Genomic DNA, 288358 nt, shown 5'->3' on the forward strand with positions numbered 1-288358 from the left:
CACCAGTGTGCAGCATCCACTAGGATGATGCGACGGCAGCCACAGGACATCGGCTCACCACACACCAGCTACAGGTGGAGAGGAGAGAGAGTCATAGAGCCAATCAAGTGGATGGGGATTATTAGGAGGCCATGATTGATAAGGGCCAGTGGGGGAATTTGGCCAGAACACCGGGGTTACACCCCTACTCTTTACAAGAAGTGCCATGGGATTTTTAATGACCACAGAGAGTCAGGACCTCTGTTTAACGTCTCATCCGAAAGACGGTGCTTTTTGCCAGTATAGTGTCCCCGTCACTATATTGGGGCATTAGGACCCACACAGACCACAGGTGAGCACCCCCTGCTGGCCTCACTAACACCTCTTCCAACAGCAACCTAGTTTCCCAAGAGGTCTCCCATCCAGGTACTGACCAGGCTCAACCCTGCTTAACTTCAGTGGGCAACCAGTCTTGGGCTGCAGGGTGATGTGGCTGTGGCAGTAATGAACTGCATAAATTATAGCGATCACGAAGGTCCTCTTTCCCAAACGCGTACAGTAAGATATACATATATGATGTTTCAATTGCATTTTCATTAAATATTCCGCGATGAATATAAATTATATGTAAGTGTCAATGCATTTAAGAAAAATAAAAAGACATTTAAATCACCATTTTGCTACCCTTTTGCTGCACCTTTGGCTCAGAATGCATTTTGCTACAACTATCACGCGGTATTATGATGAAAATGCAATCCCAAGTGTCCTACCCCTAAATCTAAATGCATTTAGGAAAAACAGCATTTAAATGATAATTTTGCTACAGTTTTTGCTTGGACATGTTAAACATATCTAATCAATTTGGGTAATACATTTTCATTTTGCAACTTATAAAGCTTTAAAATATGTTTTTAATATGCATATTAAAACTAGTGTAGAAAATGGCAAATTTAAATTATATAATTGAATTTTCATTTTCATTTTGCACTAAATGTTGCACATATGTATGGGAAATTGTAAATTTAAATACAGAAATACATTGCCATTTTACATATTGCACTGCCATTTTGCATAATACTATTGCAAATTGAATTTTGCCACACATATGCTTCTATAGTTTTTGGGGCGCAAGTTTTTGACGCCCAAAAACTCAACTCTCAAACTCTCAACTCTCAAAAATAAAGGATGTTTATTGGCATCTGCGGTTCCATGAAGAACGTTTAACATCCATGGAAACTTTACATTGCACAAAAGGTTCTTTATATTGGAGAGAAAAAACAACACAAAAAAACATTCTTTAGACTATTCAAATGTTCTTCACACTCAGAAAATAATGTTTTTTTAATAACTGTAAACCGAAAGTGTTCTTTGGTGAGCCCCAAATGGTTCTTTTATAGATTTGCCGTTGCTCTCTTTATTTGTTAAGAACTACATTAAAAAATACGTGATGAAAAATGACATAATTTTTTATTCTTTTTAGAAGTCTTATGTTCAGTTCACACCAACACACTGTAAAAGCTGTTAATTTATGTAAGCAATATCACATGAGCAGGAGTGTGATGGTACTGAATATCTGCAGGGCTCCAGCCTGTGCCACAGAAAATCACATCTGATATTAAGCACAATTGTGACTGTGATATTGCTCTTATACAACAGTTCTATAGACAAGTAATTGATAGAAAGCAATCAGCACTGTTCACATACTGTGTTCTGGAATGGCATGAGCACAGATGAACTGAGTGATACAAACACTGAAACATCCTAGTGTTGTTATACTACATATAACCATTCTTTGACTGCCACTTGGCCAATCAAATTTGAGAAGTGGAACTGTTGTATAACAGTAAATATGATACTCAGTGCCTTAAGCAGAACTTTTTTTTTAGGTATGTGTAATTTTGCTGTAGTCTTGCACCAAAAAATGTAACCTTCATTCCTTGAATCAGCTTGAGTTCCTTTATGATGATCAGACTATATGACATCTTAATAACTCTTCAGCTCTCTGGCTCCATGAAACAAGGTCACCAGCAGGATTAAGACTAACCCTGCTAAAGAAGAGCGCAGAGAAGAAAGAGAATGAGCGTCACTTGGTTACGCAATACTCTGTTACTTTGCATCGCCTCGTCACACAGGCTTTGCTGGGTTACAGTTTTAGCGGTCAAACTGAGAAGCTCCAGGAAAGATCACAGTCCCACGTAAATGAGATTCCTTAATGTGCCACAAGGACTGAATAGTCAAAATGTAAAGGCTCAAACAGACTGTTTGATTTTTTTTTTTTTTACATTTTAACAGATTTCACAACACTAGGCCATCATACATTTGTCGACATTGTAGTTACAGAACAAAACTGTGCATTGTACACTGTGAAGGACTGAAGATCACACACACTCTACCAAACTTTAGAGTTGTTTAGAACACAACAAATTAAAGGAATATTTAACCCAGAAATATAAATTTGCTGAAAATGTACTAATCCTCAGGCCATGCAAGATGAGTTTGTTCATCAGAATACATTAGATTTGGAGAAGTTTTACCTTGTCCAAGTTAAGTTATTAAACGAAACACATAGGAGGAAAACCACCGTATCTGTTTATGGACGTTTATTTATCCTGTACCTTATAGTTTAGAAAATACAGATCTGTAATTGTACACCAAAACTGTACTTGAAAATTCTTAATGAAAGAAATTGTCTTCAAAAGACAATGAGACAGTTTTATCCACAGTGAAACAGAACTAGGGGTCTGTTGTACCCAGTACAGACAAATAAGGTTGACAGTGAAGGTGGAAAGAGCTTCTTGCCATGCTTGTTTACTTCCGAGCAGAGATCAGACAGCCTCGCTATAATCCTTTGGTAAACAGTTAAAGGTCGAGCAAGCATGACTGATCCTGGATCAGGCATTTCAGCCTTGATTTTCCCCTATATCAAGAGCCGGTTTGCAATTTCACACAAACCACTATACAAAAAGAACAGATTAAAAGTGATAAAAGTCTGTTGTACAGCTTATACAATGCAATTCAATTCAACTTTTGCAAAAATATATTCATAATATACATAGATTTCACTTTGCAATTCCCTTACCCTCTTTTTGACAAATCTACCCCGCCCCATATCCATAAAAATCACATTACAAAAGCAATTGAAATAACTATTTCTGAACAGTTATAAAGCATTTTACTTGGCCAGCTGGAGAAAAAAAAATGTGCATTTTTCCAGATTATAATCAAAGCTATATACACTCTGATAATGACAACACAGCCTGAGGTGCATCATTATGCATTGTCAGAAGTTGTTACAAATCTCACTAAAGCAGAGCATTGAAAAAGACACCAGGCCCGATACACAAAGAAAAGCAGTGCACAAAAGCCATATTTTAAAATATACACTTATTATATATATATATATATATATATATATATATATATATATATATATATATATATATATATATATAAAAACAAAGGTTATACTGGAAAATACTGTTGTGTCCCTTTAAGTTTTTTTGTTTGTAATTTAAAAAAAAAATTCCATCATGGAACCTGTGTAGTAACAAACAAACAAACAATAAAAGTATGGCAAGAAAGTCTAGAGACTTGTCAGCAGGCGCTACAGATTCCTCATTGGAGCGATTACAATTTGACATGAGCTGCATTTGGAGTGCGAGGATGCATTTTAGAGTTCTTCTGGTCTGCCCCTCAGTGGTGAAACAGTTCAGAAAGCGTAATTTTCAGGAAAGGACGTCCCCACTAAGCACTGGTCCCTGGAATCGCCTGGATACGGGACGCTGTTAGTCTCATCAAAATGTGAGAGCGGAACAGTGTCGTCCTCAGGAACCTGCAGCCCATCGGGGTCTGCTTTCAGACTGGGCCTCTGGTTATCAGGGAATGCCATGGAGAAGAGTGCATCGGGATCACACACAAACTTATACACGTACCGCTCCCCAGCAACCTGCATATGAACAAGAGACATATCTTAGAAAAAACTTGTTTGAGAAAAGCTGATATGTTTTGATGGGGGTAGATCTGACTAACTACAGATAATGAGGGAACTATGATAAAGGGATTGAAAGAAGAAAAATGACATTGGAACGGGAACGTGCCTTTACCTTCTGCATGATGCCCTTCTCATAGTAGTAGCGCAGGGAGCGGCTCAGTTTGTCATAATTCATCGCAGGCCTGTTCTTCTGGATGCCCCAACGGCGAGCAACCTTTTGAAAACAGGTGCGTTAATTCTGCTTGTTGGCTAAATAAATGGGCTATAAAGCCATTTGCTTTCTTAACACACTGACCTCCTCTGGTTCAATGAGTTTAAACTCCAGCCCACGGCCAGTCCAAGCGATGAAGTGGCTGTTGGATGGGTCGTCCAGCAGAGTGACCAGGAACTGCCAGAGTTGCAGAGACCCCCTTCGTTGATACGGAGGACCCTCCCGGAAAACTCCACCCTCCTGCTTCAGCTTTCCCTCCAGGCGGTCTGGCACTACACATGCATCGTCATAATACAGGTGGGATTCTCCGTCATACCCAAAACCTGCAATTGGCAGCCAGAGGAAAACAAAAAAAACATGAATTTAATATGGACAAGGCTAATTAAAAGTTGTTTATTAATAAATCATCTGCACCTCAAGGAAGTAGAGGTAGATGAAACTAAACGGACAAAAGTCTTACCCTCACTGTTGGCGCCATAAAAGTTTGCTGATTTGCCAAAAGATGACTGGCAGTTCTGTACTTCTGCTAGAAAATGATACATTCAGATTAAAATCTTTAAAAGTAATACAAACTTTACAATATAAAGTTTGACAGTAAAAAAATATATTTTTTAAAAATACAAAGTTTAAAAATTTTGGTTTATCAGATCTGTACCATTAGTTGGTACAATCACATATACTGTTGTCAAGTGATTTTTCACTGTCAATAAGACTCATTTCAAAAGGAACAGTGTAAGCTGTGCTTTATTTGTCGCTACATTATTAAAAACGGACCTTTGAAATTTCACCATTATGACAATATTACAGCCAGCAACTCGCTAACGGTACATTCACACAGGACGTCAGTGTCAACACCTCTCGTTTACTTTGAACGGAGTGACGTCAAGCGTTGCCAAACTGAATTGTGGGCCCGTTGCTCATGGCAGAAGTTGAAAACTTTTCAACTTTTTAAGCGCCAACACCCCCATCCAATCAGATTGCCTTATGCAAATACCCTGGTGCAGACGCTAGCCAATCGGGTTCATGCAACACCAGAAAACTAATGTGATCAGTACCAAGCTTCAGAAACGCACCTCCATCAAGCATCAAATGCTGACGTCCTGTGTGAATGTACCGTAAGAGATTTACACCTACCTGAGTCATAGCCGAAGTCTCTGGGCTCCTGTTTGATTGACACCTGGTGGAACATCGGTGCACGAGGAGGTCCCATGTTTTGCAAACCCTGCTCATTGTAACAGGGATCCACCATTTCCTTTTTGAATCCCTGGGGAGGCATTGGCACCAACGGCTCTGACATCTGGCGCTGATAAGGGGGGCGGCCGTGTCGGGGAAAATGGCCACGGGCCTGCGGGTGGTAAGGTGTCTGACAGCGGCCATCGGACTGTGGGAATGGCAGACAGGGCTCGGAAAGCTGCCGATGGAACCTGACGAAAGAGAAAGGCAAAAGATTAGAAATTACGTGAGATGGCATCATTTACAACACCAAGGGCAACTGAGATCATTAGTGTCACGTCAAAGGGATAAGTCTGGTGTTAAGGCTCTTTTTTCCATTAGTTAAACCTGGAGTCTTGAATGGAATAAATATAGAACTGCTTTCCAGGTCAGTGTGGCATCTTTAACAAGATAATACCAATGAAAGGCTCAACCTGAGCTGATTACAGCACTTTCAACAGGCACGAGTGGCTCAAGTAGGAGGTAAAGATAGAAATGAGGTTAGAAAATGATCACCGTGACCCAAAAAGTGACTACGAAGTACCAGGATAAAAAACATCCTGTCATATATCCATACCTGTGGTCTGTGCTGTAGGAGGCATCTGGGTGATTGACAGGTGGGCAGGGCATAGCAAAAGGAGGGCTCTGACTGTGGAGTGGAGTCTGTGCTCTCTGATGTGGAGACGTGGAGCTGTGGTTGGGACCAGGTAATAGTGGCGGTCCTTGTGTCTGAGTCTGGGCTGGTGGCATCACTCTTTTTTGCACAGGGTGTGTTGCTGTGCTGGTGGAGGAGCCGAAGGGTGATGCCGGTGTAGGAGGAGGAGTGAGTGGCTTGTTAAAAGTAAATGGCTTCCTGTCGAAGGCACTATAATTTAATGACAAAATAGAAATAAATATGATTCAGTGAGAGGAGTGAGTGAAATAAGGAGAAGGGAAGGATAGGAAATATATACCTGTAGTTATATAGGCACTTTTCTCCATATGGAGACAGTCTCTGCTCTTGTCCACACGGGGAAAACTCTCTACTTGGGCTCAGTTCCCGCTTTACTTTAGTTTGAGGGGGTCCATGGAACATCACTAGAGAGAAATTTATTTTTTGTTAAATTTCAAAGTCTAGTACAAATATTAACAAAAACACAGTTCTTTAACTTGGAACCTACGCTACTGGTCAAAAGTTTGAAATAATCAAGATTTGTATTGAGAAGTCTCTTATGCTCACTAATGATGCATTTATTTGATAGAAAATACAGTAGAAACAATAATATTTTGAAATACTACAATTTAAAAGAACGGTTTTCTACTTTAATATATTTTAAAATGCGATTTATTCCTGTCATTGAATTTTGAGTCCGTTTCCTGTCAATGAATTTTCAGCAGCTAGTCACATGTGTCAGTGTAACATTCAGAGATTCATTCTAATATGGTCACTTTGGTGCTCTATTATTATTTTTTTAATAATAATTAATTATGTTTCTTATGTTGAAAATTTTTGCTAATAAAAAAAAGTGAGATTTACCGCATTTATTTGAAATAGAAATATTTTGCAATATTTTAAATTCTTCACAGTCACATTTGACCAATTTAATATGCTTCCTTGCTAAATAAGTATTAAATTATCTTTCTTTTTTCTTACCACTTTTGAATGGCAGTGTAGCACAGTTTTCACTGCTTCATATTTTTGTGGAAACCATTTTTAACATTTATAATAAATCTTTCTTGAGCACCAAATCAAAACATAAGAATGATTTCTAAAGAATCGTGTGACACTGCAGTAATGGCTGCTAAAAATTTAGCTGTCAACACATTTTAATTACAAAAATGTGTAAATAAAAGTGTAATAAATTACATTTTTAAATATATTAAACCGAAAACAGTTCTTTGTAACATTTCATATTACTGTTTTTACTAAATGTTTAATAAAATAAAATAATTAATTAAAAATGCAGCTTTGGGAAGCACTAAACACTTTTTTTCAAACCATTTTAAACTTTTGACCGGTAGTATAACCTTGCATCATCTGGTGTCAGATGTTTGATGGATATTTAAGTACTAGACTACTAGAACTACTCTGTTTTAAAGGAGGAGGGGAAAAAAAGACCTTTCCCTCTAGAAAAGGAGGCTGCAAGTTAGAACTCGCAGACTATCACGTGATTCCTATGGAAAAAGGGCCCCACTGCCCAGCTGTGGTGAAAGAGGGGCCTGTGAGAGCTACAGGCACGATGCCAGATAAGGGGAATTGTGCCAGACAAACACACATACCCTCTCACACACGATTTCTATGCAAACACATCCATGTGCATTCACCTTCTACAATAAACACCATTGACACCATAGAAAATGCACACAATCAGACTTATTCAGAGCCAAATGGGAAGAAAAACTAACAAGGGAAACAGCCAGAGCACTGTTCAACAGCACATAATAACCAGAGTGTGTGCGCGCCGAGGATCCAGCCCCATTAAAATGTCACCAAGCTGGAGGCTGCCATGAGTTACAGCACCGCAGCGGCAGCCTGGGCCTCACATGTGCGCACGCACACACACTCCATAGAAACATCTCAAACTCACACTAAGGAATCGGGTTTGGCACAGAAACTTTTGGAATGCAGTGTTTTGAGATTCATTCAATTGGTTTTCTTGGTGTCAAGGAGGAAGGTGCCAGGATTGCTGCTCTGATTCAAAGAAAATTTCCATAATTCATAAAGGCAAGTTCTATAGGTTATTCTGCATGAATATTCAAAGAGCACTCACAGTTATCCGACTGGAAATCTGGAACAAACTGTTCGTCATCAGGTACCTGGGCTGCACATGGAGAGGGAAAACAAAACAATTTAATTATTTATAAAAAATAAATGAAATATTTAAAGTGAATATAAATCATTTGTATATTTATATGCGCCGTAATGTCTCATCCCATTTGAATGGGGATGATGCATTAACAACCAAGCTACATTTTAACATTAGTTATGAAATATATTCCATAACCATGACTATTCTAGAGCTTAGGACTGTTGCCGTACCTTCTGCTATCCAAATCTCTTGTAGCTGGCTCAGATCTTGAAAGAGCTCTGTGGGACACAAAGATTGATTTGTGAATAAACAGGCTGATTTGTTTGGGCCTGGGTTAAATGATGTGCTTTAGAGGGATCTGGATGGATTGATTGCATGTTCATTTGTTTACCCTCTGTATCCTGTGCCAACTCAGTGTCAACAAACTTCCTTTTTCGGTCACTGAATGGTCTGAAAGACTGTTCCTGCATGTGAGACTTCTGTTAAAAAAAAAAAAAAAAAAAAAGACCAAGATGAAATAATGAAAGTTTGAACAAGTGATCATTGTTCACAGCCATCCAGTTTGGATGGATATTCTGTAGTAAAACATTTGAAAGTGAATTACAGTCACAAAAGTGAACAAAATGAGGCATGACGAGTTGAAGTGGAGACTTACACTGGAGGGAACCACGAAAGGGACCTGCTGGTCGTAAAACCCATCCATGTCGCTTGCTTCTCACTGCGGCCTAAGGGGGCTGCAGCAGGAGGGAAAACGGGAATAAACTGGGAGAAAAGGGGGTGATATCGTCGCCTGTCGGAAGAAGAGCCGAGAAAAGTGGCACTTAGAGAAAGACACAACACACTCTATCAGGATCTGATGCAGCTGTCAGTGAACGTCCCGGGTCCTGACAGTCCTGGACCAACTGTCCCTTTGATCTGTGAAAACTTCAGCTAGCCTGTTTGTTTGTGTAACACTCACTCTCATCTCAGATGAAGTGTGCTGCATTAGTGCAGGACACTTACACTCGCTCACCCTCTCCTTCTCTCTCTCACACAAACCATTTAAGGCTCACGGTACAGATGGGGGTCCTTGCATAACCATACAGTGCCATCTGTTGCACATGAGACTACCCAAGACTCCATACTCAAGAGTCTAAATGAAATTAATAAATTAGAAATAAATAAAAAATTAAGCTGCTTCATCTCTTAAAACTAATAAGGTTCAGATTTAAACATTCGAAAGGCAGGAATAAAATAACGAAGCCTAAGCTATTCAACACACACGTGTGTTTATTTTCCCTGACGCAAGTGTTCAGGCCATAAAATCGTATTACAGCCGCGAGGCCAAGAAAACACCACTCAGCCAACACTGCCTAACCTCTCTGGACCAAGAACTAATTAAACATCCATCGCTTAACATTATTGCTTCCTGAAGCTTATCAGACCTTTATAAAACAGGAGGAACGTGCGTCTGCACATTTCATGCTGAAAATGAAGAGTTTGTACTTTTAAAGATTTTATTGGCGATAATAAAGGCTGCCAGCGGAAACTATAGCTGTTAAATAAGTAAATCGAGATTATAGCATTACAACAGCGAGTTAACAGGTATAGGAACGAGTTCAAGAAGTTCAATCCCTTCCCCCCCAGCGCCCATTATCGCCGCGCGCTCCCCCTCCCTTCTCTCGGCCGCTTGTTTTTCTCAATGAAGTGAAATTTGATCCTCCGTGCGCGCGACCCCGAAAAAACCTCAGTCGTTCCATTCATAAAAATACCAAACGCGAGAGAAGCACTTCATCAAACCGCATATGAATTTTGCAGAAGTCAAACTGCGATTATGGCTGAGTTTAAAAAAGTACTGAGAAAACAAACAGCGGGGAAATGGTTACCAAATATGCGCACAAAGAAAATGGCGTGCGAGCCAGCAAAATTAAACGCGGCGTTTGGAGTAAATACAACTTTATAAAAATTCAAGCAAAATATGAAACTTGCATCGGGGTGTAATTAAACAATACAAAACTAGAGCAGCGTGCAGAAAATACTCACCCAGCGGTGATTAAAGCCTCTGCTTGTATAAAAGAGTGATTTGGTGGTAAATCCCAGAGAAAAACAGTCTGCGTTTGCGATCTGTAACGGGTATCGCGCTCTCCCTCAGCTTGACGCGACTGAAATTTTCTCAATGGGATCGCCTGCTTTTCCGAGAGCATCGGCTTAACATTGCAGCTCACGCTCATTGGTTAGCTCCTCACGTCATTCAAGCGATTGACCAATGGCTGTCTCTGTATTACCTACGCCATCATGAGGCTGCAGTCAGCCAATCAGAGCAGTCCTCTCTCCTGTTTTTATGAATGGCTGGGTTTCATTCAACAACCAGATGTTTCTCCACCGCAAAGAGACTTTTAAAGGGCCAGAAGCGAGACGAGAGTGAATGGCCAACTGGGGCTGTAAACTTGCGATCCGCTCTGAGTTTCATTTTTTAATATATATATTTGCGTTTTAAATAAAGGCTCCGAATTTAGGCTTAAGCGAGTTTTCCAAGTTATTCAAAAAAATCACTAATAAATAAATAAATAAATAACAATATTAAAAAGTAGAGAGAAAATGTTTATAGTAGAGTCTAGCTATTGCCTTTTTGGTGTGAATATTGACTGGGCTTTGGAAACCACTGACTTCTCTCTTGGGTGACAGAAGAGTGGACGTGTCACTGTGGACAATGACTGGAATCCTCTGTGATAATCTCATTCTGGCCAATGAAAAAAGTTCCTCACGACATCTCTGTTTTTGCTCACTCTTTAAAGCCAATTCACAGATCACATATATATTCAGGTTTAAAAACAGACAAATTAATATACCACCTTAAATGATCATGGCACCATAACCATATCCCCAGTCAGGAGGTAGATTATAAAAATCAGTGTTGCTGCCTGCTGGGAAACTCCACTGTGGGAGAACACTTTGTTGTCTGATCTATTATTCATGCCAGCCCCTCAAAGAAACATCTGCACATCAGACAGTGATGTCTGATCTCTGGTTTCCCTGCTTATAGGTTACAACCTTAAAAACTTCAAAGCTAATATGTCTATTCTACTCTATTATTCTACTATACTTATGTTTCAGTTCATTTAATTTGGTACACAGCACAAATAATCATGTTTGATCACAAATGCTTAGCTAGCCTATGTATTGCTTACTTTGTGGAAGGCCATAGAAGAATAACCACTTTCAGGGTTGTGCGATGCAGCATGGAGAGGTTTATAAGAGGTTTCTGTTTGAAGAAAAGAAAATATTCATAACCATTTTTATTTGTTACTAAAATGTTCATAAATTGTTTATGCTATCTTCAGTGCATGGACTGGAAAAAGCACTTACAGGTGCAGTCTGTAAAACCAGATTTCTGGATAATTCCCAAAAACACACAACAAAAGTCTTCTCAAACAAATAATCATAGGTTTTCTTGTCTTTGTTTGAACAATAAAACATTTACAGTGCAGGATGGAAAGAGTATAGTTAGACTGGTTTCTTTCACATTCTTTAGTGTGAGCTAAGGTAAATCCAAAGGGATCAGTTACTTTTTCTTGTAGTTGTATTTTAGGGTATAATTAGTTTAACATGAACACTAATACGGTTTATTAGACAAAATATTTATGCGAGGCTGAAATATGTTATGCATTCCTGCTGCGCTGATGGCAACATGAATGTTACACCCCACTGTATAGGTGAGTCATCTTTCAGCCCTCTCTCTCTCTCTCACACACACACACACACACACACACGCACACGCACACAGACACGCACGCACACGCACACAGACACGCACACACACACACGCACACACACACACGCACACACACACGCACACACACACACACGCACACACACACACACACACACACACAGGCCTCCTCAAAGAGAAAAGGAGCCTTGACTTTTAAACAGTAACAGGGAATGAAAGCAAGCACATACTCATTTAGTGATGTATCTATGCAACTTCATTAGGCTGTAATAATAACACATAAACAGAATGACAAGAGCAAGTCAAACATTTTGACAAGTCAAAAATCCCAATAACATCATCTCCAAGAAACAAATCAGGACAAAATGTCATCTGGCTCCTTTCATGAAAGACTTGGCTGAAAATTCACCCTTCAAATTTTTTTCTAAATGCATGCTGTTAATATTGCAAACAATTTGCACATGCATGTGTTCAATTAAAGTAATGTAGTCTAATCTCACAGGAAAATGTAACTATTGTACGAGGTGGCGATTTTGTATGAATTTGAAAACATTCAAGCATGAATGTCCACTCCTAAACATGACTGTCACTGGTATGTAAACAAATCACATGAAAAATGAAATTGTACAAATTCATATAGATTAGCCAGAAACTCACCAAAACATAAAAAAGTAACAAATGGCCATGAAATTGTGTTAAAATATCATTTGGTGATATTACCTTTTGGTGAAATGACAGACTACATGCTGGTGATGTACGCTGGACTTCTCCAATCATTTAGTTTGATTATCATTTAGATAATCTAGTCAACAACTGATGGATAGAACCAAGTCTCAACCCTACATTTTTTTTGTTTTTGTTGTTTCAAAAAAACTGTTGCTACTTCCATTACATCACAACTTCAACAATATCCCAGACACCAGCAAAATCAACTAATATTTTGTTTTTTAAACATGGAAAAACCAATCCATGAACTGCTTGAGGGCTGATATCCCTGTCAATGAATGCTAAACAACTTCATTAAACTGAGTGATAGTGCTCCTCATAACCTGAAATTAAACAGGTTGCCACAGCTTTCATCAGCGTTCCACGCGACTCGCTGTGAGGCCACTCTAAATATAGCTCTCAAACGCCTCTATTATATAACAATATGCTCTAAATTCAATTCAAATGGCACCATGCTGCAGTACCTACGTATCTGCTTCTTCTGCACGCTGTAGCCAAAGCAACTTCACATTTCTGTTGAGTCATAAGCATTCTATTCATGAACGTTCATCTCTGACTCATGCCGAGGTTGAACTTTTTGTCTGAGATCGGAAAAGCAGTATGTTATTAATTGACTGTTAATATGTTACAGAGCCTTGATCTGCTGTTGTGCTGGGTGTGAGTCACAGTGTTTATTTTCTTCTTCGGGGAGAGCTAAATTCATTTCACGGTTCCTGGTGTGTCATGCTATACAGGATACATCAAACCTGTGATTGCCTAGTGCTCCCTGTAATTGAAGGGAATGATTCTCTTTCATTCAAGGCTGTAATTTCGAAAATCTCCCTTTGATTGATGACAGACGAGCGTGGTTATGTGAATGTGTGTAAAGTGATATGAAAGCATTTAATCAAATAAATGCACCATAAATGCTTGACAGTAAAAATAATGACATTTACGAGACAGATAACAAGTACACAAGAAATTTTTTTTAATGATTCAAGTAAATCTGTGAAATTCTGGGTTAGGTTTTACACGACGAACACTGAGAATGACTGAGAGACTATAGATTTATCAAAATCTATAAAACTAATGAGTATCTATAAACCATTAAAATCTTAAACCAGTGCATATGTCTTCTTATTTTTTATTCTCTGCTCTAGCTTGTTTCTGAATCTAGCTTTCTAATAAACCTTGCATCGTATACTACTATGCGTATTCTTAGCTCTTTGACACTTGTGTTCCACTATTGTAAGTCGCTTCTGATAAAAGCATCTGCTAAATGCAAAAATGTAATCAGTTAAAAAATTTGGCAAAGTGACCTTTAGAAAAAGTTTCTATTGCAATTAGTCCAGACATCCATTCACTTTTTGTCTCTTTTCCTTTCATTCAGGACTTTACATTTCTGTCACGTTCATTAAAACAGTAACAGGGTTAAGAGGAGCTGTTAAAAGAATCTAAAGCAAGCCAATTCATGATCACTTCTCTGTGTTCTTCTGCATTTTCAATGTGTCTTCTCAGGCTCATTTACCACGGCTACAGCTAACACCTACCCACACACCCACTTCTGCAACCTGAACCTCTGAGGATCCTGTAGCCATGGAGATACCTTGGTCATGAGAGAGAGAAAGAGAACAGAGCTGACTCATGGAATTACTAGATTTTCAAGAGGTAGAGTGGCCCACAAAGCAAAAATAGCTTCGTAAGACAAAAGAAATGCAAATCGTTCATAGCAAGCGTTCAAGAAAGACACCTTTGACATATAATATAAAAAAGTCTTTGTAGTTTTTGGTTGTTTTAATAGCTGATGCATGTCACTTTATTTCATGAATACGACTGGATGCTACTAAAATAAACTGTATGAGACATGTCCTAGTTGTGTCACCACCTAAAATAACTGTGTGGCTTAAAATATCGCTGTATATGAAAGCATAAATCTGTTGACTGGTATTTCCGGGAGGTGGTTATTGTTAAAAACAAAGAATAGCTAGACAAACAGATTTTTCAATAGCCAGTACAAGCTCTCACTTGTCTGTCACTCCATTTCTGTCTGAGGATCGGGTGTTTCAGAGGCGGTCTCTTCACACCATCTCCATTGTCATTCCTCTATTTGAATCCATTTACACCCTCACCAACGGTCTAGTGTTGAGAGCTGCTGGTTTTCACGCATGCTGATGAAGCCGGGGAGGGCACCGTGTTGGCTGGGGCGGGAGACTGTTGGCTGCCTGGGGGAGGAGTATGAGGTAGGTGTAGGAAATGCAAGTAAACACATTAAGCCCACAGGGCTCCAGCAGTGTTTAGAGTGAGATCAGGAGCTCAGGAGGGCCATCAGCTACCCCAAAAGAGTTAGAGCCTCTGTTAGAAACATCAACCCCTTCCCCCAAAACCTTTGTCCCAAATGCAGCTCAAAGCTGATTGAGTGTGTAGGGACTCAGCTTTGGCTAATAGACTAAACCAAAGTAGGCCAGCTGCCGTGCCGATGTGTCTGAACGGCTGCTATGCCTGCTTGCTTTAAGCAAGCTTCAGGGTAACTGGAGCGTAAGAGAGACGGGAGTTCTACACATGCAGACAGATAAAAACACATAGAAGCACAAATTTTTGTTCAAAAAGAGCTTATTTTTTATTTTATGAACAGCAATTTTTGCAACCTTGCTAATAAGGGGGCATCAGGAGTTAAAACCTTGATTTGTGTAATTTGTCATTATTCTCTAGAAATAAAATTCAGCGAACACATTACATCCTAAGTAAAAGGTTGTAGTAAACTCTAAAACTGGTCAACAACAATCTCTCAGTATAAGGTCTAGATAGTTTGGGACCACATGTTGGTTTGAAGTTATTAATAAACTTTTTCTTTATTTAGTTTTTTATTTAGAATTATATTTGATTTATTAAGTCATTATGCTTTGCACATTGACTATACCGATCATTTTTACACTGATTCATCTGAAACTGAAAATAGAAACTTTTGCTGATACATATTTGTACAATTTGTAACAAGAACAAGTTAAAACATGTTACATGCTTTATTTTTGACAAATAAACAGTAACAATAAAGGGAAATATTTTATGGTAACAGGGTTGAATAGTCGAATAGCTTGAATGTAGTCAGTTGACGAGAATGTTTATGTTGTAACAGGGTTGGGCACAACTGAATATTTTAGTGATTAAAAAATGTATTTTTTATCTTAAACAGAATATCAACAATTTTTCTATTTATTTTTTTTTATAATAATTTTAATATGTAGAATAAAACAGGGAAGGCCAATGAAAATGTGAGGAAGGTAACAATTACAATTTTTAATGCTTACAAACATTTTCTGTAGATCGATACTATTAGAGATAAAATTGTAACCATGCAGCCGTCAGCTACAGAATGGCATCAGATAGTGCACTATACTGTAGATCCCCTGAGGAACAATTCCACTCATTCTCTTCTATAGGAGAGGAAGAATTGTATAAACTTGTTAAATCATCTAAACCAACAACATGTATGTTAGACCCTATTCCATCTAAACTACTAAAAGAGGTGCTTCCAGAAGTCATAGATCCTCTTTTGGATATTATTAATTCATCATTGCCATTAGGATATGTCCCCAAAACCTTCAAATTGGCTGTTATTAAGCCTCTCATTAAAAAAAACACAACTTGATCCCAAAGATCTAGTTAATTAGAGACCGATCTCGACTTTCCCTTTTCTGTCAAAGATACTAGAAAAGGTAGTATCCTCACAATTATATTCCTTCTTAGAGAAAAATGGTATCTGTGAGGATTTCCAGTCAGGATTTAGACCGTTTCATAGTACTGAGACTGCTCTCATTAGAGTTACAAATGACCTGCTCTTATCATCTGATCATGGTTGTATCTCTCTATTAGTACTACTGGATCTTAGAGCTGCGTTCGACACTATCGACCACAACATTCTTTTGAATAGACTAGAAAACTTTGTTGACATTAGTGGAAGTGCATTAGCATGGTTCAAATCGTACTTATCTGACTGCCATCAATTTGTAGCAGTGAATGAAGAGGTATCATATCGATCACAAGTGCAGTATGGAGTACCTCAAGGCTCAGTACTAGGGCCGTTACTTTTCATGCTTTACATGTTTTACCTTAGGAAATATCATCAGGAATCACGGTGTTAGCTTTCACTGTTATGTTGATGATACTCAGCTCTATATTTTTTCCCCCACAGGTAATAACTTAGAACACTGTCTAACACTTGATGGCTGCTCTGTAAATTCGTCGTCATCAGTTAGGAACCTAGGTGTGCTATTTGATAGCAATCTTTCCTTTGACAGCCACGTTTCTAGCATTTGTAAAACTGGAGAATAGTGACCACATTAGCCCAGTTCTGTCAACACTGCACTGGCACCCTATTAAACAGCATAGATTTTAAAATCTTGTTAATTACTTATTAAGCCCTGAATGGTTTAGCTCAGTACTTGAGCGAGCTCTTATCGCATTATAGTCCTCCACGTCCACTGCGTTCTCAAAACTCTGGCCATTTGATAATACCTAGAATATCAAAATCGACTGCGGGCGGCAGATCCTTTTCCTATTTAGCGCCCAAACTCTGGAACAACCTACCTAACACTGTTCGGGAGGCAGACACACTCTGTCAGTTTAAATCTAGATTAAAAACCCATCTCTTTAACCTGGCGTACACATAACACACTAATACGCTTCTAATATCCGTTAAAGGATTGTTAGGCTGCATTAATTAGGTCAACCAGAACCAGGAACACTTCCCATAACACCCGATGTACTTGTTACATCATAAGAAGAATGGCATCTACGCTAATATTAGTCTGTTTCTTTCTTATTCCGAGATCACCATAGCCATCCGATCCAGTCCGTATCCAGATCAGATGGTGGATCAGCAGAGACGACCTCTACAGCCCTGAACGTCAGCGGAGATCAGGACACCTAGATGAGCCCCAGAGACAGATCCCCAGTGAAGACCTTGTCACCTAGACGGCCATCGGGATAAGACCTCGGGAATCAGATGAGTCCTTTAAACAATCTGACTTTGCTGCAGTTGGAATTGAACTGCAGGTTCGTCTGGTCAGAGGAGAACTGGCCCCCCGACTGAGCCTGGTTTCTCCCAAGGTTTTTTTCTCCATTCTGTCACTGATGGAGTTTTGGTTCCTTGCCGCTGTCGCCTCTGGCTTGCTTAGTTGGGGACACTTAATTTCCAGCGATATCGTCGACTTGATTGCACAGATACTATTTAAACTGAACTGAGCTGGAAGATAACATCATTGAATTCAATAATGAAATGCCTTTAACTGAAAATTGAGTGTTTAATCTTTTCATTTTACATACACACTATTGTCCTATTTTGATATTGGAAAGTTGCTTTGACACAATCTGTATTGTTAAAAGCGCTATATAAATAAAGGTGACTTGACTTGACACAGAGTAAAAAAACCTGCCCCTTTTTCCTAATTGAGAGCTACTGGTAGAACAATTATTAAGCCAAAGAGAGTATAATGTGTGATGTTGTAGTGCACGTATATCAGCACTTATTGTATGTAAGCAAGTCTGCGATAGATAAAAGATAGTGTTACCTTATAGATTGTGTTTACTGTGGCCACTAAAACTGCATGGCAATCAGATGTCTTTCTTTTTTAAATTAACATACAGTGCACACTGAATGCCCTGCCCAGGCTAGTACAGTCTCCTTTCCTCAGTGAAACCTGTGTTGCACAACCATGTGGTTTCTGAAGCTCTGGCATCCATCCCTAACTTACATTTTTATACTAACAAGACACCACTGAGTCCTTGAGAATACTTATCACATAAAGGTGCTTGTTAAGAAATAAATACAATGATCGCAACTGTCCATTTTGATGAAAGCCATATAACGCCTCTTTTAGGACTCTTCACTTGGCACAGGGCACTTTTTACAAGTTCCTCGCCACACTCCACCAGTGTGCCCCTGACGACGGATGGCATTTCACAATAACCTGCCAGTGCTCCAGTGACGCAAAGTTGTTTTGATGTTGCTATTTGATCTTTTTTACAATGTGGTGGAAGAAACAGAGCAAGCCACTGAAAATGTCAGCTTCGCATTATTCTCCGCACTACGAGAGAAATGAAAAAATAGGCATGTGGACCAGGAAGGAGAAGAGGAGGAGGAGGAACAAAAATGGATGAAGAAAAGAGTTAAAAACGAATACTGTCTACAGTTAAGTGACCTTTTCAAAAGAGGCGAGAAGTTGTGGCGAGGTGATGTTTCGGTCACCTCTGATAAAAGACGGCAGTGATTGGTTTGTAAAGGTCTCAAACATTTACTCACAAAGAACAAATGATCTGTTATAGAGTATGTCGCGTGTTTTGTGCCATAACAAACTAAAACTGCAAAGTCAATTATTTTGTCACTTGTAAGAGATGCTAGTGCAGTTCAGTGCTGAAAGTCCAATAAAATAGTAGACATCCTGTCTTAAAAAACAGACTGCCATCAGCATGCTGTCAAATTTCCACTGACCTTTAGACCATCAGCAACACACACACACGCACGCACGTACGCACGCACGCACACACACGCACATATCGTGGTTATCCTGGATCAAGGAGTCAACCTTTTAAACTTCATCATTGAATATTCAATCACTGTGATGATTTTCATGGAAGGTCAGTAGTCCTATCACCTACTGCCATTAGAGATAAAGAAAATTATTAGCTGACACTCAAATACAAGAATAATTACAGCCACTGAACTGCAACTGAGGTGCGTGGTCATTCCAAACTGTGTCCATTTTTATATGCTCTGTTATTTGGACTGTAACATGACTGAAATCTTATCACACATTGGGTCTAGTGGAAGAATGCCAGTTCTTTGTCTACCTGCTTCACTGCACATATTGACACAAGCGTGAAACATGTTAACACAGCAAATTCTATAATGCTGGCTGAACTTTAAACATCATAATATTCACTTATTGTGGATTGCACAGTCTCAGTTTCAGGTTTCAACCTGTTTTTTTGCCTTAAAGGAATATTGTGGGTTTAATAACTGACAACATGTGTGGCATAAATAGTTTTTGGGATTCATCCCTCGCATCCTTTGAAAAAAGGCCAAGTCAAGGTTACTGTAAGGCAAATGCAACAGAAGTACATTTTTAAAAGATTTAAAAGCAGAAATGTGAAGCTTATTTTAGCAACACTTTACAATAAGGTTCCATTTGTTATATACTATATTTACTGCATTAACTAACATTAACCATCAATGAGCAATACATTTGAGAGTATTTATTAATCTTTGTTAACATTAGTTAATAAAACTACAACTGTTCATTGTTAGTCCGTGTTAGCTCAAGTCCATTAACTAACATTAATATACAACTTTTCTTTTTAATATTGTATTAGTAAATGTTGGAATCAACATTAGCTAAGATTAATAAATGCTTTAGAAGTATTTTTCATTGTTATTTTATGTTAACTTATCTAATGTTAACAAATGGAAACTCGTAAAGTGTAAGCCTTATTTTCAAAATCACATGAAAGTTGCACTATAGAGGATTTTTTTTGGCTAAAAATAAATAAAATTCCAGTACTGAGTGAGTACTTAAAAGTCAAGTTCATTTTAGTGCCTTATCCCGATTTACTACAGTAATAATATTAACAAGATGTTTGCGTGTTTCTGTCATGTTCATAAACACAATTCTTTTCACACAGTCCGGTTGTTGCTACAATAAATGTTGTGTAAACCAGTCAGCTAGCAAGCTTTTAACATAGACATTTCTGAATGAAGACCTGGGTTGATCATTTGGGAATCACCTTTTCAAAACCTCAAACTGCAAAGAGTCAAAAAGGAAAGTGATAGAACTCTTGCCAACTAAAACAAGATCCGACACACATACCGCCATGTACGATAGTTAATTGCTCAAATTACATTTTTCTGATATATACTTTGTTTAAAATGTTTCTTTGTGTCTATGTCTGCTTTGATGCAGTGATAATGGTAGATTCACAGTGCCCAAGCTTAACTGATGTGGCATGCAATTTTATGTTTCAACCACAAATGGCAATAACTGAGGCCAAAGTTCCATAGCAGCAAAGCAGCTGTTAAAACCTATTATTTGAATCCATAAAGTCAACATTATGCCGTAAGTGCAATCGACTGAGCCCACTTGTGTTGAGCCCTGTTTGAATGCAAATATTGCATTGAACGTTACAGTAATTGCTTTAGAATTCATATATTTTTAAACCTCCCCATGGACTTTCTAAAAAATCAGACAAAGGCTAAATAACCTGTATTCTTCGTAAGTCTACTCTCAGTAAACCAGGCAGAAAAAGAAAGAGTCAGAGAGAGAGGCTGGACATGTGGTAACAGACTTGGGTTTTTTCACGCTCATGTTGAGGTGACTGGACTCATCATGAAACCCAAATGTGTGACCATCTGTGCTTATGTTGCTGTACTGCCATCTCTCTATTAGTGCCTGTAGGCTCACATAACACTTTCCATTCGTAATAGCACACGCATTGTGTAATGCCATTGAAATATAACTCTGTTTCACATCGAACCTGATCCCCCACGTTAGACTATATTGCTTAAAAAGATGCATGAAAATTGATCTCACTTTTGACTTAATTTTAGAGAACTCTCTGCTAAAAATAAAAGATTTGGATGGAACCACACAGACTAGAGCATGCTGCAGCCCAGTAAGGCTAGATGTGTTTTTTTTTGATGATGGATGAGCATTCCCTCGAGCCAATGTCAGTGAGAGGAGGCAACACAGCTTATGTAATGTTTATGCTGCTTTTGCCAACAAAGAAGAGTTAGAGGGTCTATAAGCACTCCTCCATGTTCTGAATGTCATTTGCTAGTTCTTAAATGCTCAAAAACACTGATTATAAAACTGATTCATCAATACAGCATAACAATCTTGTTATAAGCAATTATATATAACTGCTTTGATCTGTTCACCATAGCAGATAACTAGTTTTATTTAGCATCAGAATCTACACTATACTGTTCAAACGTCTGAAGTTGGTAAGATATAGTTTGGCAAGGATGGGTTCAATTGATCAAAAGTGATATTTATATAATGTTACAAAAGATTTCTATTTCAAATAAATTTCCATAAAACATTTTCAACATTGATACTACTAATAATAAATGTTTCTTGAACACCAAATCATTATGTTCTGAAGGATTTCAAAATATATTCAAATAGAAAAGTTATTTTAAATTGTACAATATTACTCTTTTTACTGTCTTTTATGATCAAATAAATGTACCCTTATGAAGTGAAGTAGCTATACATGCTCTTTATTGCTTTTTTAATCCAGTAAAACTTTTATTCATGTTTACCAATTTACTTTCACCAGTCTTGTACTATAATAAAACGCTGATTGTGCAGTCATTTTTCGTGATGCAGCTTTATCCATGTGGACATTTCTATTATGGTTACACTAACCATCTCATTCAATGAAGAGGGAAAATTGAATGTTGCCTGGCAACCACAAAGAGCACTTTCCTTAAAAAGTAGGTGTTGATGTAATCAGCAAAGCCAAAAGCACTTATTTTAAAAGTGTTGTGCATTAAACAGCGGATTAGCTTCACAGTGCTATTGTTTTTTCCTCGCATGACAAAACCTATTAAAGAATATCTAGAGCCAGAGAAATGTAATCCGTTCTTTAGCCAGAACTTCAACCTCTTTAACGGCTCCCAGAAATGGGGGATGTTTCTGTCAGACTGATAAACAAGCTGGATGAACCAAGGCCGTAACATTTAAGTAATGTTATATTTTTAAACACATGATGTCTAGGTTCTCAACGCTACAAAGGGAACACTGTCCAACTGCGTCTTTAAAGCATTCTACACTACAAAGTGCCTTCAATCTAGACTGAAGAGGAATGGGAGAGGCAGGAGAAAAGGTTGCTAATGGGGAGGGTCATCGGCGAGATTCAGGACAATACCGCTCCCTACTGTTTATAACAAGAAATGTTTTTAGTGAGAACTTTTTTTTTTTTGAGGTTGCGTGATCTGCTTTGTTAGAAAGCCACTGCAATGTAGGCTATATCTTCACCTACAGTCCAAGGTTGTACACATCTGATTATTATTATTATTAGCCTATTATTTATTTATTTATTAGAATACTTATGAAGTCATAAAAGTAGTAATGAGAGTTTTGTAAGTAGCCTATATTTAGCTGTGCCTCAGAGTCGCCATCTGTTGTGTAGATTCAGTTCTGCACACTTTGGACGTCCTCTCAAAGAGGTGCATCCTGAAATAGTTTTGAAACCGTAGTGAACCTTAAAGGGATAGTTCACCCAAAAATGAAAATGTTGACTTCACTTGCTCATTCAGAGTCCACACGTTTTAGTTTAAAAGATTTGCTATTTCTGTGCCAACAGTCACATTAAATATTTTTTAAAGGTTTCATTGCCTTTCTGTTTAATTTTTAAGATGATCAACTGTGATTCATCTGCCATGTAAGAACGCCGAAATTCAGGGCCTTTTTTTTTTGTTTTTAAATTACGTATAATGTTCCACTTCCACAGGAATACATCGTTTAGCTAATGAAAAAAAAAAAAAAAAGAAAGAAATAAAAAAGTGGCCTTACAGTACCTTGGTCACTTTAGGGCGTATCTCTTGTGTCCTTCAGCAGTGTAATTGCATTAGCTTTTTAATAGATGGCAGCTTTGTTTTATTACAGGCTGTTCTGCTCTATTTTTTTATACCGTTACATTGTAGTCACACTAACAAAATCGTAGTAACGTTCTTTGCCTTTTTATTCATTTTCATGAGGTCTGTGAGGCTAAGGGAATATCTATTTCTGTTAACCCTGTTACCATGATTTTGTACAGTAAACATTTGTTGATGGAAACATGGCTCTTTGTACAAGTATCAGCATTAAATTGCTTTTCTAACAAACTGGTTTGAGTGTGAGCCCTGTAAAATTTTACATTGCATAGCTTGAGATGGTATAATGCAATCTTTTTTGACATTTAAAATCACACAGAAATTTACTTTTAAATCAGCTTTTCAAAATGCACCTGTTTTAATCACATCCATCTTACTGTGGCGTGATCATGGTCTTAATGTAATGCCAATGAACCAATGGCTCCAACAAGTCTGTAATGAATAAATAAATATGACACAGTTTCAAAATGACCATTTATTTTTTCTTCTTTTCTTTTTTGTAAAAGAACTTAAATACTGCTAGATTTGCCTTTTACACAATTATATTCCATAAAACATGTTTTCTTTCAAATTTGTTATAAATTAAAATGATATGCATGCATTTTTGCAATTTTGCATTTCCTTCTTTAAATTTTCAACTTTCACAAAAAAAGGAAAAATGGACACATTTTTATTCTTTTATCTGGAGCTCAGATGAAGCTGCTGTGAAACGGGAGAGGGCAGGATGATGGGAAGGGATGAACAACGTTCCGGTTTTACAGAGAAGTTCCATCTGATTGTCTCAGGCAGCAAATTCAGAGATGAATTTTTTTGTTTAGTCAAATGGACATCGACTGCCAAATTCCTCATGTTCATTCATCCTCATTATATAATTAACAGAGAAGCATGCTCATAGACAAATGCATACAGAAAGTACTCGTTGCGGTCCGAGTTGATTTTTTTCTTTAAAATGTATTCTTTTGAAAATGCACAAACTAGCATAAATCAATAAGGCGAGAATATGCAGGCGAGGAAATCCATGGTTTGCCAAGGCTTTGGGTCTGTAAGTTTCAGGTTCAGGTCTGAACTGCTTCCATATGTTGAGGATCTACTTGTCCTCTGCCAGTCCCTTTTGCACTGAAAACGTATAAGTAAAAGAACGACACTTTAGGGGTCGGGTTTAGTCTGTAGCTTTTGAGATGTGGCAGCTCCAGTTGGCAGGGTGGAGCGCAGGGTGCCAATCACTCCTAAAGTATCAGAACTAAATTGACCTGTTCATCCTAGAGTTACATGTAGTGCTGAGAATTTTTTTTTTTTTAATAGACACCAAGCACCCTTGAGAGCTATTTAAATTACAATGTACCAAAAGTGCCTTAATTTCAGCTTTTAAATGATGAAAACTAATCATAAGATGTCAATGCTTGCTAAACTCTACTGAGGACTAGATCACAGCAACACTTTTGTTCAGCATTCCTATGTTATGCATCACTTTAAGCTGTCTTCCTAACTAGAAAATAATGCCTGGCAAGAAATGAGTCCATGGGCTAGAATGCAGTGCACCAAGCTAACCTGCACAAATGATTGGCTGGCTGTGGCTGAATCTAAGATTCCTGCTGTTTACGGCAGAAGTTATGTGGAAATTCCACCACCTAGGATTTCGAGGCTTTGGAAAACTCCAAGATCATGGTATTTAAGATTCCATTTCTGTAAGAAAAGACAGCTGGCAGTAGGTTTGAGTTGCGTTATTGAAATGTTCCAGTTTGTCAGCCACTTTCTCGGGGGCCTGCTTATGGGCAATGATCACAGCATCATCCTATGTCCGCTCAAGTTATGCACTAATGACAAGGGGAAGCATGCGGTCAGGTAACATGCTGGCAATAATGACATAAAGACTAACTGAGATCCTTGTTCAGTTTTCAGGGATCCTGTATACACGCTTTACAACTCTCTGATTCTCGGCCATTGCTAGCTTCACAGAATATTTGCTTTTAAGGACCAACCAATCATTCGGTTTTGAAGTTAAATGGTTGCTTTGTAGAAGTAAAACCTGCCCTTTTGCAACACAATCGACAAAAAACTAAAAAAAAATCAACAAGCATATTAACATGTGAAAGCATAACCACTGTAACGTTTCATGTCGAAAGGTTCCCTTTTCCCAGGCGGACACGATGAGCCTTGTATAAGCAGACGGAAATGCAGGCTTTGGTCAGATGGCGAAGGTTCAGGAGGGGTTAAACAGTTTCTGCTTTGTAGCTCAAGAGACCCTAACAAAACGAAAATGTAATGGAAGATGTATACAATTCTGGACAGAAGCCATCTTGGCTCGGTGGCTCTGTGGCTCAGGCTTGGAGGACGAAACGGGGCAGGGTGGCTCAGAGCCGGTGTCGTGAGTCCTGGCTGTAGCTGCCTGGGGAACTGCGGTTGCGGTGGGGCTTGTAGGTGTCCTGGTAGGGGTCCTGGTAGCCCTGCTGCTCCTCCATGTAGTGGTGGTCTCGACCGCTGCCACCGTGCTGCGAGCCTGAGGAGCCACGGTTCCGTCCCTTGTGTGCTCGTTCGTTGTGGTAGTTCTCGTCTGAGGTCATCAGGTTGCGCCGTTCGTTGGGGGTGGAGTGGTCCCCGGTGTGGTTGGCATGCCGTGTTTTTTGCCCCTGTTGGTTCTGATGTATAAGTACCACATAAAGTAAGAGCCTGCACTAGTTTTAATAAAAGCACTACTGTTTTTTTTGGTAACATTTTAGTATAGGGACCAATTCTCACTATTAACTACTTGCTTATAAGCTTGCCTATTTTTAACATATTTGTTGTTTATTAGTACTTATAAAGCACATGTTCTGCATGACCATATTCTACATCCCTAATCCTAACCAATACTTAAACTTAACAACTAAGCAGCAAATTAGGAGTTTATTGAGGCAAAAGTCGTACTTAATGGTTTGTTAATAGCGAGAATTGGACCTTAAAATAAAGTGTGTATAAAAAAATAATACATTTATTTAGCAAGAATGCATTAAATTGATCAAAAGAAACAGTAACGACATTTGTAATGTTACAAAAAATTTCTATTTCAAATAAATGCTATTCTTTTGAACTTTCTTTTCATTAAATATTGCTGAAAATTCAGCTTTGCCATCACAGGAATATATTTAAATTTAAATTAAATAAAAACAGAAAACAGTCAGAGGTCGACCGATAGTGGATTTTACCGATACCGATAGCTAGGTTGGACCACACTGGCCGATACCGATTAATCAACCGATAGTTTTCAAAATAGATACTGAAAGAGAGCTAGTGCTTTACTATTTAAAAAAAAAAGCAGCAACAGTACTGAACCATACTTTGTAAATGAATAAAAAATATTATTATTTACTATATTGATCATTAAAGTTATTTCATAGTTTGCTAATGTTAAAAGAAGAAACTTTAAAATTAAAAAATGTAGCCTATTAGTAGCTAATAGTGAATGTTGAAATGAACAAACTCTAACAAGGAACAATACTTCTACAGTTTTCATTAATGCTACGAATGGACTCTTATTGTTAAGTGTTACCGTTTAATTTCAGCAGTCATGTTTGAAGATGGCCATCTTTAAATATCTACACAAGGCCATAGCATTAAAATTACATACATATGGATATTATGTGTGTACTCACACACTTTATTTGCTTTTATTTTTTAACACTTGATAATTATCTAATCCAAAAAAAAAAAAAAAGTTAGTCACACCGGGCAAAAGCGCAGCGCTGCGTCTAGGAGAACTCAGAGGTATCACACACACACACACACACACACACACACACACACACACACCAGACGCTTTGCGTTCAAATCAAGTAGCAGTCTAAAACAATTTATTTAATCACCAAACGGACATAAGTTTGCTTCAAGAATGAACAAGGTGGCATAAATGAGTTTGAAGTTCGGTGTTTAAAAAAACAGAGCAAGCGGAAAGAGAACGCGCGATCTATTACAGCTCTATATGAAGCATACAGACTTTATTAGAGCCACAGAAAGACAAACGTTTTGCTGAAAAATGCACAATACATAATTTATAGCCTAGGGTGAAGTCATTATACATTCACAACGATTTGGGACAAATATAATGTAATTTAATAGAAAACTATGTGAATGGCGCTCTGTTCCGGCAGGCTTTTCTGTCGGCTGTATTTAAATGCGTCTGGAGTTTCCCGCTCTGTGCAGCGCGGTGTCACGTGTCAAAATAAACAACACGTGCTGTCAGTGATTTCCGCCTCTAGAGGCCGCTCTCGTACTGTATAATGCCAGCGGACCCTTCTCAGCCACTCCAGCAACGGTTGCAAACCGGAAAACTATCGGCCTGGATTTTTGCCGATAACCGATAGTTGTGGCAATCAACTATCGGTGCCGATTAATCGGCAAAACCGATGAATCGGTCGACCTCTAAAAACAGTTATTAAAAAATAATTATATTTGACAATATTACAGTTTGAACCATTCAAACAAATGAAGCCTTGATGAGCATAAGAGACTTCTTTAAAAAAAAAGTGTTCAATTCAAACCATTCAAATGTTTGGGATCAGCAAGATTTTTGATGTTTTTAGTGTCTTATGCTCAACAAGGCTGCATGTATTTGATAAAAATACAGTAAAAAAGTAATATTGTGATATATTATTACATTTTTTTCTATTTTAATATACTTTAAAATAGAATTTATTCCAGTGATGGAAAAGCTGAATATTCATCAGCCATTACTCCAGTCTTCAGTGTCACACGATCCTTCAGAAATCATTCTAATAAGCTGATTTAATATCAGTGTTGGAAAGTTAAAAAAGCATTTATTCAAAACAGAATTTTTTAATAACAATATACACTACCGTTCAGTTTGGGGTCAGTATGTTTTTATGATAATAAAGATAGTAAAACTTGCATTGTTACAAAAGATTTCTATTTTGAATAAATACAACTTAAAGGTTATAAATAAAGGTGACTTGACTTGATTGAAAAGTCTATAAACACCTTATAAATACCTATATATGTGGAGTGTGAGTGAGTGTGTGTGTGTGTGTGTGAGATTGCACACCTGCAAGCCAGATATGGCAGACGTAGTGTAAGGGGCCAGGGCAGCGGGGCCGAGGTTTCTGCCCAGCAGAGGGTTGAGTGGGGTACTGCTGGAGGTGTGGGTTGCCTTCCAGTACGCCTCAAGATACTCAGCCAGGTGCTCACACGCGTCTTCCAATTGATTCTCATCCAAGATGATGTCAAACATCTCCTATTAAAGAGGAACACATATGCACAGCCATACCACACACAAACACATAAGACTATGTTAAATGTGCACAAAACTGGAAGAAATTCTGTAGTTTTCTTTCACAGGTGTGTTGATGTTTGCATGTACGAGAAGACGCACCGGAGGACACTGTGCTAGTTTATCTGCGGCTACGAGCTGTACATTGAGGTGTTTACTCTGTGACTTTCCTCTAGATTTGATCAGCCGCTGGAGGACCTACAGGACAGAAGAGTTGGTTACAAGGCAAGATCAATCAGATTTTGATTGGTCTTTCTCTAATGAAACACAAAAACCATGACACGAGTGTTTCTGAATGTCACACCTTTGGCGAGGACACTTTGACATGGACGATAATGGGTGCTAGTGAAGTCTTCATCAGCTGAGCAGGATGGTTGATGGTGTCTGCGTCCAACACAACCAGCTGGAGCGAGCGAGCTAGTTCAAATATGCGCTCAATCTCGCTCTGTACCTCAGCTGTACATGTATATCACACAAAGAGTTATCAGTCTACAGTTCACACACTAATAAAACAAAAACAATCAGGACTTGGAAGTGACTGATTTTGATATTCTATTGGTATTATGTCAGATCAAAGGAATATTCTAGGTTAAATACAACCAGTTTCCAAAAAAAGGTTACTAATTTCTAAAAAAAATTCTAAAAAAACTTAATGTGGCTATTTACACCAATTTTTCTCAACATAGGAATTTATGTAGGTACATTAAAAATACAGTGCCACATTTGTTTTCTTTTAAACCTTCCAGTACACTTACACTTAGAACCACTGACTTCGTAATACATTACTGTATTTTTCCTTGAATTTATAAACTGACGAACAAGTCAAAATTATTTTCTATGGCAGCTGATTACATGTCTCAGATACTGGCGACAGAACTTGAATTTAACCTGGAATATTTATTTTTAATAACTCTCTGTGAGGCATGTTTTGGCTCTCTCTGTGTCTTACCAAGGCTGGATCTGGTATTTGAGCGTTCAATAATGGCTCTCTTGCTGGGATTGTTAAGCACGGATCTCTTTGCCAGTGAGATATCTGCTGTCACACGCGTGATAGTTATCCTAGGACAATAAATATATTACCTGTAGTTAGCTGCAGTGAAAATCTTTCATTATAACATATAAGCCACCCTGTCTTCTTTATAACAAATTAGTCTATATTATAAATTTCTGTGTTGTGCAGGAACATGATGAAACGACAGTGTAATCATCTACAAACCACTTTTGTTACTTACCTGCCATCAAACCGGTGTTTCAAGAAGTCAAAAAGAGCTTTCTGCATCATATCAGTGACCTGTACAAAAGAGATAAAGTGTATTTGAATGTGATTTAGAATGACTAAAATGTGGTTAATAGTGTGTATTTATATCAATTTACATGATGAATTCATATTTAAACAATAATATTTGATCTATTCTAAAACAATATTTATGTTTATGCTTATTGGGGTATTGTGCTGTACCTTAGCAACAGTGTTGGGCACGTTACTTTAAAAAAGTAATTAGTTATAGTTACTAGTTACTTCTCACAAATAGTAACTGAGTTAGTAACTGAGTTACATCATTATAAAAGTAACTAATTACCAGGGAAAGTAACTATTGCATTACTTTAAAAAAAAAATATTCAAATGTCAAATACCTTTGGATGCCCCCAATATTAAAAATGTTAAATTAATGAAATGGACACTAAAAATAATAAATTATTATTATAAAACATTGCACATTAATCTACAGTATACTGAAACTTAGTATCAGTCAGTCAAGCATTATAATATAATAATTTAATATTATACGATGATAGAACTTTAGTAATTAGAATAACCAAGTATGAATGCATATTTGTCATCAATATAAAACGCACTAAGGATTAATGAGCAGCTGGGTTCATGAATATTAAATCACGTTATCTGCTCGAATTGATTTGCTGAAATCATAACACGGACGATAATAGGTGAGCGCCAGCCAATGAGATTGTCGTTTGCGCATTAGTTCCGCCCACTACCAGAGAAACCGGCAGTTCCCAAAAGCTGAAGAATTCCGAAGGAGCTCCGTTATTTTGACAGGAAAATACAACAAAGAATATCGTTTACATGTAGCGCGTCAATTCTGCATGTTATGAAAGACTCTCTCGCTCTGTATCTTTCTTTGCGTGCGTGTATGTGAGAGAAAGCGACGGCGAGTCGTGCGCTTCACACTAGAGTTTATGGTACGTCAAATACACAGCGCATCCATTCAGATGAACTGAAAAAATTAATTCTAATAATATAATATAGTAACGCCACATTTTATTGTAAGTAACGGTAACGGCGTTGTAACGGGGAAAACAGTAATTCGTTTGATTACTCGTTACTGAAAAAAATAACGCCGTTAGTAACGCCGTTTATTTATAACGCCGCTATTCCCATCACTGCTTAGCAACATGTCAAAGCCAAACTTTCCGGATGTACTTTTCCCGTTCATTTTTCTTAGGCAGTTTAAAAATGTCTTTCTTTAAGAGTTATAAGCAATGAACCAAACCAAGCTGCTACAAGGAGAATCACAACATTACAAACTTAACCTTTAAGTTACAAACTTAGCTTAGCCTTTAATCAGGGAATGCCACGAGGCATTGCAAAGGACATAACGGAGTTAAAAACAAACATATACAACTAATTATTTATATTTCTAAAAAGAATTCACCAGGAATTCTTCTGTCAGTTGAAATAATGTGGGCTGAGGTCTTGAAGAAAAGCATATATCATCGATTAACAACCTCGCTGCTCACAGTAAGTCTGTCTTTAAAGGTTTATGAGTTATTGTTCCCCATTGAGAAAATGAATGGGATTTACTTCTGGAACTTGATTGTTGTACTCTATTAATTACATTCCAAATTGGTCACATATATCGTTCCATACTGGTCACTTATTGCACCTGTAGGGAGCAAGGCAGAGCTAAAGATTAAATTTAATTTTAAGGACAATACTCCTGCCTCATCAAGTCATAAACTTACTTATTATCAATAAAACAAGCCTTACTGTAATTTATATACCAAGCAGCTGCATAAATAAATGAAATCCTTACAAAACAATAAAATAAAAATCAAATCTGTATCTAGTTACGCCCTATAAACTGCAAAGGAGCTTGTTTTCTTTATTTACTTTCTCTGCTTCACTGTCTTGCCTTGTCTTTGTCTCTCGCGTGCCTTCATTTTTTCTCTCACCGATTCCTTCCCTCCATCAATGCTCCTGTTCTTCTCTCCCTTTTCTGTGTCTTTCTAATTTCAAACCGTGCTCTACTTTCTAGCACTGACGTCTCTTGGACCCCGGAAGGTTGTTGCCGTGGTAACGGAACGGCGGAGAGGGGGAGTATGTTTTTGTTTTCTCTGTGTGAAGAGACTGGAATAGATATTATATTTTGCTGGTATCAATAACCCAAAATGCGCACACACAGACACGCAGCCAGTCATAAACAAAGAACGCCAGCTCTATGGCCTTGAAGAAGGAATTTTCAGTTCGATGTTATTTTATGATGAACTCGCTGATTCACCTGTAAAACCTCTCCAGATCGTTCTCTGACAAAAGCGTTTTTCTGTCAGAAAACCCAGAACCCAGTTTTGACGATGATACGCCTCTGCATTATTTGAGACAACCCACCTCATATCCTTTAAGTGATGGACCAACCAGCACCACAGGCCTCATGGAAGGCACAACATCATAGGGAGCCACATGTTCAGTCTGCAGATGAGATCGCAGGTAAATAACAAAGCACAGCATAGTCAAAGTACGTCACAATGAGTGTCGTTTTGAAGAATGAGTGTAGATACAAATTTGTTTTTAGGACAGCGGTGGCAGAAATATATCTCTTCAATGACTGGACAGGACGGTTAGGTGACGATTCTTCCATCCTGTAGACACACTTACCACTTTCTGTTTCTGCTTGCCTGTAAAAAGAGGAAAAAGAAGGGAAGTCAGAATAAAGTATCATCAAGTTCTTCAAATGTGAGAAAGCCATTCAAGTCATTCATGGTCCACTGCCCCATGCTCACAACAAGCTGCTCGTTTGATCTTTAGCCTTACGCAGGACAGTGTTGAAGTAAAATCATCCACTGATGAATTGCCTACGATTCCGTTTTTTCGGGGAGACACCTGTAACCCCACCCCCATCTCATAAAGCCCCACCCCCAACAGCTCATTGGCTCACCTGATGACATCACATCCCCCAAACTGGAGGAGGAGCTTCCACTGGACTTACTAAAGAAATGAGCAGACAAACAGAGACAGAGATAGAACATTTTTAGTCATTGTGTCTATACACACGAGCGGACTACTCTCTAAATCTCTATATTTAATACTATAATCTCTAATAGCTAATGCACAAAACCTGGTCCGACCCACACTGATTCTATGTCAATGTCCATGAATTGATGCTGCATGTAGAATTGTTATCGATAGTCACCTGGGTTTGAGAGTCAGTCATCCGATTTCAAACTGCGAACTGGTGTCACCTAACTTACCCAGTTTTCAACAAATCAAATATCAAACAATCTCAAAATTCTGTATTTTTGGATCATTTCAAGTTTCAAGTAAATTGTCTCATAATTTGATACTGGGTCTCTCATCTGGTAGTCTCAGCCTCAGACCCATAGACCATTTGATGAATATTACTAATATGACAAGAACTCTCCAAAATTGCAAGCTCAAATCTTATTGGTTTCCTAGTAGTTGCAAACATTTTTATAATCTACCTTGTAAAAAAAGAAGCTTGTTTATATAGTGTAGTACCAGGCAGCTACAATGAACAAAGTTTGCGAAGTTAATAGCACTGAATCTTTGAAAGATATTCAGCTGAGACACTATAAAAATATATCCTTGTGCACAACTGTATATTCTGTTTATTTTATGTCCACGAAAAACAATCTATATTTATTAATAATTCTTACCATAAAATGTATTTCTTCAGTGCCAGTTCTACAATTGCTTGCAGAGACTGTGGCACCAATATCTAATTACTGTTTTGTTACCCTCTCTTTTATTCTTGTATCAGTTAATATTTTTTTTTCTGTCTTTAAATGTCACACAAAACAAAACAAAACAAAACACAAAAAACACATGGATGCTTTACTTTTTCAGACAGTCAGTTTAAGCGGATGGTTCTTGGCCAGAATAAACTGCACTGTAGACTGGACTTTACGTCGATACTCAAAAGTCTGGCTCTGGTTCTGCATTTCTGTAGCTAAGACATGATGATTATGAGCAGCAGTGAAAGTACAGTGAACTGTGATACACGTACAATCCGGGGTCAAATTCAAGTCATAATGTTTCTGGCCAAGATAACAGTCCTGATTACATAAAGTAACAGGCAACTAGAGAAAAAAAACAAAAACAACAAAGGGTGAAAATTCAGATCTGGAATGAAACTAAAAAATGCAAACCCACCATACATTCTGGGTTTAACCTGGGACTTCCTCTAACTTCAAGCAATGCCATGCTCACAGATTTACTGATCCAAAAGTCAATTTTCTTTATAATGCCATCTCTATTCTTGAAACCCACCACCCTTATTTCATTTCAGAATGGATCTTTCCAAAGCTTTTTCAAAATTTCTACTGCATCCTATAAGACGACTTAAAGGGATAGTTCACCCAAAAATGAAAATTCTGTCATCATTTACTCACCCTCAAGTAGTTCCAAACCTGTATGAATGTGTTTGTTCTGCTGAACACAAAGGAAGATATTTTGAAGAATGTGGGAAACAGAGCAGTTCTGGGGCACCATTGACTTCTTTAGTATTTTTCTTTCCTACTATGGAAGTCAATGGTGCCCCAAAACAGCCTGGTTACAAACTTTCTTCAAAATATCTTCCTTTGTGTTCGGCAGAACAAAGAAATTCATACAGGTTTGGAACTACTTGAGGGTGAGTAAATGGTGACAGAATTTTCATTTTTGGGTGAACTATCCCTTTAATATTATCAACAAGCTATAGTATCTGTTGTATCTATGGAATAGCAACTATAGAGCATTTGGTTTTCTACACATGGAAATGTCATCAAAAACAACTTTTTATTAATGGATCAAAGATTGTATAACACATGAAAATGAGCCTAGAAATATGTAGTAGTGCACATTTTTGGAAAACTATCCAAGATTTCATTGTCGGGTTGATAAACAGACAGAATATTAAGGACTAAGAGGCTGTGGAAAATCAAATGCTCCATTCACCTAGGTAAATATGTTCTCTGTCTGCTTACCCTTGTACACGGCTTTTCTTCAGTTCCAGCTGTGCTCTGATATTCTCCAGCTTCAGGGGACTGGGGATAAAACCAATCTCACAGCCTTCTTTCACCAGCCTCCCAATCCACCAGTCATTATTAAACTTCTGCATATGGAGCACAGAAAAGCACAAAAGAAATAAAAGCTGGGAAAAACTTTATCCCCTCTTAGCATTTTTCTGTATTCAAAGTCATCAGTGATTCTGAATCAGCAGTGACCTGTTCACTAATGGGCCAGCAGGCCACAGTACCTCTTTGATGTGCAGGAAGTCTTTCGCATCAAATGAGATGGCAGTTCCTGGCACAGGCACATCTTCATCCAGCGCACCACAGTAACTGACATTTGTTTTTACGGCAAAGGCCACCGCTTTGGCCTGGAAGTTGATGTATTTTGAATGTAAAAAAAAAAAATGCATAGTGTAACAATGAACTGATAAGTGTTATAATGATTACAGTTATTCATGAGATTTTAAAATGCATTATAAGGTGCATTACAAGGCATAATTAATGCATTAAAACTACTTTTATAATGCATTATACATAAAGGCTTTAAAGTAAAGTGTTACCGGAATTTTTCATTTATGCTTTAATAATAATAAAAACAATTAGGAAAAATAACTGTTGTAAAATTTCTATACTCAGCTCATGTGCATCTTAAAAGTAAACAGTAAAATGAGATTTCAAAAAACAGACATATGTACATTTTTAATAAATAAACACTAATATAATATCAAATAAGATTAACAGAAACATTATCTCTTTATTACTGCAAAAATAATCATTTATATCAGAATGTATAAGGCTATTATGCTCATGATCTTAAAATCAAATGTAACCTGCTACATACCAGTAAATAAGCACTGTATACTGAAGTATGTGTTGAATATGATAAGCTACATATACTTTATTAATATGTAGTAAGTGTGGTTTGTGTCTGCTCTGACCTTTGCCCTCTCCAGCTGCAGTGTAGCCTGTTGTTCTCGCTCCTGCCGGCCCTGACTACCCCCCTCCGGCCTCTCCTCCTCCAACGACACATCTGAATCAGATGGCCTGCTAGTGTAGGAATCAGCTGAACCCTGCGAATAGATAGCACATACTACATTACTTACATGCATGCAGTCTTGTCACGGCTTTTAAAGGAGGCGAGTCAAAAAAAATGGCATTTTTCTTGCTCGGTCCAGTTAGAAGAGTTACTAAAACTGCGAAATTTCAGCACATAAACATATGACCTCTGGCATGTCAATATTTATTCGGTATTCAAATTCTTGGCACTCCCCGATGAATGGCAGACTGAAATATCCCACTATGTGGAACAAAGCATAACTGAGGAAATTTACATATAGAAGTCTTAAAGGTGGAGAATCAAGAACTGTTTAATCTCACAGGTCAGAATTAGGGCAAAAAAATCATCATGCAAAATTGAATAATGACTGTTTCGGGTTCAAGAAACCTTGCACAACCTTGAAGTAGACTAAGTAAAACATAATCATAATTTTAATGGTAAAAGAATGTAAATATGCTATGGTAAAAACCTGTTCGTTGATTAAAGGTAAGTTTCCTTACTCTATATAGTGAAAAAATACGAATTTTTTATTTTTCTTGTCAGTTATGCACATTAGGGTTTAATGTTACATCGTATGCTGTTAAATGAACATTTATTGCATTATTTTAGTGTCATGTGTATTACCATGATGGTGTTTTGTTTTTTTACAACACCGTGCACCTTCTGTATACTACTATTCAGCTCATTATTTATCTTTTTATAAAGGTTAAATCAGATTTTAGTACTTTTTTTTTTTTTTTTACAATGCACTTGGACCATCTTCCTTGGTCATTATTCACATTGGTCTGGTCTGCTGGATTTTCATTACGTCTGTGATACTCATGTTTTGCTATTCAGACCGCTGCAAACACAGGTCAGCAAAAAAAACACCTGTACCTCTATTACTAGAGCCATAGAGATACATGCTTCTTAAGCAAACAGAAACATACACCTGTGAGCTGAAGGTGACTTCAGGTAAGCTCCTTTTGTTCACAGTCGACATTACACAGTCTTTAAAAACAACAGATACTATGATAATAAACTATGTATTAATTTACATTTGTTTCATATGTAATTTTTAATTAAACTTTGTTATTATGTATAACATGAATATGATCATGTAAAATGTTACCCAGCATTTTATGGATAAACATCAGTCATCACATATTTTCATATACAGAATCAAAAGGCATCTGATTCGGATTCTCACCTTGAGGTATCCGTCACTGTCCGAGACAAATATAAAAATACCGAATCCTAAAATAGAGTAACAGGCTATGAAACTTGCATATCTTAAAAATCATCTGCAACTGTATCGAAACCAATTATCTTAAAACAAAAACTATAAATGTGTGTAATTATGAGCTTCCAGCACCCTTTTCTGCCATCCATTCATTTCAGTGCGTCTCCTTCTTAGTCTCTATCATCTATTAGTTGTGAGAAAAGTTCATTAACTACTCCAAATAGTAAAAAGACTTAATTTACAGTACAAATACTTCTTAAAAAAAGCCCTGAAAAACTCATCAAGCATCAACATATCTAGTTTCCTTTAAGCATACATACCTTCACTGCTTGTTTCTCAGGACCATGAAAAACTTCACAATACACAATCTGAACATTTTCACCTGAAATCTCCATAAAGTCCTCAGACGGCTCCATCACGGTCAAGAGAGCAGCACCTGATCTCTATCAGCTCAAAAACATATACCGTAAGGTATTCACACTTTCCCCTTTTAAGATAATAAAGAAGATCCAACCAGCAAATACATCGTCCTCTAATTAATGAGAGATCTGCTCAAAGTGAAGTGAAGCTAGGAAGCTGTATTCTGTTAATCCAATTTGGAAACAACATTAGCTCAAGTCAGTGAAAAGAATGATCGGGTCAATATCGCATTAGAGAGAGAGGCAGAGAGAGAGTGAAAAAGCCTTGCAGTCGGCTAAAAAATTTCAGCACACTGCCTATGGCGAAACACTTTTTCCCTGAAGGCAGCCGCTCCGCACAAGCTTACTTCAGCAGGGACCCAATTGAGGCCGGTGAGTCTAATCACAAAACGCCTGATTCGGGAAACAAAAAATGCACAAGTTTGCTTATCTTTCACCGCAGAAGTGATGATCGTGAGCAAAAAAACGAAAATTCAAATGAATGGCTTTCATCCTTGATTTTGACGAGATAACGGTCTTTTTGCTGAAGAATGACTTTGTAGGGCCTTTAAAGATTCATATATAATGTCATAAAGACAGACAATGGCCCAAAATGAAGTCAAACAGATATTTTCTCATTAACTAAATGAAGTTTTTATTTAGCTTAGAAGCTTTACATCCACAATTTCACTGGACTTGCAAGGCAGAGTGCAATGAATGTGGTTCAAATGCATCTGTATTTTATTAGTAAGTAAATATAAATTTATAAATGTTTTGCAAGAAAATACTATTTCAGTCTTTCTACTTCAAAATTTCACATTTAACTCTGTGTGTTACTTGCCATTTCTTTGTAAATAATTGAAAAATTTATTAGCAATTTCTGCGTGAAATTTTTTGAAGCCGGTGTTTGAACACAGACTACATAGTTAAACAACTTTTAGATGGAATGTACATTTGTTAATATCATTAAACAAAGTGTCTTAAATATAATGCTTGCTGATTCATATTTGAAATGATTTTATGTGCCATACTTAATCTTAAATGTTAATACTGATTAAATATAAAAACAACATGACATACCATATGTTCATCCTCAAAAGCACAGGAACCTGATTATGGATTATGATCTTGAATAAATGGTCTCTGTACATACAGAACATCGAAATGAACACATCTGAAGAGAATTACAGTGGGTTCTAAGGGCCTCTAACTTATACACACACAATCCCTGATAGCTTTTCCAGACTTCTGGCTCAATTTAATTTTGAGGCATTCAAGTGGGGCACCTAAGCCATGTGACTCATTACATTCTACACATCAGCAAGAAACGGCTCTGCCCCTTTAACAGCCAGACAGTAAATGAAGCTTTACAATTTCACCTATATGATAACACCCTAAACAAATTCAACCTTAAAGAGATCAGGTAGGTCCTACAAAGAACAGAAAGCCACATATTATAATCCTGAAAAAAAACTCCAACTGAAAAATGAATGAGAGACGTGCTTTTTTTTTCTGCTGTAGCGTTCTTTAAACGCACCGTATGGAATAGGAGTCACTTTTCAATGGGAATCTGTGCTATTAACAACACATACTGAAAGACATACACACACAAGCCTCTGATGAGCATCTCCCAATAGTACACCCACGGAGATCGGTGGGCTGCATCTTAGAAAATCATGGTACACTGAGTCTCACAGGCCCTGTATGTGCAGCACAGCTGAGCCAGTGTTCAGCACGCACACGCGCACACGCGCACACACACACACGCACACAAGAGCGCGCTCACGCGCACACGCACACACACACATATAGCCAGTGGGAAAACACTATATATAGCCGTAGCCAATTCCGATCGCGAGAAAAATAACTCACCGCCTCCGAGTCTTCAAATCCATGCAGGTACAAATTGTCATACATGGAGGTTTGCTATTCTAAAGAAGTCCTCTTGAAGAATAGAGAAAAAAAAAGAGAGGAGGAGGTGGTGGTGGTGATGGAGAGAGAGGGGGAGGAAGAGGAGGAGGAGGAAGAGAAGGAGGGAGCCACCACCACAAAAAAGAATCGATGGGGGGGATGACGATCCCCTTGCTCCACAGAGGAAGAACAAGAAGAGAAAAAAGGGTGAGAGAAGCCTCACGAGAAAGAGTGGATGGAGAGAGAGAAAGAGGGAAAGCAGGCCTGTGCAGACGGCTCGGCCTGCAGGATGGAGTGGATCCCTCGTTCAGCCTCCAATTCTCTCACATCCTCAGGCAGGGAGAAGCTTCCCAAAGGCTCACTGACGCGGACGTTTCATCATCTCTCAGCAACACACTCACACACACACACGGCACGGCGCTGCTCCCCGCATCAGAGAGAGAGAGAGGGGTTAGAGAGAAAGAGAGAGAGAGAACCCTTCCTCAATCTCAGGCTGATGACACAGTTGACCAGCTGCGTGCTGATTGGCCGAGCAGCCTTCCAGTCAGAGCAGCTGCTGACGTGTGTTCTCCTTGACTGTGAGCGCTGATGAGAGAGAGAGAGAGAGAGAGAGCCTCCCTCTGCCTCTTTCATTCTCTCTTTCCGTCTGTCATTTCATTCGCATGTACAGTCAGTTTTTTCTCCAGGATGTTCCCCTTTATTTGCCGTGATGCTCTTTTCTTCATTTTATTTGCTGATTAAATGCTTTTTAAATGCTGTTTGTTTTATTTTTCCCGTCAAAAACATTTTCTTTACAATCATACATATTTAAATTTTTACAAATTTTAACACAACATGAATAAATTAAAACAAATATTCTGCAAATACATAAATGTGTGTGTGTGTGTGTATATATATATATATATATATATATAGAGAGAGAGAGAGAGAGAGAGAGAGAAAGAGAGAGAGAGTCAAACCAAAAATTATTTAGACATCAGATATTTTGGTAACACTTTACAATAAGGTGTCATTTGTTAACATTAGTTAATGTATTAACTAACATGAACAAACAATGAACAATGCATGTATTACACTATTTATTAATCTTTGTTAATGTTAGTTAATGAAAATATAGTTGTTCATTGATTATTCATGTTAGTTCACAGTGCATTAACTAATGTTAACAAGCACAACTCGTGATTTTAATAATGCATTAGTAAATGCTGAAAGTAACATTAACTAAGATTAATAAATGCTGCAGAAGTATTGTTCATTCTTAGTTCATGTTTACTAATGTTGTTAACTAATGTTAACTAATGAACCTTATTGTAAAGTGTTACCGATATTTTACTAGTGGGTGCAGGACACTATAGTGAGGATAGCAAAATGAAGTAAACTGTGACATATTATAACCTAAAATTCTTCATACAGTGGACTACCGGAAAAAATTTACAAAAATTTGGGACCAAATATTATTCTGACACTTTGTCACTTTGAATATACATTCTCACTATTTTAAATCATACCAAATTTTAACATGACATGAATAAAATTTTAATATGTTTTTGTAAATAGTATAAATATATAAACAAATAAATTATATATATATATATATATATATATATATATATATATATATTGATATAATAAATTATAATAAATATAATTTAAGTTTCATTTCCACTTTTATTAACATACTTTCTAACTTTTTTAATCCAACCTCTCTCTCTCTCTCTCTCTCTCTATGTATATGTAATACATACATATACACATACATATATATATATATATATATATATATATATATATATATATATATATATATATATATATATATATATATATATATATGCTGTCAAACGATTAATCGCATCCAAAATAAAGTTTTTGTTTACATATGTAAGTGTACTGTGTATATTTACTATGTATACATAAATACACACACAGTAAATATTTTGAAAATATTTACATGTATATATTTATATTCTTACATTTTATATTATATATAAATATACTGAACATATAAACATAAAATTTTTCTTAAATACACTGAACAAAATTATAAACGCAACACTTTTGTTTTTGCCCCCATTTTTCATGAGCTGAACTCTTTTTCTATGTACACAAATGGCCTATTTCTTTCAAATATTGTTCACAAATCTGTGTTAGTGAGCACTTCTCCTTTGCCGAGATACTCCATCCACCTCACAAGTGTGGCATATCAAGATGCTGATTAGACAGCATGATTATTGCACAGGTGTGCCTTAGGCAGCCCACAATAAAAGGCCACTCTAAAATGTGCAGTTTTATCACACAGCACAATGCCACAGATGTCGCAAGTTTTGAGGGAGCGTGCAATTGGCATGCTGACTGCAGGAATGTCCACCAGAGCTGTTGCCCGTGAATTGAATGTTCATTTCTCTACCATAAGCCGTCTCCAAAGGCGTTTCAGAGAATTTGGCAGTACATCCAACCGGCCTCACAACCGCAGACCACGTGTAACCACACCAGCCCAGGACCTCCACATCCAGCATCTTCACCTCCAAGATCGTCTGAGACCAGCCACCCGGACAGCTGCTGCAACAATCGGTTTGCATAACCAAATTTCTGCACAAACTGTCAGAAACCGTCTCAGGGAAGCTCATCTGCATGCTCGTCATCCTCATCGGGGTCTCGGCCTGACTGCAGTTCGTTGTCGTAATTGACTTGAGTGGGCAAATGCTCACATTTGATGGCGTCTGGCACTTTGGAGAGGTGTTCTCTTCACTGTACAGGGCAGATGGCAGACAGTGTGTATGGTGTTGTGTGGGTGAGCGATTTTCTGATGTCAGCATTGTGGATCAAGTGGCCCATGGTGGCGGTGGGGTTATGGTATGGGCAGGCGTATGTTATGGACAACGAACACAGGTGCATTTTATTGATGGCATTTTGAATGCACAGAGATACCGTGATGAGATCCTGAGGCCCATTGTTGTGTCATCCACGACCATCACCTCATGTTGCAGCATGATAATGCACGGCCCCATGTTGCAAGGATCTGTACACAATTCCTGGAAGCTGAAAACATCCCAGTTCTTGCATGGCCAGCATACTCACCAGACACGTCACCCATTGAGCATGTTTGGGATGCTCTGGATCGGCGTATACGACAGTGTGTTCCAGTTCCTCCACAAGAGGAGTGGACCAACATTCCACAGGCCACAATCAACAACCTGATCAACTCTATGCGAAGGAGATGTGTTGCACTGCGTGAGGCAAATGGTGGTCACACCAGATACTGACTGGTTTTCGGACCCCCCCAACACAGTAAAACTGCACATTTTAGAGTGGCCTTTTATTGTGGCCAGCCTAAGGCACACCTGTGCAATAATCATGCTGTCTAATCAGCATCTTGATATGCCACACCTGTGAGGTGGATGGAGTATCTCGGCAAAGGAGAAGTGCTCACTAACACAGATTTAAACAGATTTGTGAACAATATTTGAGAGAAATAGGCCTTTTGTGTACATAGAAAAAGTCTTAGATCTTCGAGTTCAGCTCATGAAAAATGGGGGGAAAAAACAAAAGTGTTGCGTTTATAATTTTGTTCAGTGTATATACATACATGTGTTTGTATTTGTATATACATAATACACATTATGTAAACAAAAACCTTTCATTTGGATGCAATTAATCGTGATTAATTGTTTGACAGCACTAATATATATATATATATATATATATATATATATACTGCCGTGCAAAGGCAAAAGACCTTAACTTCGATTTTTGTTGAAAATGAGTTATAGATATTTTTGGGACATTGAATACATCCTTTATCTGACACATTTAAATTACGGTGTAGACAAACGAATTAGATCGCGATCTACCAAACAAAGCATACTCCATATAACAAAGCACTGTAAAGACTAGACACCTTAGCAATACATAATCATGAATAAAGATTTCTTTTTTTTCTTTTCGTTTTTGTAATGCAGATTATTCACCAGGCTGTCACTTCTAATTGGATGCGTGTGTACTCGAATGCTATAGCATGTAGCGTGATCAATTATAAAATCAGTAGCCTAACAGTTCGCAATTAAATCCATATCCTACCTTTTCTTGTAACCCGATAAAATCAATCCATGGCGCTGAACGTCGTCAGAAATGTTTAATCCACACGCATTTCTGAGCATGCCTGCTTGCTGGCGTTCACATAAATCCACAAGTCGTTCTTTTAGATTAGGCTATTTCATTCAAGTCAAAGCAATTATGCTATGTCTAGCATTCTTTTTTTCTGTTACTGAGCATAGCAAATAAATTGGTTGCATTAATTTGGCTGGACAAGTAAAAAACTTTAAAGTCATTTTTCTCAGTTTCACACTCTAGCAAGTTAAGGTCTTTTGCCTTTGTAGGGCAGTATATATATATATGTATATATGTGTGTGTGTGTGTGTGTGTGTGTGTGTGTGTGTGTGTGTGTGTGTGTAAAATAATTAAAAGGTTAACAACAGATTATAGTTAGAAATTATTCTAACATTTTACAATAAGTATCCATTAGTTAGCGTTAGTTAATGAATTATCTACCATTAACTAACAATAAGCAACAGATATGTTACAGTATATAGAAATCTTTGTTAGTTAATAAAAATACATCTGTTCATTGTTAGTTTATGTTATCACAGGTCCATTAATAAATTATATCAAGTTACACCTTTCGTGGTGATTAGAGCGGAAGAAAAAGGTTTTAGCAGACACAATTCAAGCATCACACCACATCTGGTAAGCCTATCTGAACAAAGCTACAAATAAGGACATAGAATGTGACGTTTTAGATGTGTCTGACTGGTCTAGAGGTAATAATGTCATTAAGCCTAAAAAGGGGCGAGTCAATTTTTAATTGATCCAGATTGACTCTGACAACTGTGCTTGATCACTTTCAGAAATGGGCCATTTCTTTACCTGTCTCAGGATAAAACTGGTGGAGGTGGTGCTGCCATCAGACCTCTTCAGTCGACTACGCCTTGAATACGTTCCCCTGTTCACCTGTAGAGGGAGCAATGATGAAATCATGAATGAATTGCTTCAGACATGGTTGACCATTTCTCAAACCTTTACTTTTGAGAATATAAAATTAGCATAAGTGTTAATGGAATCATATTTTTGATATTTGAAATGAATTAATCAGAATAAGCAGCAGGATCCGTATTGAAATTAATAGCCAAATATTACTTATTTTGCCTGCTGAGATCCTATCAAGGTTATAAAACACTTACAATACATAAATAATAATTTTAGACGGAAATATAGACTGAGTTTTGCACAGAAATCAATTAGAAATAGGTAAAATATGACTAGACTGTACATTGGGAGGGAGGGTGATGTGTGCAGTGCATTAGTGACCATTAATGAGTGAAGTTCATTCGGTAATGAGAGCCACTTGCATCAATGCAAATTATCTGTGCATTTTATTAATGGACTGATATAACAGTAGAAATGGAAAAAAGTATAAAGCGGTCATTCGGCTTGAGGTTACATGAATATATCAACCCTTCTTTACCCCTGGGAAGAAAACGAATACAGCTGTACAAACAACAGGAAGTTTGAAAGAGCAAGAAAGAGAAGGAGAATAAGACAGCATGAGAGAAATAGAGAGATGGGGGTGGATTGACAAAAAATAGTCACTACAGGGACACATTAATTAGCCAGGTCTGATTTGTTTCTATTTCTAGGCGTCTCTAGAGCTCTATAGTAGTGTTGAGGATAGTCAGAGAGCTTGTTCTTTTTAAAGTTTGTTTAATAGGGCCACCAAAAAGTGGGTCAGTGTGCTCATTTCACTGCATTAGGGTTGTTCTTTATGTAGTCAGGTGAGCTAGGTGAGTTTCCTTCATTGTTGGTATCAAGACAAAAGAATTCTCTATATACGCAAATAACAATGCTAGCAAACTAGTTATTTCTGCTTCAAATATTTCATGTGATTTGATAAAGTTCACAGTAATAAAAGTCTCTGCGTTTGAATTCATTCAAGTGCCCTTGACACCCCCATACAAACAACAAAATTGCAGAACTCACTGAAACAAAGTGTACTTCAGAGTATAGGCTACTGAACGTAGGCTACTTTATCATTCAAAACAGTTTTACTGAGAATAACTAGCAAACACCAACTGTAACGATTATATTCATACAGGCTAGTAAACATCATAATAGCTAGCTATCTGGGTTTATAAAGTTATCCAACAAAATTAATCAAGTAAAAATTATGTCTTATCTCCAATCTTAACATGGTCACCTGAAATATAGGCGCTTGGATTCCCTCGCCGATCTTATTCCTAATATAAATGTGTCGAGACATCTCGGCCAGCACATCGGTCCAGATCGGGGGTTGCTGGCCTGCTGGCCCGGCCCAGTGGAAGTTTGGAGGGTTTCTGACGGCTTGATCCAGCTTCGGTGGTGTGTGTGTGTGTTTCCCCGCGCTCGTGAAGATCTGCTCTGCTCTCGTGCATCAGAGGAGCCACAAACTCGTCACAGTGTGACAGGTGTCAGGTGCGCGCGCACCACAGCACTGCGCGCTCGTGTGGTGACAATGAGCGGCGGTTCATTTTTTTGGTTTAGATAAAATGAAGACTAAAAAAAAAAATCGCATAACAAAACCCACATTAATCACTATCAAATTAATATTAATAATAATAAAAACCCGAGAGAGCAGAAGGTAAATAGCTGTTTTTAAGTGAGGCAGGTGTTTTGTTACTTTGGTAATAAAACCAATACAAATTCGTTATGAGCTTATGGAACAGTAGCAGAACATAGCGCCACCACCCGTTCTCCACACAGTGGCGCTATTGCTTGAACAAGCTAATAAATCCTATTATGTCAAACAATGCGATTCATTGGAACAGACGATCACAAATCAAATGCACATATTGTCTGATGGCTTGTGGAAGCCGTTTAGAGCCGTTTTTAATGGGTGCAATAAGAAAAGCCTGCTCTGTGTATATACTTTATATCTGTAAGGTTTTGTTTGTGGATGTATATGTATACATTTGATAAATGGTTGAAATGTCTAAACTCTAATGCTCCAACATATATTCTACACTCGAGACACTATGCTCGACATTATATTACAATATGTTTTGTTCTATTTTATTTTTATTTTATTTATTTTTAATCATTATTATAGTGTATTTATTTCACTTTGTTTTTTTTCCTTTGGGGGGTGGGGTGAAAATTTTTTTTTTCACGATTTTCCTGTATCTGTATCCTGTTATTATTGTGAAAGTTCAATAAACAGATTAAAAAAAAAAAAATAGAAAAGCCTGCTCAACATGAGTGAACTTGAAATGGTAGAAAATTAAAATGTATCTTTATCATGCGTGATTCTTCAACATGTTTACTAGAAACACAGGGAGAGAAGTGGACAGGCCAAACACACAAAGATGAGGAGTGAAGTTTGAAACTTCATTAATAGTACAAACTAAACACTATTATCTGCACCAGCGAAGAAATAAGAAGAAAGAAGAAAAATGGACAAAAGAACATTTAATGGTAAATGATTACATATAGTAGCCCATGGAGTATCAAGGTCCATGAGAAACACACTGCAAGACAATTAGATATTATAGTAATAAAACATTATAAATAGCCTACAGTTTTTTTCTTTGGTTATGTATATGTATTTACCCAAAGATGACAATATACTATACCTTGAAGGCTCTGTTAGTAGCTTATCTTAAAACTTGTAAAACCATCCATTGTAGCTTTTTTTGTCATATTATGGACCCATCTATATTGGAGAAAACAAAACTGGCTTTTGGTGTCCCTTTTGGTATACTGGACATTTGTATCTACCTGCAGGCAAGTTTTTCATGAGGAAAAATCGTTGTCTCTCTTTATATAGCCCAACAACTTTTTCTCTGCTCTTTTCAATATCCAGTAAGCAAGGTCTGACTTCTTTTCTGCAGAACATTATTGATAAGCAAAGTATGCTGTTTTGTATCACAGAGGGAATTTATTTTTCCTTTTCATTATAAGTCTAACATATTACTAAAGAAACTTATCTTTTAATTGTGACTTTTATTACATTAACATTTGAACGTTGAATGTTTTTTCTTTTTATTTGTTGTCCTCGCGATAGTCATCAGCATATTGGTAATGCCAGTTTTTCTGCTATTCTAATTGTTTCCTACAATTGTGTACAGTAGCCTAGGTGTGCAACACTCCTCTTGAGATTACTTTGTACAGGTAACAGCAACATTTGTAAGTTTATTACTTCCATAATCATCCATTTTCTTCTCTAATGTGACGTATTTGTTATTGAATGAAGCTACAAATACAGTACTCAAATACTTTGGAAATAGATGTCAATGGTTTCATAAAATGGTTGTATCTGTCCGAGTTGGTGTCTACAGAACACAAGAGGGCAGCAGAAGCTCATCAGGGGAGCAATGATGAGATACCGGTTTTTGTTGTGGGCAATCATCATGGGATCAGGGATTGTCTGGTAAGTGTGTCCACCTTTTTGCTGGCAGAAGCCGAAATTACACCAATGGTGCCAAAATTCAGGTTTCCCTAAAGATGGCGTTTCAAAAAAGTACTAAGTACTCTAAATTAGTAGTAGTTGTACCATTATGAGCATAAAGCATCCTTCTCTATTGAAGGCCATTCTAAAATAACCACGAATTTTGACAAACGTTTTCAAACCAACATGTAAATTGTGGTTAAAAAAAGTAATGCATTGCATTGTAGTAGATATTTAACCATGTTTTAGATCCCAACAAGCACAGAGACAGAAAAAGACATGCTTTATCATGATAAGAAGTACACAACAGATGTCACTGGTCTTATATTCTCTCTTTAATGGCATCAGATATTGATGACAGCATTTTAATACAGCAGAACTCTGTTCTAGACAGACATAATATATCTAAGAGGGCATCATAAAAGATCATTACCATAAAAAGAAATAAATACAAATCAAGATCGATCCAAAAATCTGTGAGCGTATCTCTCTTAAATAACGGTGTATAAACATACAATAATTGAAACAACATCAGTGTCAAAAACGAGAAATGACAATAGTGATATGCACGACAAAATAACTTGTAACAAATAATTTGCACAACTGTAACAGATTCACATTTCACAGTCAATTTCACAAGTGCTTAGCACTGTACTGTACTGTCTCCATGTATCGATATTCCATTTCTGAATGTACCTCTTATTAAAACGAGTACAGCACAAAATGACAGCATCATCTACGAGTTGTTGCTGCCAGCTGAACACAGTGATACACTGATCTAACATCAACGTTTTCTTCGCTGGTCCATAGAAGAAACATGCCAGAAGTGCATTATTTTTACTTGTAAAGGGCATTGTTTTCATAAAGGACGACCTCAGAGTTAAAGCAACTGAGAGGATGGACCATGCATGATCAGTCTGAATGTATGAGGTTTAAAAAAAATGAATAAAACACACAATGCTAACCTAAAAAAAGGCCTGGTTTGTTTCCCAACAGTTCTTCTGCTGGTCTATGGGAGACACTTGAAAATGGTGGAGCCTTAATATACACACACAAAAGGAATAAACAAGGCAAGACGAGTCATGTGACAACTCTTAAGCCATCACACTGATTACTGTAATGCTGCAGTAGGTGTAGCTTAAACTAAACACACTACAGTTTGCTATTGATAGTCAAGAGTACACCATGAAATACAGCATAAATGTCTAAACTCTCCACTATGCATTATAAAGGGCCAGGATTCCTATATATATATATATATAGCGAAAATGACTAAAACCCTTCATTGTGCACTACAGAGAGCCATAATACAGCATTACGTGTATGTATATGTGCGGTGATATTGAGCTTATGAAAGAGAACTGATCAGGTATGCTGTCTTTTGCTACTAATACAAATAAATGCAGTCAACATTTTCACTTCGAACTCACACTTGAAATGTAAATGTTCAATAACTATCGGTGCAAATTGAAACAGCCTATGCGTTGAGCGGATTTACTGTAGCTTAGCTTGAAGGCGGCTCAAATTTCTAATGTGCAGGACTTGTGTCACCTTCATAATTAATGATCCTACTGTTTTATAGCTAAACAAGAGTCATCTCGTCAAGTATCCACTTTTCCGAAAGTGCCATCGGGAGGTCTGTAATGTTTAGGAAAGGCCTTCAGCTGCAGACAGTTAAAGGCATACTTGCGACATCCAACGTTCTTCGTGGTATTCTCACGGCGGCAGCCCTCACTGGTAGGGGAAAGGGGCGGGATTGAGTGTGTGAAAACAAGTAGAAAACAAACAGAACATGAAGCCATGTTTAGAAAAATCACAAGCAAAAATTAGCACAGCCACAAAAGATGGCAGCAGACATCTCAGCAATGTTATGAGCATGAGTATTATGGGTGAACACAGAATGAGGGTGGCGAAAGCGAATAAACAAACAAACCACGTCACAATACAGTTAACATAAGTTGAAAATGCTAATGTTTTTTAGGTAGCACACAGGCATTTAATGCTCTGAAGCAAATTTGACAGAAATGAAAATAAATCTTTAAGATCGGCAGGCTACATTGGTTGTGTATTAGGGTATGGCAAATAATTACATTTGATCAGGCCAACTATTGCACATGTCCCTCTTATTGGGATTCCAAAAATTCTGTTTTACAACAGCACTTAATGTTTTATACAAATAAATATTTTCTTTCAAAAATGTGCTTACACATAAATATCTTAGTAATACTCATATAATAACAATAAAGCAATTCATATAAACTTCTTTAGCGAATGTAAATGATATCAGTTAGCATGGTTTGGTACGATTTATTCAGGTGTAGGCCTTTGTCTGCCAAACTGACCAATTAGAACTGAAACATCAGTGCAATGTGTCCTTCTCATGTTGTTCCATGTTCCATATGTGTCCATATGACTGACTTTCTTCCAAGGAGCACAAAAGGAGAAATTCTAAAGAATGTTCATGCTGCTTAATACAGTGAAAGTGGATTGAGGCTATCAAGCTCAGAAAAAAGCACACTATAAAAGTAGTCTATATGACTTGAGTGATGAACAGAATGATATTTAAGATATTATTCACTGAAAAATCATGTGAAAATGTCACTGAAAAGAGCAGCTTGAACACTCTACTAAATATCTCCTTTTAAATTCCACTACAGAAAGAAACATACAAAGGTATGTAAATGATCACAGAATTCCCATTTTTGCATTAATTGACCACTTAAATGTTAAAAAAAAAATTCATGGATTTTTTTTTATTCTAGTGAATTCCAAAATCAAAATGGTTACTTGCCAGAGACCTTTTTAGTATGCGACTAAAAGGGCATGATGCTCAATTCACATGCTTTAGTAAAACGAGGTAGAGCCAAGGAATTTACTTGTGATATTTGAGTAAAAAGTTATATTTTTCAAATACTGTTTAAAAAATACTGAAATTTCCAAATGTTGTAAGAAGCATAAAAATAACACTGCATATATTAGAATTCTCAGAGAACGAAAGCTCAATAAAAACAAAAGAGCTGGCTCTGAGCACATTAATTATTCAAGCAAACCTAACGAGGCCACAAAACTATTTCCTAACCCAAGATACTTATTTTGTTTCCCAAAACATTCAACAACATAGTCCAATCTACAACCTATCTCCTAAACTATGGCTGCAAAATTTATCCAAAAATGTTTGATTATTATGGCTGCCAAGATTAATCAAGAAAAACATCTAGAACAGCATTCTATTTAGAATATATATATATATATATATATATTCGGTTGAGCATTCTAACCATTCACAAACATGTATGTTGTGCGAATTAGTCATTTTTTGTAATAACTTGCAGATGCGTTTTAATATAAATTTTATCAATTAAATTCATAATTGAGATTACAATATCATGGGAAATAATCAACAATTTTATAATCATGCAGCCCTACCTAAAACCAATGAACAAATTTTAAAACCATCAAAATGAACTGAGACCTATCCTTAAATTCTATTCATTAAAACCTACCAATGATATTCAGCCAAACCTTCGGCAGTATCTTAGACTGTCCCGGTCTAACCTATGAAACCAAAACCTTTCTCCAACTTAACTGTATAAGACATAATCGTACTCTGAAAACAGCTCAAAACATCATTCAATATGATTTAAAACAAACAGGGAAAAATCTGGAAGTTATCTCTGACATTTTTAAGCAAACGAAGCAAAAATAGACTCACAGAGCCACAACATCATTATAAATGAACCCCTTCAGCATCTCAAATGGAGATATTTTGGGACAGTTAATTTCTTTAGTAGGTCAGATGAAATGCACACTTTTCTGTAGCCTGGTGAAGGTTATTTTTAATATATAAAGTTCTTGCAATGGGCAGCTCTTTAGAGCATGTAAGCTCAAGCAGTGCTAACTTGTAAACAGCAGATGTACTGGCCGTGGCATGTGGCCAGATAAATTTTACAAAGCACAGAGAGGCCATTACTAATTTGGCACAATGGGAAGCACAATTAAACTGTGAGTTCTGTAAAATTCTCTCATGGTAAACTTTTACATAGAAAATATATATTTACACATAAAGAAGGGAAGAAATCTGATGATTTGCAGCCTGCATGTCATGATTAGGAAACAAAGTGATTAGTTTTGGTAAAACAACATACATTCTGTTCATCATTACTGCATAAGTGTCTTTACTTAAAGCAACACATGGATGCCATTGTCATCTAAACAGATACATCTTAAGAGACTGTTCCAGATTTGACACAAAACATTTAGCTTACACCATCTAGCATGTCATTTATGCCTCAATTTGAGAAAAGAAACAAATTTACAGTAATACACTTACAATGGAAGCTGTACATGGTTGTTTTTTTCAAAATTGTGTATTTCAATGTTAGATTTTAGTGCATTAATGTAAATAAGTTTGTTTGTTTTTACAAATTGATTGGTGAGCCAATCTTATCTTATAAACGATTGCATGCCTCAGATGTGGTCAACGGATCTTGTGCTGAACCCGGAACATTCCTTTACACAAAATACCTATTATACCTATTGCCATGTACCTCCTGTCAGCTGATAGTGAAAACATCAGCTGACAGCTTAAACAAAATCTTGATGAAAAATCAATTCTCAAGTGCATATTTAGATTTCCCTGACTGAAAATACAATCTTATTTGGCCAAATTTAATGGGCTCATTGGAAAGGCTGCAAACAGATTAGTGCAGACCAATCCTGGTAAAAGAGCAACATGTGTTCTTCCACCCAAACATGGGAAGACATGGACACACTTAATACCCTAAAGTGCAATACATTTTTAAAGCAAGTGCGATGATAGTTGAGATTAGCTTTGGCCAGGCCTTATCTTTGCATTTAGATAGAAACACATGGAAGACGCAACAAAATCGACCACAAAAATCACTGGAAAATTCCATGATACTGTTACAGAATAACAATATCTCATTATAGAGTGCAACAGTCGGGTTCCGGAAGTAAAATTCGGTTCATTTTCTCCATAGGGAAATTCATTTTTAAAGATGACTTATAAACCTTTAAAGACAGAAGTACAGTGAGTTGAGATCGAATGGTATATACTTTTGTTAAAGTCATCAAGATTCTGTACAGAAAATTCGATCAAGTTTGTGGGGAATGCCCAATCCCATAAAGCACTGCAAATGATGTAACTGATTTGCTATGCTGTCAAAATACTTATTAGATATTTTGCAATAAACTTAAAGGGTTACTCCACCCCAAAATGAAAATTTTGTAATTAATCACTTACCCTCATGTCGTTCCAAACCCGTAAAATCTTTGTTCGTCTTCGGAATACAATTTAAGATATTTTGGATGAAAACCGGGAGGCTTGTGACTGTCCCCATTGACTGCCAAGTAAATAACACTGTCAAGGCCCAGAAAAGTATGAAAGACATCGCCGAAATAGTCCATCTGCCATCAGTGGTTCAACCGAAACGTTATGAAGCTACGAGAATACTTTTCGTATCCAAAGAAAACAAAAATAATGACTTTATTCAACAATTCGTCTCCTCTGTGTCAGCGTAACGGCATTTTGGAGCGTATCCAGTGGACGCGTGGTGCGGCTGATACAGAACAGCGTACGCAGTTTGCGTCCAGCGGATACGCTCCAAAATGGCGACATGGGGGAAAGTGATTAATGACAAAATTTTCATTTTGGGGTGGAGTAACCCCTTAAATAGTTTCTATAGATATAACAATCAACTTTAAATGAGTAGTTTCTATTCTTCATCCATTGTTTTTAATTTGATTGTCATTTGCAATGCTTCATGGGATTGTAGTTCTTTTCCTCACTAAAACTGTTAAGTACACAGTTTTGTACCTTTGTCTTTTGTCCAATTTCGATTACTTTTTCATGATGTTGCGATTCACCTTGTAGTTGCTTGGCTTGTTACATGGCTTACAATATTTTAACAAACACTTTTTTGAAAATCCCTATAGAAAAAAAATAAATAAAGTGAAAAAAAAAAAAGTGAAAAAAAAAAAACTTCCGGAACAAACGCCGCTGAAAAAGTGTGCGGCAACTAATGCACGCTATTATATACATATTGAATTGACCACTAGCACAAATATTCATGTGCCTAAAAATAGTTTGTTATAATAACACAAATAAAACAGTTCAATATTATAAGAATAATTAGTATTGAATAAATAAATTCAATGTTAAATCTTAAATATATATATGAATATCTATTTTCAATGAACCCTCTAAAATAATCAGAATATTTGTTATATGTCACAAATTATTGTACAAACTTTTCTCATCCATGATTACTTGAGAAAGAGAAAGAGAGAGAGAGAGAGAGAGGTAAGGCAGAAATGAACACCAAGACCTTTAGATTGGCTGTTACAGAGAAGAGCTGAATCAACCAGAAAGAATTCAGCATTGTCTGCACACAGCTCCTCACTCAGAGGAGAAAGAAACAGAAAAACAGAGAAAGGAAGTGCTGAGATAGCCGGAGCGGGGGAAAGAGAGAAAGAAAAATGGAAAAGGGGGTCTCAGGCTCAGCTGCAGCGGAGTTTGGCCAGCAGGTAGGCTATGCTGAGGAACACCCAGACGATGAGCAGGTTTGGGCTCAGGGCCAGAAGGGGCAGAGAGTAGAGCAGACTGGGGTCCAGCCTGAAGTCACGTACAGGCAATAAGCCGCTCAGGTTCTTCTGAGTTACCCCCTCCCTGGTCCCAATGCTGCAGAGAGGGGCAGGGACGGAGGGACGGGGAAGCGGCAGCAAGGGCCAGAGAGGACAAACAGAATGGGGCGACATGCACAGGATGTGGTGAAGTGACCATTGGGATGGTTCCAACATGAATGTAAAGTAAAAATTAAACAAAAAATTAATTGCAGACACGATGAAAAGGTGCCGAGTCGAATCCATCCGTCAGATGTGGATGCAAACAAAAGTAAATCCAAAAGACATAAAACAGACAATGTGAATTAGGAAAAGAAATACAGACACAGAGAAGGGAAGGAGAGAGAATAAAGAAAGAGAAAATTAAGAGTGATGTTCTGCATCTCTACCGTTTAAAGTAAAGAAAGTTAAAGAGATGGGTTCTCCATGTTGGACAGAAGGGGGCGTATGTAGGGCTGCTGCTGCTGCCATGCAAATCAAGCGTGCTGCGTCCTCCCAGCATGCAACAGACCAACAGAGCCATCATAACAAACCAACTGCGAACATAAAAATCTTGTGTACAGTGTCTCTGCATCCAGCTGTTTTGTATCCAGGCTTGTGAAGGAGAGTACATTTTTAGGTACAGATAGACTGCTGGCTTTCTTTGTGATTATTCATTTCAAGTCACTCAGCCTCATACGCACACAGAGGACAGCAGCACAGCACAGTGGCAGATCATGCACAGTGCATTGTGGGTAAAACTTTACCTTAACATCCAATTTATTAACCTTGGTTAATGAATTAGATATTGAACTAACAACAAAGACAATTTTTTACAGCATTTATTCTTACCTACTTTAGTAAAGGTAAGAATAGATTTTTTGTTTTAGGTTTTTCCATGTATAAATTCAATATTCTTTACTTTGCTTGAATAATTTCATCAAATTTATACAAATCAAAATGTATTGTATAGACTATCATTCAAAGGTTTGGGGTCAGTAGCACTTTTTAATTGTATTTTATAGTCTCTTATTCTCACCAAGGCTGCATTTATGTGAACAAACATACAGTAAAACAGCAATATTGTGAAATTTCATTACAACTTTTTTAATAAATCTATTTTAAAATGAAATGTATTGCTGTAATGGCAAAGAGGAATTTTCAGCATCCATTACTCCAGTCTTTAGAGTCAAATTATCTTTTAGAAATGATTCAAATATTCTGATTTGGTGATTTCTTATTATTTTCAGTGTTGAAAAGAGTTGTGCTGACTGATATTTTTTGTGGAGACCATGTAACCTCTTACATCATAAATGTATTTACTGTCACTTTTAATCAACTGAATGTGTCCTTGCATAATAAAAGCCATAATTTCTTTAAAAAAAAGAAATCTTACAAACCACAGTGGTGTATGTAGAATTTAACATTATCTAGAAGAATATATATGCTGTAAACTGTGCATTGCTAGTTCATGACACCCAATGCATTAACAAATGTAAATGAATTAAACCTTATTGTAAAGTGTTACCATTGAGTATTTACTGAGACTCTATAAAATAGCAATAAAACCTTCCTGTACTCATCTTGTCTCTTTCATCAGCTTCAACAGAACAGATAAACAGTTTTCTGTACAAATGTAACTACATGTTTATTTAGATCTGTCCTTAGATTGCACAGGAGACAAGAGGAGACAATCATGTGACAAAACTGACAATTTCATACCCTTATTTATAAGCACAGAACATCTGGCAAGCACACAGCCAAACAAATCAGCAGATTCAAAGTTTCAGCAGTTTCCTCACACTCTACAGGAGCAATTTATTTGCGTTTACGCCTCTCATAGAGCGTGGAGAGAAGGGATGAAAGATGGAAAGGTGGAGTGGCAAGGAACAAACACCCTAAACAAGTGAGTAAATATAAAAGTAATGAACATATTAGGCCACATAAGCCACAGAGCAATAAAGACAAAAGTGTTACTGAAAACACCAAGAAGCCACAAGCAATGAGGGATGATGCACTGGAGGGGATCCTTCAGAGAGACAGAGAAAGGAAGAAAAAGGAAAAAGAGAGGCACATCCCCAAAGCGTGCGATGCTTATGAAATCAAGTGCAGGCAGTTTTTCAGGAGACTTACCTTCGCATACAGTCAAGGGCCTGTGTGAAGACCTGCGGGGCCATGCCATGCTCGTGCTGCAGGATCAGACACTGCTCCAAAGTCACTGACATAGCAGTGCGGTCCTTGGCACTTTTACAGCTGGTAAAACGTACTCCATTTAGTCGCCGACAAATCTAAATGAAGGGGCACAAATATTGTGTTACAACCTACCAGATATTCACACTCATTCCAGTTCAGCATTTCAGTATATTTTGAAAAGGCACTAGAACCACGTAAAGGCCTTCAGATGCAAACTCTGTTTGCACTGTGCTGAACTAGGGATGCAACGATTATAGATTTTGTTGGTACGATTATAGTCTGAGGAATAATCACGGTTTCACGATTATTACGATTATTATGCATTTATTCATTTCACAACATAAAATCACATAAACACTCTTTAGATATTAAAGTGTTATTTATTGCTGCCTTTTGAAACAGAAATAACACAGTAACCAATAATACAGCACAAAATAATAATACTAAAGAAAAAAAAAGTCCATCTCTCCTATTGGAATTAAAAAAGGTGACCTCTGCTCTGTAAATATCCATGTAAGTATTTCCATTTTGAAAATAACAAATGTATTTGATGTTTTCATTTCATTCTTTCTACATTTCTTTTGGACCTGAGGTACAGAACTTGGAAAGATGGTGAAAAATAAATTGACTTATGAATAATACTATAACAGGGATGATAAATCACAATATTAATGAAGTATTATTAATATATGACTAATATTAACTTTATTTATCCCACAGAGGACACTGTTACTAATGAGGGAATAAAATAAACTATTATTGTAATCAACTGTCATCAATACTTATTCATTTTAATAATCTTTATTCATCTGATTTTACATAAGGCCTGAGAAAATCATGTCTATTATTTTGGTTTGTGAGATCGAGATCGAGCTGCCCACAAACATTTAGGAGGACAGAAACATGTTGTCAACGCTGCCCAGCGACTTTCATTAATAAAATAGCTTAGATACTGGATCGCTACATTATATTAATCAGCAAAGAGGGGGTAAAATGACTGTTTAAATAACTAAACTCAAATCTTCATTGTTTGTAGTGAGGCAGATGCAGGTAGGCTAAAGCCTCGTTTATACTCGCGCCTGGCTCCGCTTCGCGAGCCTCCGCTGACTGCGCGCGCTTCACACACGCGCTCGCGCTCTCTCTCACTGCACTATTTCATCTCTGAAGCGGCAGAATGTTCGAGCTAACGAACGTCGCGTCAGGTGGTCCTTGCCTTCACGTCGTGCATTAAAATCGTTTATTGCACAGCCAGAACAGGTTGGCTAGCTGTGCATTATCCCTTATGTATTCACTCTTTAACAGCGATTTTTACGGCAATATTGATGTACCCAAATTTAAAATGGTCCCACACTATCGAATTCAGTCATTTCTCTGGTGGAAATAAAGGATCGCTGTTTGGTTCCTCTGTCATAGTTAATCTAGTAGCCTCTGTGTCTCTGATAAGCACGGCATTTTAAGATGGTGCACCGCTAGTGTAACTTTGTTTTCGTTTTGCTCATGTTTCAACAGTTCCATTCCATACAACAGAAACACTCGGTGTAGCAGAGCCTTTACGATTAATTAACCGTGACGTTTTAAAGCGCGGTTAATCGTAAAACCGGTAAATCGCTGCATCCCTATGCTGAACTATTAAAAAAATAATAATAATAATAAAAAAAAGAATTCATATGTTCATGTTATTAAGGGTGCACCAGTTAACCCAGTGGTTCTCAGACCTTTTGACTTGAAGGCCCCTCACGATCCAACACAATATTGGCTAAGACAGGTATTTCTGTTGTAATTATGTTAATAAATATTGTTTTCAAATTTTTTTATTAGCAGAAACTGGGAGTGTTGATATATTAAATTAAAGATAAATCTTTTTGTGATCCTAGAACATGCAACATTCTTATTCTGTATATTATTTAATAATAAAAAATGTTATTGGGGGAGGAATAAAGAAACATTATGAAACAATATTTTATGATTTTAGCATTTTTAATTAAACAATTTAAGTCTCCTTTTGTGGGCCCCTTGGAAGTTTTGTGAGGCCCTCTCTGGTTGAAAACCACTGAATTATTTTACACTTAGTATATTTCTGATGAGGAGTCTGATGAAGAGCATGAGTGCTCAAAGTCACCTATGTGATAGCCTGTTATTACATTTTTTTTTATCTTTGGAGCCCAGGTGTGCTGACCTTTTTCGGAAATCATAATTATCAGACTACAACTGGCCTCAATGTTGTGCGCTTATGTCGAAAGACAAATGTGATGTGCAATGTGTATTCTTAGACACTGTAGCTCGACTCCACAAAAACCCAATGTAGATTAATTATAAATACACATGCAAAATTACTGAAAGTGATCAGCCAATATACCTGAACAAGCATTATGCCCTACTGTATGTGCATAAGACTGCAACAAAATGCATCAATGCAAATTACATTTAGTAAAATAATGACTATTAGATTATCAGTAACGAAGATTTATTTTTTCAAGGTTTTACATAGGCTTGCAGTTTCTTTCTATTTTCAGAGGTGTCAGTACAAATGAGATGTTTTTGCACACAAACATGAATTTTACTCCATTTCGGCCATGAAAACTATGGGTGATGAAGTTTTTCTTTGTTTTTGTTTTTTTTATGAGAAGAGTTTTAAATGAAAACAATGCCAAAATGGGTTTGAGCAATTATTTGAATATAATTTACTAGTAGAAGAACTGTTACCTCTGCAGCCTGCCACAAAATGTCTACATTTTTATTTTTCCTAGCATGAACATTTTGACCAAGGAACCGCAACAGCTCTGGGAGACACGTCTGACTACGAGAGTGAGGAAGACCTGAGAGAGACAGAAAATTAAAACCAGAGTGACTTGTAGAACTCAAATTTTTTTTTCGTTATGCAGAGAGGAAAAAAACAAAGAGAAGAGTGATGACTTACAGTCGTCAGGTAAAACCTCTTTGAACTGCTGGTAGTAAGAGCTAAGACGTGCCAGGCTCTCCACATTGATGAGCTCCTGAAGCGACGTGTCTCCAAACCTACGACACAAACATTTTGATTTTTCCCTTTAGATTTCTTCAATATGAACACAAGTGTATGACAAACTGAAAATAAAAATCTAACAATTATGATATAATGTTATTTGTTGATGTTATGCAAGCACTCTTGAGGGGTGTTTTACATAATCAGGACTCACTTCTCGGCGAGCGTTTGCTGCTCGTTGATGCCCACGTTGAACAGCACCGGCTGTACCCGCAGCAGCATGCCGTTCTGGATCTCCCTTGGCAATGCATCAAACATGCTTCCTGGGAGCGGGATGCGAACGTTGAATCCATCACGATTTCCGGTGATAACTGGCAGCATGTCGGGGGAAGAGGTAGAGATGGCCTGTGTCACCTTGAACGTCACGTTCCGAAGATCCATTATTCCTATGTTCATGTCCTCTAACATGGCTAACTCCTCTCCTGTAAAACATACACAACCCAGTGTAACGTGTTACCAAAACAGAGAGCTTCACTCACATAGAAATAACGAATAAGAATTGTGCTCTAAATGAGTTTAGATAACACAAGTGATTCAGTGGTCACTGTGTATCCAGGTTCAAAGTATGAGCATACTGCATGTGTGTAAGTGTGTGTTTACCATAAGTACTTAATAGGCACTCGAACTGAGCGAGCAGACCGATGGTGTAAAGCTGTCTCAGGAAACCGTCGTCACGGAGACAGTTTCTCAGTTTGATGATGAAGCCACAAATTAGTGCTGTGAGCTTAAGAGAGGCAGAAAAATACAGAGAAAGAAGACATTTGTCAGAGCATGACAGAAAAACAGGTGTAGAGGAACAGTTCACCTAAAAACATCATGTTATTCCAAACCCAGTTACTCCTCATGTTGTTCCAAACCCGTAAGGCTTTTGTGAATCTTCGAAACACAAATGAAGATATTTTTAAATTAAACATTATTTCTGTCCCTCCAATGCAAGTCCATTCATATCAATCAAGCAGTTTAATCAAAGTCTTCTCAAAAGACATGATCACTTTATATGAAGAAAAGATTTAATTTATGCTTTTTTCTGCGTAAGCATTGATTAGTGCACATACATGGAGCACGAGAAATATGGTAAAAAGAAGCTCAAACTAGCTTGCTAATGAGGTTTGTTCTTGTGTGTCAAGCAAGTGTGGTTGAGCTGCCGTTTACCGTATTTGATGTGCTCTGATATGTGCTTAACAATGTTTTAAATGTAAATAAAAGCCTAAATTAAATCTGTTCATCGCATAAAACAATTGTTTCTTTTCAGAAGACTTGAATTAAACCGTTCGATTCATATCAATTTATTTTTAGTCTTTTTGAATTGGCTTTCGTTTCAGTGAAAGACATCTCTCAAGTTTTATAAAAAATCTCTTAATTTGTGTTTTGAAGATGAACCAAAGTCTTCCAGGCTTGGAAAGACATGAGGTCGAGTAAATGATTTTTAAGGTTGAACTAATCCTTTAAGGTTATGGAGGTGTTCACTAATGTGTGTGTTTGAGAACTAACTGTCTGGCAGAAGACCACGTCTCGGCGGTACTGCAGGTTGAGGTCCATTGCAATGGTGGGTGCGCTGTCTTGCATGAGCAAGAAAACCATTGACTTCTTGGCTTTGTCGCTCATCATGGCCACACACTCCGTTAGGGTCGTCAAGAGGGGATACAGAGCCTCGCTCCACTCACCTGACACACACAAAAAAATCTGCTGCTAATATCTTTATTAAACATCACATATTTACATGTTTCTTTAAATTCTCATGTTTCACTTTAAAGACCCCATGAAATCAAAATGTAAGGTTTGTTGCTTTTAGTCTGTTTATTAGCCCAAAGACTTAAATTATGTCATCATTTATTGACCCTCATGTTGTTTTAAACGCATTATACTATTTATCTTTAAAGCACAAATGCAGATATTTTTAAATGAAACCTGAAAGATTTCTGCCCTTCCAAGTTTGAAGAACCAATGAGGTTTGAGCTTCCGCTGACCATATTTGATGTGCTGTATGTATCTGCAATAATCAATGTTTACATGTCCATAAAAGAAGAAAATTGAATTGGTTGTGTCTCTTCAGAAGACTTAGATAGCTTGATTCATATGGATTATATTTACAATGTTTTTTTATGAACTTTCTGAAGTGTTAAATTTTTGGGGGGACAAAATCTCTCAGATTTAATTTAAATGATCTTCATTTATGTTTTAAAGATGAACAAAAGTCTTATGGGATTGGAACGACATGAGGGTGAGTAACTGATGACTATTTAAATTTTTGTGTTAGGTCATCTCTATACTAGTTTAATAGTAAAAATTAACAAAAATTGATTTTAGGAGATATGTGCACAAAGTTTACAATCCATCTTTTTCAGGAATACAGACTTAAAAAGGGTGATGAGATTTTTTTTCCAATTAAATTTCTAGAACTGGAAAGTCCGTTTGCTAATATGCTTCCCGTAAGAGTTAATTATTTTTTAATATACTATATAATGTATACTTTTTAATATACATTTTAAGCGTTTTTTTTTAAATGGTACTGGCCATTTAAAAAAGGGATAAACATTTTGATATGTCATGCCCCGACTTCCTGTTTAAATAAAACATTTTAACACATCAGGGCTAACAAGCTAATTCACAGGGACTTTAAAAGTAAACGTGGGCAGACAGAGCTCAGAAAACAGTAGCAATGACAAGTTTACAAGTAACACAATTAACAAAGATGAACAACAATAACAGATGTGACATAAAAGTAAACACTAATTCAGCAAAAGCGCATAAGCTTAAGGGAGGGGAAGGGGCTCCTACCTGGGTAACTCTCCTCTCCACTGCTGCTGCTGCCATCTAGAGGATGGAGGTGCAACATGCAACAGTTAACCTGGCGAGTGCAACTAGCATAGCGCACGCAGCTCACATAGACATTGAACGCAATGTAAGACAACAGCAACTTTAAAACAGAACAACTACTGTTTTTCCACTCAAATGCAAAGTTGAATGCTGCATAGGTTTGCCTAGATATAATATGTAATTAAATAATATTCACAGCTGCCTGGCAAGCTTATAATTTCATAGTCATTATATAATGGAAAAGGCTACTGTAAATCACAGCATGCTGGCACTGCCAAGTGACTAACTGGCACAGACAGCCAGCACCAGACAGACAGCCTGTGAGCCTGTTAGCCAGCCAGCCAATCAAACAAGAGCACCCGGTCACATGTTCACAGTAGGCAAATATGCTGGGTCAAACAACAGAATGTTCCAGAAACATGTTCAAGAGACATGGCACATCAACAGAGAGTCACACAGAGTCAACACACATTCATTAACATAAACTGTGGAATTCACTTGGATTCAGTCAGTTTTTCCATACATTCATATTGCTTTGTTTTGGTACTACACATACTACTAGACTACATCTAAATCAGACAACATACACAATGATGCACAACAGATACCAAGGTAAAAAATTCAGATGATGAGGTGGATTAGAAACAATGGGAGAAGAATTTAAAGCCACAACCAGTCAAGCAAAAGTAATATAAATGCTAGTTGCTATGGCAGCATGCAAACCTGTTTGAAGATGAACAGGTGACAGGGTTTGTGAAAAACAGAGACTGAAAGTGTAATAACTAGAAAAGAAAGAAGAGATGAGTATGTACATTTGTTAGTGTCTGTACCACTATAGAAACAGAAAGAGTGCAGAAAGGCAGAAAAATAGAACATTTGAAATTGATGAGACTCTGCCAACTAAACCCGATGCTGTTCTTAAAAATATAACAGAGAGAGAGAGGGGTGGTGTGAACAAGAGTGAAAGGCACCTACAGGCATTCGTTTCTGTATTAACAGGGCATGCAGGGTTCAGATCAGGTGGTGAAGATGAAGGTGATGATGGTGAAGGTGACTGTTGTTGTGGTTCAGGGACCGAGGAAGGCTCCTCCATGCAGACAGGGTTGATCCAGAAGGCTTTTGTTTTCCCATTACCTTTCTTACTGGTGCCGCTTTGCTGGTCAGTCTGGAACATGTCCTCACTGCTGTTGCTGTGCAAACGGTCCCTCTGCAGCAGTTTGTCCACTCGCTGGATGATACACTCCAGACTTTTGTCAACATTCCCCCACACCTTTTCCTGTGACAAAGAAACTGTTTGTACAAAGTGCGATTCTTGGGCACAAAAACATTTTTAAACAAAATGATGCACTCATTCAGAGACTTCTGTCCCCAAAAATTCATAACAACACAGTAAAAGTAATCCATCTGAATTGAGCGGTTTATTCCAAGTCTTCTGAAGAGACACAATCACTTTATGTGATTTAATTTCGACATTTATTTACAGCGGGTAAAATAAGTATCGAACACGTCACCATTTTTCTCATTAAATATATTTCTAAAAGTGCTGTTGACATGAAGTTTTCACCAGATGTCGGTAACAACCCAAGTAATCCATACATACAGAGAAAACAATACATATAAGTTCAGAAATTAAGTTCTGTGTAATAAAATGGAATGACCCAGGGAAAAAGTATTGAACACACTTATTGAAATTGATTTAATACTTCTTACAAAAGCCTTTGTTGGCAATGACAGCTTCAAGACGCCTCCTGTATGGAGAAACTAGTCGTATGCATTGCTCAGGTGTGATTTTAGCCCATTCTTCCACACAAACAGTCTTGAAGGTTCCATGGGCCTCTTCTATGAACTCTGATCTTTAGTTCTTTCCATAAATTTTCAATTGGATTCAAGACAGGTGATTGGCTGGCCATTCTAGCAGCTTTACTTTCTTTCTCTGAAACCAATTGAGAGTTTCCTTGGCTGTGTGTTTGGGATCATTGTCTCGCTGAAATGTCCACCCTCATTTCATCTTCATCATCCTGGCAGATGGCAGCAGATTTTCATCAAGAGCGTCTCGGTACATTTTTGCATTCATCCTTCCTTCAACTATATGAATTTTGCCAGTGCTACACCATGATGTTTTGGGGTGATGCGCAGTGCCATTTGACCTCCAAGCATGGTGTGTATTATGGCATCCAAAGAGTACAATCTGACCAGACTATATTTGCTTGTCTAAATGTTGTGCAGCAAACTTTAAACGAGCTTCAACATGCTTTTTATTTAACAATAGAGCCTTGCGTGGGGAGCGTGCATACAGGCCACGGCGGTTGAGTGCATTACTTATTGTTTTCTTTGAAACAATTATACATGCTAATTCCAGGTCTTTCTGAAGCTCTCCACAAGTGATCCTTGGCTCTTGGACAACTCTTCTGATAATTATTTTTACTCCTCTATCAGAAATCTTGCAAGGAGCACCTGGTCGTGGCCGGTTTATGGTGAAATAATGTTCTTTCCACTTCCGGATTATGGCCCCAGCAGTACTCACTGGAACATTCAGAAGTATAGAAATCCTTCTGTAACTAATGCCATCAGTATGTTTTGCAACAATAAGGTTGCAAAGGTCTTGAGAAAGCTCTTTGCTTTTACCCATCATGGAATGTTTCTTGTGTGACTCGTTGGTCATGAGACACCTTTTTATATGCCATCAGTTGGGACTGAACCAACTAATATTACCGTAATTTCCACTCACAAGGGGCAAGATTGCTTTCTAATTACTGATAGATTTCAGCTGGTGTCTTGGCTTTCCATGCCTTTTTGCACCTCATTCCACTTTATTACACAGAACTTAATTTCTGAAATTATTTGTTTTGCTTTCTTTATATGTATGGATTACTTGGATTGTTACCGACATCTGGTGAAAATTTAATGTCAACAACACCTTTAGAAATATATTTACTGAGAAAAATGGTGACGTGTTCAATACTTATTTTACCCGCTGTACATTGTTAAATGGTAAAAGTTGTGTATTTGCTGTGTTTTATGTGTAAGATGGTGAAAGCATGCATTTTTTAAATACTAATAATAATGTTTATTGTTTTAGGAAAAATTGTTAATTTAGGGATTTTTGGGGAGTATTTTCTTTATCTGCCTCTCAATTTTCTTCATCGGGGTTTCAATAAAAGCAATATTGAGCAAACCTGATCAAATGAAACCTGAATCCAAACCAAAACCTGATCAAACTGATAAACTGATCAAATGTGACAGTAAATTGTCACACAAAAAAAATCTTTTTAAATAATATTAATTTTGAGTGATTTATTCATTAAAGAATTCATTAAAAATTAATTTTAAAAAAATGTAACATGATATCCACAAAATATTTAGCAGTACAATGGTTTTCAACATTGATAATAATGAGAAATGTTTCTTGCACACCAAATCAGTATATTAGAATGATTTCTGAAGGATCATGTGAAAGGATCAGGATCATCGCATCCAAAAAATACGTTTTTTTGTTTATATAATATAAGTGTGTGTACTGTGTTTATTTATTATGTATATATAAAAGACACACACAAAGTATAAATTTTGAAAATATTTAAATGTATATATTTATATTCAATTTATATTACATTTAAATATTAATATATAAACATAACATTTTCTTAAATATCTACATGCATGTGTGTATTTATATACACATAATAAATATACACAGTACACAGACATATATTATGTACACAAAAACGTTTAATTTGGATGCGTTTAATCATGATTGATCATTGCCCAGCACTAGTTACAATACATCTGTTGTTAACAGGCCTCTAAAGCTTTCTTACCCACTCTTCCTCATGCCAATCAACTTGGAGGGATGCACGACTGTTCCTGCCGCTCCATTTGGCCAGTAGTGTGTCCTGATCATTCCTCAGCACCACCTGCTCTGAGTCAGCAGAGGGTGAGTTTTTAGAGGCAATGTATTCGGGTCTAGCTGCGTTCAGGGCCTGCACTGCAGACGCCAGCAGTTTACAGTCACACACCATCACCAGCTGCCGTGTCTGAAAGTGAGAGAGAAGAAAGGGTTGTAATGTCAGCTTCAGACCACACTGGGTCCAGCTTAGAAAAATTAAATGTGTTAATTTGTATCATCAAATGGATATAAAGTACTCTGACACCCACCTTATCCGCTAGGATGGCGAGGGTTCTCTCCATGCCGTTAGCGGAGCGTTCTTTAGCGGCACGAGACAGGCGCTCAGCGTAGTAGCTGACCTGAGTCTTGAGCGTGTTGATATGGGAGATTATTTCTTTGGCACGGACAATATCCTGAGGGATGTAGACGATGGACTGGGAGCTGGACAGAGCACTGCTGCTAGACCAGAGAGAGCTTGGTTACTTAAACACACCATACAAGCAATAAACGCACATGCACTTCACTACATTAGTGCACAACAACAGACAGATAATGATTGTGCATTTCATTCAGACAGTGATGCTCCAGAGACTTTGACAAGCACCAAAAACTTGAGGTCCTCAATCTTGATTTTTCAGAGCAAAGAGAACAAGGTGCTCATGGATGAAAAAACGGGGTCATTTGTGCTGCAGGAGAATTGTGAATCAGTCCTTTAAATGGCAGATCTGTTTCACTAAGTGCTTCTATACAATACAAAGGTGCAGTGGAGTGTGTTTGTACATCTTCGATGAAAAGACAGTATAATTTCAGGAAACACATATGGCTGAGTGAACCTGTAAAGAACCAGGTCATATTTCACCACTGTTTTAAATGTGATATGCAAGACACTGCATTTTGCATGAAGAAAATTATGTCTATTTTTAGGGTCCATTCACTGAGATGGTCACTGCAAAAAACACTGCAAATGATGACTCATTTTAATTATTGATTATTATTAACTGACTGCTAGAGATGATTTAAAATCGTAAAAACATATATATATATATATATATATTTAAATTGTAAAATAAAGTGTTGCTAATTATAACGGTACTGAATTTAATTTATGCTGAGAATGAGATTTTTCAAAATTAAATTAATGAGAAACTTGTTTAATTTTTATGAATATTGTGTAACAATGCAGCAGCAACAACAACAACAACAACGACATTTAAATGACCCTAAAATATGTGCATAATTGTCTTTATGCATAATTATATATACTCTTTTGTTTTAGGGACTAAATACTGTACAACCCAGACATTTATACATGAGATTCCCCCAGTTATTGCAGTACAACACGCTAGAAATGGAATAATCAACCTGAGATTATAAATGACTAAAAAAAGATTAAACAGGAAGCACAGATATATGTGTGTGCGCTCAGCAAAAGACAATTATATGACTTTTTATTCAAACACACAGACTCCTATTACTCTTTTGTAGCGACTACAGAAAAAGGATGATGGAATCACAGAATAATGAATATCGTTCTGTTTCAAAGCGTAGTGAGGCAGTGTAGGCATCATATGCTCTCATCCGGCTCGAAGCCTGTTTCAGAACATTGGCAATCTAATTATGTTGCCTCCAAATTTTAAGACAACATTGAAGGCAACTCCAAAATGCATTAGATGAGCTCTGGCTATAATGCTGCAGCTCACTAGGTTTTAAATCAGAGATGTCATGCAGTAAATGGCACAAAAACAAACAAACAAACAAACAAACAAAAAGTTCAAACTAACTCACCATTCCTCCTCATAAATGCTGATTAGAAAGCAAAAATGCAATTAAAACGTATGAAAAATAAACTAAGAGTGTATCTTAAAAGGGAAACTGCTGCTGATGTAACACTAGCAAACCAACACATAACCAAAAGCAGCCCAGAAGGTGACAAACACTAATGCGAGCAATGATTTTGAAAGTAGAATATACATTCTACATTATTAAAAGGCAAAACGTACAGTACAGTTATAAATACAATAGTTAGCTAGAAAAATGCTAGTGATATTTTAAATGTTCCTCAAGGTTTTTTGAATAGTTTTATCCTTAATGAATGAACTTATTACAGCAAAAAGGAAACAGATCAAATTTACTTAAGTGAAACTACCAGATAGCCGTTTAACAAAACAAATCTAAACTGCCATCTGTGACTTAGGTCATTATCACAAACTTAATCCACATGATAGCTCTTCCTTCACATGCAACACATGCATGTACATGTGAACACATACATACAGTACACTCAGTCTAATTTTGAAAATATGCAAGATATGAACTGTCAAACGTGACTTACACTTTTTTTGCCTCCTCAAATTTCTGTAATAGTTTCCGCAAACCACCGTTTTTGAAGCCCTGACAGTGAGCTGCAGGGGCCCCAATCGTAACCACATCGTAGGTGTGATCTAGATGCACAAACACACACACACACACACACGTGACAAAATGAACAACTTAGTTCTTAATATGTAATTATTGTCAGTAATTGAAAATAATTGAATAATAGTGACCCTGCACATTGACATAAAGATCAGCAGTGTAACACACATGTATATCACTACTCTGGACATCCATTTCTGCCTCAGAGTTAAAAATTATAAATGAGTTTAAAATAAGAAAAAAAAGTCATATAAAGTTGTGAGAAATAAAGCCTCATTACGAGATATAAAGTCACAACTGGGAGATATAAAGTTGCACTGCAAGATATACATTTGGAATAACAAGAAATAAAGTTGCATTCTGATATAAGTTGCAATTAAAGGGGTAAAAAAAGTGATGAGAAGTCACATTGTGAGTAATGAGGTTACACTGCAATATATAGTCATAATTGGGAGGCATAGTCAAGTCGCGGTACGAGATATACATTTGCAAATACGCAAAATAGTTGCATTGTGAAATACAAAGTAAAGTTAACTTACACGAGACAAAAAGTCAAAAATACATTAAAAAAAAAAACTGAAAGAACACCAGTCTGAGTGTGTGTTTGTGCTGAGTGCATGAAAACTTCTGTATGAGCGACTATTTACATGTGCTAAGTGCTCTGAATAACGCCTCCTACTGCCTGCTGGGATTGACTCAGTAAAGAGCACATACACCAAAGTACCCAACAAGAATATAGAGCAGTGACAAAACCCTTTCAAACGGAGGAAAATAACAAAAAGGGTAACAGGATGACTAATGAAATGAGAACACAGAATGAATGAAAGATATCTAACCGCAGCCAGACTCATCCTGAACCCTCATTCTCTGCACATGAAGGTTGGTAGGCATAAATTCCAATTTCCTCTCTGCTTTCAGATTACTGGCTTTAAATGATGGACCTGTAAGACATAGAGAGATAGAGAGAGAAAGAAATCTCTTGATACCCCTTTATCATTCAAACAGAGCAGACATGTCTACTATTCTTAGTCTTTCAGGTCACTGGAGAATCTTTCATAGAATTCTGGGTCATCTGAAAGAGTTTTTCTAACAGTTTAACCCTATAAAGTCAACTCAACTAATCATATTTGACATACACAAAAAAAAAAAAAACCTTTAAATTAAATCAACATTTAAAACTTTGCTGAAAAAAAGTGTTGTTTCTAATACATGCCTTCTGTTGTCTAATTGATCATTTATACATTTTATACACAAGTCTTTTTGCTGTTAAATCTTTACTGATTTTTATCAAGCAAATGTAATAACTAGTTTGTAATATTTCAAAATGAACACTTACTGGACTGAAGCAACTTGTTTATCCAAAAAACGTATGTATAAAAAAATCAGGCTGTATGTATTGCATTGCATTATATGTTTTGGCCCCCACAATGAATACTACAGAGCTCATAATAAGACATTTAATTGAGACAAGTATGAAGTGTGAATTATATGTAGAGTTCATTTGCAAAAACAGATAACTCCATTTTTAAATATGTTCAAAAATCATGTTTTTTGTCCTGCATTCCAATTAATATCAAACTGCAGTTGGGTTGTTTTGATTATATAATAATAACTAAAACAATACAGCTAACTAACACAGTAAAACACAATAAAAACGTGATTTAAGAAACGGAGTTATCTGTTTTTGCAAATAAACTCTTCATATTTATATGCATTTAATATAAGTAATCTGCTATACTGATAGTATAGTATATTGATTTACAAGCTATCAGAATTGCATCTTACTTTTTGGCCATATTAATATCAGCAACTGCACAAAATTGCAACTTTTTGCTCAGTTTTTTTGCCTCATGTAAGTGATTTCAGTAACTGTATAAATGCATGCATGTAAATATAATGACTTCATGCATTTTATCTGGCCTTAATTAATTTCACAAGCGTGAGTCCTGATGATCATGTCATCCGATTTCATGTTATGATTTAAGAATTATTTTATTAGTGACCTAGAAATAGCGAATAATCTTTTTTTTCTTAATTTCCTGCAATTTAAAAAAAAATTTAAAATGTTCAAATGCTGGTTTATTTCCAAATTTTAAATTATATTTTGAATCCAACACTATCAGTGTGGCCTCACATCTTTGGACATCTCTCCTTTTGCACATCTTACATGTGCTGAAGTACAAAACATCTGAGAGTTCTGAAATGAAGTGTGTAACACAACAGGAACACCTCTTGCAACCTCCAAATGCAGACTGACCTTTGTAGTCCTGCAGGTCTGTGAGTGTATCCTGATAGGTCTGAAGGATGCTCTGATACTGTGTCACGATTTGCCGTCTGAGGTTCTCCCAACACGGTGATAACTCCCCCAACTCCTCCAGCTCAGATACTCTATGAACATCAAAAAACACAATCATGTAAAGGAACGCTCTTTGTATATATTCATGCCATCAAAATGGTCATAGTGTGCACGCAACTGTGTATATATCTGAGATTATGATAAACACCTGGAGGAATCCTCTTCCAGTAAGAGTTTGACGAACTGTCGTGGGATGTTAAGTGACAGGACGCTTTCAGCCATCTGTTCCAGGATCCGTAAATGATTCCCATCAGTGGTTGGAAAACGGTACATACGCGACATGGTGCCACCAAACACTGAGACACAGAAATATAATTAAACCATAATGATAAATCAATTGTGCCAGGCTGTAGCATTAAAATTGTATTTGGGTGCATTTATGATATTATGTCCAGGTCCTGGATTTCACTTCTGTCAATAAAAATGGAATTGAGCTTGGGAAAAGCCCTATTACAATAATGAAACATAATTATCATTAGTTATTCTTAGTACCAGCCATGTTTCTGTCAATATTTTCCAAGAAGACATTAAGCAACATGTATCAAGCGGTGGCCGGTGCTTTTCAAGACTGATGAAGCACATATAACACTCACCACTTGTTAAGGCAAGATCTGAAAATCTTCTGCAATGTTGCTACAAAAAGCTGTTTCCCAAACTACTACAAAAAAGGTGTAAATTAAACTTGCTTTCTTTCCCTTTTTTAATAACAGAAATATAAGATTATGAATAATCAAATAAAATGGTTTATGAGTCAAAACAGACTTCTTTTAACTGTATTTGTATCTCTGAGCACTTTCTGGACAGCTGTTACTAACGTTTTTTTTTTAATTATTTTTATTCAACAAGTATACATTCAACTGGTCAAAAGTGACAGTAAAGATTTTAACAATGGTACAAAATTACAAAAATGTAATAAATAAATAAGTATGCATGTATGTATGTATGCATCTACAATTTTTTTTGTAGTTTTGAACATTTTATTTATATTTAAACATAACAATAAATGTTCCCTGAGAACTAAATCAGCATATTAAAATGATTTCTGAAGAATCATGTAATATTCAAGACTGGAGTAATAGCTGCTGAAAATGCAGATTTGCCATCAAAGGAATAAATAAAAAATGTAATAAATTTATTCAAATAGAAAATAGTTTTTTATTTTAATATTTTACAATATATCTGTTTTTTCCAAATGTTTTGATTAAAGAAGTGTACTATACATTTTGAAAATGTCACTTGTTTTAATATTTTGTTATGTAACGCAAATACATTTATATGTTTTTAACTGTGGTGTCAAATTGTGCCTAAATTTAAATTTTTAGCCATTTGTTGCCGAGTCCCAGCCATTTGAGAACTCATCCAATCATCATATAGAGAAGGTGTATTACAGGCAGTACAAAAATATAGCGATTGAAAACCCAATGTCCATTGAACAAACAGATGCTTTTTCCAATGCAAAGAGCCCTTATAATGCTCCTCAATACTCCCTGTGAAGCATGGGGTCCTAACTGAAGCCAAAATGATGTGTTTAGAGCATGAAATCAATGAAACCGTTCCATGTCACACACATTTGGCCATACACTGTATTTCCATCACAATGAATAAGTCTTAGGGTGTGAAAAATAAGCCATTCTTCTAGAGGCTGACATTCTTACCAGATCGTAGAAAAGAGTCTTTCCACAGAGAGGCGTATTTCACTCGGACTCCCACAGATTCTGTCAGACTCTCATCCACGGCGAGGACAGTCTGCAGCAATGGCACACGATAGAACAAAAACATGTCAGAATGAGTAAAAAGTAGTGAACAAACATGCTGTTAGTTGGGTCACTGGGGCATAGGTAGGCTCACCCTGCCATTGATGGTGTCTTGAAGTTGTTTGATTGGTGTATGCTGATCTCTCTTCTCCTCTAGCTGCCAGGCAATGACTGTAATACTACCCACATGCTTGTTTTCTGCTGACCTGAGGAAAAGGAATAACAGACGTCAATATGCTCAAACTGCATATGCCTGCATCCTTTTCAGCAATAAACCACTTCTAGACACCCATCTAGGAACTGTCATGACTGGTGGATCACCTGAGAGGTAAGTTTAGTCTGTGGTTCTTTTCCAGCAGAATATCCTTCACTGGAAACATCGCTGAGCCAAGAAGGTACATCTAAAAAGTGAGAAAAAGAAAAGAAAAGAACCAAAAGATAAAGACAAAATAGCAGAATCAGAACTGTTCTTCTCATTTGTTGTGCGTGGTGTGTATCTCACCGTTCCTTGCGAGCGATCTTTTACATCGTACACAGAGAGCTTGACCTGTGTGTGCTGGTTAATGTGGGAGTCTTGGAAGAAAGCCACACTGCTGAGGAACATGGGATTACTTGTACCCTGCAAAACAAAGGTCAAACCATTTGTTTCGATTAGTCATCCACATCAGTCCACATTATTTCATAAATGACAGAAAAAACGTGGTCAAAGTGAATGACAAAGTGAATGACAGAAAAAAGTGGTCAACACTAAACACTAGGGCTGGACAAAAAAAATTATTTTGTGATTAATTGTGTCCTTCATTTGAACAATCTTGATAATGTTTCTTCTACAGCCCATGGCAAAAAACAAAACAAAACAAAACATGTTTTACCGGAGTTTGTAACCCAAAATGAACATTAGACAGAGTACCATAAAATAAGAACAAAAAATATGTATTTCTTTTGAGTTGTCCTCATAACAACATATTGTACAAAAAAAACAAAAAAAAAATGTACTGCGATTCACGAACATATGACTCTTATCAGCTGATCATTTTAATCTGCCAATATTTGGACATTTTAATTAATCTGAATCAGCTGAGAAGCTTTTCTGTTTGGCTGATGTGTCAGAAATGGGACTTTTATTTTGACAGCACTGGGAACGCTACTTTTATTTTTTCCCAAATCCTATTTTATTTTTTTCCAAATTCCAAAATTCCATTTATATTTCTCTGGATTCAATTTTTTTCAGTTTAAATTTTTCTAGACCCTGCTTTAATGGTTAAATTTAAAAAAAAAAAAAAAAAAAAAAAACGCATCAAAACATGAATAATTAATTGAAATCATGAAACTTGCACAATTTAACAGCAATTTATTAAAAGTATTAATAAAATTACAAATTTTATTATTATTAGTAGTTAGGGATGGTTATCATTTACATTTTATCGATACCGATATCGATACTGCTTATCGATACCGGTACTTAGCGATACGGTTATCGATACTATTTGGTGCAAAAAGATAAGATGTGAAAAGTTGTTGAAAATTTCAAGTTATTTTATTACTGCTGAACTTAAGCAACTGTATTAACTGTATTAGTTTTATTTTATTAAAATTTAAAGGAATGGTTCACCCATAAATGAAAATTGTCATCATTTACTCACTCTCAAGTTGTTTTAAACCTGAATGAGTTTCTTTCTTCTGTTAAACATAAAAGTTATTTTGAAGAATGTATTAATTTTTATTCTTGCGCTGAACACAAAAGATGATATTTTGAAGAATGTTGGTAACCAAACAGTTGCTGGTCCCCAGTGAATTCCTTTTTTTTTTTTTTTTCTATCAAAGTCATTAGGGACCAGCAACTGTTTGGCATGTCACTTTAGACATAAATAACTGTGTTTATATGTAAACCTTGTGTGCTTTTGACAGTATTAGCGCAATCAGACGATAACTAATATAACCAAGTAATCATGTGCTGTTTGACCGGCCTTTAGTGTAACTTACTGAATAAGCGCACGTCAGAACAGCACGTGAATGAAATATTTAACCGGCAAGGCTTTAAACTAAAGCACATGCAAATAATGTACTTTTGTGATTGCGAATAAGTGCAGTGTCTCGGGAGTGTAAATCTACCGCTGAACATTTGATGTGAATGTGTCTCGCGAGTTGCAGTTGGAGCTGGAGACGTCGCATTGCTTGAGGTAGATGTTGTGTTTTGTTAGTAAATGTTTCATTATATTACTGGTGTTGCCTCCTTTGTTCACTATTACACTACTGCATATATTGCATCTGACGCTGCGATCGCTTAGTTTTGTCACGTGAGCCCACACTTTCGAACATTTCACTCTTGCCGCAACTGATTGCGCGCAAACACACACTGCACACGCGCACGGATATCACACACATGTCGTTCGACGGCCACATAATTCAGTGAAGTGAAATGACAAGCAGCAGCTTCTAACATTAACATTGAAGTATACGGAGATAAAACAACGCAAGTATCGATAACAGTATCGCTTGTCCTGAAGCTTACCGGTAGTCCGGTACTGACCCAATTACGTACCGGTCCAAAAAAATATCGGTTCTCGGTACCCATCCCTATTAGCAGTAGTAGTATCATTACATTAATAATATATTTCTGTCACAGTTTCTTCACGTTAAACCAAACTTTTATTTTGACAGGTTGCTGTGAAGACCTTAAAGTGCGTATTGTTAACATGGACCGCTCTCCCTCTCGTTACGTCACTTCCGGTTTTGGCGGTTTTCAGATGCGGAAGTAATATTCTCTCACAAAAACGACTCTAGAAGCCTTAATAGTGTATTTTAAAGTATATTTTAAAGATAATCTAGTTCCTACATTATTTTTCTATACATCGACTCACAGGAGTCTCTAACCTGGAATATGCCCTTTAAAGGTGCTGTATGTAGGATTGACACCTAGTGGTTGAACTAGGTATTGCAGTCCAAATTCAAAATATTGGAGAGGGGTTTTTTTTTACCCGGCCCATCCTCCTCAGACTTGACACACACGCAGGTTGCCAGATTAACGACACCAACGAGAAACGAGCGCACATGACGATGAATGAAATGAAATGCGCTGTGTTTTCCGCCAAATGGCAACCTGAGATGCCGAAATACAATTGGGCAAACTGACAGTGGGCAGGTTACATAGACCAAAACAAAGACAGACATTCCGTCCCGGAACGCACATTTTCAAAGGAGAATAACTGACTGTAGCATTATTTTCAGATAAACAAGTATGTTAACTTAGCATGTTTCTTAAATATCTGCAAACATATTATGGTATTTTTTTGCTTTAGTTGAGTCGAAAACTTACATACAATAAGAAATTTAAAGGTGCTGTATTTGATTTGATGATAGTTTTCTCAAAAGAAATGGAAACTTCCAGAGCAGTTCTAGAGATTATGTTTATGTGTTCATGTTTGCATATATTGAGGTGCTTCAGTATGTGTGTAGTAAACGAAACCGCGTGTCTGCACCCATTCATTCACATTCATATTAATATTTAAATAGTATTTTTGCGGCTTAATTATCACAGACAAGTCCATATGGCATTTTGATTTAGAATACTTTTCATTTATACATCCAAAATTTGGCAAATTCCATAACATTCCACGTTATACAGTAAATTCCTTTTTTTTTTGAGTAGATTTCACGATTCTGTCCAAGTTTTCCGCGTCGCTGAAATCATAGAGCCCTAGAAAGCCAGTGCACAGAGCTCCCATTCTCCCAGTCGTCATAGGTTTACAGTCTCTGTTTAACAGTTCTGTCTAATACATTTTTAGACAGTACTGTTAAACAAAGAAAGTAAACGCATACGAAAAATTGCCACAGGGTTACTCCTTTAACTATGTTTTTGAACAAATAATACATTCATATAAGTGAAGTGTTCATGAACTTATTAAAAGGTTACCTGCATAATTTAAACATTAGCAAAGAGTGCCATAACAGAAATACGCCAAAATGAATCAAATTACATCGCTCACCTCAATGATCTCTGTCTGTGCATGTTTGGTCCAGAAAGCCTGAGGAGGTGTGGTACAGCTCACAGCAACAAAACTGTTGGGTTTTCGGTCCAAAGACGGTGTGGTCAGCTCACTACAGACTGTACAGATTGTATACAATCACATTCACATTCACATTCAGGGTCAAGACAGAGTGAAGATTTTCCACAAGAAGCATTGTATATATGAATGAGCAACAGTGGACCTCAAGTGTTATTTGCAAAAACCTGCCGGCGCTCAGAGATATAATCAGACCTCCACAGTTAAACCACTTTATTTACAGCTTATGAGAGATAGAGGCAGTCACTTAATCCAAACGTAGCTGCTTTAGAGGTTAACTTCACGTAAGCATACAGTAGGACACAGAGAACTCACAGAAATATTTATACTACTGTTCAGTGTCATTTACGGTCTAGAGATCAGATCTGATAGCCAGCTGAACCATTATATCCCCAGCAGTCTTGGCTGCTAGTGGAGAATAGATTATTTTTGTGAATATGTGACGGTTGGAAAAACCAAGACTGACCAAGACTGAACTCTAGTACGGGCTCATCTGGATCTTGACTGTTTCCTACAAAGAGGAGAAAGAGAAAGACCTTATATAATTCTGACCTGATATAATGCAAAGTAAAATGTAATACAAGAGAATATCAAAACACAAGTTCACTAGCACTACTGTATACCTTCCAATGCTAGTCCAAGCATCTCTGAGGAAAGCTCAAAAGTGTTCGACCTGTACACAGACCATGGTCGTTCCCTCCGTGACATTTTGGCAGGATGTTTGTGTGTTGAAGTTCAAATAACAGGAGTAGTGGAAACCCACACACAGCCAGACACACTCCTGTGTGGCCGTTTCCTCCTCTGTTATCTGAGAGAGAGAGAGAGAGTAGAGAGAGAGATACTTATTGTTTTGGCAACACTGTGGTATGTTACACAGTAATGCCAATAAAGCTCATTTGAACTGAATTAAATTGAACTGAGAGTGAGATAATTTTTTTTTTTTCAGAATTGGTGGAAACACAGGAACACTGAAGTAGTGTTTGACAAGCAGCTGAACTTCACAAGACCACGTTTTCCTACAGGCACCACTGGAGGGTTCTAGAGTACAATCACAGCTTCAAGAATTGAAATAGAAACAATTTTTGTGGGGGTTTGCTTCCTTTCAGCTATTTAACTTAACTCTTTGAAAAATTCTATATTAGCAATATCCTTTGCTCTGCTTCTGGGGTTGTTAAGTACAAGAAATAAAATTCAACTGTGCGAATCATTGGCAAGGCAGAGTATTGCAGATCCATTCAGAATGGATGAAACCAGTGGACCAGATGGCATTGCTCTGAAGAAGCCTGTCCAATATACCTCCTCCACTCCTCTTTTATGAATATTTTATATTCCTTTTATCTTTTTTCTGAATATGCAAAATTTAAATACCTTTAATAAAGGCCTATTATGCCCCTTTTTACAAAATGTAATACATGTCTCGGGTGTTCCCAGAATGTATCTGTGAAGTTTCAGCTCAAAATTCCCCACATATCATTTATTATCTCATTTTGAAAATGCCTATTTTGAATGGAAGCAGAAACACGCTGTTTTTGTACATGTATATTTAAATGCAAATGAGCTGCTGTTTCCCACCCCCTTTTCCAGAATAGGGCTGTGCCTTAACAGCTCATTCCTCAGATATTCTGCCAAAAAAAAACATCTGTTTGCTTTTGATTATCATGTCTATCATGCTGATATCAAGTGATTTAAACCAGCTGAAACGGTTTTCTGAGCGCACGCATCCGAAGCACGCGCACAGAAAGAAGCTGTTATATCGCATGCAAGCACTAAACTAAGTTCTCTTTCATGTCTTATTGCGCTTAAACTGACAAATACACACTTGTCTCCTCTGAGGCTGGGACTCTAAATAGTGTTCCGTGCTCATCATTGCAGACAAAGACAGAACAGTGTCTGAGTGGCTCGTTTTTTCACAAGCTTGTAGAGAAAGGCTTACCCAGCTTATTACTGGGTTGTTCTTTTTCACGTTTTCTGGGTTGGTAGACGCACCTGGGACCCGATTATAGCACGGAACATGGAAAAAGTCAGATTTTCATGATATGCCAGCTTAAAAACTACAACATCAGAAAGAAAGGACCGGAAACTTAAGATAAATATTTAGTAGAAGACTAAATCTCCGAGAACAGCTCTAGAAGTGACCATTAGCTATGAGATGGTATAGGACTGTATGCCCATATGTGATAAAGAGAGTCACTCTACTGTACATCTGTTTATCCATCTAGATTTTTCAATCATTTGAAAGACCTTCTATGAATCATCTGTGCCTCTAGTAGGCATATATACATAACTTCATAATGCTAATAGACATGGTTGATGAACAGAACCTCGCCTGCCCACATCACACTATGAGTCAAACATGAACAAGAGGAGCTGATGTTAAATCCAACACACACAGATGCATCAAATCTCAACAAATGCCCTGTTTAGAAATTCACATAATGTGGTCCAAAGGTCTAAGACTACACTGGGATTTATTTAAGGTTGACATGGAAATTAATAAAGTTTTAGTATAAAGCAAAAGGGGAACATACAAAACATTAAATTTAAGAAATTTTGATACTCAAGTACTCAAACATTTCCCTGTCAAAATGCTTTAACCCCAATTTATATCGAAAAATGCACACATATTAGAAACATTTACTTCTAGATCCCACAGTATGTATTCTCACACAAACCAAAACCACAGACTGCAAAAGCAGCAGTGATAATGGGACAGTATGTGAATGGTGAGTGTGTGTGTGTGTGTGTGTGTGTGTGTGTGTGTGTGTGTGTGTTTGGATGCGGTATGTTGTGGCAGCTTGTTTACTGCATGTTGAGCTGCAAGCCTTTCACACATGAGAACAGTGAGGAGGAGAGAGTCCCCTCATCAAATTCATCTTCTCACTATACTTCGTGTGAGAAAAAAAGCAGGTAATAAATATTTATCTTTATAAATCATCTTTTGTTAAACATCAATAATTTTATTTAGACAACTGACAGAAATGACAGAAAATGTCCTAAATTCTGCTCAGCTGGTTGTCTCCATGGAAATGACAATTTATGGTATTGTCACTCTCTGTGGGATTGTTCTTTCATTGCTGCTAAAATGCAAAAAAAACAAAAAAAAAAAACAAGACCTGTTGTGGGAGATTATTAAAGCAAGTGGGCTGCAAACTTTCACTTGCTATTGACACAACCTCAATGACCCAGCTCTGCAGCTTCTGCAAGCCATGAGAAAAACAACTTATGAAAGTAGTGATGCATCAAAATTGAAAACTCTTGACTAAAAATCCTGCATTTAGCTTAAAATGAATATTTCTATTTTGTTTGGAACAAATTCTCAAACAAATTACAACAAATTATTAATTATTATTGTTATCTTCAATAATAATAAAATGCTATCATACTTGTTCTTTCGTTTCTTTGTTCCCTGGCAATACAATAATAGCTCTGATATTTCCAAACAATATTTTTAAACTTTACTGATGCAAAAACTGACTTTTAACTAAAATAAGCTCCTTTTGTAGTTTCTTAAGAATAGCCAACAATGGACAATAGACCTTTCTACAGGAACAGTGGCAGGTTGTTTAGGAACAGAAGTGTTTCACATTAGAGACAATTCCTTTTTCATGCATTTAATGAGATTTTGTGTTTAATAGCCTCTATGCAAACAAGGGAAAACATTTTTTATTAAGGCTCTAAAACCAAGATAGCGATCACTTTTGGGCATGAGGACACAGCTGTAAAACACAAATATAAACTGTAATTGGGCTTGACACTTGGAACATGCTTCCTTAGACTTTGGATTTTTTTTTTAACCACACAAACAAGGTGGCACATAGTAGATTTTCCATGTACTGGATGATACAATAATAGTTTCTGGTCAAATTTTGGCCACAATTTTAGGCCTTTTTTCCTCTTTTGGACGAAAACTAAAAATGGCATTTTTAGTGACATTTTACTACAAAACATTTCACTGAATCCCTAGTAAAAAGACTAATTATGTATTAAAGTGTCCGAGAAGTGGGAGAACGTCTTGTTCACAATCACAGTGGATCAGAAAGAGACATTAACACCAATATTGAGTGCCATATATAGGTCCTGGAGACCCCACCAGATTTATGAGTCACATGAACTGGAACAGGAAGACAGGGAGAGCTTTTTCAGATAATCCCTACGGACTACCTGACACACTTTTTCTTCATGTGTCCTGCTGAAAACGGCACACAAATTCTAACAGACTCCTCCAAGCGAGTATGAAATACTGTAGGAGTCCAATGCTGTTTCAAAGCAAGAAATGCTTGAACAAGCACTAGCAGTTGTCTCCTTTTAGTATGTTGGTTTCCTGAAGAGGGCAAGGAGAGTTGAAATGAAAACACTTTTCACTTCTCTCTTGTTGGTTACAGCATTTTTCATGTGTAACAGAGAGGAACTTGGTATAAGAAGCAGCTGGTTGCCTTAAACCTCCTTAAATGGCCAGAGATATTTCCTTCTTCGGTCCACCTGAGGTGACAGCAGCAGGCTTTAATTAAAGGGATAATTCACACAAACTGTCATCATTTACTTACCCTCATGCTGCTTCAAATTCAAGTTATTTTTAAAGAGATATGAGAGATTAAAAGCCACTTCCACTTAACTTTGACACTTTAAAAGGTTCACAAAGAGATAGTAAAACAGACATGGTCACTTGATGAACACACTTAGGCTAATTTACACTTTTTCTTTTTTTTTTTTACATGTAAACATTGATTAACACACATACAAGAAGCATAACAAATACAGTAATAGAGTGCTCAAAAGGTCCAGCAAAGGTCTATTCATCATTAAATTTCTCCATGTCTCTGAGGCTCCAAATCAGTACAATAATAATAACTTACAGACTACACCATTTATAAATAAGTTAATACATACGTTTTGATTATTTTAATTTCCTTGCAAACATCATTAGAAAATGTGTGAATACACATCAATATCTAATAATATGCAAATCGTTATAGACCAAGTTTAAAATGCAACACTCAAATTTTATACAGCATGCAACAGTGGGTCCCTGCTCTGCCTTACTATCCACTGAGGGGTCCTTGTCTGAAGACTCTGGCTTTAAATAGCCCACTTCTAAAGAATGACACCAAAGTCACCTTACATTATAAGCCTGCTGCTTAAAATTCAGAGTTATTTTTCTTCAGAGATAAGCATGGTCAAAACAAGCTCCACTCTTTTCAAATATCCATGAGAGAGACAGAGAAAAAAACAGAAAGAGTGAAGAAAAATGAGTGTGTTTGTTTTAGATCACTCTTTTTCCAAAGGCACTAAGTCAGGAGGAGAGCAGAGACTGGAGACCGTAAAAGGGCAAACCTAGTTTCCCAGTTTTCGCTTTCTGTCTGACTGCCAAATCTTGAACCCATAGTGCTTCTCCTCTTACACTCACACACACACTCTCTCTCTGTCTCTCACACACACACATACAGTATAATGTCATAAAGCAGTTAAGCAGGTGAGTGGCCTGAAACCCCCTCAGATGTTCTTCTGTATCTCTAGTTAAACTTCCCACACAGAGAGAGAGTTAACAAACCAAGCTCAACACGATCCAGAACTGACGATCATCTCTATAACACATCAGTGTCTCCTTTCCTCTTCCCACACACCTCTCATTTACAGCTGCCTCACTTCCTCCCACACACACACACATGCACACACTCAGGTAAAACTTTCTGCAGTGTTAAACTGTCATTTTTACCCTCTCTCAAGCGCTGTCAACTCCAAACCATCCTTTCTATTTAAAATGTTCAACAATGGACCAGTTCACCAAATATAAAGCTTTTCATAAACAAAGAAAAATTCCTAATAATTGAGTATACAGTCTTTTACATATGGATACACATATTGGCACCATATCGTTGACTGGCTGATATTCACAATTCTTATTTTGCCAATATAGGGTACTACAGGTAGGGTTATTAGATAATTAATTGTGGCCTTCTACAATTTTAAGATTTATATTATATTGCCATCATTGCCATCACGCTGCCTAATTTAACTTTAGAAATTTACTGTGATTTTATTAAATTTTTGGACAAAGTAATACAGATTTATAATATTGGTATTTATTATTATCAGCCGTTAGGGTTAGATTATGCAATAAGATACAATGCTAAGCAAGCACACTCACAATCTTGCATTGTTTATTATCAGCTCAGCAGACTTCCTCTTTTCCATCAAATCACTTGCTTGATCTTTTAGACTCCTTCATTTTGTTTTCGACTGCTGTGGATGAGATGTGATGTAGATAAGATATGAATATGGGTATAAGATGTGAAGATAGCATGTGGAATTTTCTATAGTGTCCAGACGAATAGCTCCCTTAAAGCTGTTATTCAAGACATTATTTGCCTTAAGCTTTAGAGCGTAGTTTCAAAATAAATCAGTGTGTTAAAGTATCTGGGGTAGTGGAGGATGTCTGAGAGCCAGGGGAAGGAAAAAAACAAAACATTGAGAGCAGTAAGTTTATGGGGTAATAATAGTCCTCTCCTAATGTTTTCTGTCAGAGTGACGTCTTGAGAAACTTCCAGTATGCAAAATCTCCAGATGGCCTCGCTAGCATTAGGAGGACACTGATCTACGAGTTGGGGTAGCAAACACTGCACTGAGAACTGTGTGTGATGGACAGATAAATAGGAAGAAAAAGAGAGGAATAGAGAGAGAGACCCCTTGTGCGAGTGTGTATGTGTTTTTGTGCTCAGGAACAAAAAAAAAGACTACCCCTCCTTTTAGATGGGCTGTTCATCCAATTGGAGCTTGCATAATTTCTTTAGAGGACAACCACAGATGTTACCCTTTGAGATGAAAATGAGCAACAGCCATCTTTCCCCCAGCATGAGCTCATAAACACACAAACACAAAGCCTTATTTTTATCTTCATTTGTTTGATTTTTTACGTATTTTATTTATTATTTTGCGTGTTTAACTTGTACAATTAACAGTTAAATGGAACCTATTAAGGTTTTGGTGTCCTTACAGTCCCAGCCATAGGAAACAAATAAAAAATCTCAGGCAACATAGGAATTGAAACTAGGCTTGTCAGCATATTCAATAATTTCATGTAAAACATGCCATAAAGTGCATAGTTTTTTCCATAGCAGTTTTGTTATTGTTAACTAATACTAAAACTATTAAAATAGAAATATATAAAATAGAATTAGCTAGATGAATTAGAAAATTAGATGAAAAACTGACAATATCAATTTCAATCAATCTTCATTATAATGAACGTTCTTTAATATTTTAGTCAAAACTGTCAATAAAAAGTCAATGTAACATACATTACATTCACCTCATTCAATGTCCACTGTTCCATAGTTAATGTGTTAATGCATTGAGGTTTCTTTTTTTTTGCCTTTACTATGATAGGACAGTGTAGTGTAGACAGGAAGCGAAGTGTGAGAGAGAGAGGGGTGGCATCCGAAAAGGTCCTCGGGCCTAGATTCATACTCGGGACGCCCACTAGGCTATCGGCGCCTAAGAGGTTTCCTTTTAAGAAAACGAAACAAAACAATGTGCATGTTTTGGGTTCCACAATTCATTTGGATGACATCCTTAGTGGAATGTAAAGGGAATGCAGAAGGAATTTCCCTACTCTTTACTTACATGAAACAAAAAGAAGTCAATTGCAAAAGTTCAATAATAAACGGAGCAATTCCAAGAGGGTCCTCGCACCTCGGTGCTCGGGCCCTAATTATGTTATCTGAAAGAAAACATTAAAGTATTAGCAAGTACAAAAGATTGCAACTAAAGAATCCTTTAGAACAGATGAAGTGTTTACAAAGGAATGGGTTAACAAGAAGTGGACAGTGGAAATGCATATGTGAAAGTAAGTGCAGCTGAACCAGGATGTTTTGCAGCTTGTAAGAGGTCTTAAGGGAAGTGGTTTGTCACTTGCAACAGAAGCAACACTATGAGGAAGTAGACAAAAATGAATCAAGGTACTCAACTTGGATGATCACATTCTCTATTCTGGACTATGATGCAATGACTTTTATTCTATACTGAATGCCAAAATGAGCTTGTGTGACTACAAATCTTTTACTAGACCCTGACCTATGGCATACTCCCTAATGATACAAAAATATGCATGAGTTGTGGTACCAATCCCTGAATCTAGAACACTTGTTCAGCATGCTTCACTATGACTAACAAGGAAGACGACTCTGAAGGTCAACAGGAAATGACTTAGCTCTCCACTGATGCACAGGTGCTAGTCAGATATTGAGCTCCTATTTCACAGAAGCGCATGAGGGAAGAGATAAATGCAGAGATTGCTAAGTGCCATGACTCTATTCTGGTATCAAACTAGCAAACATTACTGTATTTAGCCCATTTATGTTTTGTGGGGTCTTCAGAGTAAATGAACATATTTTGTGCCATTTGTAATGTATTAAAACAACATCAACAACAACAAAACTCTAGAGAAGAAAAAGAAAAGAAACTGTCCTAAAACTGTCTAAACCTCTTAGGAAAGAGCTAGGAAATTACTTAAGGCCAAAACGGAATATGTAATCAGTAACTACTTGCATAATTTCACACATAAGCAATGCATGCACATACATTATATTTCAGTGTTTTCTCTGCAATTCTGTCCCTACTGATTACAATTACACAAAAAATGTATTAGAAAAAAATCCATGTCTATACTAATTTCCAGTAGGCATGGCTCATATATATATATATATATATATATATATATATATATATTAAAATGTCTCTACTGTCCTTGTTTAATTTTGATCATTTTTGTGCCAATTTTACTTCACTACTTGTGAAGTTAAAAGTTGTTCCACTTTAACGACATTCTTTTCTTTTCCATTGTACTCCATCCAGCTGTTTTTAAACACAAGAACAAGTCTTAAGTAAACACACCCTAAGAAACCAAAGTCGGACCACCCTAATTATAGAGGGTTTCCTTAAGACAAAAAAAACAACAACAACAACAACTAGTCATCAAGGCAACACACCAACTAGTTGTTCTTATAATTATGTCATCCCTAATTTATGGTAGTAAGGCATGCTTGGTGGGTTGTTAAGCCAGAATGTCACATTTTTACAGAGCTATAAAAGGTACATGAGCTACTGGAGCATTTGGCTTCTTTTATATACATATACAGAGTTCAACATTTAGCCTAATACAAATACAAAATCATTTTATGTCTTTGCACTAATTAGCTAGTATCTTAAAATAGTATACTGGTCATTACAAAACAGAGCAGCTGTTTCCGGTAAGAGTTTCACATTTATTATTCATTCCTGATTGCTTTCAAGACTCCATCATCCACATGACTGGAGAAGGAACATTTTGTGGAAATGGTCCACATCAGGACCAACATTACATAACATCCTTCCCTCAACATAGCATATGGCAGAGGACCTTTCCACACCGTCACGTTTACAATCATACAAGTGCTTTTCCACGGCGTAAATAGAAGCAGACAGACCTTTTAGTTCCACAATATCTTATATCCAAAGAAATATCAATAATGCAGGCCTGTGTTGCATAACTAGTGGGCAAGTCTTGGGAAGCTCCACGGCATAAGTTCAACAACAAATGCTTCACAGATCGGTTCTGATCTGCTCCCAGCCTGCAGGCAGAGTCGAAGAAGCTGAGTCATTATAGATATAACACGAAGACAGATCCTAATTCGATTCCATGTGAACCACAGCATGTATCCCATCATGCATCTCAGCTCAGCATGAATCCCTTCGTGTTCAGCATGCAACAGAAGCTTAGAATAAAATGTTACCAATTAAAAGATAAACAAAAAGAGAACTCTCCTCAAAATAAAGATGATCAGTCTAGTGCAAATATTTATCAGAACATAACTGACATTTATTTCAATTTGATTTATGAATTTTTTCCACAGTTTACATAACCTCAGTGGCAAAGTGCTTCCTAGGCTGGGCCTAATGGTCTCTAGGAGCCTTAAGGAAAAAATAAACACTCTGAAAACCTGGCACAGGGCTGCAGCATCTCTTGAGGATGCTGCCAATCTTTAAGAGAATACATGTCTCTATGATTGAAATTCTCAGGCTGTAAATCTTTTGAAGGTGCCTTTTCAGGTAGTGAAGGGAAATAAACAAACAGTTCACACCGACAGAGGAAAGTGTTGCTTCTGACTCACAGACATGACTGACTGTAACAGGCGGTGACATGACACTGATCACAGCAGAGCTACATGTGACCTGATAAAGAGGGTAAGATCATTTTTATCAGCCATCTAAGCATGTTTATAATAGTAGGGCAGCAACAAATGACTATTTTGATAATTTATCTAATGAATATTACAACGATTAATCGGTTAATCGTCGATTATTTCACTGATTAATCAGTAGAGTTTAATTATTCAGCTTTTGCAGTTAGTTAAAATATTGAGTTATACATATTCTAACAATTAATTTATACAAATAAATATATTTTGCACACAAAATGAATGACAGAAAAACTCTCTCATTCACCATTTAATTATCTATATGAAAAAGTAACATCATTCTGCCTAACATCTCCTTTTGTAAGTCATATGGATAAGAAACAGTTTTATTTTTATTTTTGAGATTATTCATAACAATCTCTCTTAAAATACCTTATAGGGTTATGATAATCAAAACAGTCCTGAGCTAGATCAGATTTGATCTCTGCAAACCAAACTATCACTTTAATGAAATTATTTTTCCCACTAATAAAAGATTATATCATTAGCTAGCTCCACACAGGAGAGCTGCTTTATAACAGAAAATCAAGTTGTAATTCTAACTAAAAGTGACACTAACTCTAGATTTTCATGTTTAATAGTGGAAAGCTGCTTGATTTAAGGCTATCTATTGCATAAAGTGCTATATAAATAAACGTGACGTGACTGGACTTTACTGGAGTACCGAACTGCTGAGCTCTTACAAACATCCACATCGCTCTAATCAGATGTGTTCTTAACTGATGCTTTCTCACCGCTGTCAGTTTTGTTGTGTTTATTTTGTAATTGAGAGGAAAGCGTGCAGCATATAGTTAGGCTACATATTCATCCAAACGCCACTCAGCAGCTTCAGGTTCGCGCTGTGTCGTCTTCTCCTGAATTGCATCCAGGAGGCTGAATTACAGTCTTGCTGTACAGCACCACACTGGTCAAACTGCATTATTGCAGGCTCTTACATTAGGTCATATGAGATCAACGGCTACTCAACAACAAATGACTATTTTGATAATTTATCTAATGAATATTACAACGATTAATCGGTTAATCGTCGATTATTTCACTGATTAATCAGTAGAGTTTAATTATTCAGCTTTTGCAGTTAGTTAAAATATTGAGTTATACATATTCTAACAATTAATTTATACAAATAAATATATTTTGCACACAAAATGAATGACAGAAAAACTCTCTCATTCACCATTTAATTATCTATATGAAAAAGTAACATCATTCTGCCTAACATCTCCTTTTGTAAGTCATATGGATAAGAAACAGTTTTATTTTTATTTTTGAGATTATTCATAACAATCTCTCTTAAAATACCTTATAAGGTAATGATAATCAAAACAGTCCTGAGCTAGATCAGATTTGATCTCTGCAAACCAAACTATCACTTTAAGGAAATTATTTTTTCCCACTAATAAAAAGATTATATCATTAGCTAGCTCCACACAGGAGAGCTGCTTTATAACAGAAAATCAAGTTGTAATTCTAACTAAAAGTGACACTAACTCTAGATTTTCATGTTTAATAGTGGAAAGCTGCTTGATTTAAGGCCATCTATTGCATAAAGTGCTATATAAATAAACGTGACGTGACTGGACTTTACTGGAGTACCGAACTGCTGAGCTCTTACAAACATCCACATCGCTCTAATCAGATGTGTTCTTAACTGATGCTTTCTCACCGCTGTCAGTTTTTGTTGTGTTTATTTTGTAATTGAGAGGAAAGCGTGCAGCATATAGTTAGGCTACATATTCATCCAAACGCCACTCAGCAGCTTCAGGTTCGGCGCTGTGTCGTCTTCTCCTGAATTGCATCCAGGAGGGCTGAATTACAGTCTTGCTGTACAGCACCACACTGGTCAAACTGCATTATTGCAGGCTCTTACATTAGGTCATATGAGATCAAACGGCTACTCAACAACAAAAATATTTGTCGACAATTTTTATTGTTGACGCTGTCGATAATGTCGACTTATCATTTCAGCCCTAATGTTTATTCCTGGTTTGCTGAGCATTCACACGTTCACCGAATCTAAAGTATAAGGATACGGTCACAATCTGGGGTGTGTTTCCCAAAAGCAACTATGGTCGCAAGTTTTGTCGTTACCAATAGAGTTCAATGGAACTAACAACCATAGTTAACTAACAATGGCTTTGGGAAACGCACCCCTTATCGGATGAGCACATTTAGCCTAGCACACAACATTGTTTTGAATAATCGGCAAGATCACAGAATACGCTTGAACATTTTGGCCTTTTTACGGTCATATCTTGTGACATCACATCCTGTTTTTGGTTCATTTAGATGTCTTAGGACCACGCTGCTTTCATATTTCAGTCAAACTGCAAATCTGCCAAGTGTAAGCATGCCCTAAAACACAACCAAACTGACTTAGACAAACACATCTTTCTTTGTGTCACTTATTACAGTGGAATTTTTGCTGAAGTAAAGTAACTGAAAAACAAGAAATGTATTATAGGACCATAAAACCAAGAAATGCATCTTCTACTTGCTTTTACAGGGCCTGGCCTGTATAGTCATGAAGTCTTAATGTAGAACGCCACTTAACGCTGCTGTGTGGTGCCTGCACATTGCCCATGTTTCCCTCTCAGCTGAGTGGAACTACAACAAATCCCCAAACGAAGTGTGATCAAGCACACTGCATTTGAACTGTACTTACGCAACAGCCTGCCAGCTTCATGAAATATCAAACTCCAACCAGGAGCAAACCAGTCCAAACCTATTAGGACTTTGTTTATGGAAGGAATTTCTGGTTATCAGGCAAAACTGACCAGATATTCTAAAGAGCCCATTATTAGGTGAACTTTAAATATCACTTTTTAAAAACAAGTCTCGCTCTAATTCTCACAAATATGCAGAACATGCTACCAAATGGATTAAAATAAATAAATAAAAAAATTGCCTGTAAACAAACCGAAATTAGCCATTGCACTCCATTACATCAACATTTCTCTTTGGAGTTATCTTCATAAAAATAGTTGATGTTGGTATAAAAAATTGAGTTGGTCACCAAAAAGGTTGTAGGTGCGAAACTCTGCAGAGTGCTATTAAAGAGTCAATAACATAGCAAGGATATGTTTGGCCAAGTAATCACTGCAATATTTCTATTTTTTGCCATTAAGTTTACAGATTACTAATGTATCATTATCTGGATGTTGTTACTGTCACGAATAAAATAACCATTAAAAATATAATTAGAAATGACTAAAACACCATGGAAAATAACTATTTAAAAAAATCATAAACTGATGTAACCATACACAAACATCTTTTAAATTTGCATTTAGAGTATAAATAAAGTACATTGTCATATTTCATATCTTCCTAGAACACAATTTGGATATTAAAGGGTTAAGACATTAAACATCCAATTAAGTAATTACATATATAATGAATGTTCTCAAGTTTACAAGGCAATTATAGATGCACTGGGATTTAGTCAAATCATGAACAGCTCAGAATGGCCCTGTTTCACTGTCACAGTACAATTTAAACGTGAGATCAGCAAACACTGGCCTTTCAGGTCACACCGCATGCATACATACTTTCACCCTCCTCTGCCTATCAAAGACGTTTCAGTGTTTCCTGCAAATAAATATTTGTAGCTTTCGATTTGGCAGGCAGTGCCTGGAGGTTATTTTACAGAAAATTCCGAACGCGATTATAAAATGGCATCGCAGCCAAGTCATTCAAACAGCTTACAAATGTAACTTATCTCCAGTTCGCCACCCTGCGCACTACAGAGCATACAAACAACACACATTACTTTATGGTTATTTCTCTGGTTGTGTAACCAACAAAGAGCCTCGAGACTGAATGTTTCACAAATTAAATGTACTCACATCTCAGTGGGCGCTGTGTCAATCCATATTGCCATCGGAAGAGTTGTGATGCATGCGAAGCTCTGTTGCCAAATTCCAGCGCGCTGCCTCTTGCTCTTCTTTGCGCTGCTGCATAGTGTGGCCCCGCCCATAAGCGTGACGCCACCCTGCTCGGCCCCGCCTTTCCCACGCGCTCTCTCCGCAACTACACGTGTGCAGGCACAAACAAGAAATATTGTGTATACAAGACAACGCACGAATAAAAAAATGAAACAAAACAATATAATAGTTGGTTTGCACTTAATTAGTTTAATTATGATTGTGACAGTGTTATAAACATAATATCTTTAATTGTGTTATTTGTTTATGTGCATATTATAGCCTATTCTAGTAGTCAGTTAAGTTACACTAAAACGACATCTCTTAACGAAAATTTGCAGGACCATTAAGTGAGACATTTATTTGAATTGGACAGTAATGTGGTTCATGTGTATTTGAAGAAAGGCTCCGATTATGATTAGCCTACAAATTATAGGCTACTGGTGGGTTTGATCCTCGTTTCATAGTGCAATGCTTCTGCAATCACAAGTCTTATTTATTCCTCACAAATATGTGAGATCATGGGTTCCAAGAACTATATTGCCATCTTGTGGATGGTTGTTAAAAAAACAGTCACAGTTTTCGTTTAGAGTCATTTTATTTCACTTTCTGTTTGGTGGAGTAGCCTATCATTTACCAGCCATACAATGTTTGTACAAATTACATATTACACGATGTACCGATATACGATACACGATATACCATGAAATATAAAGAAGAATGATATGTTCATATTTTTCATTATAAAACCATTTTATAATACAAAACGATTTGAGACTAAAAGCAGTCTCTTTTTTCTTACAATAATACAACAATAAATGATAAAAAATAAGGGAGAGTAGGCTAGTTGTCATACTTTTTACTCCAGTAAATATTGCTCAAATTAAGTTTATTTTTGACTATTATACTTTGGAATAAGACAGTTCATACATTCAGTAGTTGGGCATGTTGTCACAATATATGAGGTAAATTGCCACAATCCTGCTGTAGGTTTTATAGGACATTTACATTTAGCAAATATATAAACAGTAAAATCATAAAACAATTCATGAAACAACAAAAATGTAAAGGTAACTGAAATAGAAATCCATTGTTTTGAGCGACAAATGATTCATATTTTATAGTACTAAATAAGATTAAACTCATGACGTATGCTCTGGAAGAAGAGCATTTGTGAATTGTTAAATCAATACACAAAGCTAATACAGCTGATGCATTTGTACTTGAACATCAGAGGATGTCGATTAAAAATCTCACCTTAGATAACAGGTGCATCTACAATGAGCTCAATAACAGACTGTTATTATAGAGAAAGAGGTCTTTCTTAGCCTCAAGATCAAATTAATACTGCAGCCCTATTATATCTATAAACAGCCTAAACTGGGTCATGAATCTTTTCTTAGGTACATAGATAATCGTTTTTTTTTTACCACATATTTACATAGATTCATGCAAGTGTGTATTTAATATAAATGTGTATTTGATTAATATTTCCATGGCTGTTAGTGTACAGAAACAACTGTCACTCACAAATTGCAAGTACATTTTACAAATAATTACACTGAAACAGCAAATAACACACTGAATCAAACATGAGAGTAGGAAGACTGGGAAAGTATTATGCTGTAAAATGCACTCAAATAATTTGTTTTATTTATTTACAGTGAAATTCACTGCCTTGAGATGACAGATGAAGAATCATCTTTTCAAGAGTTTATTTTCACATAATTTAAAACATACAAGACTAATTAATGTTTCAGGATAGCTATTTCACAAGAACATGTATACATTTAATTAAAACATTGGTGTCATGAGACATGTGTAGATCCATTTCACAGTTAAATAAACTTTTCACAGTTGCACAGCTATTTTTATTAAAGAAGGTAACTAAATACTGACTCTAGCAACGCATGATGACAGATGCTATTTTCTATACCATTACCTCACCAGTACAGATTCTTTCATGAAAATCCAATGTGCTCTGATGGCAGTGCAATTTGATAGTGCTACAATTATTGACTGAAAATGAATTTCAGTCACATCCAGTTGGTCTCTTCAGTCACATAAACAGATTATTTTTTATTAGATATTCTTTATTTTGTTGAACTGGATCAGACTTCTATTTTTAAATAAGTCCCTACAGCTAGACTCTAAGAATAGTAGCATCTGGTCCTTTTTTTGTCATTGGTCATTGCACAGTGGCCACACCAGTGAGACACAGAACCAAACATTTAGTGTGAACGACGAGAAATAATGTAGACAGATATAAAAAAGTCAGCTGGACAGTTTTGGTAACACAAACCAACTAGTAATGTGAGCATTTAAAATCGATTGAGAGACTGAGAAAATTGTTGTTCAGCAGCTATGCGTCTGGTAGTTTTACAGTTCCTGGCTGGGTTTTTTGGAGCTCTAAGCTCAATGTTCCTCCTGGGATCACTTGGGTCTGATTACTGGCTTATGGCATCTGAATCTTGTGGAGATGCTGCTCTTTTCAAATTACGGAGAGTCACAAAGGTAAGGCTCGGACATATTTGCCAATCATGCATTATATGATTTATGAGAGAATTCACCAATACATTTATCTGACAAGTCAGACATACAAAGAATGAATTAATCCACCTGAGACCAGAATCATAAGCCTGCATTGTATTGTAGTTGATATGTTTCACTGAAACAACAACATTTGAGAAAGAAACATTTGAATTCTTTGAATAAAATACCTGTTTACACTCTTAAAAATAAAGGTTTTAAGAGAAAGTTTTAGCAGCGATGCTACAGAACATTTTGGGTTGCTCAAATAACTTTTTAGTGAAAAGCTCTTACCAGAACCATTTTTTTTTTTTCATAGAGTAAAAGAACATTTTAATAATCTAAATAATCTTTTTCAACTACAACCTTCTGTGCAATGGAAAGGTTCCATAGATGTTAAAGGTACTCCATAGATGCCAATAAGAACTTTCATTTTTGTATGAATTTACATGAATTTTACGCTGTGGACCTGCACAGTCTTTGTATAAGAAGCTGGCTGACTAAAGAAGGTTTGCTTCTTAAGTTATTTAAACCTTGTAGGGACACCAGCATCAAAATACCAAACATGATGGTAACATTTCAGTAGGATTAATATATTTGGAACAATATGAATTTAGAAAGAATATTTACTCATTTGTTTATCATCTTATTCATTAGGATATCTCTCAAGCACAACCAGGCAGTAGTAATCAGGCTGAAAACACCCTTCTGTTCTACCATGAAGGTCTTTTTTGGAGATGTTCCTACCATAGGGGTTCAAGTGGAGAGCAGGGCAGCATACTGGCTTTTTTGATAAGTAGGTGAACTCTTTCTTTATTAACATGCAACTTGCAACTTGAGCAATAGCACTGTCGCTTGTGTGATATTGCTTTATTCTGAAAAAACAGACTGTGCATAATTCTTAAATAATTTTTAAATTACTTTCTTAATCCCAGTATATATACACAGTAGTTTGTCATTTCATTAGGTACCCATAAATGGTGCCGAATTTTGTACCCCCCTATACAGTACAGGGTAGGGGTTGACCGATATGTGTTTTTCAAGGCGGATGCAGATACCGATTATTACAGACCAAGTAGACTGATAACTGATATTTTGAACCGATATATATGTCTGGTGTAAAAATGAAAATTAATGTCAAAACAGCTTGGGGAAATGAAGCTTTTCAATTATTGAAAAGCTTCAATAATTTACATGTTAGAAATGTATGTGTAATAGCATAACCTCTCATAATTCTTCTTTCAGTCTTTTCTGATGACTAAATCATAACCTATAAGAAGTGACTATTCAATTCATCATCTAATGTGCATCAATTGATTAACTTAAAGAAGCACAATGTCTATAATAAGTGTAAATTATTTAATTGTCTTCATAGCTCCATTGTGGTAGTTAAGAAGATTGCAACTATTTTAATGAAACTATAACACTAATAGCCTATTATAGGCACACTTGGTTCAATAGCCCATTGAAATGTCTCAGTTTTTGTCACCCTAATCTTGTCCTATGTGACAGTATCTTAATATTGGCCTATGTGACAGTAATTTCCAATAGTTTTCATTTACAGTGCAGTGCAAATGAAGGCATAAAACATTAATTTAATTTATCTTTTATCAAATGAGAGTTAAACTCTATTTGGCAAACATAAAAATTAAAATTAAAACATGGAAGAAATAACATATTGTGTGATTATTCATTTAATCAAAAGTTGTAATAATTGTTGTAGCAGTAGTAGCAGTAGGTAAACCGTACTTTTATTTTGACGGGTTGTCATGAGGACCTTTTAAGTTTCTGTAGCCTGTGTATATGATATGACGATAGTTTTACTAAAATGAAATGGTCAAATGCTCATGAAGTAACTCTCAGAGCAGTTCTGGGGATGTTGTTCATGTATTTATGTCCTCATTTACTGAGACGGCAGATGCTGAAAACACTGCGAGCGTCGTGCACTTCAGTATGTGTGTAGTAAATGAAACCATGCATCTGTGCCATTCACATATACAGAGACACACAGAATATGCAGGATTCACATTTAAATAGTCTTTTTGCGGCTTAATATTTACAGATACTAATCCATAGCGTGAGTCGATTTAAGTGTACTGACCTACATTTGAGTTCTAACAGGCTGCATCAGCCAAATAGCGCATTTCAAAATTAAATTCATTTATCGGCAAATCGGTTTTGAAAATGACCGATACCGATAATCATAAAAATGCTTAAAGTCGACATGAAACGGAAGTAGCAATTGTCTTTTTTTCTCTACTGTGACGTCTATCCGAGTGAAACGAAATCTGAAATGAGAGGGCGGGACTTGATTTCATCCTTCCAGAATTGATTGGATCATTGGAAGTTGGGGCGTTGCTAACAAAATGGAGGCAGATCTGAATGCCAGTTTGCAGTTAGTTGTGGGGGGATTCACTGGATTCACCGCTGACACCCTAGCAAGAAGAATTATTTATTTATTTATTAAGGATGACGAGGACGATCAACGGCACAATATATGCCTAACAGCGAGAGAGAGAGAGAGAGAGAGACAGAGAGAGACTGCCCGAATGACTGAGCGCGTCCTCCATCAGGTTAAGTCATTCATAAAAAAATAAATAGTTTGCAATGTCCTAAGAGTAATGTTGTGGTAATATCCTTTCAACTTTTAAGAGTAGTGTACTCCCCCATGGCTCGCGTCAACTGGTCAATGCATTTATTTCTATAAAGTGAAGCATCAGCATCAGCATCAGCTTCAGCTTTACCCCCTGTCGTTTATCCCAGCATTTACCCCTTACGTCACTGGCTCCGCCCTTGCGCCATCGCATGTGACCGGAAGAGAAGAGGAGTCGTTTTGAGGGGAGGGAGGTTAACATTTTTACGGATACATTATTTATAATAAACACTACAGTATTCCACAAAAAAATAAGAATTTTACATTTTGATTTCATGCCGACTTTAATATTGGCGCAGATAATCGGTCGACCCCTAGTACAGGGCATTCAGAAAGTATTCTTTTTTTTTTCCCACATTGTTGTAGCCATTGGAAAGCTACTTTTAAAAGCATTGCATTACAATATTGCTCATTGCATTAGTTACTTTTTATGGAAAGTACTGTATTACACTACTTTTCCGTAACTTTTTTTGTAATGTTTCTGCTGGCAAGCATGTTCAAATGATCGTTTTAAACTGTGTTCCTGCCGTGCATACATCATATATTACGGTACCGCATGGAAGATACTACCGTTTAAAAAATGCAATGGCACCGCGGTTTAGTATCACGATATACCGTAATACCGGTGTATCATGCAACCCTAGTAGCTTGAAGCTAATTGTAGCTATAATTTCTCTGTTACCCATATACAATAATATTTCATGAAGTATTTTATCAAAAGAAATCACATAAGTTCATATGAAAATGTTTTGTTTCCTAAAAAGATGTTTAATTATAGTAATATAATTTATATCAGGATCAGAGGGATGTGGGTGGGCAAGCCATGTAATGCCAGAGAAAAGTAATGCCACAATTTACACTTCGGAGTTCAGTTCATCTTTTCTTCTCACAAAATCAATGTAATGGCAATATTTCCATCCGCTGAATGTAAACTTTTCCATATTTCAAGCTTTCCTGCTGCACTGGTGATTCATGTGCCTGTGCGAGTTGTGAAAATTATGAAAATAAATCTATTGGATTAAATAAAAATATTGGATTTCAGATCAGCAGGGTAACTAAGTAACTAAGTAATGAGCTGTTTTATGGATGGTAACTGTAATATTATTACTGAAATCTTATTAGTAATTAATTACACTAGGCCTACTAGTTACTGCACAAAGTAATATTATTACTGTAACTTGTTACTGCCCAACGCTTATTAGTATGGTTGAATTGGATCATCAAAAGTCAGCAACTAAAAAAAAATAAAAAATTCAGATATTTTCTTGTAAATTAAAAAGTAGTTACTTTACTAGTTGCTTGAAAAAAGTAATCTGATTACAAAACTTGCCTTACTTAATGCGTTACTCTCAACACTGGTTGTAGCCTTATGAATCTGTGTTGGTTCATAAATTTTTTGATTTAATATTGAAGGCAGAAAAACAAGAAAACGGCTTCTTTTTCGTTTTTTTTTTTTTTTTTTTTTAAACGAAAAACGAGAATTAAGCTTAAATTTTCGTTTTTCGTTCATCGTTCAGGAGGTAGAAAAATGAATAAACAGCTTGAATATTCGATTTCTACATGTGGGCGGGAATTAAATGCCCCTTTCTGCTGATTGGTCAGCCACAGATCAAACCATGGGTGACTTGAAGCAGCACTGCCCAAAATGGTCAGTGTATGACAAAGTACCACGAGAGCAATAAGAGAGCAGAAGGCCCCGATCACACCGAACACGTTTTTTAGTTCTGAAAACGCGAGGCGCACGTATACGCCCTTGCTTTTTGTTTTTTTTTTTTTGGGCGACTTTAAAAAAAAAACAATAAAAACATAAGCAGTGCACTGCGTTTTTTATGTTGCTAGGCAACCGCCGAATAACCTGTCCTGTGGTCCTGTCACACCGTGTCCTAACTACACGCGACGCGACAAGCAATTTAGGGCCACGTTCACAAAGCAGCAAAATACGTTTGTCAGTCCTGTATAATACGTTCACACACAGTTCGGTTATTTACAGATGTGACAACCGCATTCTGAAACCGAACGCGTCCGCGCGATTCAAATGTTCCGCTCTCCACCCAAATGTAAAAGCTTACGTCGGTTAATGAAGATTTGACGAATGAACTCGTGGCTCGATTTGACTCTTGTCGTGTCAGAAAGTGATAAGACTTTCAGTTTTATGGACGGCGCCATCTTTGATTTTACTTTGGTCACTCTCACTATGGTTACTGGTGAGGAATAAGGGCTTGACTCCCATTGCACGTTCATAGACAGTATTCTAAACACAACTGTAAGCTCAGACCCGGCACCAGACACAAATACACGGACGGGCATTTCATTTTTTCAGGTGGGCACAAATGAGATCAACCTCATTGCAGTGCATAATATCATTAATTATGAATTAAATGGACAAAAAACAAGGAAGAATTGACGTACCACTCCACTGACAATACAACAGACAGAGGAGTCGTAAAGATTGGACCTAGCCTACTGAAGCAGTCTAAACACACATCGCAGGGCTCGACATCAACGTTTGTCCGCTTATCCACAAGTGGATTTTTTAAAAGGCCAACTGAAAGAGAATTTTACTTGCCCGACCGGACAAGTAGCCTAGCCTGATTAAAATGCCAATAACAATCACCAAAACGCGATAATGATTCTTCATCATTTAGTCTAAATGGGGATTGATGCATAATGTAATGAAGCTAACAAGGCTGTGCTGCCTCTCTCAAGGAGAAATAGAAACAAATGAGGTCATATCTGTAATGGTAAAGTGATTATATTTCGTTTAGTTTTTTATAAAGCTAATACAAAAACGTTTGGAGCACTTTTTGTTAGTTAAATGTAAGGTTTTTTTGTTTTCTAAGTAATGACCAAGCGGCCAGCGGCAGACAGTGAGCTGATCAAAGCTATATGTTTGATCAATTTAGCCTTCTCTATGCACCAAGACTTGCCTAAAATGAAATATATAGAAATAGTTCAAGCATCACAATGTTAGTTTAAATGTTTGAACTATATAAATGTGCGCTAGGTGCATCGTTTGTGTGAAGAATAGAAGCTGAAGCGCACTTTGCAGGACATGGAGGCGCCAGAGCGGTCACAAGTTGTTTAAAGTTTTTAAACAACTTAAAATATGCCGTAATTTTTGCTTATAAAGGTAAGAGTAATACATCATTCGGAACTGTAAAGGGTCTACTTTTATTTGTGTGCATTCACAATATCAGCAAAACGTTGTGCTTTTATTAAAATAAATAGGAAAATAGATGCACTTGCCGTCTTGTCTTGAACGAATTGAGTCACAAATATGATAAATATATCTATAGAAAGCTTTAAATTACTACTTTAAAACGAAATAATTCAAATCGAAAAACAAAAACTCTTTCATTATGTAATCCGTAAAGATGCATTTCTCTCTAAAGGCATGTCCAATGAAGTCATTTTTCATCACCATCTAAAATATAAAAATAAGGAAAAGCCTAAAACATGCCCGATTATATTTTTTTCAGATTTTTTTGTTGCTCTGCTCTGAATCCTTAAGATTTAAAGGATTTTCTGGAACGCAATTTTGTCTGATGTGTGAATTATTTATTAGCTATTTTTAATCCATGCAGCAAAACAGCTTTTAAAATTACTTTATTGCATTCCAGATGATTTTAAAGAACTTTTCACTATAAATTTTACAGGTAGCTTGAATGTAAAACATTGTCATGAATTCCTCGTATTCACATTTGTAAAATAGGCTACAAATTAATTGTTGTAATCTAAACCGATCTCATGAAAGTGCATGTAGCACGATTTTCTCTTTATATTTGATGCAATGTTTATAAGCAGAAATTGACTTTGGCATGCAAAAGACTGATACATTCATTATTAATGGCATGGCTGGTTCAGTCGACAGAAATACGGGACACGGGCCTATAATTTACTGCTGAAATGTTTGCGGGGCAAATCTCAGGACAGTCTGAGCGCAGGCGCCACTGCAGTTAAGCAACATCACACGACCAAGAGTGCTGAATACCATCACGATTGAAAATGTGACGCTGGCCTCTTGCCATACCCTAGCCCAGTCAGGTGTACCGTGAAAAAATATCCATACTTCATATCTCTATTATAATTCGTCATTATTATTTTAAATCAGAGGGCCGATCATTAAAAAGAGCTTGTCAGTAAAACTTCGTAACGCCATTGGATCCTCAAGCTCTCAGCGAAAGCTCGTAACTTCACCCCGCCTCCTTTCAGATTGACGCGCCGTGGACAGCCTGGAGGAGACAGATATCCGCTATTTCGCAATGCAAGGGTAAATAATTAATAACAGATGTTTGAATAGTACAGCGTTTTCTTTACTCAGCAGGCTCGTCCAGGGCGAGCACTAGTGACTCACAGGGCGGGCCAAGCCCCTCATTGCCGCCCATGGCGCCGGGACTGTGTAAACTTCTGTGTGAACGGGACATTTCGAGACTCACACCTGTAAAGAAAACGCTATTGTCAATCCCAAAAACTGACAGTGTGAACGTAGCCTAAAGTGTCCACACCAGACGTGACGCGACAGAATCAATCAAATATCACAGCCAATCAGAAGCGTGTGTGGGCGGGCTCTCTCTGAAAGCGCACTGCTCATGCAACGAAATGGATATGTTTAATCTAATCCATAAATATTAAAGCTTTTTAACATAATTAAATGTACATACTGAGTGACTGATAACATCTTTGTTATGGAACACACTCCTTGGTTCGCAGTAAGTTCACAGTTTTAACGTCATCTTTGCTTTAATTTATTTTTCAAGATCTGAGGTAAACTATCTGTTGTTGCTTTCAGTATGGCTATAGGGTCACGCAATATGATATTTAAACTAATATTAGACACGTTTAACTTTGAATAAAGCATATAATCACCTGAGATTATCTACTGTCATATTTGTATGTTGTTGTTTCAGCCGCAACGTCGCGGAAATAGAAACCGTTTCTAAATGAGAAATTTCGCATGTCGCTGTCACGGCTAGTTAGGACAAAAACTCTGATTAACATGGAAAAGATACCTTTTATCGCGTGTTGTGGCGTCGCGTCACGCGTAGTTAGGACACGGTGTCAGTCTAATCAAAGGATTATAGCACAAGCGCTCTAAAATGTTTGGGTTTTGCTGTTAAGTAAACTGACATAAGCAAAAACCTTAAAAAATACAGCTCCAGGTAACCCACGACAGACACCAAAAGTTTCTTCTGCATTGCAGTCTCCGGACTTTCTAAAGAACGGGTAAAAACACGATGACCTGAGGCGCTTTCCGCTTGTAGTCAGTGTAGTATCAGGTTAACTACGAGGTAGGAACCTTGTGTTGGTGTTTGTGTGAGGGGGGGATCATTAAAGCCGTGGGTTCAATGGACGTACTGTGTGATCATTGTGTTGAGCCTCCTATAAAGGTTATTGTGTACCTATAAACCACATAACATGGTGTCAGACGTAAAGCACTTTATCTAGAGGTACGTCTACAAATAACGCAGGATGCCGTCAAGTTTTTTTTCTCTCTCTTCGCCGATTACCGAAAGTTTGGGACTAACGCTAAAGCTAGCGAGCTCACTGACGGCGACATGAATCAGTTTCAAGTTTCTCCACCAGACAAGTTCACATTCAAAGCCGAAGACTGGACTAAGTGGATTAAACGCTTCGACAGATTCCGCATCGCATCTGGATTGGAGACGCAAGCGGACGAAAATCAAGTGAATGCACTGATTTACACAATGGGGAAGGAGGCGGAGGATATATTGGTTTCCCTGCACCTCAGCCCAGAAGAAGCGAGTGAGTACGACACAGTTAAGATGAAGTTGGATGCTCACTTTGTAACACGCAGAAATGTGATCTTCGAGAGGGCAAAGTTTAATCAGAGGCAGCAAGAGATGGGTGAGTCGGCTGACAGCTTTCACACAGCGCTGCACTGCCTAGTGGAGCACTGTGGATACGGGGCTCTGCATGACGAAATGGTGAGAGATAGACTTGTTGTGGGTCTGAGAGATAAACGCTTGTCAGAACAGCTACAACTCGATCCTGAACTGACTCTTGAGAAAGCAATTAACAGAGCTCGACAAAGCGAGCAGGTAAAGAAGCAACAAGAAATGTTAAAAATGAACTTTAAAGCAGATATTTCCAACGCTCAGCTTGACAGCATGCACGCGCGGCAGCGCGATAGCGCACGTTCAAAGCAACCCAAGCCGCAACACAAGCAAATAGATAAAACGAAGAAGGAAAGACAGGCTCAATGTGGAAGATGTGGTGATTCAAGATGGCATAGCCTACAACAGTGTCCAGCTAGGGAGGTAATATGTAATAACTGCAGAAAAAAGGGACATTACGCCAGAGTGTGCAAAACTAAAAGAATGTGTGAAATGCATGTAGCTACAGTGGTTGAGGACACTGGTGAGGAAGTTGCATTTCTGGGTTCACTGTCAGTGGACACAAATGGCAGCCCATGGATGACAGACATACATGTGGAGGATCTCAATGCACGCTTTAAAATTGACACTGGCGCAGATGTCACCGCTATACCTGAAATGCTGTATAACCAGGGCCAGTTCAGCAGGCTGGAGAAACCAACGAGGGTTCTGCTGGGGCCAGGTGGGACTCGTCTGAATGTGAAGGGCAAGTTCACAGCCACTCTCAGTAAGAACAGTAAAAGCACTAAAGAGGAAATATACGTTGTGGAGGGGCTGTGCACACCACTGCTAGGCGGGCTTGCTGCAGTGGCACTGCAGTTGGTCGCCAGAATAAATAACATTAGCCTGGACTCCAAAGAGACAGTGAAAAGGGAGTTCCCAAAGCTTTTCTGTGGATTAGGAAAAATGGAGGGCGAGTACAACATAGTACTGAAACCAGGGGCTCAGCCTTTCTCTCTCTCAACACCCAGACGCATCTCCCTCCCACTCCTGCCAAAGGTTAGAGAGGAGCTGGACCGTATGGAGCAGCAGGGAGTTATTTCAAAGGTGGAGGGGCCGACTGAATGGTGTGCGCCTATGGTGGTGGTGCCGAACGCACAGGCAAGGTGAGAATATGCACCGATCTCACAGAGCTGAACAAATCAGTTATGAGAGAGAAGCACCCCCTTCCCTCAGTTGAACACACTCTAGGACAGCTTGCTGGGGCCAAAGTGTTTTCAAAGCTAGACGCCAACGCAGGCTTTTGGCAGATTCCACTGTCCAAGGAGTCATCTCTGCTTACCACTTTCATAACTCCGTTTGGGAGGTATTGTTACAATCGCCAGTGCTTTGGGATCTCGTCAGCACCAGAACACTTCCAGAAGCGCATGTCACGCATCCTGGAGGGCCTGGTCGGTGTTCTGTGTCAGATGGATGATGTGCTCATTTGGGGAGCCACACAGGCGGAGCATGATGAGAGACTGTGGAGAGTACTGTCACGACTACAGGAGGCGGGAGTGACGCTCAATGACAAGTGTGAGTTTTCTAAGAACAAGATAAAGTTCCTGGGGCAGGTCATTGAGGCATCAGGCGTCAGCGCTGATCCTGATAAAGTGAGCGCTGTTAAAGCCATGCCAGCACCCAGTAACGTCAGCGAGGTGAGACGCTTCCTGGGGATGACAAACCACCTGGGAAGTTCCTGCCTCATTTGGCTGAGAGAACACGACCACTCAGAGACCTGCTGAAAAGTCCAGTATGTGGGCCTGGGGGCGCAACAACAGCAGGCCTTAGAGAACATCAAAGCAGAACTGACGACACCCCAGGGCTTGCTTTGTATGACCCTAACGCTGAAACGCGTGTCTCCGCTGACTCTTCTTCATATGGGATGGGCGCCGTTCTTCTCCAGCGGCAAACAGACACAGAGTGGAAACCTGTGGCGTATGCCTCGAGAGCCCTCAGCAACACTGAGCAGCGTTACGCCCAGATCGAGAAGGGCGCTAGCATCAACATGGGCCTGCGAGAGGTTCGCAGAGTTCCTCATTGGGAAGAGTTTTCACATTGAAACCGACCACAAGCCCCTGATTCCTCTACTAGGCTCAAAGAGCTTAGATGAACTTCCTCCACGCATACAGCGTCTGCGCATGCGATGTCACGGTTTGCCTACACCATATCACATGTGGCTGGCAAAGACATTGCAACTGCGGATGTGCTGTCCCGAGCTCCTGTCAGTCACACTGCAGAAGGATTGCAGAAGAAATCAACCTCTATGTCGACTCCGTCGCAGCAAATCTCCCAGCTACAGAAAAGAGGTTAAGGAAATTCAGAGACACCAGGACGACGACCCCACAATCCAGCACTTAAAGAAATTCTGTGTCGAAGGATGGCCAGATAAATTTTCCATTAACAAAGTGTTCCAGCCGTATCTGCCATTTTCAGGTGTGCTCACAATTCAAGATGGTCTACTATTGTATGGCAGCAGGATAGTCATCCCAGCATCACTCAGGGCAGACATCCTGTCCAAGCTGCACGAGGGCCATCTGGGAATAACAAAATGCAGAGAACGAGCTAAGCATTCAGTGTGGTGGCCAGGGCTCAGCAGAGAGCTGACAAACATGATAGAGAAATGTGATGTGTGTAGCCGAGAGAGTAAATTTCAAAGCGATGATGCCTACTGAGTTCCGCCAAGACCATGGTCCACTGTAGGAGCAGATTTGTTCCACATAGACAACAGACAATACCTGGTCATTGTGGACTATTTCTCCAGATATTTTGAAGTAGCCAAACTGACATCCACCACATCTGGAGCTGTAGTTGATCACTTCAAGTCTATTTTTGCACGTCATGGTATACCTGAAGTGGTCCGCTCAGACAACGGCCCACAGTTTGCCTCCGAGATCTTCAGACAGTTTGCACAGGATTGGGGCTTTAGTCATGTGACATCCAGTCCCCATTTCCCACAGAGCAACGGGGAGGCGGAGCGTGCTGTGAGGACAGTCAAAAGTCTCCTCAAGAAATCCAGCGACCCTTATCTTGCCCTGATGGCTTATCGAGCTGCTCCCCTGGCGAACGGATACAGTCCCACTGAGCTTCTAATAGGAAGGAAAATAAGAACGCCAGTTCCTGTCATTCCATCCAAGCTTAACCCAGGGTGCGCAGACATGGACAACCTGAAAAGGACAGAACTAAGGTACAGACAAAAACTGCGACAGAATTATGACCGAAGACACAGAGCACGCGACTTACCATACCTTCACCCTGGTGATCATGTGTGGGTCAAAGATACAGTGGACAGAGGCACTGTGGTGTCTACTGCCGGGACACCAAGGTCATACATCATTGAGACGCCTGGGGGCACTCTGCGAAGAAACAGATACCATCTTTCGCCAACCCCTGTGGCTCCTGGAGAACCTGCCAACTCAACTGAGCCAGCATCAGAGAGCACGGTTCCTAACGCCACACACACTCCTGCCACACCAGGAGCACAGAGTGTAGCCAGTCGGCAGACTCCAGCGTGTGAGAGACGTTTCCCAGCAAGGAGTAGTTGATTGTCGCCAATTTATGTTGTTGATTAAGTGTTTACAGAAGCACATGTTCAAAGTGCATCATAGCTGAACAGTATGGTAAAAGTTGAGAATTATAATTGTGTGTTATTACTGTTACTGATCTTGATCACATTTTAATGATTATATTTAATCATTGGATATATATTGCAGTATAAGAAGTAATCGAAAGAGCCTTCTGTTACAGTTTAGAAATGCTCTTAATGTTATTCTTCCATCTGCTCAAGATTATCCTTTGTTTAGAAAGGGGGATGTAGTATCAGGTTAACTACGAGGTAGGAACCTTGTGTTGGTGTTTGTGTGAGGGGGGATCATTAAAGCCGTGGGTTCAATGGACGTACTGTGTGATCATTGTGTTGAGCCTCCTATAAAGGTTATTGTGTACCTATAAACAACATAACAGTCAGTAGCCCATCACTGCAGAACAAAAGATCCAGGGGGCGGGGTTGGATCCACATCCAGGGGGTGGAGATCGGTAGGTTTAGGGGTGGAGATGGGTAGGTTTAGGGATGGAGATGGGTGGGTTTCAAGTCAAGTCAAGTCAAGTTGAGCTTTATTGTCATTCCGCTACATGCGGGGTCATACAGTGGAACGAAATGTCGTGCCTCACAGGACCTCGGTGCTACATAAATACAGGCATACAACAATGGAGTAAGACAATATATAAACCTATACACAACTATCCTACTGATAGATAGGTTTAGATAAATTTAAGGTGGGAGGAGTTGGATTTAGATCCAACCACACCCCCTGAATCTTGTGTTCTGCAGTGAGGACCATCTCCTTGTAGTAGCTTTTTTTTTTTTTCAACTTCAGGCGCTCAGAGAGTTCCTGCAAAAACGCGAGGCGCCCGGGGCGCATAAACAGCTCGCAGAACATTTACTGCCAACAGAAAATAATTTTTTAAAAGGTGCCTCTCACTGCAAAAAACGCGTTCGGTGTGATCAGGGCCTTTATGCTTTCGAATCACTCTTGCGGTATTTTGATGTCATACACCGGTCATTCTGCTCAGAGCTGCTGCAAGTCGAACACACCTCATGTCTTCATCAGTTCTTCCGCAGTTTTCACGCAGCAGAATAATAGTCCTCCGTGGCTGCAGTTGATTCTTAACACCTTTATTGCAACTACATTTCATCTTTTTTTCCATCAAACAAGCAGACTAATGAATAGCTCGACACAACTCGTACCAGGGCAGAGCCTAGACAGGGCTTGATATAATCTGTGTAGATATAAATTCTATGCTTTGCATCAGCTGGGCACGGCAGGGTATGATATGACGGCTGTCATAGCCTACCCTGCTCACCCAGTAAGTCTGTTTGTTTAATTAATTAATTAGTTTCAAAATATTTTAAACACTAAGATAAAAAGGAAAGAATAATAGGCTTGGGTATACAGGTGCATCTCAATAAATTAGAATGTCATGGAAAAGTTCATTTATTTCAGTAATTCAACTCAAATTGTGATACTCGTGTATTAAATAAATTCAATGCACACAGACTGAAGTAGTTTAAGTCTTTGGTTCTTTTAATTGTGATGATTTTGGCTCACATTTAACAAAAACCCACCAATTCACTATCTCAACAAATTAGAATACTTCATAAGACCAATAGTAAAAAAAAAAAAACATTTTTAGTGAATTGTTGGCCTTCTGGAAAGTATGTTCATTTACTGTATTTGTACTCAATATTTGGTAGAGGCTCCCTTTGCTTTAATTACTGCCTCAATTCGGCGTGACATGGAGGTGATCAGTTTGTGGCACTGCTGAGGTGGTATGGAAGCCCAGGTTTCTTTGACAGTGGCCTTCAGCTCATCTGCATTTTTTTGGTTTCTTGTTTCTCATTTCCCTCTTGACAATATCCCATAGATTCTCTATTGGGTTCAGGTCTGGTGGGTTTGCTGGCCAGTCAAGCACACCAACACCATGGTCATTTAACCAACTTTTGGTGCTTTTGGCAGTGGGGGCAGGTGCCAAATCCTGCTGGAAAATGAAATCAGCATCTTTAAAAAGCTGGTCAGCAGAAGGAAGCATGAAGTGCTCCAAAATGTCTTGGTAAACGGGTACAGTGATTTTGGTTTTCAAAAAACACAATGGACCAACACCAGCAGATGACATTGCACCCCAAATCATCACAGACTGTGGAAACTTAACACTGGACTTCAAGCAACTTGGGCTATGAGCTTCTGCACCCTTCCTCCAGACTCTAGGACCTTGGTTTCCAAATGAAATGCAAAACTTGCTCTCATCTGAAAAGAGGACTTTGGACCACTGGGCAACAGTCCAGTTCTTCTTCTCTTAGCCCAGGTAAGACGCCTCTGATGTCTGTGGTTCAGGAGTGGCTTAACAAGAGGAATACGACAACTGTAGCCAAATTCCTTGACACGTCTGTGTGTGGTGGCTCTTGATGCCATGACCCCAGCCTCAGTCCATTCCTTGTGAAGTTCACCCAAATTCTTGAATCGACTTTGCTTGACAATCCTCATAAGGCTGCAGTTCTCTCGGTTGGTTGTGCATCTTTTTCTTCCACTCAACTTTCTGTTAACATGCTTGGATACAGCACTCTGTGAACAGCCAGCTTCTTTGGCAATGAATGTTTGTGGCTTACCCTCCTTGTGAAGGGTGTCAATGATTGTCTTCTGGACGACTGTCAGATCAGCAGTCTTCCCCATGATTGTGTAGCCTAGTGAACCAAACTGAGAGACCATTTTGAAGGCTCAGGAAACCTTTGCAGGTGTTTAGAGTTGATTAGCTGATTGGCATGTCACCATATTCTAATTTGTTGAGATAGTGAATTGGTGGGTTTTTGTTAAATGTGAGCCAAAATCATCACAATTAAAAGAACCAAAGACTTAAACTACTTCAGTCTGTATGCATTGAATTTATTTAATACACGAGTTTCACAATTTGAGTTGAATTACTGAAATAAATGAACTTTTCCACGACATTCTAATTTATTGAGATGCACCTGTATATGGGCCTATAACTTTCATGCAATAACTGTCCTTCTGACTGACAACCGGAGAACAACAGATATTAAATAGCCTACTCATAGAGTTTTATAATGTAGTCTTGTGTTTTATTAAAATTTATTATAATTGATTTCTTAAAAGGATATGTGCTCGAACACAGGACTGCAATGCAAGATTTTCATAAATAACTTGCCATTTCGGTTTGTTTCTCACCACAGTAAAACGCTTGGAATATACGCCACGAGATGAGAATCTTCTTGTCACAGCTAGAGTGTTCTTTATGTACTTTTTTTTTTTAACCAAGCAGACATTCATGTGTCTTCACTGAGAAGAGGCTTCTATTGGGGCATTCTGTCATAAGGCTAATTCACACCACACCGACAGATACTGATCAATGCCAACAGTCACCAGATTACAGCATGGCACTTCTCAGACATTCTAATAGATGACAAACACAGATTCAACAAGTTCAATCAGCAAAATCAAGTAACGACCAACAGCAAAAGGGTAACACATTGATTTGCCAACCCCCTATAAACATGTCTGCTGCTGTTGGTTGTATCTGTCACTGCAGTGTGCCCTGCCTGGCCTATATATAAAGTCCAGATTGGTGGAGTGTTTCAGTGATGGCTGTCCTTCTGCATATTTCTCCTATCTCCACACAGATCTTTGGAGCTCAACCACAGTGACCATCAGGTTCAACTCGCTTACCAAGGCCTGCCTCAGTTTGGTCAGACCTGCTTTAGAAAAGAGTCTAAGTCTGATTATTCCAAAGTTCCTCTAATTCGCAATAGGCTGCAACATGAAAAAATATATATGAAAAATAAGGGTTCTGAATAGTTTCTGAATGCTCTGTATACTTTTAAATCGGGATACACCTGTTCTTCTCTTTCTCTTTTCTAAAGATACTTATTTTTAAATGACCTCGATTTGCATCTTTTCTGTTTGCTCTTTCTTGTAAACATACTGCTTCATTTTTCACCAGCCAATCAACATTCCCAGAAGGTCTGCGTGCCAGCTTACTTGTCTCATGCTCCGGTTTCTGGACTTCCCAACAATGTTCTAACCTCAGACTCTGCCACAGGTGAGATCTCAAGTATCAGTTTGTTCTTTCTTGCAATTTTTTCTCATTTACTGTTGTCAAAATAACATAAAATGATTTGATTTCCATTGTTAGTGCAAAGGCCTTTTGGTGTGTTATATTTGTGCTGGGTGTCATCTTGGTTATGATTGGTGGGTTCGTCACAATTTGTGCAACCCCAGGGACCAGCCATCGTCTTTATGAGACTGGAGGTGCTCTCTTTATAACCGGGGGTGAGAAAAAAGTTGCCAAAACATCCAATTGCCAGTGATTCTATAGTGATTTGGCTGAAACATTCACTCTTTTTCTCTTCTTTCCCATATAGGCATCTTAATCATGTCTGTAGTGATGCTGTTTGCTGTGTGGGTGCAGGTCTCAGACTCTTTAGAGCGGTACGGTCTCCAGCGCAGACGCTTAGTGTGCCCCAGTCTGCAGCTCAGTGTGCACTATGGTCCGTCTTTTATGCTGGCTCCCACTGCTGCCTTCCTCTGCCTGCTCACTGGCCTGCTTCTCCTGCTTATTCCATCAGTCAGCAAAGCATCAGCCAGCGACACAGAGAATCAGCCATTCTCACTGCGAGAGGAATGTGTGTAGAGTTATGTATATATGACAATGATACTTTCCCAATGTTTAAAGTAATTTTTTTCTGTTATCATTTACTCCCCCTTTTCTGAATGTGTATAGATATTTGCCCTCCATATACCACAAAAGGAGATTTAGGAGGATATTTTACATGAGAATATAATTGAAAGTAATCAAATTTTGATACAATTTTAATTAAAGAAATAATTAAATGTACCCGGGGGCCGGAAGGGGGTGCTACAGGGTTTACAGAAAATATTCTATAAATATCAATGATAATTTCATCAGATACATTAAATTTGTCTTTATTATCACTATTTCAAATAGCTTTTAAAGGTGGGAATTTTTCACTTTTTGTTCTACTGACAGCCACAGCTCTGAAAAGCGCCTAGTTACCATTCACTTTCACTGTATGAAAAAGAGCAACCTCAACATTCTGCTAAACTTCTACTTTTGTGGAGAAGAAAAAAAAAAGTGATAACTGAATTTTTACTCCCGGATGAACTATTTCTTTTAGACTGTTAAAAAGTCATAATCAGATACAGGTGATACAGGCTTATCCACCAGTTCTGATTATTAATGCATTGTAACTAATATTTTTTTCATGTCTATATATTGATTTATTTTCTTTCATTCTATTTTTTTCCTTGGCTCCAGATTTCTTATGCTTTTTTATTCTTTTTTTTTAACTGCAGAAATTTCATTGAACTAAACAAAATATCATTCATAATAAAAAACTAAAATCAATCATACTAAATTATGAGATTCCAGTTTGCAGTCCTTTAGTCACATCGTCTGGTCATGGATGAAAAAATTGATAGGTGGTGTACTCTTCAACCAGCTTCATAAACTATTTCATTAACCTTTATGTAAAATGTAACACTGTGTACAACCAAATAAGTCCATTAACATTCCCATTTATCTCAATGGCAATAGCTCCAAAAAGTACTGGTAAAACATCTATAATATAAAAAAATATTTATGATTTAAACGCTGCTTGCAAATTTTTGTCAGAATAAACTGATATATTTGAATGGCCATCAGTGTAGAATCTTTGACCTCTTGCTATATGACTGCCTTGGCCACCTCAAAAATAACAGAACATTTCTTGTGATCTCAACTTTCTCATGAGAAAAAAAGAAAAAGAAAAAAAGAAATGTCACCCATTTCTCTAGGTCAGGTGCAGTCTACTGAATAAGTATCCCTCAAACTATCTAGAGCCACCATAATGACAACTATGATAAAGTTAAATATCAGATGATTTAGAAGTGGTCTATCACTGACAGACATAATAAAATAATATAATTATTATGGAAATATATATCAAATATACATAACGTGATATATACCAGCTATGGAGTTTTGTCCTCTGTAGTGGACATTATTTTTTAACGATTTCTCTGAGACTTTACATGTCACTGGATGTCCTGTAAAGAGCCATTCAGGGATTTTCATAGATACCAAATGTTTGGAAGTTTCTCCAAGACCACTGCATCTGCTTGGTCTTTAAAAATGGCTGACATTAATTTAGTGATATAACACCCTTGGAAATATGATACGATTTTGTAATGATCATTTAAATCTGACTAGTTTTCACTTTTTTTTTTTTTTTTTTTTTGTGATAAATCAACATCTCAGCATAATTTTATGGGTTTTCAAATCAAAATATGGCTTTCTGTTATGAAACAGGACATCAATTTCATATGTCAACTGCAAGACACCAGGACTTAAAGCATGTTTATTAGTCATTTTAGGATACACAACAATTATTACTCCCACTATTACACTTATTTTTTTCATTATGTTGCCCCACATTAATATGCAAATTAGATAGTTTATAGATACATTGTACATAAGTGGAAAACCTACCATTTTACACACATTTTGCATAAAGAAAAATGGTATATCAAATCATTCTTCACACATCTTTCATAATATAGTTGAGAATCATCTTTATATAAAGTTTGGTATAAAAATAAAAATTGATTTGATCCCACTGTTTTTGCATTTTCATGTCTATTCACATCTTTTTATGAAAAAACAAAACAAAACAAAACAAAACAAAACAAAAAACAGGACTGGTGTCCTCTACAGAATAAAACAATGAAATATTCTACATGAATAAAATATAATTTTTCAAAACCTTTTTTTCCTGGTAATATAGTAACATTGTGTCACATCTATGTATGTATGTATTATTATTATGATATCTGGCTTTACTTAAAATATAGGTAACTCACATTTACAAGAGGGTTATGCATTTAATTTGGATAATGCAAAAATATGGCCTCTATCTTATAGAAAGTAACCACTAGAGAGCAGTGTTGCTTCAGATCTTGAAAGCTGTCACATTATGGAGGAAGCGCTCACCCCAGGGAACTGTGGGACTTATCCAAAAGCTGATCCCAGATAGCTGAAACAACAGTGCTGAGATTGAAAAATAAATCACTGTTTTATGAATAAGACACGGGAGCTCAGATAATAACTGTACATTTGAAATAAACATGAATCAAATTGGCACATTTTGATCAAACCTCAGTGTTCTCCATTTTCCTCTACAATCATTCTTGCATGAAAGAATTACAATACATTCGTTGGGTCTATTGTCACACCTTTATAATTGGAAAAGGCAAACAGACCCCTGAGATGTTCCGAGAGATGGTGGAGTTTGACTTAGATGAAGTGAAGCGCCTCATCAGCGCAGATCTGTCTTTAATGTTTGACGCAAAGCGCCGCACTGTTAATCTGAGTCGCGAGTTTGGCGCGTATAATTACACCTGGAGCTGTCACATCCGCTTCCGCCGCCGCAACCAACTTAAACATCTCTGTCAGTCCCGACCCTCGTCAAACCACCGCAATGAATTGATGTTTTAAGGTAGGTTTTAATGAATAAGGGGGAGTCGGATTCGGTCATATCACCTCAGATTCAATTTTTTTTTTTTCCCACGGCGTCTGTTGGCAGATTCATTACCGGTGCTTGCCCACAACCCCCCGCACGATATTTTCCCGCGGCTCGACTGTCACCCGCACGGCTCGCGCAGTTGTTCGTCCCCCTCATCACCGAGGGTCTTTGTCCCAGAGAGATAGAACTGTCCAAAACAATTACCTCAGGAGCTTTAACGACAAGCGGTGAAGCATTTTAATCTCTTCGCACTGTCTCTTGGAGATACGGTTAAAAGAGGCGACTAGACGCAAATACTTGACACTCGCTCGCACAAATAAATAAATACAATATGCCAAAGTTTACTGCAAAGCAAGCAAAAAGGCCTCTTAAAGTCGGCGTCCCTCTCATTTTTGTGAATGCGCACATGAATGAAAAATGTTTAATGTTAAGTTAACATGAAAAATTTGGGAACACTTTAAGGTGTCCTTGTTACAGGTTACGTGTACTTACTATTATAATAATAGTATGCATAATTAGCCTACATGCAAGTAATAAGCCAAATCATGTAGTTAATTAATATTACTCAGTAGTTAAATGATTACACTGTAACAAGAACACCTTAAAATAAAGTGTAACCAAAAATTTAAATCAGTTAGGCTACCTTTTTAAAAGAAAATCCAGTATTTATTATTGTCCAATTAAAATAGGCTATATAAAAATTATACATTTTTGCAACCAAGATAGTTATGTGTGGCAATTAACAGTTATTTGTGGCAATTAACATAATATTTAGCCTATTCTAGGAATTTTGAACAAATAAAAATTGATTTAAAAAAATATTAAGATGCATACATTTACATATATTCAAGGTGTAAGGAAATATGCTGTTATTCTTGATGGTTACACCATATGACATTTTATTGTGACAATTAACTTTAAACTGCACTCCATATGATTTTATTCCATGCAGGCCAAAGTCCAAAGACCGCTTGTATATGTGGCTCTCATTTTTCGGATCATACTATTCATCTAGAGGACACACCCAGGGGGCACAATTACCTCCTACACATGCTAGCCAAGAAGAGAAAATGACTGTTTTTGGATTCAAGACCTCTCAACCAGGGGACCTGGTGTTGGACCACTGTCCCCTCCACAATTATGCTCCCTTCTTCCTTTGAGTGCTGCCTGTTTATGAGTGGGCCCTCCGGAGGTCATATTCTGAGATGATTCTTTGTCTGGGCTTTTGCTCAAAGGGCCTGAGGCCTGGCATGTTGTCTCTGGAGAGGGCATTGGATGACTGCTTTTATATTATCAGGGAGGAAAACAGGCAGTTGATTTGAATCAAATTCTGGGGCCACAATCGGCAGTGCTGTGAATGTCTTTTGCATTGTGTGAATCCCACTTATATCTCATTTACAGAGAAGTCTTCAGCAAAAGGCTGTTCTTTAATTTTCCAAAGATGCCAGCCAGCTCATTCCTTTGGCTATTCTCTGTTTCTCTCTCTCTCTTTTGTGCACTCGCTCTGGCCAACTCTTTTAGGGTCCATAATGAGTTCTGTGATTGCTGTGCGCCCCTGTGCCCCGTGCTTCCCCTCTCTGCTCTGCGGCAGGTTAATGAGGATCGGAGAGATCAGCATGCTGCTGTTAGACATGTCACACACGCTGAGGTGTTGAACAAACCCCTGTCCATCTTTGGCACTGAGCCTGGCAGACCTTCCTCTTGTTTACCCTGCCAGTGCTGCCTGCTACTCTTTTTAGGAGAGATAATATTTACATACTGTATATAGTGCATCATATTGTACTTTCTTTGTTTCCTTTTTCCTTATCTGTTGATTTATTTATTTATTTGTCTTCTAATCATTTGAATTTGAAAAGACATCTTAAATATCTCCTCTTATTTCTATAATCTCACTTGGTTATTAACATTAGGCCCCAAATGTTAATATTTTTTTTCCCCAAACATTCCCAAATTTAGTAGCTTAGAAATAAATATGGATGCAGCAGCTGTAGTGGTGCTGATGGTTTATTGTACATTTGTAAGAGTTAATGACATGCCAGTCCTTTTTTGTCTTAATCTATTTAAAAAATAAATAAATGAAGCAAATCATACAAACAATGACTTTAATACAACTAAGGTATTTAAAGAAATTTTTGAATTAAAATTCATTTTGATGTTTTTGAGGGACATAAAATGAAAAACTGTACTCATAATGAAGAGAAAGGCTAATTTAAAGAATGAAACACACTGTTAGACATTTCAAAGGGTTTTTACAGTAACTTACTGTAATTGAGATTTACAGTAGCAAACTATTTGATTCACAGGTGAAAACTACTGTTTTACAGTAAATTACTGTAAATAAAATCAAATTCATCAGTATACTACTGTAATTCATTCATTTTAATATAGATTTCATTAGATTTTATAATTTTTATATATAATTACATTTTTATATATAATTCATTTTATTTTCACTCTACATAGGTACTTCTGGCATTCAATTAAAACAGACACAATAATTACAAAATACCAAATTCTTTATTTAAAACACTGCATGTATAACACTTAAAAATACAGTCTTCCAATGCTGGAACAGTGCATCTTCACCATTTCTCCTGTCTTAGGACGTTTTGCAGTGCATTATGTTGTGTCCTCTGGATTCATCTTACAAAGAATCTTTCGGGAACAGAAACATAACAGGGAAAAAAAGACAAGCAGCCAAAGAATACATAGCTATCTGCAAAACTCAGGTGCTGCTCCAAAACGTGGCCACCATCTTTGCTCACCATCCACTTTGTTAGTGACAGAAATGTCTTCTCTGAAAAACAAGAAGTAGAAATAGCACACTTTTTAAAAGGCAAACCTCATATAGAATACACAAATCTCTCAAAACCATAGTTGTTCTCTTACCATGAATTATCAGTCTCAGGGTGGCTGGCATGTTCATGTCTTTCTTGATGCTTCATTGCAGTTGCCTTTAAAACACAAATACAAAAAGTGCAATAAATCTTAAATTCCATTAAAAACTATAACAAACTAATTCTAAAACTAGAAAGGCAGCTAGCCATTAAACTAGTTTAACTTAGCTAACATATGATTTTATTTTCTCAATAGGCTACTGGCCAACATTAACTACTAACACCTGAACTAAATTTCACATTAGTTAACCTAATGTTAATATAAAATAAGCGTTGCTTGTTAAAAATAATTTTAATTCGGTAACTTAATTCAATAAGATGACAAAAGTCGTTTGAAACAACAGCGCAGTTTACCATAGTAAAGTTCTGTAACCGCCATGTTGACGAGTAAATGTTACTATGGGTTAAACTGGTGTGCAGAAATCTGACACAAACACACAGACAAACGTACATACCTTGCTTGCTGGTCTTATTCTCTCGTAAGGTGCATCGACACACAGCGCAGATGTTCTCCGGAGCTCTCCCACTCTCAGCGCTGCCCCGCTGCTTCCGTGTCTTCCTCGGACGCGAGTGGTGCGGTGCGGCGCAACTCAACAACAGACAACAATATAGAACCCATTATATATATTATCTGCAGTGAATGCGGACAGTAAACTGATGCCCCGGTATATTTCTGACGAGCAGATGTACTCCAAGCGTTCGCGCTGTTTCTGACACGAAGTACAAATGGATTTTTCCAATCATTACAAGCGATGTAACACAGTAGTGTTACATCCAGTAGTCAGTCCCAAGCTGTTGCGGTGTTGTAGACACGGTGCAGGGCAAATTGTGTCAATCCAAATGTAAGAAATTAGGAAAATAAAACGACCTCAATAGAATGGCGCCAAAGAGACCGTTACAGCAAATACAGTACAATTTTAAAAAATACAGTAAGTCTCTTTATGTGGGGTCTGACGTCACAGAAAATTCCCATGATGCAAAGCGTATTACAGTTATTTACTGTAAAGGGAATTTGCAGTATTATACTGGGTGATATACAGTAAATAACTGTATACAGAATAAATTACAGAAATGTCTAACTGTGACACTTGTAAACAAACTTTTTTACTATGGTTAGTTCTTTTCAAATTTTTATTTATTTATTGGTATTTTCATCTTTTATTTTGATAGGACAGTATAGCAGTGACAGGAAGTGAAGTGAGAGAGAGAGAGAGGGGGGCGGGATTGGGACTCGACTCGATCAGCACCGAAAAAAACAAAAAACAACAAAACAGGAAATTATATCATTTGAAGGACTCCTGACGGCCCTCATGAATGTTTGTCAAGGTCAGTAAGTCTCTTAAAATATTAAATAATATGACCATTTTGAGGCAAGGTGCGACTCCACCAGAATGTAATATTTATGTATAAATAATTAAAGATATTTGTAAAAATACTTAAATCAAAATTATTAAGATGTGTACACTCACAAGGTGTAAGCAGACATAATTACTTTTTTCTTATTGGTTGCACCACATGACATTTTAGAGTCATTGAATGTAAACTTTTCAAAGTTTTTCAAAATCAAATGAAACCAACATGAATTCAAATGAATTTAAAGAAGTTTTTCCTTTCATTATCACAGACACTCTTATTCGTCACCATACACATTAGGGCTAGAAAACTTCTTTCTTCTCACTAATGATCAGAATGAGTTTGCACCCATTCTCTCTTTTCTTCTGTCCTCCCCCTTTCGCATCCACACTCTTCCTGAGAAAAATGATCGACACAGTGTACTGGAAGTGTGAGCGAGAGAAAGATTAAATCCGAGTTTCTTTCATCCATGAGTGCTTTCATGTCTTTTTTCAAGCAGAGAATTATCAGCGCTGGTACTCGTGCAGCAGGGACTGATGGGAGGAGGAGGTGTGAAGAATGAGGAAGTAAGGTGCCTGATGAAGAGGGATTTTACTGAGCATCCGCCTCTTTTGTCTGGAATTGTTTTGGTCACAAGATTAATAAAGAAAGTGAGGCGACAGTCTAATCAAATATGTCATTGATCATTGAATCGGAGACTGACATGAAGAATCCCGAACTCGCAGTAGAAAAGACCAGTTCAGCTTCAAGATTTAAGGATCTTAGAAGGAGGGATTTACGTCTGACCTCAATACACACAAGGTTTTAATGAAACAACCGAATACAGAGGCAGCATGGAAATGTTATTAAACCACCTCTGAAGGAAAAAAAATAGAAAAACAACCCTTTCTATAGAAAGGAATTTTTCTGATATTCCTGGCCCGTCTTCTAATCTCCTGTGTTTGGAGAAATTTTTTTCATTAAATTTGTGTCAGGACTAATTTTGAGGCGAATGAATACAGATGTCAGGGTGCCATCGGATCCCATGGCAGGGCTCTTAATGAGATAACAGGCTTTAGTCAAAGAATTAACACTATTGAAAAAATGAGATTAGCTGAATGGATGCAGATCCGGCTGGAACGGAGGGCTTGGCTTGTGCCGTATCAGACTGAGAGACCTTCGCTGCCAAATCACAAATCTATTTCCAACGTCGGTATTAATTATCAAACTAAAGCTGCTGTTGCGTGTTGATTCATCAGGGTACGCTCCTGTATTATCTCCCATTAAGCGGAAAAAAGGAGAGATTATGTGGGCCTTCAGGGGCGTTTTATAAATTCTATGAGACTGTTAAACCATGTCATGGACTTTGGAGGATAACACCACCACGGTCCTATGTGCAAGCTTCCTTCGCGTGTGCTAAAACGCACCTTTAAGCCTTAAATTTGATTATTTATTTTAGTTTTCAATTAACTTAGCATCTTGGCCCAGTGTGGAGGAGTCGGCTTGCAGAGGATATGTGCTTTGTGTGCATATAGACAGCATATACAGGAGTGCTCGATGGCGTCTGGCCTCTCGTGTGAGCTGTTCGCTATATTATACTCTGCATTCTAGGACTGAATAGCCATACAATAGCTTTCGATTCGTGCTTGCCTGGCATCCGACATAATGATTAATGTAAACGCACATCTTCTATTGTGGACGCGACGGGTGCTGGCAATGCAGTTTGCATGTAAGACGGTATGCCAACTTACCCAGATCTAGATGCAACACCCATGTGCTTGGGGGAAGGAGTTGAGTTGATTCAGTGCCGCATTGATTGGCAGCCTTGTCTGTGGCGGTGCCTTGCTGATTATCCCAAGCACACAGGGAGCCTATCACAATCACACAGGTAATAATCTCCCAGTTGCACGCTGCTATTTCACACATGGATGCGGCCTGTGATGAGAAAAGTATGTCACAGTATCGATAAATAATTATGAGCGATGAGACTCTCTTCCTGTATTGGAAGTTGGCTGAAATGACTTCATAAAGCCGGGGGATTGTGGGAGAGGTGATGTCGTGACAGCATCTTTCTGCCGGCTCACAATCGCACCATGATTATGCAGTGTGAGCACATCTCGCCGTCCAGCGCGCATGTGAGCATCTCGGCTTTCGACTGATGCTCTGGTGTTTTATGCATTTCCCATCTGATGAGTCTTGATACGCTGATCAGAATGGTATTCTTCGCCCTATTGACAATGACAACTCTGACGCCTTTGCTGATGTATTCTGGCAGACTCACTGTTTAAAAATGGAAACAAGGAAGGTGACACCTGAAGGAAAGCAATGGGTATGTGGAAGAAGAAGATTGAAAGAATGACAGGCAAATGCAACAATCATAAAAAAAAAAACAGAGAAATGTACAGAAGGAAAGAGAAGGTATGAATGGAAACAGGTGAAGAAAGGGGAGAGTAAACAGTCGTAAAGCAAAAAAGGGAGATTTAAAAAGAGTAGGGAAATGAAAGAGAGAGAGTGTTGCAAAAAAGGGGGTGAGGGTGCAGCGGTAGATGGGAGGGGGACAAAATGAGACCAAATTTTCTTTGGCAATCTCGTCTCTCCTGCTGCAGGTGTGGGGCTATTTCACTAAAGCAGGCCAGACGCGAATGTCATTAGTTCCTAAGCCCCAGGTGAATTTGCCACTGTTCCACATGATTAACCCAGATAATTGTGTGTTGATAGCGAGCATGGTCGATGGAATACAATTTTCAGGCCAAGATTCCTAAACAAACAGCTCAGCAGAGGGCTGGGAGGTGAGGGTGTGTTGTGCATGTGTGTGAGTCTGTGTGCATGGTTTGCGGTGACTGGCTTCGGTGTAACCTGCAACACCTTGCAAAACAAAAATAGTTTGGTGTTGTAAAAAGTTGGGTACCTGTAGTCTTAAAGGTGAACATACTAGAAAAACATAGCAGACAAATATAAATTATGTCTATAGCGTCTTGTGCTGTGGAAGAAGAATGTATCGATGCTTTGACGTGCACTTGTGGAAAGTGGTAATCTAGAATTTTAGTTCAACTGCTCCAAATATAGACTAACTGTGTGACAGAAATTAGAAATGATCCTAAATATGGTACAACGATGTTGTCAAGTCCATTATTATTTCATTTGTTATTACTTTGAAGCCATCTTATTTACATACTGATACAAACCATTATAGAGTAACTAAAGAGTTCAGAGTACATAGTGAATTTGTTGCAGAAGCGTCACTTTTAATAGTTCTCAAATTAGGCTTTTCTCTTTTTGACTCTGATTGCCTCGATTCAGATTTGCAGTCTCTGTTGATTGCTGACTTTTCACAATGTTCCTCTAGGGTGGCCATATATGCCGTTCGTACGGGACACGTCCTGGCCAGGATTTTAATATTGTCTAAATCATCCAAAGTAGTTTGACCAATAACATGCATGTATTGTACATATTTGACCAATCGTGGCGCTGCGCGTGAGAAGGTGAGATCTACAGAGAACGATCAAATCGATGCAAATATGCGCACGTTCATTTGACTTGAAGCGTTGCTGCGCACCAATCAAAAAAGACACCAAGGTAGGCATGAGAGTGATTCGAAAGCATAAGGAGCCGTCTGCACTGCTCTCTATAGCTCTCATTAATGTCACACAATGATCTACCTGCACAGTGCAAACAGCCAAAACCTGGATATTTTAGGCAATATAGAAATCCTGGCAAGGACCTGTCCCGTAAAAATGGCCCGTGTGGTCACCCTATCTAGGTTAACGTCCTTATTTTGCCATGTCAGTGCCACTGAATGCATTTCAGACTATAAAGATAAGAATGAAACTCTTCTACTCCATTTTACATGTTTTCTGTTATCATTTAACCCCCCCCCCCACCCACCCAAATACTGACACTTATAATTTATAACACCCAATTTCAGTGACTGTCCGAAGCATGTGAAAATAAAGCATGCAATTGGATGTCTATTGCTAAGTATCTAGCCATAGCACTGCACTGTTTCACACTGTACATGTTTGGCACCGCAGTGCAGGGTCATAACTGCAGGTAAAAATTTGGTCCAGTTTTAGCATGTGATTTGTCTGTGCTGAGAAAAGACAAATGTTGCGATGCAAATGTAAATGCATATTTACTCTCTGACAGTAGGTGGCACTTATGGCAAAGCAGAAATAATCTGGGTAGCAGTGACTTTCCATTTCTGGATGCAGCAGCAGCTCTGGGCATGTGACCAAAAGCGCAAATCTCATTAGCTGCGTTTCCATTACAGATTTGTGCAAAACTTTTGTGATATTTTATGAATGTCGTTAAAAAAAAACGGTAACACTTTATTTTAGGGTCTCTTAACTAGTTATTATTATTACTAGAATATTATCCATTTATTAGTAGTAATTAAGCACATATTAATGCCTTATTCTACATTAACTTATTCTACATCCCTAATCCTACCCAATACCTAAACTTAACAACTACCTTACTAACTATTAATAAGCAGCAAATTAGGAATTTATTGAGGGAAAAGTCGTAGTTAATAGTGAATAAGTGTTCCCTATTCTAAAGTGTTACCAAAAAAACTATTGAGAAATGACAATGTTTTCATTAACTGATGTTATGCGACTAAAACTGTTTTTTTCCCCTCTCGCGATAAGTCATGGCGATGGATGTTGGTAGGTTTACGTTTATCGTAGCCACTGCATTAGCCATTATTTTTAATCAAAGGAGACGTAGGTGTGTATTTTTTGCAAAACAGTGCAGAGAGTTGCTTCTGGGACACTTGGGCTGGTATAAACACAAGCATTGGCCGCGATCAGCTGCGGTGGTCGTGTTGGAGCCGAAATGCACCGCAGATGTGTGCAGTGCAAATAAGGGGTTATCCAAGCATTAATGGCAAGAAAATAGGGCTGTCAAAAAGGCTGGAAAACTTAATTTGAATTTTGTACTTAAATATGATCAATATTCAAATTATATTCAAATTTAAAAGGCATAATTTCAGTTAGGGGGGAAAAGATTTTGGCTTCTCTCGTGAGGCCACAAGAGGGCGCATCGAGCAAAATATTACTAATGCCCATTTATTCAAAGCAATAAAATAACACCACCATCTTTGAAAAAATGCATAATGTTTAAAATAATGTTTATAAACCAAATATAATTAAGTTGCTTAAACAATTAGAAACAACACAGCATCATGTATGTATGCATAGTTTAATACAAAGGGCTGAAAACCAATCACAAAGTGTACTTTTTTTTTTTCATTTAATAACATGAAATGCAGTGGGATGGGGGAAAAAGTCTTGAGACATGTTTTTTAAAAGTTGAACTTACATTAATTTTACATGGCTTTCTAAACATGCTATCTTGTGCGAGACGTGAGTGCAACTGTCACGAATCTGGTCTGAACTTCCGTCCATTCACCACCAGAGGTCACTCGCTCACCACATGGACTTTCACACCACATGGACTCCATTTCCCATCATCCAACACTGATCACAGCTGTCACCAATCACTCATTGCACTAATCACACGCACACCTGATCCCACGCACATACTGATCACACACGCTTTATAAGCCTTGGACTTTCTCTGCCTCTCTGCTGAGTATTGAATGCGTTTACCGCTCCCCAAGCCGTAGCAATTTTACAGAGCCTGTGTTTCCTGGATTAACCCTTTCTGTGTCATTCCGTGTTTCTGTTCTGTTCCTGTATTGTCCTGCGTTTTTCACTCCCCTAGTGTCAGCTGCTTTACGGAACGTTTGTTATTTTCTAGTCTGTGTTCCCTGTATTTACCCCTGTCTATCTGTTCGGACACTGTTTGCACCCCCTTTGGATTCTAGCCCGTGTTCCCTGGATTATCTCTCTGCCTGGCCCCTTCGGATACTGTTTGCTGTCGACCGACCTTTGCTTGCTCTAGGATTACTCTTTGTCTTGTCCCTGCCATACCTGTTTGCCATTGTTTGACCCTGCCTGTACGACCACGTCTCTGCCTAATAAAAACTTGCACATGGATCCGCACGTCTCGTCAGCCCCGTTACAGCAACGGTGTTAAATGTCCCTATAGAAAATGCCATAAATATGCGTTTTGTGTGAATGGCTTGGTTTCAGTTTTGCCATTAACAAGATCTTCTCCGCATTGATGTTTTTTTTTTTTTTTTTTTGTGCAATATTTTGAATAAACAACGCAGCAGTGCTGCGTCTAGTGGGTTCAAATTGGGTAGGCTAACAAAAGCGTTAAAGTCGACATGAAATCAAAATCGTTTATTATTATTCTTTGATGGAATACTGTAGTGTTTATTATAAATAATTTATCCGTGCAATTCATTATTTATTTTTTTTATTTATGTGCCCTCATAATCTTTAATCAAAAACGTTAACCTCCCCTCGACCTCAAAATGACTCCTCTACTCTTCCGGTCATAGTGACGTAAGGGGTAAACGCTGGGATAAACAACAGGGGAAAAGCTGGAGCTGATACTTCACTTTATAGCACTGACACCAGTCTTGAGGGAGTACGTTACCCTTAAACACTGAAAAGATGTTAGGATATTATAACAACATTCTTAGGACATCGCAAACTAATTTGTTTCATGAATATGACTTAACCTGATGAAGGACGCGCTCAGTCATTCAGGCAGTCTCTCTCGCGCGCGCGCTGTTTAGGCATGTTTTGTGCCGTTGATCGTCGTCGTCATCCTTAATAAATAAAACACTTTTCATGCTTGGGTGTAGGCGGTGAATCCAGTGGCGAGAAATCCCTCACCACTAACTGCAAACTGGCATTTCAGATCTGCCTCCATTTTGTTAGTAACGCCCCAACTTCCAATGATCCAATCAATTCCCGAAGGAGGAAATCAAGTCCCGCCCTCTCATTTCAGATGCCATTTCACTCGGATATACGTCACAGTAGAGAAGAAAAGACAATCGCAACTTCCGTTTCAGGCTGACTTTAAAATGCAACCACACTTACACTGTCATCGCATCTCGGGTGCCACTGACACGCACCTAAAATTCGAATGCAATGTTTTTGCATTCAAATGTGGATTTTTATTTTAAATTCGACAAATATTCGAAATGCGATTTTTTTATTTATTTATTTTTTTTATTTGACATCCCTACAAGGAAAGCCCCTTATTTTTGAGAGCATCTATGTATGAGGTTTTTTTTTTTGGAGGTTATAGTACATTAAAGAATGATCATGTGAATTTTACATACGCCAGGTAACCTGTAAATGCAAAAAAAAAAAATTCCCTGTTTCCATTGCAGTTTTGCAAAATATTCCTTTTGTGAAGTGCTTGTGAACAGAAAAACGTTTTTGCGAAATTTGCAAAATTTGAATTTGGGGCAGGAAAATCTGTTTTTCTAAATCAATAGCGAGTGGGAATTACATTTAATGATGCAAATGGTGTGGAAATTGTACAATTCACCTTTAAGAGGTTTGTATGGTGGCTGAGAGAGCTCAACGCGAAACTTCAGAAAACACATGCAAACAGAAAAAGCACCAGCAAATCAAGAAAACATCTTCATCAGTTTGACAGGTGCTGCAAATGCTCACAAAGCAAACAAATAAAGAAACGCGCTGCAAATGCTTACAACACAACCAAATAAAGATTTTTATTTGCAGCGTGTTTCTTTGTTTAGTTGTGTTGTGAGCATTTGTAGCGCGTGTGTTGTCAAATTGATGAAGTTGTTTTAATTTGCAGGTGCTTTTTCCTATTTGCAGAGCGTTGAGGTCTCTCGGCCACCGTAGGTTTGTCCCAAAATCACTGTATTATAAACTAAACTATATAAACAAATCACAGTATACTTCTCAAGGTTATTAATTAAAACAACAAAGGAGTTTTTGAATTTAAAGGTCAACTGTGCACTATTATAGTCTGGCTTCAGACTTCTAATGATCCTGGTGTGGTTTAATGCTGTGTGGAGTAATCATTTAGAGACCAGTACATGCAGTTATGATAGAAACAAAATGAGGAAGGAAAACAAACAGGAAGTGCTCTAAATATGTGACCACCAGAATATCATTACTGCAGTGATTTGCAAATGAGAGCCTGCTCTTTGTTCTAATTCTTTTAGGCAAGCAAATGTTGGTGTAATTTTCTCACTTTTCGTGAAGAAGCTGCTATTCCAAAAAAAAAAAAAGAAGGTGTCTAGTTCAAACAACTAATTTTTTTAGAAGCACTGCAGTGTCTTTGGAAATAGCCACGAATGTTCTCAAAGATTAATACTGTTTTTCTTCATCCATATCCGTTAAACGTCATTACCCTTGATAGACAACATGGTCTCAAACTTAACAGACAAACTTTTTTCACACATTATTAGTGAAATGGCATTTATATGAGTGTGAATATGTAAACAAGGAGTCATTAATAATGTTTTCAGAAAATACATATTCATGGTACAAATCAAAGAAAAATGGTTCCTGCATCATTTCACTCAATCTTCACACAAATGACAAAACCCAACCCTCAGCATCTAATATTTGCATATCATTTAAATATGACCATTTGTTGCGCCTTAAGACTTGTGTAAAGACCTCCATCTCCGTTTTAGCAGTATGCTTCGGCAGCAGTGGCTTGTATCAAATCAAATTCAGTTTATCACTGTTTGAAAGAACTACGCTTTTGCTCTGTAGAGTGTCATAACCTGCCAGTAGCAGAGGTTTTATAACGTGGGAAGTCACTATCATATCAAACATTCCCTTTAACAGCACAGGATTGGCGATGACAAGTGAAAAAGATGCTAGATGTGGCAACACACAATTAAATGTATTCAATGGGTACAGTTGACTTCTTTGGCTTGGGAGAAGGTGCAAAATTAGTTCCGAGCCCAGTGAATTTTATCTCTGTCCATGCGTAAAGTGGGGTCCAAAAGTCTAAATGAGGGGGAAAAAAGAATGTCGAAAATAAATATTAAACTTATCATAAAAATAAAAGCCATACAATGAAAATAAAACAAAAACAATATACAGTGCCCTCCAAAAGTATTGGAACAGTGAAGACAAAATTGCTCTGTTGGCTGTGGAGTCAAGACATTTGCAAATATGATTGAAAGATGAATATGAGACAAAACTACAGAATGTCACATTTTATTATTAGATGTTTCAACACGTATATGTTTTACCAAATAAAAAGAACAGCACTTTTAGAGTTCATCCCACTCATTGATGTGAGCATAAGTATTGGGACAGTTGAACATAAGGCAGATATAAAAGATTAAAAGCTATTATTTAGTTGCAGATCCCTTGTGCACAATCACAGCAGTGAGTCTGTGATCCATAGACATCACCAGACTCTTGATCTCATCCTTTGAAATACTTTTCCCAGCCTTTAATGCAGTCAATTCCAATTGTTGCTTGTTTTGGGGAATTCTGCCTTTACTCTCCTCCCCAGCTGGTGAAATTCATGTTCAATCAGATTTAAATCTGGAGATTGACTTGGGCAATCTAAGACTTTCCATTTCTTTGCCCTTATAAACTCCTTGACTGAACTGGCAGGGTGTTTTAGGTCATTGTCCTGATGCAATATGAAGCACTTCCCAATGAATCTGGTGGCATTTTCTTGAATATTGGTAGGCAAGATGGTTTTGTACCCTTCCAAATTCATTCTGCTAAGGTCATCATACATTAAGTCATCAGTAAAGTTGAGAGGGCCTGTTCCAGAGGCAGCCATGCATGCCCATGCCATGACACCACCTCCACCATGCTTTACAGATGAGGCTGTATGCTTGGGATCATTGCAGTTCCCTTTTTTCTCCACATTTTTGCTTCCCATCACTTCGATAAAGGTTCATCTTTGTCTCATCTGTCCATAAACACAGTTCCAAAACTCTTCTGGCTCATCTTTGTGCTTTTTTGCAAACTCTAATCTTGCCTTTCTATTTTTGGAGCTGGTCAGAGGTTTGTATCTTGCTGTGTAGCATCTGTAATTCTGTGTCAAAGTCTCCTGAGGACAGTAGATTGTCAGAGCATCACCCCAGCTTTCTGGAAATTGTTGGTGATTTTACAGACACGTCTTTTAGGATTCATTTTCACAGCTTTTATGATTTGTCTGTAATCAACTACTGTTGTTTTCTCAGCCGATCAGGTAGTTGTTGGTTGCTGATGTCGCTGGTGGTTTCCAAACTCTTGATTTCTTCATGCCCTTTGTTTTTGCTATAGCTCTAATTGACTTCCTCTTTTCTTTTAGCATCCAAATTGCTTGCTTTTCTCTCAAAGTCAGCTCCCTCATCTTCATCCTGATTTGTGTGTGTCATCATCGAATGCAAGATTCAGAATGCAGAAGTAATGGATATAACTGATACGACACATTCCCTGCTTTTAATATCTGAAGAATTAATGCAAGAGGACACAGCTGATCACTTAGAAAGATCTGTCAGGCAACTGTTCCAATACTTATGCTCACATCAGATAGAGGGATGAAACTCTAAAACTGCTGAACTTCTTAGCTGGTAAAACATCTATGTGTTGAATCACTCAATAATAAAATGTGACATTCTGTAGTTTTGTCTCATATTCATCTTTTAATAATATTTGTACATTTCTTGACTCCACAGCCAACACAGCAATTTTGTCTTTACTGTTCCAATACTTTTGGAGGGCACTGTATATTTTTATTTTGTAATATGTTATATTTGAATATTAATAGTAGTATATTAATGACTTTGCAATGCACTCTAAAAAATAAAGATAATTTAGTTGAAAAGAGTTCTTTAGATTATTTAATAAAACTTTTGGAACTTTTATCTGCAAGAGTGTAAGTATTTGAATTTTTCAGTTAAACACTTCATTAAAAGTGTTATTCTTTCTGATAATATATTGGTATAATTTTAAGAAAAATGTGAAATAAAAGCATTTTACTAGTGGTCTCAGACTTCTAGTTTCCCACTGTATAAATATTGCACTTTTTAATTTGAAAATAATAATCCTGTTAGTAGGCATACCTTTAAGGTAAAACATAGCATGCATCCAAAGATAAAGGCCAGAAAGGTGTTTCTGAATGAATTCAGCCACTGTCTGTTAGACCATCCCACAATCCATCAGCCACAAACACAGCGTACAATCATGAAGATACATTGAGATTGTTCTAATATGGGACATTTCTCTGTGCTGAACAGGCAGGCTCTTTAGACCAACCAGTACTAACGACTGGCTCATTGATTTGTCGGGGACATGCAGAGATAAGAGAACAAACAGACAGTGAAAAGAGAGGAGGTGCTGGAATACAGATGAGCATGCTGATATTGATCCCTCTTTGGGGTTCTTCTCCTTGAGGGTGCAACTCACAAATTATCTCCGATATGAGCACATCGTTACTGTACATGTAAAAGCTAGGCTCCTTTAAAATAAGCCTAAGAATCTAGGATTTAGAGACACAATAATTCAACACATAATAATTGCAATAAGTGGCAAAAAATCAAGCCGAGCGAGTATAAGTCTCTGATCTCGCAGATAACTGATTGTACTTTGACTGAGGTGCTCTTTTCTGCTCTTTTCCTATAAGGACCGCAGCGACAGATGAAAGCTCATTACGCAGCGTGGTGAGGAGAGGCATGCAGAGGAAGTGGTTGGGGGAAGTGGGGCGCAGGGGTGGCTAATTGGGGTGTGTGATTACACCGGCTGCTGTTAGCAGGAATTAGGCAACAACAGACCCGGCAGTACGGCTCATCATCGCAGAGAGAAGAGAGTAAGGCGATATCGCTGATATTTCCCTAATTATACCAAACACCTTCCCTCTTGCAATATCACATAGCATAACACCAACATGCGCTCATTGTCTAGAGGTGCATGCAAAAAGTAAAAGTCAGGAATTTGGAATCGCAACTTTTGAACTATGTGGTCACATTTACTGTTGCGTGGAAAAACGTTGGTAAAATCCAGTCATTTCAATGCGATTTGAAGTATTTTGACTTCTGAAGAATTTCCTTATGCTAATTTTACATTTTGGGTTCAAGATTGGTGAGCTTTGAGGCATAAATTTTGCAGCGTCGACTAATATCTTGTTTTGTTTCAGCAGTGACTCGAGATTGTATGGGTCAAGAGCCACTGAAGATCCACTAAACTTCAATATTATAAAATGATCCATAAAAAGAAGGCTGTTTGGCTTGTTTGTTTGTTAGTCAGCTGAATAGCTTTAGGTTTTTATTTAGTCGTCATTATTTTATTTGTATCACATCCAGTCCCACTTTCCATTGCCTGTGAAATTATTAATAAATGTTTATTCAGACTACTTTTGTCAATTTTCATACCAAAGTAAAAGCAGAAAGCATTTTGATTGATTTGGGTCAAGACGGCTGACAAGAAATAAGAACAAATCTTATAACCACATTAAATATAAGCAATACTATTTGCTCCTCTCACTAAATTTCTTGCTCTTTATTAATAAAAGTATCAGTCTCTATAGTAAATAGCAGCTGAGAGTTTCAATATATAACGTTCCCCAGCAATGAATGAATAAATAACTAAATAATATATGAGATCACGTAATTTTTTCCCCCCTGACATGCAGCAGAACGTTGAACTCTCTGACTATTTCAAGTTTCATATTGTGTGTATATTGTACTCTAGTGTTTTATTATAAAAAAGAATCATTATATTATAGTTTACCTGCGGGAATAGTTTACTGATAGTGACTGATATAATGATCGATATGTAATATATTGATATTAAATTGGCTGCAATATCATATAGATACAATCTTCAACAACACCTCACATTCTGGTGTGATTTAAAAAAAAACAATCCCATCAGACTGAATTAACTTAAATTTATTTTACCTGTAATTAAATCTGCAAAATAAGGTGTGCTGCAGATGTGCACGTTTAGATGTGTGATTCCCCAGGCGTTTTATCACTGGATTGCTTGTTTCTTTTAGCTTGTTGGTGGAAAAATACTGCTTTTAACTATGTTTTTCTTTCCAAAAATACCTAAACCTACTGGAAATTATTCCTTCATTTTCCCAAATAAATGGCTCACTTTAATAACCAGAATTTGGTGGCGTAGGTAAAGCCATATGGTTCTGTGGCTTCTGTTTACGACTTCAGCTGAAGTAGCTATTATAGCTCTTTTGTCAATGACAGAATTTTCACTTTTGGGTTTCTATCCATTTTCTACTCATTTATTTTGGGTCTCCATTTTTTTTTTCTCATGAACCTTACTTGACCAACCAACAAAAAAGCAGGAAAGCCAATGTCAGGTCACATTTAAGTTTCCCAGAGGTACACTGCTAAGGTTGTGCACCTGTGACAGGAGTTTCCATCTTTTTCTGAATGTCCTGACGAATCATTGATTTGCACTCCATTCCAGATCATTCTCTCCCACTGCAAAGCCTCTCTGCACAAAAGCCAAAGAAACAGAAAGGACAGGGTGAATTAGAGAGAACTGACATCAAGAACAATGCCAGAACTCTGCTTTGATTTTGCGTCACTGGTAATATACGCTAATACTACTGTAGGTCACAGAACCAAAGAATGCATATCCTGTGTTCATCTCTGTCTGACTGTATCTTCTCTTTCAAATGGTAGCTGTCCATTACTCTAAAGAAGCCTAAAAGGAGACATCAGCAAATCTTTTGTCTTTCAATGTGAGATCTGAAGGATCTTTAAATCAGGCTACACCTTGTTCAAAGCCTGAACCTTGGCCTAAAGTGTCCAAAGATAACATTAACTGTCCATTTTAAGTGTTTACATTAAGTGTACCATAAAGTTTAGATGAAAATGCCATGTTTAAACTGCTCTGCTAATGGTCTCTGATTCTAAACCAATTCTGGAGACTTGAGACTGTCTACCATTAGTTTTTAAAATAGCAACTTTACAATTTTTAAATGAATTGTTAATGAACTGTTAACACAAATGTATACTATTTAACTTGATTTCCTTTTTAGTTAATTAAAATTTACATTTCATTCAGTCATACATACAATCACTTCAGGCTATAAGTATTTTATGTAGTTTCAAATATATGAAAATTAAAAACAACAATGTTAATATATGTTTTAAAGAAACATCAGTACTAGGCCTATGCCCTGACGGAATGATGAAGTTGGAGTATACTTTCAATACAATTTATTATTTATATAATAGTTTAAGATTTATCAACTCTCCCAATACTTTTTTTAAAATACATATATAGCCTAATGTTTCACATGCTGAGTTCTACAAGGCCTGCAGATTCTCGTAAGCTTTGAAAATCTGTAAATCTTTGTAAGAGAATTGAAGAACATGTTGAAAAAAATTAATCCAAGACATGCATTTGATACATTAAACTTATTTTCTTCAGTTTTGTAGCCTGTCTCAGTAGCCTACTGAAAAATTATATTTCTTCTCAGTTCTGGGTTGTTAATTCGTTGTAAAATGCATTAATAGATGTAAACAAAACCGCGCATTGTATTAGTGTCTTCTACCGCGGGTCACTAACACGAGAAGGTCTCCATGCGTGGATGAAGAATGTAGAATTTGAGCTTGCGCATATTATAAAACCATAACAAAACACCCTTATAAGCCGGTGTGGTCTCTTCAGTGTGGTCCAGAGCTTCACTATCAAAGCTACAGGTGCTGCACAAGTGGAGGACATCAAAAGCGCTGCACCTCCTAATGAAACAATGTTGTTACAATACTTGTCTTTGAACCTCATCTAGTACCTAGCGACAAAGGCTCAATGAATAAACACCAAACCATGCAGAACTACCCCCACCGCCTTCACCCACCGGCGCTTGTTTCTCAAAATCGTTTGCAGTTAATGTTTTTGCCTACTAATAAAATAAATGAAACGACCGCAACAGAGCAGAAGATCAACAAACGTCTGATATCCCTCGAGATTCTCAATTCTTCACCGAAGAACGTTGATTAAGTTTTTTTTTTCCCCCTCCCAAAGAGAGTTAACACACTTGCTCTTTACTGATGCAGACGACAATTATATATCCGATTACTATTAGGCTAGTCAACATTTGAAGTGGATCAAAAAAGTTAATCAAAGGTGTCCTAAGACAAGAACGCATTTTGGTTTTAGGTTTTAAGACAACTTTGTTGAAGGGTTTTGATCCACTTCAAATGTTTGACTAGTTGAGTTTTTCGTTTGGGTGTGAATAATGCAAAGAACTGCAGTTACACCCGTGTCCACTAGATGTCGCTAAAGTATTTGATAACACTGACCTGAGCGGGGTGCTGTGTTTACCTTCTGGAAATCTGCAGGCAAACACTGAATTATCTGATCTCTGCAGAGCTTCTGTTCCGGCAGAACCTACCTATTAACACTAAAGAATGCATATTAAGCTTATAGGAATATTTCAAAACAACTAAACTTACCAGTAATAAATTTAGGAGTTATTGTGCAATTTAACGCCTTCAGCCGGAGAACAGCTAGTCGTTAAGAAATTGGGGATCAGGAGAAAATTTGGCACGACAAGGTCAAGACGGCGCCCCCTGGTGAACCGAAAACACAGAAATCCTCTCAGAATGCTTCGTGAGGCTATATTCACCTGCAACAGACAGACATATAACATATAACAAACCAGAAAATATAGACATTTATTAAACGACCATATGTTAATTAAGCTGCTATTTCTTTTTTAGTTACACATTGTATTCTCATATGCCGCAAAAGCTTGTATGAGTAACAAATGAGCCAAACAATTGCAATGTGTTGTAAAGTGTATTATTTTCTTTTTATTAGCTATAAATGAGAACCAAAAGACCACTTTAATTTGCTTGTAATCTCACAATGAAAGAGTTGGTCTTTAACTGATTTAATGTAATCTTTGGCTAAAGGACATTGCTTGCAGTCAAAAATATTAATGTATTTAAACAATATGAATAATGTTAATATTTTTCTCAGTAGAGATTTGACTTTTAACAGACAGTTGGAAAATGTGTAATGAATTGTAGGCTATTTTATAGGGACATATTCATCATTAGGTTTTTTTATTTATTAATTTTTTTAACATGAGCTATAATGCTAGAAAGACATTAAATATGCCAGCCTAATTTTTGGCAGCAGATAATAATGCACACAGTGTGTGATTATGCATTGTAAAATTCCAACTGAAAAGAACAGCAATAGATTTAATAATACAGAAATAAGTATCAACATCTGAGCATAAATAATTGCAGAAATTAACAATAAGTGTCACAGAAGCAAAATACATTGATATCATTTGCCTTAGAGACAATGAATTTATTTGAATAATATTATGTGCAAATGATATTGCCTGTTTCTCTTCCACTGACATTTTGTTTTTCAAAAATCTTAGTAAAAAATGCAAAATGATAATGAATATCCAACAGATAAGATGCCTAAATATCATAATTTACATTATGGGTTATCACAGCATATGGCAGGTTTGTGTGATATTACCCTAGAGGAGGGTGAATTTTGATGAACTCAATTCAGTTACACTAAAAGTGATTTTAATAGAATTATTTCGGTCCCACTTTATATTAGGTGGCCTTGACTACTATGTACTTACATTTAAATTAGTCATTTGGTACAATGCACTTATTGTGTACATACATGTGTTTACATTGTACCTATAGTTTTTAAAATACCTATATGTAATTACATCTGTAATTAATTTCTGTAATTACATTTATAATTACACTGTTGACCCATCCCTTACACCTTAACCCACCCTTAAACCTACCCATACCACCAAACCTGTCCTTAACCTACCCGTATCCCACCTCAATAGCAGCAAATGTGTTTTACAATACAATATGAACACAATAAGTACATTGTACTTATTTTTTGATGTAAGTACATAGTAGTTAAGGCCACCTAATATAAAGTGTGACATTATTTCCATCCCGCATTTGGATATTATACTTTCTTAATCTCCATTACAAAAGAAGAAATTTAAATACATGGAAGAAAAGCAGAATTTAATTAATAAATAATGTATATATATATATATATATATATATATATAAATAAAATAATTTCTTTCTTTCTTCTAGTGCATGGGGCACTGTAATTGTGGAGTAACTTTAATTTCATACTTGTTCCCTTCAAAATCTCTGCTACGCATCAGGTTGTTTAGACAATGCGTAAAGACATTCTGCTGTGCATCTCTATAACAGAAGTTGTTTCAGGGTTGCAGGGAAAAAAAGAAGAATGAGCACAGAAAACACTAGATGAAACCCCTGTCATTTTTAACATTATGTAACCTGGTTGACAGTTAGCAAAAATCACAATTTAAACTCCACAAACACATAATTGACTTATAAAATCCCAAGCAAATGTTGAAGACTCAAGTAACACATTCTGAATTTATCTCCAAACGTCGACGGCAGGCTGGATCTACAGAACGCAAAAGAACATCAAGGCAGATAATTGAACTCCGTATTAAACTGCGCACCATTGTTTTAAAAGGCCTGTCTGAATGTTCTTTTACCTTCTGCCAAATGACTTACATTTGCATGTCATTGGCTGCCCCTACTTTCATCTAAAATAACACTCATTGCGTAATAACAAGATGAACTGTGTCAGAAATACCTACTGATGCTCCAGTGTGGAGGTACATCTGCCTGCCTCTCTTCTCCCGCCGCACGCTGTTCAGAGCTGCACAAAGGGTGATGGGCAGTCGTTAGGTGGACACTCGGGCTTTTGATTTTTAATTGTAATTGTAATCCTCTCCACTTGAGGGCTGAAAATGTGCCGTTTGAAATCTGGACCGAAGATGGAGGGGGAGAGGCGATGTTCAGAGAGGCCCTCTTCACGCTGGCGATACATTAAAAGGTTTAATCCAACTGAAATGTAAATCACAGTTCTTGAAAACAAATTAAGGGGAAAGATAACAGAGCCGCGCACCATCAATACACCATCAGCCCGGTCTCCGGCGTGGCCTACTCTGTGCCTGAAATTACGCCAGGCTTGTTACCATGGGTAATGGTACACTGTCAGGTGGGCTGATTGCAAGGTTATGGTAAACAGAGCAGTCAGACGGCGCTGGATGAATTGAGGAGAAGAACAGACAGGCCATCACAATCACCCGGCGGTTCAGACAGACCGCACTCACTCGCGGTTACGGCGATCCCTCATAATTGTGTATTCAACTTCAGTGATTTTGCGGGGCCCCCGCACATTGTGCTTCTCTGTCTGACATTACGAGCAGTGTAATTGTAGAGTAACACAACAGTGCTGTCTACCTTGACCCTTCGTTGGGCCGATTGTTGCGCGACAGATGCGACCCTCTGAGCATTGCATTTTTATGGCTTTTATTGTTGCCCAAGAAATACCATTCATCTCTCAAATGTATCTACTTTTGTCTCAAACCTTCCGAAACAATGCAGGACCTCAGGGTTTAAGGTTAGGAGTTAAAGCAAAAGCAAAGGCTTTATGCATCCGTGGCGTAAAGGAGTTCAGGGTGTTGTCAGTAAGAGAGGGACAGGTCAGCCCGTTGGTCAGTTTTTTTTCCCTGCGCTTCTCTTTTATCCCCTGTGGCACCATTATCCACCTCAATCAGTCCCTTGTTTGGGCCTCTTTGACTCAATTAAGGAGAGTTGAAGTTACAAATTTGTTACAAATTAAGCTTGTTGAGATCCTGAAAAGTTGAGCGGGGCCACAGGAAGGGTTGAAGTAGTTTGGATGAGTGTAGCCGAGCTCGCCCCTCATCCCTGGCCTGGGGCCCCGATGCTAGCGATACCCTGAGGTCTGGAGAAGAGGCTATCCTTCTGGAGCTCCCTCTCCATTAGGGAACAATCACCGGCATTGTTAGCCGTGGAAGTGATGAGATTGCAAATGGAATCCTGCTGGAGGAAACAAAGATGGTGGGATCGTTTTAGTGCAACCGGAGCTCTGGGCAGGTGCCCCTCTCTGAGTCTTTAATTGATCTCATTTGTTACTTATACCTCCCGATCAGACCGTTATCACTGCGGCCCCGTCACGGATGGTCCCGCCGTGTCACTGTGACGACAAGGTGATGGGTTGCTTGGGGGGTGCACGGCCAGGGCGAGTAACCCAGGCGAGCTACCCCTCTACTCTTACCGGCTTCATTTCAGGAGCGCTTACCATTGCCCTGAAACAGGACGCTCCCAAATATCCCAATTACACCGGCACTTCATGTCCTTTTGTAACAGGATTTCTCTTACTTTCCTCTCTGTACCACAAAGGGGTTGATTGTACTTCAAGCAGCGGCCCAAACAGGCATGTCTGTTTTACAGGAAGTTGGCGGATCGCATGTGTGGATAATTGCCCAAAGCTTTCAATGGCCCCCAGTAGAGTCCTGTAATAGGCCCATAGTTATGTAAACTGTCATTTTTACAGCTGCCTCCTTGCACCCCTTTCTTGGCTCCCATTTAAACTCATATGAACAACACTGTTACGATGGTAGCATATGCAGAAAGCTCATTATCTCTGGGAGATTCAAACAGGCTGCCAACTTAGCGAGTTCACCTGACTGTGTTTTATTTGTTGTTTTACTTGGAAGTTAATGCGTTTGAGAAGCTACTAAAGTAAATCATTCTGCTTAGGCCTTTCACAGTTAACTATTAACATAAAAATAGTATCTGGTTGATGACGATGAACTTTTCTTCACTTAAAGATCACTAGTGTTTCTGTGAAGTCAATGTGAGTGTGGCGACCGAGCAACATAGACTATGTCAGTCTTAGTTCATTCAGTGAACAAATGAACACGTGAGCTTAATGGTCCCTTAGGTGCAGCGGATGATCGGTCAGTTCTTTTGTCTGATTTTGTTCCGTCTCTGTCTTTTTTTAAACCATGTCACTGTCTTCAAAGTTGGCGTGAGGCTGTAGACCTCGCCTGGAGCCCAGCGTGCAGTTGAGTTGGCTGTCAGAGAAAGTGATGGTGGCTTTACAAACCCAATTAGCAAAATTCTATCTGATTTCGAAAACGAATCACATTTTTACTTCACCCCCATCCGTCATCTGCCAATTTCCCTGGAAGTTAAAGTGCCACCAATTACTGCCCAGCGGCACTAGCTCTGGCACAAGCGCAGCATGTTTCAGGCGTCGGGTGGCATCTTGTGTGGCTTGGTCTTTGTCAGCGGGAATGAGAATGAAATTAGACTAATAGGAGGCTTGTTTCCAGCCACTGATTAAAAGGCCTAGGAGTTCCTCGGGCATTGCCTAGATCCAGGTCTACACGTCCTCGGAGAGAGCGAGAGCGAGCGAAGGCGAGAGGTGGCTCCTGTAATGTCATTTCGGACATCAGCACGTCTGTCTCCTCAGGGTCATTCTTCCTCAGACTTACTTTTTTGTCCACGGAACACGGGCGAGGAAACACACTCTTCCTTTGGGGTGCTAATTAAGGGGAGCATCCAAAATTAATCAGCAAATTCACTAGGGCGAAGGGCGATCTGTTTGAAGGCCTGGAAACAAAGTGCACTCGAACCAGGCACAAAGAAGCCCTCGGCTATGGACTCCGAGAAAAACAAGTGCACAGACGGCGATCTGACACAAAAATTCATATAAGTATAAAATTTTACACTCATTTTTCTTGTCAGCTTGTCACATTGAATTATAAAGGTTGATTCGCTTATCTGGCTAAGCGAGATCATACGAGCCCGGTCATCTGAATATCATTGCATGGTCAACGTCTTCTGAGAGAGTGAAGAGCGCATCAAAAGACACTTCAGAGACGCTTGAGCATTGCAGAAGGCGCTGTTGAACAGACGCTGTGAAATTACCCCCACCCCCCCAAAAAAACAACCGAAAAAATCTGTAAAATCTGAGGATGTTTCACAGCCTGACTTGGCCTTGTGTTAACGTCACACGCTCGCCCAAACCCTGCCATTCTGTTCGGCGCCTTACCACCCCCTCAGAAGAACATGACACGTTCTCCCTCCAAAGAAAGCCATGCTTCTTTATCAGCTGCAGATGAAATGTCTTATATAACTGCTTCTTTTTTCTTTTTTGTCTTTCTCATTCTCTCTTTTTTTAAAGCAGTCTCTAATTAACGGAGGGCCTGGAGGCTATTTGTGACCTTTTGCTATGTAAATATGAGCAGGCCCTGGCATGGAGACTGTCAGGAAGAGCTTGGAGACAGAGGCAAACCCTGTGTTGCAGCTCTCTGGGCATCTTTGGCACTTTGCTAGTGATACGACGGGGCGAGGTGTTTGTTTGATAATGGCAGATGACTGATTTTTTGACAGGTGCTTTTGACACTACAGTCTGCTTCAGCATGCATGCAGCGACTGTCTGCTGTCACTCATCTACATGTCTGTTAGAGTCTGCTCTATGAAGGTGCCCTGGTGACTCAAATGTGCTGGAGAGGTCAAAGTGCCCTTGTTTTCCGTATGCTGTTTCGGACTTTTAGATATGCATAATCTCAGTCAGTGATAACATGTTCATTTAAAATATATTCTATAAAATACTTTACATGTTTAAAAGCTTAGTGCAAGGGACAAATTGTGTGGTTTTGCAGAATGTAATACAAATACACTTTTAAACTCACTGTATTGCGTAGTATAAACTTCACATTTAAAAGTGCATCTGGTTAGATTATTGTGTTTATTAATAAGTAAAAACTTTGTATTTTACAAAGTGCATTGCCGTTTTGTGTTTGTGGTGTTTTTACGGTTATTTTTATCATACACCCATTGTAAACAATTGGTGGTCATTAGTGCAAACTGTGTTGCATGTTATTTTGACAAAACTTTACTAAATTATTGTCCAATTATTATTTTGAAATTTATGACCTCATTAATTCACAGACATGGAATATTTTACATCGCAAGACTATTTAAATGAGCAAATATATGATTTAAAATGATGAAGAAAAAAACTTCAAAGAAATGGTGATTGGTCAGATCACCCAAAATATACATTTTTCACTATACATTTATATATTTGAATCCTATCTTGATTAAAAAAGCTCATAGACATGTTTTCGGTCAAATACCCATATGTATTCACAAGTAGGCACAAAGGGGTTCTCAAAAGACACAAAGTCTGCTTACATATGCATTCGTTCAAGTGAACATGACCCAACAGAGTTTATATTTCTTTGCCAATTATTGAAATTTAGTTTAAGGAACCCATGAGACAGCTCTTAAAGAAGATACAGAATAATAAAAAAAAATATTCTAAAAGGCAATTAGTCAGCAACATTCAGTAATATATCCCTTATTTTAAATAAAACAGTGTAATCAACAACATAATTCTATTTAATAATAACACTGATTTTTTTCAGTATCTGCTTTCACTATTTGCAAGCAAATTACATTTTTAAATTGTATTATGGCTGGAATGGTTTTAATACTATGGTATTCTCCTTAAATTGTCTTTTTGTAATAGAACTGGAGAAAAAAAGAATAAATTAAAAAAAAAATCAATAATTTTTGCTCATCAAATAAATTCATGTTTGTTTTGGTCCTCCGAGTTTATGCAGGCTAGATGTTCTGAGTAGGTCTTCTGATTGCATGCTGTTTTGAAGTGAATTATTTTGAAGGTTGGTGATTCTTGTTTTTCCTGGGTTTTTTTTGACCTGTTCTCTGTCCACAGAGCCATTTACAGAGTTTTTGCCCACATTAATATACATTTTTAAAAAGCAGTAAATTAGCACATCACTAAAAGAGATGAATAGCAATTTGCATATTTTGAACTGTGGAGTGGTCTCATAATTAGCTAAAAACTAATGTGCTTTAATTTGGCAGAATAATCAACACAGTGTGCCAAAATAAGTAGCAGAAATTGGTTGACCTCTACTCAGGTGAAGACAGGAGAAACTTGCACATTTTCACATACAAAAAGTATAGCCCTGGAGTGAAAGACACATTTTTTAAAACAGGTACCAATGACCTACAGAGTCAGTCAGATGGCAAGCTTTAATGCTGTTACGTGGCATGTAATTGTTTGACTTGTATTTAATGTATGACTAATGTGCATTAATGGCTTGACTCTGTTCCAGTTCATACAGAGGGAAGTGTGTTCCTACACTGTTACAGCTCTCAAGAGAATTAGTTCCTCTCTGCCGTGTGTGAGATCTCCTAAGTGCATAATTGCTGATCGAGGTGCTTAGGATGTTATGTTTGCCATGTGAGAGACCTCCGTCAGAAAGAAAGAATAAAAGTCACACTCATCCTGTACTTCGAGAGAGGATTTACTTCTCTGTTTGGTTTGTTTTCATGCCCAGTTATTGTAACGTTGTTTTTGTTGGCTGCAGCAGCTAACTCTCCTTCACAGGGCATCACATCCTTTTCTGACCTCTAGTATGGGCAGCCCACAGGCCATTTGTGTCCACTGGGCACAGGGGTAAAGGTGGCACTCTGCCCTTATTAGACGGACCACCTCCACCTTCTATCTGACTGTCTGCGACTGGGGTAAACATTCCTCTTGATTGCTGATGCATAGTGACCGCTGCGTCCGGAGCCTCCGGCTCAGAACTATAAATTACTTTGGTTACAGAAATCTGTAATGGTCTCTATTCAGATGATTCTTTTAAGAGCTTTAATAGATGCTTTTACACAATGACATTATAGGTATCAGACCTGACTTTTGACACTCGCCTGATGCTCATTTTTAAACCTCACATATATCACAGGTATGTGACACCACTGAGCAGCTATTTCTTCTATTAATTAAGTGCTACCAATTTTGATTTTGAATTTTTTTTTTTTGGAAAAAGCCTTCAGCAGTTTGGCTATTAATATTATTAAAAAGCCAAACTCAATAAATGTGTCTTACATGATGATCTTTTAATTTGTTGAAAGTAGTATAATGTTGAACAGCTTTGCATAATAATTTACAAAAGTAACTGTTCGTCATCGTTCATGAAATTTAGATTTCTCCCAAAATATATCATGAAGTCACAAAATTATGACTGCCGTGTTTGTCATACGCTTTAAATGGACTGAACAAAAAGCTATTCGGTTGTGATGCATCAGTGGCATTAATGAACGTGATAATAATGTGATAAAATGATAATCACAGACATAATTTGATGACAAAAACCAAAAATTTGAATACATTTTCAATTCCATAACGTATAAACTCATGTTACAAATAATAAAAAAGAAATACAAATAAAACATTAAAAGCTATTATTAAAAGCTTTGCTTAATAATGTGCAAAAGTAACTGTTCATCATTGTTCATGAATATTAGATTTCTCCCAAAAAAGATCATGAAGTCACAAATTTATGACTGCTGTGTCTGTCATAAGCTTAAAAATGCACCGAACAAAAAAAGCTATTCGGTTGTGATGCATCAGTGACATTAATGAATGTGATAATAATGTGATAATATGATAATCACGGACATTAATTTTATGACACAATGACAAGAAAAACAAAAACAAAATTAGAATATATTCTCTATTTCATAGTGTGATTTTTTATTTTTTTTTAAAGAGCAACAATAAAATAAAACATTAAAATATATTATTTTTATTAATTCTGCTTTTCATTTAAAAATCGCGTGACTGGGACAAATGGCCACCGAACAGATATGCATTGTTCTAAAATTACACCCAACTTCACTGAGCCCAAACCCTGTCACCCTGGAAAAATATTTCACTCCTTCGCAAACATGAAGAAAGACTTGTGTTTGCTAAAAAGTGATAATTAATGAAAGACGAGCTTTCCCTAATTAAGTGCAGATTTTCCCCCGTCTTCTCCTCGTTAATCAGCGGTGAAACTGAGTTCATTGTGTGTCAGTTTGCTGTTGCTTGGGGTTTCAAATGAAAGAATAAAGAGGAGATGGGAGATTGAAATAATTTGTTTAATTTGGAGCTGCTTAGTGTCTCAGCAGGTGAGACCGGTCTGTATGAGAGCTCCGGGGCCCGGCTGGACCGCGGGGCCGGGGTCAGGCTGCCATGGCTGACTGTGTCACACTTCACTTCCCCCCCAGCTGCAGAGGCCCTAACACCCCCTTCACGACCCTGCTACACAAAACCAGCCACTAATTATCTCTGAATAGCAATTTTATTGAACCCTAATTTGTGGTAATGGATTGTGAAAGGGTGTAAGGGGATAGGTAGTGAGAAATAAAGAGAAAGCGAGAGCGCATGTGTGTGTGAGAGAGAGAGAAACAGTTGTCTTTTATTTAAGCTAAACAATAGCTTTTGAGTTTAAGACGTTTGGAGCATGATATTTGACCTAAAGGACGTTTTACAGATGATACGTGTCTAGGCAAAGGACAGCTGAAGAACAAAAGATTGTTCCTTTTAAAACTTCAAAGTTTCAAATTGTTCTAAAGCTAGAGATTATTCTGAAAATCCAAGAGAAACGTGTACGCTTCTAAAATGGGAAAAGCGTCACAGGTCTTTTCCTGAAAAACGGAATCTTCTCTTCTGGAATGGTGTTGTGGGGGAGGAAGCACTTTTAATGGACACGGGGCAACAGCAGATGCTGTAGGTCACCTGGGTCAACACAAACACAGACAAACCCATGCACACACAAACACTCGCTTCTTTCCTTTATCGCCTGGATTAAGGACAAGACTGCTCGGAAGCCTTCTTTGTAATACTTCTTATTCTGTAGGACATGTAAGTATAAAAATAATCAAATTAAAATGAAAATGTCATATGTTTTCTTTTCCTTAATACCCAAAATAAACACCACAGATGCAGGTAGTCGGGCTCTCCACTCAGCGGTCGGTCCGGCATTTGGTGTTTACTGTGGATTTTGGCTTCGTGGACTCACATCACAATACGCAGATTTAGAGATTTTAAAGGAAGTTGTGGGGCTTGCAGCAGGAGAATAGAGACATTCCCCTCACCCTCTCTCCACACATGCATATACAAACACACACACACACCGTCACACACTCTGGCTCTGTCAACCCGTCTACCCAAACCAGATGGCTGATGCCTAGGTTGAGCTTGACTAAGCTAAAATACCTGATTACAATTCACCGATACAATTCAAATATCGTACCCTGGCTTAAGGCTAATGCCACGGTAACAGTATCATTTATTTTCTGCCTGTAGTCTTTATCCATGTCTTACTGGGCTCTGAGCCCCTAAACCCTTTCACCAAACAGAAACAGATCAAATAACGCCATTGCATTGTTTCTTAGTTTTACAGCTGAGACAACAGATATGTATTATTATTATTATATATATATATATATATATATATATATAAAATTCTATTTCTTTTTGAGGTGTATTTTTAAAACCAGCACTTTGATTGATTTTTTTTTAATCTTTAAATATAATTAAATTAATTAAATATACATTTTATAATGGATATTTTTTTTCTTGTATAATATTTAAATATTTCTGTTTAAGCTGATAAATGTACATACATAAAAATACTAGAATATATCAGTTTAGATTTTCTCATCATTTTCCTCATGACACAAGGTACTGATAAATTAGGATTTTTTATATATATATTTATGCATAAATTATATTTAAATGTTACAAAAATCCTAATACACTTCGAAATATAGAAGAAAAAATATTTTAGGTTTTGAATATGCATTGAACACAGCTAATGAATAATATTCCATATTAATGGTGTTACATTTTAATGAAAGCTTAAAGGCAAATACAATATTTCAGAAAGGTTAAAGACATCCTTGCTCTATGATAATAACAATACTAAATATAACAGTATCATTATTATGTAAATATGTTGTTTTATTATTATTAATAATAATAATAATAAAATTATTATTATTACGGCATAGTAATTCCTTACTGAGTGACAGCTTTTCGAGAGATTGTGATTTATTTATTGACTTACTATGTAATTTTAAGGAGGCAGTTAAATGCAAAATGCATTAGGTGACACATTTAACATTGACAGCAGAAACTGTTAAACATTATGTCTCACTCAATTTATTGGGTATTGCTGACAGTTATAGACATGTTTTTGAATTACAAGACAGTTGTATGCATTTTTATATTATAGTGTATTGCAAAAATAACAAGAGAAAAAATTAAAAAATTAGATTTTAAAGATAATGTTAAATATGCATATTTGTCTTAGTAGTCTGGTTATTTTACTCTGAATTTTAGATCTAAGAGTATATTAGAGTTACTAAAACAATAATAATAGTTTGTGCTGGAGAGAGGGTGACTGGAGAACTCCTGAACTCTAGACGCAGGATCTTACCCATATCCAAATAACATTCATTAGCAATTCAGCTACTTATTTTGTTTGGTTTCCCCCCTGGCTGCTAATTAATGCTTAATCAAAACTGCTGAACTGAACATCACAGAAAATTTAATGAATATTGAAATAAGCCTGAACAAATTTAGGGAATTCTGGCAGCACTTATTTTCTGCAAATGTCATAGCACATGGGGTCCTTTTCATGTGCTTTTATTTATTTATTTACTTACTGATAATACAATATTATCAATACTTTTAAACAGATATTCTTCTTCAATACTCATTCATTTAGGATGCACTAGAATTTCAGTTTAGCGAGATAAAATGATCCTCTTGAGGTAAAGGCTTAGACACTGAGATCCAAAAGGATTGCACTGTCAAATAGTTTTGACTTTTTAGTCCAAAGCGATATTTTAATGATTTATCAGGCTGAAAATGTCTGTTTGTGCATGTCAGGTTCATTTCAAACTGTGATAATCTGGAATATAACACATTTCTTGAGGAATCGGAGAAGAGAGAGAAAAATCTCTTTCATTTTGACACTGCATTGTGTTCTGCCTTGCTTAGTGACTTTTAATGGAACATGATTATTAATGTTCCCTTGCAGGAGGAGCTGTCATGTTTCTCAATGCTGAACATGTGAGGAGGTGGAAAATGATTTTAAAATATACAGTAAATTGAGCTCTTTACCATATTTTATTACAAATAGTTGAATTGAAATGCATTTATTCAAATTGCAAACATTCCTTTGTTTTATTATTCACATGTCCACACTACAACAACCAACAGCAGCCTTCCTCATTTAAATAGCTTTATGATTTTTTTTTTTTTTTGAAAAATAAACATATGTCTATTTTTACTTCTTGATAAAATTGAGACTGGCATAAAGGACACTCACTTTCAAATCTTGGTGACAATTCTGTAAAGTTACTCAAATGCAATCTGACTTGTGACAAGGGGATGTAATTCCTAAAACAGAATATGCCCATCAGTGGAGCCCCAATTTGCATAATGAGGAGACTTCCATTTCTGCTAGCAATATTTTTGACATCTCCAACTTGGAGCTGCGCTCGAGCAAAGTGAAAAACGTCGATAGGGATGAGAAGAGAAAGGAGTGAAAGCAGCGGGCACTGTCTGTGTGTGAGGAGGGCACACAGAGCTGAACAAACACACACACACACACACACACACACACATGCACATGCACAACTTTGTCTCTCAGAAACACAGAGGCTCATTCGACTTTGGCGTTGGACTGAAGCAGTGTAGCTCAGAGCAGTACAAAAAGCGAACACCGAGCACCACCACAGGAAAAGCTTTTTTGGACTTTAAGTGACAGCCTGACAAAAATGACCGTGCTGACATTAATTCCATGTAGCTCTTTTGCTCTAATTGTTGATTCAATTTGCTAATTACTAATTTGATTTAAGTGGCAGCCAAGACTCCATGTGTTGGGGACATAAGCAATAGAAAGGAGAATGTACTGAGGCTTTTGTGACGGCTTGTCATACAGGGCTAACAGAGTAGTTATGAATATTCTATGAGTTCAGTCTTAATAGTTTCTGATCTGTTTATTTTTGAAAACAGTGCTCCAACATGCCACCGGTCCTGCGCTTGACATTTACAACACAAACCCGCTCATTCAAACACAAGTGGTACTGAATCGCTTTTCTACTGAAGCTGTTCTTGGAATCTATCAAAATTTCAATGGAATATAAACAAGCATGTTGTTTCCGAGATTAAATATCTTATTCTGCAAAGTATTATTGGAGGGGTTGGGTAAAATAGAAAATTTTAGAAAAGGATCCCACATTGTGTCTGAAAAAACAAACATTTATATATATATATATATATATATATATACATTATATATATATATATATATATATTTATATATATATATATTTGAAATTGCAAATTCCGTAACAACACTTTGTAATGCCACATGATTTACCATAAATTTAACATGAATTTTTTTAACGCTAATTTGAATGTAATAATTTTACGGAATCTTTAAACAAAACTTACCTCATCTCGGCTGCTTAGATCTTAAAGCAGTTGTAAGGAAACGGTAAAGAATCTTTGAGCCTTTGTTCACAGAGCTGAGAGGATCATTGTTCAGGGATACTCACAAACAGTAGGCTTACTTTCTCCATCCAGACGAGCAGATACATCAAGTCATCAAGTTTCTTGTTGTGCCTCATGAAGTTATCTTTGGTCCTGTACAGGTCCAGTGAGATGTGTTTTCCTCTGGTCTTCAGATGTTCGTAATGCTATTCAGCTGTGTATTTCCAGAGTACCTTTTCATGGATTAAAGTTTGAAAAGACCAGAAAAGCACTGCTTTTGCTCTTATATTCAGTGTGGTTTTGTTGGACTTGCAAATGATGTGTTGATCTTGAACGGCATTGGCGTTTTAGATGGAAATACATAAAGATATTGCATGTTATGATGCACAGTTTCTCTAATTAGAATAACAGAATAATCTCTTGGATAATTTTGGGTTGCTATGGTGACAGTGAATAAATATGGCCATGCAATTTATAGTTCATACATTTGAATAGATTTTTTGCTAGTTGATTTATTAATTTTTGTTTTTTTTTGGTTGGAAATACAGTAAGGTTTGACAGCAGTAGGCCATTAATGTTCATGTATCTGTGCAAAATCATAATAATATTGCATTAACACAGAGTTATATTTTAAATGTATATAGTTTTTGCTATATATTCAATGTTTTATTAATTTATATATTTTAATTTACAGTGACATATGAGAAGTATAGAAATATAGCTACTGTTTAATTTTTGGTCACACAAAGAGAGAGAGAGAGATGTCAAAAAACATATATCTTTTATATGTAGCTTCTTATATATATTTTATATATATATATATCCACAAACTGTCCTAAATATCAGAACTGTAAATATGCTTTTGCTGCATATTTTCGTGGCCTATAGGAGTTATACTACACAAACTTTTTTCAGTACAACAATGGAAATACATATCATGGGGGTGGATGGAGGGTGTGGAGTTTCAGTTTTAGGCGTTTTATATTTGTATTGATAAATAAACATTATTTAAAACATCTGTCAAGCCCTGTTAAATATCATTGGCATGGTTCAGTGGCTTTCGGAACCCTGGGCATGGAATATTTAATTATCGTACTAACTGAATAATCAAAAAGTCAATTTCCAAACCGCTGCCTGCCCGTGTTCTGGAGACAATTGCATTTGTAATATTTGTATGCGTAATCTATGTCTCGCTCCTGTGTCCCCACCCACAGTCTTACGGGGGAAAATGGAGTGTATTTACACTATAGAGACACATATCAGACCTGCTTCAGCTCTTATTAATGACTTTAGCTGTAGAGCTTGTCTTTTACTGTCATCCAGATAGACTCTGTTGATACTGATATGCCTAAAGAATTGAGTATGTTATATCGATGATTATGGTGTATTTAAAGCCTTTCATTTTGATGAAACACTTTACAACCCAGTTTATAAAATATTACAACAACAAATATGGGTTACATTTAGTATATTATATAATGGTTCTACTACTAGTAAATAATACTAATACTAATACTACTAATAATACTGCTAATAATACTAATAATACTAATAATAATACTACAATATACTTAATATTACTCAACAAATATATAAAATGATATTATTAATATAACACAACAACAAAAATTCAAAATAAAAATTATTTAGAATAGCTATAATAATAATAATAATACAGTATACTTACACAATAATATACAAATGTACTATATGTAATACTCTTATGTTAAACCATATTATTAATATAACAACAACAGCAACAACAACAATTCAAAATAAAAATAATTTAGAAAGATGACAACAACAACAATACAATATACTTACGCAATAATATACAACATACAAATATACTTACGTATATTAAAACCATATTATTAATGTTATACAACAACAACAATTTAAAATAAAAATGATTTAGAACAGAAAAAATAATAATTATTGTTGCTGCTGCTATTTATGCTGTTCAAATTTTTTATTGTTATAAAAAAAATTATATTGTTTAATATTACTTCACACTACATTTATTAATATTGATTAATTTCTTAAAGTGTATCGCTAATATTTTAAATTCTGAAAGTCATTTACGTGGAGAGTGCACTTAATTTTTGTAATACATGGATGCATTTATTTGTACACAAATAAACACCCTTATATTATGAAAAGCTTTACATTTCACGCCTCCTTACATTCTAATGTTGAATTTAATTGGGGAAGACACATAAATGTAAAATTTTCTTTGAACAAATTATTTTAATCTCTCAGTGTTACTGGCCGTTACTGTCTATGTCCGATGCTGTCTTTCCTGTACAATGAGATCATTGTTTTATTTAGCAGGCTGGTTCCCCTGTGCTGGTGTGTGTACGTGTATCCGTGTGTGTTTGGCAGGCAGTACCAGGCTGGGTCAAACCAGCTTAGTTCCGAGCCGCTGGGTGACCTGGCTCGGTGGCGTGCTTGCCTGCTCCCAATGACCCGTATGATTTCATTACTGAGAGGTGAGGGACACACACACACACACACACACACACACACATACATGAGCGAGCTACACTGTGCTGTAAGCCTCATCTGCCATGTGGAAGGGGTCACACAGACATGCATGACCCACAAACACAAACAGACAGTTACAAACACAAATATGCCTCACTTCACGCACGGACACGTACAGATGCACATAAACACACAGTCTCACCACCTAGACACACACATGCATATAACTTAAGTCAACAGGCACTTTTATCTCTTAAACCTGTAGAACCTCAAACGTCCTGAATTAGTTTAGTCTACATTATTTTGTATTACTCACATATTATGCTGATGCCTTTTGCATTTTTTATTTAAAAACGCAGCAATTGCGCTCATCACTCTGCTTTTTAATTGAAGTAATTTGCACTCATAATATCAGTATTTGAGTTTTGGAGGGCATAAAGGTCAGAAAAAACAAACAAACAAAAAACCTAGCTTCAATGAATCCACTAGATGGCGGTGTAGGTTTGTGCTGGCCATCGTTTCTGTTGGGGTGGAGATGGAACTTGTTCTCTTTGGCATTAAGCGCAGCGACACAGGACAAGGCCTCAGAGACAAAACAAGGACATGTGCTTTGATTTGCCATTATTTGCATATACTATTAAGCAACCTGAACCATTCAAATCAATTTATAGATCTCCCCTTTGAGAGTTTGGAGCACTCCGTGTCAATATCCGCATTAGCTTAAATTTCTTGTTTAATTGTGAAGTCTTTTGTCTAGGCATCGAGTTTCTCTTCAACACATGCTGTGTCCAGTCCGGTGTTCCAGAGATGTGTGTCTGACAGCCCTCACTGGAAGAAGTGAGTCTTGATTACAGTAATCATCCCAATGTCAGAATGAATGAGTGCAGAGGAGGAGTGTACAGTGCAGCTGCCCACTTCAGCAGCACCTGACACAAAGCCCCTGCTCTCTTTCACCCTCTCTCTTTATCCGTCTCTTTCTCTCCCTTTTACCTCTCCAAGAACCGTCCAGACTAAAGAGGCAGAAGAGGCCTGAGGGAGACGACTTACACTGGCCTGCTCGCATGAGCTGACACACGAATGCAAGGAGTTTTAAAGGATAGGGACATTCATTCAACCCAGTGTTGTTCCAAACCTGTATAACCTTTTTTTCCTCAGTGGAACACCAATTGTGAAGATTGACGCTTTAAAGTTTAAAAAAAGATTAAAAAGCACCATAAAAGTATGATTTATAAAGGTCCATGTGCTGTTTTCCAAGCCTTCTGAATTCATACACTTTGTCTGAGGAACAGACCAAAATTGAAGTTGTTATTCACTGAAAATATTGATATCTAGCTCAACTTGCTGTGTTTTAGAGACTTGTGAGGTAAACAAATTAGTCTTTTTGAGTCTGTTGTATTCAATTCACAAACGCAGTAAGGAGGATTGATTCATGAGAAAGACTGAGCAATGCCATAATTTTGGTTCATGTTGACTGCTTGTATTCTTTTTTTTCTCTTGAACATTTTAAGCCTGAAAGCTTCATTCCACATGCATTCATTGTAATTCTGTGGAAAAAGATAGCCAGTACATTCTTCAGAATTTCTCCTCTAGTGTTCCACAGATGCAAAAAAGTCATTCAGGTTTGGAATGACACAAGGGTGAGTAAATGATGACAGAACTGTCATTTTGGCTGCACTATTCCTTTAAGCCTTACTAATAAACAAATAGAAACAAATTTCTATTTTGAAGTGCTCCCCAGTTCACTTATGTATTCAACTCATCCTCTCGAAGCCTTTCTTCCTCTTTCCTCTCCTTTCTTCTTGTTTCCCTTGCTCCCCTCATCCCTTTCTAATGTTCTGATGCTCCATTCTCTGTTTGCAAGATCGGAGCATAAAATGCATGGAGAGGAGAGACTGGGGGAAATTGACTCTAACAAATAGCTTGAAAGGAATGCACGGCATATCAAACTAAAGCCCGCAAAGACAGACAAAACACCATCATTTCCTCCCAACTTCTGATGTCGATGCACAACAAACTAGCGTGCCAATGCCAGCAGAATGAAAATAGAGACAGAATCAGTCTGTGTTTTGTTGCGCTGTCACTTTGACGTGACTGGGAAGTTGCCTCAACGTGTTTGGCTAGGAGAGGAGAAGAGAGGAGCTTGTTTGATTAGCATCATCTCAGCGGTGTCAGTTACCGGCTTCCTCTTCACGGTTTAAAGGGCCAACTGAATCTGCCTCAGAGCATTCAGAAAGAGTAAATTCTTTTTTTGTTCTTCTATTCGACCACAAACACTAAAAAAGCGACGTCTGAATGTATGCGAAGACTTTAACTTTCAGGAAAAATGGGCACTTTTCATATTTGCCAATGCCCGTAGAGCGTCTGTTCTTTTTGTTTGCTTTGATAATGTAAGGGTCAGGTATTTCTCAATAGCAAAAAGGCCTGTCAAAGCTTCTACTGCCATTTTCTTTATTAAACAAGGCTTGCGGAGAACATCAGCACTCCATCCATCTCTGCATATATGTGTCCATCACTGATGTTCAGCCGGTAAAGTAGTAACCTTTCCACACACAGATCAGGAGAATACTAATGTCCTGTCGCTCTGTTGTTTTAAAACAACTAAATTACCTCAACCATCAGAGGCTACTGTGAAAATCACATAACGCGCTCACAACCGCTCTCTTCAAAGTCTGAACTCAGGGGACAGAAGCACGCAGCGAGAGAGGTGGTAATGACAGACCATTATACACACACATTTCAGGAGAGAAAGGAGAAAACACAACTGAGGTATAACAATGAGCTTTCAGCATGCATCTGTGACACAAGGAAATGACTCTACTCCTTTTATTAAAGTGCTGGTTATTTTCCTGTTGAGATACACATGTTAAGAATATTTACTTGTTCTGCCAGCACTCTCGCCGACGTGCCTGACGGATGAAAATTCTCATTGTTTTTGCATTAATGCGTGTGCATTTAAAGAGACCGCATCTCTGTTCTGCCCATAAAATGTTTTGATCTTCGAGTTTTCATAACATACGCACAACATTCCATTGCTGCAGAACGATACTGATGCTTGTCGTCGAGGTGTATAAGCTAAACCTAAATGGATATAATCTGCAATCACTTTTTTTATCCTGTTATTTTTTGAAAGCATTAATAATTTCTCTTTTTCACAACAGGCCTGTCAAGCGTGCACTTCGGCACCTTTCTGCTATTTGATTTCCCATGGTGCTGAATCAGTCTATCATTATCTCTGCTTTAGGTGAGCCTCGCTCCATGAAACAGGCTTTTTACAGGTAGTTACGTTAAAATATGCTCCCCCTGTGACTGTAGCCAAATCTGTTTTAGCCGTGCTAATGTGCTGGGTTTTGTGCATAAAGGCTACTGTTAGCGTACGGCGTGAAAGCGACACAGACTGCTAATGCTGCCTCATCATTTGGTGTCTGCCAGACCTCTGCTAAAACAGAACTATTTTGGCCCATTACTGCATTCCGGAATGGTTTTGGCAAAATATCTCCATGACTCTGTGAATTAGCCGGAAGGGCATGTGGACGATGGCCTAGTTATACAGGTTATGGTTTTGTTGCGCAACCTGCGGCTATAAAACAAGCGAGCTGTTTGACGAGGAATGATCTGTGGTTTTAATAGTCATTATCAGGTTTAAACCCACATAATAGATGGCTTGTGTCTAGTTTGCAAATCCCATTCACTTTTCTGCCCTCTCGCATATTTTGGGTCTTCAGAAGAATGCTTTTTGTTCCATGTGACTGATGTGTGCTGCACCACATGCTGTATACCCTGAATGCCATATAAGTTGCTTTGGATGAAAGTGTCTACGAAACGCATGAATGGAAAAGTACCTTTCAATTCCATCTTCTTCACGTATCTAAAACCCCAGCCTTTCAGCCTTCTCCAAGCATTTATCGCTGATCCTTTCTGTTGTATATGCAGCAGGAGGTAAAATGACGAGCAACTGATCCTCAGACCTCTTGGCCCTTTCTCCCCACAACAGAGTGCATTCTGGGTAATGAATTGCCCCGCTCCTGCTTATTAACCTCTCCTAATGAAATCGCTAGGACACCATTGTTCCTCTAATGAACCTTCAATGACAGGACACAGCCCCATCTTTGTCCTTCGACACCACTGCTAAATTAGAATTCCTTTCTTTCCTCCTTCCCTCCCTCTCGCTGTTTCTGGAGGGCAGTGGGGAGATGAGCATGTCCTAGCAGCTTTACCGTTGCCCAAGCTACGCCGAGGAAAGGATGGCGAACGGATTCCCTGGTCTACGGGTTGGCCGTGGCTGCAAGCACCCTTACATTAGCTCTGATTAGCACCTCCAGTATGGATCTGCGGCGCTAATTACTTGTGCTGTCGTGGTTCACTGAGATTTAAGTACCAGCGCCATCCCATTATCCCCAATCCCTGAAGTCTAGCCCTGCCAACCTACACTACAGAGCACGCGTACCTCACTGCAGGGTTATCGATACAGGCTCGAATTGCTGTAGCTTAACCCTTTTGGTGCGAGCGCCGTGCAGACTCTATCTGGCCTAGTTCTGGACTGGCCCAGTTTTGGCCTGAGCAAGCTGAGAAACAAAAGGGAGGAGGTCCGTAGGGGAAGGGTGTTTGTCACACAGGGTCTGGGGAGGGAAAGCACCACAGGGTGGGGCCCGCCGGATCGCACTGTGCATTTGGAGATGGGCCCAAGCCTCTTGGAGTTTGCATCTAGCCCCCCAGAGTGTGGAGGGCTTGCTCTTTGCTCACCCCACAGATACTAATTACAATTCACATGTCACACTCGCAGGATAATGGGAGTCAGGAAGCAGAATTAGAATATTTCAGAAGCCTGCGGGGGTGTTAGCGCAGGAGAGGAAAGTGTGTCTGTTTCTCTGAGACTTAGGGGTGGGGGTAACTTACACAGGGGTGGTGAAAATTGTCGCTATATTTGGCATCTTGGTGTGTGCTTCTGCCCCTTGTATCTGGCCCTGCTACCCCTTCTTCGCACGCCGGGTGTGTGCTGGCACGGTGACGGCTGTCTGTTAGACTAGATTGAGTGGCATCTGCTGGGTAAAGGGAAAGGGCTGGCCTGGCTGTTGGCAAGAGGTTGGCACGAGGTTGGCACACATGGCGCACAGGGTACAGAGGGGGTGGCGGCGCCAGCAGCAGACTCAGGCTGGCCTGACAGCATGACATCTTCTGGAATGAAACCGCTCCTTTTGCCTCTCTCTCTCTCTCTCTCTCTCTCTCTCTCAGCTTCGTTCTTTTTCTCTCAGCACCTTCTCTCGCGGGTCTCACTCGGTTGCTCGTCCTGCTCCCTCAGTCATTTTTCCCATCTCTCACTTGTTCTGCCATCTTTTATGACAGTCACTTCCTCCTCTCTTTCCACCAGCTCTGCACCTCTCCCCCTCATCCCCGTTTTATCCTCTTACAAGACCACGTATTTAAAATGTTTCTTGCTTATGTTTTCTTCTTAAGTCCATGTGGTCATTTTCATCCACCCTTGAGTGGTGCTAACTGATTCTCTGCTGAATTCCATCTATATTTTCAATTTGCATGCATGTTTGCATGTGCGTGTATGTTTGTGTGTGTGGAAGTTTTCTGATAAAACAAACACTGTTAATGAACCACTGTGCTGACATCTGCAGGAACCCAACGACTAAATTAATGCGTGCACCACATATCAAACAGGAGCCTTCCTACTGTCAGCCACTGCATCTCAAAGAGAATACATAACAAGGAGAGACAGTTCAGAGAGAGACAGAGAGAGAGAGAGAGAGAGAGAGAGAGAGAGAGAGCTCTAACTCCAGTACTGCCCAAGCCACAGAGAAATACTTCTCTGCAGAATCCTCACGAAATTGAAGCCTTAAAGGATTAGTTCACTTAAAAAAAAAGCTATAATTTACTTATCCTCATGTCATTCCAAACCTCATGAGTTTCTTCTCGTGTGAATCTCTAAATGAGATTCACACTCTTTTTCATGCAATAACAATAAATGGACACTGGAACTTTCAACATTCAAAAGATGCAAAAACATAAAGGTATCATAAACGTAGTCCATAAAACTTTATTTCAAGTCTTCTAGAGGTTTTTATGTTATGTATAGGCCATCAGTTATTTATAAATCAGCTTTGTCTTAGTGAGTTGAACTCAACACTGGATCAATCAAATTCATGGATGAATTATTCAGAACTCTTTTGTGAACAGTTCATCTCTAATCAATGATCTGGCATTGCTACTGCTCTTATGAACTCTTGTGAATGTGCCAAAGAGAGCTAAGGTAAATTTCAAGATTCTTCAATGGATAATATCTTTAGTTTTTCAGTGTCTTTCCTCTGCTGTACAGAAGCAGGTTTGGGCAGACGTGAAAGTAATTTAAATTTGGCAATTTTAATTTTTGTGTGAGCTGTTCTTTTAACTCCAAGAAAGCACTTTCTGAAGACATAATATTCAGTCATTTTCCTAAAGAACCATGCAAAGTCTTTTAGTATCAACGTTGTGATATTTTCTCTGCATAAACCCAGCATAAAAGACATTTTATTGCACTTCTAAACAGACTCTTTGTTCTTTGTCTACTAAATAATTTTTCACTAATCAGTGTGACCGTTGTCTGGGAAGAATAAACCTGTTCTGTTGTAAATTAATCCAGGGAAATATAGTGATGGATGATAGGGACACAAGCAACATGTTTCACCCTGCTGCCGTCATGCAATGATTGCTTCTCTGCCAACTCACTGTTGATTGACAGATGATGCCATCACTCACCTGAACTGATCCAGCCCGTGTGTGAGTACCATCTTAATGGGACAGAGGGGGACAACAAAATAAATAAAAATATAAAATATATTAAGAAAATAACGTATGTGGGAACAGATTAATGACGGAACTGAACATCTATAAATTGTCATTGTTTACTCTGATGTCCTTGGAATATACAGTTAAGTACTTTTGTAATAGTTTTCCAAAAATTAAAAATGCTGTTATCATTTACTTATCCTCATGCCATTTCAAAACTTTATGACTTAAAGGTTTTATGACTGTGGAACACAAAACATTATATTTTAAAAAATACATTTTTCATTTTATATATTTTTTCTTACAACAAAAGTCTTTCATGCTTTATTTTTGTCCTTAGGTATAAAATTGTAACACTTATTATTTTTTTCCACATTATTATAAGAAGAACGTCTGTGGCAAGAGCTACTTAAGCCACACCAAGCAGTCTGTTGTATATTGGCTTTTTCTTGACTTTTAAATTTTTTCAAATCCCTATTAACATTCTTTACTGTTGGAAGGAATGTTTCTTTTTTTATCTGGTAGAATGACATAAATCATTGTAAATGATCCTGTACTGTTTTTTTTTTTTTTAATTCAGTAAATTATGTAGATATGTGTGATTGGATCTCGATCACACTGGAGATGCACTAGTGTATAAAAAGCAATGCTAAATGCAACTCACCTTAAGATTATCAACAAACTGGATATGAAATGCATGTTAATGCCAGATGTAAAAGGATTTGACTTGTTTATTTATTATAATAAATGCTGTTAAGAAAGCTGAGGAGACATGGTAAGAGGATACAAAAAGGAATCTGAGGACCATTTTGGCACCTCATTTGTCCTCCCGCTTTCGTGAATTGACCTCTATGATCACCGTCACAGTCTTGTGTAATCTACTAATGTGTACAGTAAATTTGTCACTAACCAGTTCTGTAAGCATTAATTCTTTTTTTCCACCAGCAGAATTTAGATCTGAGTGATAGAGACACGGTTGTTTGTCTTTGTGATTAAAAGGCGAGGAGACTGTCCTTTTAATCAGAGAGCGTGCATTATTACAACCTTGATTAAAGCTGCCAAATCTTTACGTTGTCATCTCTCATCAAGGCAAACAGGTAGGATGCGGTTTTGATTAATTCCACCCTGTGAGTGTGTGAAAGAGTGTGTGTGAGTGTATGATTGCCCAAAGGACAAATCATGACAACCATCAAAGGAATGCAAAAATCACAATTGCACATCGAGTCTGCAGATCACCATACTCTGTCGCCACAATATTTGAGCAGCTCAAGCATTCCCCTGTAAAAACGCTCGTATATTTCAGAGATGAAGTCACCTCTATTCCTCGCTTTTCTCTCTCCTTCTGTACCTGAGCCAGTGATTAATGAGAAGATGCGGATGATTCAAGCGCTCAATAGCTCCTCATGATTTGGTGGTGTCACCAGCAGTGACAGCTGGATGCTGGCAGAGGCCAGTACAGCAGAATCAAATCTTCTCTCTTGTACAGAAACTACTGTCAGTCATCAAGTCTTTGAATACATCTAATAAAAATGAATACAAAGCTCAAGCGATCTACGTTTTTTAAACTCATTGTGTCCCATCAAATGCAAAACTATGATTTCATAACTGATAACGTTACCACCAGGCACAGAAGGAATCTACATATTTCTTTTATATTTTCTATGCTGATTTTTAAGGCCGAATTCTGAGGGATGAATTAAAACAGTAAAATGTTTTAAAAATAACTTTTGGGGATAGTTGTAACACTTTTTGCTCTAAATGTTGTATTTTTTATCTCAAACATTTAGACTATTTCCCCTTACTTATCTATTCCAAATTAAAGTTGCTAAAGTTGAGGAGACGAATTGTTGAATAAAGTCGTTATTTTTGTTTTCTTTTTGCGCACAAAAATATTCTTGTAGTTTCGAAAAATTACGGCTGAACCCCTGATGTCACATGGATTATTTTAATGATCGACTTATTATGTTTCTGGGCTTTGATCATGGCAGTACCCTAAGCTGTCTACGGAGGGTCTCAGATTTCATCAAAAATATCTTAATTTGTGTTCCGAAGATGAACAAAGGTCATGGAACAGGTTTGGAACGACATGAGGGTGAGTAATTAATGACAGAATTTTCATTTTTAGGTGAACTATCCCTTCAACCTAATTTCTAAGTGATTAAAGCTACCTTTGTTACAACCATTCTTTGTCTCTCCATTACACGTTTATTACCTGAAAGCTTAGTCAAATTTTCCAATATTTGTTAAATGAATACGCATAAGACAGGGGATTTGTGTCACTGTGTGAATGTCATTTGTTTCAATTCTGTGGAGCTTTTGTGGAGTTGTGCACGTGGCATAAACGTACCTGGGTGCACTTTTTAGCGAGACTTGAAATACATACCAATAAGTACATACCACTGCAGTTTCCAAAATAAATGAACACTAGAGGCAGTAAAACTCTGACGCCTTTTATTCCTTTTCGCACAAATTTACAGAGTTTCAATTAATAAAGCATAATTTTCGCACAATTACTTGAAGAATATCATGTTATGACTTCAAAACAATATTAATATGCTGGGAGATTTGAAAACTGATGCTTTTGAACTTTAGCATCACACATATCCATCTTCATATCTATGGGTTTTCGTAAATGGTAGGTTTGTTCGGTAGCTCATGGAGTACGGAGATGAACTTGAGAGGCGAGGAGCTCGGTTTGAATCCAGTATAACCACTGTTCAACAAAGCAGTTCAAATATGCATAAAAGGAAGTTGAAATGGCACGGTTGCAACTACAAATATGTTTTTATATCAGTTTTGCATTTGTTAACACTATCGGGTATGTTTAGGGTTGAGTTTGATGTAGGGGATATTTCCAACACGATATTTGATTCAAAGGGATATTTGAATTCTGAACCGCCGCAATACGTACCTGAAGCAACGTAATAAAAACGTGCCAGGGTTCACGTATTGAACCTGTGTTTTAGCGCCACTCAGTGGACATTTCTCTTTGAAACTGCGGAGGTACGTATTTTTATGAGACCAGGTTGGCAGATTTTGTGTGGGCTTGGTTATCACTCATAGATTTGAGATGCTTGAGATATGGTGTCATAGACATTTAAGTTCAATAAAGGCCTTTTTAGTGCAACCGATCCTGTGCGCACTTCAGCTGTTTTGTGAAAGGAGCCTTTCTTTTTGTTCTTTGCTTTCGCTCTGCCTTTCTTTTTAAATTCTTTTTCTTTGTTTGTTTCTGTCTTATAGCGTATGACCTCTCGGTTCTGGCTACCACAGTGCTCACATTAAAACAGCTGCAATATCTCGTCATGTCTCTGGTCCCTGAATGCAGGGTTTGTGTTTGGTGAAGCGGAAGTTGAAAGCCTTTATTTAAGGGCTCGTGTTTAAGGGTTCATTGGCCCTGACCTCTCCTCTAATGTCCCACACTACTGACTCTGGTTGCACATAATTCATGCCATCAACCAAACACACACACATTTTTCGCTCTCTATCTTGTGCCCTGTTTCGGCTCCTGAGCTTTTGCCCCATACTGCGGATCGCTGACCCCTGTCGCTCTGCAGGGGGCCGTCCCATCACACCTGGCATCAGTTCAGACCCCCATCAGCCCAGTCCAGCCCAGGGGAGTGGGTCAGCTCAGCTCCACTGCACCTGTAGACATGCACACACACTTGCACACTTTATTCAGTCTTGAGGCTTCAACAGGAGGATTTGCTGACTGATTTACTTTAGAGGACGATGAGGGCATCCTTCACTTTGCTTTACGCTCTTCCCTGTGGCTTTTAGACACAGACTCAGCGCTGAAACAAAGACAGACAGAAGACTGAACTGATCTGTGACATAAAGACAAGGTTAAAGGCCTGTTCACAACATATGCAATTTTGGCATGGAAAATATGCGCGACAAGATTTTGAAATGTAGCTATGCATATAAACTTAGACTCACACCGAGTCTGAAATATCGGCACTTTTGAAAGCTTCTGATTTTGATTATGAAGTAGTTCCAGGTTTGTTGACCACATTAAAGTTCCACAGCACTTCACCAAATTATTCTAACTTCAAAGAGCCGTATAGCTCTTTGAAGCCAAGTAAACCTAATAAAATGACAATTTAGATTTTTTCAAAGTTATTTTAAACATCCATGCTGGGTGACATATGAATGGGGCAACTTCCCAACTAGCCCACTGCTAAATCATAAAAATTTATTTTGTTTCTGAAAAGAAAAAGAGTGTTGCTACCATGTAATTATGGAGAAATTAATAAACCAACAGTTTCACTTTTTGTAGAAACTTCATTCTGTGAACACAATCCCATTTCAGGTCATTTTTTATTTGTTCAAATGATCTTTGTCTGCTCAGCCATGATATTATTATTATTATTATTATTGTTGTTGTTGTTTTTCTTTTTAAGTTTGCTTGTGAGTAGGTTTTTTATAATCAGCTTACTTCTGTAATGCAACATATTTGAGAGATATATTCAACGAGGTAAAATTTGACTTTATATTTTCAGAATTGGCTGGATCATGAAAGTGGCACATGCCAGAATAAAACCAAACTTGAATGGTCACAGTTCTCTCTTTTTTTTTTATGTTTTATTTTTTAAATTGGTTTACATTATCCAATAGTGATCCAATCAGTGAAGAAGGAACATTTTTTTCAGAAAACAAAATCAAGTTATTACAGTACATTTTGAGAAAAGACATGCATTAACATGCACTAATGAAAAGTTCACGATAAGACCAAGAACATTGTGTCAATTTTGATGTCATGTTAAAGGATGAAAATAAAAATTCTGTCATCATTTTACTCACCCTCATTTTGTTACAAACCTTTATGATGCTGAAATATTTCCCAACATATATCTTCTATTAGAAAAGAAAGTCATACAAGTTTGGAATGACATGAGGGTTAGAAAATGATAACAGAATTTTCATTTTTAGGTGAACTATCCCTTCAACCTAATTTCTAAGTGATTAAAGCTACCTTTGTTACAACCATTCTTTGTCTCTCCATTACACGTTTATTACCTGAAAGCTTAGTCAAATTTTCCAATATTTGTTAAATGAATACGCATAAGACAGGGATTTGTGTCACTGTGTGAATGTCATTTGTTTCAATTCTGTGGAGCTTTTGTGGAGTTGTGCACGTGGCATAAACGTACCTGGGTGCACTTTTTAGCGAGACTTGAAATACATACCAATAAGTACATACCACTGCAGTTTCCAAAATAAATGAACACTAGAGGCAGTAAAACTCTGACGCCTTTTATTCCTTTTCGCACAAATTTACAGAGTTTCAATTAATAAAGCATAATTTTCGCACAATTACTTGAAGAATATCATGTTATGACTTCAAAACAATATTAATATGCTGGGAGATTTGAAAACTGATGCTTTTGAACTTTAGCATCACACATATCCATCTTCATATCTATGGGTTTTCGTAAATGGTAGGTTTGTTCGGTAGCTCATGGAGTACGGAGATGAACTTGAGAGGCGAGGAGCTCGGTTTGAATCCAGTATAACCACTGTTCAACAAAGCAGTTCAAATATGCATAAAAGGAAGTTGAAATGGCACGGTTGCAACTACAAATATGTTTTTATATCAGTTTTGCATTTGTTAACACTATCGGGTATGTTTAGGGTTGAGTTTGATGTAGGGGATATTTCCAACACGATATTTGATTCAAAGGGATATTTGAATTCTGAACCGCCTGTCACGCACCTGAAGCAACGTAATAAAACGTGCCAGGGTTCACGTATTGAACCTGTGTTTTAGCGCCACTCAGTGGACATTTCTCTTTGAAACTGCGGAGGTACGTATTTTTATGAGACCAGGTTGGCAGATTTTGTGTGGGCTTGGTTATCACTCATAGATTTGAGATGCTTGAGATATGGTGTCATAGACATTTAAGTTCAATAAAGGCCTTTTTAGTGCAACCGATCCTGTGCGCACTTCAGCTGTTTTGTGAAAGGAGCCTTTCTTTTTGTTCTTTGCTTTCGCTCTGCCTTTCTTTTTAAATTCTTTTTCTTTGTTTGTTTCTGTCTTATAGCGTATGACCTCTCGGTTCTGGCTACCACAGTGCTCACATTAAAACAGCTGCAATATCTCGTCATGTCTCTGGTCCCTGAATGCAGGGTTTGTGTTTGGTGAAGCGGAAGTTGAAAGCCTTTATTTAAGGGCTCGTGTTTAAGGGTTCATTGGCCCTGACCTCTCCTCTAATGTCCCACACTACTGACTCTGGTTGCACATAATTCATGCCATCAACCAAACACACACACATTTTTCGCTCTCTATCTTGTGCCCTGTTTCGGCTCCTGAGCTTTTGCCCCATACTGCGGATCGCTGACCCCTGTCGCTCTGCAGGGGGCCGTCCCATCACACCTGGCATCAGTTCAGACCCCCATCAGCCCAGTCCAGCCCAGGGGAGTGGGTCAGCTCAGCTCCACTGCACCTGTAGACATGCACACACACTTGCACACTTTATTCAGTCTTGAGGCTTCAACAGGAGGATTTGCTGACTGATTTACTTTAGAGGACGATGAGAGCATCCTTCACTTTGCTTTACGCTCTTCCCTGTGGCTTTTAGACACAGACTCAGCGCTGAAACAAAGACAGACAGAAGACTGAACTGATCTGTGACATAAAGACAAGGTTAAAGGCCTGTTCACAACATATGCGAATTTTGGCATGGAAAATATGCGCGACAAGATTTTGAAATGTAGCTATGCATATAAACTTAGACTCACACCGAGTCTGAAATATCGGCACTTTTGAAAGCTTCTGATTTTGATTATGAAGTAGTTCCAGGTTTGTTGACCACATTAAAGTTCCACAGCACTTCACCAAATTATTCTAACTTCAAAGAGCCGTATAGCTCTTTGAAGCCAAGTAAACCTAATAAAATGACAATTTAGATTTTTTCAAAGTTATTTTAAACATCCATGCTGGGTGACATATGAATGGGGCAACTTCCCAACTAGCCCACTGCTAAATCATAAAAATTTATTTTGTTTCTGAAAAGAAAAAGAGTGTTGCTACCATGTAATTATGGAGAAATTAATAAACCAACAGTTTCACTTTTTGTAGAAACTTCATTCTGTGAACACAATCCCATTTCAGGTCATTTTTTATTTGTTCAAATGATCTTTGTCTGCTCAGCCATGATATTATTATTATTATTATTATTGTTGTTGTTGTTTTTCTTTTTAAGTTTGCTTGTGAGTAGGTTTTTTATAATCAGCTTACTTCTGTAATGCAACATATTTGAGAGATATATTCAACGAGGTAAAATTTGACTTTATATTTTCAGAATTGGCTGGATCATGAAAGTGGCACATGCCAGAATAAAACCAAACTTGAATGGTCACAGTTCTCTCTTTTTTTTTATGTTTTATTTTTTAAATTGGTTTACATTATCCAATAGTGATCCAATCAGTGAAGAAGGAACATTTTTTTCAGAAAACAAAATCAAGTTATTACAGTACATTTTGAGAAAAGACATGCATTAACATGCACTAATGAAAAGTTCACGATAAGACCAAGAACATTGTGTCAATTTTGATGTCATGTTAAAGGATGAAAATAAAAATTCTGTCATCATTTTACTCACCCTCATTTTGTTACAAACCTTTATGATGCTGAAATATTTCCCAACATATATCTTCTATTAGAAAAGAAAGTCATACAAGTTTGGAATGACATGAGGGTTAGAAAATGATAACAGAATTTTCATTTTTACCTTTAACTTTAACACTGATTCTTCAGGTATTAAAAGAACCCTATTCAAGCCATTCTGAGTGATAAGACAAATAGAACTACACTCTCAGAAATAAAGGTACAAAAGCTGTCACTAGGGCGGTACCTTTTCAAAAGGTACACTTTTTGTACTTATTAGGTTCAAATATGTACACTTTAAGTACTAACCTTTAAGGTACCAAAATGGACTCTTTAGGTACAAACATGTACCTTTTGAAAAGGTACCGCTCCAGTGACAGCTTTTGTACCTTTATTTCTGAGAGTGTATGGAAAGACAGTTCTATGTCAATATAAATTTGCATTCTTTTTTATTAAATATTTATTCTCCATTATATATGTGACCCTGGACCACAAAACCAGTCATAAGTGTCAATTTTTCGAAATTGAGATTTCTACATCATCTGAAAGCTGAATAAACAAGCTTTCCATTGATGTATGGTTTGTTAGGACAATATCTGACCGAGATACAACTATTTGAGAATCTGAGGGTGCAAAAAAATCTAAACACTGAGAAAATCACCTTTAAAGTTGACTAATTGAAGTTCTTAGCTATGCGTATTACTGATCAAGTTTTAAGTTTTGATATACTTACGGTAGGAAATTAACTAAATATCTTCATGGAGCATGATCTTTACTTAATATCCTAATGATTTTTGGCATAAAATAAAAATGGATAATTTTGACCCATACTGTCACATCTCACGGGGGAGCACGGGAACCAGGAACGAGGAGACGAGGAATTAGCAACACGGGAGTTTTAATATACAGACAGGAACACAGATCACAGGCAGGGTTGACGTACAGGATGACTTTCAAAGACCGACAAACACTAACTGAAAGGACTGGGGTTTTAAAGACAGGACAATCAAGGAACTAAAGGAGACACACCTGGAATCAAATTAACCAATCAAGGGGAGACAGAAACTAGGTCACAGGGCACACATGGGGCGCAAAACACACACAAGACAGTCCAGGGACGTGACATTACTCCCCCCTCCCGGAAGGTGCGTCCTCGCACCGTGGAACAACAGAGGGGGGGGGAAACGGGTGGGAACCATGGCGGAGGAGGACGGACCACCGGGAGGAGGTCGGCAGACAGAGACCAGGGAGGCAACGAAGGAGGGAGGAGCCAGGGAAGAGACAGGAGGGACCCGAGCAGGAGGAGCCTGGCCGGACCCAGGCCACAGCCATGATGATGGCCACGGTGGAGCCGACGGAGGGAGGAGCCATGGAGGAGGAATGGCCTCCGACTCCAGGGGCCGACCAACAGCGGCGGAGCAGGTGGTGGAGGAGCCCGAGGCGGAGACGGAGAGCCGACGAGCCAGGGAATGCCGAGGATCCGGGGGCCAAGGTGGAGCAGAGTGCTCTGGCGACCCGAGGCGGCGGAGCTCCGGAGATCCGCGGGCGGAGCCGGAGCGACTGAGGACCAAGGTGGAGCTGGCGGGAGGAAGGAGCCCAACTGAGCCGGTGGGACGGAGCGACGAGGTGCAGCCGGAGGAGCGGAGTCCTGAGGCGATGGCGGGTCGACGCCCGACCAAGGCGGAGCCGGAGGGACGAGGGAGCCTGGTGGAGCTGGAGGATCGACGGGTGACGGTGGAGGCGAGGGAGCTAGGAGCCGAGGTGGAGCCGCTGGGTCAACGGGCCGAGGCAGAGTCCGGGCCGAGGAGGTTGGAGGCGGAGGTGAGGATACTCCAGCCCCGGCGATGCTGGAGGATGGCAGTCCTGTGGGGCTCGCACCGTATTGATGGTGGGCTGAGGGCGAGCAGAGGGGCTGCCAGGCGACAGCGGTGGAGGAGGCAGGAGCGGGTGGGAGGGTGGGCATTTGCGAGGGGCCGGCACTTGGGGGCGCTCTGGCAGCGCGGAGACAGGGAGGCGCCGCAGCTGGAGACAGGGAGGCGCCTTCTTGGTGCAGGCACTGGGGGCGCTCTGGCAGCGCGGTGCTGGACGGGACCAGCGGGACTCTTGGAAGCGCCCGTGGCGTAGGCACAGGGGGCGCTCTGGCAGCGCGGTGCTGGACGGGACCAGCGGGGACTCTTGGAAGCGCCTTCGTGGCGCAGGCACTGGGGGGCGCTCGGGAAGCGCTGTGCTGGACGGGACCAGCGGAGACTCTTGGGAGCGCCTTCTTGGCGCAGGCACTGGGGGGCGCTCGGGAAGCGCTGTGCTGGATGGGACCAGCGGAGACTCTAGAGGGCTCTTGCGAGGGGCAGGCGCCGGCGGTTTGCGAGGGGCAGGCGCCGCGGGTTTGCGAGGGGCAGGCGCCGGCGGTTTGCGAGGGGCAGGCGCCGCGGGTTTGCGAGGGGCAGGCGCCGGCGGGTTTGCGAGGGGCAGGCGCCGCGGGTTTGCGAGGGGCAGGCGCCGGCGGGCTCTTGCGAGGGGCAGGCGCCGGCGGGCTCTTGCGAGGGGCAGGCGCCGGCGGGCTCTTGCGAGGGGCAGGCGCCGGCGGGCTCTTGCGAGGGGCAGGCGCCGGCGGGCTCTTGCGAGGGGCAGGCGCCGGCGGGTTTGCGAGGGGCAGGCGCCGGCGGGCTCTTGCGAGGGGCAGGCGCCGGCGGGCTTGCCATACTCTCTGCCGGCGGGCTTGCCATACTCTCTGCCGGCGGGCTTGCCATACTCTCTGCCGGCGGGCTTGCCATACTCTCTGCCGGCGGGCTTGCCATACTCTCTGCCGGCGGGCTTGCCATACTCTCTGCCGGCGGGCTTGCCATACTCTCTGCCGGCGGGCTTGCCATACTCTCTGCCGGCGGGTTTTCCTGGACCGCGAACGGCGGCTGGTGAAGGGAAACGTTGACCTCCAGATCCGTTTCCCAGTCCAGTAAATCCTCCTCCATGTCCAGCAGCCCCAGATAGATGATCAGCTCATCCTCAGCCGTGATGCAGGGGCGGAGCTCCACTCCGCTCACACCGCCCACGGTTGGCTCCTCGCGATGGGCACCGTCGCCGGCTCTCGCACCTGATCTGACGTGTTGGGCTCAACTTCCGGGGCGATCTTCCGCTCAGTCGCTCGGCTTCGCGCTGGCTCGCAGATCGCAGCGGGCAATGGCTCTCCGTCATCGGTGGGCTCGGGCTGATGCTCCGTACCGCTGGGAGTTGGTGGGCTGGGCTCTGGGTCTGGAGTGGATCTGGCGAGATCATCCTCGGAAGAGACGGTGAGGGGTGATCCGTTTCTCACCAGCATCCACTCCACGAAGGCGGCGAAATCCTCTCGAGGACCATCCTCGGACGACAGCGCTCTGCACGCGGTGTTCAGACTGGCGTTGTAGAATGAGCAGAGCGTGCCGTCCGGGTAGCTGGTGTCATTAGCTATCATCAGGAATAGTCTGGTGTGGTCCTCGAGAGATCTGTCCCCCTGCTCCAGCAGGAGGAGGAGGAATTCGGGCCGAACATAGGGATCCATCGAACACAACGGAAAGAAAAAACACTGGGTAAAACGAGAAAACAAAACGGAGGGAAAAATGCGGAGGTTACTTTGTTAAGGTCGGTCTTTCTGTCACATCTCACGGGGGAGCACGGGAACCAGGAACGAGGAGACGAGGAATTAGCAACACGGGAGTTTAATATACAGACAGGAACACAGATCACAGGCAGGGTTGACGTACAGGATGACTTTCAAAGACCGACAAACACTAACTGAAAGGACTGGGGTTTTAAAGACAGGACAATCAAGGAACTAAAGGAGACACACCTGGAATCAAATTAACCAATCAAGGGGAGACAGAAACTAGGTCACAGGGCACACATGGGGCGCAAAACACACACAAGACAGTCCAGGGACGTGACACATACAATGTATTTTTGGCTAATGCTAGAAACATACCCCAGCGACTTAAGACTGGTTTTGTGGTCCAGGGTCACATATGTAAGCAGAATGTGCATATAGTATGTTGCGACTATAACTTCAGCAATTTGCAAAATATGAAGCTTGTGCACACACTGTGCCATTTAGCGTGAACACCTCTCACAAGCCTCTGTGGTCCCTTCCTCCTCCAGACATGACATCATACGTGATAATCATGACTCAGCACTCCGGCCTCGCTGCCACGGAGGCTGATTACACGCTCATTATGTGTATAACGCCGTGTTAGGAGGTGTCTAATGCAATTACTTTACGTACGTACTGCATTTCAATAGCACTCCCACACAGACACACGCAAGAGCCAACCAGTGACACAAAATCAATGGGCATATATTCCCGCCTCTGTGTGAGCCTTTTTTTTTCTTCTACTGTGTGTATCCTCATCCTCATGCTTGTGTGCTCAGAATGACCTCTGTTTCAGAAGCTTTCAAATGAGCCTGGTGTGGGTAATTAATTATTTCATGGTATAGTGTCTAAATTACAGCTATTTGACAGCTAGGTTTGATGCAGGCGGTGTCAGTGTGTGTTTGTGTGCGTAGTCGTGCCGTGTGTTTATATGTGTACTGTAGCATAAGAACGTGTCAGTAGAATACCGAGCGTGTCACACCAGATGTGGCTAAATTACCTCAGAGCGTCAGGTGACATGACACTGGAAACAATCACAGTAACAGCGATCTCAGAGTGGGAAGAACACAATATAAAACCCAGAGAGTGACAGACTGACAGATGGAAAGATGGGTGGAGGAAGAGGAACGAGGTAGGTGTGTGTGTGTGTGTGTGTGTTAAGATAAAGACATAGGAAAGACTGACATATTTGAGATGTAGAATGTGTGTGTAAGTATAAATGTGTGTGATACAGACAAAGAATGTGTGTGTGTGTGTTCTGAGCATATCAAGGAACTGGTATACCTGGTATGCAGGGTCCAAAATTACCTTTTTGTCACACCAGCCAATTGCAGGAAAATTTGGACGGCATAAGTACTTCTTATCACGAAACTGTATATGGCTTATTGAAGCATTTCTGTTCCTATAAAAATTGGATTATTTTGATGTTTTACTTACATATTTGTGACAAACAGCAAAAATGATTTTGTTTCTTAAATTTTTCTTTTGGTAGCTTAATGTGACAAATAGTCCACATACGATTAAACATATGCAGTTCTAGAAAGAATAGAAAACTTCATCCTGGATAAATTTTTGAGTTGTATTTTCCACTCTGACTTGTATGACTTTATGCATCTTTCAGAAATCAGAGTGCCAAGGTTCTTTCCAGTCCACCTGAAAAAAATTATGAGGTACCAAGTTGTTACAATGAGTACTTCTCAGTACCAAGTAATTAATGTGTTGATTTTTGTAAGTTGTTAGTTTTATTTTTGTTACTTACTGCTGAGAGTAATGCAATACCATTCATATGCATATATATACTGTATACACATTGGGGAAAAATGTTTTTGATCCCCTGCTGATTTTGTACGTTTGCCCACTGACAAAGAAATGATCAGTCTATGATTTTAATGGTTGGTTTATTTGAACAGTGAAAGATAGAATAACAACAACAACAACAACAATCCAGAAAAATGCATTTCAAAAAAGTTATACATTTATTTGCATTTTAATGAGTGAAATAAGTATTTGATCCCCTATCAATCAGCAAGATTTCTGGCTCCCAGAAGATGTATTTTACACAGGTAAGGAGCTGAGATTAGGAGCACCCTCTTAAAGGGAGTGCTCCTAATCTCAGTTTGTTACCTGTATAAAAGACACCCATCCACAGAAACAATCAATCAATCAGATTCCAAACTCTCCACCATGGCCAAAGAGACCAAAGAGCTGTCCAAGGAGGTCAGGGACAAGATTGTAGACCTACACAAGACTGGAATGGGCTACAAAACCATCACCAAGCATCTTGGTGAAAAGGTGACAACAGTTGGTGCGATTATTCGCAAATGGAAGAAACACAAAATAACTGTCAATCTCCTTCGGTCTGGGGCTCCATGCAAGATCTCACCTCGTGGAGTTTCAATGATCATGAGAATGGTGAGGAATCAGCCCAGAACTACACGGGAGGATCTTGTCAATGATCTCAAGGCAGCTGGGAGCGTAGTCACCAAGAAAACAATTGGTAACACGCTACAGGGGATTGTAGTTGGCATTGCCAGGACATTGAAAATGGGTCGTGGATGGGTATTCCAGCATGACAATGACCCAAAACACATGGCCAAGGCAACAAAGGAGTGGCTCAAGAAGAAGCACATTAAGGTCCTGGAGTGGCCTAGCCAGTGTCCAGACCTTAATCCCATAGAAAATCTGTGGAGGGAGCTGAAGGTTCAAGCTGCCAAACATCAGCCTCGAAACCTTAATGACTTGGAGAGGATCTGCAAAGAGGAGTGGGACAAAATCCCTCCTGAGATGTGTGCAAACCTGGTGGCCAACTACAAGAAACGTCTGACCTCTGTGATTGCCAACAAGGGTTTTGCCACCAAGTATTAAGTCATGTTTTGCGAAGGGGTCAAATATTTATTTCACTCATTAAAATGCAAATCAATTCATAACTTTTTTGAAATATGTTTTTCTGGATTTTTTTGTTGTTATTCTGTCTCTCACTGTTCAAATAAGCCTACCATTAAAATTATAGACGGATCATTTCTTTGTCAGTGGGCAAATGTACAAAATCAGCAGGGGATCAAATAATTTTTCCCCCACTGTACATATAAATTGCACATAAATTGCATGGTACCATAAAATGTGGATATGATTTCTTTATTTGAAATTCCTTGTCTTCATAGAATCATACAACCATTTATTTCTTAAAAATAGACTAGATCATGTTGTGCTTAAAGTCTTATAATTTTTCATAATACCGTTTCAATACAGAGGGTTATGCTTAAGAATAGGGCAATGTAAACACCATTACCTTATTATGAGAACTGCCTTAGAGGTTCTCACTAATACAGCTTCAAAGGTGTGTTTATGATTCATGTGACAAAATATTAATGTATTTATGGTTTATAATACATTAAAATAACATTTTGGAGGTTACGGTGAGACACAATGGAACTGAATGGAGCCATTATTTAAATCAGAAATATGAAGCTTACAATGTAAAAAAAAAACCATACATTGTGAAAAAAAAAAAAAAAAGTTGTATTTTTATGGTTGTTTATGGGGTCGCGTGTAATAATTCTCCGTGAAATTTTGCTGGTGAAATCCAGTCATTTCAATAGAAATCTGCATGATCGTGAGTTTCTGATACGTTAATATGCAAGTGTGACTGAACCTTTTATTGTTGTATCGTATGCTGTCATGTCAATGAAATTGGAAAACTTAACCCATCAAAAAGTCTAAAATAATGTTAAATGCATATTGATTATATTTTGTGGTTTATACTATTGAAACGGTATTGTAACGTTTATGGCTTAGTCCCATTTACTTCCATTTTTTTTTTTTGGAAAAGGAGGGACAAGTAGAAATTATTTTTATGGTATATCAAAATTATGCTTCAAATGCTGTTGATCAAGATTAACTTGTACTGAAACTGGAATATTCCTAAAATTTAACAACATATTTGGACTACCACATTATTCCACCTAGTAGAAATTGCTGTGCAACCCTAGTGATTCTTGACAAGATTAAGTACAAAGTGAACCAGACTTCATAGAAGCCCAAAGAAGTTTAACCTTAAAATCTAACTGGCTAATAGAAATGTTGTTCCAGGACCAAAAAGGATGATGATCCAGGATGTCCTACTTCGGTAAATCATGTTAGGCCTGAGACAGATTTGTGTAAACTTGCTTTCATGCTCCAGAGTACATGCACATGCATCTCAGAGCAAGCTATAAATGCTTTAAAGCTATAAATCTTTATTTAACAGCATATGGATTTCAAGACAGAGTGTCATGACAGCTAATGTGGCTCTGAAAGCCTGTGGCCAGTGAGGGAGAGCTGTGTCGGCACAGACCCAAAGCTGGTGCAGATGAGCTGGGTAAAAGACCCTCAAGAGGATGGGAGTGGGAGGTGATCGATACATTAGCATAGGGAGACGGCTGGAAACATGAAGTAAAGCACATCTGACCTCGTTCACATTCACATTATACTACTGAATATCTGTACCATAACATTATAGACACAAGCTGACTGTTTAAACCCTGGATTAAATTGTCACATCTTTTTTGTCATTTAGTGGTTTCAAGAAATAGAGTCTTCCCACACAGGTGACACAGATGCCCTGTTTACAGCTTGTATTACCATCTGTTTAAATGTTCTTCTAATTTTTAATCTAAATCACTTCAATCTGAAATTGTGACATGCTATGGTTTTGTGGTCTGCTATCCAGTCAAGCTGCACATATAAATCCACTCAGCTATCAGTATTTATGTCTGGTGAACACAGAGTATTGTTCCACATAGTTTTGTCTCACTTTTAAGTGTGAATATTCATACTAGATTTACCTTAATTTGGCATGCACAAATAGTTAATATAATGGCAAATGGGATTTGGGAAAATTATGTGATAAACATGAGTTACGTGCAGAGGATCAGCCACTAACAGCATTATTCACATAACGGCATCTTATGTGAAAAATAAATAACAAACTTATAAAGGAGTATAAAAGAATATAAAGGTCAACATTATTTCTGTCATAAAGTCTGTCAGGCCAAACTCATTGATATATTCCAATAGGTTTGCCATGCTATTTGAACCAATATACTTGTTCAGAGGCTGACATCATTCTTCGGCTGAACTTAATTCAGTTCGAAATGGGTTTTCTTAAAGTGATTGTTCACCCAAAAATGAAAATTCTCTCATCATTTACTCACCCTCAAATTGTTCTTTTATGTTCAACAAAAGAAAGAAATTAATTGAACTTTGGAACAACATGAGGGTTAGTAAATGATGACAGCATTTTCATTTTTGGATGAACTATCACTTTAACATTAACTAAATAACAATAGTTATAGTTCAAATACAAATGTACTACACACCAGTTTAGTGGATTTTACACAGTGATATTTTTAACAAAATGTTCAAGAATTGAGTTAATATTAGCATGAATGTTAGATAACTGATAATGAATAATGAAAACTGATAATGAAATGATAATTTACTTAAACTCGTGTTGTCTGAGTAAGTCTGTTCCGCTAAATTTTAAGTTGTAACTTTTGGGCATTATTTTGTGCTACAACTAGATTAATTTGTAACTTTTTTTTTTTTTACACCATCTGCCAGCAATCTTGAGGAACAGTTTGTGGCAGGTCTAAGATGTGCAGAGAAGTAGAGAAACGTGATGAACAGAGGCAGGAAAGAGAAGGAAGGGTTGTTAAATGTAATGAATCTATAGACATGTGCCTGACTGCTATTGTTGCCTGTAATTACAGCCATGTTCATCTGGCCTTGTCTCTCTCTCACACTCTCTTTTTCTCTCACTGACAGACGGTGTGATTTTTCTGTACTTTGTCCCTGTAAATGCAAGCTCAGAGCCTTCTCTCATAGACACTAATATTAAAGAGAGAATATAACGCTAATTAAAATGGCAGTGGCACTCCATTCAGTTTAAATCGGGGAGAGATAATCCTGGAGACCAGAAAGGGCTTTTCTGCTTTGTGCACACAGCATTTATGGGGTCTTTATGTCAGAAAGGAAGTTTTGGATCATCTCTCACTCTGTAATGAAACTGTGCAATTCATTTGTCCGTTTCAGGTGGGAAAACCCTGAGGACTATATTTTAGACTCGTTCAGTCTAAAATAATATCAGGCTATGTGTGTCTTTACTAAACAGTGTAACCTTTGTACACTATGCATAAGAGAGTGTGTATGGGTTTACTTCACTATTTATTTGAGGACAAATTTGTCCACAGAAGTAAGCTACAGTAAATATGACAACTAACCTTTGGAGAGATCCAAAGATATCCTTGATTGGAAAAAAACATTCATACATAAAATATTTCTTTTCCATTTCTAAAAATGCATAAAGTTTGGTTTGCTTGTGTATTTATTCATTTATGGGTCAGAGATAGTATTTGAAATGAGCTTTTTATGAAAACAGTAGTCTATGGGAGTTTTATATATATATATATATATATAGAGATATAGATACAGTGGCATGCAAAAGTTCGGGAATCCCTTGCAAAATCTGTAAAAATGTGAATAATTTGCATAGTTGAAACCTTTCCAGCAGTGACTGTATGATTTTGAGATCCATCTTTTCACACTGAGGACAAGTGAGGGACTCAAACACGACTATTAAAAAAGGTTCAAACATTCACTGATGCTCCCAAAGGAAACACGATGCATTAAGAGCTGGTGGGTGAAAACTGATGAAGATGAAGGATGAAGATTTTTTTAATAAGAAGTTTTCTTATTTTGTTGAAATATATATATTTTTTCCATTTAGTACTGCCCTTCGGAAGCAACAGAAGATACTTGCATGTTTCCCGCAAGACAAATTAAGTACAATTTACCTTGATCTTCAAATTCAAAAAGTTTTCACCCACTGGTTCTTAATGCTAAAAGATGGATCTCAAAATCATACAGTCACTGCTGGAAAGGGTTCAAATATGCAAAAGATGCTGGAAAACCGAAGAATCTGCAGGACATGGAGGATTTTTTCTGAAGAAAAGTGTTCAGTTTAACTGTTCAGAACAAACAAGGGACTCATGAACAACCGTCACAAACAAACAAACAAACAAACAAACAAACAAAAAAAAAAACTGTCGTAGATCATCCAGGTAACCACACACAGTGTTAAGAACCAAGGATTCCCAAACTTTTGAAGGGGGTTAATTTAATAATTTCATATATATATTTGTCTTGTGGACTATATGTAAACATCTTTTATGTAAAATATCTTACTAAGGACAGTACTAAATAAAACAATAATATGCACTTTGTATGATCTCTCTTATTTTGTTAAAATGATTCACATTTTCACAGATTCTGCAAGGGGTTCCCATACTTTCGCATGCCACTGTATATATATATATATATATATATATATATATAAAGATGCATTTATAAATATTACAAATCATTTTATAATTGTTAATTATTATTAAATATTATTATTCATTGATATTAAATATTACAAATATGTGTATTATAAATAATATTATCAGGAAAAAAGCAAACACTTCATCTTTTTTTGTATCTTACCTGCCAGTAGAATAAATTAATTTTTGATTATTTAATTTTAGTGTTTTGAAAGGAGTCTTGAATGGTAATAATGATCTGTAAGCAGTCTGTTAATGTATTCATTTATTTATTTAAAACATAAAGTTGAATTTATTTTGTGAAAAAATGAATATTATAAATATGTAGAAAATATTATCTGGAAAAAAATGAAAAAATGAAAAATCATCTTTTTTTTTTTTTTTTTTTTACGTTATCTGTGAGTAAAATCTGTGATTTATTTATTATTATTTTAGAAAGTTAAAATTTTGTGTTTAGAAAGGAAAATTAAATGGTAAAATGTTCTGTAGGAAGTCTGTAAATATATAATGTATTTACATTTTTAAACAAAGTTGTACCTATACTGTAAAATTACAAATATTAAAAATATCTGAAGAAAAAAAACAAAACAAAAAAAACTCTGTAAAAAGGCAACACTTCATCTTTTTTGTATCTTATCTGTCAGTCGAAAAAAAAAATATTAAGATCAATTTCATGATTTCCAACCAGTGTTTAGGAACAAAATGAAATGGTTAGAATGATCTGTAAAAACTCTGTAAATGTTGACTATTTTTTTTTTTTTTTAAAAACATGAACAACCTAGCACACTGCTATAGGCAAAAGTGTGTGTATGTGTGTGTGTGTGTGTGTGTGTGTGTGTGTGAATGTTCCAGAGTAACACACTGAACAGCCCTAGTTCTCTGTACCTCAAGTACTGTCACAGAGAGAGGATTGTTATTGGAGACGCTGGTCTGTGTGAGCGTCAGTCCAGTCGGAAAGGTGTTTGGAATCTGTCAGTAATAGCAACAGTATGTATTTCCACATGCTGATCACAAAAAGAGCGAGAGGCAGAATTCTCTCTTACATATGGTGGCAACGCACCTGCTAGCAATTACTACAGCAGAGAAGAAACGTGTGGTGTAGAGCCGAGTAGCAGTGGCCTCTCTCTCTCTTTCTCTCTCACTCAGCACAGCCCCAGGCACTCTAATTAATGCCCAGAAACCTGAAGAGCTGTCAGGATCAATCTGAACCTTATACACTGCAAACTAGAACCAGCTATTTGTTTGCGCTGCAAACGCTCACCCAGTACCTTACACAGGCATCTGATGCTGTTTATTAATGCATGTGTGCCGATCAAACTAGGTTCTTTAATTAAACACACACTTTTGACCTCTATTTTTGAGATTTAAGGTACAAATTTAGATGTTTTTGTATATAAATAGATTGTAATGACAACTGAAAATTTATTTGAACCAATGCATTGAGAAACAGACTTTTATTTGCACGCAAAACAGTATTAGCTAAATGTTCTCTTCTTAAAATAATCTGGTAAATCTCATTATTCAAGAGTTTTATTAAACTGTTTGGATAGTTGAAAAATGCAAAACGGCTTTATTGCCAAGTGTGAAGCTCAAACGGGTGTCGTTTTTTTCGAGGTTGAGCGAGCAGACGAGAGGACTACAGATTAAAACATTTTAAATAATGCTTTTGGAAAAGTGGATTGTTTCTGACTGGCAATACAGGATTGCAAATTGGTAACAAATGAGTTTTAGTGGGATTTAAGGTGTTTGGAGGGAAGAACACTTGCATTCATTAAAGAAATATACAGGTTGTTGTAGCATTTGTTGGCCTGTCTGATTGTAGAAATGTAATGGCAGATCTTGAATCAGCTTTTGCAGGTGTTCTCACAAGCTGTTTTGTTTTTGAAGAAGTTAAATGGACTTCAAAACTGCCTGAAGGACAATGTTTGATCCATGATTATTTGATAAAAAGGATGTTGGTCTAGGAACATGACCTTCTTGGCTAAATCACATTGTGCCCTGTCCCAGAGGCTGCGTAACAGGAACTTGTGTGGGTTTGATCTAGGAAGATTGAATGGTAAATATATCTTGCTAATTGGAGATGTGGAGAAGCAGTCTCTGCATCTTTAGTTGATGTGTGGTAGTCATGTGAGTTTATAAGTTTATTCAAAGTGGCCTACTATTTGGTTAAACATGATTGTTTTACACACAGTGGGCCTCATTTATGAAACTTTCATATGAGGAAATTCTGAGTTATTTGCACATAATAACGAATCTTCACAAAACTTTCCTCTGCATAAATGCAAAAGAGAATATTGCATTTGAGATGACCTATGAAAATTTCAATAAAAGTGTTTCAAATACTACTGGTACTCAGAATAATAGCAATCTACAATAAAAATCTGAAAATCATGAATCCAAAATTTTTGAACAACCTTTACAGTTTACATAAGAATTAATTCTCCTTGTGTTTTATAAATGAAGCCCTACATTTTTAAAGTGTTATTGGAAATTGAAATATAAAAATAAAAAATATTAAATATAAAAATTTAAACAGCAACAACAAAAACTTATTATAAAATAAAAACAAAATGTACCATTAAATTCAAATAAAATATTTTTTGTTAAATATAAAATAAAACTTTCTCTTTGCCTGTAAGAAAACAAAGTCAGTATCAAGAATAGAACAGAATATAATTTGAATAATTTTTCTTTTGTCTATTTCTGTCAGGAAACAGGTGTATAAAAAAAATAATTAAAAATAAACAGTTTGTATGTATGCATTTATTTATCTATTTCTGCATGTATGTATGTTTGTTTGTTCATTTTCAAAAGGTTTTCTTTCAGGGAAAGGGTTGGTCTATAGGAACTATAATAAGTAACTGTAATACATAATCACTGCAGGTTTTTGACATGAGATGGAGTGTGAACAGATGACAAATAGTTAGTCTTTTCTCCACTTACTCATTTCTGCATCCACTCTTTCACCTTAGTTTTCTGATCTTCTTCCTCCTCCTCCTACTCCGTTTGACCTGCAGTGGCTGAATGCTAATTCTTCAAATGTTTGTTTTCTTCTCATTATCTCTTCCCCATCACATTTTTTTTCTTTTCTATTGTTGACACAGCAGCATTTTATCAGCACTACTGCCTGTGCAGCTGACCAGCCAACAGCAGCAGTGCTACCACCGTGGGCCATTAATAATGCCAGGGCCCGTCTGTTTTGTACCAGCAACTGGAGGACAGAGGGAGGGGAGACGAGATGGTGATCAAGCCTTTACTTGAAAGGGTTTGTACTGACAGTATCATGAGTGTGTGTATGTGTGTGTGTGAGATTGTACTGGGTGGTAATGAGGGGCACATATGGGACAGGGAGCTGGCCCTCGTTAACCAGTCTGAAAGAGGAAACATCCTGTCATGGGCACCAGGCACCGGGAGCACCAGACGGGGCATAAACACACACATTTGTGCATGCACACACACACAAATGCACACACTTACTTGACATTGCTAGCAATATTTCTTAAAGAACATACATGAACACCAATGAAAAAGATGATAGTTGGTTTAAAAGTCTTTGGTTTTAGTTGCATCTATACTATATAACTTTTGGCCCTCTAGCGGTCGAGGCATCAATCTACAAGTTACGGTAACACTTTATTTTAAGGCGTCCGTGTTACATATGTTACATGTACTTACTATTATAATAACAATAAATTATGTATAATTACATGTAAGTAACCCTAGACCAAACCCAACCCTAATCTTAACCCTAAGCATATAGTAAGTACATGTAGTTAATTAATATTACTCAGTAATTTCACAGTAATAAGGACACCTTAAAATAAAGTGTAACCCAAGTTACTTGCGGGGGAACGTTGATTTGGTCATTACGTCAGTTGCACGAATCAAATGGTTTGAAGTGTGCCGCACTGCCCATGCTTACAGATATTATAGATACGGTTATCAGTGTGAATGTGACTAGCGTTGTCAAAACTCAAAACTCTCCCAATAACGAATAATGGAAATATGAAAAATATGACTTATCAGCAGGTGAGTAGCTAATATGTGACTTTGCAAGGCTATTTATAGGCAAACAGACCTAAATAGTAACTGGTGTAAAGACTGGCATTGTTACCAACATAAACATTGTTTTGAGAACCCAGCCAATGCACAGCAAATGAGATGCTATGCAATGTAATACTATGTTGATTCGTGTTTTATTACGGACACTGTCACTTTTTTCCCCCCTAGGAGGTTAGGTAATCATTTATGTTCCTCATAAATTATCTTTAGCTGCATTATGATGACTTCCTAATTCAGAATATGATTGCATAGATGGACGTGCCCAGGGAGTTTAAAAAATATTCACACCACATTCAACATTCAACACTACTTAAATTAATGACATTACTTGATAAGAAGTTCATTTTGATAAATGAGATTGAACAAGAGAGTGAGTAAAATGATCTTCACATCACTACTGCATATATGTAGTAGTAACCTGAACTTACCTTTTTTTATGGATATGATGTAAACATGCATAGTCGAATGACAAAAGAATGCAATTTTCCTGGGAAATCCAGCCCAACAACTGTAAAATATAAATATCAATCATATGCTTACCATAGTTATTTAGGGTAAGGAAAAACACAGATGAAAGATGGTTTTATGATTATATTCGCTCAAATTTTGTTAATTTTGAGAAAAAAGTAATATAGTGTACCTTTAAACATGTTCATATTCATTTGAAAACAAACAGACAATCATATACAGTATGCACCGTTGAGATGCTACCTGTTTGGGTCGGTGGAGCCCAGCTGGCACAATGCCCCTCGCTGTGGCGCCCAGTGCAGAGGACAAGAGTGCAGGCCACTCTCTTTCACAGAGAGCCCTCACCAGCTGTCACCACAGCCCCGACAACAGCGCCTGTCACTCAAACCCTCTGGGATTTCTGCAGTCAGAGAGAGAGAGTTACAGAATCTGTCCTGGGCTCCCTCTCTCTTTTGTTTGTGGACAGTAAAATGGATTATGTTGCCAGGTTGAAGCTCCTTTGGGGACCTCTGTGTGGATGGAGTAAGGAGCTTGGCTGTGTTGCAAAGATGCTATTGCTGTCACTCCTTCTCTCTCTCTCTCTCTCTGTACCCTTTTCACCCGCCATGAGAATGTGCTAAAACACTGCTTGGAGAATAAAGGGGGAAGGAGAGTAGGGAGAACTGACAGTGAGTCTGTCTGAATCTCTCCCATGGCTGTCAGTGGCCTTTTGAAAGCAGCTGATGACACTTCTCTGTAGCACAGCTGCCTGGGTCTGGGCCGCAGACAACGTCTACTGCTGTTGTGTCTCTCAGGCTAGTAGTCAAACTGCTAGGGAACTGAGCTGACACTACAGGACTTAGCCAGACTGATTACCCTTATTGGCAGATTTGTTGTTCAAAGGTATATTTCAACCAAAAAAAAAAATATATATATATATATAAAATAATAATAATTTACTCATCCTCATGCTGTTTCAAATCTGCATGCATTTCTTTTTTCAACCAAGCCTCATTGAATATAATGCGCCTGTGGTGACATTTCTGCAAAAATTTCATATTAAATTGCTTCTTGCATGTTACATGACACTTGCAGTGAAATGTCCAGTGAGTGGTGCTAAAAGCATATTCGGTTTTATCCAAAAGATGTGACTGTGAATCTGGCAATGTTTTATTACATTGTAAGTATTGTGTCAGTTTGCAATCGAAATTTCCGGTGGGTGGCGCTAAAGCCCACAGTATACTTGAAATGAAATCGAGTAACAAACTGATGTGATTTCGTTTAGAACAAAATCATCCAAAACAAAATTAATTTGGAGTTTGTTTCAAGATGCAAAACTGCTTCAAAACAGCTTGCTGAAGTGAACGTTCTAGAAAAATTGTGCTGTATAGTTGTAATCGAAGTTGTAATTCAAATTAAAAGCTATACTGACACGATTTTTTAAATGTTTAGTACTGTAAAGCAATCTATTGTACATAGTGCTATATACTGTAAATAAACTTGACAGGACTTGACTGTAGTGCCGAATTGCAGAGCCTATGCAAACAAATACACATCTTTCTATTATCAGATGCTTTCTGAACTGCTATTTTCTCACCACTTTTTGATGGACTTATCTACAGTGGTGTGAAAAATCTTTGCCCCCTTCCTGTTTTTTTTTTTTTTTTTTTGCATATTTGTCACACTTGAATGATTCAGATCATCAAATAAATTTTAATATTACACAAAGATAACCCGAATAAATACAACATGCAGTTTTGAAATAATGATTTCATTTATTAAGGGAAAAAAGCTGTCCAAACCTGCCTGACCCTACATGAAAAAGTATTTGCCCCCCAAATCTAATAACTGGTTGTGCCACCCTTTGCAGCAACAACTGCAATCAAACATTTGCGATAACTGGCAATGAGTCTTTCACATCGCTGTGGAGGAATTATGGCCCACTCTTCTTTGCAGAATTGTTTTAATTCAACCACACTGGAGGGGTTTACAGCATGAAAGGACTGTTTAAGGTCATGCTACAGCATCTCAATCGGATTTAAATCCGGACATTGACTTGGCCACTCCAAAACCTTAATTTAGTTTTTCTTGAGCCATTCAGAGGTGGACTTGCTGATGTGTTTGGGATCATTGTCCTGCTGCATAACCCAAGTGCGCTTGAGCTTGAGGTCACAAAGTGACGGCCGGACATTCTCCTTCAGGATTTTCTGATAGTGTGCAGAATTCATGGTTCCACCAATTATGGCAAGTCATCCAGGTCCTGAAGCTGCAAAGCATCATACCATCATACTACCACCACCATGTTTGACTGTTGGTATGATGTTCTTTTTATGAAATGCAGATGTAACGGGACACGCACCTTCCAAGAAATTCAACTTTTGTCTCATCAGCCCAGCACAGAATATTTGCCCAAAAGTCTTGGGGATAATCAAGATATTTTTTGCTAAATGTGAGATGAGCCTTTGTGTTCTTTTTGGTCAGCAGTGGCTTTTGCCTTGGAACTCTCCCATGAATGCTATTTTTGCTATTTTCTTATTGTTGAATCATGAACACTGACCTTAATTGAGGAAAGTGAGGCCTGCAGTTCTTTAGATGTTGTTCTGGGTTCTTTTATGACCTCCTGGATGAGTCGTCTTTGTGCTCTTGGAGTAATTTTGGTAGGCCGGCCGCTCCTGGGAAGGTTCACCACTGTTCCAAGTTTTCTCCATTTGTGGATAATGGCTCTAACCATGGTTCTCTGGAGTCCCAAAGCCTTGGAAATGGCTTTATAACCCTTTCCAGACTGATTCGCGTCAACTATTTTGTTTCTCATCTGTTCTTGAATTTCTTTAGATTATTGTGTGATGTATGATGTGTTGCTCTTTAAGCATGCTTCACTTTGTCAGACAGGTTCTATTTAAGTGATTTCTTGATTCAACAGGTCTGGCAGTAATCAGGCCTGGCTGTGGCTAGTGAAATTTAACTCAGCTTTCTAAAATAATGTGGTTAATCACAGTTCTTTCATGATTTAAATTATGGCAATTAATTTTTCACGAAGGGCCAGGTAGGTTTGGACAGCTTTTTTCCCTTAATAAATGAAATCATCATTTAAAAACTGCATTTTGTATTTACTTGCATTATCTTTGTGTAATATAACATTTTTTTGATGATGTGAAACTTTTAAGTGTGACAAATACGCAAAAAAAAAAAAAAAAACAGGAAGGGGGCAAACACCTTTTCACAGCACTGTAAATATCTAAACACTGCTACCAGCAGTCGTTGTGGCTTCGTATGTAGGTAACTTGCCCCTTAATGTCCTCGCACACCGAGTCTGAAATTTTCTCAAACATTTTCACACGTTAAAAAAATAAATACGACCTCACATTGTGTCAATCACATTTACACACTGCCTCTGAAACTTTTGTTCATCATAAAAAAAATTCAGATCGGGTTTGATTTTCAGCATTTTTCGCATCCATAGCAGACATTTTGAGAGGTGTTTTGACAATTCAAAGCCACTGTACAAGCGAACACCAAAATCCAGAATGGCGTCTGACAAGTTGATCTACTTCGTCTCGCAGCACAAAGCACTGTATAGATCCTTTCACACTGAGTTCATGGGAATTGGTGGTCTTCTTTTTAATATGTGGCTCCAGTATCGCTAGCAAAGCATCAAACTGAGCCACTGACATCTTTTAAAATAAACTTTGAATCACCCGGGATAATCCCATGGCTCCTTTATAAGGAGGTGGAACTCTCCTTCCCCCGCAAATTTTTTTTGCAACGGATTAGTTAATATGCATCGGACTCAGTGTGCAAGGTTAGATGACGAATACGAAAAACACATACGAAAATTTCGGACTCAGTGTGCAAGGACCTTAAGCGAAAAAATAAACAGAATCTTGCTGTGAGTATAGGGGGCCTTAAAAGCATGTTCAGTTTTATCCAAAACAGATGAACATGAATCTGGCAACATTTTATAATGTTGGTTTTGCACACATCATGGAAGGAAAGGTTCGGTGAGTGGCACTAAAATATTTACACTATCACATTTTAAAATTATGTACCACTTTCACTAAACCCTAACTAATAGTGCCAGTAAAAGCAAATGTGAGATAAAACCTCATTTGCTGAAGCAGACATGCCACTTTAGCTTGCTTCTACAAGTCTTTGAACTCTTTCATCTTAAATCATGGTTCACTGGACTTATATTCGAGAGCTTTGCATCATAAGTGCAGTGCTGTACTAGGTGAGCTACAGAGCAAGTTTACTACACCAGAAAAGCCAAGCATGGAGCTGGTTATGTGAAGCAAATGTAAAAATGCATTCAAATAATGTGTTATGAAAAAATATTTTTTGAGGTCATCATAACAGTATTCTGCAAGTTATTAATTAATAATCTGCCCCCATAATCATAACTTGTGTGAAAATAAATAAAAGTTGTTGCAGTTTTAGCATTCATTTCAGCTGGAACCTGAAGTGAACTGTAGGTATGTTCTTGCAAAAATGTCGATAGAGGTATTTATTTCCAGTGAGTCTAGGTTGTCTTTTTTTGTGGATATATATTTTGAAAAATGTTTTTAGAAAGTCAACAGTATCTGATGTTGTTTTGGACCACGTTGACTTTGTGACAAAAATAGCTAAAACACTCTTTAAAAGAAACACTCTTAAGAGAAAGAATAATGTAAACGATTACAGAATTTTTATTTTTAATTAACTGTCAAACACTAGCACCTGAAATAAAATCCAACCTGGAGAGTAAATCTTGCCCATAGGGGTCAGTAGTACTTCATCAAATTGTAAATAATTTACATAGCAGGACAATTTGTGGACAAGGAGATGCACAAATACACACATACATCACACCAAAAATGTTTAGTTAACTGTAATATAAGAATCCAAATTTGTAGTCCAAAAAGTCTGCATGTTGGCTCGCACATGTATGTGTGGGTAAACGGCTGATTAGTGGTGTTTTGTGAATATGACTCGTCCTCTCTGGAAAATCACCTACCCCAGCACCCCCTCCGGTGTCCCTCATGCTCGGCCCCGGCAGGAGACGCAGGCCTCCAGCCAAATCACTGCCACATGCAAATGAGCCCTGTCCATTCAGGCTGAAATTCAGAGACAGAGGAGCGTATGGCCGACCAGCGGGACCACCCCTCCCCCGCCAATGTCACCCACTTGGCGTACACTCACAAGCACATGCACGCATAAACACACATAGTACAGTGCTACTACCCCGGCTTCTTCACTAACAAACACACACCATACACATTATGGAAAGAGACATTCAAACCCCAATGAGATTCCACGTAATACAAAAATAAAAAATTAAGATGTCCTTGATTATTAACGCATTTCCTCACTGGGGAAATCTACATGAGAAAGTCTCTGAATAAAGGAATTAACATGAAAATAATTAGATAATTTGAAAAAATATAAAAAATAAAAATGTATGTATTTCTATTAATTTAAATTCCTCAACTGAGGAGGAAATGCCATAAAATTGTATTATTCTATTTTGATTAATAAACCTTTATTTCTGCATAAAGCCATTTTCTCAGTTTGTTGAGTCTTCGTAGAAATGCTCAGTATTGGTTGTGTTGCTTTGTTCTCATTTTGAGAGGTGAATTAAATATCCCTCCCGCAGACAGAAATAAAAACGAAAAGCTATTCCTGCCCGTTTGACTCCAAACATTCAATTATCTCTGTTTAAATGTTTAAAAAGCAGCTATACTCATTATTATGATGCCATAGTAAACAAACACAATTATAGAGCTGTCACTCTTTGTGCAAAAGAACTCCAATGTTAATATTTGATCTCAGATTTAACAGTATTGATACATTATCAAGCTGATGCTGCATAACATGAGATTCACATCACATTCGGAATTCATTTTCTTTTTAATTAAATGAACAAAATTATATAACAAATTATGAAAGAGAATAATAATAATAATAAAAATAATAATGTATAAATAATTTTTGTCTTGATTTTATCCTTTTGATTTGTTTAAATTTGTATTAATTATTTAGTACTAACTAAATGTCTACAAAAGCTTTTTATCTGAACAATGGGAACATCTTTGAAGTTGAAGATTTCTCTCAAAGAGTTCTAGTTCTTCATACGGCAGAAACCTTTTTGAATTATGTGTCTTCAGCACATTCAGGTACACTGCAAGCTGTTGTGCTCGCACCTCATTTTTTTACACACTGTAATTTGTAACAAAATGCAAAAATAGATAATAAAAAAAATAATACAATTACAAAAAAAATAAAAAAATAAAATGCAATTCTTAATTCATTTTAAGCACTAATATTCTTAAATAAACCCTTTCATAATGATTATTTGAGAAAACCAATTTTATTAACATTCCCTGAAAAAAAAAAAAAAAAAATTCTTATTTCATCCAAAGCAAAATGCTGTAAGAGCATGAAAAATAATGAAAAAACAAAAAATGCGATTTCTGAAGTCTTACTGATGTGAGAAGATTGCCCCTAGAGGGACAGGATGGTAGATCCCATCACACAGTTATAGCGTTGATATGTCTATTAAACCTGTTGTCAACTTGTTTCTTTTTCTTAGCTCAGCTTTGTAGCATTTTGATATAGAGGCATGTCAGAATAAAATGATATATTAATCTGGTGTAAACACAGACCTCACAGAAAATACACTTCCTTGAGGTCAAGGCCCATCTGTCGTGTCTAGGTGGATTACACACTTGACCTTAAACACTGACCTTTTGGCTCCCGAGGATCCAGTCTCTCTCTCTCTCTGTATCTTAACTGTGTAGGTGATGGAACTCACTGATGTCTGATCAGACTCCCTTAAAGAAAAAAAACAAAACAGAGAATGACAGAGAGAGATGGATGAAGAGAGAAAAACCGTAACAAGAAAAACAGACATGTGAGGGGAAAAAAATATTGCTTCTGGACATATTTGTCTTAAACCAATGAGAAAACAATGTCTCACCTTTGCGGTGCACAGGTCACACACTGCCTCAGGCTGACTCAGCATCTGGGAGACACTTACTGGGAGAGAGAGAAACAGAGATACATATGGAGAAATCCTTAACAGTTGCGCGCAAAAGGGCTCAGGAGGCTTCTTTATCAGCGACTGTGAGTCAGCCAGTTCGGCCCGTTTGTGTCTCTCCCATCCCTCTCTTTAACAGGCTGTGATAGGTGAGCATGAGAGCACACGGCCATTGTCACGGCCACTGTTCCTCCATCTCGTCTCTTTAAAAAGTGCAAGTGAATGGCTCAGATTCAGACATACCTCCACTCTCCCGCCTTCATTAGCACATCTGTATGGCCGATTGGGGAAGAAACAGGCCCAGGGCTTGAAAGGAAAGAGCTGCCGACAATGGGAAGGGCTGACGGTTATAGAAAAGAGGGAGCCGTTTGAGTGCCAATGAATAGACATGAGTAAGAGACGGAGAGAAAAGGGGGAGAAAAAAGCGAGTGAGGGTGAAAGGGAGAGAGAAGGGTCCGATTAATTATTGCAAGGCTGCTAGGTGCCGATCTCGCTTCTCACTCCAGTGGCTCGGCGCGGGGCTCTTGCCTCCGGCCGTGTCGGCGGGCCTCATTAGCCGGCCTCTCGGGACCTGACAGAAATTGTTAGCTGGATGTGATGGCCGACTCCGTCAGCCCCAGACGTCCCCCTCCCCCCGTGTTCCCCCCCACTCGCCCCTAGTCCGGACAGGAGAGAGGATTCCCTCAACCAGTGAAAAAGAGGCCTAACAAGGCCGCCTGTACAACACCTGTAATCAAACCGCTCCAAAAAGCTCCCAGGGAGACCGGCAGGGTGGGTGTCTGATTGGAGGGCAGAGCGGCTGAAAGCTAAGGCCGATCCATAATTGATGTGTGTGCACAATTACGGGCCTCCAGACATGGGCAAAGTGTTGCACAAGAGCGCCTCAAGGATTGTTGAATTTTATCTGCCGTTGCATAAAATCAAGGTTTTCTGCGATCTGGAGATGTGTTGTATAAGAAATCTGGCTGATCTCCATGAGTGAGCGCCTCGCTCGGATAGTTATGCATGAAACTGCGTCTGCGCCCCATCTTTGATTTTTTCTCTTTTTTTTTTATCTCGTTCACTTACAATTCATTAGCCTGCGTATGTTTGCGGCACTAATTTGGTCCCGGGTTTTTATCTGGGGTGTTCATTTGATTTTCTCGCTTGCTGCTTTTGGCAGAGTTTATTTGCCTGGATGTCCCATGAGGGGACCGTCATCTAGGAAATCGGAGAGTATTCATGCTTTGAAACAAACAGTAGAGACAAACTTCACCTCTGACGTTGCAAACAATGTTTGCTAGGTGCTCCGTGTCTTTTCCACATCCTGTAGCACCACAGCAACTGTAAATATGTCAAGAGACGTACCTCACGCGGCCAAACACATCAGCGCTTTGATATGACAGCACTGTGTAGCCGCACTGCATGTCCATAAGGGATAAATCTGTACACGGGTTACGCACCTCCATATATCAATATTGAGAGCAGCATGACACAGTATACAGTAAATCCTCCAGGAGAGGGACAGAGGAGCTGAGAAATGGAGAATGTGGGGAAAAAAGCACACTGAGCTCAGGGGGATAATGACTGCTCTGAGGAACGCAACAACTCACTGACATTTACAAATAACAGAGCTGAGACCCTTTTGTCCCATAGCTATGAGCTGAGAGTTTGTGATGAGAAAACTACATGATATATCAGCTGAGAACATGGGAGATTTCATATAGTCATAAAATATATTGTGAAATGTGTTATTTGTGCTTAAATCGGGGATGTGAGCAATCTTTAGGCTGCCTGTGGCATCAGAAATGAGATTCCATTAAACAATGAACTTAGAGCAGTGCTTGAGGAGCAAACCTGAAAACATGAAACAGGGACAAAACAAAAAATCAAGATCCTGGATTTGATACAAACTCTTAAACTCGTAGATTTTGTGTATAATGCACATTACAAGAATGATGAGCTATACAGTATTCTATACCATGCATCATCATCCGTAGAAATGCAAATGAGTCGATATTCACAGCATTACTCTTGTCAGTGAGAAAAAAAACCTTTAAAACAATTAAAACAACAAAACAAATAATTACATAATTTATTGCAATTTATATGACTTATTAAAACATAAAAAGATTATATGATACTGTCAAAGCACTTGATCTTCAAAATGTACTTTTTTGTTTTGTTTTGTGACCACAGTTACCCCTTCAGCCTTTAACCTGCTGCTGTTCTTTATTGAAAATATATTCCACTTACTCATCCAATTATAAGATGGTTTTGAATCCAATTAGAAACAATTCATCTGCATATTACAAATTATCTGACCCCTGTATACCAGGCAATGGTAAACTGTAATTTGTCTGTAGTTAGAAATGCAAATCTTTTCCCTCAATTTTCATTTAACCTTAGCATATTGTAATTACACACTACGGCAGCACATTGCAACCTTAATGGCAAAGTAAAACACTGTACAGCTGTATAATTGAGTTATACTATTAAAAACTAAAAGATATTAATTGATGTTATATGAGTTTATTCAGAAGGTCTGACACAGAATGTTGTATAATTAAATGAAATTTTCTCCTATTATCATAGATGCACAAGAGTAGAAGAATATATATATCAGCCACTGACCTAAATTAGATGGGTTTACAGGCCAGAGAATTCTGTTTTTTTTTATTACCCAAAATGCAAAGTTGTTTAGATTGTATGCTACTTCTTATTAACCCGGAATATCAATTCTAATTTAATTATAATCAATGATTGAATTGAAAAAGAACTGTTTTGAACTCAACTGCAACTGTTTTGGATTAAAATGAGATGACCACCATGAACAGACAGAAGAGACACGAGAGAAAGTGCAAGTGACAGATGGAAAGAAAAAGGCAGATAGAGACAGAGGGTGAGAGCGAGAGGTGTACATAAGTAGCCCACGTGCAGTTTCCTGCAGCTGTGGTGCAGTATCTAGAGTCTTCACCCCTGGGTGTCAACAGGTGAGAGTGGGTGATAAGAGCTTTTGATGTTGCCAGCCAGAATTTATACCTCCCAACTTTATTTCTTTTCCTAGACCTCTCTTCAGACTTCAAAGGCCCCCCCACTCGCATCTCGCTTTAATCCAGGAGCACACAGGCCCTTCAGTTCAAAGCTCCTTCCCCTCCTCAGAAGCCCCCTCCTCAAAAAACTGCAACCCAAACTTTTCCTTTCCTCTCCTTCTACAGAGTAGCAATTACATCCCCTCTCATGCGTTGACCAACCTCTGTTATTAATTAATCCTACAAAGCAGGCTCATTTCCTGCCTCTCTCCGATTGACAAGAGACGCAGGAACAGAGGAGACTCTTTTCAAAGGCCACTCGGCTCAACCAGGAAAAGAGGCTGGAAAAAAGAGTAGCGTAGACGAGAAGAAAGACTTGCTCTCCCAAAGTGAGGAGGGCGGAGGGCACATTTGATACCATGCTACTTGGAAGTGATTGAATGCTTTGTTGCCAAGAGCTCTTTACTAATCTTCTACCTGCCAAAAAAATCTTAAGCTCCAGAAACAGCGGTTGAAGAGAGGGTGAGAGGAGCCGAGAAGAACCGAGAGGCCTGGGTGGCCACCGGTGGACGCGCTTCTCCGGCACGGCCCTCTCGCTCCGTGCAAGAAAAAAAGAGCTTTTTCTCAATGAGAGTGACGGTTGCAAAGGCGCAGGGAGAGGGGAAACGTGAAAGAGAGGAGGGAGGGACAGAAATGAGGGGAGAAGAAAGCAGGCATGATGAAGAGATGCAGGGAGGAGAATCCAAGCAAAGAGATTAAAGCCTTCCATTCAGTCGGTGAGCAGATAGTTAATTCAAAAGTACTTTATTTGTGTTGGCGGTTCATTGATATGGACAGTGATCTGTGGGAGAATTCCTGAAGGGAATGATGCTGTCCGTTGCTTTGTTTGGAACGAACATCATACGACAAACTGAAGCATTCCTGGTTATTCCAGCCAACTGGATGTGCTTCCCGACAGCGGGACGGCATTGTTGTTGTTTCTCTGCTGAGAAACTGGATCATTTTACTAGACATTCTTCAATGAAAAACGTACATACAAAGCACTGATAAATATTGGTCCACTGATGTTCTTCCAGATTATTACCCGGCTCTCTCAAATACTTAATTCTGATTGATCAGATTTTTCATACAGCAGTCTGATATTTGTGCCATCCATCCATCATGTTCGTGTGGGTAACTGAAACTGGCGATACTTGTGTGTCTATTGTATCACACTGTGGACTCTGCAACTGGCATCATCTTGTATCTCAATTATTTGTTCTAGAAAAAAAAAATAGTTACATTAATAAACAGTGGTTGTCTTGTTGCTAGGTTGATTGTTTTGGACATTGCAAGGATTTTTTTTAATGAAGTCTTTTGTTCATCTCTGAAGTGCAAATCAAGACATTTTTAATGAAACTTGTAATATTTCTGCTCGTCCATTGAAAGTCCATTCCACCAAAACTTGGATACTTCAAAAGTCATCGCAAAAGTAATCCTTTTTTAATTTTTCACAGGAATTTAGAAATTAGGAATTTATTAAGGGAAAAGTCATAGTTAATAGTGAATAAGTGTTCCCTATTCTAAAATGTTACCGAATTCTTTTACATGGCCTTTATGTACATTTTATGAAGTTTTGGTGAAACTGATGTTCAGTGTAAGGACAGAAAGAAAATGGTTTTATAAAAAAAAAAGAAAAAAAAAAGACACTACATTTGTGCTTTAAAGATGAATCAAGTTTTGATCCAATATGAGGGTGAGAAAATGCTGACTATAATTTTCATTTTTGGGTGAACTAACAGTTTAGCATTAAATAAAAGATAAAACAATTCAAATTCACAGTCCAGTACACATATTTATGTATTTAGTAAGTAATTTGTTAGCTTAAATTAAATGTACCAGCTTACATCAGGGTTAGCCTTCTTGTACTTCCGAAGAGTCTTGACCCTAGAAAATGGCGTGATAGTTTACGTGAGAGGTCAAAGCTAAGGGTTGTGGGTGTTAGCTGAGTCTTTTCACTGCTAATAAACAGTCACAAAACACTGACAGGTGTGAAGGCCTCTGCCCCAAGCACCCCAAAAACCCCACACAGGAAAAGAAAAAACTAAATATTCAGCTACTGGGACACACACAGGGGCATTCACAGGCCCTGAGCGCTGACCCCGAAAGAGCACAATTCACCCCCAAAACGGCCAGATGTCTGTCAAGACCAAGAGCACGTTTGCCTGACCGGCCTGCTGATCGCTAGCGCTGTTAGCCGTGCTGCACATGGCAGTCTGTGTTTTTCTATCATTCATCAAGCTGGTGTCACCAGTCAGGTTGGAGCGCTCATTTTCTCCCTGTGCACCGGGTCAAGTTAAATGAAGGGTGAAAGTCTAAAGCAAACAAGATTAATGGCAACACCTGATTAAGAGTGATTTCCTTTTCCTGTCCAGTGTGTGGTCAGAAGCCGTAGTTAGTACGCTTTCATTATCCTGTTTCGTTACAAAACTTGCTGTTTTTCCAACCAATAAAATTCGAGCTCCTGCAAAAACATGGATTACTCACGGTCAAATGCTCTGCCGAACATCTATTTATTTGAACGGTGTAGAGGATGAGTGCTGGCACTCTGCATACAGAGAGATTCCTTCTGGGTAATGTGGTCCCATGGGAGGGTCTTATGAACCATTAACAAACTTCCCACTTCAGATGGGCGGCCATGATGGCAAGACAAACAAACACTTTAAAAAGTTAATATTCCTCTCCTGTTTGGACGGCCTGATTACTTGAATGCTAATTCTGCTAGTGTGTGTAATTTATCAAACTGCCGCTTCTGCTAAGGATCAGGAACTGCCCTCACATTTTGGCAGGTTTCCCCCTCTGTTAAAATCACATCATTAGATTACATGAATTATTTGGCCTCTTCAATTAACATAACTTCTCAGCACTGAGATGCTTTCCTACATTATAAAATTATCATCTTATTAATGTTACGTAATGTTTTTGTTGTGCTTGTGTTCATCTTATTAAAAACAATTAATATAAAATAAATGATTTCTAAATAAATGATAATTTACTGTAAGACTTAACAGCAACAGACTGTTTACAGTATTAATAAATACCCAACGTTAGTTTGAAAGATTTATTTTAATCAGATGGTTTTTTTTTATTTTATTTTTTTTACTTAGTTGGTATTTATTTATTTATTCTTTGATAAGCACACACTCTCACTACAGCACCTTTATTCAATCCCTTTGCTTCTGAGCAGGCACTCTTCTGTTATCTAATTAACCCAGATTTGATTGTAGGAATAATTCATTTTGTTGCAGTGTTACAGAACTTCAAAGCTGAGGACAGATGCTGAGCCTGCAGAAATGAAGGGAGGGAGGAAGACACTGAAGAAGATGAGGAGTGATGAGAGAATGATGAGAAGCAGAGTACGATCAAGGAGGTTGGAAAGCTATGCTAGATGTGTACTAACCACAAGACAGGACATTGTTAACATACTTTAACCCATGCACATTGTAATGGTTGGCAGATATTCAACTTTAATCAGCTTATCTGAATTGATTTTAATATGGCTTTGGCCTAGTACTACTAAGGGATAGTCATATATTATAGATTTATATAGGGATAGATTTTGTCATCATTTATTCAAGTTGTTCCAAACCTGCATAACTTTCTTTCTTCTGCTGAACACAAAATAATATATTTAGAAGAATTTTGGTAATTGAGCAGTTGCTGCTTGACTTCCATAATATTTTTTCCATACTATGGAAGTCAATGCCTACCATTAATGGTTTGGTTCCCAACATTCTTCCAATATCTTATTTTGTGCTCAACAAAAGAATGAAACTCTTACAAGAAGTTTGGAACTTTGGAACTTGAGGGTGAGTAAATGATGACAAAATTTTCATTTCTGAATGAGTAAACTATCCCTTTTTTGATCAATGTCACTTGCTCTGCTGGTCTGTCTAGTTTGATTGGATTTATTAAAGGGATAGTTCACCCCAAAATAAGAATTCTTTTATTGTTTACTCACATGTGATTCAGGTATGCAGTCCCCCCCCAGTATGCAGTATGTTTTTTATATTTTTCTTTAGCTTATATTTTTCTTTAGCATTTTTACTAATTTTAGTACTTTAGTAATTTTACTTAACCTTATTTTATTTCAGTTAGTTGCCAAGACAACATTTCTAATTTGTATTTCTTCAAGTCATCATTCTTATTTCAGCTTAATTTCAGTTAACAAAAACTAATTTTAATAGTTTTAGTTACCAATAACACTGGCACGAATCATATTAACTACATCAATGGTGCTTTAAATAAATAAATAAACAAATAAATAAATATGTAATAATAATAATAATAATTATTATTATTTTATTATTTTTTTTCACAGCCCCGTTGTTTAATAATTGTTTAATAAATTCATTGATAAATTCGGCTGACCTTTTCCAATAATGACAATTTAAATGGCATTTAATCAATTACTAAATTAAAAGAAAACTTGAAATATTACATAAAATTGCATGTAGAAATAAAATTTGGAAAATATATATATCTACATGTCTTTATGTGAATAAATATGATATTTTGTGTCTGATATGTCAGATTGTGTGTGCGCATTAACCAGTATTGGCTATTTGGCATTGCTGTCACCTAACAACACAGCTGTCCCGAGTGGGCTGTTGTGCACAGAGCGTGGCATTGTTGGTTTCTTCCGCACGCCAGCTGGCATGACATTGACCATGCCATCGACACGCAGCACAATACCCCCTCCAGAACAGGCGCTCACTAAAGTACAAGGAGCCCCGGTGGCATAGAAGAGGCCCAGTACAGCGAAATGGCAGGTGCTTTCCATCGCACCAGAGATAATTCAGCAGAGAACGAACAAGGATTCAGAAGTTCTACACTGTCAGAAAAAAATGCTATCATTGGGGTGGTAACTTTTCAAAAAGTAATAATATGTGCTATTTACATACTAATATGTATACTTTATAGGGCTAAAACCTACGGTGCCCGAGAGAGCTCAACGCGTCGCAACTTCAGAAAACACATGCAAACAGAAAAAGCACCAGCAAATAAAGAAAATATCTTCATCAATTTGACAGCAGGTGCTGCAAATGCTCACAACACAACCAAATAAAGAATTTTATTTGCAGCGCATTTCAGTTGTGAGTATTTGCAGTTAATTTCTTTATTTGGTAGTGTTTGCAGCGCTTGTGTTGTCAAACTGATGAAGTTGTTTTCTTAATTTGCAGGTGTGTTTTTCTATTTGCAGCGCGTTGAGCTCTCTCGGCCGCCGTATAAAACAATACACTCATGTCATGATTTGGTTCAATACACAATACTGATCTCCCAATACGAGTTAAAAGAATGTAAGCTTTTTTATTTATTACCTCGAAGACATAAGATAAACAGTTCATACAACAACAGCAAAATTATTGTTTATTAAAATGCTAAATTTGGTATTACATCAGGGCTGGACTTGGATAGGCTGATCTTGGCCCTTCTCCCCCATGCTCAGGGCAATGGCAATTTCATAATTGTAATTTTCTTAGTTAAAAAATACATGTACTTGCACTGTCCATGACTCCCTACATTTAAAAAAAAAAAACATAAATATTGTAATGTATAAAATAGTGTATTTTATTTTTACTGTAATTTATTAATAATAATTTATCAACATGGAAGGTAAAATGTGTAAACTTCTGGGTTTACTATATCTGATGCACCATTAACATAACTGATGCTAAATTAAATCTGTCCAATCTTTCGTTATGAGCGATATGTATTGTAATTATCCATGATACATATTGTTTTTTGCATTGCGATATATTGAGATAATTTATTGTTACATCCCTAATACTTTAGGTACTAATATGTACCTTTAAAGTACTAATATACATTGTTTAGAGGTAAATAAGGTACAACGGATAGAAGTGTCCTCTTTTTTTTTTTTATCACATCCCAAACAACCCCCTCTCCCCCTAACTTTTTTTTTTTTTTTACTAAACAATGTTAGTCTCCGCCATTCAGCCAGGACAGATGTGAGCATCTCCCAGGAAGTGGCAAACACTCTCCTCCTGTTAGATCTTATGCTCTGAAAGAAAGTGATTTGTAAGGCTAAACCGGGAAAACAGTTGAGCAAAGCTGCAGAGAAACAGACTCAGCTGGGGCAGGAGGTGCGGTGTGACAGCGAGACCCTGAGTACTGTCGAATGGAGGGTGTCAAATCTCTGTAAAAGTAGGTGGAAAATAAATAAGTGAGTAGATAAATCAATTTTACTGCAGTATAGGTAACATCTACAAGAACCACCCCGTTTTAGGACAGTAAAACTCTTCTTAGAGGAAAAGTGAAAATTCCGAGTCGTTGGCAGCATCCAATTAAAGACCTTATAACCCACGGACACACAGCGGCGAATGTTTACGCACGCACGTCTTTCCAGCGAGCCAAGACAGCATGTCTGTGGATCTCATTAGAGCGGGAGCGTGTGTATCTATACGTATGTGGTAAAGCGGTTAAGGTATAAGTGAGTTGATGCACTCAAGCGCATAGAAAGGTCTTGACGTGTGTATGTGTGGGTGGGTGCGTAAGGCCCGGTGACAGTTTAAAGATTGTTTTGATGTTGCGATTCCTCTCCCCTCTTTCACCATGTGGCTTCGCTCTAGACCCTGCTGACATCACAAAAATCATGCCCTCCCAATCCCAGCCCTCTTTTAATCATTCCTTCCAAACCTGCCAGCATATGCCCTCTGTTCCCCTTTCCTACGGTCTCGCTCTCTCGTTTTCTCTCTCTCTTTCTGCTTCTGTCCCTCCCTTCAGGCATCTCCTCTCTGCTCCTGTCAGTTCAGCACTTTAGGGGAACGCTGAAGCTTTGAAATGCATATTCAGGGCTGCTGAATGCTGGCATGTGTACTCTGCTGAGTAATTGTGGAGGCCAAATGTTTAATTACATGTGACAGGCACAGCAGTGGGGGGCCACGGCGTAGCGGCCTACAAAACAACACCCAGCTCTCCTCAGACCTCCACTTATACTATCACCCCAAACATGGGAAAGATTTTTTTTTTTACTGGTGGTATTTGCCAAAAGCATTCCGCTAGAGTGAGTATGTCGAGTGAATGGAAGGGTCAGGTTTGAAACAGGAAGTTGGCTGAAGGGAGGAAGTTGGAAGCACCTGTGCAGGTCAGTGACATCAGATAAAACCACGCTAATTTCAAACTTACCCTTTGACTTGCCTTTTGATTCCCACGTCGCATTGCAGAGCGAACGCAGCGGCAGCAACAAGGTTAGTGCTGTTTCTGATTAACTGAGCTCAGGCTTAAATCTTTATCTGATTAACCTGCCTCATAAAGTTATACCGCCAAAACGTATGTCTCAGCATTACGGCAAATTATCCTGTTAGCGGCACAACAGGGATGGAGAGTGAGATTTAAGCACTGAAACTCTAAGCCTGTAATGATCCCAGTGGTCCGCTCTGTTTGAGACCACTAGTCATTCATAAAGCTATACATTGTAAAACTACACAAGAGCCTTTTATCCTATAATGACTTTTAATGAGGGGTCTAAGGTGCTATAAATGTAGCATAACAGCTCAGCTTTTGAAAAGACAGATTGTTTACCCTTGTGGGAGCTTAGAGCTACGGTTGTACGCAGAAAAACTGGACACAGTTTCTTACAGTGGTTTGCAGCAGGCGCTCATCTGGCTCGTAACGCAGACATGTCTGGCCATTTAAAAACACGAAAATTCAATCTAACATGTTAAATTTGTCTCACACATGGGAGGTCGGAAAGGGGTCTTGAGGCATTAGTGTGTGAGTGCGAGCATGTGTGTGAGCAAGCAGCAACATGCTGGAAACAATCATGTTGCGGTGAGTTACAAGCAGCCACATCTGGCAGTCTTCTCCCATTTTTTTACTCAAGACAGAGCAAAATAAAAAATAAATAAATAAAAAACAACAATCAAGTGAGCTAAAATGTGCGTAGCTTTACCCATGACACATTTTTTTTTCTTTTTTTTTTTTTTTTTTTTTCTTTTCCTTATTTGTCATTAATACTAAATTTATGGTTTTTATCATGATCCCTCACAGAGTTCACAGAAGGAAATGTAACGGGGCAAGAGTAGAGTGATGACCATAGGCTGTGAAACCAGTATGTCAAGTTGGGCCATGCCCCTACCTACTTTGGCATTCATAAAAGGTCAAATGTCATCAACATTATCAACATTATTTGTATGTTTTTTCTTGCCCTGCACAACACATAATCTAACCACATCAGATATGTAGATTTTACAAGGAAATGCCTGTAGATTCTTTTGTTTGATTGGTTAATAAAGTCATGTGATGTAAACAATACAGTCTCCTGGGGGTGTGGTTTAGCATGAGGGAAAGCAGTTACCTTAGTTACCCATTTATTCCGTTGGGGAGAACTAAATTTCCAATTAGGCTTTGGAATTTTTAAAAAGAAAAACATGCCTAAAGTTTTAGAACTTCAAATAAAGCAAGAAGAAAAAAACAACAACAAAAAAAAAACCCAACCTGTCCACCTAAGCCCCATTCTTTCATTCTGATCGCATTGTGTTCCCTCACACCAATATATGACACATTGTTATTTACCAATACAATTTTATATTATTGTATATTACATATTGATTGTTATATCAATCATCATAATTGAACTGTTCTGGCAACTAAAATACAAAAATTAATTTTGATAATATAATACTAGAGGATAATGCATGGATAAAGAGGGATACAGAGGATAATAAATGTATTCATTGACTGGCATTGTCTCAGTTTGAAACTCTCAGCTGCTGTTTACCATAGCCATGCTCACTTTTCTTAATAAAGAGCAAAACATTTAGTCAGAGATGTGGTGGTCAAATTTAGGGTGGGAGATTATTATTATTTCTTATAGGTCATTATTATTTATTTTTCCATCTCTGAGTCTGACTATTCCGTGATGAAGTCCCCTGCGATTTGCACACACTCAGTGAAAAAAACAAAAACAAACACTACTAACAAGATTTCATTATGACTGTGGGGTCTCAGGGAATTCTATCAATAGTTACAAATAAAACAGAACTGAAACATTTAATCTTTAAAATGCATAATGAACCTTATACATTTTTAAGTATCAAGACTGATCAAGATATTTGAGATAAAGGCCTATTTTACACTTTATTACTGACAGCTTAAAAGAATTAGCACCATATAAACTTGAACTATTCCTTAAAATTATGTATTTTAAAGTATTAAAGGGATTATACTATTACTTTGAGGTGTGTTTTTATTTGACATTAAGAAGGTTAATATAATTGAAAGGGGTGATTTTAACACTCAGATTACCTGTATTAAATCTGATATTAAGATCTAGTCTTTCTTGTTAAAGGCGCATTAGGTGATTGTATTCAGAAACATTTTTTGTTATGTTGGTTGAAAATCTCTTCACAGCAATCATTAAGTTAAGTGGTCTAAATGTATTTATCTGTATTTATATATTCTGAGGAAGGCGTAGGACCAAGAAATGTTCGTCCAATCAAAATGCTTGTTCCGAGCGTTTTGATTGACTTTCCTACCTGCCTATCAACATGTGTATTTGCATACCTCTGTGCACCCAATTCGCACAGACAGGATACTTCATCAGTGCGTTCACGTATGCTATATAGACAGAGCGAAAATGGCAGACAAACAACAACAACCTGATCTTCCTTCCTGGTATTGTAGAACTTTTACTAACTGTACTATAAAGTTTTCTCACCAGTGAATGACACATGATGTATTGTAGTAATGTTGTCTCTGATCGTCTGCTCTGCATGCGTATATGCGTTCAGGGGGTGTGGCTTTGGACAGCGATTGCAGGGAGGGTGGGACGTTCACGTTCAGTGCTATCAGGCTAAAGTTAGCATTTTCCAAGATCTCCTACTGCACCTGTAAGGTGATGATAGATAGATAGATAGATAGATAGATAGATAGACAGATAGATAGATAGATAGATAGATAGATAGATAGATAGATAGATAGATAGATAGATAGATAGATAGATAGATAGATAGATAGATAGATAGATAGATCGTAATTTAGTTAAGTAATTTTATTGCAATTATTATTCAGTTGTTGTAAAATGTAATTTATCATGTATATATAATACAATGAATCCTTTGTGTCATCTTCCAGTTTCTGCTGTCTGTTTAGATGCACCTTGAGGATAGATACCATATGTCTTCTGTGATACCACAATGACAGCAGATGACCGTTCCTTTGGAGGACATTAGTCTGGAGAGTACAAACAAACAAACAAACAACTCACTGTCTGCCAGCATTATTTTTCACATGAATTGTTGAAGGTGTTGACCAGAGTGGCGATCAGGTCAGTTCAAATGATTGGCTCTCTGCCAACTTTACTCTGTTAATGGAATTTCAGCTCAATTGAGTTCAGTTGCCATGACAAAAGAGCAATAGGAGGCTTACATCACTATGAAACTGTCACCAAGGAAGTTAATGGCAAAAGTCTTGATCTTTGACCCCTGCCCTGTTCCTTACACCCAAAGCAAGCACAAAACTGCATATTTTTCTTTCACTCATTCTGCCAGGAACATTTTAGCATGATAATGCCTCAGGATGTTGGTTTTATCTAAAATATCATTTATGTTAACCCTTTCGCACGTGAGTTTAAAATATTCTAGCTGAGCCCCCGGTGTGAGTTTTTTTAGGCGACCGTTATTTTAGAACTTATAGAGCCTTATTGTTTCCATGGCGACGCGTCATGCTTGTCATGTGACACACCGCAGCCCTAATAGAGCTGTATGACACATGGATTGCTTTTATTTCGTTTTTCCTTTTTTTTAATATTAATATTCACAAACATACTCGCTATATTATGAAATATCTGATATTCCGATTCTGAAATATGTGCAAGTAAATTTATGTGCAACATTATATGGTTGAAAACACTGAATAAGTGATAATATGACAAGCGCTCGCGTGTCTGATCTGGGTCCGCGCCAGAAAGCAGATTTGAATTCAGCAGTTGATGACGTGACACACTGAACGTTCTAATCACACCGGTGTGATCGTAGCTTCAGGGACCAGCCAAGACTGATCACACCATTGTGATCGTACGCGTTAAAGGGTTAAAATTGAAGAAGACATCATAAACAGTTTTGTGTACCCGGGAATACTTGTTCATAGCAGTGACTTTAGGATCAGTTTTCCCAACAATATTGCAAGATGCAGGAAGTTTTTAACATAATACATTGTAGCTAGTCTACAAAAATAGGTCAAAATGAAAAATCATTCAAGTTTGACCATGTTCACTGACCATGATCAGAAACCATCCTCTGGTTACAGAGCCTAGCAGGGTTCCCGCTCTTTTCCTCTCGACAGAGTTTAAATTTAGGTGGATACACCAGAGTTCCCTCAGCACAGTATGGGCCCAAGCTCCTGCTGAAAGCCTGGTTGAAACCTACAAGATGCTGCACTTAGCGCATGCTGATTCCACTTCCCTGTGAGGTCAAGGGCCATGAACCCTCTCTTGTGAAAGTAAGACTCCTTTTACAGTGCTCTTTTCTCTTGTTTTCCTCTCCCCTACGCCCTTGTACCCTTCTCCTCTTCTGCAACATATATATGTAGAGAGAGAACTAGAGAAAGAGTTTTGTGTGATGGGTAGGGGTTGGTTTAGAGAATAAAATATAGGCCCTACAGTATAAAAACCAAGTAACACTTCATTTTACGGTGTCCTTGTAACATGTTACATGCACTTATTATTATTATGACAATTAATTATGCATAATTACATGCAACTAACCCTAAACCAAACCCTCATCTTAACCCTAACCCTATAGTAAATACATGTAGTTGATTAATATTACTTAGTACTTATATGTATAATTACACTGTAACAAGGACATCTTAAAATAAAGTGCAACCCCTAAAGTGAGAACTATTCACTCCTTATTACCAATTAACAATTCCTTTATTACAAGCTAATTAAACAATAATAATTGTGTTAATTACAGTGACAATGAATGAAGAACTCACTATTTGGATATAGTCTATTAATGTATTAACTATAGTTTATAAACTATAAACTAATAGATTGTTAAATATTTGTAAGTACTTTATTAGCATATATATATTATAAAATGTTACTGAAAAATATTCTGACAATTAATCATTGTTTATTTATTAATTATACCTCCACTGGATATTAAATTAATATACAAGAAAGAGAAACAAACAAACAAACTATGTAATTGTCCTAGCATGTTTTAAATCCAAATTTTGTCAGAGGTCTATACAATTTATGGACCAAGAGACTTGAAAACCATGTGTTTTTGTCTTGCTCTACTATTTTTTTTTTTTTTTTACCTTCCTCTGCTTTTCTGCAGACCTTGCAGTCTAGTTAATGCTGACTTTAAAATGCCTTTGTTAAACGTCGGTTTACCTCTCTTTGAAGAATATGCTCTCCCTAAGAGCATTTCATAATTCTTTACATGACAACATGATGGATTATTCTGATTTTAGATCATAACTTTGACAGGCAAAAAAGGAAGAAAAAAAAATCTTACAAAGGTGGCTTGTGTTGAGCATTGCAAGTCACTTACCGATAGACAATAAATCTTCCTGATGCATATTTTACAGAGAATAAGTATATTTTGACTCCTGAAGGTTAACCAATTTTGAGGCCGAATTTGATGTGGAGACACAGTTTAGCACTTAGTCCTTGTCTAGACTTCAAAAATGATCAAAAATACGGAATATACATTATGACTAAAGCTTTCAAGTTGAAATGTCCCACTTGAACAAGATATTTTGTTGTTGTTTTCCCAAAATAGCAGTTGTTAAAGTTTACCGTGTCATAAAATTCTCTTGAAATGAATGCTTAGAAAAACAAAACAATCCCAAGTCCCCCAGGTGTATCAACAATCCCAGTCAGCAGTGGTTTACAAAGAGATAGCTTGCCTTTGCGTACACACACCACCACGACAGGCCTGACAAAGGCCTGACTGTCTGATACACACAAAATAATTCAAATGTCAGGATTTGAATGTCATCTTCAAAGAGGCCTTTCCATCAGTCCTGAAGTCATTATATGGGAGAGGAGAATAAAAAGAGAGCGACATTGTTTTATGTACGGCCGCTTGATGCCAGTCTAATTAATAAAAGGCCTTTCTTTTCCTTTTGAAAAGCAGGTGAAGGGAGTGTGAGATTAAAGGTGCTTATTGTTTCTTTTGCTGATTTTACAGGTTGGGTTTTAATTTGTGAGAGGCGGCGAGGAGCCTCAGTCCAGATGGTACGATAACCCCGCCGAACGCTCGCACAAAAACCAACCTGATAACAAAGATATGTAGATGAGAGAGGGGAAGAGAGAGAGAGAGAGAGGGGGAGAAGAGAGCTGGAACGTTGCCAATTGCTCCCAGCTCTCTGTAGCAGAGGAACAAATTGATGTGTCCAGCAAACGATGTTTCCGGAGCAGCAGGGGTTTGTTCTTCACTGCCAAATCCATCTCCCTTTCATACGATAGCCCAACTAATGAGTAACCCCTCCACAATACTAAATAAACACTGAGAGCAGAAATGTTGCACATCTTAAATGAGTTTCATATTTTGGAGCTCTAAGGGCTATATTTTAGGCTATATCTTAGTTATATACCTGTTTTAATTAAAGTAACAAAAACAGGTGTTTCCAAAGAGTGGTATTTATAATGTTCAGTTGTTCAGAACAAACAATCCCATCTATCCTGAGTATCTTCACCTGATGAAAGTGAAAAGGAAATGCAAGACCACCTAGACCGTTAGTGAGGAAAATGACTGGTGGTGAATATAGAAATTGAAATAATTCTGATACTTCAAATAAACATGCTATTTCTGTAGAAGCCCAAATATTAATCAACATGTTTGGAAGATGAAATATAACAGTCACATACTATTGTATTCTGGTATTCAATATTGCAATATAGTGTGAAAATTTGTGACTGAAATGTAAAAACAAGTTGTGAAAACTTGTAAAAAATAATTGTGAAAGAGCTTTTGTAGTTCTTACACCCCCACTTTCTCAGATTAGAGGAACAAAATATGCATATAAAAACAGAAGCAGAAGTCAATGCAAAGTCCCCACAAGGATACATAAACAAATTTGTATGTGTGTGTCAAGAGTTCTTCTCTTGGTAACATGTCTCTGCCCTACTCTACTCTTCAGTCTAGACAGAGATCCTGATCTCCAGTGGACGGCAGGTCAGTCCTACCGGTGAGATGCTGAAGGTTACTCAACCACCTCGACCCGGCCATCTGACTGACACATCCTAAGAGCAAGTTCAATGTGAGGTAGGCAGGTAGGACTCAATGAGTGGCAGTGAGGGTGAATATCTAAAGTTTATGCGTCTTTGCTAAGTTCTTACTACACTGATGCTATCTAACTACCATCACATACACACACCACTGATATTTTTTCCCCAACCCTACGTTAATTGCAGTGTGTTGCTCTGAAGGACAAGTCCCTGACACACTTGATCCACAGAGATGTAACCTAACCTCTAAGAAGAGGACAAGACAGAAAATGACATATTTGATCTCAGGTAAGCCCAAAGAAGTGTAAGTTTTATATAACTTTCAGATCAGGAGGAGAAGAGTACTCAATGTCTCTTTTGGATTGTGCAGAACCATTTTGACAATGCTGTGAAAAAAGGAGAGAGAGAGGGGCTTATAGCTCTAGGCTTGATAAGAAGAGTCATTATGCAGTGTGATCGATGCAGCCTTAGTGTGTGTGTGTGTGTACACGTTTGTGTGTTTATGTTTGTTTCTGTCACCTTAATTACACATGTACACCACACATTGAACATATACAAGTACAAACATATTCACACACTACTACAAACAGATATTGATTAGCAATAGTGCAGTTACTTAAAATATCTGTTGTCATTTCTTTTGAGTAAATTTATATTTTGCAAACATACTCAAACATAAAACAGCATGAAATAACCGGAATTTGTATGTTCTGCATATATCTGAACATGCTGAATGTAGTACACTCATATAAATCACAATTCCAATGCAGGCCCATTGAAAAGAAAACATCCCTTTGGTAAAATTTCTGCAAAATGATATAACTTGCTTCTTGGTACTCAAAGCATGTTTCGTTTTATCCAAAACAGATGAATGTAAATCAGTGTAAAACGGTGGCAATGTTTTATGTTGGTTGCTTTCTGGTAATCGATAATGTAACACCTACACTAAACCCTACTCTAAACCGAACTGAAAATGATAAAAAAATAAAATAAAAAAAATTGGAAAGTGCACTGAATTGTAGGTATAGGTACATTTTTTTGGAGTTTTGCAAAAATGTAGGAAGAGGCATATTTTTCCAATCACCCTGTGTTGCATATTTCATAGGGCATTTCGCACATTTAATTTATTTTGACAAATGTGCCAGATAAATCAATAAACATAAATGTAAAAGGGCTGACTGGTGTTTTTAATATCAGCTTAACTAGCCTACTGACTTCTAAACTATACGTGTTTCCTCTGTACTGGACCATTATTTTTTAAATTACTACAACAATTATCTAATGTTATTGTAAAGTTGGCAATGTTAGTCATTTCTCTTGTGTGAGAGTTTTGTCATTGTATAGCTAGACTATATTGTCATGCTAAAGTGGCTAAATGATATGCAGCAAGATCATTTGGAAAAAAGTTTGACTATTCTAGTCATTACGTTGTCATAATTGCTAATCATTTCCTCTTTTCTTTTGGGTTTCTGCTTTAGACTTTAGTGTGAATTGTTCTAAAGCAGAAAGAGAAAGTGGTGGAAGGCTGGGGGGGGGGTTCAATTACCCTTTAATGGGCCATCAGCTTCTAATATCTAAATCTTCATCGTTCTGTAATTGCTACAAAATGCTTTTGCTTGTTCTTTAGAAGAGAGACTTCTCCGCAGTCCATCCACTCACTTATTAATGAAATAAAAAGCGAAAGTGCACATGAGAAGGGAGGGAGGTGGGTGAACTGGAAAGCGTAAGAGTAGCTTTGGGGTTGAAATAGAGTAAGGACAAGAAAGAGAAACCCTTATTTTTATAAAAATCCCTGTATGATGGAAACCTCCAGAGATCATTAAGATCTGTCTTCTCTTTCATATCAGCATATAAGGACTAGTGATGGTCCGTAAGCTGCCAGCCTCAATGGTGGCTCTGTCGCCGGCACTCCTGTGATTAATTTTCTCGTAAGGGGTGCTCCATTTGAAAGGTGCTTTATTTGCATTAGCATTTATAATTACTTAATGACGAATCAGATATGGTTCATTGCAAGCAAGTGCAGAAACAAGCTGTCTGTGGCCACTGTTTCAATTAGAGCACCACTGAAAACATGTCCCCCATGACCGTACAGAACAAGTTGCGTTTTATTAATGTAGCTGTGAAATTAGGGCATTCTTTGGCGTTACGAGAGGACTATCTTTAGCCCAACCCTGACATGTTTTGTTTCACATTAAACAGGTTTGAAAAACTTAACAGATAAAAACAGATTATAGGTCTGTTTATCTAGTTTTACTCATAACTTTCATTGAAAAGGAAAAAGCTGCACTAACAAACTAGCTGCAGCGCCATGGGGAGGGACCTTGAGTTTGAAAAAATCTTTCCCAATGAGGTTATAAAGTTTTCAAGCCTTTCATTTGGAAAACTGCTTCTCTGGCAACATCTCCTTTAATCAAGCCTGAATACAATAACTCCAGCAGGAAGCCAAAATAAATTCTTTATTATTAAGCATCCATTGATCCCCTTGAGGCACGGCCAGCACTGAGGGTATTTAGGAGAACTTTCAGGAATAAATATTGCTTGGTTGGGGTGGGTTAGACCTGACAGGGCAAAACTAGCTGGGATGGGATATACTGAGATGGACTTAACTAACCTAAGTGTGGCTACATCCCATTGAAATGAGAAAGCAAACACATACAACAACATAAAAATCCCATAGCAATTTCTCTTTCATGACTCATGTTTTCATGACTTCATGACTGGGTTTTACAGTGTCTGTTCTATCAGAAGCCAGTGTATTGTAAAAGTGAAATAAACTGAAATTCCAATAACAAGCCTGAGGTTATAAAACGAAAATATTCCTCCCTGTACTATTTGGTGCAGGCTCCCGAGTTAGCATGTAATCCTCTGATGAACATGCTACTGAGACTTAAAATTAGAATGCTAATGGGAGTAAAAGAATGGGTCAAATGAGATGAAATGGGACATACAGGAGTGGTTGGCATCCTTGTAAAAGCTCACCAGATATCTGAATCAGAATGTTCAGCAAATTCAAAAGGTAATGGATACTGAAAAACACTGGTTAAATGAATTGCCTTCCACGGAAGTAGGACTTCAGAGAAGAGGGAAGGTGCTAGTAACCCTGTGGCAGTAGATTGTCAGTTGCCTTTGTTTGTTGAGTCATGGGGCACTGGACAGCCCTCACGAACGACCTCCATTCCTGTCTCTCTGCCGTCTTTTGTCCTGCCCTGCTCTCTCAGAGTCTGGAGAACCAGGGAAAGGAAGATGTATGGTAATGCGCTGTCCAGCTGTACTGAGCCGCCTGGCTGCAAACAAAACACTTTATAAAAGGCCCATGGAGAGAGGTAAGGGGATACATCAATCAATTAACAATTACCCTGTTGCTAATCAGCTGTCCCTGGCCTCCATCGAGCCCCGGCTTTGTAATCCTGTTGGCAGCATCAATTAAATTCTTAAGGTTACTCTATTGAATTTTCCAGATAGAGGCAGAGAGGCGGGAATGAACTGTAACCGAGGCTTAATCGCAGCACAATTGTTCTGCTTTGGCTACTTTTTCACACCTCAGTGCTGTCGCACCATTGTGGGCCTGATAGGATCTCCCAGGGCATTTTTAGAGTGGAGAGACAGAAAATGAGAGCGAGAGGGAGTGTGTGCTCATATATAGAGGCATTATAAAAGATTCCTCCCCCCGGGAGGGACATGGTGCCTGTTAACGTACATACTGTATATCCATCACGCACACACAAATACAATAAGTCCAGGTGTATGAATTTCAAACATTCCTTTACAAACAAACATTGTTAGCGGGACTGTACTGAAATTGCGTAAATTAAGACTAACCTGATTGCGCACTGGCTGGATTTACTTTTGTAATGTAACCAGCATGTAATGACACTTAAATGACCATATGTTAGTGTAAATGCTTACAGCATCGTGTTACCGCTCATGAATATGTGTAAGACACTAGATTAGATACTGAAGTCAGAAAGTGCTTGCATGTTGAATAATGAGTCCCATGTCATGGGTATGAGAGTCGGGATCTGCATAGCAATGCATGTTTTGTCCTTGTCTTTGTCAAAGCCCAGTAAGTCAGGAAATCGTGTATGCGTATGTACGCATAAAACGCAGAAGCTAATTGATAAATATTTCATACTACCCAAGAGATATCGATGAATGGAGTATAGTGTTCAAGGTATGGTTCCTAAATTTGAGTTAGACTCATTTTGATCTCTGTGTAAAAAGTCAACAGGAATTTGATTTATTAGATTAATTTACAACAAAGTAATCAAACCATTATTTGTATTGAAGCATAAGCACTTTGTGGAGTAATAAAGAAGGTTTCTGCAGTGGGAGTGATTTGTAATTTAAAGCAGAAGGCGTGGGAATTTGATAAGCTGCCATAGTCGCCTGACACTGCTGAAGAGAGACTGCTGACTCGGGTCTTATTTCCCGAAATGAAACTTTAACAGGTTGACCTCAGGACCCTGGGCGTCTCGTCTCCAAAGACCCTCCTTCCCCAACCACTTATCTCCACGATTGCTTTGGACACTGATCGCATTAAAACATCATGAATCATCAATTAAGAAAGGACCAGGAAAAAATTTGGGGGCTCGACCGGGATTTTGAAGACAGGTTTGACTTTGAAACAAATTGTGCCTGTAAACTCTTTCCTTCATCTATGACAAAAACACATATTAAAAGAAAGAAAAAAGAGCAGGTAAGGTGCTTAAAAGAAAACTGCATCAGGAAAGACTTTTTGTGTGAACTTGAGTATGAGAAAGAATGAGAGAGGGAGGGCTGAAATTGTGTTTGTGTGAGAAGGCTCACCATTAAACCTTTGAGACACTCTCTTTTCTACAAAGTACTCTTGAGGTGACTGTGCTGTTGTTGAGAAGAGTACGACTATGAGTGTGTCGGTGAAGTCTTGATTTATACTGACTACATGACTGTCAGACTGAACACTCCAAGCTACATTTGTGAGGTTACAAATAACTGCTGGGAGTTACTTTAACTGTGTGTCAAAAACCTTTTTGGGAAAGGAACAAATAATAATGACTTCAAAATGAATAATGAATTTTGCTGCACAGAATAATATTTGTATTTTAACATAAATTTTACATAATAGCTATAATAATAATATTATTATTATATAAAATATAATATAAAAGCAAAAATTATACATATATATATATGAAGAGTTCAGATGCAAAAGCCTCTAAGTGCCTCTAACTTTCTTCTAAAATTAGCATTTTTATCAGGCTCCTATATTTATGCTCAGTTATTTCACTTTAATTGCATAGAAAAGGACCTATACATTGCCATTAAAGTAAAATTACTGAACCTAAACATAGGAGCCTGATAAAAATGCTAATTTTAGATTAGATGGCATTTAGAGGCTTTTGCATCTGAACTCTTCATATATACACACAGTATATGTACATATACACACACACACACACACACACACACACGGCATATTTGCTATATCAAAATTATAAATAGGGATGGCTTAAGGATGGTCTGATACTAATGCGGCACCCTTGAGTATCTCCTGATACCGATGCCAATCCGATAGCAGATCTATATTTTTTCTTGATTGGTTTAAATAATCTATACATCATTAATTTTCTAACTACACACTTCTTCATTATAAATAAAGATAAAACAAATACACAACATATCATACTATACAAATAAACTACAGATTATTTACAAAAGCACAGACCTTTATGTTCAGATTTTGCATAATTATGGGACACTGGAACATCTTACCGTTGTAAGCAAATGCAAATGTAGATTGGAGAATGTCATTTGACGGCAGCAGTGGAGGTAAGAGTTTCTGTGAACTTCAGTTTAACAACTCACTGTAATACTGTCATTTTAACAACCTAATACTGGCTGTTCCTTAAATAAAGTTACTTAATGTCTTCAAAAGGCTGACCAATACTTTATCCAATAAAACATCCATATTGGACCAATACAGAGTATTGGATCAACTCTTCCCTAACTATAAATGGAATAGAATTGCATTTAAAATGGGGTTTCCCAAACACACATCTGGTTCTGTTTGTATTGCGATGTATAACATTTTGGAACAGATTTACAAGCTCCGTTCCCAAAAAAGAAAACTATTTTTTTTTTTCCATTTTCAATTGCTTGACTTGGTGACAAGCCTATGAATGGTACTAATGAATTCCAAATTTATGGTGAAATAGTGGATGGTAATTGTTTATACTCGGAAATCATTAGAAATCCACTGGAGTTGCCAAAGGAAAAAAGTAGACCTTTATGGCCACAGTGTTACATTATATTGGCTTTATATCATTGAAACTCTAGTAACTGTGCTCTTTAATCCACTGGTGATGGGGTTGTCCAAATAACAACAATATGAGTTTATGGATTTTCTGGTTATAGCATCCGTGTGGAAATCTGGTACAGATGCTGTACGGCTGAGGTGGTCTGCGCATGCATGACATGAGACTCGTAGTGGATATTTGGGAGAGAATTGAGAGAGACACGCTTAACTGAAAGGCCGTGAGGGGTGTGCGGCGCACCTATGGCTAGACTGGAGACTGAACCCACACACTGCCGTGAAAGGACCTCTGGCAAGTTCTAGCCAGCACCACAAGGTATATGTTTTTCCACCAGAAGATTCAGCCGTGGCGCTTTCTCATCAGAGTGAGCGTGTGTACTCGGCAGAGCGTGAAGAGGCAGATTTTCCGGTAGCACAAGCCTGAGATGGGCTCCTGCATCTGGGGCTGGCTCGACCAACTCACCTCCCACAGAGCTCCCACTGTCACAGCTCAGAGAAGAGATACAGCAGCCCCAGGACATGAAAAAGGGAGGGGGCTCAGGGAGAGAGCCAGATAGACAGAGAAAGAGAAAAAGTCAGAGAGAGAGCAGAAGTGATAGAGGTTGCTCCCGGCTCATTTCTCTACACAGAAGCCCATCTGCCGGGCACCCATGGTGGGACGACATCACTGCTCTTTGCCAAATGACAAAAAAAGCTCTGACGCCACAGGAAGCCAAATGCAATCCCATGAATCCCGGCATTGCCATTATTCCTCAGAAAGCCTTAAAAGTGCTATCTCTGTCCTTATGGTGGCTTGTTGATTTACTCTCAGTTCCATCATGACTTAAGTTGACTCTAATGTGCAGCAAAGAAGCTCTCGGTGCATTTTACATTTGAAATATGGGGATGGTGTATATATTTTCTTTCTCACAGAGTTAGTTCCATCAACGCTCAACACCAGGGGGGAAAAGGGAATTGACTCAGAGACCACAAAATGGTGTTTGCAGGCAGAATCTTGTGATATTGTAATATTTACTGTTAGCACCTCAGGCTACACGCCACGCTTGGCTGTCGCCATCCAATGAGTCGCTCCGAAACGGAGCACATCTGGTGTCTCTCCCCACCCTCTCACCCATTCCGTCTCAGTCTCACTCTCTCTCTGTATCCATCCATTTTTGTGATGCTTTTGCAGAAAATATGCCACTCTAAAATGTTAAACTTTCCACCCACTCTTCGAGCCTCTTGCCCCCATCCGGTGCTGAGGAAGTGGCCTGCTCGAATTGATCACCACTAAGGCCGATAATTCATTGTGATGGAGGCTCCATGGAGTGAACATGGGGGGCTGAGGCCACGCACTGTCACCTGCATACTAATCAGCTTAAGAGGCCAATAGGAATGGAAGGGTTGTGGTCACATGACCTGCTGTTTATTGTCTGATAAATGACGGGTCACAAAGGGTGTCACATCCCTCAGAGCCACGTCTTGCTGTCTCAAATTCCCTGTCAAACAAATTCACAACACACGCACACACGAAAATTCACACTCCATCACACAACCAACCTCGTATCTGTCGTCACGGGCCGATTCCGGTCCATGCTCGCAGCACTGTCAGCACACAGGAGAAACTAACTTCTACCTCTACCTCTAACTCATGCAATTACTTTCCGTAATGTGTTTTGGAGGAGCACGGCAATTTGATTATCAAAGCAACACACACTCAACCCTCAACACTCCCTGAAGTCCTGGAGAAGAGGGAGCTAAATATTTCACTCTCTGTTGGGAAATGTGTCATGTGTTATGGACACATAATTCTTTTTGAAGCTGAAGTATCAATCCAGGTCGCTCAGCACTTATTTAACCAACAAAACCTTCTGGGCCGCATTTCCCATAAGCACTGTAAGCCAAAATAAATTGTAGAAATGATCGTACGGATCATCTTAGAATTACAGGCTGTTTCCCAAAAGCATCGTAACTTAAGTAGCACTTGAAAATCGTCTTAGATCTACGAGTGCTCTGGAGTAATTGTAGCGTGAGATAGACTCGTGCAGCCACCTGCAAGACAGCCACAAAATTACATAAAAATTGAAGATATATCTATGATGCTTACATTTTACACACTATACATACAGACTTCCATTTCTAATTCCGTGTTGATTTGGCATTTATAGTAAAAAAGTTTACTAGTTTACTAGTCAGAGTATATGATTTTGTATTTACTTTAATTCATTCAAATTCAGGAACAACCCTGGTGCACAACCATTGTACAAACGTAAGTGGTGGCATGACTTTTGCAGACAATGAATTTCAATTCAGTTGGTGGAGATGTTATATTCAAGGGGAAAATGATTTGAGTAATTACACTGTAACAATATCACCTTAAAACAAAGCATAACCCCATTTTCACTTTTGATGCCCTTGAAGCACAGCTTCTGCTTCCTATTGGGCACTCCACAATACTCGACAAACATGGCATACGTCATTATATTAATGTTTGTGTCAGTGCTATGATCAGTCACATGATCTCAATGGGTAACTACAGTTTCCATATCTCCACTGACCCTGGAAGCTTGCACCTCACTGATTAAACCGGCATCCGATGAACGAAACAGTGATATTGTAATACATTTTTCTGTACAAAAATAATACCAAAATTATACTGTGAAAATAATTAGGTTAAATATTTAAGATTATAACTTACATATAAACATTTACATCTAAATTAGGTAATTTACTAGTATTTATAATGTTATGTTATGGAGTGTCACATTAAGGACACTGAAAAGATGTGATTCTACTGTGCAGGTGAGGCCTCAGATGAAGTTGTACTTAATGTGTACCACACAACTGAAGATGAAGGACACTGGTGTAGGTTTTTGTGTTTCCCCGCTTGTTTAATTCCGTATGCCGCCACAATGCAATGAGACCCAACTTGCCCTCCACGCTTTATGCTGCTGTAACGATTGACATAGACTTTGAAGAAAAGACCAGTATTTTCCTCCTGTTTAATTGAAATGCAAACTACATCTGTGGCAGTGCCAGAGAATTGCTAATATTCTTTTTGCCGCAATGATAAAGGCCTTTGCTATTTCTGTGGCTATCGGCTTGGTCATGTGTGTAATTGCTTCATGCTGCCTCAGACCCTCAAATGCACCAATGTAAATATTAAAGAGAGCAGAGGCTTAATAAAACATTGTTCAAACAATACAAGACCGATCTTGCCGGGGCTGTCCATCTGCACCCGGGCTCTATCTTGATGAGACCTGTTACATAGTCAGAAGAATATAAGAGGAGAAATGAATGATTTCAAGTGAACATAGAAAGAGAGACACCGAGGAAAGGGAGGAAGAGGAGGGGCAGACCAATAGATCAGTCAGACTTTTTAATAGTATTGATTGGCTACAAGGCTACCGAGGCAGATGAGGGCTGGTCTGATATCCCACTGTCACCTTGACCTTGGGCCAGGAGTAGCCGTGTGACCTCCGACCCTATAACCCCAACCGCCGACCTCCATAATCCTGCCGCGTGGACAGTCCACGGGGAAAAGCATCACAGCTGTCTCCAAATGAGAATTGACTTTCCTCGCCTTGGATGCTGGAAATGTGGGTTAAAGTATGTCAATAATGTTTCACAAGAACAATTTTTCCCCCAGAATAGTCGACGCTGAAATGAATTGACATTTTTTTGTGGAGGAAGGGTCCAGGGCTGCGCTGTACGAAAGCACTTGAAGGGAGTTCTTGGACGCTAACCGCTTGGCCATATTGATCGCACGCTTAAAGTGCACACACACACTCTGAAGAGCATTGAGATTCAGACACAGGGCACAGGGAGCCCATGCGCACCACCACTGCCCTAATGGTAATTGCTTTCGATCTTCACTCGTACATCCATGATTTACTGGCTTCTCCTGATGAATAGCTGACACCAAATATTTTGGAAAGAAAATGTATCACAATGTTATATTTTTTTTCATCTGTGCCATTTGCCTTTTCCTCTCATCCTCTTCAGGAAGCTCTTCAGGAGCACAGGTGGAGGATGCCAAGTGGAGAACTTCATTAATATTACAAAGTAGAAAAGCGGCCGTTAAACACGGTAGTGGATCATTTGGAGAGGACGCTTGGCTTTGTCCTACCCCGCTCCATCACGGCAGCCTCCTCTGTCTGCGCGAGGGGTGGGGAGAGAAGAAATGGCTCTTTCAGCCCCGTGGCATAATTACTTCAGATGGATTGCGGCAGGAATTGCTTGTCCCTCACTGAAACAGTCAGGTGCCATTAATTGCCCTCTAAACACATCATTCAGGGTTGTTTTCAGGACATCTTTGGACTCCTAATAAAGGCAAAGTGTTTGACTGAACTGATTGCAGCTGTAGGTCATCAGGAAACAAACTCTTGGTTCTAGCTTGTGAAAAATTACACCGTGTTCAAAGGTGTTGATGTGTCAGAAAAATTACAGGGTTTGGATGCGACAGTCGAGTTTACTTTCAGCCCTCAGGAGGGAAATCCTTTATTAGCTGGTACCTTTAAGAGTAAATCTTCCTATATTGTGTCTTATATCTCGACTAAGCTTGATAATTATGTAAATCCAACCATAATTGTGGCAATGTGTACTGACAGACACTCTGCTTTCATTGAGCTTCTTTATTTGTCCAGCTCTCTCCTGCTTTAGCCCAGCTGTAGCTGACAATTTCAACTACAGCAGTTCATTAAAGGAGATTTCAATCTTCGTGCAGCCTGTTCAGAGCTGACTGTTTGTATCTACTCTCCTTTGCGAGCTGCCGATGGTAACCCTGTTTACAATCGCTGAAAAACAACTCGCAGGTCCATTTATTGCCAGCAGCCTGTTTTCCTGTCAATATCTCACTCAGGTTTGCAATTACAGTCACTGTACTTAAGTATAAGACATTGTTTTAAATGGACAATTTGTATTGCCAGGTGTACTTGGAACAGGGCATAATGAGAAACAACAATATTTTTAAACAAGAAAGAGCTCCTTAGAACAATATGTTCTATATATGACTTCTGCCTCATGGTGTCATGTACTGTATGTAAGTATATGTTTTTCCACATGGAGCCATGGTTTATTATATCTGTTTCAGTAATATATATGTAATATAATATAATGTAATATAAGAAATGACTATGCTTTGAATGTCACACATCAGAAGATAATCTGAAGTCTTTCCAAAACAAGATTTTGGTGTGCAGCTAACCATAGCTACAGCAGGGTTTCCATTGTGAGACTGATTATTGTCGGATAATACACTGGGTCCCAACTCTTTTTAATCCAATATAATTGTGCAAAATGAGAGATTTTGACTATCCAGTATCTGGTAGCTAGTTGAACTGACACCTGCGTGAACTCCCTTTACTATGAGCATTTGTTTGTGTGAACTGTTTCAACAGCCGAATTGACAAAATGGATTGAGTCCAAGAGTTTATTCCCATAATGTGTTTGTCAAGCTTCCGACAGTGACGATATGGCTCTTCGGCAGCCCTCTCATCAACACATGTGGCTCTTCAGTCATTTCATACTATTTGTCTAATGGACTGTCCATTTTGACACACTGGAGAGAGTTTTTGAGTACTGTTTCATCTCCGCTAAGTGGCCATTTAATTAATGTCCAATAATATGTGTCGTTTATATAAATAAACACTGGAATTGGTTCAGACATTTCTCATAACATCGGTACGACAACCACAGGATAAATGTATTTTTTGTTGTTTAAAGTATCTGGATTTACAGCTTGAGGTGTCTTCGGCTTCCTTTGAGCGACCTTTGACTTCTGGAATTTCGAGGAATCCAAACTGCTGTTACATTGAGGGATGTTTAAACTTAGCTATGCAGACTCAGAGTTATATTCACTCTGATTACACCTTCATAACGAAGTCATTTTCATTTTTGAGTACCCTTGGCGTAGCTCCAGTTACTCTGAGATGGCTACCAGATGTCCAGACACATCTCCAAAGACTGTCTATATTTTATTTAATTTGGATGAAATTTTATCTCTGCCTCACACAAAAAAAAAAATATTTATACATATATAAACACAGCTTATATGTGATCAGTTCTTATACTAAATGCTTAAATAATGAATTATATAATAATTATAAATAATAATAATTAAATAATAATTTTTCTTTTTTTTTTTTTACAGTGAGTGGATACCATATTTTTTTATTAACTAATCAATTATCATTTTGTATATATTGTATTTTGTAGATTGGTTTTGACTTCATTCAATACAATGAATATATGTTATATCACCATTACACTAATAATAATATTGTTCAAATACATTTTAGTATAAAGGGGACAATTTAACCGCTAATGTAAACAGACAGAATTTTTCTTGTCAAACACAGCAAGTGTATTAACAAGAGGTCCAGAGGAACAAGAAAAATGCACTGAAATATTTATGCCTGTTTGATTCGGATCACCCCCTAAGGATGAGACACACAAAAAAACATGCAATCTGTGAATAGCTGCAGGCAAAGTAGTAAGAAGGTCAGACCTATAGGTTTTTCTTTACATGGAAACCCGCCCATCAAAAGGAAACACAGAAGGACGAGAAGAGATATATTCTTCACCTGGGAGTAGAAATCTCAGCTTTGGCGGGCTATAGATTTCCCCCCTCCCTTTTCCTGTTGTTTCAGACATCTTTCCTCATTTTACTGGGATCAAAAATCCATTTTGGATCATCCGTTCAATATTAAATCTGGCAGGTGCTTGTATACACAACAAACTCAATTTACGCTAAGGTTTTGAAGTCTTTCACAGCAGCATCAGTGGCCAACATCAAAGAAACGCTGTTTCAGTTTTAATACTGCGTCAAAAAGGTTTCGCATCTTCATGTCAAGTTGAGAGATTCAACAGAACATAATCTTTTCTAATTCTCCTTCTGGAAGTTCTGTTTTCATACTTATTACCAGTGGTATGAAAATGTTTTCTGTTAGTTTTTAATTTTGATGTTATTTCATGTTGCAGTGATACCAAAGAGATTAAAGATTATTAAAATCTCTCTTTATGTACACGAAGTGTGCACAGATGTACCAAACATGCAATAAAATAATGGCATTCTATTTTAATGGTTAAAAAAATGACTAAATAATAAATAAAAATGCAGCATGCTTCACAGGTTTCATCATCCAATTTCCAGTTTATGAAGTTGATTTCAAATCTGCTAATCATTGACCTGAACTCCGAGTTTCCCATGACAACTCCCGCCAGAAGACGCAAGGCTTTGTCTCTCATTTCCCCATGGTTACGCAGTCAATGAGCCTGGAAACATAGCAACGGGAACCAAGCCCTCTGTGCCTAATGGAAAATTCTAAGTCCCACTAAAGGGGTCCTTGAGGGTAAGACAGAGACATGCCTGATTACTTTTCTGTCAGACTTAGTATTGCTGCTTCAGTGTGAGTATACTACAAAAAGCTACAATTTTGAATCAGTTGGACATGAAAATGGCACACAAAAAATGGTGGAAGTCAAAGCATCTTTCAAAAAAAAAGCCCATATTATGGGCAAAATAAAATGTAATGTAATTACAATCCAGGAATTACCCAGTAAAGCCCAGACATAATCGATAGGCCATCAGACAACAGTTCACAATGTCAGAGGTCAAGTGTCAGAGGTCATTGCTAGCTTGGTCCGCCCTAGTTGGTGTACTTGTATATGTGTGTGCGTGGTCAGTATAAGAGATGATGCTGATTCTGAGCTCAGATAAATATTGGTCTGAGCAGAGAGCCCAGTGAGATACAGCTCTGAATAGATTATCTGTGCCACATGAGGCAAGGTGCAATCTATTGATTGGGTTACTGTGCTATTTTAGCCCAGAGTAAAGGACCTTTAAATGATTTTAGGTGCAGTTGCTTCAAATGAAACGGCTAAACTTGAAAGTGCAATATTAGCTCACAACAGAGGGGGCTGATAATGAAATTACAGTTTAGTTTGAGGCTTCTATTTGATATCTGTATAACGTGAGAGAGGCTTCGATCCTGTTTTGAGCATGTGTAGACCGAGTACAGTTGTAACACTGAATATATCCCTTCTCAAGCAAGTTTGAACTGTCATTATCTCGTTGCACATTCACATCGGCATCCTCTCTTTGGTTGGAAAATGTGAAGTGCACAGCCTACATCCCTGCAAATATATTTGAGAAAGACTTTTTGGGGAGTATTTTTTACTTTGTCTTTTCTTTTATTGTGTTTAGATCATTTTTCCTGTCTGATAATAAAAACAAACTATGCCTGTTGTGATTCCTGATTTGTCTTCTTCAAATTAATATTTTTTTGGGGGAAATGCTAGCATCCAAGTTCACTGAGATAATCAGGCAAACAAAAAGTTTGTCAGCTGAGACTACTGACTGATATTTGAAATAATGAGAATATAAAATGTGAAGGGATCATTTAAATTAAATTAAAAATCTATTTTATTGGAGTTCAATTTACAAGAAAATAATATTTCAGTCCTCCTGATTCAGAATTTCACATTCAGTTCAATGTGTTACTTGCCATTTGTAATTATTTATAAAATGTAATTTGTTTTGAAGTAATTTTTTATTTGCTAAATTAGCACATTTAAAAATGAATATTGATGAACTAGGGACAACTGTGTTGTGAATGTATTCCATATTTATTCTGGTCAGTAAAAAAAAAAAAAAAATTACATATGTACTCTACTACGAGACAGGTATGTTTATATTTTGCTAGAACACCGTAATAAAAAGGGATGAAACTACATTCATTGATTGCTGATTATTATTTTATTTATTTTGAAGGTTGCATCATGTTTAAATCCTGCATATTATTGGATGGTTGCAGTGGAACGCTGTGAATCCTGTATAACTGGAGGAAGAACTCGTTTGGGTGCATGGTGAGTGAATTACCGTCATATTTCCCAGTGCTTCGCTGAGCACTCCGAGCAGGCTATGGCCCATCAGCACGCTCCTGCCGGCTACCAGCATGTTTTGCCATTTGTAGCCGCGCTACACCTCTGCCCGCTCTGATCCGTGACCCTCTCCGGCACGTTCGGAGGGATCATCCACACGTCATGCAGTAGTACATCATCTGCCCCATCCTGTGTTAAAGCACCCCCTACCTCACCCCGCTCCTCAGCTCCCAGTGTTTCTGTGAAATATGTGCAACTTCCTATTTAAATTAGGAGCCCCTGAACCATGAAGAACACCACAGGTATCGGTGGAGGAGGCAGCCGGCTACGACAGCGGCCTGTGCCAAGCAGCTCGCACACCACAGACACACGAGCATTGGGCTGTGACATATTAAACGCAGGGAAAATAAATTACCTCCTCCCTGATGACTTATGTGCTGTGTCTTCAGACTCTGCGCTTGCTCATTGGGGAAATCTCCCTTTTTTTGGAAGTGGTTGAACTGGGATTTTTTAAAATTTATTTATTTATTTTATTAGCAGTTAATTTGGCACTCCCACGAGCAAGGTACTAAACAGGGCCAAAAAATGTCCTTTTTTCCTTTATTGAACAAATTGTCAGCGAAAGGAGGTGCTTGACCTTGAGAAACCAGGAGTATTATATAAATATTATATGAGCTGTTTTGTTTACCATTCATTTTATATGAGGTGTGTGATTTTTGCAACCCTGTTACAAAAATGTGGGATTCGTTTAAACCTCGATTTGTGTGATTTGTCCATTTTCTTGTCATGCACATTAAATAAATAATAAAACTAATTAGACAACATTTATAAAGAAAAAAAATAAGAATTACAACTATGTTGTAATGTTTCTGACAGGGCTGCAAATTTAACAAACGAGGCTACATCATTTGGGACCAAATGTTGATTCATCAATCAATCAATCAATCAATCAATTAAAGTTAGATTTACCAAACATTAAAGGAAAAACAAAAACTGTGGGATCATTTTTATCATAACAATGTCTTTATAGGGTGAATACAGCGAATACAACAATATTGGTATAAATAAAGTGATTGTTTACTTGTCTACCTGCTATGCAATCAATCAATCAATCAATCAATCAATCAATCAATCAATCAATCAATCAATCAATCAATCAATCAATCAATCAATCAATCAATCAATCTAACTTTTTTTTGCAACTTTTTATCTTACAATTCTGAGTTAATATCTCACAATTCTGAATCGCGAGTTTAACAGAATTCACAATTCAGACTTTTTTCTCTAAGAATTGCTAGTGTATATTGCAATTCTAAATTTAATTCTAAAATCATAAAATTGAGAACTGCTAGCAATTCTGAGAAAAAAAAGGGTCTGAATTGTAAGATATTAACTCTTAAGTTTCAATGATGTTATTCATTTATTTATTCTGTGGTGGAAATGGGCTTCCATAGTACTGGGACTTTCTACTTTCATATCTAAAACTTCACAACAAAAACATGGGATCTGTGCCTCTAATGCTTTCATAGGACATCAATGTATCAACGTGTGAACTGATTCTGCATATCAACTGTTGGTCTTTAAGAGATCAGTTGGTGAAGAATATGGAAATGAGATGGAATAGTTAGCCGTTGTGCAGAGAAATTCACAGTGTCACCTGCTGCACTCAGTCCATCTAAATCTACTCCTGCCATTAATCTTTCACTATATCAAGATGAATTATAGATTACTTGCATTACTGCAAGAAAATAATAATAAAAACATTTAACTATACACTGCATCTGTGTCTATTACTGAGTAATTGCGACATAATTGTTCTAGAAACAGGTGAAACCATTATTTGCTTTTTAACTATGGACATTCTGTTTACTGTTGCTCAAGTTGTTTACTATTCTGTTTGCCTGTTTTGACATGTTTTGCATCAGCAGAAAGTCTCTCATTACTGTAATGAGAATCTTTCAGAGTCACATGGTGAAGCAATGACTGAGCCAGGTGCAGACAAATAACTTCTAATGTACGTATTAAGTTACACAGTAAACACAAAAGGAAGAAAAATCCATACGAGAGTAATGAGCCAGTGGTGCCTGCACTAGAGTAAACATGGCTACTGTTGACAAACTGAATCCAGAGTCTGATTCAATAAAGAGAGCCATAATAATGCTCTGTACCCATGATCGCACAGACAATATACTCTAAAAGAGGTCATACAGGACTGCTGAGGCTAATCCAGACTAATGGCTTGATTACAGTCTTATCAATATTACTCAACATAGCAAATACAAAAGCGGACTCATGATGCAATACAATTTCTTTGTCCATTTTTGATTGGTTATGCTTTATGTTGGAGAGCTACATCAGCATCACATGCTCCGTAATGATGAAATTCTAAACAAAATTTAGATCAGTACCACTACACTATCCGCTACCCACTTAGCCAAACAATGTTGATCACAAAATTATGTATGTTTACAAGTTAAAGAGGTTTGCTTGTAATGAATAGTACTAAATAATAATAATAATAATAATGATAGTCATTAAAACAACATGTGGGCACTGGCTTGTTTTGTGTTTAGAAAAGGTTGTGCTAGCAGATTGAAAGTGGTTAAAGGACAGTGTAGGTTAACTAGCACACTTACGGGAGAATCAGTACGTGACCAAACACTTTCACAAAACTGTGACGTAACACCAACTGCACCCTAATGACCAAGAACAAATCATTCCCAGAGTCATTTTACTAATGAATGGATTCAAATATGATGGAATGGACCAGAATTACCCTATATTACAATTAGTTTTACATCCGCAAAATGACTTGCAATAAATTATATGGAATAGTGTGGATACAAACTACATTTTCAAGTCTTCTGCAGATGTCTTCTTCCCTGTGTGGTACAAATACAGAATTCTGTACACATGGGTAGCTGAATGAATGAATGAATGAAGGAATGAACAAACGATTAAATCACTCAATCAATCAATCAATCAATCAATCAATCAATCAATCAATCAATCAATCAATCAATCAATCAATCAATCATCTACAGATAATTACAAAAATGAGGGTTATCAGTTGAATGGATTAATCTAAAATTAAATAATTATCAAATAATTATCAACAATTTTAACAATATATAAAGTGACAACTGTATTTCCCCTGCATTTTCATTTATATCATTACAGTATTTCAGACTGCCCCAGCAGCTATTACTGTACAAACAACTTGTCAAACCACAACATGTCAAGTTGCACATAATGTAGGAGACATTCACAGAGGTCACATACTTCAAAAATCTTGAGTTTTATTGATTAAAATTGACGTTTTAAAAAATGTGTGCTCATGGAGTAAGACAGCAAAAAACATTTATAGTCCAATCTCGTCCATCACACACTTGTATACGAAACCAACAATAAATTAAATAAAACAGATGCGCAAACACATTGAACATCTATTTAATGCTCTACTAGTCTGCCACAATCAAGTAATTTCTTCAGACTGTGTTTATCTCTCAGGAAATTTTGACATATATGATTGTGTTGTGATATACATTCAGTTAAAATGTTTATTGATTGACAGCCATAATTTCATGTCACTTAGTCACATCAAAATAGAGTGAAGACTAAGGATACAGCTTACTGTGTGAGTAGCAGAGGGACTATCTACAAGAGGAATGCAGGAGAAGACTGATTCTTTTTTCTCTCTCTTTTTCTCTCATTCTCTCTTCTTAAGAGGCCTAAGATGTTCAAAAGGCATAACAGAGGGAGGGCTGGCTATTCTAAGGTATCAAACAGACTCCTGGTGACTTTGATCAGTGGTATCTTATTCAATGCGAAATTACAGCACGGCGCTTCTCGACTTTAAGACATGCTGGTGAAATGGAAACATATAATAATATACACAAAACCAGGCAAAGAATGAAAGAAGCCTTTTGTCAGTACTTTGATTACTGTTAGGCATTGTGACTCTTGAACAGGCTCTTACAATTACTACAACAGAAGAACAGGAAAGAGGGATGGGAATAGTGAGATGGAGAAAAAAGAGTGAGAGAGTGAGACTGCTGCGCTGAACTCATGTCATTACATGCAATATTGTGGCTATTCTTGCTAGTTAGAGAGGATGTTATTTAGTGCCTTCCAGATTAGTGTCACTATGTGGGTCACATGACAGCTGGACATAACCCTTCCAGCTGTCAAGAAAATGCCAGTTCATAAAAATCCTGAAATACAGAATCAAATAATATCCAAAAGTTGCCAGAAAAATTCTACATACCAACAGATATTTGTTCAATCGCTGTCATGCATTAAAAGTAACCTACAGCAATATCAGATAAAATGAAAAGCAAATATAAGGAAAATGAAAAATATATCATAAAATAATGAAAAGATAAATTGAAATTACAACATAATGTATATGTAAAAATGATTTCACAGGCCAGGTACCATACTGATATTTTAATGGAATTACTTGAATCCTCCCCGAGTAGTAATTTACTGTACTGTCGATGTGCACTGTAACACTTAAACTCTTTCTGTCTTTCCCATTTCTCTTCTTCCCTGTACCTTATTTACAGATGTTGAGTGGGGGAAAAAAAAAAAATAATTTAAACAAGCCTAAGCTGACACACACACACACACGCACACGCACACACATATTAATCAAGACACTGGGCCTCTTATTAATGTTGTAGCAAAATAAAGGTGGCCAACATTTTTAGTAATTTTATCTTAATTGCTTAAAGTAATCTTAAGGTAATCAAGTACTGTCATCGCAAATATCAATACTTTTATTAAGGGGATTTCTTTTTAAATGGATTAATTATAGCTACTTATTATTGAAAGTCCTAATTGTTTTTTACATTTACTAGGCCTAAAAATGATCAAACTGCCATTTTTGTTTACCATTCATCAGCAACAATTAGAGAACAGTATCTATCTTATAACTTTTACATTTAAATAAAATTAAAATAAGCACAGCACAAACCATAACCATGAACATAAACATAATAATTGTTGCATTTAGCTCTGGCAATACTCTTTCAGCTTTCTCTGTTTGAATGACTTTTCATTGATCATTTAAGTTTATTCCAATATGCATTGCTTTGGTCAATACATGAACATCACTAATTATTATTGAAATACTTAGGCTCAGTTAACTTGATACAACATCAGTATTAAGAGTATTAATACTTTTCACCAATCCTTGCTAAATTAATTTGAAGATTAGTAGAACTAGGGCACAGAATTCGCTTAGCGTCATGCTAACGTCAAACTTCAATGGAATAAACTGCGAGTCTGGACTGTTTGGAACAAATAATGTATCAAATTCAAATTTGAAAAAAATGCTGTAATGAGATTACAAGCCACCCTGTTCCATGATTCTCATCGGTGGTCACAACATCAGTCATCAAGTTCCAGAACCGTCACTTCTGGCAGTGAGGAACATGTTGGGTGTTCATAAAAAGTGCTCTGGAAGTGAAATCCGTGCTTTCTTAAATTCACCTGCTCTGTAACCTTTACCTTGTTAACTTAGAGACAGTGCTCTCCTCTTTTGACAGGCAACTGGAGAACAAATGTCACTCTCTTGAGTGAGTTTGCAAGTGGTAGAGTGTGTTTGTGTCTGGGAATGTGTATGTGTGTGGTAGTGGAAAGAGTGCAGCGAAGGCTCTGAAACTTGGGAAATACCTGAGGGGGGCCACGTTCCACGCCTGCACATCCAATAAAAGGATTTCACATGTGATAAGGCCCTGTACACCTCAGTTCGGTCCCGGAGAGTCAGCCCATCTCCCTTCGCTCATCCCTACGTCCGTCGGAGTCAGGAAATCCATTGTCGGAATTATGGGGAGCGGTTCAATAATTCAGATTAGCGCTCATGTTTATTAATGCTCTACATCTGTGCAAACAACGTGTCAAGCAGAGAGTTTATTGTAATTGCCAGAGCAAACAAAACCTGAAAGAAGCAATTTCCAGTTACAATGTGCCGTGCCAAGTAATGAGGCTATTGGCATTCCTGTCCAGTCATACTCGCCGCAGTCTCTCCATCACTTCAACATCCAGCCTGATAGATACTTTTATATAAAGAATGAAAGTGCTGGCTAACATGTTAGACCACAAGAGGAAGCAAAATGATTCAAGATAATCATTGCTCCCTGCCCCTACTTCAAGATCTTGCTAGTTTCCGTTTAACGTAACTTATTTTACTTTTTCATATGGAACTGTTCATTGCTGAGCTGTTGCAACACTTGCTGTTTACACTGAGTGGAGACAGGTGATTGGTGTGCTGATCACCACCAGGCTGCCATTCCGACCAAATAAATAATATGTAGAGTGGCGTATAAAGAAAAAAAAAAGAAAGAAAGACAGTTATTAAATTGAAAATGTCACTGGACGGCAGTGTAAGTGAAGGGAGCATGCTTCAGTCCCCCTCTGAATCCATCATTATTACTTAATTGAATTCCAGTAGTAAATATTTAATTGAATAACAGCTTTGGATTTATTGAATTGCCCCCGGAACAGAGGCGAAGCGGGCCTCTTAACGGTCTTACACAAGTGCATTGTTTAAAACATACATTTACATCATTTCAAATGTGGTCACAGGCCACTTTTAACCAGTCAGCAGACCACGCAGGCTATTTTGACCATGCATGGCACTACAAAACACTTAAAAAAATAAAGATTATTGGAGCATGTTTTACAAGATTTTAGTTTTCTACTTCAAAATTTTATGTTTAATTCAATGTGTTACTTGCCATTTCTTTTTAATTAATTGTTAAATTTACTAGCAATTTCCAAACTGATCTCACTGGAAAACATAACTATTTTACAAGGTGGTCGATTTCATATGAATTTGTATCATTTGACATTTTGACTTGAAAATGTGTTTTCTTTCCCCTTCAGAAAAGCAAGCATGAAGGTCCACCCCTAAAACATAGTGTGACTGTTACTGCGGCGTATTGTACGAAAACATACAAATTACGTCATACGAATTCATACGAATCAGACAACAATTTACCAAAACATAAAATATAAATTGCAAGGATACAAAATTGTGTTGCAATTTCTGAGGGAATTTTTTTTTCTACATCTAATTTTTTTTCATTGTATGCATAACATTACATTGGTGTCTGATTCTTAATTGCTGGTTTAATGAGAGACTATTTTTTTGTGTAATTTGGTGAAAAGGCCTGGTGGAATAAAGCCAAGATGACTAATTCCAATTCAGATGAAAATCAGTATCTGTTGAATATTAGACATTGGGTTCTAGCTGTTGCACTAGGAGGCATTTCATGCATCTACTTACCTTGATCTAGAGGTCCCTCTCATGGCCACCAAATTTCGGGATCCACTTTTGCATTTTCAAATGTGGTGGCGTGATTCAGTATGCATCCCTTTTTATTTCTACCTTATGCACTGGCATATTATTTAAAATAACTAATATTTAAAGATCCGGGATACTTCAAGGTTGCAGGTTTAATCACATGCAAGGATCATCCAGAAACTTTAAGGCTTATTGAGACCATCATGAGCTTCTCAGTTGGAACTCTGGCCTTTAAACAAAGTTCGATAACATTTTATTTTAAGGTATCTTAACTAGTTGCTTATTGGCATGCATATTACTAGAATATTAGCCATTTATTAGTAGTAATTAAGTACATATGAATATCTTATTCTTCATGACCTTATTCTACATCCCTAATCCCAATACCTAAACTTAACAACTACCTTTCTAACTATTAATAAGCAGAAAATTAGGAATTTATTGAGGAAAAAGTCATAGTTAATAGTTAAAAAGTGTTCCCTATTCTAAAGTGTTACCCAAAGTTCATATTAACTCAAGGTAGTGAAGTCCAATTCATGTTCTAATCATTCCTCCAATTCTTTTAAATGTAGCAGTTAAACTGATTATTCAAACAATTATTGGTTTCAGCCAGGGTTTGTTGAGGTAACAATTTCCTTTCTGCACTCATTTATAGTCTTAACTAACTAAGGCTGTGGATTTCTTACTTAGCAAATGGTTTATTGGTTAATTTAGACCACTACACAATTATCTGTATGTACTAAGTCTCCTTTTAAATCAACTAATCCTTGGTCGACTGACACTATGAGACCTGCAACTTCTGACTTTTACAGTAATTGTTTTATTTTAATGGCAGTAGAATGAGTGATATGCAATATTACCAATATTACCAAGGTTTTAAATAGCAGTAGTTGGCTTTATGTCAGGGTAACAGTATCATGATATAGTTATTTTCCCTTGAAATTCAAGTAATATTTTAAATCTTACATCTTAATATATATTACTGTTCAAAAGTTTGGGGTTGTAATGTAATCCAGAAATGGATTTTATTTTATTTTTATGTTTTGGAAAAAAGTCTTACCATGCATATAAAAATTCAATACAAAATACAGGAATAAAATGCAGCAAAAATATTTTTGTGGAAATTATAATACTTTTTAAAAAAAAAATTATTATTCAGAATTCATTGGCGAATAGAAATTTCAAAAGAACAGCATTTATTTAAAAACTTCTGTAACAATGTAAAAGTCTACTGTCAATTTGAACAATTGAATGCATCCTTTTTGATTAAAAAAAAACTTATTGACCCTTACTTTTTGAACAGCAGTGTGTTAAAACAATAGTAATGCTTATTCTTTTCTTTTTTATTTTGTTTTGTTTATAATAATAATCTATATTATTATAATATTATATAAACTATACATTTTTAATAATCTATGTAACAGTACAGTACAAATAAAACACTTCACATCTTCACATTAAGGCACTTCTACTTGCAAGCAACTCACAAACTGTTCATTCAGAAAAATAATTAAATTGCACATCAATTTGGAGGGAAATATGTGCATCAGTATATCTGTCACAAAACATGTAGCACAACTAAACATTCTGTGTATTCTATATGATCAAGTCATTAAATTCTTGTACTTCAGATTAGACCTTATGGATTCCCCTTTCTTATATTTCTTTTTCTTGTCTTTAGGGTGGTCCTATACTGTAGCATTGAATGGAAGTATACAGTTACAGATTTTCTCCCCCATCTCATGCTGTTGATAAACCTGTTGTGGCTGCAGTTCCAGCTAAGGGCTGTATTTATGCCATCACTATGGCTATGGATACCTACATTTGTCACTGCCACATGTGCACCGTCAGCTACAGTCCAGGTGTCATTAATCAGAGAAACATACGTGTTATTCACATATTAGGAGAGAGAGAGAGACAGAGAGAGAGAGAGAGAGAGAGAGGAGGTAAACAGCTGACAAGTGTGGATGCTGAATTGACTGAACAAGCTGGAATCTATTTATTGTGCACATTTCTCTGCTTACTAGAAACAAGAGATGTTGCAGATGACAGGCAACATTATAAATGTCAAGCTTTGGAGTTGAAATGTGACCATCGGAATTTACCTAACAGCTTTCATCACGCTTGTATCTGTGTTACAGTACAGAGACAGTGTTCATGGAGTTGCTTCTCTATACTGATAAACTCAAACAAACACCTCTTGTTTAAGTCAGTATACTTGATGTTTAGTTTATTATGTTTTAGCAGGGTTTTTTCAGTTGTTTTTCTTCTTGTGAAAGCAACATTGGCGTCACCTTGTGAATTTCCTCAAATTTGCTCCGTCAAGTGCTGTTGTTTGCATCATTTAACACTCTCATTTTAGAAAAGATGATGCAGGTGATTCAAAGACAGTCATGTGAATCAACATATGATGATGAAGAAACAAGTAATTCACAATTTACTGCCATTTTACTGGTTGCAAATCATAGGTTCCATTGTTGGAAAGATGTTGAAGATACATCTATGTATCACTTCATCTAGGTGTGCCATTATCTTTGCATAAATGCGCACCTTGTCATTATTTATGGCTTAATTAGCATGGCGCTTAATTACATTTACATTAATCAAGGAGACAGAGGAGGCACACGGGGACACACTTTAAACATGTTAAATACACTGTACTTTATTAGTCACAGAATTTGAAGACCACATACATCACTGTAATTTGTTGATTAGATATGGCTGATTAGATATGGCCACTGAAGCCACGTTCCATTACAGACGTGGCCTGGCCTGACACTCAATCGACTTCTCCGGCACACGTGGAAACCTCTGTTTGGCCTAATCTGGGAAAGGAATGTCTCTGCACTGTAAATGTTTAGGAAATGAACTGGACTCCAGCATGAGTTTTCCTATCTTCTAATTTCAACAATGGTATTGTGTTACACAAGTGGAGTATGTGTGGATGTGTGTATCTGGTCCTGTTAGTGTGTAATGGAGGGCTGACTGTGTGTGCTCCCCCGCGGGGCAATGCAGGCAGCGGGAGACGCCCGGACGGGCTCAGTTTAATTAAACCTGTATTAATGGAGGCTGCCGTGTAGTGGGGAAGGTCAGTCCCAATGGAGAGGTGGCTCTAAATGCAAAGTGCACACGTACACACGCACATGTTTACAAGCTATTTAAACGAGGACATATAAACGATTTCTGTTGTTTCATATAGCTAAGTGTAATTAACCCCCAAAAAAACAAAACTTAAAGCTTTTTAGAATTCTTCTGCTGCTTCTTCTTGTTCTTAAATCAATACAATTAATATAATTATATGTTATATCTTACTAGTCAAACATTTGGAATAATTATGATGTTTTTGTAAGCATATGCTCACCAAGGCTGTATTTTTATTTGATCAAAAACACAGTATATTGAGAGAAATTATTGCAATTTAAAATAACTCTTTTATATTAGAATATATTTAAAAATTTAATTTATTTCTGTGATGACAAAGTTTAATTTTCAGTAGCCATTACTCCAGATTTCAGTATCATATAATCCTTCAGAAATTATTTTAATGTGCTTAATTGGAGCTTACTTAAAAAAAAAAAAAAAAAAAAAATATATATATATATATATATATATATATATAAATGATAATTTATGGTTATTATTATTAATTATTATTGTTATTAATTAATTCATTCATTCATTCATTCATTCATGTTTCCTGCACAACATCAGTACATATTGCACCAAATCAGCATATTAAACTAATTTCTGAAGGATTATGTTATACTGAAGACTCCAGTAATGGCTGTCATCACAGAAACACATTACATTTTTAAATATATTCAAATATAAAACAGTTACTTTAAATTGTATTAATATTTTACAATATTACTTCTAAACTTGACCAGTAATTTGTTAAGATATTATATAAATAATTTTGTCACTTAATTTTTCCCCAAATTATGACATTCCCAAGTAGCCACGGTTATGTATTCATGCAATACAATTATGTATTAATGCAATTGCCTCATATGTTAAAAAACTGAAATAATTTTCGAGCTATATCTCAGAACTAATTTCTTAGCCATTTTTAAATTAATTTTTAAAATTGATGCATGAAGTCCTTTCACAATAACTATGGACAGTTCCAGTTACTTTTAGAGCCATTGTATACATTTGTATACTGTTTCTCCCTTTGTCTCTCTCTCTCTCTCTCTCTCTCTCACACACACACGCACTCGCACACGCACACACACACACACACACACACACACACATATCAGTGTGAGAGTATGGAAAAGGTGGGCTTGCACTAAGAGGATTCCTGCACTCGCCCTGCTGGAGCTCAGGCATTTGAGAAAAAAGACACTGCTCTTGCGCCGCGGAAAATCCATGATTAAGTGCAGCAGCTAAACGAGCCATGCAAATGAACTGAGCTCTCTCCCTTTTTTTGTCTCTGGCTCTCCGTTTCTTAAACGCACACACACAAAATCCAGCTGTATTTCCCTGTCTGTCAATAAGAGATGATCTGTCGGACACAAGTATTATGTCTTGACAGGAGGGCTTTGTTACCCTTTAATGTGTTCGCTATAGGTGCGGTTTCAGACTGAGCTTAGGTGGTTTCAGGATTATTGACAGCAGACTGTCTCCTCTCTGTAAAAGGTGATAAGTGTTCTGCTCAAAACCTTTTTATGTTGCAGTAAAACACACGTATTCAAAGAGAAAAGCCACAGTCATGATGAATACATCAAAGCCTCACTGCGTACAGTGCTATCTTACATCTCTGTAAATAGTTTCAGTGTCAGCTTCCTATAATTAAGGACAGTAAACCAACTGCTGTTGTTATAAACCAATAATTTACTACCTTGTTAACAAATACTCTCACACAATCACACCTAATTTTCTTCAGAATGAGGCTTGAGCCATAACCTGGCAGAAAAAAAAAAAAAAAACGAATATGCAAGAAATGATGGTCTATATTGAAGTAAAGCCCAAAAGAGTGTTTTTCTACCTTATTATTATTATTATTATTAATTTTGTTTTTTTTCACAGAAATGGAAAATGACTGTAATGGCTGAATGACATCTTTTCTATTCACTGCATTTGCTCATCGTTCATGCCGTTGACCCCACATCACAATGCAGGAGATGAGCGGTGGCAGACAAGCTGCGTCATGTTATCAATTCATGCAACATGACAAACTAATAACAACAGGAAATGAACGTGTATTTTGGAAGGCAGCGTAGCAAATCGAAATGCACAATCTATGGATTGTCTCTTGCGAATGAGATGGAGGGGTGCGAACAGTGGCTGTGTTATCACTTAATAATGTGTTTTGTTATACGAGTATGGACAATCTTGTTATGTCTAATCTGTGCTCATTTCTGCCATCAGGTAGAAAAAATAAAATACAATAAAATAAAATAAAATAATAAAATGAAATAAAATAAAATAAAATAGCTTTTTACCTTCTTCAGCCTTGTCCAATGCTAATACCTTTAGAGATAGCAGACTTCACGAACCTTCCGTATGAACATAACCCAAACCGGACACCCCCATACTGTCCTAACAAAGGCTTTATGGTGACAATTTAGAGTGTAGGCATTTGCGGAAGTTTGACAGCATTTGGCAAGCATTCATTTCTCTGTTCGCCTGCACTGACCTCTTGCTAGAAATGGTGTCAGCCTGTTAAACACATCTGCGGTTGAAACACGGAGGGAGAAACATGCAGCAGCCACACCATCAATACCGGGTCAAACGTCAGACACAATAATTATAATCATTCAGCGGCCTCACCGAGTCGTGAGCATGTATGGCTGTCATTGTCATAGTACCTCTCCTCTCAGCTCTGTTTTGAGGAGGGGGGTCAAATCCCAGTGTAAATGTGATCTGATGTTCAAAGTATATCCTGTCATCTTCTGTCTTCAATATGTAATTGCTCCAGTACTATTGCTAGCCCATTTTCAGAGCCCGTGGCAATTACAGAAATACAATGAGTCCTCTCTCTCTCTCTCGCTCTTTCTCTGTCTCTCTCTGCCGAACGTATGTACTAATTCGCAATAAAGTGCTACAGCTGTCACTGCATTTTCTGCTCTGTTACTTCAATAAATTGGAACTGCAAAAAATAGGAAAAAATTGGCGTATTGCATTATGGGCCGCCTCCAGTGTGTGAGCCTTCTCTCAAACACAATTTGAACAATTCTATTTCCCCTAGATGAGAAAGTGTAGCTTGTCATTGCTGGACTGGACAAATATTCATGAATCAGTTGATAATGGATTCCATTTGTCAAGAAATAATAATTTTAGATTAGGGAACTTTTTTTTCGTGCTTTCAAACCAAACATTTGGATTGGTTGATATTGGATGTATTGGTGCTGCTGGAGAAGAAGTCAACATATAATATTACGAATAAAACTATGAATTACTGTCACTAGAAATGAATGGTTAATGGAATCATTAACTGTGCAGCAATACTCGCAAACTGGGACAGTGGTGTGTCTGCGTGGTAAACACGTGTGTGTGTGTGTTAGTGTGTGTGGGTGGGTCAGGTTCAGCCTAAATTGTGGGAACCAAATTTTCCTAAAAGCAATGGGGGACAATAACAAAATTGGCTGATATTTTTCTCTTTTTCAAGTATCTGTACTTTAGTATTTTCACTTTTTTGGAAACTTGTATAACATAGTGATTCTGGATTCATGATGAGTCATTATTTTGTGCCAAATCTTTTCAACCAACCTGCTGAGATGTCCTATTGATGTCTAGTTTGCCCTGAACCATACCTTTGGGCAATTATTTTATTTTAAGGTCTATTTGTCACTATTAACAAACCATTAACTATGACTTTTGCCCCAATAAACTCCTAATTTGCAGCTTATTAATAGTCGGTAAGGTAGTTGTTAAGTTTAGGTATTGGGTAGGATTAGGGATGTAGAATACGGTCATGCAGAATATGTGCTTTATAAGTATGTATTAATAAACAGCCAATATGTTAATAATAGGCATGATAATGAGCAACTACTTAATAGTGAGAATTGGTCCCTATATTAAAATGTTACCATTCTTTTTAATGAATCAATCTGATTCACAACTCACGTGGAATAACACATTCACCAAAGAACTCACTGAATCGATAATCCGGTCAAAATGAGTCTGGAGTTAACAACTCACAATGTGGTTATGTCTGATTCAAACTGATCAAATAATCAGGACTAACATGATCCTTGGTGCATGTGGCCAATTTAACTGATGGGGTTAGTTTACCATTCAACTATGATGACAAGTTTTAATGTTTTTGTAATAAAAATTAAGGTAACACATTCTGTTGACACTAAGTATTGTTGCAACTAAATGTCAGCAAACTCTCTTAAGAGTATTAGTAGACAGTCTAATTTATATCTACTAACTCCTTATTGTGTTGGTCTCCCAACAGATATTCTACTGACTATAAGTAACTTTGCAAGAACGTGTCAACTTAATCTAACCCTAACCCTACCAGTCAACTAATACATTACTAACACTCTAATGAGAGTCAGTAGAAAAGTAGGTGCAGCATTACTTATAGTCAATAGAATGTGTTAAAAGGACCATCAAAATAAAGTGAAACCAAAATTAATAGTTGCTTATTTGTAGATCATGCATAATAACTTATAAATGTCTGCACCAACACATTCTTATTGACTATTGCCTTATAGTGTCTCATAATAATTCATAATAATGTCAGTTTAAGCTCTAAACTATTTAAGCTCAAGCGAAAAATCTATATAAATAAACAAAACTATTATTATGATGCATCAAAAGTTTAACAACATTAAAAAATAAGTACTTCTGTGCTTTTTCTGAAGTAGAAATTTAAAAGGAATATATTTACTTTTACTGGAGTAATATTTTATTAAGGTATTTGTCCTTCAAATTCAGGATTTGTGTATTTTGTCCTCCACTAACATCCACTGCGAGTTGAATAATATGCTAAATAATGTTTTAATAAAAAGTCAAATAAATACATAAAAAATTGCTCAATAGTCCTATGATATGCTCCAGCATCTGGATGGATGGATAAGCAGCTCAATATAAAACAATACAAGTCAAAGGAAAGTCGCCACCATGATAGAAAAACGTGTGTGTGTGTGTGTGTGTGTGCAATATGACAGAAAGAAAGATCCTCTCTGTGTGTTTGACCTGTAACCACAGCTCTTTTTGTTGGGTAACAGAGATAACAGGGTAACAGGGAGCAGCTGTAGGACCACTAAAGCTTTTCTCACAATGCTCACTCTGTGTGTGTGTGTGTGTGTGTGTGTGTGTGTGTGTGTGTACGTGTGTGTGTGTGTGTGTTTGTGGAAGGGTGCAGAACTGAGTATCTGGAAGAACTGACAGTAGCGTCTCTGTGCAGTGAGCTTCTCACAGCAGGCGAAGAAGGAAAACAGAGAGCGAGAAAGAGAGAGAGCCAGAGAGAGAGAAAAAGAGGAGCGCTTCTTGTTAGGGATCATTTATTAACTGAGATCATCTCTTCGTTGGCCTCAGGGTAATAACTAATGTCAATGGCAAATTTCACAGTTGTCTAGAGAAATGAATTAAATTTGCAATAAAAGGCCCTTTGGCTTGTTGTACATGCTCATTTATTGGAGTTGGTGAACTAGGACTGTAAAGCAACCGCGAACACTGCCTTCATTTCCCCTCTTGTGAAAACGTGACCTTTTTCTCTCATTATTGTGAGGAAAGGATGGAGAGTTTGCTGGAAAGAAAGGGGCCTGGTTGTTCAGGGGGCCGGCCGAGTGCGTTACCTCACACTCACCGCCGCTAATGAGTCTTACGGATGGTATTCCAGCGTTTAACCATGGCTGCATTTACATCTAACCTCGCTCCGCTCTTAGTCCACTATTCATCGCCTTCCCTTCACACTTTGTCTGGGACTCAATGGGTGTGATTTTTTTTGTGTGTGGGTGTGGGTGTACGTGTTTATGTGTGTGAGGGAAGGGAAAATGTGTGTGTGTGAGACGTGAATTAGAGATTAAAACTCTAAAGTATTCTCTAATCCAGGCATTGAGGGTTAGCAGTGTGAGGAGTGAGAATGGAGTGAGCACAAAGGCTCCCCGCGGCCCCAGACTCACGCCATCACCGCTGCTCCTGACGGCCACACAAAAAAGCCCCGCACACCCCCCCGGCCCCACCTCGGCCCATGAAAAAAAAAGCCTGTCAGCTCTCTTCCATGCCCCCGCTAACGCTCTGCCCCCCAGCAGTCGGGACGGTAGGGGTGGGGAACGGGCTTTAAGAATAGACCCAAAAATTAGGCGAGTTCTCTCCTCTCGCGCTCCTTTCTCGTTCCCTTTCTCTGAGGACAGATGACAAATAATGGCGTGATTGAGCCTGTGTTTCAGTCACACATGTCCCCCCGTAGCCAGCTGCCAGTGGGGAGCAGTAGGAGAGGTTAATTGAGGAAAGGGTTATGAAAATAAAGCGCAAGAATCACTCGGATTCTGCTCAAAGGAGAGGAAAAACGGCATCCTGTCAAATAATGCTCGGCACAAAAGAGGAGAAATCAGGAGCACAACACGGCAAACAGCCGCAGAAAACAAGTTACTGTCTCCGCTGGGATCGCAGAGTCACGTTGCGTGCGTTAAAATTAGAGATTCGACAAAAAAGGCGGTGGAAATGTGAAAAGAAAAGGCACGGGATTATTCAATAATAAATAATTTCGTTCCACAGAATTGGAAAATCAGCCAACATTCTATGGCCACCATTTTATTCCCCTCCGTCACATTTTGAGAGATAAATGTAACATTTAGCTGTTAATTCCAGCATCTGAAGTGTTCGTCTTCAGATGATTTAATTGCCCTGCAATTTTCTCCTGTCAAAAAAGCATCGTGCACCTCTGATGAGAGCGAGCGAACAGGAGTGTGAGAGTTAATTAGCGACCTCGTTAGAGACCTGGAAGTGTCTGGTGCGTCTCTGTCCCTTCTCACTCTTTCTGTCCCTCTCGTTCTCACACGTAACAAGAAATCCTTTCTTTCTTTTTTGTACTGTAATCAATGCTGCCTTCAAGTGCACCTGGGAAGCTCCTATTTGGGCATTTGTTATAACAACATGTCATGCATTCAAGCTGGAAAAATAATACAGAACATGTTTGTATCATTTTTATTATCTTTTACATTTATTTTTTGTATAATTTGAATTCCTATTATGCATGTATGGTACAAAGTTCACAATTTATTCTAATGTCCAATTCTCAATATTAACTATTAACTATGACCTTGTCCTCGTTACAGTGTAATTATACATTTAAGTACTGAGAAATATTAATTAACTACATGTATTTACTAAATGTTTAGGGTTAGGATTAGGGTTTGGTTTAGAGTTACTTGCATAATATAACTTTATATTATAATAGCAAGTACATGTAGTGTGTTATAATGACAGCTTAAAATAAAGTGTTGGCAACTTTTCTCCGCAATAAACTCCTTATTAATAGTTAGTGAGGTAGTTGTTAAGTTTAGGTAGACCTCAAATACATTCATATAAAATAAGGCATTAATATGTTCTTTGTAAGTATTAATAAACAGCGAATATGCTAGTAATATGCATGCTAGTTAATATTTGTTGTTTATAAACTCTTTTGATAACACTATTTTCGTGTCTGTTATACATTACATACTATAGTACTTAATATAGTACTTACCATAGTAATAACAGTAAATTAAGCATAATTTTAAGAAACTGCAGTGTAAAAAAAAACAAAAAAAAGATTTTTCGAAGTTGTGAAAACACATCAAAATAAAGATTATTAGAGTGTTTCACGAAAAAAAAATTCAATCTCTCTACTGTAAAATTTCATGTTTAATTCAATGTTACTTGCTGTCTTTGTAATACTTTGTGAAATTTACTAACAATTTCTTAGTAAATATTGTTTCAACGCCACATTTTTATTTCAGATGAACCCTAAACCCAACCCTACAGTAAGAACATGTTGTTAATTAATGTTATGCAATAATGTTATGCTTAATTGTATACTTACACTGTAACAAGCTTATATTAAAGTGTAACCACTCTTTCTTTTACAGAAACTTATTATTCAAATACAGCCTGAAAATTTTAATAAAATAACAATGCCATTCACAATCACTCACCTGCTTGCTGCCGTGTTTCACATCGACACCTCCCTTGCAACTCTTAGGTATCAACTAGAATTAAGAGTTTTCGTCTTTTAATTATGTTTGCTTGAACATTCATGTGCTCGGAACTCATTAATACTCCATTTAAAGACTGCAAAAATGATAAACTCATCTGAGGCTGAATGTATGTTAACAAAACCTGGTCAGCCAAATCAACAATAATAAAAATCACTAGCAGTGTTTTAAATCACATACTGTACTGTCAAATTACTGTATTTAGTATGTACTGCATTCTATGAAAAAAAACAACAACTAACAAACAAAAAAAAAAACTATGAATACAATCTGGACACACTAAATCCTATGGTGTCAGCTGCTTTTGTTGTGGCATAGTGGCATAGTAAGTTTTCCATCATATACACACTTCAGAATATCAGCAGCAGGTATTTTTTCTGCTAGTTATGAATACTGTGTATATGGATATACCACTCATTTTGTACAGCTTGGTATCCAGTCCGATTGCTGGGACTGTGTCCAACTGATATCCCAGAATATAGTGGGAGTTATATACTGACCTGTCTGCAGCGGGCTGTAGGAGGGAGACGTCTAGACCACTCTACAGAGGTAATAAAATGATTAGGAGGAGATGACGGATCTTGCTGCTAGTTGATTACAGCTGAACTGTCTCATGAGTAGGGGCTAATTAGCTGAATGAAGTGAATGGAAAAACGCTGTGTGGCTCTGCAGTGATGCTTCTGAACCACCTCACAGAACCAACTCTCTATTACCCACCAACCGCCTTCAAAGAATAGCTCAAACACTAGGGTTCAGACCCAGGATTACGCCTAGGTACAGGTTTAGGCCCAGACTCAGGATTAATCCTAATCTCAGGATAAGATTTAAGCACTGCCTCAGGATTATGTGTAGATACAGTCTCGAGCTCAGACGTATATTCAGATATAGGGAATCAGTCCAGAGATATTGCGCAGCGATCCATGTTTGGGTGCTTTCAAAAATAGCAAATGCGTTTCTCTGACAGATCATAACACATATATTAAACTGGCATATGAGAGTTATAAGAAAAGAGTAAAGAGTTATTTCACACCTGATATCACACCACTATAACACTGTAGCTAAAATTAAAAGATTTAATATGGAAATTAAAAGGCAGATAATGAAGACACTAACATCCAAAGGACCAATTAAACAAATTATTCTATAGTCCCGGAAACTAGAATATTAAGAATAAATAAGAACTTTTCCTTTTATTGTCAAGGCTGCTTTTATCGTGGGCTTTGCTCACGCAGCACTCTCCTCTCTCAAACGCCTCTCATATGTCCAGTGGCAAAGTGAATAACATGACAAATAGCTTCAAACAGGCGAAAAACATGCAAATACTGCAGGGAGACAAATGTCCAACCTTGTGTTTAGTGAGGAGGTAAGGTCATCCCTGACTCCATCTATCACAGCTGTAATCAGGCGGACGCAGGCTAACTCCGAGCTCGGCTTCAGCTGCATAGATAAGCACACACAAGCAGGGAGAGCCAGCCCAGATAAAAACAGGAAAAAACTGATAAAAGATTCAACAAGTAAACACTCTCTCGCAGCTGTGGTGTTCCCCTTTGTAGTCGCTAACTGTGGGGCTGGCATAAGGTTACACGTCTCTCGCTCTCCTTTCATACATAGAAATCTCTCTTTGAATTCATCTGTGACTATAATGTAGCTTACAACCGGATTACAGCATCGTTTATAGTCTGTGCTGTATATATTTAGCTTGTCACAATAGTTCGGTTTTATACTTTTATCCAGCTATTTAGTAAAACACATGCTGATCTTAAAGGGAAAAAACATGAGAATTCATTAGACTGACTAGTTCAGATAAAAGCTGAACAAACATGCCTTTGCAAAATTTATAAAAAGGCACTCTGCTTAAATATCATAATAAAATATGCTCTTTTCGAAATGCATTTGAGCTAAAATTTGCAATTGAATTTAAAAGGATCCAACGCCAGCTGAGAATGAAGTAAAACTGTTTACACACTTTCCAAATGTGTAAAATTTTGCAGTTATATTGTGATTGTAATATCCTGATCTGATAATGTATGCAGAGCCAGCACAGAAAGAGCTCTGGGGTATACTGATATTTACCTGCCTCACCTGAGATTGTGTTAACTTCCTTCTCCTCATCAGGTGTCAATGAATTCAGTCCTATCTGATTAACAGGTGTCATGAGCACAAAGAAGGATGGATCTCAACATGTATTATATATATATATATATATATATATATATATATATATATATATTTTTTTTTTTTTTTTAATAACAACATTTTTAAGCAAAGTTTGGATAAAAAAAATTGATTTACTTTTTGTACTTTGAAAAAACAAAACAACATTTGGTTTCAACTGAACTTACTTTAACACTTTATTTCCAAAAAAAAAAAAAAAGGGATGAGCATGAATACCAGTTGGAAGTGACAACAATAATTTATTATGAAAATTATTATTATTCGAATTTGTTCTTGTTATTATTATTACTGATGCATTTTAGATTGGATTGGTCAGTGTAGGGACAGCATGCAGACTGGAAAACTAAAGTGAAACTATGGGTTTGAAAGCATGCTGTGATGTCTGGAATCACTTTGATAAAATAGATGAAAGTACAGTTAAGTGTAAGATATGCATCGTTAAGCTGTTATATAACTCTACTTCAATTACAATGCTCTCATATTTAAACAAAATGTCGAGTGAAACCTGAGACACAAGCCAGTCGACAATAAAATCTTTTACCAGCAGGAAGAGCACATTCACAACGTAACGCTTTTAACTTGCCTGAAACTTCGATTTATAATTTCCTGTAATTTGTGTAGATAGTTAATAGATTAACAAAGTTCCCATTCCCTATTTAAATAAATAAATAAATAAATAAAACAAAGTATTGCAAATCACTGCTTACAAATCACTGCAGATAAAGCTTCTGTTAAAATTAAAAATATTTTCCTTTTTTTTAATTTTTAATTTTTTTATTACATATAGCCTAACAGTATAACATAAAATATTCCCAGTGGGATTATTTTACACTAGAGACACACTAACCGGTTTGATGTAGATTTTTACTGATATTCACACTTTTGTATGTAAATGGTTTTTGGGTTCACTGATAAATTATGTCACCTGATGTAACTTACTTAATTTAATGCATCGTTTACATAATTTACTTAACCTTTTATGTAGCAGCCATTCATTCTCAAGATGGATACAATTTTGAGTTTAACAGTTAGACAAAGTCAAACAAATTAATAATAATAATAAAATGGCCAGCAAAACAAATTTGCCCAAATAAGATATATAAATGAATACCTTATTAATTAATTACAGTTTAATTAAATATATTAAACAGAAAACAACAACTGTTCCTTCTTGCAAGCTTTTTTTTTATTCCCAGTGTGGATATTGCACAATATAAAACATCTTACAGGCAGCGAGTGTGTGCTTGTCCTCCACAAATACTCCCCAATAATTACATTAATCAAATTCCTGCCTATTATTATTGCCAAAACTCGTCATTCGTCACTGTGGATTTTGGCCTTTTTGACATTGGCTGGGCTGTTTGTGATGAGCTATTTGTCCTGGGTGGGGTGGGACCACTCGCTGGCTGGCTGACGGGCCAGGCTGGAGCATCGTGTGGGGAGAAAGTGTCATGTTTTACAGCGGCTGGTGCTAAATAGGCCCTATGCCATTAATCTACCCTCCTCCATTGGAGAGAGAGAGCGTGGGCCAAGCTGGTGAATGTCTAAACAGACCTGCGGTCATGATTTATAAAGCCTATCCTCCATTAAAGATGCACCGCAGTCTTTACACGCCGGACAGTTAAGGACACTCAGCACACATTGCTAACATACAGACATGGCGGTGAAAAGATATGAACTGAAACACACACTCTAACACACAAGCATAGTTTAGTCAAAGATGAAAGCAAAGGTTAGATAAACTATAATTACAAGTAAGAGTTTGATTAGTATTGAAAAGCCATGCTGGCAGAGGGAACTCTTTGTGTGTGATGTGTTAATGAACACTACTGGTCAAAAGAAATAAATATAATATTTGTAACATTATAAAAGTCTTTACTGTCGCTTTTGGTCAATTTAATGCATCCTTAAATAAATTTCCTTCTTTTTAAATAAAGTGCTTTCCCTACATTTTTGAACAGTAGTGTATCACAGTTTCAACAAAAATATTACGCAGCAAATACTGTTTTTAACATTGATAATAAGAAATGTTTCTTGAGCACCAAATCAACATTAGAATGATTTCCGAAGAATCATGTGACACTTAAGTATAATGGCTTATGAAAATGTAACTTTTTCCATCACAGGAATAAATGCAATACTATTTTTAATAGTATTTTACTATTTTTAATTATATAAATGCAGCTTTGATGAATACAAGATACTTATCTCAAAAACATCTTATAAAAACATCTTATAAAAATTATTCCAAACTTTTGACCGGTAGCATATGTGTACATGTGCATGCCCGAATGTGTGTGTGTGTGTGTGTGTGTGTGTGTACATGTGTGAGGGAGTGAGAAGCTCTATTCTGGCAGTGGTAATCCATCCATTGTGCTAAAATTCTCCATCTGTATCAGTTCATTGAGAGCACATTGGCCCTGGGGTCTGTAACTGAGCTGGACCCTGTCTGACAGGCCGGTGTGAGTGTGTATGTGTGTGTGTGTTGGGGGGCAGGGGCAGTGGACCATGGGAAAAACACCGCCCTGCACCTCTCTGCGGCACTTGTTCCACCCCACTTCACACGCACACACACACCAAACATGGGCCACTTGTCACTGACCCCCTCTGCTCTCCCTATGCCCACTAAGTCTCACCCTTCATGGCCTCCTCCCGCACATGTGTTCTTAACACTAATGCACCCGAGTCCGCAGTCCGCACCCGGCACCCCTGACCGTCCCACTTACACCGTGCCCTGGGCTTTTCCTGTAGCTGTACTTTAGATCTTTCATCTCTGATGTGCCATTTTCCATTAGGTCCTATTTTAATAAGCAAGACATGTGTTATTAAAAATGACAAACTCTTTCCGAAGCAGGCGCTGGGACACACAGGGTTAATGGATGTGGCATGTGAGTGTGTTTGTGGATGCGTGCACACCTTGGTTGTGTCTAGACCCCTGTAACCAATATTAAAGTGAGCCCTGATTAGAAATTTACAGAAGAAAAAAAAAACATAATATTATGTATGAAATGAATCATTAACATGGACCATTAAGTTCTCTATTTTCATTTAATTGAATTTGTCAGCAGTATCCTCTTTAACTGAAAACCACTCATAACTGCTAAATTAAATAATAATTAAAGATACAACTATCAGAGGATTTGAGGGGAAGTCAGGGAGCATTTATTTCCGATCCAAGGCGTAATTTATTCAAATTATATAGAAGAGCGATTGAGAAAATTAGATGCATATTCCTTTCAGGCCTTTAAAGGAGAAAAACGCAACAAGTTTTCTATTAGAATTGCTCATGGTTGTATCAGCGGAGGGTGCTTACCATCTTAATGAGACATATGCGATTCTTAAAATATATATATATACTGTATAAATTACATTTTTTGTTGAAATTTATTTATTTATTTAATAAATTCCTTACTTTAAACAGATTCAAACTTTCAGATAAAATAAAAAGAGCTATATCTTATAAAAAAAAACTGATATTTTCAGAAGAAAATAAACAAAGTGAGTGGAAAAGATAGAACGTCGATATGTTTGTCCAAGAGGGGCAGCAGGTTGTGTAGCCCCTGTAGCTACGCCGAGAAAAGTCAGCCGTGTAGGCAGGAAGGAAACAGAGTAGGAATTTAGTAGGAAAGAAAAGGAGTATGGGATGAAAGAAAGAAGACAAGCAATAGTAGAGCTGCTGAGGGTGGATGGGGGAATGAGGAAAGATGGATGAGGGAGAGAAACAGTGTAGCCAGTAGGGGGAGGCACGACTAAAGAAAAGTCCACTGCAGACAGAGCGAAAGAGAGAGAGAGAGAGAGAAGACACACATATACACACTCACACGCATCTGTCTTCTCATAACCCAGATACATCCAAGGCATACTTGTTTGAAAATCTTACGAATCCACATTGGTGGTTTGGGTAGCATGTCATACAGTCTGCGCAGGCAACGAGCGATGCAGTGAATGAGCGTGCTAGCTGAAGTGTGATAAGATGGGCTGTTTGTTTGTGTGTGTCTGAACGCTTTATGTACGGTACTGTGTAATCTGTGAACCTACACTGCATATTTACCACTAAACACATGAATATTGAAATTATGGGCGGTGTGTCACCGTTTTACTTATTCGACCTGCCACTCCATGACACCTGCACCTGTTGCCTGCCCTCCGGGATTCTCTCTGCTGTTTTGTTAACTCCACCCCCACTTCTCCATCTATTTGTCTCGCTTTCTCTCTCACCCTCTATATATGTTTATGCATGTCTGTAGGTGAGTTTTTATAATGCTGCTTGTTCGGAATACAATATGACTCATCAGGTTGTTCAGGTAGGCAGTGAGAAAAGTGACAGCTTTAACCCACTCATTCAGCTGCTGGGCCTTCTGTCTGTGTATACGAGTGTTAGTTTAAGAGTGACAGAGGGCAAAAAAAGAGGAATGGACAGAGAAAGAAAAGTGAGAGATGGCATATCCTACAAATCACGCATAAACAGGATCATAAAGAATACCTGAGCATCCATAAATGTTAGAGTGATACATCCCTTTTTTTTAGGTGCAGTTGTAATTTTTAATGCACTGTTCTTGGCTGGAGCAGACTTTGGAAAGCTTGCTTATTTATTTATTTATTAGTTTAAACGTCAAGTATAATTAAGGTGCTTAATATTGCACGTGTGTGTGTGTGTGTGTGTGTGTGTGTGTCTGTCTATCTGTCTGTCTGTCTGTCTGTCTATCTATCTATCTATCTATCTATCTATCTATCTATATAATATATATATATATATATATACACAGCATACAGTTTCTAATAACAGTTTTATTTTTATTATTTTCATGGTTATAAAATCCCGTTAGAACCAGGAATAATCACAAAAAAAAAAACAAACAAACAAAAAAAACACTATAGCAATAACTATATTAGACAATTAGACAACAGACAATAACATTCTGTTTATTACAACGTAGTTATGCCATCTGCTGATTTAAATACTTTTTAAATATTGGTGGATTCTGATTGGCTGTCAATGTAATAGTCATTGTTATACTTATGCTTCATATGAATGGATATTAAGAAAATTGATCATGAAAAATCACAAATCATGAAAGATCACGAAATTAAGACTGGACAAAACGTAATATATACATTAATTAAATTAATGCAATAATTATTTAAACATTATTGCATTATTAGATACTGCTGCATTATATAATTGTGACCCTGGAACACATAAGTACAGGTATATTTGTAGCAATAGCCAACAATACATTTTATGGGTCAAAATTATTGATTTTTCTTTTATGCCAAAAATCATTAGGATATTAAGTAAAGATCATGTTCCATGAAGATATTTTGTAAATTTCCTACCGTAAATATATCAAAACCTAATTTTTGATTAGTAATATGCATTGCTAAGGACTTAATTTGGACAACTTTAAAGGCAGCTTTCTCAATATTTGGATTTTTTAGATTGTCAAATAGTTCTAGTCCTATCCTAACAAACCATACATCAATGGAAAGCTTGTTTATTCAGCTTTCAGATGATTTATAAATCTTAATTTTAAAAAATTGACCCTTATGAATGGTTTTGTGGTCCTGGGTCACAATTCAGTTTTGTAATTGTTAGTGCCCAGGTATTGTTTTGGATGTACGTTGACGTCATTGTCAATCAACACACTTTTACAGTTCATAAGTTGATGGCAAAATGTAGTTGTGTGAAGTGTGACATAATACACCATAGTCCATCACAACACCATTTACCGTGATCAAAATGCACAAAACTGCAATTACCACCCTCTTTTAATTCTTAAACTACAACACTGGACATTTCAAATTTGTTTAACTAGAAATGTCCCCAGTTAGTTTCTGAAATCTGGTCACCTTAGTGACTCTGGCTTGTTGCCCTATACTCTGTGTGTTTGTGTATATATATATGTGTGTTAGATGTTTCTCCGTGTTGGATGTTGCTCCCTCCTCCCCTCATACCTCCTGAATAAAAGGCTGCGTTCGCTAAGTGCAGACGGATCCATTTCACCGTGGAACTACGCACACAAAGCCTGGGAGTGCAGCTCTCATGCCACTGCCGGGTATCTCTTACGCCCTCTCACATTTACCATTCTCTCTCCGCGCTGACCGAAAGGTGACACTGTGGATGGACCGGCAGATAGGCTCAACTCAATAACACGCCGCCCAAGTAAAAGACTAGGCCTCCCTCCTGTTTTACACTCGCTCTGTTTTTATTACTCTCTCTCTCTTTCGTTCGCCCTCCCTCCACCACCCCGGCCGGTGCTCTGCTATGGCTAATGCTCTAGAAAGTTCCTCCGACAGAGTCCTCACACTTTCTTAGTCACACTAGAGTGAGTGGGGGGAACATCTAGAGTGATGTTAATCGTTGCTCTCTCTCGCTGGCAGTGGCGGCACACGTGAGCAGACAGTGTTCCGCTGTGTTCTACTGGGCCATGGACAGTGGAGTATGGCATTCAGATGAGTGAGCTGGCAGGAAACAGGCAGTGCTGTGACCAGGAACTCCATTAAAAACGACACAGCACACTTTGATTACCATGACTGGTCAGCCAAGTTTAAACACCCCCCACACACACACACACACTGTTTCTTCTACATTTTGTCTCACTTTCACGCACAAACACCCACACGCATGCATGCACACAGCCACATCTCCTCTCTCTGTTAAACAGCCTGTGAAAGTAGTGGATATAATGGTCCTTTTGGCCTCATTTCCTCAAATACTGAAAAAACAATGCATGAATGTCATGTTTTAACAGAACTCTGTAAGCTATAAATAGATGTTTCTTCAACTTTAGGCACTTTTAGCGATGTGGAGATTTTAAAAAATGAGCTCTCTTTTTATACTGTTAATAGCTTATGCTAACATTTGTCTACTAACGATATCCAACACTGGACAAATATGCATCTTAAAGGAAGTTATAGCTTGATACGGACACTTTTATAACACACAATATGCAATATAACATTATGTCAAATGAGTAGGGTGAGTACATTTACATATACTGTACTACTGCATATGTATATTACATTAAATACTACTGTATATATGTATTAATATTTCCTTTATTCATTTAGTAGAAACTTTTATACAAAGCGAGTTATGAATGAATAATTCAGCAAGCAATTCATCTGAAGGATAAATAAACAAGAGAAATAATAATACAATAACAGTAACACAAAGTTTTGAGTTATAATAATAATACAAAGTTTCAGAACTCATGTAAAGTAGTTCAAGAACAGGGAGGGATTAAGGAATAGTAAAAGTTAGTTTAATAGTTTAATAAAAATCAACTCCTGGGACATAAAAGTGTCCAAAGAAACACTCAAAGGCTAAAAACAATCATAGTCACATGCACGTACAAAATAAATAGCCTTTAGAACTAATTACTAACACAAACTTTACTAATTGCTCTAAAATATTCTTGTTTTAATAGAGGGACTGATGGGGTACAGATGGCTAGCAGAAGGTCCTAAAGTAAAAAAACTTCCTGGTTCATGAATCAGAGTTTCAATGGCGATCTAGCAGCCAATCACGTGGCTTGGAGAAGCAGCGTTTGAGAGCGTCTCTGGGGCAGCCTGCCTATTAAAACAAGGCCAAACACTTCACAGACAGCGAGTGAGCCAATTAATTCTGCTGGGGGCTATGCTCACAGGTTAGGATTTGCTTATGGTGATAAATTGGCGCTTTGTATCCATGCTAAACTACCTCCATTTCTCTCGTTTTCTATGGCCTGCCAGGTCCGTGAATGATGTCACAGGGCATATGATGATTAGGGGATGCCTCATGTCCCGTTGTCGCAGGGTCAGCCCTGCACTGCATGTGTGAAATTAATTAAAATCTGGCTCATGTCACTGGTTGTGCTAATGCTAACACAACCAATGCTAACCGCGTGACCTGCACAATAAAACGAACTAAGGCAGTAAGACCTAACATTGAAAAGGTCAACATGTTTTAATGCAAATGATCTAAATATAATGCTAAATATATTCTATATAAGAAGTAATGATATGACAATATTTTTTTATCCTATCTAATAATTTAAGTACATTAAAAATGCTTGAATACTTGAAAGATATTAATATACCTTTTTATGATTAGCATGTTCTTAATTTCTGAATTCACTGAAATTTTTAGGGTCAAAAAATAAATATTGTCAGGGTGATACAACAGTCCTGATATCTTGTATCTTCTTGTTAAAATAATGACATTCTTGAAAAGAAAACAATATTAAGTAGTTTGGCATAATATGTTATTATTATTTCTTATAAAATCTTCTTTACTGTATAACTGTTACATTTTATTTTTATTTTTTTGGTGCTTCACTGCTTATTAAATGTCTCATAAAATTTTTGTCCACTAAATCAAAGTCACGTAGTGTCACCAACATGACTGACCAATGTGCAGAAACATGCAACACATAAATAACAAATAAACAAATCAATATCTTAAAATGATATTACTGACTAATAATATTACTGATTATATTAAGCAGAACTAAATCTTGCATGCTTTGCTTCAGACTCAGTAAGGAAAATAAATGTTATGTGTTTTGTACAAGACTAAGATGAATGGAGATCTGTTAGTGTTTATTGTTGTTATGTCTGAGTTTTGGGGGGTTACCATTTTTCTGAAGAGCCAAAGCATATTAGGACTACCTCTGTACTGCTTTGATTAAAAGTTGTAATGTCACTTGCTGATGCAGTGATAGTCTCTTGATGTATTAGCACATGTGCGCTTTAGCCTGCTAAATAGCTAGCTAAGCAGCTAGAATGGAACTATAAGACAGTGTTTTTAAATGGTTTTAATCAATACAGTTAAGTTTCAGCAATATAAAATAATTAAGTTTAATTGGATTTTAGGAAACATTCTTTTACACAAATGAAATAAGTTAACACTTTCAAGTTCACTTTTAAGTTTCTAAACTTAAATGAATTGAGACAATTGGTTTCCTTAACTGAAATGAGTTATCATAACTTGTTGGGTTTTGTGTGGACTATCTTGAAGTACTAAAAATTAATAACTGATTTAGCTAATTGTACAATTTTATTACTAAAAATGGTGTTAGATTTTTTCTCTGAAAAAAGGAGAGATTATATGGTGAGTAAACAAGCTAATTCAAAGCTGAATGTTTTGATTTGACAAAGCTTCCAAGCAGCTCTTAGCGGTGATGAGTTAAAGCTCTGCTGTTAGCTGAAGAACTGTTGAACCCTCCAGCCACCTATTTCCTGATCTGACCTGCTCGGATGTGCATTAATTTGAAAACGGCAACGTAAACAAACCTCCATTTTACCCACAGCCCATGGTCATCTCTCCTATGCTTTCGTCTGTAAATCTATAAAGCTCAAAGTCAGCTTTCAGATTCCAGAGCTGCATTTCTCCTAATAAAGACATGTGGTCTGCGTTTACTTTCTCTCTCTTTTTTATCTTTATCTCCCCTCTCTCCTTCCTCTCTCTCATAAAAGAGACTCTATTGTATCTCTCATCTGAACTGTGGAGTGGTTAGAGGGGCTGTTGTGGGGAGAAGGGGGAGGTGGTGAGGGGATTGAGGGATTGGAAGAGCATGGGCATCCTTTCTCATACAGGAAAGGTCCATATTCCCCCCGTTATTTCACATCAAGACCGTTTTTCTAAACGCAACCATGGAAGTAAGTCACGGGCAACTGGCTTTGCTTGAATAGAGGAAACAAACAACAGCAGCAACCACAAGAAAGGATCTCCACTGATATGGTTTGCAGATAGGACGCAAAGCGATCCTGCCGTGTCTTTGTAGGCACTATACTAAAGCAGTTTGCCTTGAATTAAATCTAATTTAATTATCTGTAGCAGTTGTCAACTTTAATAGACAGTAATGTAAGAAAAATACAAAGAAGAGATACTTTCGTCATTTCACAGCCCGTTTTTAAAATTAGAACTATAAAAAGAATATGAATGAATAATGGCTTTTGTGAACCTGACTAGCATGTTTGGGTTGAGATGGCAGGGCCATCAGACTGACAGTTTCCCCAAGTGCGGCTGACAGAGTTCCCCGCCTGGCTTTTGTCGACTTTTAACACTGTGGATTTGTCAATCGACTCAGTGGCCTGAAGAGGCCTTCGCATTGTGCGGTGCGGCTTTTGGACGCTGCCAAGCAAGCTGCACGGGCGAAGGCTTTAAGAAAGAACACAATGAGCTGGAAAAAACCTGGCTACCTGTGAAACAAAACCAGGAACAGGCGGGAAAATATCCACCCGAGAGAGAGGGAGTGAGAGAAAAGAAAGGACAAAAAAATGAGTGTCACCATCTGACGCTCTCCATGTTTTTGCCACAGCCAACTCTCTGAGTACTATGAGTGAATGACAGCCTGAGAGAGCGAATGCGTGTGTGTGTGAGAGCGAGTGAGAGAGAGAGAGAGAGAGAGAAAGGGGAGGGGGGAGGACTGGGTAAGCCTTGAATCCTTGTCATCAGCCCCTTCAGTATGAATAGGCCTAATGAATGCGGCTAAGTGGTAAGAATCCATGGTCAGCAGCATCAAGGCAGGTAATACCGCCCAGATTTAATTGGGAGCAGGTATTGGAGGCTGTATTACTTTAATTGGTTAGGGGTGCTCTAAATGGAAAAAGACAAAGTATAATGGCCAAATTGAGGCACACAATAGCACTTAGCGCAGGATTGTATGCAATCGCTAATCTGCCGAGGAATGAGGCAATTCGGTGCCATTTTCTCAGTGAAACCAGCTGCACTGAGCTTGTCCCTTTTGTTCCCCCTTGGGAAAATGCAAGATTGAAACAGAAAATACCTTTACCCGGGCAATCATTTGCCACGTGTAGAAAGCGGATACAGCAGTGAGCGACGGAAAAAAAGAAGGGATCTTTGTGGTGGAAGAAAGGATGGAGAGGGAGATAAAGGCTGAAAGTGGGGCCTGTCACGGTCAGCCGAGGAGGAATACAGTGATGACATTTGCAGTGACAGACGAGCCTGCCAGGAAGGCTGGCCAGAGTTTATAGGCAGGAATCTGATCTTTAAAAGACATGAGCTGTGATAATTAAAAGAGGACAGGTATTTAAGACTTGGGTTTGTCATTAATATTGACCGAGATCTGGTTTAAATCTTAATGATGCTCAGACAGCTGGACCTACACAATAGACTGAGGTCTGAATTAAACACCAAGGCCTCTCCATTGACCACTGCAAATGCCTTGAATTAACATGCAAACAAAGACACTGAGTGGTTTATGTCATTTTAGAAAGTTACTTCAAATATAGACAACACTCTATCTGGTCAAAAATATTTTTTGAAACACTCTTAAAGTTCTAAAAGGGGGCTTTAGCAGCGATGCCATAGAAAATTCCTTTTAGATTCCCCAAAGAACCTTTCAGTGAGTTGTTCTTAAAAGAGCCATGTAGTGTGAAGAACATTATATTAATCTGAAGAATCGTTTTGTGCAATGGAAAGGTATATATGTTAAAAATTCAGGTGCCAACAAAGAACCTTTATTTTCAAGAGTGAAGGAAGTCTCCAGCAAGTTTCTGGGACAGGATAATCACACAAACACATCAGTGTCTAGTATACTGCTCTTGATAAGAAGTGTTTGATGTACTATATGGATGTAATTGGTCATTGTACTGTAAGTGGTGTGCGATTGAGAGAGTGCAGTTTACTTGTGTTTGGTGTGGTAGAAGTAGTTTTTGAAATGCTGTAATTAGTGAGATATGGGGGAGTGTTTTGTTGCCTGTGTTTATTGCAATGTCTGGTGTTCTGTGTTTATTGAGTCGTTTCTTGTGTTTTAGGTGTCCTTTGCAGTGCCACGTATCTGACAGCTCTGAGAAGCAGCATGATGTGACAGACCATATGGGAAACATGTAAGGTTATTCTTATATGTCAAGCTTTCCATTGTCGTGCAAAGTGCAGCTGGATGGATTTTTTGCTATTGAATGTAAAATGAAATGGTGGGTGGTCTTTCTCACCTAAAAGATATGACAATTCTATGGTGGAATGGTTCTGGGTGTTGAAGTTGCTTCACAGTTTGTGTCTTCATTTCCCTTCTGTTTTGATTAAACTTCTGCTTATATGGATTCATTTGACTCTTTTAAGTTCAATTTGATGCTTTTCTCAAATTAGTTTAGTTATTGTATTACGTTTGTTATAGTGCTGTTAATGGTTGCTTTAGTTTCCTGCTAAGTTGTACAGCTCTTAGTGGTAGTGTTATAGTTAGTGGTTAGAGTTAGGGGGGCAGTGATTTGCTGAGACAGTTAACTGCAGTTAACTTTATGCAAAAGAACAGCAAAGTGATGTGGTAAAAACGAATGGGAACGTAGAAAGTGATCCGCCACCTGATGCAATTGGATACTGCAGTAAAATACTGTATGACTGCCTACTAAAAAGCAGTCAGATCAAAGACTGAGATTTAACTGCTGCCAGTATGAATGCAGCTTTAGGTCTTGACACTTTTGATCTAATTTAAACAAACTTTAAAGTGCTTTATTGGCATCTAAATTAACACTACTGTAAATATGTGCTAGTGATTCAAGACTACAAGACTGCCAAATCCACAGCTTACTTTTTGTGCCATGATGTGCAGGTGGATGTTACATTGAAGGTCAAGATATTGACTGTTAGCTGGGTGATTCCAGCTTCAAAGTAGAGAGTCATCATGCAAATAGGGCCGTCTTCTAGGATGTTCAAGCCTTAGGGGTTTCTTCTTTAATCTTAGTGTTCATCCCTAAAGGAGGTTTTAATGGCTTTGCATGTTCTTGGTTTTTATAATCTGTAAAGTGAAATGTTATACCAAAAATAAAATAAAATAATAATAATTAAAGTATTAAATCAAGTAGCAATAGATAATAGATTCAGGAAGATAAGAGTTGCATGCACACACAGACACACACACACACACACACACACACACATGTATGTATGCAACTCTTCATCTTATATTTTATTATTTTACTGTTCAGTAAGCTGTTCCACTTTGAAATGCATAGTAAAATATGACACAGTAGGTCTCACTTCCACTTCATGCTGACTTTCAGTAAATCACATGTAAATAATCTACATCTAAATAATAAAGTAATAAAAACAAACACATGCAATTGTTTATTAGATGTCATTACCTTCACCTGTGCATGATTCCCACCCTTATTTATATTGTTCTTCATTAAGAAATCCTTGACAAAGGCTATTTATGTGGCCGAAATGTGGTCCACAAATAAACAGTGCTTAAAGGAGCATGCGGTTATATTCTTTCTTCAAAAATCTACATCTAAGCAGTAACTTAAACAGTATCTTGGAAATGGACATGCCGACAAACCTTGTCTATTAGTTGTAGTAGTATTATTAGTTGAATACACAATCATAAAAATGTTTTAGCTACAAAATCATATAAGTAAACTGTTTATCTAAGAGTCAAATTATCCAAGTAACAAACAAAAATTATATAAAATCATGCATTTTTCACTGACAGTCTCATAATTCATTCCTATCAACGTGGGCATATGCACAGTCATATCAGTATACGAGTGATGTGCTGGTTTTACTGAGAAACAATGCACCAACTGTAACAGTTCTTTTAAATAATATGTTACAGTACTGTCTATGTTGATACATAAACACTATAATCATTATTTTTAAATAATGTATCATATAACAACTTTATTCAGTATGATGCAAGCAAATTTCAGTAATAGTATTTGTTCTGTTTGACAGGCTAACACAGCAAATATAGGAAATTATTATTATGAAGTTAATTTGATTACTTATTTTTTCTTTTTCTGGAGTGCATACAATGTGGATGAGGATATTTTCTGCAAGTAAAGAAGCAACAAACAAAACAGAAGCAACTTTTACAAGATCTCACATCCAATACTTTGATGAGTAAATTTAAACATATCGCTTGTATCCAAAGCACTATTCATTTTTTTTAATTGACTTCCTTAAATGTGCTGTTTTACTAAAGTGACAAACCTCAAAATGGATGCCTGCTTGTTATATTTAATGTGAAACTAACACTTCGAGGTGAGACAGAAAGAGGTGACCCTGAGAGAGAGAGAGAGAGAGAGAGAGTGAGAGAGAATGTTATTCTGTCTGATACATGAACTGAGACCCTTTCAAACTATTTACTTAAAAAAAAATATATATATATATATATATATATATATATATACATACACACACACACACACACACACATATATATATTACAAAAGAACAAGAAAAAGCAACTGATGAAGTATAATACTTTTCAAAACATATCACTCAGGTCTCTTTTACAGTGGAGATAAAAACAGATCTACATGGACAAATGTGTTACGATCCAAACAGCTTTATCACAGATCATATCAGCAACTCTACAATGGGATTATATCATGAAGTCTAAGACAGTGGCAATAAACTAAGCATTAGGGTGATGTGTGTGTGTGTGTGTTTGTGCGTGATATTTCTCTCGTCTCATCTGTGGTGTCAAAACAAAGTGCTGCGCTCAGGTACTGAGGAAGAGCGATCTGCCGCCTCCCTCCCATACCTCACCCTGCAGCCTTAAAGCAGCTCTTTGGAAATCAGGTATTTGTCACTTTTAATGAACATTATTTCACACCAGGCCTGAAAAAACGTATACACATATTCTAAAATAACCATCCAGAATCCTGGTTTGTGTGCATGTGTGAGGTGTGACAGGAGGTGTTATTTCATTAGGAAGGACCATATTAGTGGTGTAGTGATATCCAAAAGGGAGAGTAAAAATAGCGGGATTCTGTTAACATCATCTCGTAAAGGTACTGCTGTTTTATGCTTTTCAAACATCTTATATTCCAGCCGGGCATGAAGAACTTATATTACTTATATTATTTATCGCTCAAGGAATGTAGTATTTCGTTTGATACTGAAGATTAATTCATGATAGATTTTGTCATGACTAAATAAAACCTTTGTCTCATCATTATTCAGTAAAAAAGAAAAAAAAATGGTGTGGAATTTATTTTGAAACAATTTTCGGTAACACTTTATTTTAGGGTCTCTTAACTAGTTGCTTATTAGCATGCATATTACTAGAATATTAGCCATTTATTAGAACTAATTAAGCACATATTAATGCCTTATTCTACATGACCTTATTCTACATCCCTAATCCTACCCAATACCTAAACTTAACAACTACCTTACTAACTATTAATAAGCAGCAAATTAGTAATTTATTGAGGGAAAAGTCGTAGTTAATAGTGAATTAGTGTTCCCTATTCTAAAGTGTTACCCAATTTTCACTCAGAATTTGCTAGTTAATTTTACAAATAATTACAAAGATACAGCAAGTGTCACTCAATTAAAAATGAAATTTCGAACTAGAAAGACTGAAATAGTATCTTCTTGTTTTATTGTTTTACTCACAAATTCGAAAAATATTTTTTTTTACAGTGTAACAATCCTTACAACAAGATAAAAGGCAAAACAACCCATATTAAATATACAATCCTTATCTTACAAAAGTAAATTTAGGTACATTTCTGTATCTTGTTTTAAAGGGTAACCCCAAAAAAAGGTAAGATTTTGTCATTTATCACTTACTCTCATGTCGTTCCAAACCCGTAAAAGCCTTGTTTGTTTTTGGAAAACACAATTTAAGATATTTTGGTTGAAAACCCGGAGGCTGACTGTCCCATTGACTGCCAAGTAAATAACACTGCCAAGGCCCAGAAAAGTATGAAAGACATCGTCGAAATAGTCCATCTGCCATCAGTGGTTCAACCGTAATTTTACGAAGCTACGAGAATACTTTTTGTGCGCAAAGAAAACAAAAATAACGACTTTATTCAACAATTCGTCTCCTCTGCATCACCGCAGCGCCATTTTGGAGAGTATCCACTGAACACAAACAGTGTATGCTGTTCCGTGTCAGCCGCACCACACGGATATGCTGTTTTCATTCAAATCAAAGTGTAAATAAATGTAGAAAACGTATGGATACTCTCCAAAATGGCACTACAGTCACACGCCAAAATTTCAGTAAGCGTGTTCAATACTTTTTCCCTGTGTCATTCCATTTCATTACACATAACTTCATTTCACGAGTTCGTGTGCCCATATAATCTTGGCATTAGTGGTAAACGGATTTGGCTTGATGTCCGCAATGGAGGGCTCAGAGAGACTATTCTACTCGAGCTCCGATAGCCCCCCCATAGATAGAAGGATAAATGAAATAAATATGCATAAAGGAGGAGATGGGGTGGAGGAGGGATGCCGAAAGAGCTAACGACGGAAGTGGTAAGAGGCTCTCTTTTATACTTGGATGCTGATTGGAAGATTAGATGGGCGTACTCCTCCCGAAATTGCGTTAATAACTTATTTGTATTGTTTTCTCTGTATGTATGGATTACTTGGGTTGTTACCGGCATCTGGTGAAAATTTCATGTCAACAGCACCTTTACAAATATATTTACTGAGAAAAACGGTGACGTGTTCAATACATATTTTACCTGCTGTATACATAATAAATATACATAGTACACACACATATATTATATAAACAAAACGTTTTATTTTAGATGCGATTAATTGCGATTAATCATTGCCCAGCACTAAGTTATTTATTACTTTTTTGCAGTGTTGTAGGGGAAATGGGGGAGAAAATGGTAAAGAGAGCTATTTTAATGGGCGGATATGTTCTAGGACATATTTGCTTAAACAGAGAAGTCTTGTCCAGTTTTGCTCTTGTGGGATCCTAGTAATGAGGTGAAAGAATGTGATAACTTCCCAAAAAAAGCTTAAAGCTCATCACTCGTTTGGGGCCGCTGGGTGCACTTGTCCAACCACAGGACTTTTGTTTTTCCAATGTATTATGGAGGTCTTGTGAAGAAAAAATTCAAAATCAATCAATCTATCAATCAATCTATCTATCTACAGCGGGTAAAAAAAAAATTTAACACATCACAGTTTTTCTCTGTAAAAAAAACTGAGCACCTTTAGAAATATGTTTAGTGAGAAAAATAGTGATGTGTTCAATACTTATTTTACCCGCTGTATCCATCCATCCATCCATACATCTAATAAAAACAAACATTTCTAATGACAGGTGGAATGAGGTATAATAGATTAGGCACACATACACTCAGTAGATTCTACCCCTAGCCTTTTAAAGCACAAGTGTGTGTGTGTGTAAAGAAAAGGGAGGTGGGAGAGAGACAGAAAGAGCAAGCTGTCACAAAAAAGATGGCATAGAGAGAGCACTGTAGAGTGATGTACAGTGAAGCAGAAAGAGCATCATTTGTAATGGAGTTCACATCTCTAATGTCACTCTCTGAAAGACCTTTAATTTCCTCAATAAAGACACACAAATTACCAAATTATACCTCTGTGTGACACAGAGAGGAAAATCCCAGTTTCTTTGACTCGGTGTCGCACGGCTATGGATCTCTGATGAACGAGAGGGAGCATATGATCCAAAGTGCTCAGCTAGGCTACCGAGGACTTCCTCTCTCTGTGAAAAACAGAAACTTGGGAGATGACAAGAAGCAATCCATCACAATCCAGCAGATGAATGGGGCTGATTTGCAGACAAGTAAATTTTGTGATGATTTGATAAAGTGTGTAAAAAGAAAAAGAAAAAGGCATAATGGGGGGACTTAATATTATATGAATTTATTTATCTTTATAGTATTAATCCGAAAGGCAAAATCTGATGTTGGCTGACAGTTTGGTTAATTTTAGAATATTACCATGATATTAGAATTTTACCATGATAAGTTCACTAGTAAATGTAAAACTGTATTACTTCCACCACATCTGAAATGATGCATTGTGTTTAAAGGCATTCAGCGATTAAAATAACATTTTTTATAGCTAGCATTTTATGTATTCTAAATGCAATTTAGTGCTCATGGTGTAAGTGAAAGTTGTCGTCTTGGTAGACAAGTACACTAACTTAGTAAATCTTATTGGGGGTTAAATTGTTCAGTGTTTTGAAATTTGTTCACACAATTATCAACATGTTTTATGTAAAGAAAATATTTTTAATAATTATTGTGCAAAATAATTTATATTATTATACCCCACCCTCCAAAACTACAGCAGTCGAGGCATCATTTTCAGCATACTGGGCAATTTCACTCTTTGTTTGGATTATCATAATCTTAAACATGCAATAATTCATAATTTTATGATTGACTGTTTAAGATTATTAGTGTGGAAACATCTATACATGCATAAAGGTAATTTGAAAAGCAGCAAAAATAAATCTATGATAAAACAGTTTCCAAGGCAGTTGAATTCTGTTTTTAGCCCGAAATTGGGAAATTGAAGTAGCATGTGTTCTACATAACATAAACCTACATGCTTGTCTGAACAACCTATAATGTATCGTCACCTACTGGATTGAACTCTGAAGAATCATAGCCAAGTCAATATGATGCACAGCAGACAGCAATTAACTTAGGGATGGGCATAGAGTATGTACAGCATTAATTATAAGGTGGAATATCATTCCTGCAATATTAATAACTGGAATTCTAGGCCACAAGAAGACCTTGTCTACTTTGGACAGAAATATTGGATAAATGAAACTTTTAAAGACCTGAAAATAGTGAAGATCCTGAAGTTAAACATGAGACACTGCATCGAATATGGTTCAGAAGCTGCTACCTTCAAAATAATTATTTTTAAAATTTATTTATTTTTGTAACCTCCTTGAACAGAGCAAACATTCCCTTTCAGCCCTTTCAAGCTCTTCTGGCAAAATGTTAAACAAGGATATCAGATTAATTTTTTTCCTGTTCTCTTGAGGGGCACACATTTTGTCTCCATTAAGGCTCAAAAATGCAGCAGTTGCCTCACACAGTGTTTGGAAAGCTTCCTGGCTTGTGTATGGACACAACGTCTACAGCTTCTTTTGTTTACAGTCTCTTGCCTCCACTGAGTTCCTGATGAGGCGGTGATGTCATGTGCATAGCATGGCGCGTCTGTGTAGCCAACCACAGAGGATAATCAGACACATGTTTGTGTATTTTAGGGAGGCTGGGCCTCAATCTTCATATTTCATACTTCACTGGCTTCCACTGATGGATTATTGTGATTCGCTCGTGTAGGGTGCCAGTGAGGGGTCCCGGAGCGCGTGTGTGTGTGTGTGCAAGAGAAAGAGGAAACCTGGGGTATGCTTTGAAGTATATTGTGTGTGATCTGTTTTGCAGATCCTAGTTGGAATGAAGGTTAAGTGTAGCTGATGCACATACACACACATACACACACACACACCCAGATACAGACACACACACACACACACACACACACAGCGAGAGTCAAACAGGGCAGTGCCTCAGTGCGTTAGATGAGGTAGTGTCAGGGCAGGGTGGTCTGTAGCCAACAGCAAGGTTACTGCAGTGCTCTTTCACTCTCTCTCTCTCTCTCTCTTTCTTTTTCTTTCTCTATCTTATTCCTCCCTCCTTTCTTGATAGGCAAAGAAAACCTAAAATTCTTCCTCCTCTCTAGATGAGATGTAAAGAATGCGAGTTTGCTTATTCATAGGGATGTATCATCCTATTAAAACCATGTCAACCAAAGGATGCTCACTCCAAGAGGAATTTAAATCAAACTTAAAAAATAAACAAATAAATAAATTAATTAATACAATAATTAAAAATAATAAGTAAATAAATAAATAAAAAAGAACAATAATACATTTTTTAAAAAAGAACAGTGAAAACAACATCAAAAATTATTATATTTATTATCAGTATATAAATAAATATTTCAACATTAATATTTCAACACACACACACAAACATGTTTGTTTTAGTGGTTTACGAGGACTCTCCATAGGCGTAATGGTTTTTATACTGTACAAACTGTATGTGCTATTGCCCTACACCAACCCTACACCTAAACTTACCCCTTACAGGAGACTGTCTGCATTTTTAGATAAAAAAAAACAAAACACCATTTAGTATGTTTTTTAAGCCTTTTGTTTTACGGGGACATAGGCAGTGTCCTCATAAACCACCTTCAAATTGTAATACCTCTGTCTTACCCATGTTATTATACAAATTTTGTCCCCGTAAACCACAAAAACCAGTACACACACACACACACGCACACATTTTGGTGTCTGCATCCAATTAAATTTACAAGTGTGATAGAAAGCATATTAAATGCAAGTGAAGTGTCTCCTTTAATGTTTCAAATTTATTTTGGGAATATAAAAATGTCAAAATATGGGCAAAATAATGCTCCACCGTCGTTCAGTGTAACAGATATATTTATGTACAAATGAAACAAAATACTTATTCTGAACTGTACAAAAGAAATATAATAAAAAAACGTGATCATACAAAATTTTATTATATTTTAAATGATTAAAAACTTGATTAAAGATTAAAAGCTATTGTTACAATTAATTATATTTTAGTGGGTGTCTTCAGCAAATTCTGGTAAAAATGTATGTACATGATACATGTATCAATACATGATCAATTCTGCATGAGGTGGTATTTATATATATATATATATATATATATATATATATATATTTATTCATAAAGCTCAGAGTAACATTGGTTTCTGTGAATTGTGGGGACTTTCCATAGACTTATATTTTTTTTATACTGACCAAACTATATTTTTAAACTAACCCTAAACCTACCCCTTACAGAAAACCTGTTTGCATTTTACACTTTCAGATAAATATCATTTACTATTTTTACTATTTTTTTTTTTCCGCAGGCTGGTCCCAACAATGTCAAAAAATTTGGTTTTACTATCCTTGTGGGGACATTGTAGCGACCACAATGTAGCATAAACAAGTACACACACACACACACACACGTTTTTGTGAAAGGCGTAATGGTTTTTATACTGTACAAACTGTATGTGCTATTGCCCTATACACCAACCCTACACCTAAACCTACCCCTTACAGGAAACTTTGTGCTATTTCAGATTTTCAATACACTCCATTCTGTGAAATGACACTTTGCTGCAATGTAAAGTAGTGAGTGTACAGCTTGTATAACAATGTAAATTTGCTGTCCCCTCAAAATAACTCAACACACAGCCATTAATGTGTCACTAAACCGCTGGCCACAAAAGTGAGTACACCCCTAAGTGAAAATGTCCAAATTGTGCCCAAAGTGTTGTGTGGCCACCATTATTTTCCAGTACTGCCTTAACCCTCTTGGGCATGGAGTTCACCAGAGCTTCACAGGTTGCCACTTGAGTCCTCTTCCACTCCTCCTTGACGACATCATGGAGCTGGTGGATGTTAGGGACCTTGCGCTCCTCCACCTTCCGTTTGAGGATGCCCCACAGATGCTCATGCTTGGCCAGTCCATCACCTTTACCCTCAGCTTCTTTAGCAAGACAGTGGTCGTCTTGGAGGTGTGTTTGGGGTCGTTATCATGTTGGAATACTGCCCTGCGGCCCAGTCTCCGAAGGGAGGGGATCATGCTCTGCTTCAGTATGTCACAGTACATGTTGGCATTCATGGTTCCCTCAATGAACTGTAGCTCCCCAGTGCCGGCAGCACTCATGCAGCCCCAGACCATGACACTCCCACCACCATGCTTGACTGTAGGCAAGACACACTTGTCTTTGTACTCCTCACCTGGTTGCCGTCACACACGCTTGACACTATCTGAACCAAAAGTTTATCTTGGTCTCATCATGGTTCCAGAAATCCATGTCCTTAGTCTGCTTGTCTTCAGCAAACTGTTTGCGGGCTTTCTTGTGCATCATCTTTAGAAGAGGCTTCCTTCTGGGACGACAGCTATGCAGACCAATTTGATGCAGTGTGCGGCGTATGGTCTGAGCACTGACAGGCTGACACCCCAGCCCTTCAACCTCTGCAGCAATGCTGGCAGCACTCATATGTCTCTTTCCCAAACACAACCTCTGGATATGATGCTGAGCATGTGCACTCAACTTCTTTGGTCGACCATGGCGAGGCCTGTTCTGAGTGGAACCTGTCCTGTTAAACCGCTGTATGGTCTTGGCCACTGTGCAGCAGCTCAGTTTCGGGGTCTTGACAATCTTCTTATACCCTACGCCATCTTTATGTAGAGCAACAATTCTTTTTTTCAGATCCTCAGAGAGTTCTTTGCCATGAGGTGCCATGTTGAACTTCCAGTTACCAGTATGAGAGAGTGAGAGAGCGATAACACTAAATTTAAGACACCTGCTCCCCATTTACACCTGAGACCTTGTAACACTAACAAGTCACATGACACCGGGGAGAGAAAATGGCTAATTGGGACCAATTTGGACATTTTCACTTAGAGGTGTACTCGCTTTTGTGGCCAGCAGTTTAGACATTAATGGCTGTGTGTTGAGTTATTTTGAGGGGACAGCAAATTTACACTGTTATACAAGCTGTACACTCACTACTTTACATTGTAGCAAAGTGTCATTTCTTCAGTGTTGTCACATGAAAAGATATAATAAAATCTTTGTGAGGGGTGTACTCACTTCTGTGAGATACTGTACATACATACAGTTGTGCTCAAAATTATTCATGCCCATGGTAAATATGATCAAAGAAGTCTGTGAAAATAAAAATGTATCATTAATCATTTTGATCTTTTATTTTAAACATTTACAAAAATGTAGCCTTTCATTGGAGAATAAGAATTTAAAATGGGAGAAAAATCAATCAATAAATGTTTTTCTCTAATACACATTGGCCACAATTAATCATACCCTTTTATTCAATACTTTTTGCAGCCTACTTTTTCCAAGATATCAGCTCTGATTCTTCACCTATAATTCTTGATGAGTTTGGAGAACATCTGACAAGAGATCAGAGACCATTCCTTCATACAGATCCTCCAGATTCACAGCTCCATGTTTGTGCTTCTTCTCTTCAGTTCACCCCACTCATTTTCAGTAGGGTTCAGGTCAGGGAACTGGGACGGCCATGGCAGAAGCTTGGTTTTGTTCTCAGTGGCCCATTTTTGTTTTGATTTTGATGTTTGTGGATCATTGTCCTGTTGGAGGATCCAACCACAGCCCATTGTAAGATTTCTAGCATGGACAGTCAGTTTTTAATTTTTTTATCTGTTGGTAGTTGATAGAATCCTTGATAGATTGCCAACAAGATGTCCAGGATCTCTGGCAGAAAAATAGGCCCACAACATTAAAGATACAGCAGTATATTTCATTGTGCACATGGGATACTTTTTTATTCATGTGTGCACCAAACCCATCTTGAGTGTTTGCTGTTAAAAAGCTATTTTTTTTAGTTTCATCTGACCATAGAACCCAGTCCCGTTTGAAGTTCCAGTAGTGTATAGCAAATACATATGCTGGAGTTTGTTTTTGGATGAAAGTGTTTTCTTTTCTATAATTTTCTTGAAACCTTCCCAAACAACATGTGGTGATGTAGGTGCTGTTTGATATATATATATATATATATATATATATATATTTTTTTTTTTTGAGGCTTTCTGACCCCAAGACTCAACTGTTTTCTGCAATTCTTCAGCTGTGATCATTGGAGCGTCTTTGGCCACTCAAACTATCCGCCTCACCTTGCTTTAAGACAAAATAGACTCACATCCTCTTCCAGGCAGATTTGTAACATTTTCTGTTGATTGGAAATTTTTAACTATTGCCCTGATGGTGGAAATGGGAATTTTTAATGCTTTAGCTCTTTTCTTACAGCCACTTCACTAATTTGTGAAACTTAACAATCTTTTGCTGCGCAACAGAATTACATTCTTTGATTTTACTCATTGTGATCAATGATTAAGGGAATTTGGCCTTTGTTTCCCCTCATATTTATATTCCTGTGAACCAGGAAGCCATGGCTGGATAATTTCATGTTCCTAGTCACCCTGGTGTGATAAAAAAATGCTAATATGAATGGGAATATACTTTATATAAACTTTATTTTTAGGGGTACCAATAATTGTGGCCATTGTGTACTAGAGAAACATATTCATTTCATAATGTGATTTCCCCCCATTTTTGCTTAATTTAAAGGATAGATTTGTAAACATTTTTGAATGAAAGATCAAATGGATAAACAATGCAGAGTTATTTTCACAGCCTTCTTTGATCATATTTACCAAGGGTATGAACAATTTTGAGCACAACTGTACACACATATATATATATGTATGTATGTATAAGAGTGTGTGTGTGTGTCCTAAAAGATGACATAAAATGCCCTATTGCTGTTTTCTAGAAATAAAGACCTCACACATCTTTGGCATAAACAAAATTTCATCCCTTATGATTTTTAATTAATCACTGCATATAGTCTCAGAGACCAACATTATTTACATTATTGTGTCAGACTTGATATGACACATCACAGAGTGCAACAGCTTTCCACTCCTCTTTGCGCTTAGGAAATCAGTGCAGTGTTATTTCCATGCTGTTTCAAGTGAGGACCCTGATTTTGACACTTGTGAGAAATGACAAGTTTTGTGATTAGCGGGGCTCTTTTTCATCTGGTTGGTGATTGGAGTGTTTGATGTCCTCAGAGTCGCTCTGAAGGCACTGAAGAGGTGATTCCCCCAGAGGTCTGTACTGAGGTTGACACACACATGGGTTTGATGTTTTCTCTCTTTTTTCTCTATGTTTTCTCCCTTTCACACTCATTTTTTAATGAATGAATCAGACAGGGTGTGAAAGAGAGACTTTGGGGATGGTGTGTTTAGAAGCCGATTTCTCACTCTGGAAATGGTCATCGCGTATGTGACATCAAATTGATATGGTTGGCATGTGAGAAAGAGAGTTAAAAAATAATAATATCCCAAAGAGAGTATAAATATTCATGACAACCTTTTACAATTTGCCATCACCACCAACAACAAAGAAATACCAACATCACCTCTAGCACTGGAAAAAAACAGGAAAAACAAAAACAAACTGATTAATGCCTAATCGATTATGCCATTATTGAGAGATAATTATTTGTTTTTGAAAAACTAATGATTTTACATAAGAACTCAAAACCGAAGCTTTAAGTGTTGTTATTGTTGATTAAAACTAAAACTATTAAAGATTGAAATAATGCTGAAACAATAATGCTTTTAGTGTGATTTGTATCTTTTTAGAGGTGTCCTTCAACATGATCAATCTCCTTTCAAGTTCCGTATTTAGCCATTTATACAGATTATGAAGAATGTATTAATTACCATGAAAGCCAGCCCACAATACAGTGTCACTTACAGATATAAAGACTTGATTTGTGGGCAAGCACATGGTGGAAGTGTGTTTAACTGCGTTGGGGGATATTGGAGAAACCTCCAGAGCGCTGAATGCTGGAGGGTCTACTGGATTTATGGACTGATTCGACATTACTCACTACATCTGACATCGCTCTGATGAATGTACAAAGTCTTCTGGTACTGTGCTGACTGTCTGAGATTGAAATCTTAACAATGATCATTTAACCTTTTAGATATAAAAAAGTATAATTTCCATGCCCATTCCCATTTATAGTAAAATGACCAACACACCCACTATGTCCTAACCAGATACAACAAAACATGTTTTCGTCCACAAGTCTGTCATTACTGAAAATATGTAATGTGGCACAATAACCAATGAAAAGGTATAAAGCCACACTATGGAATTCTGGGCTCTCTGTTGACATCTGTGGTTAGAACATAAAATGGCAAGTTACATGCAGAGTAAAGTTACTTGTGCAGGGGTTTGAGGTATAACAATGGCTGCCTGTAATCACCTTATCAGAATGGATCTGGCCATCTACACAGATACCACTGAAAGTAAGGCGAAAGTTGTACAAGAGAAAAATATCTCATCTGAGCAAGCAAAGAGTCTGCCTTCAACCAAGGGGAGCCATTATAATACCTGTTCAAACAAACAAACAAACAAAGAAACAAAAAAAAAAATTCTAAAAACATATAACTGAACATTTGAATTGAGCAGGGATCTCCAACTCCAATTAAACACACCTAAACCAGCTAATTACGGGCTGCATCCGAAAACTTAAGCAGCTGATGGTAACACTTTAGAATACTGTTCCGTCGTTAATGAATAACACAGGAACAAATGACTAATGCACTATTAACACTGTAGTAACTACTATTAACTAACAAGAAACTCTGATTAACGATTTATTAAGTAATAGCGCTAAGTTGAAACTGGTAGTTCACTTTTAGCTAACCAATAACTACTATTTATTTATTTAATTTTTTTTTCATATATCCTGAGAACTCCTAAGAACTACTTTATACAGGTTCATAATTAATGTGAATTATGCATAATGAATAATTAATTCTAAAATGAAGATCATGGTAGTAATGACTCAAGTATTACCAAATCCTTCTAAATGAACTACTAATTACTTGGATCAGTATTCTAAAGTGATGATCACGGTAACCCACTAGTAATGATTTAAGTGTTACCAAATCTAACAAAATGAATTACTAATCAGGACCTTACAAAAACCTCAAAAGTTTACAATGACTTCAGTAATTACTAGGGAGTTATCACGATCTTCACTTTAGAATACTGATCCAAATAATGACTAATTCCTTTAGAAGGATGTAGTAACACCTGAATAATTACTATTCAATACTTTACAAAAACCTCAAAAGCTTACAATGATTTCAGTCATTACTAGGGAGTTATCATGATCTTCACTTTAGAATATTGATCCAAATAATTACTAATTCCTTCTGAAGAATTTGGTAATACTTGGGTCATTACTAGTGGCTTACCATTACCTTTACTTTAGAATTAATTATACATTATGTATTATTCATATTAATTATCAACCTGTATACAGTAGTTCTTAGTAGCTCTTGGGGAGGTATGGAAAAAATAATAGTTACTAATTAGCTAATAGTGAACTACCACATTCGACTAAGCACTATTACTTACTAATTCATTAATCAGAGTTGCTTGTTAGTTACTAGTAGTTACTAGAGTGCTAATATTTCATTACTCATGTGTTCTTGTGTAGTTATTCATTAATGATGAAACAGTATTCTAAAGTATTCCCAGCTGACTTGCTGCCTTATGAGGCAATGACTTTGCAGGCAGCGGTTTTGCATGATAGCACCTCACAAAACTGATTTCGGACAGGCTTCTGAGGCAGCGTAATGGTTTAATGATCTACGACAAAATAGAACAAGTTTTGGTGATAACTAAACGAATATTTAATTACTATAATACAAATTTCTCGCTAGAAATAACATCAAAAGTGCAAAAAGTGAATCAGAAATATGCATTTACACACAAACTAACCACCAAACGCAACTTTCAGACGCCATCTTTATTTTTTAGCTCAACCATCATGGAATGGAACGCACAGGATTGTGGGATATCAAAGGAAGCAAAGGATACATCTTTGCTGCCTTCAAAAAGAGACAGGAAGTGAAGCTAACTTTGGATTCGGACGTGCCTTGATGCCTTCCTACCTCCGAAGGCAGCATTTTTCAGTTTCCAGATGCAGCCAAGGTATTCAGGCTTACCTGATAATTAAGGCAGGTGTGTTGGAGCAGGGTTGGAACTAAAGTCTCCAGGAGTAGGGTTGGAGATCCATGGCCTAGAACAGGGGTAGGCAATGTCAGTCCTGGGGTGTATTCCAAAAAGCAGGTTATGTGACATACCCGGGTATATTTGAGGCTAAGCAAGCGGATAGCCTCAGCTTTCGGTTCCAAAATCGGAGGTTACTTTCAGGGTATGTAAGTAACCATAGTAACTTGCTCTCTGAAGATAACCTGCTCTGGAGCAGGTTATGTTTCAGGGTAAGTTCACTTCAGAACCATCAGCACATGCGTGAGAGCCTTCAGTGGACGTGACAGATAGCGCACAACATTATATATTATTGCAATACAGTTATGTATATAGCCTACTATATATATATATATATATATAGTTGTATGCTATTTTAATGATAAAGCGCTAATATAAGTAATAAATAAGGTTAGCCTATATATTGCTCTAATATGGTTATTATATTTTATTGGCATATATAACAGTTATCTGTATAAATTATAAAACACTATTATGACAAGGTAATGTTTAATTGATCATATTAGCCTATATATATATATTTATTACATTTTATATTATCATCTCACACATGGATCGGCATTTTCTATAATGTATTTCTATAATAAAAATACATATCTGATATGACTTAATATATAATTAGCATCAAACAAACAATATAATTCTAATTCTCAAGGATTAAAGATTAAATGAAAAAAAAAAAAAAATGATTGCAAAACCATCAATTAGGTGGCGATATGCACTAGGCATAAGGCCTACATGACCTTGGAACAGAAAAAGAAGAAAGAAGCAGTATGGCACGCTCATTCTTAGCGTCCGTTTCCATAGTGACTCGTCGATTCATCGCTCTGTTGAGAATGTCTTGAGTCTTAACCAGGAACATACTCTGAGTTGAATGACCTTACTCCCGGACGCGTTTTTGGAACCACATACCTCGAGTAAGCAAGGTTTGGGGTTAATCATTTGAAAGTTCAGGGTTTATCTGATGTTAAGTTAACCATGCTTTCTGGAATACACCCCTGGAGTGCCGATGTCCTGCAGAGTTTAGCTCCAACTCTGAAAAAAACCTCACCTGCCTGTATCCCTAGTAATTCTGAAAACCTTGATTAGCTTATTCAGGTGTGTTTGATTAGGATTGGAGCTAAACTCTACAGGACAGTGGCACTCCAGGGGGGTGTTCCAGAAAGCAGGTTATGTGACATACCCGGGTATGTTTAAGGGTAAGTAAGCGGATAACCTCAACTTTCGGTTCCAAAAACAGAGGTAACTTTCAAGGTATGTAAGTAACCATAGCAACTTTCTCTCTGAAGATAACCTGCTCCAGAGAAGGGTTCTGTTTCAGGGTTAGCTTACTTCAGAGCTATCAGCGCAACTTACTCCTGGACTCGTTTTTGGAACCAACATACCTCGAGTAAGCAAGGTTTGGGTTGATCAATTGAGAGCTCAGGGTTTAGCAGATGGTAAGTTAACCCTGCTTTCTGGAACACCCCCCAGGACTGACGTTGCCTACACCTGGCCTAGAAAATAAAAAAACCTAGCAGTTAGCTTGCAAATCAAATTCCAAAAGGCACAAAGAACAATAATTTTTTAGGTAAAAGCAATTTGGAAATAGTGGCAGACACTATTTGCACCTCAGTGTATTGTAGTACATCACAAAACAGTAAGGAATATGTTAGGACCTTACTTGTTCCTCTCCCCAAAGCCCACCCCTACACCTACCCCTACCCCTAACCACATTGAACCTGCTAATCAGCAAATGTGGCGTACGTCAATCAATGTGCCAGCCTGATCGACACCATATCTAATTTCAGTTTTGTTAAAAACACTTTATGAAATACCCATTAGGCACTATATATCCACTTTTCAAATGTTTTCATCATTTTTATTTAGAATAAATGACCTCAAGTTGATATATAAACAAGTGCAATTTTGGACCAATGGGATTACATGGGGCTACCAAGATTGACACTTTAGAACAGAAATCAATAAATCAACAACATGTCCTACCACTTGTTGTGACCACAAAAACAGAATTAGATGGTGAGTTTTTATTGATTGGCATGTCGTGTCTGGTAAGGACAATGTTAGAACACTAGTAACATGGCAAAGCAGAAATACTAACCTTCCCGAAATTATGGGTACTCAAATTGACTCATTTCCATGGAAACCACCAAAAATCAACACTACAGAAAAAACTACTACTAATTGAGATCTAAAAAAAACCAAACAACTAAAAACATCCTTTCACAAATTTTTTGACTGTGAAACTGAAATAGATTAGAGAAAGAAGATTAGAAAATATTTTGTATTTCATATTTTAGTCTTCAACAAGCTACAATAAACATTTTCTATTTTTTTTTACCTGTCTCTTTACTGCTTTCATGGTGTTGTTTTTTAATGAACTGTATAGAAACCAATGGGGGTCAATTTGACACCTAACACCGCTGTAGTCACCAAAATTTGTATAGGCTTTCCAAAACACATCTACGTGTCAAAACCTTTCATGTACATATGTGACACTAAAGGAACAGAGTCACAAACGTTCAAGAAGAAATAAATAGTTTAAGCAGTTTTCCAAGCCATTTAAAAGTAGGAGGAATAGGTAGAAGGTACTATATGTTTACTCTGTTTTGGAAAAAAATGTTTGAGGTCAGTCAAATTTGAGAGCTTTACAGAGGCTACTAAACTCCTTAAAAACTGATTGATTTGTGCTGGTATGCAGACTTTGATTGACAGGAGGTGGGGTACAACCCATGCTGATAGGCTAATAAACAACCTCATAAAGAGAGAGATTACTGCTGCTAGAGAGAACAGTCTCCACCATCACCAAATGACTTCCCACAACTCCTTTTGATTGACAAGTCTGACATATGAAATAGTACATTTATTCCCAGGTGATAGGCAGATGGAGAGAGAGAAACAAAAAGGAAGAGAGATAGCGATAAAGAGAAACACATTGAGGGGCTGCTAGAGTTTCCTGGCAGGCAGGGTATGTTTTTAAGATTTTTACTACCCCAATCAAAAGAATTCCTTGTCGCATGTGCTAAATTTAGCACAGATGCAATTAGCGGAAGAGTCACACAGTCACTCCTGGAGCAGCTGAACAGCCAGAGATGAGCAGAGGCTGGTTTTGAGTGAAGCCACGAATCTGTGTTTTCTCTGCCCCCCTCTCTCTGCTCGCACCAGGAAGAGTGTAGGCTGATCTATTTTATTCACCATGAATGTTTTCCTCACCGCATTTTTATTGAAAGGATACATTCAAGGGAGGGAAAGGGAGAGTGAGAGTGAGACAGAGAGAGCGTTGAGACATGACCTCATGGCTAGTCTGTGTGATTTGCACGCGGTCATTATACTGCCTGGGTTACGTCATGCCCTGATTGGTTACTGAAGCTCCATACAGAGCAGGTTCGTACAGCTGTGGCCACAGCTTGTACCACTAGACACGATGTCTGGCACAATAACAAAGACATAATAAAGTCCAACTGTTTGTTCCTCTCAGGCCAATGACTTCTTCTCAAAAATTTTGCCCTGGTCCAGAGTAAAATGGTCACGGCTAATGTCAACATTTGTTCAGTGAGGGAAAAAAAAAAGTTTTCATAAAGTAAAGAGTAAAAGGTGAGTGATTAGTTTTGGGATAAAATAATTAAAAAACAACTATTTGTAAATGCATGTTATAGATCTTAAAAATTCAGCTGCGCTGTTTTTCACCCTTCTTTTTAAAAATAATCCATTACACTTGGGCGTACACAATACAGATGATCTGTCACCAGTTCCGTTTCATCACAAACTTTTCACTCATTGTCTATAACCTGTTCTGTGCACTGCAACTTCAATTTTATTGAAATACAGCATGCAAAATTAACTTTCCAAATCATTCCTTATTACCAATTACAATAAATTTGTTTATCACAATTCAACAACTTGTTTACCATCTAGAATTCCAAGTTTCCCAAATGTAAATACAATTTTTTTTTTTTTTAAACTCACGCTTTATACATTAAAGTATTCCAACTTCACTTGAAGGACACAATAACCAATCATTCATTTATGTAACAATTGAAGTAAAAGTAGGTTGCTAATAATGTCAAAATGTAAAAGAACAACACAGTTAATGGGGGAAAATAACATACTACAAGTGCAATTCAATTCACTTGTGGAGACTCACCTCATATCACCTCAGCATGGTGGCCAACTCTGAGAAAAGAGTGTGTCTTCTGGGGATTGTGGTGCTGGGGCTTTAGGTTCCTGGTGGACACTGAACACCTTTTCTGATGTGGAGATGTGGTGGCTTTTGTGATAGGAGCGCAGCTGTCTCTCTCTGGACCCTTATCATTCTTCTGAACCTCATCTTTCTGAAACAGAACCTCTCACTTTTAAGTTATGCTTTCAAGGCTTAACCTTTCTCAGGTTATCATCAGTGAGAAACCAAAAGCGTAGCATTTTAGCATCAAATGCACGTACAAGAATTTAATACAACGAGACACCTACATTAAAAGGCTCCTATAATAATAATAATAATAAAAAAGGGTATTTACCTTGTTTTTTTTTTTTGTTGTTGTTGTTTTTTTTGAGAAAAATGAATTATTTACTCACCAGCGAAATTTTCCCTCACACAAGCGTAATTAAGTCAAGTGTCTGTATTTTTCAGGCATTAGAATGAGAAAATAGCGATGCTTCGTTAATGATTCATTCCTTTGAGTCGGGTCTTTTCCAAGAATTTGCAAACGGTTGAAAAACGATCTGAATCGGTTCACGGTTTAGTTTGAATCGTTTGATAGTTAAGTCAGCAACTGAATCGTTAGGACTGGTGCATTTTATTTACAACCTAACACAGTAATACGACACACTTTGGACCACAGACAACAACAACAACAGCAAAACTCTGCAGGGAGTGGATATTTATTTGCAATCCGTTCAAATAAGCTACAAAAGCGTTTAATCGTTTTCCCACGAGGTCTTTAAGCTCAATTAACTACACATCCAGCAACATCCTTGTAGTAGCTACCGCAGGTAAAGACATTTTCTGATCAAATATCAGACCACTAACAGTAGGTTACATACTGAGCCAGGAGCACCATGTAACTTTTTTTTTTTTTTTTGGTCATTTTGTGTCATTTAAATAATAATACAAATAAAATAACATGCTACTCCAAAACAACTTTTTAAATAATAATTTTTTCTTAAAAAATAGCTTTGGTGCTGTTTTTTTTTTTTTTTTGGTAGAGGTAGAAAATAACAAAACACTTAACTTTACTTAATGAGGGGCTTGTGCTTCAGTACTGAAGAAAGGCTAAAAATGCCTCTGGTAACATATCCTGTAAATAGTTTTTAGAAGACCTGCTTGAGGGTGTAACAACTTTTATGTGTGCTAACTTGCAACTTTGTTAATTTTTATTTCTGTTCATGGTTATGCTTATTTATGATTCTTATATAATGCAAATTGCATTTCTTCCTAGCATTGTTGTTTACTATTAAAAAAAAACAAAAACAAAAAACCTTGCATTACCAAGGCGTGTTTACAAAGCCTCCTCCCCACCAACAAGGACAATTACATCACAACCACGAGTACATTACAGTGGCATTAGAATGTCTGTCTGTGCATATTATTGCCTGTTCTGTATTCAGCAACATGCCAGGTCACAGTCAAGTAATAAGGAGACCCACAATCTTATGTGGTATGATGTAAGTAAGCTTTGTAACTCATTTGACATATTTTATAATAATAATACAGATTGTTCACATGAGTTAAAACGTGGAACTGATTTACAAGTGGTTTTGGTGCAAGAAACATTGACTAAATGAACTTCAGGGGAAAATGTCTACAAACTAGGATGTAGCGTCTTTAAATGTTTGACAAGAACTTGCATTTTTTTCTATGCTTTTCTTTCATGTTTGGCTTTTACCTCACTAGCTTCCACTCTGGAGTCCTATACTGTACAGTAAATATTTTTTATTCGACTCCGTTACTAGGGAACATTGCATACAGTATTTCATAGCAGGATTCATAACAAACTTCCCTTCACAAAATTCGAGCAGTATTGCATGCAGTCATGCCCAGGGCCGTCGCTAGTGGGGTGAAAGGTGGTGACGATTATAGGGGTCCACGCAGGCTTTGCCCCCCCCACGGACGTCCCTGTGCCCCCCTCCGGACCGAGGGGGACGGCTGGACTTTAGCTTAGCATGTATAATAGTCTAACTGATTGTTTTTAAATGGAAAAACTGCCCATAACTCCAGGGGCCTCATTTATAAAGCGTGCGTACGCACAGTTTTGATTTTAGAGTGTGCGTACGCTTAAATCCACGCCACGCTTTATTTATAAAGACTGTCTTTGACGAGGAAAAGTGCTTAGCGTCATGTCAGGGTCAGAGCAGACGTACGTACTTTTTATTGTCGGAGTATTGCAGGTTTTTAAATGTAAGCTGTTCTTGCAGCTCGCTGTTCTAAATGGTAATATTTTATATGTTAATGATATTAGTTAGGAGTCGTTTACAAGGCAGAGAGCTGAAACAATTCAGTTGCGCGCAAGTTGAAGATCATTTGCGATTCATAGATTTCACATCTGAAAGAGACGCATACGCTTGTTTTCTGTATACGTTCATTACGCATATTTGAGAAATGATGGTAAGATCAAATTTAGGATGGTTTTATAAATGAGGTCCCCGGTCTAGGATCTGTTTTCTTTGTAATAATAGCATAACGAAATAGATTTGGCAAACAATCCAGTGTATATTCTGCTTTGGAAAGCGTCAAATGATTTTACAATGCATTTTCGCAGAGGGAGCAAAGTAGCCAATCACAGACCTGTTTGTTGATTTCTACAACGCAATGGCCAATCAGAGGTGTTTAGGTTGGAATCCATGCACTCGCCGTTTTTTGTTCAGCGCCGAGTTCTATAAGGCTCGTAACTTCATAAAAAAAAAAAAAAAGTTTAATTGTGTGGTCACATTCATTGGTTAAAATGGAACTTTGTAAGATCGTGATGAATGAGTGACAGTTTTTAATAAATTTAAAGGGAGAGCTCTTTGCATGCTGTATACTATAATATATTCAGAATTTAAATAAAACTTGTTTTTCATGCTTGACAAGCGACCACGTACGACACAGAGATAGCTAACTATATATAGATCAAGATAATAATTTCAGAAGCACAGAGTGATGTGATTTTGCAACCAAGCCTGGTCCAAACCAGGATTTAGGTAAGGAAACGGTTATTAATAATTTGTATTGGCTGCCATGCCAAATCATGCACCTGCTTGCTTTTCTGTTTAATTCAAGTGTTAGTGAATAAGACCCAAATAATGCATTTTGTGCATTTACTTGAAACCAACCGCTAACAAAGTGAAAATAAACAGTGGAGAAAGAAATCGGATGTGTATCGTTATAATGGATGCATTGTCTCTTAAAGTGACTGCGCCTAATTTACTAGCCTTAATGTTAATCCAAGAAAATTAAAGAAATAAATTCCCTCACTGCTCTTGACTGAATTACTTTGTAGTTTTAACAATAATTAATCCACAGTCAAACCAAAAATTATTCAGACACCTAGTGTTGTCAAAAGACCCAGTACTTCGGTACCAAGTTGGTACTAAAAAAATGAAAATGTCACAGTACCAGGTTTTTTTAAGTACCGGTGGTACCGAGTACCCAGTCAACCCGGTTCTTGACGCGTACAGCCCTATGATTTCCGCGATGCAGAAAACGCAGACGGAATCTCGGGAACCATTTATAAAAACGGAATTTACAGTTTAGCACGGAATGTCACGGAATTTGTCAAAGTTTGGATGAATTAATCAAAAGTAGGTCATTACACTTAAATCAAATCTGGACATGGACTAGTATCTGTAAATATTAAGCTGCAAAAATCGATTCAGATACAAATCCCCATGTTGTGCGAGTCTCTGTGTGAATGAATGAATGGCAGAGACTTTTTTAAATTTTTACTACACACACTGAAGTGCCCGTGACGCTCGCGGTGATTTCAGCATCTGCCATCTCAATGAGGACATAATACATAAACAACATCTACAGAACTGCTCTGAGAGTCACTTCACGAGCATTTTACCGTTTCATTTGAGTAAAACCGTCATATCATATAGCTACACACAGAAATATAAAGGTATTCACGGCAACCCGTCAAAATAAAAGTTTATCTTAAAGACATTGTGCCAGAAACATATTACTATTATTTAGTAGAATGTATGTGATACTATTACTACTGTTGAAAAAAAATTATAAATATTTATTTTTAAAGAAATAATCACACAATATTTCTTCCATATTTTAATTTTAATTGTAAATCCCCTTTATTTACCAATAAAATAAAATGTATTTAAATTTCATTAATTAAAAGATAAATAAAATTTGGGTGAAACTTGTTTACAGTTTTTCATACTCTTATTAGTTGTGAAAAAACTTGAAACTTTTTGTTTGACTTTATTATTAAAAATAATGTGTTTTAGTGGGAGTCAAGACATTTGCAAATATGATGAAAAGATGAATATGAGACAAAACTACAGAATGTCACATTTTATTATTGGGTGATTCAACACATAGATTTTTTTACCAGCTAAGAAGTTCAGCAGTTTTAGAGTTTCATCCCTCTATCTGATGTGAGCATAAGTATTGGAACAGTTGCCTCACATGTCTTTTTAAGTGATCAGCTGTGTCCTGTTGCATTAATTCTTCAGATATTAAAAGCAGGGAATGTGTCGTATCAGTTATATCCATTACTTCTGCATTCTGAATCTTGCATTTGATGATGACACACACAAACCAGGATGAAGATGAGGGAGCTGACTTTGAAAAGCAAACAATTTGGATGCTAAAAGAAAAGAGGAAGTCAATTAGAGCTATAGCAAAAACAAAGGGCATGAAGAAATCAAGAGTTTGGAAACCACCAGCGACATCAGCAACCAACAACTACCTGATCGGCTGAGAAAACAACAGTAGTTGATTACAGACAAATCATAAAAGCTGTGAAAATGAATCCTAAAAGACGTGTCTGTAAAATCACCAACAACTTCCAGAAAGCTGGGGTGATGCTCTGACAATCTACTGTCCTCAGGAGACTTTGACACAGAATTACAGATGCTACACAGCAAGATACAAACCTCTGACCAGCTCCAAAAATAGAAAGGCAAGATTAAAGTTTGCAAAAAATCACAAAGGTGAGCCAGAAGAGTTTTGGAACTGTGTTTATGGACCGATGAGACAAAGATGAACCTTTATCGAAGTGATGGGAAGCAAAAATGTGGAGAAAAAAAGAGAACTGCAATGATCCCAAGCATACAGCCTCATCTGTAAAGCATGGTGGAGGTGGTGTCATGGCATGGGCATGCATGGCTGCCTCTGGAACAGGCCCTCTCAACTTTACTGATGACTTAATGTATGATGACAGTAGCAGAATGAATTTGGAAGGATACAAAACCATCCTGCCTACCAATATTCAAGAAAATGCCACCAGATTCATTGGGAAGTGCTTCATATTGCATCAGGACAATGACCCAAAACACCCTGCCAGTTCAGTCAAGGAGTTTATAAGGGCAAAGAAATGGAAAGTCTTAGATTGCCCAAGTCAATCTCCAGATTTAAATCCGATTAAACATGAATTTCACCAGCTGGGGAGGAGAGTAAAGGCAGAAACTCCCCAAAACAAGCAACAATTGGAATTGGCTGCATTAAAGGCTGGGAAAAGTATTTCAAAGGATGAGATCAAGAGTCTGGTGATGTCTATGGATCACAGACTCACTGCTGTGATTGTGCACAAGGGATCTGCAACTAAATAATAGCTTTTAATCGTTTATATCTGCCTTATGTTCAGCTGTCCCAATACTTATGCTCACATCAATGAGTGGGATGAACTCTAAAAGTGCTGTTCTTTTTATTTGGTAAAACATGTATGAGTTGAAACGGCTAATAATCAAATGTGACATTCTGTAGTTTTGTCTCATATTCATCTTTTCATCATATTTGCAAATGTCTTGACTCCACAGCCAACAGAGCAATTTTGTCTTTACTGTTCCAATACTTTTGGAGGGCACTGTATATATATATATTTTTACAAGTGGGTGCAGGACACTAGTACATTTATGTAAGTGAGTATAGCAAAATAAAGTAAACTGTGACATATTATACCCAAATAATTCTTCATACAGTGGACTACTAGTGAAATTTCTAAAAGATTTGGAACCAAAAATTATTCAGACACTTTGACCTGACCATGTTTTGCTTAAGTGTTTTTCTTTAATTGCTAATGCGACCTTTTTACACCACAGACTGAACAAAATTAAGCATTGCTTGGTAATTGGTCAACGAAGTATTGATAGTTGTGTAAATATTGTCATACTAACAGTTGTCTGAATTTTTGATTGATTGTAATCCATTACATACCTTTCTATCAAAGTTATCTGACATTATCAAGATTCATTTGTCATATTTGAGTTCTTGTCATATTTTATTACCATTTTCTAAACTATAGAAATTAAACTGTGATAATGACAAATGTTGAAGGTGTCTGAATAAATTTAGGTTTGACTGTATATTTAATTTTTACAGTAAAGACTATGCAGTGCTATTTTACATTTGATTATTCGGTTTCTGTGCCTGGACACCTACAAACTTGAAAAAACTTAAACATTGTGTAAATAGCAGAAATAAATAAATAGAATGAATATACAAATTAAACAATTTCAAACAGGGCCCACTGGTACAACCCACAAACCCCAGCTACGGCCCTGGTCATACCCAAACTCAAGGAAACACACACACACACACACACACACACACACATACACATCCACCTTCAACTCAGGCGAATGATGAGTAATACACAGCATCTCGCTGTCTCTCTTTCCCCTTCCCTCTTATCCTCTCCTGACATTTCTCCGCTCTCCCCCCGTCTCCCCCTCACTCAGGAGCTGTGAGTGTGTTTGACCTTAAACCGTTCCTTTGCCTTTACACTGTCAGCTCCAGTCTGTGTTCTCAGGGCCTGAGAGATCCTCGCCTGCAATATGTCTGCCGACAACCCATAAGAAACGACTTGCTCTGTGTTTATCTATTAATAATTGAGCAGTTCTGAAGATGGGAGGGGGGCAGTTTGTCACAAGGGGAATTTATACCTTTCACTAAGGTTTGGGCTAAACGGCACTTTCTTCCGAGCTGAGAGACAGAGAGAGGGAAAGAAAGGAGAGCTTAGTGTGTTGTTGTTATCCATAGCTTAAGGGTGTGTTTATGTATGAGTCTTCGGAGAATGAAATGCCATAACCTTGTGTCTCCTCTTCGTAGTCCTGGACCGACTGTTTGTGTTTATCTATCTGTGTGTACATGTCAGGGTGTGGAAAAATTATTAAATATAAATGTTAAAAATGTAATCTACTGATTGTTCATTCATATATAGTCAGAGAGATCTATAATACCTGCCGTTTAGCATTCTCATTCGTCTTAATGCCAGTGCCCTGGCTTACATGGGACCCCCTCCCAGATGGATCTTTGCTCAATTCTGAACATGATTTTTGAACAAATCACCTGAGTCATAAATGCAATGTGAATAAATACTCTGGAGCTGCAGGAAAATGGTATCATGACAACATCACAACCACATGAACCCTCGGAGATAGAGCGATTCATTTAAATGCATAATTTTACTGGAGAAAATTAGTTTTAATGTTTTTGGAAAATTTATCCTATGCTCACCAAGATTGCATTTATTTGATTAAAACTACAGTAATATTGTGAGGTATTATTTCAATTAAAAACAAAAACATTTTTTTTTTTTTTTGAATATATTTTAAAATGTAATTCATTCCTATGATGGAAAAGTTGAATTTTCAGCAGACATTATTGCAGTCATCAGTCTCACATGATTCTTTAGAAATCATCCTAATATGCTGATTTTGTGCTCAATTATTAATAATGTTTTAATATTTTTGTGGAAACCGTGATACATCTTTTTCTTCGATGGATAGAAGTTCAGTGAACAGCATTTATTTGAAATAATTACACATTTCTTAACTGTCACTTTTGATCAATTTAATGTGTTCTTGCTGAATAAAAGTATTAATTTATTTATTTTTTTTAAGTCTAATTTTCTTTTCCAAATCTTGCGTAAACTTTTGAATGGTAGTATTTCACAGTTTTCACAAAAATATTAAGCAGCAAAAATATTAGAATGTTTTCTGAACGATCATGTGACGCTGAAGATTGGAGCAATGGCTCCTGAAAATTCAGCTTTTCCATCACAGGAATAAATTACTTTTTTTTTAATTGTGATATTTACAATATCACTGTTTTTACTTTGTGATCAAATAAATGCAACCTTGATGAGCATGAGACTTTTCAATCTTTCAAAAACATTAAAAATGATTTAAAGTTAGTAATATTAATTATTGCAATCATACCAGTAGTGTGATTAAATTAAATAATTTTACAAATATATAAAAACATACTTTTTCACCCATTTCTTACTCTAATTTTTCTATTAAATTTTTTAAATAAACGTTTAACATAGTTTGCAATCAAATGTTACAGAAAACCATATGTTTAATATTGAAAAGCATAAAAAATTATTGCCAGAATACATATTTTGTCAGTGGAGAAAGATGCTTTGTGCCTGCAGAATGCTCACAAAAATAATAATAATAATAAAATAATAAAATAAAATGTACCCACAAGTGATCAATGTGCAAAGTACTTGTTGGTCAATAGGGAGACAATTAGGACACCTTATTTTGTCCTGGACTCTAAAACGTTCCGCCATATATATTTTTGGAAGTGCATATAAATATAAAGCCCTAAGAGAAAAAAAGAGGTGCTTAAGAGTGCATTTAAACAGGTAACGATCAGTCGAGCTCCTTTTATTCCCTCTGTTTGTGCTGTATTCACATCTGAGGATAGCCTTACCTCTCACTTTCTCCCTAATTAAGTAGCCTTTAAACATTTCCCTGCTGAGAGCTCGCTGTCAGAACAAAGTAGACATTGTTTTTCCCTTTGAGGCTCTCAGTGAGCGGGAGCCTCCTAACGTTACTGCGGGCCGATAGGGCGGCGGTCCTCAGAGGCCTGTGATGGAGTAAGACGTGGAATCGGCCCTATCTCCTGTCTGGGAGGACGATTGTTTAATGGGAAAAAGATTGCTGTGTTCACTGCTGATTGCATTTGGACAGGGCAGCTGATGACGCTGGGAGGTTCCTCGGCCCTGGAGGACAATGATTAGTGGAAACTGGAGACGAGGAAATTCAACTTCCCATGGAGTTGAAGGGCAGCGGGTAATGACCCGGTATGGGCTTCCCCTCGGTTAGCTGAGACAACCTCTGTTTACATACAATGAACTCTAATTGGGATGGTACTGGTTTTTATTATGTGCTATTTCTTTAATGCAAGACATGTCACGGGCACTGATGTTGAAATAGACACTCTTCCTTCCATGTGTCAGGAATTTCACGCCATTTACAGCAATCGCCGGATGCCTGCTCGCCTTAAAACGCCTCAGATGTCTCCATTGAATTGATGTTTTTGACAATTCAGGGCTTAAGCAAAATGAAGATGCTTTGATTCAAAACAGCGCAGTCATGAAGATGGATGTGGGCGGCGCAAAATGCTGCCCTCCATTCTGATCCCAGAATCTGCCTATCAGTCTAGCTGTGCGCATGCCCCCACAAGCCTCATTCTCTCTGATATGGAAAAAAGCACCATATCACGCTGATATATTTACATTCATATATCATTAACTGACTATCAAACCCCTCTAGAAACAGAGAGAATTCTCTGAAGGGTGGCCGCTGTCTTTCTCCATGGCTCATTAGTGCATTGCCCTCGCACAAACGTATCAACAATGTTCTAAAGCTAATACGCTCTTAGATTTCCTCTCCTCATGATATAGGCAGAGAAGAACGGGGGTCAGGCGTGCATTTGAGTGCAAGCGATTGCCTCTGCACAGAAATGATTTATCAGGCATTGCTGTTCCGCTCTGCTCTATAGAGTTTCCTATTGATGTGACGAGTTGAAATGGTTTCTTCAAGAGAACGACAACGTCAGTAGCCACACGAGACGCGTCTGCACGAGCACACACACATACAGCTCCTCTCATCGGATGCCTCTCTGCTTTTAATTTGCTGCAGACTGCTTGTTTGAGTACACAGGGAAGCAGGAATGAAAGATAGCGCCGTACCTTCCAAGTGGATCCCACTTTTGTTGTTATTAAATAGCTTTAACAATCGCTTTTATGTAGGATCGGAAAAAGCATAATGAATGTTTGTGTTACTGTCTAAGTCATCTGAGGTGGTCTTAACTGTGTGTTAATTACACAGATTAGTGATGATTAGCAGGTGGTGTTTCTAGATTAGCAAAAGCATTTTGTCTTGCCTAAAACTTCGCAAGATTCTCCGTTTCTAAGGCAGAATTATTCAGGCGCAGAGTAACAATACATTGAAAGCCCATCAAGATCAATTCTTCTTCACTGTAAGTACAAATCATTCACTGTAGAGTGAGAGATTCTTAATGCATGATATGGGGGATGGCAATCATTTAATATAGCTCGGATTCGTCTTTTAACACACACACAGCTTGCAGAGCCAGCCTAGTGTCAGCTGCACACATCAAAGACAGCGCTCGAGGTGAGAACATGAGCTTGTGAATGAGATATTAGCAGTACGCCACAATGCAGTCAAGCTAAGATTCTATATAGCAGCAATTTGCAGTGTTGTGACCATTGGCTCATCAGGTACAATAAGATGAGTATTTATTGTAGACCAGAGAGACTTAAAATGAAAGAAGCAGTACTTGCATGATGGGCTAATGGAATGTAGACCTCCATTAGAGATAATTTAAAGCAGGCCGAAAGCTTTGTTGTGAAAAAAGTGGATTGATGTTAGCAATTATGTAGCTGTGGTAGTTCTTCGCTATGATGTTATCAATATATATTCCTGCAGTCGGAGACATGGCCAACTGTAGCAGTAAACAGTGTGCTCCAGGTGCATTCAGCCGTGGTGCGTACGAGGGAGATGCAAGTTCAATTGCGGCCTTGTTCTGATCTCATGCCCCAAACAGTTTTCTGTCTTCTTTTAAATGTCTGTCAATGAAAAAGCAAAGTATGGCATCTTAAAGTATGGCAAAAAATAATTTAATATGAAGTAATCATAAACCATTTCAGTATTTGCATGATAATTATTTATTTAAAATTTTACATAAATTATGAGTAGGCCTTAAATAGTCTTCATTTCAGCCAAAGCCAGTAATTTTGCCCCTAGTAAAATGATCAAAAGTTAGTGTACTTCACCACCAAGGAGTTGAAGTACACTAGCAGTACAACACTATTTAAAGGGGTCATCGGATGCCCATTTTCCACAAGTCGATATGATTCTTTAGGGTCTTAATGAAAAGGCTATAACATACTTTGGTTAAAATTTCTCAATGGTAGTGTAAAACAGCACCCTTTTTACCCTGTCAAAAACAGGTCTGTTCACAACGACCTGGTTTGGTGCACAATCCTTTAAATGATAATGAGCTCTGCTCACCCTGCCCTCTCTTCCGTGGGGTGACGAGCCGTTCTCTGAGGCTGTAAACTAGCCGCATTCATCGCGGAACTTGCTAACTAGCACATTATTAGGAATGGTGATTTGCAAAGATTCATAAAAAAAAACTTTATACTCACTTGTACTGTAGGTGAAGCTGGATCATGAATGATTTGCGCGAACATAAACACATTTAGGTAGATCGGGGGACGCATTCCCTTCAAAAACAAACGTAATCCACTGTGTCTTCAGTGGCTCTGATGTCGGGAGTAAATGACGACTGCTATGTTCATTATTACATCCAACAACAAAACACCTCAATCGCTTAGGAGACATTCTTGCCTACAACCGCTCCAGCGTCGAAAAAATGGCGGAAGCTCTAATCATCAAAATTAAAACAAAAAAACTTTTGAAATGTTTTACTTTACATGTAATGAATCTAAAATATATGAAAGTTTCACTTTTTGAAATAAGAAAAAAATGAGCTTTTTCACGATATTCAAATTTTTTGAGATGCACCTGTATACAGCTCTAATTTTTTAAAATATTAGGAAAGATAATAAATATTGTGTGGATTTAGGATAAAAGTAAAGCTAATATTAAACTGTTTTTATCAAGGCAAATGAGTTGAAAATAAAATAATAATAAAATGTCTATCATCATCCTTTCCATCACAGAATGCTGTTGATGCATGCATTCAGTAAGCAATTTTAAACATTATTAGTGGACAAATTAAGTGAGGTTGTGAAACAATGTTTTTGAAGTGTTATGCATGTATGGACCAAAAATGCCCACATAGTTGAAGACACAAACATACTTGTACTGTAGTATTTTTGCAGGATCTTGTTACCAGTGGATTTTTAAGGTCATTCTGTAAAGTACATGAGCAGTTATGCATATTTTTAAGATATATTTCTGTAGCAGTTATTTAGTGTGATGTGTCAATTGTGTGGTATGATGTCTACGCTCAATTTACTGTAGTTGCCTAGTTTAATGTCAGAAATGTGTAGTAATTATGCTATATCAGAGTCTTGATGGTGTTTTAAAAGCTGTACCCACAGTACTGTTGGCTGAGAGAGTGCCTCTGCAGGTTCTCACCCAGGTGAGGGAAACTTTGAAGAAAAACTCTGATCTTCTCTCCCAGTTCTCCAGGCGCTTTGTTCTGGTTAAGCAGGCGAAGCAAACACAAAAACCATCTCTGCACACTTTTAAAATAATCATCACAAGGAAAGCGAGAGACAAAGAGAAGAGGCGAAGATACAGAGAGAGAGAGAGAGAGAAGGGGGAAAGGCTCAGAGAACAAGGTGAGAATGTGTAAATTTTTCATCCAGGCATCAGGCTCAGGATGGCAGAGGATTGTAGTGCTGGATTAACGGTTCTAAGCCCTAACAAGGGCTGCTGAGAACGTGGCCATGGAGCAGAGATACTGCAGGAGACACACGGATCAAAAGCAGCTGGTTTCCATGACATTCAGAGTCTTCGCAGCTAATTACGCTGGCCAGGGATCTCCCCCCTCCAAAAGTCTGGCTCACACCAAGTTCAGAACAATGCACACAGCTGCTCGCTTCACAAATCTCATGTATCCCTCCATGTAAAAATATAGACTAGACTTGACATCACAAGCATGAAACATGAAAGCACGTGAAAATTACACATTAATAGAAATATGTGTGCTGTCATCTTTTAACGCCCAAGTTAAATGCATTATTGAAGTCAACATTAAATAAAAATTTGCTCTATTCACAGATAATGCATATTTTGGGTCTAATAGCAAACAATTAATCGATGCATGCTCATCCAAAGCAGTTGTTCATAATCTTTAATCAAAACATAACTGGCTCTTCCTCTGAAAAGACTAAATGTTTCTTTTCAATAAATGCCATTTAATGGCCATGTAGGCTATTTGCATAATCTTAAGCAATAGCCTTGTAAAATGTGCAGACGCAATTAATTGATAATCAATTGTTTTCATTGGCAATTGTTTTTATTCCTATTTTTATTTAATTATTTAAATTTTGTCAATTTATTCAAAAAATATGAATATATTATGTACAGTGCCGTGAAAAGGTTTTTGCCCCTTCCTGTTTTTATTGTTATTTTTTGCATATTTTTCACACGTGAATGAATCAGATCATCAAACTAATTTGAATATTACACAAAGATAATTTTTCTGAAGCTCAAATAGTAGAGCATGGCGCTAGCAACGCCAAGATCATGGGTTTGATTCCAAGGGAAAGCAAGAGCTGATAAAATGTAAAAACTGTAACTTGAATGCAATGTAAGTCGCTTTGGATAAAAGCGTCTGCTAAATGCATAAATGTAAATGTAAATGTAAAAGATAACCCGAGTAAATACAAAATGCAGTTTTGAAATAATGATTTCATTTATTAAGGGAAAAAAACTGTCCAAACCTGCCTGGCACTACGTGAAAAAGTAATTGCCCCCTAAATCTAATAACTGGTTGTGCCACCCTTTGCAGCAACAACTGCAATCAAGCATTTGTGATAACTAGCAGTGAGTCTTTCACATCGCTGTGGAGGAATTTTGGACCACTTTTCTTTGCAGAATTGTTTTAATTCAGCCTCATTAGAGGGTTTTCAAGCATGAAAGGACTGTTTAAGGTCATGCTCGGCATCGGATTTAAGTCCAGACTTTGATTTGGCCACTCCAAAACCTTAATTTAGTTTTTCTTGAGCCATTCAGAGGTGGACTTGCAGGTGTGTTTGGAATCATTGTCCTGCTGCATAACCCAAGTGCGCTTGAGCTTGAGGTCACAAACTGGCGGCCGGACATTCTCCTTCCGGATTTTCTGATAGAGTGCAGAATTCATGGTCGTGCAGCCCCAGACCATCACACTAACACCACCATGTTTGACTGTTGGTATGATGTTCTTTTTATGAAATGCTGTGTTTGTTTTACGTCAGATGTAACGGGACACACACTTTCCAAAAAGTTCAACTTTTGTCACATCAGTCCACAGAATATTTGCCCAAAAGCTTTGGCGATAATCAAGATATTTTTGTCAATGTGAGATGAGCCTTTGTGTTCTTTTTGGTCAGCAATGGCTTTTGCCTTGGAACTCTCCCATGGATGCTGTTTTTGTCCAGTCTCTTTCTTATTGTTGAATCATGAACACTGACCAAGCGAGGCCTGCAGTTCTTTAGATGTTGTTCTGGGTTCTTTTATGACCTCCTGGATGAGTCGTCGTTGCGCTGTTGGAGTAATTTTGGTAGGCCGGCCGCTCCTGGGAAGGTTCACCACTGTTCCGATTTTTCTCCATTTGTGGATAATGGCTCTGACCGTGGTTCGCTGGAGACCCAAAACCTTAGAAATGACTTTATAACCTTTTCCAGACTGATACATTTCAACTATTTTGTTTCTCATCTGTTCTTGGAATTTCTTTAGATCGTGGCATGATGTGTTGCTCTTTAAGCATGCTTCACTTTGTCAGACAGGTTCTATTTAAGTGATTTCTTGATTCAAAAGGTCTGGCAGTAATCAGGCCTGGCTGTGGCTAGTGAAATTTAACTCCTCTTTCTAAAATAATGTGGTTAATCACAGTTCTTTCATGATTTATCAGGAGGGGGCAATTAACTTTTCACGTAAGGCCAGGTAGGTTTGGATAGCTTTTTTCCCTTAATAAATGAAATCATCGTTTAAAAACTGCATTTTGTATTTACTCGAATTATCTTTGTGTAATATTAAAGTTTGTTTGATGATCTGAATCTTTTAAGTGTGACAAATAAGCAAAAAAACAAAAACAAAAAAAACAAAACAGGAAGTGGGCAAAACCTTTTCACGGCACTGCATTATTGATATTATTAAAAATAATAAATATTTTATGCATTTAGGATACATAAAAAGCTAATATGACACTGGCCTTACCAAAGTGAATGAGTTGGAAATGACATTTGAAAAAGAAAAAAAAAAAGTTAATCACCAGAATGCTTTTGAACAGAATCAAAATATAATGTCAAACACATTATACTAACTTGGTCTTCATCTTAAATGATGAAATGTTTCATTTCCATTGATGCTGTTTAATGGCCATGTGAGCTATCGCATCTTAACCAATTCTAGTAAAATAGCTATTTGTTTTACCAAATTAACATTCCGTATGGTTCCATACTTTTCATAATTTCTCTTTGAGTATCTTTTAACATTCAGAAATTCATCAGATTGCAAAAGTAAAATGGGTTGCAAATGAAAATTCTCTCGATTTTAAATATAGGCAGATTAGCGTCAACAAAAATCTGCACCGCCCCGAGTGAAGCTTTAACAACAAGACACCAGTAGCTTCCAGCACTACTCTAATTTGAAGATTAGTTAGTCAGGTGCTACGACTGTTGCAGTGTTTCTCTCCTGCATTTACATGCTTGTCTGGCATGCATGCAGCTGCTTGCTGTTGACGTTAATGTTCTTCAGTGGGCGGATTCGGCTTGAGTGGCAGAAACACTTGAAATGCTATTACGCCTCTAGTGGGCTCGCTTGCACTGGTGGCACGGCACGTTCCGTCAACACGGCTGCAGGATTCATATGAGGGCCCGCTCAGGAGACAGATTGCTTGTCACTACACGGCTTTGCATCTCCGCTGATGATGATAATCACAACGATTCCTCCAAGTGGCCGTAAACACGGAGAGTAAGACAGAAAGAGAAAGAGAGGGAGATGGAAATCTCTTAAGAAGAGTATGTATTGTCACATTCTGCAATCAAAACAGAGATTTGGTCTTGAGACAGAGTTAAAGATGAATGTTCTCCTGGGATGGGTTTTCAGCTCTAAGGTGGCTTGTTTTGGGATTGTTTTCTCAACAGACAACGGTTTTAGATTTGGGTACTGAGAAAGATGGATCCTCGTGATGGGATTTTTTTTTTTCCAACAAGGTGAAATTAGAGGCCTTTGTGATTGGTTTGCAATCAGAAATAAGGGGGTCTCAGTTGTGACCTATTGGAAAAAGTATTGCTTTTTGGATTTTGTAATGAGTTCCATCTATCTGTGATGACATCAGTAGCCACTTATGACAAGTCTTACTGTTTTCTTAGAGTTAGCCTACATGCCACACTCGAATTGGCAAATAAAAACTCTGTACATTATCTGGTCGGTGATTATTAAATGTTTGATAGTGCCTACAGACACTGTACAAACATTGTAGATGCATTCATTTCTTTGGGGTTGTTTAACTGAGAGTGATTTTTATATTCAATTTAATTCTGGCATTTGAATTGATTTTTGATTTGAAAATAACAAACAGAGAATACATTTCAATTTAAAGCAATTTGCATAATCCAGAAAATTTAAAACTCGTTGTAATTCTTAAGAAACTAACGTTTGTCAAGACAAAAAAAATTAAAATTGGCTGTACAGCCTTGCTTGAAATATAAAGAAATTAAAGTTTATATAGACTTACAAAAAATTTTAAGGGTGGATGAATACTTAATTTCCCAGAATGCCTGTTACCTGTTGAATTTCTTTGAAGTTTAGTAAATTCTATTTCCTGCTATTCCAAATCATCTTCCTGTAGGGCGTGCAACTCAATTCAAATTCCAACTCAGGAATTAAAAGAGATCTAATTCTTAAATTGTAAATTCTGCCCAATCTTAAAGGGTCACCAGTATATAAGGAGAGAACAATACAAAGATTTCTTATGCTGCAACACAGTGTGGTGTAGAAAAAAAATCCTTTCAAGTTTGAACGAAACGAGGGTAAGTTAATGATTTGAGTTTATTGGTAGACTATATTGTGCAAAACCAAAAAGTGAAGTTGGCAATTACATTTACATTTATCCATTTGGCAAATGCTTTTATCCATGCATTTATTTGACTTACATTACATTCAGAGTTTTGCACATTACACTTTTTTTCTTAGTTCTTGCATTGGAAACAAACTCATAACATTATTGTTGTTAGTTCCATGCACTACTGATTGAGCTACAAAAAGTCACCTATTGATTGGTGTTTGGTTTGTTTAAAAAATACTATATTGATCTTGGTATTTTAAGAATAAGAATATTTCTTGCTCTTTTCATTTTGTTGAACATGACACTAGCAATGCCAATATGTTTCATTCCCAAGGGAATTTGCAGACTAATCAATGTATATCTTGAATGTGTTGAACGTCATTTTGTATAAAATCATTCTTTAAGAGTCCAAAAGAGCTGTGTCTATGCACCGTTGTGAAGTACACTTTTGAGAATCCTTAAACTCAATAGTGAGGTTGGGTCTCATATACTGTATGTAAATGTGTGTGTGTGTGAGAGAGTGTTTCACCTCGTTCTTAGATTGCCTTTAATTAATAATGCTCACTTCTAAATTCAGTGCCAACAGATTCACACCAAATCAGGTGTGTGAAGCCTTTTGTGAGTGTTTCATGCATGAAGTGCATTGTGCTTTCGTAACTCAAGCACATCAATTATTTTTAGACAAAATGCGCTGATGTATTATTTTTAAACTCTT

At 37.6% G+C, this 288358-nt stretch overlaps 4 protein-coding genes and 1 long non-coding RNA gene across 26 annotated transcripts; 2 read left to right on the plus strand and 3 right to left on the minus strand.

The window, feature by feature from the left end:
* Window positions 1-2564: 2564 nt before the first annotated feature.
* Window positions 2565-10404, minus strand: etv5b (ETS variant transcription factor 5b). Of its 9 annotated transcripts, none has more exons than XM_058780195.1 (12): window positions 10205-10404; window positions 8838-8972; window positions 8574-8658; window positions 8413-8460; window positions 8144-8194; window positions 6347-6470; window positions 5971-6258; window positions 5316-5605; window positions 4642-4704; window positions 4266-4504; window positions 4077-4184; window positions 2565-3925 (listed from the first exon to the last, which is right to left on the minus strand). In XM_058780195.1, the coding sequence occupies exons 2-12, from the start codon at window positions 8883-8885 to the stop codon at window positions 3689-3691; spliced, it is 1581 nt and encodes a 526-aa protein (XP_058636178.1). In that variant the 5' UTR covers window positions 8886-8972; window positions 10205-10404; the 3' UTR covers window positions 2565-3688. The 9 variants fall into 9 exon arrangements, with proteins under 9 accessions (XP_058636178.1, XP_058636181.1, XP_058636182.1 ...); XM_058780198.1 differs by having other exon boundaries at window positions 4642-4707; window positions 5971-6246; window positions 8574-8661; XM_058780199.1 differs by having other exon boundaries at window positions 4083-4184; window positions 10205-10403.
* Window positions 10405-23707: 13303 nt separating this feature from the next.
* Window positions 23708-45887, minus strand: cacnb4b (calcium channel, voltage-dependent, beta 4b subunit). Of its 3 annotated transcripts, XM_058779363.1 has the most exons (14): window positions 45595-45887; window positions 44268-44351; window positions 35695-35826; window positions 35002-35124; window positions 34730-34857; window positions 32683-32732; window positions 32403-32422; window positions 32136-32216; window positions 29740-29798; window positions 29457-29566; window positions 28812-28963; window positions 28610-28705; window positions 28283-28471; window positions 23708-25883 (listed from the first exon to the last, which is right to left on the minus strand). In XM_058779363.1, the coding sequence occupies exons 1-14, from the start codon at window positions 45655-45657 to the stop codon at window positions 25599-25601; spliced, it is 1572 nt and encodes a 523-aa protein (XP_058635346.1). In that variant the 5' UTR covers window positions 45658-45887; the 3' UTR covers window positions 23708-25598. The 3 variants fall into 3 exon arrangements, with proteins under 3 accessions (XP_058635346.1, XP_058635347.1, XP_058635348.1); XM_058779364.1 differs by lacking the exon at window positions 32683-32732 and having other exon boundaries at window positions 32403-32421; window positions 45595-45886; XM_058779365.1 differs by lacking the exons at window positions 44268-44351; window positions 45595-45887 and adding an exon at window positions 39306-39819.
* Window positions 45888-48137: 2250 nt separating this feature from the next.
* On the minus strand, window positions 48138-91172 carry inpp4ab (inositol polyphosphate-4-phosphatase type I Ab). Of its 12 annotated transcripts, none has more exons than XR_009271682.1 (25): window positions 91026-91172; window positions 77569-77753; window positions 77412-77456; window positions 76868-76986; window positions 73384-73500; window positions 73203-73282; window positions 72976-73087; window positions 72783-72873; window positions 71276-71423; window positions 71029-71159; window positions 69608-69712; window positions 68689-68797; window positions 68142-68159; window positions 66626-66815; window positions 66289-66504; window positions 63446-63746; window positions 62432-62467; window positions 61145-61317; window positions 60254-60377; window positions 59808-60075; window positions 59552-59649; window positions 59338-59450; window positions 56575-56729; window positions 50163-54520; window positions 49415-49554 (listed from the first exon to the last, which is right to left on the minus strand). XR_009271682.1 is itself a non-coding variant. In XM_058778642.1 (24 exons), the coding sequence occupies exons 2-24, from the start codon at window positions 77651-77653 to the stop codon at window positions 49422-49424; spliced, it is 2964 nt and encodes a 987-aa protein (XP_058634625.1). In that variant the 5' UTR covers window positions 77654-77753; window positions 91026-91172; the 3' UTR covers window positions 48138-49421. The 12 variants fall into 12 exon arrangements, 10 of the variants coding, with proteins under 10 accessions (XP_058634625.1, XP_058634624.1, XP_058634629.1 ...); XR_009271681.1 differs by having other exon boundaries at window positions 49417-50471; window positions 51879-54520; XM_058778642.1 differs by lacking the exon at window positions 50163-54520 and having other exon boundaries at window positions 48138-49554; window positions 66626-66812.
* A 2136-nt stretch (window positions 91173-93308) lies between these two features.
* tmem182b (transmembrane protein 182b) lies at window positions 93309-111440 on the plus strand. Its single transcript, XM_058778647.1, has 5 exons — window positions 93309-93617; window positions 94290-94428; window positions 109671-109769; window positions 109949-109999; window positions 110092-111440. Exons 1-5 carry the CDS (start codon window positions 93468-93470, stop codon window positions 110358-110360), a joined length of 708 nt encoding a protein of 235 aa, XP_058634630.1. The 5' UTR covers window positions 93309-93467; the 3' UTR covers window positions 110361-111440.
* Window positions 111441-113019: 1579 nt separating this feature from the next.
* On the plus strand, window positions 113020-118176 carry LOC131542874 (uncharacterized). The gene is made up of 3 exons (XR_009271809.1): window positions 113020-113223; window positions 117318-117473; window positions 118000-118176. It is a non-coding gene; the product is annotated as an uncharacterized LOC131542874 (long non-coding RNA).
* The last annotated feature ends 170182 nt before the right edge of the window (window positions 118177-288358 follow it).

Source organism: Onychostoma macrolepis, chromosome 06, assembly GCF_012432095.1.
Source record: "Onychostoma macrolepis isolate SWU-2019 chromosome 06, ASM1243209v1, whole genome shotgun sequence".
Classification (NCBI taxonomy): domain Eukaryota; kingdom Metazoa; phylum Chordata; class Actinopteri; order Cypriniformes; family Cyprinidae; genus Onychostoma; species Onychostoma macrolepis.

What these genes read in the sequence shown, in the direction of transcription:
- etv5b (XM_058780190.1), bottom strand. Translation starts at nt 8,885, where the DNA reads ATGGATGGGTTTTACGACCAGCAGGTCCCTTTCGTGGTTCCCTCCAGT. An exon ending in AGATTTCCAGTCGGATAACT is followed by an intron (nt 6,471 to 8,143) that starts GTGAGTGCTCTT and finishes ATTTCTCTCTAG; the next exon opens with TGATGTTCCATGGACCCCCT. An exon ending in TCCTACAGCACAGACCACAG is followed by an intron (nt 5,606 to 5,970) that starts GTATGGATATAT and finishes CTCTTTCGTCAG; the next exon opens with GTTCCATCGGCAGCTTTCCG.
- cacnb4b (XM_058779363.1), bottom strand. Translation starts at nt 45,657, where the DNA reads ATGTCTCGACACATTTATATTAGGAATAAGATCGGCGAGGGAATCCAA. An exon ending in ACTTCCTGCACATCAAAGAG is followed by an intron (nt 34,858 to 35,001) that starts GTACTGTGGCCT and finishes CTCCATATGCAG; the next exon opens with AAGTTTAATAATGACTGGTG. An exon ending in GGGGGATGTGATGTCATCAG is followed by an intron (nt 32,423 to 32,682) that starts GTGAGCCAATGA and finishes CTCTTTTTACAG; the next exon opens with GCAAGCAGAAACAGAAAGTG.
- inpp4ab (XM_058778637.1), bottom strand. Translation starts at nt 77,653, where the DNA reads ATGTCACGGAGGGAACGACCATGGTCTGTGTACAGGTCGAACACTTTT. An exon ending in AAGATCGCTCGCAAGGAACG is followed by an intron (nt 73,283 to 73,383) that starts GTGAGATACACA and finishes CTCACTTTTTAG; the next exon opens with ATGTACCTTCTTGGCTCAGC. An exon ending in TCGCCATCCTAGCGGATAAG is followed by an intron (nt 66,505 to 66,625) that starts GTGGGTGTCAGA and finishes TCTCACTTTCAG; the next exon opens with ACACGGCAGCTGGTGATGGT.
- tmem182b (XM_058778647.1), top strand. Translation starts at nt 93,468, where the DNA reads ATGCGTCTGGTAGTTTTACAGTTCCTGGCTGGGTTTTTTGGAGCTCTA. An exon ending in AACCTCAGACTCTGCCACAG is followed by an intron (nt 109,770 to 109,948) that starts GTGAGATCTCAA and finishes GTGCAACCCCAG; the next exon opens with GGACCAGCCATCGTCTTTAT. An exon ending in TGCTCTCTTTATAACCGGGG is followed by an intron (nt 110,000 to 110,091) that starts GTGAGAAAAAAG and finishes TTTCCCATATAG; the next exon opens with GCATCTTAATCATGTCTGTA.